The sequence below is a fragment of the Caretta caretta genome, chromosome 5, assembly GCF_965140235.1.
Source record: "Caretta caretta isolate rCarCar2 chromosome 5, rCarCar1.hap1, whole genome shotgun sequence".
In the NCBI taxonomy this organism is placed as follows: domain Eukaryota; kingdom Metazoa; phylum Chordata; order Testudines; family Cheloniidae; genus Caretta; species Caretta caretta.
In genome coordinates this window covers 48,595,661-48,884,018 of record NC_134210.1, presented here as the reverse complement: position 1 = coordinate 48,884,018, position 288,358 = coordinate 48,595,661, and the positions used below count along the sequence as shown (strand labels likewise).

Here is a 288,358-nt window from a genome sequence, read left to right as displayed (position 1 = left end):
ACTGTGATTCGGTATTACAAAAGCTTGTTTCACTGCTATGTCGATGTCTTACTGAGAAAAGAATATGGAAGCATCTGTTATTAGATTCTGATATTCTTTTAATGCACCATGTGGGACTGTGCAAATAAAATGAATTACTGTTTTATGTGATATACTCAATGGACCAGATTAATCCCTGGAGTAAATCCACTGATTTAAAAATAAAGACTATATTTGGCCCCATATCCACAACAGAGCAGTAGACAAATGAGTGGAGCTTTTCTTTTTCTGTACTGTTAGGGGAAAATCCAATAACAAATGAGTTTGTTTTTTATTATTAATATGGCTAGCAGATGGAAATAATTGCATTCATGCCTTGTCATTCTCCCTTTTGGAGCTCAAAAATAAACTATTGTGTACACTAAAGAACTGATCCAAGGAAGGGGAAGTATACTAAAAAAGTCTCCAGAACAGGCATCCATTAAATATTACATGTGTTATATTCATATGCAAATGCTAGGGCTCCAATACTGCAAAGAGAAAGACTAGCATCGGCCACTGCATCCCTACAAAAGTACTCTACACTCTTCAGAGCAAAGACTGTCTGCCTATCTGTGCAACAGCTAGCGTAATAGAGACCCAATTCTGACAGGAGTTTTGGAAGCTACTGCAATAATAAATAATAATTAATAATTACTTCTTCTGCTGCTGCAGGTCAAGGCTAGCATATCTGTTTGCGGGCAATAATTACTAGGGGTGGGATTTTCAGAGGCACCTAAGGGAGGTTGAGGCACAAATTCCATTGAACTTCAATGGAATTTAGGTTCTTGAAAATTCCAGCCTAGACTTCTAACACAGTAATATAGTGTGTGATGATACATATTGGATATATACAGAAAATCCATGTGTCTATGGGATGGAGATATTTAAATATTTTGCAAACAATCCCCATTCTCTGCATTTAGGTTGTTTCCTCCTATGTCCATTAAGAAGTCCTCCTGTTAACTAAACCTTCATTTAGTAGAGTAAATTAAATGTCCCCATGATGGGATGTTCACCCCACACCAGCCCTGAAAGGGTTAATGAAGCTGAGAAAGGGTCACTTAGTGTGATAGGCCACACGTGAGAAGATTAGGCTGGAAAAGCAACTCCTGATTGGAAGATGAAGCTCAGCTGAGCTAGTAAAAAGCCAGGAAGCAGCAACAGAAATAGCTGCAGTGAGGGAGCCTGTAGCCAGCCACTCTCCGGACATTAGAGCGGGAAGGAAGGAAACCCCAAGATGTCATGGGATACTCATTCACCAGAGGCGGTACCTCTTCCTGGCTGTTCTGGGTATTAGCTCTCTTCCACATCCAACGACTCACCTTGCAGGCTCTCAACTCACTGTCCTTTCTCTCTGCAGCCCTTTTCTCACTCCAGGAGCTGCAGGTCCTCTGCGTGACTTGGCCTTCTGGACAGGTCATTATGTGGTTTCCCCTTCTGACGTACAGAGCCTCACTGGAGCTGCTGTCCAGGCTATGCCACTCTAGCAGTGCTGGGTAGGGGAATTCAGGCCTGCCCACTACTCCAGGTTCCAGCCCAGGGACCCTACAACATTCAGCCAAAGTCTGCTCAATCCCCAACCTTGCTGTTCTCTCCCTGGGCTGCTTCCTATTCTGCCTCCCACAGGGTCTCTTCTCCACCCTTCTTGGTACCTCCTTCCCTCAGGGACAGGCTCCTAGAGGTTCTACTCTTTCCTTGGACTCTCTCCTTCCCTCTGTAATGCACAGAGGGTTTCTGCAGACTTACTCAATGCATCCCTTCTGTTGCCAGCTTCCTGGCTTTACACTAGCCCAGCTCACACCTGCTCAGCTAACCTTCATCTTCCAATCAGGAGTTGCTTCTCCAGCCTAATCCCCTGGTGGGCAGCCTATCACAGTAATTGGCCCTTTCTCAGCTTTCTTAACCCTTTCAAGGCTGGTGTGGGGAGACCACCCCATCACAGTCCCCCACCCCTTTTGAATAGAATTATTAGTTCCTGTTTGTATGCTGGCAGCACCTAAAGACCCCAGCTGGAGTTGGTGCCTCCTTGCGGTAGGCACTCGACACACAGACTAGAAGATAGTCCTGTTCTGAAATGCTTACCATGTAAAAAGCAAGACAAAACAAGACAAACAGAAACAAACAAAAAAAGTAATATGTCAAAAGTTCTGTACAATTTCCCCTACTTTCCACTCACATAATAATCCAGCCCCCACCCCTCTCTGCTGAGCTGCCAGTTACATTCTTTCACAACCCTTGCCTACCTAAAACATCCTCCTTTCTTTGCACCCTCCTCCCCCCAAGAAGATACTCCATCTCACTCTGTTTAAAGGAGTTCATCACAAACCCCCACTACCTACGTTTGGCAGGATTGCCAGCCCCAAACATTCCAAAATCATGAGTCAGGCCCTACAAAATCACAAGTGGATAAAAATCATGGAAATTTTAAAACAACACAGTGGGAGTTCTTATTTCCCTTTTGGGTTTTGAGCCTTTAAGATAAACTTGAGCCACGTTTTCAAGCTTTTCTTCACAACCATGAAAGCTAGAAACTTAGTTTAAGAAATGAAAGTTGAGATTCTTGCAAAATGATGTGGCTGGCATCTGTGGCTTTATGGAAAAAAAAACATTGAATTTTGCTTATGTGCCCAGCTTCCACATCTCAGCAGAGGGGATGGGAGGGGCCTTACTGCCTCCCCTGGGTGCGGCTCTCTGAGTTCTACTTTATCAGCATTTACAGGAAAATGTCAGACATGTTGTGTACTTTTCCTATTCATGGAAGCACCTGCATACCAAATTTTAACTCACCTAAACTACTATCTTGAGTGAAGAAAGTATAAATATCCCAGAAGCTCTCTGAAGGCTCTGAACTCATAGTGCACATTCAAGATTTTGTATGCAGACCTGCGTAGGATGACAAAAATTAAAAAGCTTTTTCAAAGTGGAATATATTCTACCTTTATCATTACTTTAAGGAGATAAACATTTTGAGGGTTACAAAGACAAGAGGGTTACCCTGTACCCCTACATAATGACAGATTTCAGAGTAGCAGCCGTGTTAGTCTGTATTCGCAAAAAGAAAAGGAGGACTTATGGCACCTTAGAGACTAACAAATTTATTTGAGCATAAGCTTTCGTGAGCATCTGATGAAGTGAGCTGTAGCTCACGAAAGCTTATGCTCAAATAAATTTGTTAGTCTCTAAGGTGCCACAAGTACTCCTTTTCCCTGTACCCCTAGAATCAAATCTAGATTAAGTGCCTTACTTTATATACTATTAGAGAAAGAATGCATCATCCTATACAAGAGTCCTGTAATCAATTGTAACATACGAAGTACATTTCTACAGTTGTTTGTTTTGTCGTTATATAGGTTTGCTGGAGTTAACTTAGGTGAAAGCAAAACTATTGGTATTTGATTGTCAGGGTGGAAAGAGCTGCTGAAACGATTTCTACTTCAGAGTCTTTTCCAAGACAAAAATTATTTATTTGAATGAGGAGCCACTTTTCTTCATTAACCGATGAAACTCTAATGATTCCAAAACCAGATGAGTGTAGAGAAAATCTAGGTGCAAAGGTAATTTCTGTGATCTACTACAGTCAGTTACAGCACACGAATTAGGAAGCTGCATTCAGCAGTCTCTTTCCTGGTGATGTCACCAAGGCTAATAGAATAACCTTGCATGAGATTTACCTCAAAAATCCCTGCAGACAAAGCAAACTATGTCTATATGTCTATTTGCCACTGAGAGTTTTGCCATTGACTACAATGGGAGCTGGAGCAATCGCTATGTTTTGGAAACAGAATTATGGTTTAAGGGATTCCACAAAAAATTGCTTTAATCCAAGGGTTCTCACAACAACATTTTGGTGGCCTCAGAGTGCAGCCAGCATCTCTTGCTGGTGGCCACTATGACAATTTTTCCGAAAATCTTAATTAACTTTAGGAAAAACAAATAAATATGTACATATACCCGTCCAAATAATTGTAATTTATTTATGTAGGGTTGTTTTTTTTGCAGACTCAATAACAACAACAACATACAGTTGTTTCTATTCTTTACTGGACCTAAACAGAATAGAAACACAAATAAGGTGTTTTGCATGTTCTTGTTGTTGTTTCTTTTGCTTTTTTGGTTTCTGTTTTGTTTTGTTTGTTTGTTTTTTTAAATAGAATTCCTAGCTAGTAAGTCTTCTTCTGTGAAAAGTGATATTTGTATGTCTGTTAATATCACTTTACACAACAGCAGACTTGTTAGCTATCTGGGAAGCAGTGAAAAGTGATATTAACAAACATACAAATATCATTTTTCACAACAGACTTACTCAGCCCTGGCAAGCTGGAGGACAAATTAAGCCTTGGATGGGGAGGTGGGTAGGGAGGCATTGGGGGCTAGGGATGATGGGGTGGATGGGTCAGGGGCCAGGGGAGGCAGCAGGGGCCAGAGTCGATGAGGGGGGTGAAGAGCTTGAAGCCCAGTGGCCGGAGCCTGCCACCACGTGGCCACCAAAGCTTGCCCCCTGCCATCCCAGGGCTAAAGCCAGAAGCCTGAAACCCGCTGCCCATAGGAAGGTGGGGAACTCACACTGGCTGTCTGGTCCTCTGGTGTTTGTGGCTCAAGAGGGTGGCAGGGCCCAACCCCTAGTTGGAGACCCAGGGGAGGGGCCAATGCTTTGCCTCCCCCTCCCCCCTCAGTCACCAGTCCTGGCAGCTGTGGCCACAAGAAAAGCCTCTGGTGGCCACATGCAGCCACATTTGAGAAACACTGCTTTAATCTCATTTCGTGAAGTTATTATGGTCTCCTAGCAGAACATTGGGCAATGCTGCCATCTATCTGTTCAACCATGTTGTGTACGTGTGCTTTTGAAATAGCAGTTGTCTAAATAAAGCAAGCTATTTTTTCACATCAGAATAAGAGTGCAGGAATTTCTATGTGCCATTTCTGCCCTCTCAAAGATTATTTAATTTCCATTCTGTAACAGATTAAGCAAGTTCACACACAATCTAAACAGCAGTAATTGCTTTAGAAGATATAAATCTTGCTCTCTCTAGCTGCTTCTTGATTTTCTTGTATTTATTTGCCATGAACTTTTGTTAAAAGCTGCTGTACAATCTCTGAAATTCTCTCGATTACTTAAAGCAATACAGATACAATTACTAATAATTTAATAAGGCTTTTATTATGTGCCTACTGAATGTTCTGGAGAATATTTTATCTGGGATTAACAGTTTGTGCCATGTAAATTTTAGACAAGTCAATTTATAATTTCTGTTAGGGTGAGAGAAACCATAATGGACATACTGAACTTTAAAAATGAACTAGCCACTAGGGGACAACAAGTAATCCGCTATTGTGATACATAATAATCAGCTATAATGTAACTAATAGATGTCAAAAGTAAATGTGTTGTGATATCCGCTGTGATATCTGTCTGAAAATAAGATGTCTCCCAGTTTACACTGGGGAATTACCCATCAGATTTAGTTGATCAGATAGTATAAATAAGAATTATTTATGATACAACAATGAAAAATGCAGTAATGATTGTTAAAGGTCTATCAAACTGAGCTTCACTTTTGCTGCTGTTGAGTCTCCACCCACATTTTCTGTACAACTCTCCTCTTCTGGTAAGCAGTCCACTTCAAAATTTCTTCCAAAGGTTTTAATTTGAGTTTCTGAAAGCATACTTTGACCAACATTTGCATTAATTGATGCAATGCTTCATTACCCTTTAATGAATGTTTAAACAATGGGGCCTTTTGCTAATGTGCTTTGCAATTGCATACTGAGATCCACGCCAAATTGAAAGCAAGACTCTCCCACAAACATGGTCTGAAACCATCAGATAATAAATAATCTATTGCTGTTCTTGTTATCAGATATTGGCTTGAAACTCAATAGCTTTTATGGTTTCCCACTAGAGTTGACAAACATGTGTCTGGTCCCCAGGAAAGAGGTATAGTGTAAGACAAAGGAATAGTAATGCTATGATCTTGTCGTTTTCCCTTGCATCATGTGAATAAATAATTGGCCTGGATAGCAGATCTATCATGAAGAGCATGGTAAATAGGAGACTATTGAAATATTTCAGATAGATACAATGAACAAACACAAACTACAGTAGTATGTATCGTCAACCCAAGCATTCAAAATTTGTGAGTCAAGCCTCCACCCCATCAAGATATTGGCTTAAAAATCATGAGATTTAAGAAATAATAAACTTTGGATTTTCTCTCTTTGCTTTCTGGTTTTCAAGCCTTAAGTATTCATGCCTTTTCAAGCCTTAAGTTTGTGGACAATACTGAGCTGGGAGGGGTTGCAAGTGCTTTGGAGGATAGGCAAAATGATCTGGACAAACTGGAGAAATGGTCTGAAGTAAATAGGGTGAAATTCAATAAGGACAAATGCAAAGTACTCCACTTAGGATGGAACAATCAGTTGCACACATACAAAATGAGAAATGACTGCTTAGGAACGAGTACTGGGGAAAGGGATCTGGGGAACATAGTGGACCACAAGCTAAATATGAGTCAACAGTGTAACACTGTTGCAAAAAAAAAAAAAAATCATTCTGGGATGTATTAGCAGGAGTTGTAAGCAAGACACGATAATTAATTCTTCCACTCTTCTCTGTACTGATTAGGCCTCAACTGGTGTATTGTGTCCAGTTCTGGGTGCCACATTTCAGGAAAGATGTGGACAAACTGAAGGAAGTCCAGAGAAGAGCAAGAAAAAGGATTAAAGGTCTAGAAAACATGACCTATGAAGGAAGATTGAAAACACTGGGTTTGTTTAGTCTGGAAAAGAGAAGTCTGAGAGGGGTCATGATAACAGTTTTCAAGTACATAAAAGGTTATTACAAGGAGGAGGGAGAAAAATTGTTCTTAACCTCTAAGGATAGGACAAGAAGCAATGGACTTAAATTGCAGCAAAGGCAGTTTAGGTTGGACATTAGGAAAAACTTCCTACTGTCAGGATGAAATAAATTGCCTAGGGAGATTGTGGAATCTCCATCATTGAAGATTTTTAAGAACAAGTAATCTGTCAGGGATGGTCTAGATAATATTTACTCCTGCCATGAGTACAGGGGACTGGATTAGATGACCTCTCAATGTCCTTTCCAGTCCTATGATTTTATGATTCTATGTGTTCAAGCTTCCTTCCACAATTATGAGGACTAGAAACTTATTTTTTTTTAAAAAAACCCAACAGCTGAAATTCTCACAGTGTCTCACAACTTCAGGGCTTGGGGCTTTAAGGAAAAAACACCACATATCACTAGGCTTCCAGTACACAGGCAGTAACATTGCAAAACTTAGAGAAAGTCTTGAGACTCCTTTCTGTGTATCATCTGATACATTAAATATATTCAGACAATTACTTTTCTTATTATTCATATGACATTGCTTAATCTCACTGATTGTGTGTTAATTAATAAGGATGTCTCCTGTAACAGTCATCGGACAGTCTAACTTTTAATGGGTCTGAGAGAGTAGTCTCCACTTTCTACATACTCTATAGCAGGAGCGTCAAACTCATTCTATGGCGATCAATGCCCAGGGGTAGCCTCCACACAGGCTTTGTGGGAAGTCTCTAAGAAAAAAATTAGAGGGACGACCCATTACGTATATGACACAAACCAAAATAGCCTTTTCAATAAAGAATTTGACCTTGCAAAAGAAACTAAAATCACATCAACAACAACTGATCACAAAAGACAGACAAACTCAGGCTGAAAAAATGTAGGGGAAGATTTTTTTTTTTTTTTTTTTTACAGTCTAATGGATTTGGGAATGCAAAGTAAGGTCTGGAAAAGGTTTGCTGCTATAGCTATATTGGTATCACTGTTAACTGGCAAGTCCTCCTCGTGTAAACACAGTTTATACAGGAAAAAAAGTGCTTTTGCCAGTATAGCTTACATCAGTTCCTCTCAAAAAGAAACTATACAATAAAAAGAAGTCTCTTGCCATTGTAACTGCATCTGCGTTTAAAAGTGTTGTAACCCCTCCCCCGCAATAAAATCCAACATGCTTAACCAACATTGCTATGCCAGCAAAAGTTACTAGTGTACAACAGGCCCACATCCCATTGATTTTAAATGGGACTTATGTTCCTAAATCCTTTGGAGCTTTTGCAAATCTCCTGCATAGTTGTAACTTGACATCACATTTAGGGCACAAGCTGCTCTCTCAATGCACTCAACAACTGGTTTTTTTTATATTTGGAAATAAATGCTTTCAAAAAAATATATCAACTCAGTAATGCCTCAGCCATTATGCCTGCAATTAGGATGTTAGACAATAAAAATACAACTCTAGGAACAGACTTTTTTTCTTTTTAAGTTCTACCATTTTTTTAAATTTCCCCTCAGGAATTCCTACAAAAAAGTAAATATGTAATTTCTGGGAGAATTTAAAAATCCTGCAGGTTACAGAAGAATAGAAAATAGAGTTTGAACCAGAAGTGTCAACAGACAAAACGCAAAATGTTATAAGGAACCCTCCATATGACTAATTTCCAGGGCTTGGCAGCAAGATCTTTCAGTCTTTTCAGGAGCTCCTAGCACCTTCAATATTTCAAATGTTCTCCTACTTCCTTAAAGAGGAAAACACTGTTCGATTCCTGTTAGGAAGGCAGTGCAGCTGTACAATAGCTCTGATAAAAGATTTTTTTTAAAAAATCTTAAAGATTATGTATCATACCAACCAGTATAATTAATCCAAAATATAAGGCAAAGTCAACTATCTCTGATAGGGTTTTTTGGAACCATATTTTTGTAGTGCTGAATACATTTAATTTTGGACATCAATTAAAACCTCCGTCAAGCTGTTCTACCATTCTCCATGTGCATTCCTTTATTTGAATGGCTCCTGATCAGACACTCTCTCTTTAAAGAGTGGCACCAAGCAAGAGTTTCCTTACTCACTTCTTTTGTTTGCGCTAGCCATTGAACCTCTTGTAAAAGCTATCAGATTTTTCAGAGATTCAGAGCATCACAAGCTATGATGAAGAACATAAAAAAATTGCTGTTTTCAAAGATGACATCCTACTTTATCTCAATAATGCACGACACTCCATTAGGGTATTTCAAGAAGTCTCAGATACCTACAGTACTACAGTATATTTGTTTTAAATAAAATATGAGAAAGTCAGAGGTGATGTCCTTAGGCAACCATCCAGTGAGACACATTAAATTTTCCATGCTGATGATTCCCTGAGGCATTCACATACCTGGGGGCACAAAGGTACTCACTTTTACTATAATGTAAAATCTGCACCCCTTTTTATGCACATTATACCAAGCCTTCCAAAGGTGGCAGAATTTGATAAAAATGAGTGTCCTTCCTTAGTATTATACTTCCTACAAGTCCTCCCAGTATTTCTACCTAATTGATAGAAAAAGCAGCAATTTCACCTGGCATGGAAAGAGACCAAGAATCAACTAGTTGGGCTCAAAACACAGAAAACAAAAGAAGTTGTAACTTTTTTTAACTCTGAGATTATTGAGCAGCTGCAATTAAATGTTTGGAACAGGTTACATTTTACAGGAACTCAGAACAGCCCTACTTGGCAAAGCACTGACGCAGCATAGTGAGTGAGCTCTTTTTATTCTTTCCAACCTGATTTATGGCAAAGACACTTTTCTGCCTCGGAGATCAGACAACATCCTATCTTAGGCACCACCCTGCAAATGTAGAAAAAGGAAATCAAGTAATTTGGGCCAAAATTCTGTGCATCTTCCCGAATATGTACACCAGCAGCTTTTCCTCCTGGACAGGAAGTTGATAACTTAAAAGACGGGGTGCCAAATCCACTGGATATCTTTTCCCAGGGCCTAACACTACTGAACTTTGAACATCTCAGAATTAATTTACCTCCAGTTTTGAACAAAACAAATCAAGATCTACCTTTAAGATGCTCTAAAGATGTTTGTCACTCTCATTCCTACATAGTTAATGGAGCCACCATCATATACTGTATGCCAATTTTGGGCAATAATGAATAGTTTCATACCATCCATTTTAACAGGTGACTCAGTGTTTAAGCCTTTATTAAACATATTGGAAACTGAACTTAAAGCCAATTCTCTAGCAATGACTTAAGAGTACAAACTACAATGTCTTTTGTGGTTAAAAAACACCCTTGTCCTAAATCTACTGACTGTACAAAGAAAGTCGCTTTACAGATGTGACAATATGAAAGCTGACTCTCCCTTAACCTACTGAAAACACAACACAGAGCAAAGCTTCTATAATCTATGAGGGTACATATATAAATAGCCTGTGACTTTGCTAAAATGGTAAATCAACTGATTACCACTTGGGACTATAGAGATACCCAAGTGTTTCCCAAATTCAACCTATGTTCCCCAAAATATTATCAGCATTTAGTAATTAGATTTGTGAAGTTTAATAGGGATGTGACAGAAAGTTCATTACTTGGAAACTTTAATTTCTATGTGAAATATAAATTGTAAAAAGGAACCAAACAAAACTAGTCATTAATGGATACTTCAAAAACGTAATTATTTCCTTTTTCTTATTATGATTTGATGCAACTTTCAGTATTCAACCATTTCCATGGACTTTTTCTCTTTGTTTTACCCTGAATGCAGTTCAAGTAAGATTAGAAAAAAATAGTAGAGTAAGATGGTTCGCATATAAAAATGACTGTGTTGAGACATGTAAGGGCATCCAAGTGACAAAGAGGAAATTATTTATGCATTAAGGAAAGGGAGTTTGGTCTGTTGCTATGGAAGGCAACCCCATAGTATAATCCTGTTCATAAACTTATCTTAAAGCTAGTTAGGTTGTTTGCTCCCTTTGGTAAGCTGATCTAGAACCTCACTCCTCTGACAGTTTGAAACCTTCTTCTAATTTCCAGCCTGAATTTATTCATGGCTAGTTTATACTACCTGTTCTTGTGCCAACACTGTCCCTTAGCTTAAATAGCTCTTCTCCCTCCCTGGTGTTTTTCCCCCAAAGTATTTGTAGAAAGTGATCATATCCCCTCTCAGCCATTGTTTTGCTAGGCTACATAAGCTAAGCTCTTTTAGACTCCTCTCATAAGACAGGCTTTCCGTTCCCATGATCATCCTAATAGCCCTTCTCTCCATTTGTTCCAGTTTGAACACATCTTTCTTGAACATGGATGGCCATCCCTATCAAATGGATACCAAGCCATAGGGTGGGGTAAATCTGTTACATATTTTGAAATAATTGTTATTTCCCATTCCCTTTCAAACTGGCTGCAATGACTGGGGCATAGGCCATCGGGCCTAGTGGTCAGAGAAGGAGCCAGAGAAGAAGGTCAAAACCAAAGGCAGCATCAGGTGTCAAGCCAAAGGGCAGAGCCAGAGTCAAGTACCAGGCCAGGGGTCAGAGCTAGAGACAAAGTAAGGGATAAAGCGGAGAAGCAGGGCCTGGAGTAAGACACAATAACTGGAATGAAGAATAGACAGAAATCTAGGACGGGAAGACAAGAACCAGGAGCAGGTAGGGGAGCACGTGTCAGATATCCATCTGAGATCATCACAGCCAGCCATTGAGTCCTCTAGTTGCTCAGAAAACTTCCTGCTATTACTTCTTGGTTTATATAGTACTCCTTAGCCAATTGTGGGCTGGATGTTTCCCCCAATCGGGAGCTTTGGGTTCTCTACAAGCTAGCCCTTCACTGGACCCATCCCTAGTTATTGGGGTGAGCTGCTAGGTGGCAGTTGTGGCCTGAGTTCTGCCTGTGGGCCTGCGGTCAAGGCCTATGAGCCTTTGCATCAGTCTAAGTGCAATGTTGCTTTTGAGGTTTACTCTGCTCAAGTTGAGCGATGCAGTCATGCTGAATGTGTCCAGGATCCTATTTAATTATCACCCATTTTCAAGAAGAGCTTTTAGACATCCTAGTGATGGCAGAGAAATTGAAGAAACAAAGAGCAAAAAACATAATTCAAAGCCTGTTGAAGTCAGAAACTTCCATTAAGTTCAGAAGGCTATGGCTCAGGCCCTAGAAGAGCTGAGAATAGCACATGGGGACCCTGATTTCCTGTTCCCTGCTCTAACCATTGCCCTTCCTTCCTACTGTTACTAAAGTGATTACCAGCATGTCAGTAATTCTCTTTATCAACCTACCAATAAGGCTTGTTGTTTGAAAGGTCAGGCTGGGGCTGTGTTTCCCGATATCAATTTCTAGGTAGAGCATTAAATGGGATGTACTGAAATAGATTTACTGTGAAACTGAAAAAAACACAGGATGGACAGTGAGCAGTGGTGATTAGTTCAGGGAGATTTCCATAACCCCCTGGGTAATATTTAAACTAAGCTGTTTCTCTTCAGAGCACAAAAACATCTTCTCTGCAGTCCTTTGGCTTCTCATTTCTATTTTGATTGCACACTATTGTGTTTTTCCCTCTTTTTTTTTTAATGCAGTGAGGAGACCTGAAGTGGAGAGACCATAGAATCAATCATAGAATCAGAGACTATCAGGGTTGGAAGGGACCTCAGGAGGTCATCTAGTCCAACCCCCTGCTCAAAGCAGGACCAATCCCCAAATAAATCATCCCAGCCAGGGCTTTGGCAAGCCTGACCTTAAAAACTTCAAAGGAAGGCAATTCCACCACCTCCCTAGGTAACACGTTCCAGTGCTTCACCACCCTCCTAGAGAAAAAGTTTTTCCTAATATCCAACCTAAACCTCCCCCACTGCAACTTGAGACCATTACTCCTCATTCTCCCACCTGTTATCACTGAGAACAGTCTAGATCCATCCTCTTTGGAACCCCCTTAGTTCAAAGCAGCTACCAAATCCCCCCTCATTCTTCTTTTCCGCAGACTAAACAATCCCAGTTCCCTCAGCCTCTTCTCATAAGTCATGTGTTCCAGACCCCTAATCATTTTTGTTGCCCTTCGCTGGACTCTCTCCAATTTATCCACATCCTTCTTGTAGTGTGGGGCCCAAAACTGGACACAGTATTCCAGATGAGGCCTCACCAATGTCGAATAGAGGGGAATGATCACATCCCTCGATCTGCTGGCAATGCCCCTACTTATACAGCCCAAAGTGTCATTGGCCTTCTTGGCAACAAGGGCAAACTATTGACTCACATCCGGCTTCTCATCCACTGTAACCCCAAGGTCCTTTTCTCCAGAACTGCTGCCTAGCCATTCGGTTCCTAGTCTGTAGCGGTGCATGGGATTCTTCCGTCCTAAGTGCAGGACTCTGCACTTGTCCTTGTTGAACCTCATCAGATTTGTTTTGGCCCAATCCTCTAATTTGTCTAGGGCCCTCTGTATCCTATCCCTACCTTCCGGCATATCTACCTCTTCTCCCAATTTAGTGTCATTGGCAAACTTGCTGAGGGTGCAATCCACGCCATCCTCCAGATCATTAATGAAGATATTGAACAGAAGCGGCCCGAGGACCTACCCTGGGGGCACTCCACTTGATACCGGCTGCCAACTAGACATGGAGCCATTGATCAATACCCATTGAGCCCGACAATCTAGCCAGCTTTCTATCCACCTTATAGTCCATTCATCCAGCCCATACTTCTTTATCTTGCTGGCAAGAATACTGTGGGAGACACTGTCAAAAGCTTTGCTAAAGTCAAGGAACAACATGTCCACTGCTTTTCCCCCATCCACAAAGCCAGTTATCTCTTCACAGAAGGCAATTAGATTACTCAGGCATGACTTGCCCTTGGTGAATCCATGCTGACTGTTCCGGATCACTTTCCTCTCCTCTAAGTGCTTCAGAATTGATTCCTTGAGGACCTGCTCCATGATTTTTCCAGAGACTGAGGTGAGGCTGACTGGCCTGTATTCCCAGGATCCTCCTTCTTCCCTTTTTTAAAGATGGGCACTACATTAGCCTTTTTTCAGTCGTTCGGGACCTCCCCCGACCACCATGAGTTTTCAAAGATAATGGCTCTGCAATCACACCCACCAACTCCTTTAGCACTCTCGGATGCAGCACATCCGGCCCCATGGACTTGTGCTCCTCCAGCTTTTCTAAATAGACCCAAACCACTTCTTTCTCCACAGAGGGCTGGTCACCTCCTCCCAATGCTGTACTGCCCACTGCAGTAGTCTAGGAGTTGACCTTGTTCATGAAGACAGAGGCAAAAAAAGCATTGAGTACATTAGCTTTTTCCGCATCCTCTGTCACTAGGCTGACTCCCTCATTCAGTAAGGAAACCGCACTTTCCTGGACTTTCTTCTTGTTGCTAACATACCTGAAGAAACCCTTCTTGTTACTCTTAACATCTCTTCCTAGCTGCAACTCCAGGTGTGATTTGGCCTTTCTGATTTCACTCCTGCATGCCCGAGCAATATTTTTACCCTCCTCCCTGGTCATTTGTCCAATCTTCCACTTCTTGTAAGCTTCTTTTTTGTGTTTAAGATCAGCAAGGATTTCACTGTTAAGAAAAGCTTGTCGCCTGCCATATTTACTATTCTTTCTACACATCGGGATGGTTTGTCCCTGTAACCCCAATAAGGATTCTTTAAAATACAGCCAGCTCTCCTGGACTCCTTTCCCCCTCATGTTATTCTCCCAGGGGATCCTGCCCATCAGTTCCCGGAGGGAGTCAAAGTCTGCTTTTCTGAAGTCTAGGGTCCGTATTCTGCTGCTCTCCTTTCTTCCTTGTGTCAGGATCCTGAACTCGACCATCTCATGGTCACTGCCTCCCAGGTTCCCATCCACTTTTGCTTCCCCTACTAATTCTTCCCAGTTTGTGAGCAGCAAGTCAAGAAGAGCTCTGCCCCTAGTTGGTTCCTCCAGCACTTGCACCAGGAAATTGTCCCCTACCCTTTCCAAAAACTTCCTGGATTGTCTGTGCACCGCTGTATTGCTCTCCCAGATATCAGGGTGATTGAAGTCTCCCATGAGAACCAGGGCCTGTGATCTAGTAACTTCCGTTTGTTGCCGGAAGAAAGCCTCGTCCCCCTCAACCCCCTGGTCCAGTGGTCTGTAGCAGACTCCCATCACTACATCACCCTTGTTGCTCACACTTCTAAACTTAATCCAGAGACTCTCAGGTTTTTCTGCAGGTTCATACTGGAGCTCTGAGCAGTCATACTGCTCTCTTACACACAATGCAACTCCTCCATCTTTTCAGCTCTGCCTGTCCTTCTTGAACAGTTTATATCCATCCATGACAACACTCCAGTCTTGAGACAGGTTTCAGAGTAGCAGCTGTGTTACTCTGTATCCGCAAAAAGAAAAGGAGTACTTGTGGCACCTTAGAGACTAACAAATTTATTTGAGCATAAGCTTTCGTGAGCTACAGCTCACTTCATCGGATGCATTCAGTGGAAAATACACTGGGGAGATTTATATACACAGAGAACATGAAACAATGGGTGTTACCATACACACTGTAACGAGAATGATCAGGTAAGGTGAGCTATTACCAGCAGGAGAGAAAAAAAACCTTTTGTAGTGATAATCAAGGTGGGCCATTTCCAGCAGTTGATAAGAACATCTGAGAAACAGTTTGGGGAGGAGGGGGAATAAACATGGGGAAATAGTTTTACTTTGTGTAATGACCCATCCACTCCCAGTCTTTATTCAAGCCTAAGTTAATTGTATCCAGTTTTCAAACTAATTCCAATTCAGCAGTCTCTCATTGGAGTCTGTTTTTGAAGTTTTTTTGTTGAAGAATTGCCACATTTAGGTCTGTAATCGAGTGACCAGAGAGATTGAAGTGTTCTCTGACTGGTTTTTGAATGTTATCATTCTTGACATCTGATTTGTGTCCATTTATTCTTTTACGTAGAGACGGTCTAGTTTGGCCAATGTACATGGCAGAGGGGCATTGCTGGCACATGATGGCATATATCACATTGGTAGATGTGCAGGTGAACGAGCCTCTGATAGTGTGGCTGATGTGATTAGGCCCTATGATGGTGTCCCCTGAATAGATATGTGGGCACAGTTGGCAACGGGCTTTGTTGCAAGGATAGGTTCCTGGGCTAGTGGTTTTGTTGTGTGGTTGCTGGTGAGTACTTGCTTCAGGTTGCGGGGCTGTCTGTAAGCAAGGACTGGCCTGTCTCCCAAGATCTGTGAGAGTGATGGGTCGTCTTTCAGGATAGGTTGTAGATCCTTGATGATGCGCTGGAGAGGTTTCAGTTGGGGGCTGAAGGTGATGGCTAGTGGCGTTCTGTTATTTTCTTTGTTGGGCCTGTCCTGTAGTAGGTAACTTCTGGGTACTCTTCTGGCTCTGTCAATCTGTTTCTTCATTTCAGCAGGTGGGTATTGTAGTTGTAAGAACGCTTGATAGAGATCTTGTAGGTGTTTGTCTCTGTCTGAGGGGTTGGAGCAGTCTTGTAAGTTATCCCACCAAGTCTCTGTTATTCCAATCACATCATAATTCCTTGACTGTGCCAGGACTTCCAGTTCTCCCTGCTTGTTTCTCAGGCTTCTTGCATTTGTGTATAGGCACTTGAGATAACTTGCTGATCGTCCCTCTTTCTCAGTATGAGGCAGGAGCGCTCCCCTCTCACACTCTCCTGCTCGTGCTTCCTCCCTGTCATATCCTTTGTATCCCTTTTTCAGTATTGAGATGTCTTTGTATTCCTTCTCTCATATTACAATCTCATCTAACTTCATTATTTTTAAACATGAAAAATCTGTTCCCTCTCCATTGCACTAATTTATTTCTTTGCTATTTGCATTACTCAATAATGTAACACAGTGGTAGAAGCTCAAGATGGAAATTCAACTTGCATGCAAAATCTTCAGCAACGTCTGGGTCGTGGTGAAGGGAGGAAGATGCTAAATATAGAAATTAAATAGCTTCTATAGTTAAGATAGAGCAAATTAAATATTTACTACAGAAATTAAATAGTCTACATGGCATTTAATCAGTAAACTGATGGGTCACGTTTCCACATATAAAAACAAAACATTTCTTGTTCAGTATGTTTTCCAAGGGTAGCCGGTTATGCTTTGGAACATTTTTTTTTAGTTTCTGTTCATTGCGCTCATAAATCTGGATCAGATGTCAGATGCTTTAGATCATGTGATCATTTAGCCACTAGCCAGCTGAGGATTCACCCCAGGGTCTACCATAGCTTCTGCCACACCTGGCACCCAGAGGCTAAAAGTCTACTGGGTAGAGATTGCATAGGCAAAAATCTGCCATGCCAGCGAGAGGCTATCAGAGTGACCCGAGTGTACCAGGCCAATTTAAGTACAATTCTGCCCCAGAATCATTGTATTCTATCTAAATTATTTCTTGTTTGACTAGATGCTGTATTATAATTTTGAGTCACTTTTCTGCTGGCATTGCTGCAATCAATGGATAAAATAGACTAAAACAGGAGAGGGAGCTCTCCCTGCACCAGCTGAGGAGGAGGAGGGGGAGCTGCAGGGAACCACTGCTTATCCAAGACAGAGAGCTCCTTTTTATTTCAGAAGGGAGAGCTGACCTCTCCTTCATTCCCAAGTTATTTAAGCCATGGCTGCTACAGTATCAACCTCTCCACCTTTGGCGTCTAAATGTAGTGCTTTAGGAGCTCTGTCTCTGCTCCATCTCACGCATCACATCCCAAAGGGATCCTGAGGGTCTCCATTCCTTTTATTTCTGGGTTCATTGTTTTAATCTATTCTTCAGTCTACCATGCACACTTTATCCACCAGGGAGGGTGGCTCAGCACGACTGCGGTCTTACTTCTGGGCATAATTTATTCATCTGCACCAGTACAGTGATTCCCTAGAAGCCACGTAATACAATCATTCTCCCAGTTCCACAATAAATACATAGCAGGTTTTACCCATTTCCTCCTGATCCAGGGCCCAATTCAGGCCTCGGCTGCCCAAGTTGGGGTCAGCTAACCAGTAGCAGTTGCACAGGCTTCTTCCCGCTTCAAGGACCAGTGCTATCCTCTGACAGAACTGAGCAGGGGTTTCCCACGTCTAGAGGCAGTGCTAGCCCATTAGAGGCCCGACACAGGAATATTTCCCTCTCCCCCCCAGCCCATGCAACACCTACTAAAAAAGCAGCTGGGGCCCCCCTTGATCTACTCAGGGTCCAAAGCAAGTGCTTAGCCCACTTATGCCTCGTGTTGGTACCTTTCCCAGACGTGAAGAAGAGCTCTGTATAGCTTGAAAGCTTGTCTCTCTCACCAACAGAAGATGGTCCAATAAAAGATATTACCTCACCCTACCTTGTTCCTCTAGTATCCTGGGACCAACATGGCTACAACAATGCTGCATACAATAAATTTATACAGCTGGCATGTAGGAGTAGTGTCATCATAAACACTACAGATGTTTTAATATTTACTGCAGTCTGTATTGGATACATTTTGCAATGCTGAACATGAAACAAGTGGCAATAACATGACAGGATGGATAAAATATTGAGTGTGTTTAGAAACAAGTTTTGAAACCTGAATATTCCAGCATGTGTGCATCTCTTCTTCAGATGTTTAAAGTGGAAGTTGGACTGTGCAATATAGGCCACTAACGAGGCCTAAAGTTGCTGTGTCTCCAGTTTAATACAGTAGAGCAAATCCCTGAAAATAAACAAGCTAGTATCTTTTGAAGGTGCTATGTAATTGCTAAGTAATTACTTTGCTCCATACACATAGCATAGGAGACATAAAATTAAATTAACCTCACATAAATTTCTTCTTGGAAGAAAAACGGGGAGAGAGAAAGACACACACATGATAAATACTAATCATATTGCTTAATGCACTTTTGGAAGGTGCTGAGATACTACAGTGGTAAGAATCTGATAAGACTAGACTAAACTTGCAAAGTGCTTAGAGACTATATGACAGAATCAATTCGCCTACCACTGAAATGAAGACATATCTGGGTTGAACACCATTTAACAGCACACAGTAACATTGTGCACTGGTTTTGGAACAGAAGGTAGAGAATACCACTGAAATGGCATGATACACCTAGCAAGAACTGAATACCTGATTTGTACTGTAAGGTATATGGAATGCTGTGTGGTTCCACAATGCAGACACTGCCCTGCTGCCTATGGTGTGAATGACTTTCTTTGGGCCGTTTAATTGTGCACTGTATAATTTTCATGCTCTTGAATTTCTCTCTCTTTTGTGGTAATTTTGTGGCAATTTTCACAGAGAAACATAGAACAAGTGGTCCATCTAATAGAACAGGGGTGGCCAACCTGTGGCTCCGGAGCCACATGCGGCTCTTCAGAGGTTAATATGCGGCTCCTTGTACAGGCATCGACTCCCCAGCTGGAGCTACAGGCGCCAACTTTCCAATGTGCCGGGGGCAGCTCACTGCACAGGCCCTGCCTCCACTCCACCCCTTCCTGCCCCCTCCACTGAGCCTGTTGTGCCCTTGTTTCTCCTCTTCCTCCCCGCAGAGCCTCCTGCATGCCACGAAACAGCTGACTGGGAGGCGAGGGGATGGAGGGTGGGAGGAGGGTTGCTGACATATTACTGTGGCTCTTTGGCAATGTACATTGGTAAATTCTGGCTCCTTCTCAGGCTCAGGTTGGCCACCCTTGTAATAGAATAATGATCAGACTCAGACCCAGGTCCCTCCCTGTCCCTTCCTTCCTCCCCAAAAAGTATTTATTTAAGATGGAGTTAAGGTTCTAAATAAATATCTAGTAATTCAAAGCAATATCATTACAATGTTAGAGTTATTAAAAAATGCAGAAATTTGAAGGTGAGGCAATTCATAGTTAAGAAACCACAACCAGCTTTAACTTTGCCCCATATCCTTGCCCAGTCTCAGCCTATGGTCCTGAAGCAGGAGGACACCTGCCCTACAGGCTCTCATATACATTTCTATGATAGGTCACAAGCCATCACCTATGGACCAGAAAGTCCAATCTACTCCATCCACCCCTCCTTTTACAGATTGGGTACTCTACTATAGCTTCCTTATTCAACCTCCCCATATGAAGCAGACACTCCATTCTGCAGGCACAGACCTCACCTCCATCTTTACTTGATCCAGAATAGCCCATTCATGAAACTAGATGGTGACTCAACAGTTCTGTTTTTTGTTGTCTTAGCTTTAAGAGGTCCTGCTGACTTTTAGTTTACTGGGAATCTCAGAGACAGTGACCTCCCAGCTTGTGGTTTTCATATGCAAAGTGTGAAATTCAAAGCTCCAAACCTAGAGCTCTGAGAAATGCATTTTGTCAGGCTCCGAGTCCTATCTCACTTCCCTGTCCCTCCCTAGGGTCAGAAGGAAGTACAGAGCTTTTGTGATGTAACAATACACTTTAGCCCTGCACTAAAAGTAGCACTGGAAGATTATAGGATACCCTACTATTTTTAGCAGATAAATTGATCCTGATGAATATTAGCTTAATTGGGAAAGCAAGAAGGTGATTTATCTCAACTAGAGCATATCTTCAGTCCAATTGTAATGAATGGCAGCATATAGGCAGAAATGTGCGTTTAACAGAGATGTTAAACTAATCTAAGAGCTGATGCCAAATAACTCTGGTGTGTTAATGCCAGCTTAACAAAACAGATGATTACACTGTAATTTGCAATGTCCTGTAACAAAGTCCCAGCCCAACACAAGCCCTATGTCCAGAGACAATACAGATAATGCTAGTGTGAGACAAACATCCTTGCTGACACCAAATGTGCACAAGAACACTTTTAATGCACACCAATAGGGCCCACATGAGCCAATTAGTGCACAGCCTATGGGCACATTTAGAAATCACATCCCCTTAGGGTGACCAGATGAAATGGACAAAATATCGGGACACATGGGAGAAGAAAAAAAACAAAACCAACACAACAACAACAAAAAATGCCAGAGTGGCCAAAGCCACAATATCGGGACAAATGGCATCCCAACCGTACATTGGTCAGGACGCGGGACAAAGAACTAAAAATCGGGACAGTCCTGATTTTATCGGGACATCTGGTCACCCTACATCCCCTTAGTGTGCATTGCAGCACTGTGTAAACAAGCCATCAGTGGCAGAATCAGAAATAGAATTCAGGTTCCTGGCTTCCAGTCCCCTGCTCTGACAACTAGACCACGTTGTTTAGATTATTGAAACAGAGGGTGGGATTTTCAAAAGTGATCAGTGTTGGCCTGATGCTGCTCCCATGCCATGATGATGTGAACAGTAATGAATAGAAATCAATGTAAAACTCCCACTGACTTCACTTGGAGCAGAGTTAGGTCAGAACTGAGCACTTTTGAAAATATCTAGTGATAGACATTAGTGCTAGAAGAGATCCTATTACAATGGACAAGTTCCTCAGAATGCCTTAAGAAATAATTATGCTGGTCATCCATTGAATTAACCACAGTTCCTTTTTATATGTTTAGCATAGGTAAATGAAACAGAATATTTGTTCATACTCATGGCTTACTGCATCAATCTATGAGAAGCAACAATATCAAACAGACTTTATATTGTGTGCCCTGTTTGTCATAGAAGGCTGTCATCATGAGTATAATCAAAAAGTTACATGTCTGGTGCTAGTGGAGACTGTTCTCCTCAAGGGGATGTGCTTGGGCTACAGGGTGAGGGTGCTGCATGCTTGCTGCTCAACTGCCTTCTGCCATCTGACGGGCAGCATTGGAAATGGGCTCAGAGGAGGCCTCGGAGCTGCCAGAGAAGAGCACTTTGATTACAGCCAGCAGGAGAGCGTTCGCAATAAAAAGGGTCACTGAAGAGATGGTAGCGCAGTTCATTCTCTCTTTGCAGCATGGCCTCACTCACAATTTAGCCAGTGAAACCGTTACACTCGATTGTGTAGTTAAAAAACTTGGGAATTATCAAAGAAAGTAATCCACGTAAAATGTGGGAGGCCAAATTCTGATTTCAGTCACAACACTGTAAATCCAGAGTAACACTGCTGTACTCACAAAGGCAGTGTCCACACTACAGTTACTAACTAGTGTTAAATAAAGTACATCCACATGGCAACTTTAAAAAGTGCTTTATCTGTTTTGAAGACTTCCATTTGAGCTCTGCTAAAGGTGTTGCTCTTGAACTTTGTTCTATATAAACTAGCTTAATTTTAGGATTTACAACAGAACAATGTTAATGGATCCTGCTAGGCCGGAAACCCCAAAATACACAGGACAATGCCATCAGGCTAGATGAAGTCCTTGCAGAGGGGAATCTCTGGAACCAGGAAGTAAAAGTGGAAAATAGAGGTGTGTGCAACCTGCTTCTTATGGAAGGAATTATGATTCTGACTTTTTGGATTGTTATTGCCAAGGAGAGACACACAAACCTTCTTTTCTTCAAAAGAGAGACCTCATGTTTCTTTCTCTTGCTGTAGAAACCTCAAAGTCTGCTTGGTGAGCTGAACTCCCTCCACTGTCAAATCAGGTTACAGTTGGTCAATGTTTGAGTCTGTCCAGGCTGTACCCAGCACAGTGTAAGAAAGATAGGGTATAAAACAAACCTGCAAAACAATTGCTTAGCTGATTACCCATATCACTTTTCTTACAGTTCCTTTTTATTTCAATTGCTTAACTAAAGGAAAGGATTCAAAAGTTGAATTTAGTTTTATAAATATTATGAATTATCCTTAACAGCAGCCACTAATAGTATAGGATATAAGAGGGCAAAAGTTGTATTAGATTATGATTTGGTTACATAAATCAGAAAATTGATCATTATAACAATTCAGGTTTTCAGAATCAAATTACACAACCACAATAGAGAATAATACTTATTCTTAATTACTATCATGTGAAGGTGACTTTGCTTAGATTTTTGACCAAGAGTGCCTCAAAGGGAAAATATCCTCAAGCCAGATCATAATTTGAACAGTTACTTTCATGCCAATTCACCAATGCCTCCTTCCCAATAGATCCCACTGTAGTCAACCCTTTTGTGGCACTCTGGGCTTAGGCCTACATATCAACTAAGACTGTCAGGCTTAATGCTGCTGGAATGTTAAGTTGTTAAAATTGCAATAAAGGATTTAGTGTTTGGACTTTCCTAAATGCTGGTGAATGGATGACTGTAGTGCTAAGCTCTAGATTTGTCTTGTTAAGAGTAATGTCTGTACATTCGTGTTATCTAACTCTCACATGGCTGGGACAGACCCCAGCATAACAAAAGGCATTAATCGTTGCTGAGTTTCGTCCATAGAAAGAGCTCCCTTAGGGGAAGGAGTAATCTATTAAGACTCATTAAAAAACAATGTGTCCATGGGAAACACCAGTACAGCAGATAGAAACCAGTTGCCAGGACAATGGAGAAGGGATGAGTCACACAGGATGACTTCACTGAAGAATTACCTCATGGACCTCTACCCCGCACACCCACCCCACCTTTACATCTGGGAGCCCTGGGATCAGAACGGTCACATGGCTGGGTTTTCAGATAAAAGCTACCTAAGGAAACAAGGTTGTTTTCACCAGACTTGGTTGTAGGTTGTAAAGACAGTGTGCCAGATAAACAAACCCTCGCTCCCACAGCTGAGACAAGCCTTAGAATCTGGACCTATCAGACTTTGTTATGTTGAACAGAAGTTTTATAAGGTAATAACCACAGTTTGTCTTTGTCTGCCTGTGTCTTTAGCAATGTGTAAATATTTCTTTATAAATTGAATGAAAATGAAGCAAGCCTACACAGGTTTATTACAGGTTCAGACTGAGCATTGCCTTATTGGATAAAGGAGGGAGATCTAAGAAGGAGCTGACCTGTGGTATGTGTCTGGTCCTTTTGAACGGAAGAATTTGGATTTTCTGTGACATTACAGTGAAAGGGGCCTAATATCCGAGAGGTCTACTTACTTTGTGTCAAGAGGGACTGTTTAAACTCTATACTGAGGCTGGCAAAAGTCTAGGGGAGTTAATAAGCAGTGTGGTTAGCTGGTGTGTCTAAGGAGTTAAAGACATAGCTGGCACTGGATTAAGGTCACTGCTACTGAACAATCTGTCCTGAAGTGGAACCTATGATCTTGAGATAAGAAGGGGTGTGATAACTTATTTTTCAGTGAATGATATTAGCCCCAGGATCTGACTAACACTTCTAACTATCCAAAAATAAATTTTGACATTTGTGGTCGACAGAGTGGAGTTCAAAAAGCTTGCACATGTTGTCTTGTTTTATGTCTATATACACACCTAGAACTTGACAGACACTGTGAAACCATTAACTAGTGCAGTGTTCTATAAGCCTTGTTAACAATAACTTAGTCTGCTTGAGAGCTACTTTACAGCAATCTCAATTGAAAGCTGTTACAAGACAAAGACACACACTGTAACTCTGTGACAATTCATTACAACATACACACAAGCATATCAGGGACCCAGGGTGGGGCTTGAACATCTTAAGGTCAGTGATGAGAACTTGTGTTGGGCAGAGCAAGAGTCAGACTCCAAGTCAGAGCCAAATTCAATGCGGAGAGTTTGGGAGCAGAGAAGAGGAATCAATCATGGCAGCTCACTGTTGAGCCAAGTTGTTGCTTGGATGCTTCCTGGTATGCCCCATGAGATTGTATGGGGACAAAGGGCATACTGAGAGCCTCCACGGCAGCTGCCAATTGGCTCTCAGATGAGATTTTCCGCGGTGTAAAAAGCTGCTGTGATTTGTGGGTTGCAGCCAGAAGACAGCCGCTGCCTAGTGGCAGTGTGGAGGTGTCTGTTGCCTCCTAGCTTTGCTCACCTGGGTTTAAGTCTCACCAATCCCTACAAAGTATGCACACTGCCTTACTAATTAGGTGCCCTGTTTCAGGAAAAAGAAAAGGAGTACTTGTGGCACCTTAGAGACTAACCAATTTATTTCAGCATAAGCTTTCGTGAGCTACAGCTCACTTCATCGGATGGCTTATGCTCAAATAAATTGGTTAGTCTCTAAGGTGCCACAAGTACTCCTTTTCTTTTTGCGAATACAGACTAACACGGCTGTTACTCTGAAACCTCTTTCAGGAAGTGGTCAATTGACTGATTTGCATCTTCTCACAAGAACATGTCTGTATGTTACTGATCAGCAGATGTTTACTCAACCATAAGCTTTCAGCTCAGTTATCAGTTCACAGCAGGATTTGACACTGCAAACACAGGTGGAGAAAAGATAAGGCACAAGTGTTCTCTCTTCCTGGTGCCCTAGCAGGCAACCTGAACGGCTGAAAAATATAAACAGTCAGTTAAAGGTGCCTATATCCAAAACAGGTATTTGATGTCACCAGGAGGACTCTCGCGTAGGCTGTCCAGGGCTTCCATCTTCCCCCTTCTAGGAGTCTTTGGCTTTTGGGAAGTGATGTGCTGAAAGGTGATCCAACTTGGCTTCTCTTCTTGGATGTGCTGGCATAGACCAATCAGATGCTGACCCATACTTCTGAAGATTAAAAATTCCAACTAAAATGAGAGCTGTCCTGTTCTCTGATTGGATGGTGAGAGAGGACATCAGCTTTTAAGTCCTTGCAGCTGGGAGTAGAATTTTCCAGTCTCTCTGTAAAAAGAAAAGGAGTACTTGTGGCACTTTAGATACCAACAAATTTATTTGAGCATAAGCTTTCGTGAGCTACAGCTCACTTCATCAGATGCATTCAGTCTCTCTATGTAAACACATCTTATCACACTAGCTTGCGAAAGACAAGTTAGGCCATAACAATTGGTACAACCATCCTGAGACATACCTTGAGCACTGGCTAGTTTGGTGCGGTCAGCAGCTTATCTCTGCAAGTCTGTGGGCCTCTTTGTGGTGCATGACTTAGCCAATTTTGCAATTACGCTTTTTTCAAGTTGCAGCTTCTTCATCAACACTCTCCTAGCTGCTGAAGTGTCCAGTTTAAAGTATATACAATCAACACAAAAATCACTCTATATTCTTTGATGCTCTTTAAACTTGGTTTAACAGTCCATTATACAAAGTCACTTCAAGAACTCTTTGCAAGCCAGAACAGCTGTATAAATCTTGTGTGTCTGTTCTCCATGTTTTAACAAGAATGATAGGATCTTAGTATGTATGGCTGAGCTGATGCTGTGCACTATGAATGAAAGAGTTAATTTCTGATTATTCCACTCTTTGGTCAAGTGGGCTTATAAACATACGGTTTGATTTCAGTTCTTTTTATTTATGGCTCCTTTCAACACAGGTATTTCATGAACTTGATAGTATAAGCATGCTTGACTGCAAATATTAACTTTACTTCTTCACTCTTACTAAATTAAGAGAAATCAATATGAATGCAACCCCTTTCTTCCCCTGTCAGGATTGTCTGAGGTAAATCTTGTCATTAACTTTTACAATATTTTGCTCACAGCTGTGTCACTTATAGGTGACTTCCCTTTTATACACAGTTCAAATTAGATCAGATTCTATCATCAACTTCCCTCGTTTACTACTGTATCGACCATATCATAGAATATCAGTGTTGTATGATTTTTAATTTATTAATAGACAAGGAAAAAAGGGAAGTCTCTTTCGCTGCTCCAGCGGCACACTCTTGCGTAAGGTGGCAGCAGCTGCATTTTCTCAGACTACTGAAGAAATCTAGGTGTTAGATCTTGGGTTTTTATTTTCTCAGCTTTCTGTTCTATCTTTACGAAAAAGCCTTGAGTCTTGGGTAATTCTTAAATAGCAATAACTCCTAATTTGGGAGCCTTACTTACCACAACAGGATGCACCACCTGCACACCACCTTTATGTCTTCCCCTCTCTGTGATCCTGGGGCTGATTCCCCCCCTACTCCCAGTGCTCAGTGCTGCTCAGTGCAGCCTCAGTGCTGCTCAGAATTACACCCAGCTGCAACAGCCTGTCAGAGGTCAGTCTGGCAGCCACCAGGGTTTGAAAGAGAGCTGCTGCACTCGAACGCTTCTATTTGCTACACTCTCTCTGTCAGGGGCTGCGAAGAGGAGTGGTGTCGGGCCAGCACACAGACCCAGGTGCCTCTAGAGGAGTCACTCAGGTGGAATGATCAGTTGGCCACTTAGCAGCACTTTGGTACCTTTTTCCCCCACAGTAGGTCACATCAGTAGTTGAGAACCAATTCTTCTCGTCTAGTCAGGTTCTTCTAATGCACCCAGCACCGTAGCATCCAGGTACCCCGAGGGCCCTACAAGGTGCGGATTGCCTTAAACTGACATTGAAGGTGCTCAGCCCCTTGTAGGATTGGGCCTTAAATTTAGAGTCAGTTCAACAATGCTTCTTGCAACTGTTAATTGTGAAGGGTTCCTCAGAAATGAATATCTGAGCAGTGGGGTGGCCGAGCTGGGAGGATGCAATTGCTTGAGTACTAAGTCAGGAGATCAGACTAGACAGCCATTGTCTCTTCTGGCCTTAAATCTGTGGAACTCTGAAGATATTTCAATCTTCCTTAGCAAACAGAGCCACAGGAGGAATGGTGAGGCCAATTGGGGGTGTGGGAAAAACTAAATGACCTGACAGGTGCTCACCACCATTACAGGTTAGTTACTTGTTCCTTCCATTAGTCCTTGCCTCACAAAGCACCTAGGACTGGTTTTCAGAGGTGCAGTGTGCTCTGGCTTGGTTGCAATAGCAGTTTAATACAGAATGCTGTGCAGCTTCAGCTGTCAAGCTAGGCCCTTTTAAAAGTGGTTTGTCCTTTTTGCTTGGGAGGCTAAAGCCACAGGAACCAGCTTCACTAACAACTAAGAAAAACAACGTTAATCTGTGATCTGCACTAGTTCTAGCTGCATTCTGTTTCTAGCCCCTTTTGAATGAACTTCTTCACAACCCAATTCTAACACGTTACCACGGAGCCCACTTCACTCCACAATAACAGGTTATTCTAAGGTAATTCTCAGCATTACAATAGCCATGCGCTACAGAGCAGGAATTATGCTCAGCGGAGAAATGAGACACCATCTTTGTTACACTCTGATGGTAAAAGCGCAGCTTGTCTCCTAAACCAGTGGAGAATGTTTGTGATTTTTGACAGGTTTCAGAGGAACAGCCGTGTTAGTGTGTATATAAAGTCTGCTGCAGTTTCCACGGTAAACATCTGATGAAGTGAGCTGTAGCTCACGAAAGCTCATGCTCAAATAAATTGGTTAGTCTCTAAGGTGCCACAAGTACTCCTTTTCTTTTTGTGATTTTTGAGTCCACCATATACCATCGGGATACACGGACATCACCATCAGTCCAGAAAGCACTGACAACCTGGTGTAGCCTGACTGTTGTTGATGGTGGTGTCACATTACTGCAAGACGACGAACAAACAGCTGCCTTGAACAGGAGAAGAGGGTGAAATCGTGCCTATGGGACCCCAGAGGATAGATGTAAGGGTGTGCCTGATCAGGGGTTAGCAGGCAAACAGATATGGGTAGGATGCTTGTAGCCTGCGTCAATATGGTCACCAAAGATGTCTCCAGGATTCTGACTGTGGGTACATGGGAAGTTATTTTTCTCAATGTGTTATTTTCTGTAGTGATGTAACAGGATTAAACTCTGGGAGCTCTAGTGCAAAACTGTCCAGGCCAAATTCAGTGGCTGACGGGGCAAGTTTGCGGTCTACACTCATCTGGGAAACTGAGTCAGTGCTGAGTGTGTGTGTGTGGCCAAGAGTCCTGCTGGGTGTGGTGAGACCTTGATACAGCTTGGAGATACTAAGGGCCGGATCTTTGCTGGGAGCAGCTCAGACGGTGGCACAGCTTGAAGGTGCTGTGGCCCAGAACGCTGCTGGAACAGTGAGACATGGATACTGGTAGCGGATGCAGTGATTCAAAACTCCCCAGAAAAAGGGAAACCAAGGCACAGCCAGACGACTTGGGTCAGAGCTCCCCTGGAACCATGATGACAAATTCATGATACCTGGCAAAGGGTGGGGAAAGCCTCAGAGGGGGTGAAGCAACTGCTGGGAAGGGGTAGATGGGAAAGAGGGGGAGTTGCCCTTTAATTTATGGTTTCAGGGTGGTCAGTTGAGATGTAATTAAAACCTGAGGGGACGGCTGAAGGAAACACCTCACCCCTCCCCAAGGGGCTTGACCTGTGATAGTGTCAAGAAACTCTATTTTGGAATTCATTGGAATTGTTTACTGACTAAATGTATGAAGTTCAAATTAATAAGTAGTAACAGCAGATGCTCTGTCTAGAAAGTGGGCTGCCACAACTTCCCTGAGGTATATGTCATGTACCCCTGCTCTGTTCTTCAAATGGGGAGATGACCACAATGGTCCCTTCTGACCTTAAAGGCTATGAATCTATGAAAAGTTCTGTCTGTGCCACTTCTGAATTGCAGATGATTTTATGAAGTTGTATCATGATATTATTGTGTCATGGGAAGCCTCTATGTATGTGGCTCCCCACTGAGTTAGCCGGGTTGTGTCAAAGTCTCTGCCAGGCGAAAGACAGTGGTAAGTAATCAGCATTCAGCCATGGTCTACTCAAAGTAAAACACCTTAGAACAATGGGATTGCTTTAGCTGGGAGAAGACAGGCCCCCCCTTCCCTTCTCTGATGGGGAGAGGGAGGTTTGAAATCAAAAACGTAATAGAGAATTACCAAAAGGCAGATGAAAAGTAGCAGGTGACACCCCACCACGACTGGATTCTTTAAAGGGACTCAAGGGGGGTGGGGGGAGCCGGTTTGCACCAGACTAAGATGAGGGAGGCTGCTGCAGGGTCAGGGTAAACAATGGGATAGAGGACTCTCCCTGCCTGATGGAACACAGCTGATCCCCCCAGGATTCCCAGGGAAGGGTGAGCTAGTGAGGAACATTTAGGATGTTCTATTGTTGTGTATGATCTGTACTCTCCTGTGCTTTACATGGTTAAATATAATGTGTCAGACTGGATGAAGCGTGAGTGTGTGCTGACTGCTTCACAAATACTGTGTGCACCTCAGGAAGTTACTGTAAACCAGAAGCTTTACACCTTCTGGGTGGAGTTCTGGGAGAGGGGTGTATTTTAAGTACCAGGGAATCTGAAGTGTCAGGGCTAGAGGGGCTAGGTAGCTGGACAGCAGGTTCCAACACTTGAGGGGGGTGCCAGAGAGAAGGTCTGCACCCTTTGTGCATGCCTAGAGATACCAAGGCTGGAGCAGTAGCTGGATTCCATTCAAGCTCCAGCAGCTTGAAACACGCCAGGGATCCAGAACATCAAAGGCTTGGATTCCCCTCTCAGCACACCTAGAGGGTGGCCAGGAAAGAGCGCTCACTCGGGTCTGTGACAGAAGATAGTTCAGTGGCCTGATGCTGCATTGCTTACGCCCATGACTCTGCTAAGAGGACTTGCAAATGTAAACATGTAGGCATGTGAAGGTCCTGCCCATGTCACTGCTGCACATGAGAGAGCACTGTTGGACCAGGTCCTCTGGAAAAGGCTCGCCTCCCTTTCTGCCTGGTTCCCTGCAGCCTTGAGCAAAGCTAATATAAACACTACCAAATCAGACTGCTAGCATTCTACAGCCACTGTATACAGCTAGAAGCAACTACACAAAGTGCAAGGCAATGGAGAATCAGAATCATCAGGGATATCCTGCTGCACCATGCATTTTAGTGGGCATCCCATTGAAGACAGCCATTCCATGAAAAGGATGGTCTTGAGAAGTGGATGGATTACTCTAGTCATGTGTCATTTTAGGGTTTGATTCTGCATATTCCAGGTGCAAAAACTGTTGCACTTAAAATGATAAGTAGAAAGTGATGTACAGGATAGAGAATGTAGGGGAGCCTGATCCTGCATTAGGAAAAATGCTCCTATGCAACAACCAAGTGTCTCTTCTTTGCAGTAGCTTAAAAAAAAGGGGTGTGTGTGTAATGATCAGAGCATAAGACTCAGGCCAGAAATTCCTAAATTTTGACACCTGACCCCCTCTGGAGGGGCATCATGATGATTAGTTAATGTCAAAATGTGTGGAGATAAAAATGTTAAAATAATTAGCCTCCCTCCCCCCTGGCAATTGTACCAGAATAATGAGTTTTGTTGCTGGTAAACAGCTGAAATGTATTTCAGAAGTATATGATCATAGAATCACATTATATATCCCATGTACTGAAAATTCACACACACTGAAATTCTACTTCTGTGTCAGAGTCTAGTGTTGTTTTCTTCACATGAGCATGCTGAGCGCTTTATATGACCTCTGATACAGGTGATTTAAAATACATTGATATTGCTGATTCTTCTTGTAGAAGCTCAAAAGAGATTGTTTTTTTTCCAGACAGGAAAACTAAGAAAGACTGCTTCCTGTGTTGTATTTGTAGATAGAGCTGTGAAACATTTAACCGGAAACCCATTCATCTGCCTATCTAGTATTTAGTAGTTGTATCCCCACGGAGAAAATTGCCTACGCTACTAAAACCATTAGACTGAGCCTTGAGAAACACAAATTCACAGCCTTAGCGCTTAATAGCAAACTAGCTACAATTACCCTCAGTGATAATCTAATCTAGTGATTTTTTCCTTGCTGTTTTTTCTCACGTATTACAACATTGCAATCACATATTTTCTATTTGATTCCCATTAGCTTAATGTTTCACACCACATACCCACCCACACACTGAACAAGAGACTTGTTTATTCTGAACACTGAAAAGCCAATTGTGCCTTTTGTATTCTATATTTCAGAAGCTGAACAAACTTAAGAAAATATGAATGAAATTATGAACCATAAATATGCATGGTATGTAACAGAGGAAAGATGTGGTCCCTGCCTCAAAGAGTCTAGAAGCAGATATACCTTATTCAGTTAAGCAGTTCTTATTCATGAAAACAACCTTGCTGGGCTAGATTCTGATCTCACTGAGATCTGTGTAAATAAGAGTAACTCCACTGAAGTCAATAGTGTAATTCTGGATTGATGCTGCTGTAAACGAGGTCATAGATTCATAGCCTTTGACTGCACGATGAGCTAGAAGTGCAAGTCCCCTGGTCCCAGATACATACTCACACTACCTTTCCCAGTAGTGTGGGCAGTGGCAGCAGAGGCGTGGCTCAGCTGTACTGAGCACATACAAACTTGTCTGAAACTGGGGGGTACTTGGCATGGCCAAACCAGGCCTCTGTTGCCTGTGCTACTGCAGCTACACTGCTCTTTATACTCACTAGCTCAGAGAGTTAGCACCACTATGTGAACGTGAGCAGGGGAATCACAGCCCTAGCTACTGGTGTAGACATAACCCCATATATTCCAAGACCAGAAGGGACTATAGTGATCTTCTCGTCTAACCTTCTGTATCGCACAGGCCATAGAACTTCCCCAAAATAATTCCTAGAGCAGGTCTTTTAGGAAAACATCCAATCTGGACTTCAAAATTGTGAGTGAGGGAGAATCCACCACAACTTTTGCCTAAGTAGAGATTATGTGGAAAGGGGAGGCCTAACTATTTATTACTTTGTAATCAATCAGTGCCAAGCAAGCATAAAACACTACTACCAGTGTTTGTAAGTGGGTGTAACCCTTCAGCCCGTCAGAGTTGGCAGCAACAAGGGCTGGGTTCAATATCTAGGGGTTCCATTCCAATAACACAATGCAAACCGGCTCGAGCCCCCACCCAGTGACCTGGGACAAATATATACCACCCCCGCTGGGCGCCTCCAAGAGGCAATACTTCCCCTCTCGCAAGCACATAGTCTGAGTGTAGCAAAAGCCTTTTAATAACAGAGGGAAACAATGTGGCATTATGTTGGGGAAACACCACCAACAGGATTCATAACACAACCCATGAGCAAAAAAAAAACCCACCCCAGGCAAATTGGGGCATGCCCTTTTCCCTTTGGTTCTCGAGTCCAGCAACCCCAAATCACCCAAAGTCCCAAAAGTCCAATGCCCCAAAAGTCTCTGTCCCTGGTCAGGGCAGCCCCAGAGTTCGAAAGTTTATCTGCGGAGCTTTACCTCCCAACCTGGGTGGAAATGGGACGGGGGTAAGAGGCACCTTACGTGATCTGAAGCTGACCGCCCCATAGCTCCATAGCGGCGCTCCGCTCCGCCAGCTGCCCCACAAACTCCTTCGCTCAGCTGCACTCCGCTCCGCCAGCCGCCCCACGAACTCCTTCACTCAGCTGCACTCCGCTCCGCCAGCCACCCCACGAACTCCTTCGCTCAGCTGCGCTCCGCTCTGCCAGCCGCCCCACGAACTCCTTCGCTCAGCTGCGCTCCGCTCCGCCAGCCGCCCCACGAACTCCTTCGCTCAGCTCCACGGCCCACAAGCAGCTCCTGCCATCCACACACTGCTCCGCGTCGAACTGCTTCACCAGCCGTCCCGCAAACTGCTCCACAATACATCTTCAGGCTCCCCCACTACTTAACACAACACTCAGTGATTTCAGCTCTTAGGTGAATTCAGCTTGTAGTAGGGGAGCCCCAGTGCTGGTGCACTGTCAGCCCAAAGTGAGCTGAGCAGCCTATAACTAGACTTCTAATGAAATCAAAATTAGCTCTGATATTCCACAGTGGAGAGAAGAGGAAGTGCAATTAGCATGTAAGGCCCTCACCAAGGGGCCCATGCCACCAAGTGTTAATACTTGTCCCCAGCCTCTCTCCATTCACACAGTTTTGGAACCCATGACCCTTGCCTAGCGAGTGCTACTTAGTTGATGGTGAATCCCTCCATCATAACAAAAGGCCACGTACAGTTCCAAGCACAGTTCCTATAATCAGGGTAATAACAATTTATTCTTCCTCCCCCAATAACAGAGACACTGGGGATCCCACAGCAGCCAAAGTGACCATTTGGGCAGCTATGGTCTCATTCTAGGCGTGGTGGGTGTGCCTATGCAAATGAGATCGGCCCCTGAAGTTCTTTTCCACAACTTGCCACACCTCACCACTAGATGTCAGGGTGGAGCTCATCCTGACACTGCTTACATGGGAAATTCTGATTTGGCAGCATTTTTAGTCCAGGCAGTGGAAAGCGAGTTCTTGAGTAAAGATCACAGGAGGAGCACACACAATCGGCTCTATTTGCAGTGTTTAATTTAAAACAAACAAAAGAAACAAAAAAACCCCCAAACTTTACTTTTAGTATGCGTACACCTAAGGGTGAGTCACAAAATACTAACCACTCCCAAGGCTGAGTGACATGAGAGCCACAGAAAAATAAATACTTCTGAAATAGCTAGGCAAATATATATAACTCCTTCTGTGCACATAGGAGGGAGAGTCAAAAATATTCAAAAACAGGTCACTCCACACTTTCCCAGGTAAGTTCCAAAGTATCTATGGTCTTGACTCCCACATCTCCTGGTTGCTTTCTTACAATGTTATGATACAGGCACTTCAGCCATTCAAAATGTCTTAGTTATTTTGCTACTGAAAACATAAATTGTACCCAGTTTATGTATAAGAGGATTTGCAACCCATGGTATTTTTCAACATGCAGCCAACTCAGATGAGGCAACTTACTACTCTGGGTTTACACTAATGCCAACCGTAAGAGTTAAAAATTATGAGTCAAGGCCTCAAATTTGAGATGATTATTTAAAATCTCAAGATTTTTAAGCCAAATACATTTTGGATTTTTTATTTGCCTACTTATTGAGTTTTTAGGGTTCACTTATTCAAGTTTTTATCCACCCCTAGGTGTCTGGGGAGGGGCATGTGACCATTCCTGCCTCTCCCTAATGTTACTCCTGCTGGCAAGCATCAGTGCACATGTGAGTGGAGGCTTGGCATGGGTGCAAGTAAAGTTCTACTTCTCTGCACTGAACAGTTGTCTCTAGTCCAGGGGTGGGCAAACTTTTTGGGCCAAGGGCCACATATGGGACGGGAAATTGTATACAGGGCCGGGGCGGGGGTTGGGGTGTGGGAGGGGGTGCGGTGTTCAGGAGTGGGCTCAGGGCAAGGGACTGGGGCAGACGAGGGGTGTGGGGTGCGGCAGGGGGCTCAGGGCAGGGGGTTGGAGTGCAGGAAGGGTGTGAGTTGCAGGCAGGGAGTTGGGGGGCAGGGTGCAGGAGGGGTTCAGGCTCCGGGGTGGCAGCGGCACGCACTGGGGCAAGGGCAGGCTCCCTGCATGGCTGCCCCAGCCCCACTGCTCCAGGAAGCAGCTGGAACCACGTCCCTGTGCGGCCCCTGGGGGAGGGGGAGGCACAGGGCTCCGCGTGCTACCCTTGCCATGCCTCCAGGTACCTCCCCCGAAGCTCCCATTGGCAGCGGTACCCTGTTCCCGGCCAATGGGAGCTGCGGGGGGGGGGGCAGTGCCTGGAGGCAAGGGCCATGCACAGAGCCCTCTGCCCCCCACCCTGGGGCCCCAGGGACATGGTGCCAGCTACTTCTGAGAGCGGCACTGGGCCTGCGGCACCACGGGGGGCAATCTCGTGGGCAGGATCTGGCCCGCGGGCCATAGTTTGCCCACCCCTGCTCTAGTCCCTTGCACGTCTATTCATGTACTCTCTGGAATGTGGGGTAAATAGGGGATAGGGGTTGTGCAGAGAATGAGGGTGTGAGGAGACAAGTGTAATACTCTGCCTGGAAGGCCCTGTCTTGACTGGCAAAAAGTGGATTTTTCATTGAGCTACCTTAACACAACTGCAAAACACTCCCTTTTTGCCCATCAAGATAGGACCTCTGAGATTCACTTCGCTACAAATTTCCCTCTTTGGTCTTATTCATGCTACCAGTAAGGAGAGAAGCATCATCAGCAATGCAGGATCAGGATCTCCTATGCTCCCCATTCCGCTCATCAGTGTTGATTATGTGTTAAACATATATTATGAACTGGGTGAAACCTACAGTTGCCAACTTTCACATGGTAAATAAGCACCCTGACATTCACAATAAGCCAAAAATCAAGAACCCCAACACTCTGACTAGATCCCCCCTGCATGCAGTCTGGGACTGTGGTGGGCCCCCTGTGCACCCCTGACTCTCCCCCGCTTGCTGGCAGCTGATCAAAAAAAGAAGCAACAAGCAACCAGCTACAAGGCAAACAAGTAATAAGCTAGAAGCCAAAAACTAGCCAACAAGCAACTCACAAGCCAATTAAGACAAAAACAAGTCCAATTTCTGCATTCCCCCCCCCCTCACCCACAGGTTTGGCATGTCTGGTGAAACCTTGTTAATGGGTTGAGTTAAAACCCCCTTGAGCTGGATAACTATGAACTCATACTTCAGTTAATTTAACTGTAAGCATAAACCCCCATTTAAGACAAGAGAAAAGGTGTGCGTGAACTCATCCGGGAGCTTTTGGCCAAGTATTGTGATTTGGGGGGGGAGCAGAGAGAAAAAACAAACACACACACCCCAACCACACAGACAGGAACAAAGAGAAAGGGAAAGCCAAGACAAAGCATGTAAGCACTGTGTGACCCTGGAAAAAGCTAGAGCACTTACTTTTGGGTCTGGTGTTGGCTAAAGAGAGACTGGGAGTAACCTGGATATTGTGATAAGGGACCGTCTATCACAAAGGCAAGCTTGCCTGGGTGGCAAGATAAATTGGAATGCCCAAGGGGACTGTTTGTGACTCCATATTAAAGCTGTCCTAGAGCCTGAGGAGTTCACACTTGATTGGTGAAATCTAGTTATAGAACACAACCAGCTTGGTGTTTGTGCCCTGGTTTGTAACAGTCTGCCCTGAGTTTGGCACACTCAGTCATGAACCACTCTAGACAGCGTGACAGTTGCTAAATCCAATAACTGAATGGCATCTTTTCAAATGCCATTTGCCAACCAGTCACAGAATGAAATACTGTAACCCAGAAAAAGCTTTCATCTGCACTCTGAGTAACTCTTTTCCATGTAATTAGAAAGTAGCATTATTAAGATAATTGAAATTTGACAAATGATATCCAAGTTCTTTGCATAAATAGTTCATTAAAGGAAAGGTGTTTTCATTACAAATACAACACATGGAACAATTTTGTAGGTTTCCACAAACATGATGAAACTCAGAGCTTGTGTTTCTGTGACGAAGTTTTGGAATTAAAAAGGAAAGAAAGTGGAGATATTCCAGTCACAGAAGAAGAGTTGTCCACATTCCTTGGAAAACAATGTGTACCAACCCTCACTGCAGCTGTGTGAGTCTCAAAGCAATACTAAAGACACTAGCTGTTTCAACTAATTGTAGTGCATAGGAATAGCGTAGTATCTGCTAAAGTGGTTTGTGAGCCTTCTAGAGGTGCTCACTGTTTTCTATGTTCTGGAAGCCATCAGAAACCAGTCAAAGCAGCAGTGGGCATTAAGCTAGTCGTACGTTTGCACATAGTTAATAAAGGATGGTTATTTGGGGGGTCAAATGTGTCCATGTACTTTCTTCATATTATTTTTGATGTGTAATGAGCAAGAGACAATGATAATCATAACAAATGCATTTCTAACACAGTTAAGTGTTGATAAATGTAGCCATTTTCCTGTTCTCCATTTGTCTAAGGAAGTTTGTAGGAATGCTTGTCTGTTCTAATAGACAGCTCTCAATATAATTTCTATGAAAATAGGATAGATGGATTTGCAACAAGTTAGTTAAATATAACATTCGGTTTATTTTTACATGCCTTTGGAACAGGGGTGGCCAACCTGTGGCTCCGGAGCCACACGCGGCTCTTCAGAGGTTAATATGCGGCTCCTTGTACAGGCACCGACTCCGGGGCTGGAGCCACAGGCGCCAACTTTCCAATGAGCCAGGGGTGCTCACTGCTCAACCCCTGGCTCTGCCACAGGCCCCGCCCCCATTCCATGCCGTCCCGCCCCCTCCCTTGAGCCGGCAGTGCCCTTGCTTCTCCCTGCTACCCCCAGAGCCTCCTGCACACCACAAAACAGCTGATCAGGAGGTGTGTGGAGGGGTGAGGGGGAGGTGCTGATCGGCAGGGCTGCCAGTGGGTGGGAGGTGCTGGGAGGGGGGTGGGGGAGCTGATGTGGGGGGCTGCTGATGTATTACTGTGGCTCTTTGGCAACGTACCTTATTAAATTCTGGCTCCTTCTCAGACTCAGGTTGGCCACCCCTGCTTTAGAAGATGAAGTACAATATCTGAGAGAAGTTACCTCAAAAAAGAAAAAACTTTTGCTATGGGTATGGCATCTCCCAGCTCCCTCAGGACAATCCGATGATGGTTGTGGGATGGGTCAGTTGGAGTGACCTGAGACTTGTATTGTCACATACAGTCAGTCAAAACCCAGCTCCTTATGGGATTATTTAATAGATTCAAAAATAAAATGTTTATCCCAATCATATTAATTTCTAAAAAAAATAATCTTACTTTGGATATATTTTTAAATAATTTTGGCCTTTGAATAAGGAACTGGGAATTAGGAACCAACTTCATCCTCATTAGAGAATCCCACACTGCTACTATGGGAGCAGGAACTAAGGATCAGATTTTCAAAGGTATTCAGTGTCTAAAGATGCAGATAGGTGCCTGGTAGGATTGTCAAAAGCTCTTAAGAAGGCTAAACACCCACCTCCCATTATTCTAATGACATTTGTCACAACTACAGCCATGAGCACCCAGCCATTGGTGTAGCTGCACAGGTGCAACCCATAGTGTAGACAGGCAAAGCTACTATTCACACTAGTGGGGCTTAGCTCAGTTTCAAGCAAGAGTAAACTCGTCACCAATTGGTGTAATTAGGGCAAATCCCCAGCCAAGATAAAGCATCAAGGTAGTTTTGAAGACACAATGGGACACATCTGAGGAACTCTCCCATACTGAGGTGTCAAAAGAGGTGGTTTTGGAACAAATGGATAAATTAAACAATAATAAAAGTTACTGGGAGTATTCACCCAAGAGTTCTGAAGGAACTCAAATGTGAAACTGCAATACTAACTGTGGTATGTAACCTCTCAGTTAAATCAGCTTCTGTACCAGACTAGAGGATAGCTAATGTGACACCAATATTTTAAAAAGTCTTGACAGGTGATCCTGGCAATTACAGGCCTCTGAGCCTAACTTCAGTACCAGACAAACTGGTTGAAATATGTTTAATAAAGGCTTAAACACTGAGTCACCTGTTAAAATGGATGGTATGAAACTATTCATTATTGCCCAAAATTGGCATACAGTATATGATGGCGGCTCCATTAACTATGTAGGAATGAGGGTGACAAACATCTTTAGAGCACCTTAAAGGTAGATCTTGATTTGTTTTGTTCAAAACTGGAGGTAAATTAATTCTGAGATGTTCAAAGTTCAGTAGTGTTAGGCCCTGGGAAAAGATATCCAGTGGATTTGGCACCCCGTCTTTTAAGTTATCATCTTCCTGTCCAGGAGGAAAAGCTGCTGGTGTACATATTCGGGAAGATGCACAGAATTTTGGCCCAAATTACTTGATTTCCTTTTTCTACATTTGCAGGGTGGTGCCTAAGATAGGATGTTGTCTGATCTCCGAGGCAGAAAAGTGTCTTTGCCATAAATCAGGTTGGAAAGAATAAAAAGAGCTCACTCACTATGCTGCGTCAGTGCTTTGCCAAGTAGGGCTGTTCTGAGTTCCTGTAAAATGTAACCTGTTCCAAACATTTAATTGCAGCTGCTCAATAATCTCAGAGTTAAAAAAAGTTACAACTTCTTTTGTTTTCTGTGTTTTGAGCCCAACTAGTTGATTCTTGGTCTCTTTCCATGCCAGGTGAAATTGCTGCTTTTTCTATCAATTAGGTAGAAATACTGGGAGGACTTGTAGGAAGTATAATACTAAGGAAGGACACTCATTTTTATCAAATTCTGCCACCTTTGGAAGGCTTGGTATAATGTGCATAAAAAGGGGTGCAGATTTTACATTATAGTAAAAGTGAGTACCTTTGTGCCCCCAGGTATGTGAATGCCTCAGGGAATCATCAGCATGGAAAATTTAATGTGTCTCACTGGATGGTTGCCTAAGGACATCACCTCTGACTTTCTCATATTTTATTTAAAACAAATATACTGTAGTACTGTAGGTATCTGAGACTTCTTGAAATACCCTAATGGAGTCTCGTGCATTACCTGGAAAGAGAATGTAGCAAATAATTAAACAATCAATTTGCAAACACCTAGAAGATAATATGGTGATAAACAGCCAGCATGGATTTGTCAAGAACAAATCATGTCAAACCAAATAGCTTTCTTTGACAGGGTAACAAGCCTTGTGGATGGGGATGGGGGGTGGGAGAGAGAAGGGGTAGATGTGGTATATCTTGACTTTAATAAGGCTTTTGATAGTGTGTCACATGACCTTCTCATAAACAAACTAGGGAAATGCAACCTAAATGGAGCTACTATAAGGTGCATGCATAACTGGTTGGAAAACCGTTCCCAGAGAATAGTTATCAGTGGTTCAGTCATGATGTAAGGGCATAACAAGTGGGGTCCCGTAGCGTCTGGTTCTGTTCAATATCTTCATCAGTGATTTAGATAATGGCATAGAGAGTACACTTATAAAGTTTGCAAATGATACAGGGGTGAAAGTAAGTTAGAGGACTTACCGGTACGCCAGAATCCTGAGCAGGGGGCGTGGCCTCAACCGGAAGAGGCAGGGCCTTAAATCCCCGGGCCCTTTAAATCTTGATTTAAAGGGCCAGGGCTCCGGCTGTGGTAGTGGTGGCTGGGAGCCCGGGGCCCTTTAAATCACCCCCAAGCTACCAGCTGCAAAGGCGGCTGGGACCCCCGGGGCTCAGGGGCAATTTAAAGGACACAGGGCTCCAGCTGCCACTACCGCAGCGTAGCCCCGGGCCCTTTAAATCACTGAGGAGCCCTGGGGGCTCCCGGCTGCCACCACTACCCCGGGGCTCTGGCAGAGCTTTAAAGGGCCTGGGGCTCTGCTGTGGTAGCAGCTGCCATAGCCCCGAGCCCTTTAAATCCCCGTCTGAGCCCTGCTGCCCAAGCCCTGGGGTAGCGGTGGCCGGGCTCCACTGGGGATTTAAAAAGGGCCCCGGGGCTCCAGCCACCGCTACCGCCCCGGCCCTTTAAATCCCCTCCGGAGCCCCGCCGCCGCTACCCCAGGGCTTCGGCAGCAGGGCTCCGGTGGGGATTTAAAGGGCCGGGGCTGTAGCGGTGGCTGGAGCTCTGGGGCTAAATCCCCACCAGAGTCCCCCCACCCCTACCCCAGGGCTCGGGCAGCAGAGCTCAGGCAGGGATTTAAAGGGCCCTGGAGTTCCACCCGCCGCTACTGCCCCGGGGCCCTTTAAATCCCCGCCAGAGCCCGGCCGCCGCAACCCCGGGGCTCGGGCAGCAGGGCTCAGGCCAGGATTTAAAGGGCCCCGGGGGTGGAAGGGGTAGCAGCGGCTGGAGCTCCAGGGCCCTTTAAATCCCTGCCGCAGCCCCGCCGCCGCTACCCCAGGGCTTTAAATTGCCCTCTCGGAAAGCCGGTCCTGGTACAGCGCACCGGCTCTTACTGGGACGCTGTACCGGGGCGTACCGGCTTACTTTCACCTCTGAAAGAATACCAAGGTAGGAGGGTTTGCAAGTGCTTTTGGAGGATACGATTAAAATTCAAAATGATCTGGATAAATGGTCTTAAGTAAACAGGATGAAATTCAATAAGGACAAATGCAAAGTACTCCACGTAGGAAGGGACAATCAGTTGAACACATACAAAATGGGAAAGGCCTGTCTTGGAAGGAATGATGCAGAAAGGGATCTGGGGATCATAGTGGATCACAAGGTAAATAGGAGTCAGTGTAACTATATTGCAAAAACAACAAAAAAACCCTCCCCCCCAAAAACCCCATCATTCTGGGATGTATTAGCCAGAGTGTTGTAAGCAAGACACGAGAAGTAATTCTGCTCTACTCCACACTGATTAGGCCTCAATTGGAGTAGTGTGTCCACTTATGGGCACCACATTTCAGGAGAGATGTGAATAAACTGGAGAAAGTCCAGAGAAGAGCAACAAAAATAATTAAAGGTCTAGAAAACATTGAGGTCTAGGAGGGAAGATTGAAAAAACTGGGTTTGTTTAGTCTGGAGAGGAGAAGACTGAGAGGGGACATTATAACAGTTTTCAAGTACATAAAAGGTTGTTACAAGGAAGAGCGAGAAAAATTGTTCTCATTAACCTCTGAGGATAGGACAAGAAGCAATGGTCTTAAGTTGCAGCTAGGGCAGTTTAGGTTGGACATTAGGAAAAGCTTCCTAACTGGCAAGGTGGTTAAGCACTGTGGTAAGTTGCCTAGGGAGGTTGTGGAATCTCCATCATTGTTTAACCTGCTTTTAAATATCTCTAAACACCTGTCAGGGATGGTCTCGATAATACTTAGTCCTGCCTTGAGTGCAGGGTGCTGGACTAGATCCCCTCGAGATCCCTCCCCGATTCTATGATTTCTATAGGATTTCTTAAAATAAAAAAAATAAAGACACCCTATAAAATGATCATTTTCTATTAACCTATATGGAAAGGATTTGTCAAATTTAATTTGTCCATCTAGGTTCTGAAACTGTCCCATCACAGTGTTATCTGAATGCCTCCAAACTGTCTGAGCACTTTCACTGGGCAACAACAACAATTCAAAATCCATTCAGACAAAGATCTTTTGGTTTTGTTTTTCAGAAAGCATAGAAGTCTGTTATTTATAATGTAATGGAAGGGAATATTTGCTAGTACATGAATAATGGTATTTGCTAGCTAGTAATCTCAAATTGTCATACAAAATAAAACTGCTGCCTGGTGGACATCAATTTTCAACTGTACAGTGAGCATTATACTGGATTTTTATAAATAAATTGAACTCCCCAGCTCCCCACAGAAAGGGATGATCCCCTCTGTTCTGACCTGAGGCCTGTAAACATGCCACCCAAAGCACATTGCCCTTTTCTGCTGCTCCACACTAAACACACTACAAACTCTTATTTCATTGGCAGACTTTGACCACCTCACTGCTCATTCAGAATTACTAATGGTTGCTGTAGTTGTGTTGGTCCCAGGATATTAGAGAGAAGGTGGATGAAGTAATATCTTCTATTGGATTGGTCTTCAAACCTAAAGAAGAGCTCTGTAGAAGTTCAAAAGCTTGTCGTTCTCACCAATAGAAAGCTGGCCCAATAAAAGATACTGCCTCACCCATCTTGTCCCTCTAACTTCTCTGTTTGTTTTTAAATGTCTTCCCCAAATACATTCACTTGCATTTTACCAAGCGAAACCCCATTTCATCTTCCACCTATGAGTAACCACCAGCAAAGCAGTTGCTTAATTTTCAGCACCTGACTAGTTTTCAGTGGGCAGGCGCTTAACCAGATTGCGTTCCAACTCCTTCTGTATTATTACTCTGTCCTCACTGGTGTTCACGACATTTTCCAATTTTGTATCATCTGCAACATTCATGACGGTGTCGCTTACCCTCACTACCAGACTATTAATGAAAACATGAAATAAGACTGTCCCTAACACTGATCTCTGTGGCATGTGAAACAATATCATATTTATCATTCACTATTTGACATTTCTCATGCCATTTGGCAAAACACCCTTATGTGGGTGACTACAAACGTGTGTGTCCCATGCACATTACAGCGTAGTGTGCTAATCCCAGTGTAAATGTTCACTGAGATCATTGTATTCCATTATTCTTAGTAACCACAATTACCTCTGACATACTGGGCATCTAGGAGAAGGTTCTACAGAATGCTGTTACCATGCCTGCCTCTTGAGTCACCCTGCATTGAATGCTCTCCCAAGGTCAACACTGATAATCCTTATGAACAAAAGGTGCCCTGAAAAATGTTCTAGGCAATATTTTAATAGCTCTTGCAGATAAAAATACACATTAAAACCAGGTGCTTCAGGGATGTTTATACAATCACTAGAACAAATAAGAAATGTGAGTCGGACACCAGTTGTGCCATCACATTTCAGTTTTATCACCAGTCCCAGTTTTTAATGTGGCAGTCCCCAACCCTCCCCTTATTTCCCCTGTCATACTAAATGCTGCTCATCATAGCAACCTTCCCACTAGCTGAGGATGACTGGGCTAGCCTCCCTTGCCCGCAGCCATTCCCACCTTGTGTTGTGAATATATAAGCTAGACCCAAGCAGTGTTTGGACTAGAGATGTCCCAGGAAGGCCCAAGGGTTGCAAGACATGGTGCTGGTTGCAGGATGTACCAATTCAGTTGGTGGCATTTACTCCCTTTGAGTGAGTGCTGAACTAGAGGGGCGGCTGTGCTTCTGCAGTCTTTCAAATGGGAAAACCCAGCTCATTATGGCTTGAGGTCATTAAAGATCCTATATCATTTTTCCCCACAAGACTAGGGGGCTGAATCCTAGTATAAACCCCAAAACCAGAGACCTTAGAGGGCTTTAACTCTCCTCCTTCTAGAGGGTAGAATGGTAAGAGCCACATCTAGCCAGCTTTATTTACCTTAATTATAATATTCTTTACCTATAATTCCACGTATTCAGTTTGTTGCACTGGTTGGAATTATTTATGGTTTGATCGCACACACAGGTTATTGTTATGCTCTTGAAAGGGCATGGAACTTGTGCAGACGCTACCTCGGAATGAGTGGGTCACACGGAGCTTCCAGGGAGTGGACTCTGGTTTGGAACAAAACTCAAGCTCATCAAGGTGGAGGAGAGAAAGGGTTCTAACCCTTGAGTGCATCCTGGTTGCTAGGGTTTGTTTTGCTCTGGGTCCCCCACCTAGACTAGCTCACTCTACAGCAAGACCAAAGCAAAGCAGTGGTGGAGCAAAGCTGATTTCACAGCGAAGCCCGATTGGATCAGCAGTAGCACAGAGCGGACTCTGCAACAACCTGACACGTGGTAAGACTGCTAGGATGACTTCGCAGCACACCAGGCCAGCCCATGCAGAGCGGATATCACAGAACTAGACCAACTAGCTGCACAATGGAGAGGACACTTCTGAAGCAGTTCTTTCTGCACTGGAGTGGACTGGCATGGGAGATCTATGCTTTGCCTGTCACTGGATCTACTTGGACGCAGGAGTGAGGGGTTTAGGTGGGTGGGGCTTGTGATGGACCTCCTTAAATTGGACAATTACTTTGTAAAACTGTGATGATACCCAAACTCCTGCTACATTGATTTGAGATGCCAATTTTCTGATATTTAAGTATATAGAGAGGTTTCATGTTTGTATTTTTTTTCCTCCTTTTCCCCCCCAGCTAATATACTTTGTAGTTGCACATTCCCAAAGGACTCAGTGCTTATAAGTGGGGAAGAGTCACCAGCCTACGTCACCCATGATCCACCACCCCCATAGAATTCCCAGGATGAATCATATTAATGTCCACCCAACCTGAAAGATGATATTTAGTTCTGGATAAACAAACTGGAACAGTTCAATTTGGAATGTTAAAACTTTTCAACATCCTGGAATCAAAGTTCAGAACTTTTCTTTCTGCAAAAAAGCTTCAATATTTTGACTGACTGTCATTCTAAACCAGACCAAAGTGTTGAATTTCCATGAGATGGAAATTCCTTTTTTCAATTAGCTTTAAACAGAATATGGTATTGTTTGTCTCTGAAATATTACCTTTCCTAATGTTGGAGCATATTAAATAAGTTCTGTATAAAAATCACAAATGAGTTTGATTCCCCATAGTTTAAATTCCAGGGTATTACTAATTAAGAGGTCTCTTGGTTTTTGATACTGTTTCTCTCCCTCTATGGGTGAAACTTGCAAGCTGTTAATTGCGTTAGTACATTCTAAGACAGAGTCTGTTCTCAAAGCAATTCACCCAGAGAGACTCAAAGCAATACTCTGTAACAACAGAAACAGCACCCAGAGACTCCCCGTCCTTTTGTTGTATTAACAGTTGTGATTAAAATAGAGAGAGGATGTATGTGGATAGATGCTTGGTGTGGATAATAACTAAATAATCAGGGAAGTGCCAGCCTAAGAATCTAGTGTCCATCGGCTGAAGAAGGCATCAAGTGGAAATAACCAGAGGACCCCCGGAAGGCAGACTGGAATCCACCCAACAGCCTCAAGAATGGGAGAACCAAAGAACAAGATAACATCTAGCAGTATGAAACCGTCAGGAATGTGCTATCTGCTGATTGATTCAGCAACAGCATGATGAAGCTATTCCCATAGACTGGCATAGGAAGAAATGCCTATAAAAATGGACTCTAGAAAGTGAGAACTTTGGGGTCTGATTCTGCAAACCAACTTCCAGAAGCATCAGACGAGCATCTGACAAGGCCCTGCTCCCTCCTCATGTTCAGGCCACCTGGCCAGTGGCTTGGCATGAGCAACTCTAAGGCCGGTAACTATGATAACAACCTTGCAGAACCTCTGTGTGTGTGTGTGTGTGTGTGTGTGTGTGTGTGTGTGTGAATAAATATGAGATTGAATGGAATGTTATAGCTATAACTAACTGCGTTATATAACTAACTGTGTGTATATAAAGTCTGCTGCAGTTTCCACGGTAAACATCTGATGAAGTGAGCTGTAGCTCACGAAAGCTCATGCTCAAATAAATTGGTTAGTCTCTAAGGTGCCACAAGTACTCCTTTTCTTTTTGCGAATACAGACTAACACGGCTGTTCCTCTGATAACTGCTTACTATGATTCTTTCTGTATTCACAATAAATGTGGTATTTTGCCTTTTCCTCTTTAATAAGATCCTGCTGGTTTTTATTTTATTGGTACAACATTTTGGTGGAGAATTGCGGAAGGGGGAATATTGGTAAAAAAACCTCAGTTATTGTAAATATTGGTGAGCACACCGCCAGCTGTATTGAGCTAGGCATTTCTATTAGGTTAACCAGACCTGCTGGCCTCCGGGAAGGTAGCAGGGGACCTGCTGGCCTCCGGGAAGGTAGCAGGGGACCTGCTGGCCTCCGGGAAGGTAGCAGGGGACCTGCTGGCCTCCGGGAAGGTAGCAGGGGACCTGCTGGCCTCCGGGAAGGTAGCAGGGGACCTGCTGGCCTCCGGGAAGGTAGCAGGGGACCTGCTGGCCTCCGGGAAGGTAGCAGGGGACCTGCTGGCCTCCGGGAAGGTAGCAGGGGACCTGCTGGCCTCCGGGAAGGTAGCAGGGGACCTGCTGGCCTCCGGGAAGGTAGCAGGGGACCTGCTGGCCTCCGGGAAGGTAGCAGGGGACCTGCTGGCCTCCGGGAAGGTAGCAGGGGACCTGCTGGCCTCCGGGAAGGTAGCAGGGTAAAAACACATAGATTAAGCTATGATTTCAGAATCTAGGCTGTGTCACTTGCTAAGTAATACCAGCAGTGACAAAGAGATTGAAATATCCATGTTAAGATGTTTAAAAGAAAACAGGTAAGCCAGTACCAGAGAGAGGAATGGAGTCAGAAGGAACTCCAACCTCACCTTTTGTTAAAGAAATTACACCTTTTAAACAAATCCTTCAAAAATTTGGGCACAGTCCTTGGACTAAACAAGCCCTAGCTGATGTCTGCACTATTTCGGACCTAGAGGATAGATTGGCTCCATATATCCTCATATACAAACCTTCTAGTGCTGCCAAAAGAGAGCAGCAATTTGGTTGTTGTGGGAGGCATGTAAGGATTCTTACCTCCGCTTGTCTTCATGTAAAGAGGAAAAGGCACAAACGGAAAAAGGAGCGGACAATTGGAAGGTGCTGGCTACAAATACCCAAAGCCAGCTGAAAATAGTGAAAGAGGCACTCCAGGAATACAAAAAGAGTGAAAAAGTTAACTCTGCAGAGGCTGGAGGGACGCAGGTAAAGGGGGAGAAGGTCCTATGTACGGCACCCCCAGGCATAATTACAAAGAGAAAAGAGAGTAAAAAGGTTAACTCTGCAGAGGCTGGAGGGAATTAAGCAGCTAAACTTTGTGAAAATGTTAAAAAGGAAAAGTGTTAGAGAAAGAGCATTCTTGGTTTCTTTGCAGCAATTCTGAAGGAAAAATGGGCCCTTTTCCAAAGGAATGTCTGTAAATTAGCCAGGCAAAAATAAACTCTCTGATTAAAATCATTTGACTGGACAATTTAGTCAAATTTGTTAAAAGAACATAAGGGGGTTCTATAGGAACTTAACTGCCTCAAATGTATAAAGGGAATGTAAGATGTAAAAAACAGAGCAGTATGGAAGGGATGTTAAGGAAAAGAAAATGTGTATGTATATATGTAAAGTTCTAAGGACCAATTGGTTTTGTTTTTGTTTTAAATAATGCCACTAAAAATCCATTTGACTCTTTAATTCAAAGTTGCAAAACAGACAGACCTTTTTGCTAGACACAGGTAATTAGTGTTTGGCTTTGGGATTTGGCATTTAACCCTTAAAAGGTAACTCAAAGCTTTACAAAATTTAAAATGTTTTTAAGCTGTGGCTGCAGCAAGGCAGTCAAAATCAGGAGAATAGAAAAAAATTCTGAATTCTTTGTTTATTTGATTTTTGTTTGTTTTTTGTAACAAAATAGCAGATGAGAGTTGTAGTAAAAAAAAAAATTAAAAAAAGACAGTGGCCCTCTGAAGCAACAGCAGGGGTGAGGTACACAAAACAAAAAGAAGCAATGTTGGAAACACTGAGTCTTAAAATGGCTCTGAGTAATCAGACAGTCACTTTGATAAAGGTACATGAAAACTCTGTAAGCAAAAAAAAAAAAAGAAAGAATGACACCTTATGTAAAAATTGATATGGATAATGTTATAGAAGTTAAACTATGGAAGGAATGTGCATTTGCCGCAGAACATGTGCAGGGTATATTGTAGAAGGGGCAAAAGAAATGCAAACATACCATGCTACTTAATTAAAATGCTATTAGGGCTCCAAAGGGAGCCACAATAGGTTGGGATTTCTTTTTCAGATTGCTGTGTGTTTTGGAAGCAGAAGTTAAAAGTGATCAAAACTCTGGTGAAAGTTGATTGTGCCCCTTTTAAGATAGAGTCTCTGAGCTGCTGATGGCTTTAAATCCAAAAGCAGGAAGTGTCTGTGAAAATGCAAATTATCTAAATGATAAAGGAAGGAAAGAACTAGCAGCACAAAGGAGCTACAGATAAAGGACACACCTGGTCAGCAAACAAACTGTCTAAATAAAAGGCATGGGATAACAAGATAATTTTAATAAATTTAATGATAATAAGTACCCCTGTAACACTGTATAGTGTGTATAATTTTTGGAAAAACCCTTTAAGGTTGTATGGTAATGATGCTTCTCAGCTATTACCTGTAAATAAACTTAAAGCTTAACACAGCAGGAAAAACATTATAAACTTGTAAAGCTCATGCTCAAATAAATTGGTTAGTCTCTAAGGTGCTACAAGTACTCCTTTTCTTATTATAAACTTGGTCTGTTGTATAAGAAGGAAAACTGAGGTACCCCACCTCAGGGATTTAATGACTAAACAGTGGGATAATTTCCCCATAACCCTTAAAAGATAGAAACCATTGAAACCTGATCTGCCTATAGAACATAAACAGGAAAACGTGGGGGCCAATTCCTCTGTTTTGCCTGCAATCAGCAAGGGTATTTGTAAAAGAAATATTTTAAGCAATAATCTGCCACCCCAAAAGGGGTAGAAACATGTTCTTTTTGTCTTTCAGAAAATCGGGAAAAGCTGATGCCAGCTAAGAGCAACCCAATACCATGAATCTACTGTCACAACAGAAATTGTGTTTTGTGTTCTATGTTTTGTCTTGTTGCTAGCACAGTTGTGTGTTTAAAAAAAAATACTAAAGATCTGCAGGTAATTAAAAATAAATTAACCTCTCTGTCCCAGCTACAGGACAACCTGATACAAAAACAAGTACATGCCAATGTAGACTTGGTCTGGGTAACCTAAAAGCCCGATGGAATCTTTGGCAATGGCTTAATACTACCACATGGCTTATGTATAAGAAAAAAAAATAGGAAACTACACAGCCATAGCTATGGGATGCACTGAAATGCAGATACTTGCCCTAGCTACTTTGGAACACGAAATGTTCTGGGTCATATTGGGAAATATTAAGGGTTTGATGCATTTGTTAAAACAAAGAAAGAGATCATTGTTTGACACTTATCAATATGAATGGATGCAATACGTTTCCAGTATTGTAAAACCAGACTTGTTAATGGGAGAAATTGTCAAAATTGCACACCAACAGTCCCTGGAGGCAAAGGTATTGAAGGTTAGTCCACTCCCCATATTACACATGGGATCCTTCTGGCTATCCTGGACCTTGAGCCAGTGGGCTGGGGAGGGAGGCAAGCTTTTGGACACTAGAGGTTGTACCGAATGGACTCCTCAAAAGTGGGTGTGCCTCACCTTGCCTGTTGCCCCAGAACCTTGTAGTAAAGATACAGCACTAGGATCATGTATGTGGCATGAATTGGAAACACAAACTCAAATTGCCTCACAGTACCTTCTCTTGAATAGGCTACATAGAAAGTGACACTGACGATTATAAATCTTCATGTCAAAAGGGGGATTATGTTGGATCATATTAAAGAAGTTCTGTATTAAAATCACAAATGAGTTTGATTCCCCATAGTTTAAATTCCAGGGTATTACTAATTAAGAGGTCTCTTGGTTTTTGGTACTGTTTCTCTCCCTCTATGGGTGAAACTTGCAAGCTGCTAATTGCGTTAGTACATTCTAAGACAGAGTCTGTTCTCAAAGCAATTCACCCAGAGAGACTCAAAGCAATACTCTGTAACAACAGAAACAGCACCCAGAGACTCCCCGTCCTTTTGTTGTATTAACAGTTGTGATTAAAATAGAGAGAGGATGTATGTGGATGGATGCTTGGTGTGGATAATAACTGAATGATCAGGAAGGTGCCAGCCTAAGAATCTAGTGTCCATCGGCTGAAGAAGGCGTCAAGTGGAAATAACCAGAAGACCCCCGGAGGGCAGACTGGAATCCACCCAACAGCCTCAAGAATGGGAGAACCAAAGAACAAGATAACATCTAGCAGCACGGAGCCGTCAGGAATGTGCTATCTGCTGAGCATCAGATGAGCATCTGACAAGGCCCTGCTCCCTCCTCATGTCCAGGCCACCTGGCCAGTGGCTTGGCATGAGCAACTCTAAGGCTGGTAACTATGATAACAACCTTGCAGAACCTGTGTGTGTGTGTTTGTATGAATGAATGTGTGAATAAATATGAGATTGAATGGAATGTTATAGCTATAACTAACTGCTTACTATGATTCTTTCTGTATTCACAATAAATGTGGTATTTTGCCTTTTCCTCTTTAATAAGATCCTGCTGGTTTTTATTTTATTGGTGCAACACTAACTTGTTGGTCAACTTAGCGGTGCACTGTTAAACAGGTGTGCTGTTCTACCCCAGAAGTGGATGCACTTCAGTAATGGTCAACTGATTCCTGAACTGCTCATACATTTTGTGAATGGTTTTTGGATGCTCCATTAGGAAATATGCAGGAAAAATGCAAGAATTTTAGATTTTTTTCCTTCTCTGGAGCCCATTAACATCATTCTGAGAATTAGCCATGAGGGGAGGGGGGTTACCCAGATCCAGAAGGGGATGAATAAAACACTCCTAGCCATTACTAGCCCAGGGAGCTTAGTACACCAGCTGGGCTCCTCAAATGGCAGCATGCCACCAGCTCCAATATTTATATACTTTATCATGCAAACATGCAGATGACTTTTATACAAATGTGCACGTTAATAGCTAAAAAGTATGTTAATGTAGTAGGGAGAGAAGATGGACAAACTCATTTGAAAATGACTTCTTTAATATCCTCTGTTAGCTCTCTAAAGACAGTCTCTGTATCTGTATGTTCAGTCTAAGTGGATGCATCAGGAATGGATTCTGTGTTCTTGCTCAGGTCTGGATACGATTGTGTGTGTTCTGGTTGTCCCAGATTCGGAAGCATAAAATAGCTTTTGCTCTGCCCAAGTTCAGCCTTAGGAGTCTGCTGCTCCACATGACTGTCTTCGCAAATGCCTCAAGAGCTGCTCTGTGGGCTCTTTGGACACTGCAAGAGAATTAGCTGCGCTGAAGAGGAAAAAATGTGCAGAACAGACTATTCCAGTGTCAGTGAGGATACTAACCGTCACAGCATGACCCTGAAGATCCACAGAGAGAAGGCACGACAGGAGCATTCTCCAACATATACACAGATGGATCTTCACACATTGGGCAAGTGGCTATTAAAAAAAAAAAGTGGGGGAGGGAAGTTGCTATAAACCAACACAGAGAAAGAGCCTCAGAGGGACCTTTTCTGGACTGCTGCACACTGCAAACATTCCCAAGGCTGATGCAGAAAGCATGATTCATTTTAATAGATTACTGAAGCAAAACAAAACTTCCAGAAATAAATATCACATCCATGGCTGTTGTATTATTCACCATACATGTGCTGTTTGCAAATGTATGCCAAGGTGCATGGATATGAAGGAGTCAAATGCATTCCTAAGAAGCTACACCATAGAAGACAAACACAGCTCATTTCCTATGCAGGCCCCATTCTTGTGCATAAGGTTTTTTTAAAAAAATAAATAAATAAATACTAGAGCTGAGGCACAGTGCAGAATTTGGATATGAATTTTGATTTTTGCCCAAATTTTGGAGGTGTTTAGACCCAAAGATTTGGCTCCATCCAGGTTCATGTGGGATGACACTTACTTATTTGTTGTGCTTTTGGAGCACAGAGTTGCAGAATACAACAAGGAGGCTCTCACTTTCCCACTGACAATAGCTCATGAGCTTTTTTATTAAAAATGATTTACCTTCCTACAGCATCTCACAGACAAGCAGTATCACAAATATGCTTGGTGATGGAATTCTCCCACAGACAAATACAGACAAGACCACCAAACTGAATCATTCAGAAGGGAGTAGATGGGTTAGGGAGTCAACAAAAGAAGGGGGTGGATTTGAAGAGATTTTATCTGAGACCAAGTTATTAGTATTACCAACACTTACAGCCAAACTCTGCATTTGAATATACATGCACCATTCTTATTAGCTCCTCAAAGCGTTTAAAAAAACATTAGTAATCACTCCTCACACCATGGTAGCTGGTATCATGTCTATAGGGAAACTGAGATCCCTTAATCCCATCACAAGCGCAACCCCACCTGAAATCCCCCCGAAATCCCACCACCACCACTCCTAGGTCCAATTAGATGCAGTGATAGGCAGTCAGTAATGGCTTGCCATTAGATCTGAAAGGAGTTACAGATATTTACTAGTATTTAAATCAGCTGCACAAACATAGCAACAACAGTGGGTATTATGAACATTTTTAGAGGATCACAGTACACAGGGTTTCCATACCCTGAGTCAATCTCATGCTCATTATCTGTCCCCCCGAGCACTAGCAATATACCTTATGTCCAGTGCACTTTAGGAAATGGTAGATGTCAATAACAGACACTTTAAAAATTAAAATAGAGGAATTGTACATTTAGGGTTCACTCATGTGAGGCATGTGCCAAAAAACAGGTAATTCAGCAGCCAGTTGAATCTTATCTGCTGTGGAACTAGTGGCTTTATTTGTGGTGCTTAACTTATCACCATATGCACCACGTTAAAACTAGCTAGTGATCTTATTGGGATGCCATAGACATTTCATAGTGTGGCAAGCTGGGGTGTTAAGTTTACAGTGCTCTAGCCTGCTGCACACTAACTGGCCACGTGGACTCTGCTGCTTCACACTAAAAGTTCTGTAGTGTGCCTGGATCTACTGCTGTGTTTTCTACTAGCGTTAAAGCAGTAAATCAAAGCACACTACTGCCAAAGATCATCATCCTAGAAGCGTGTATGCGGTGTTATTATAGCCATGTTGGTCCTAGGATATGAGAGACAAGGTGGCTGAGGTAGTATCTTTTACTTGACCACTTCTGCTGCTGAGAGAAAAAAGCCTTCAAGCTGCAGAGACCTGAAGAAGAGCTCTGTGCAAGCTTGAGCACTTGTCTCTCTCACCAGCAGAAGTTGCCCCAATAAAATATATTACCTCACGCCTTGTCATTCTAGAACAGGGCTAGGCAACCTATGGCACGCGTGCCAAAGGTGGCACGTGAGCTGATTTTCAGTGGCACTCACTCTGCCTGGGTCCTGGCCACCGGTCCGGGGGGCTCTGCATTTTAATTTAATTTTAAATGAAGCTTCTGAAACGTTTTTAAAACCTTATTTACTTTACATAAAACAATAATTTAGTTATATATTATAGACTTCTAGAAATAAAGCTTCTAAAAACATTAAAATGTATTACTAGCACACAAAACCTTAAATTAGAGTGAATAAATGAAGACTCGGCACCCTACTTCTGAAAGGTTGCTGACCTCTGTTCTAGAAGCTGTACACACTAAAGTTGCGTGGGCCACACCAACAAAGCGGCAAGTACATTTCATCTTTAATATAAGCTATGGCATCAAAAATATGTCTACTTACACTTGAGGATGGATACATCTAATGGATGTCTTTCAGTAAATATATAATTCACATATTTAAAGAGGTACTATTAAATAGCATAGCCCACACATTTTGCCTTTCTACTAGGGGTATAGCCTTCAGATTCTAAATATCTATTTAAGTCACAAATCTGTGGAGAATATTTTAAGACATTATTTATGCTTGATTCTTCAATAGTTTTGCTCTACAGCCTCAGATCCAGACACTCAGCATGCAGAGGGAGAACAAGCTAGCTCATCCCAAAGCTATGCTAATATCATTGACAATATAGAAGTCATCCTTGTGTTCCATAAGGAAAAGAGTGGGTGGAGAATTAGTGTTGGTCATGGAAATAGACCAAATTGGTAGAATACAGCATTGTTTAAGCCTTTAATGGCATAGTGCAATAGACAGGAAAAAAAAAACAAAAAGGACAGGTACTTGACCATCTCTCTAATATATATTTTTAAGTGTGTTGGCTCTTTTGAAATTAACAAGATTCCTTAAAAATAGCCCACACAATATTTTTTGCTAATAAATGCTGCATCCAATATTATGGACAAAATTCACACCTGGTGTAAAAAACAAAACAGATGCCACTCTGCTGCACTCAGTTCTTACCCTAGCTCTGTATTTAGCCCTTGATTTCTAACAACAATGTAAGTCCTGAGTCCTGCAACTGTGTTTCTGTTGATAGACCTCCGTGTTATATCGCATCCCACTGAAGTCAGTATAGGTCCGGGCAGTTTCAGGGGATTTCCCCTGCAGAGCCAGTTGCAAGAGTGGAGTCTAAATTCATGTACTATAATGCAATGAAAGTCATTGCCAGTTCGTTTAACAAAGGGCTAAAATATTTATAATCACAGAGAGGTGACACTGGTGTGGGTCACTGGGTAGTTTTGGCAGTGGAATATTGTAAGGCTTCAGTACATAAAATTACCATAAAGAAACTTGATGGGCCATATTCATCTCTGGTGCAACACCTCTATTGTTGTTGCTGTTGATATAGAGAGTAAAGGTGCATATCTAGTAGAAGACACACAATGGCATTCAGAGAATTACATTTGTTCCGTGGGTTGGAGTTCACATTTTAATTGTGTTTTCCCCCTATTGTAATTACATATTAAATTCCATGTGAAAGACCCTGCATGGTGCCTAGCGAACTGGGATTTAAAACACTGTTTCAGGAAACAAGAGGCTTCACGACTTCCCATAATTATTCTGGAAACTTCTCCTCCTATCACCTAATTGTCAGCAGATATCAGATTCCTTTAGAGGGTGGGAATATAAACATAATTAGGAGAAATTATTCTCCTTGTCTGAAGTGGAATTCTGCTTGAAAAAGAAAGGAGATCAGACACAAGAGGAAGTGTTAAAGAAGTGATGGTGCAAAAATGGCACCTATTGACGTATGTTCAGTTACAGGTGTTTATTTCTGGTGATACAAACTCAGTTTTGCAGTCATGCATCATTGGCAGTTTAACAGAAAAACAAAAAAACAACAAAAAAACACCCCACTGCACACACTTAAAATAAAGCTATAGATAGGTGAACAACAATATTGTTTGTTGTTAGTGAAAGGATTTTAAAATTTAGCCCCATGAAGAGCTCACTTTCAGTCCAGACTGGATTATTATATAGATGACAACTGTGGGGAGAGAGAGTGGGGGTGGATAGGGCAGGAGTCCAGGGGGGCTGTCAGGGGGCAAGAACCGGGGGGGGGGGGATGGGGGATGGGGGATCAGATAGGGGGTGGGGGCCAGGCCATGCCTGGCTGTTTGGGGAGGCACAGCTTCCCATAACTGGCCCTCCATACAATTTCAGAAACCCAATGCGGCCCTCAGGCCAAAAAGTTTGCCTGCCCCTGGGCTAGAGGCAAAGGGGTATCCTTTAAAAATTGGAAGTCAAATCCTACTAAGAAAAGTAGAAAGGAGCATAAACTATGGCAAGTCAAGTGTACTTAGGCAGGCCAAAAAGGAATTTGAAAAGCAACTAGCAAAAAGACACAAACTACCAGCAAAAAACTTCATAAGTACATAAGAAACAGGAAACCTGCCAAACAATCAGTGGGGTCACTGGATGATCAAGGTGCTAAAGGCGCACTCAAGAAAAAAAAAGAAAGGCTGTTACAGAGAAGCTAAATGAATTCTTTGCATTAGTCTTCACTGCAGAGGATGTGAGGGAGATTCCCACCTGAGATATTCTTTTTAGGTGACAAATACGAGGAACTGTCCCAGATTGAGGTGTCAATAAAGGAGGCTTTGGGACGAATTGAGAAAGGAGGAAGAAACTCATATGAAATTGCAGAAATACAAACTGTAGCATGTAACCTGTTGCTTAAATCAGCCTCTGTACCAGATGCCTAGAAGAGAGCTAATGTAACCCCAATCTTTAAAAAAGGCTCCGGAGATGGTCCTGGTAATTACAAGCCACTAAACTTAACTTCAGTACAGGCAAATTGGTTGAAACTAGGGTTCTCAATTAATCGCAGTTAACTCACGCAATTAATTCAAAAAAATTAATTGTGATTAATCACAGTTTTAAATCACACTGTTATATAATAGAATACCAATTGAAATTTATGAAATATTTTGGATGTTTTCTACATTTTCATATATATTTTATTCTGCTTTGTAACTGAAATCAAAGTGTATATTATTTGATTATAAATATTTGCACTGTAAAAATTATACACAAAGGAAACAGTATTTTTCAATTCACTTCATACAAGTAGTGTAGTGTACAATCTTTGTTGTGACAGTGCAATTTACAAATGTAGAATTTTCTTTTGTTACATAACTGCACTCAAACAAAACAATGTAAAGCTTCAGAGCCTACAGGTCCATGCAGTCCTACTTATTGTTCAGCCAATCCACTAAAACAAAGAAGTTTGTTTACATTTACAGGAGATAATGCTGCCCTCTTATTTACAATGTTATCAGAAAGTGAGAACAGACATTTGCATGTGCATGGCACTTTTGTAGCTGGCATTGCAAGGTATTTACGTGCCTCGTATGCCCCTTCATGCTTCAGCCACCATTCCAGAGGACATGTTTCTATGCTGATGACTCTTGTTAAAAAAAAAAAAGTGTAGGTTAAATTTGTGATTGAACTCCTAGGGGGAGAATTGTATGTCCCCTGCTCTGTTTTACCTGCATTCTGCCATGTATTTCATGTTACACCAATCTCAGATGGTGACCCAGCACATGTTCATTTTAAGAACACTTTCACTGCAGATTTGACAAAATGCAAAGATGGTACCAATGTGAGATTTCTAAAGATAGCTACAGCACTTGACCCAAGGTTTAAGAATCCGAAGTGCCTTCCAAAATCTGAAGCATGAGGTGTGGAACATGCTCTCAGAAGTCTTAAAAGTGCAGCACTGATGCTGAAACTACAGAACCCAAACCACCAAAAAAAAAAAAAAGCTGCTTTGGATTGCTATTGAGCAGAACCGGTCATCAGCATGGACGCATGTCCTCTGGAATGGTGGTTGAAGCATGAAGGGACATATGAATCTTTAGCACATCTGGCACGTAAATATCTTGTGATGCTGGCTACAACAGTGCCATACAAATGCCTGTACTCACTTTCAGGTGACACTGTAAACAAGAAGCATGCAAAATTCATTTTTTTTAATTGCTTGACAGCCCTAATTGAAACTATAGTAAAGAATAGAATTATCAGACACATGAATATAACATGCTGGGGAAAAGTCAACATGGCTTTTATAAAGCCTACCAATCTATTAGAGTACCTTAAGGGGGTCAACAAGCACATGGACAAGAGTGATCCAATGGACAGAGTGTGCTTAGACTTTCAGAAAGCCTTTGACAAGGTCCCTCACCAAAGTAAGTAGTCATGGGATAAGAGGGAAGGTCCTCTCATGGATCAGTAATTGATTAAAAAGATAGGGGGTAAAAGGGAGGGAATAAATGGTCAGTTTTCACAATAGAAAGTGGTAAATAGCAAGAACCCCCAAGGATGTGTACTGGGACTTGTGCTGTTGAACCTATTCATAAAGGATTTGGAAAAGGGGGTAAAAAAAAAAATGAGGTGGCAAATTTGAAGAAATACTAAATTACTCAAGTTAAGTCCAAAGCAGACTGCAAAGAGTGACAAAGGGATCTCACAAAATTGGATGTCTGAGCAACAAAATGGCAGTTGAAATTCTATGTTAAGTGTAAAGTTAGGCACACTGGAAAACATAATCCCAACTATACATACAAAATGATGGATTCTAAATTAGTAACTACTCACGAGACAGATCTTGAGTCATTGTGGATAGTTCTCAGAAAACATCTGCTCAGTGTGCAGCAGCAGTCAAAAAATATCTAACAGAATATTAGGAACCATTTGGAAATGGATACATTAAAAAAGGGAAAAAAATAATACCACTACATAAATCCATGCTATACCCACACCTTGAATACTGCATGCAGTTCTGGTTGCCCCATCTGTACCTTTCCCAATTCCAATACATCTTTCTTGAGATGGGGCAACCAGAACCACACACAGGATTCAAGATGTGGGCATACCATGGACTTATATAGAGGCATTTAGTATTTTCTGTCTTGGGGAGAAAGGTGTCTGTCTTAGGTGCCTAAGGCAGGCATACTGATCCATCAGGAGCACTGGCATAATCTCCAAAGCCTTCTTGTTCCTTTCCCCAGCCTATTGGCATTTCTTTCATCTTAAGACGGTTGAGTCACAGCTACTTATCATAGGTTTCAGAGTAACAGCCATGTTAGTCTGTATTCGCAAAAAGAAAAGGAGTACTTGTGGCACCTTAGAGACTAACCAATTTATTTGAGCATGAGCTTTCACGGTATGCATCCGATGAAGTGAGCTGTAGCTCACGAAAGCTCATGCTCAAATAAATTGGTTAGTCGCTGAGGTGCCACAAGTACTCCTTTTCTTCTTTCTACTTATCATAGAAGATTAGGTTGGAAGAGACCTCAGGAGGTCATCTAGTCCAACCCCCTGCTCAAAGTAGGGCCTACCTCAACTAAATCATCCCAGCCAGGGCTTTGCCAAGCTGGGCCTTAAAACTCTAAGGATGGAGATTCCACCACCTCCATAAGTAACCTATTCCAGTGCTTCACCACCCTCCTAGTGAAATAGGTTTTCCTAATATCCAACCTAGACCTCCCCCACTGTAACTTGAGATCATTGCTCCTTGTTATGTCATCTGCCACCACTGAGAACAGCCTCACTCCATCCTCTTTGGAACCTCCCACTTCAGGTAGTTGAAGGCTGCTATCAAATCCCCCTTCACTCTTCTCTTTTGCAGACTAAATAAGCCCAGTTCCCTTCATTTGTCCTTGGCCCAGTTTCTAGTCAATATTCAGTATGTGGCTTGGTTGCATCAGATGAGGTAAAGAACAACTGACCAGCAGTGTCTTCTGGAGCCTCTTAGGAAAAAAGTGATACTTGTTTTGTGTTTCATGCAAACTAGAAAGGGGGAGCATGATCAGAAGCTTGCCTGAAATGTTAAATACAATAAGAAATATTTATCCTGACAACAATTCAAGAGCTTTCACCGGAGGGGGGGCGGGGAGGAGAGAAGAGTATGAGTCTGTCTCTCTGATGAGACCAAGATTGTGATTACAGTGAACAAATATAACCACCCAACCTTTACAAGCCAGCACAGAGAGTTTTCATCCCTTACTTTTTGGATTTTGCTGCTTTGCAGTGGTGTTCAAGTTCCAGGAAATGCACTGGCTGGAGTCTAATGGAGCAAACTTGGATTGTTGACACGCTTGGGGAAGGATGGAGGAGACATCTCTTTCTGTTCACATTAAATTTCATATCATGATAACTTAATGGATTGTTTCTTATCAGTGTGTGTAGAGATCTATCAAGCTAAATTCCCTGAAGATGCAAGATGCTAGAGAAACCAGGTAACAATCTAAGGCAGGGGTCTCAAACTCCCAGCCCGAAGACCATCTGCAGCCATAACCTCCCCACTGCCGCCCGCAGAAGAGAGACGCAGGCAGATGCTACCAGCAATGTCCACTGTAGGCGCCGCCCCCCTCCTCCCCCGTAGCTCCCATTAACTGGGGGAGAGGGACAGAGATATCATTAGTTGCCGGGCAAAGTCAGCCATGGAGGCAGCCTCACTTTTTCCCCCCACAATGAATATAAACAAGTCAAAATACCGAACACAACTATCTGATGCACACCTTGCTACAATCCTGAAGGTTTCAACTGCTCAGTCACAGAGGCCAAACATCAACAAACTGACAGAACTGAAGTGTTGCCAGGTGTCTGGCAAACACTAAAAACTCTCTGGCAGGCGATGAATTGTATAAAGTTGTATGACAGCTTTATTATTTCTAAGAAATTCAAAATAAAAAATACAATATAAATGTTTTCTTTTCTGAACACCATTTTCAGTGACATTATTGGCCCGCCAGGAGGATTTGAGGACTGGCACTGGCCCTAAGGCAAATTGAGTTTGAGACCCCTGGTCAAAGGACAGAGATATTGGACTCATTGAACTAGATCCACCATGATGTTCCTATTGCTTTACATCACTCTGGCAACACAAAGCCCTGTAGGACATCTTAGGTACTTAGAAGGCTCCCATTACCATAATGTCTGAGTGCTTCAAACTTTAGTTATTTATCCTCACGATGTCCCTGTGAGGAAGGATGTGCTGTTATCCCCATTTTACACATGGGAGGCTGACGCATGGATGGATGTCTAGATCCACAAAAGTATTTTGGCGACCCTAAATACCTTTGTGGATCTGGGCCAGAGAGACTAAGGCTTGGACCTACAGAAGGTTTGAGGTGCTGTTACATTCAGCATCATAACACCTAACTTCCGGGTTTAGCGTTGTTCCTGTGATTTTCCTATGATCCAGAAAGTCTGAGTTAGATATCCAGGCTCCCTGTACAATTAATGGAGAGAGATAGGCATCTTAGAGTGTAATCTACAAAAGACAGCATCTTAGGCAGGGAGACCCTTACACTAGCCAATGGGAGATAATGAGGAGGGATGTGTCCTAAGCCCCACTCCCTCATGTGCACAGTCACCGATTCTCTTCCTACAGCCAAAGCTTACCTTTGCTAATGCGCCATAGCCCAGAACCCCTGTCAGGCAGCTTAGCTGCCCATGTCATTTCTTGCAAGAATGGGCGAGGCAGGCATCTAACTCCACACAGCCAGAAGAGGAATGGGTGTTTCCCCCCGCCAAACTTACAACTTTTAGCCCACAGGTTAGAGCACTCTTATGGAGTGTGGGAGATCCAGGTTCGATTCCTCTCAGCACAAGAGGGAGAGCGGAGACCTCTGTTCAAATCCCTTCTTCCCAGCAGGGAAAGAGGGAAATTGAACCTGGGTCTTCTCACTGTACACAAGAGTGTGCGCTACTCCTGAGCTATGGGATATGCTGCTGTGGGGCTCCTCACTCTTCTGAGGAAGCGGTTTCATTGTGAACAAATGTTAAAGAGTCATTGGGCCATAGATTCTGAGGCCAGATGGACCAGACCTCCTGTAGAGCAGAGGGTGCCTGTGAAATTCTGTAGCCTGGTGGCTAGGGCATCTACCTGGGAGGCCCAGAGCCCAGTCCCCCTGCTCCAATAATTTTTTTTGGAGGGTGTGGTGGGGATGAATCAAGGCCTAAGGGGCAGCTTTAGCATGAGTTCCATTGTACCCACAGAAACAAAACCAAGGGTGCCAAACCTGAGCAACTGTGCGACCCCCATGAGCCAGATCACAACACCTGGAGCAGGGAGCCAGGCCAGAGCCACCACTACAGGTTGAGCACAGCTCAGGCTCACTCTCCAGGCCCCACCCTCCTGGGGCCTTCCTTCTGCACTGGACTAGGATTAAGATTGTGGTGCCGCTGCTGGTCTGTGCTCTCCTTGACTACAGCACAAAACCATGTCCAAGCAGAGTTTATTTTACTGTACCCATGGAGGCTACATCTGCCTCTGCCTACGGGACTTGCCCATGTGGCTGAGCAAATGCCAGTCTCCCAAGTCCCAGACCAGCACACTCTTTGCTGGGCCATCCTTCCTCAGACTCAAAGTGGCAGAGTAGAACAGAGCAGCTGGAGCATACTGGGGAATCTAGCTCACTGGCCTCAAAAGGCCCAGACTTGCAAGCCCCCCCGCCCCCTCTGCATGGAACTCCACTTAGAGTTCCAGGAGCAGAGGGCTTGTGCAATAAGAACACAGCTACTTGTTTATTTGATTGCTATCACCACATGGGAAGTCAGAGGAAAGCAAAGAAAGGAGTGAAAAATAATGTCTAGATTATATGTGATTTCTGTTTATGAGCATCCAAATTTTAGAAATATCCACACACTCTGTGTGGATATAAGTACAAGGTAACAGGTTATCTAGAGTTTTCTTCAATTCAAATGCATCTGAAAAGTCACCTTGAGAAGAGATCTTCAGCGGTATGGTGATATTGCCTTATTCATACTCATGAACTTTAAGTAGCTGTAAAGCACTGATAAAGATATTTTAAAATTGACCTTGACGCGTAGGTGTTGCAGTTTATCTTCTAGCCAAGCTTCCTAAGGAAGCTTTCTTCTCAGTAATTAAACTCCTAATTCTATAATTAGATATTAGACAAAAAATTAAGGGCAAAACTAGGCACCTGAATTAAAAAAAAAATTGACTTTCCAGCCCTAATTCTCACTCTCTAGGTCTTGACCCTTTGCTGAACTGCCATTATTTACAGTTACTTGCTTTTGAACCTTAACAGTTTTGTACTTTAGCTTTTTCCTATTATTCAAGTTGCTTAAGTTCTTAAATCTCAATGATTTTTCATTATAAAATTTCTCAATTTTATTTGAATATACTGTAGATACTAGTATTTTCCTGCTATAACACTAATTTCCACCTTTGTGATAACTATTGTAGGAGTAACTGAATATCCAAATTTGCCCCGTCAGCATGTCTTTTACAAGCAACGTTGTTAGTTTTATTGTAAATTGTCTGCCAGGAGCATGCAAACTTTGCCCTACTGTGTGCTGATTTGGCAACATACCAAGAACACAGAGCTGCCCAAGCTTTTGCAATATAGAGTAGATTTAAGCCACCCTTATCTTCAATAAAGAAGTGTGACCAAGCAGAATTTAGGGCCCAGCTCATACTGCTTAGCACTTTTACGTGCTAGGAAATGGAGGCCACACACTTCCATATTAAGGAGAGTTGGTTCTGAACCACAGTGTAGAACTCTCGTGTTAGTGGACCAAACCCAGCCTACCTTTACATCACATTATAGCCCAGGTGACAGAATCCGAGCAGCTCTATAATACTTTATGAATATTGTATGTTGCCATGGCTACTGAGGATGTTTACTGTGTGAATATATTTGTTTAGCAATGGAGGGGCTTGTGGTTGTCAAGAAAGACAAGCAGGAAGGTAAACAATGGCTCAAGATAAGCTACTCCTCAGTAAAACGCTTAGGGTTTCTTAAGAGAAAGTGCTGGACAGGAAGAGATCTGGGAACAGGAGCTCAAAACGACTATAACAGTTGAAAGAAGGAAGCTAGGAGGGGAGGGAAGCAGTTGTAGAGGAGTTTTTCCACGAAACTACACCTGTCACACAGACACCTGCAGGGATGTCTGACAAAGATAGGCCTGCCTAGATTCCATCAGGGGATGCAAGTTTGACTGGTAAGATACATGGGTGTGGACTGTTTTAAAAAGCCTTCTCTTATGTTTTGTTCCCATTGTGGTAAATACATCCTTGTGTTTATGAAGGCTGTCTGGTCAATATATTCACCACTGGTCATAGACTACCAAAAGGAAGAACCACAAGTGCTGAATCCATTCAGACCTACTAGGTAAGAATGGTTGATACAGAGGGTACTGTAGCTCAGAGCTCAGTCTCTGAGTGGGAGAATTGCAGGATTACACCCCAGGAGAGGTAAAGGCACAAGATCTGAGACCTGGGGGAAGGTGCATTCAGAGACCAGAAAGGGGTCAAATGTGCTGCTAGCCCTGTAGCTGTGTCTGCCCAGTTGAGACCAATTGCACTGCAAGTAAAGGCTACAGGATCAGGTCCATACAGTCTGAAACCATAGCATGTTCAAGTTTGGGGGTGGAGTGTGTGTGTGTGTGTGAGAGAGAGAGGATTTTGGGGTGAAAACTGACACTCAGAGGAGTTAAGAACACATAGTATTGTGTTTAGTATTAATTGATGAATTAATAACACTAAAAAAATAAGTGGAAAAAATCATAGACACAAGAAATACAAAATTATGTGGGGGGGGGAGGAGAACCATGCTTTTTTAATTGTGGCCACATACTCTCAGGATTAAACTAACAAGTCCCCCATTCAGGGCTGAACTTGCTTTCTATATGGGCTGCTGTCACATTCTGGGGTGCCATCCAGACCAGTGAAAGATTGTGTCACCACCTGTCCTGGGTGCCTTAAATGCTCTGCTGGTGTGGCTCACAGCCCAGACACCAAAGAGCCCTGCAGTTCCCTCAGGGCATGCACTGTGCAGCTCTAGCTCAGTGCTCTGACCCTAGAAGTTTGCTTGTTACACCACAACAGCCCCACCCTGGTTACCTTGATTGCAACTTGCAGAGGTGACCCCAACACACTCCCAGCCCTGAAATTCCCCCAAACCATCTGCCCTGAAATGTCCATCCCTCTCCTGGAACACTCAGAAATAACAGGGTTTGTTCACTCCTTTAACTAGACAAAAAAGCACATTACAGCTTAGTAATTTAATTGTGGTAAATACACCCTTCCTTCAAGCACAGCACTGAGTTGGTTTATTGTAAAAACAAAACAAGTTTAATTAACAACAACCAACATAGGTTAAGTGATAACAAGTAGGAGGAATAAAGGTTAGAAAGAGTAACGGTGACAGCATGGGGGAACCCCATCCAGCGTGGGGCAAGTACAGCTGCCCTTGTGCTCAGGGCTATATGCTCTGGGGGCCAGAATCAAATGGCTGCCCTCACACTCAGGGCTGTGGGGACCTAATGCCAGAATCAATATGGCTGCTACCTGGGGAGGTATGGCAGGCAGGATAGGGGCACCTGGGCTCACTCTGCTCTACCAGGTCCCAGACCAGGACCCAAGCAGTGGCAGAGTGTTCCACCACTAAATAAGCAAGGCTCTGATCGAAACATGCCAACTTCCCACAGGACTATGGCTAGTCCCACCTCCCCTGGGCCACTTCTTACCATGTCTCTTGGAACAGTAGTCACAGCATCATCGGGGGCTCCACTCTCCTTGGCATATGAGAGGGACTGGAGTCACCAGGAACTGTGTATGTCTGTAGGTAAGAGAACTCCAGTAAGGGTGTGAGGGCATGTCTTCTTCAGCCCATACCGAGGAGTTAACCCTTCCCTATCCAGTGAGGGGCAAGTGCACTCATCACAATTACAAACAAAAGTAGGAATACGCTTCTAAGACTAAAACTTAATTTCAGCCAGTTACAATCTTTCTCTAAGCAGGTTTCTCGCTTACACTCAATTTCCAAAGACTTCAACACCCTTGGTTGAAAGGGCCATCTTTCTGAGATCTCAAGAGCTCTGGCCTCTTTAGTCACTCAAATGATGGATGCCAAGAGGGCTTCTGCTCTGTCCTCATATCTTCCCAAACTTACTGTTTTGGTCTCAGATTCAGGACATTCTCATGCTGTTCTTCCTTTCCTGTGGGCTTTTCCTGTGGGCTTCCCATCCCCCTGCAGATTGGTATGCAAATGGGGCTTCCATTGCTTTTGGACACACATTGCTTAATTGCATTAGAGACTGGTAGATGGCTGCCTTCCCTCCTGTCTGAGAGAAAAACTATTTCTCCCGGTGTTTAGCCACAGACTTTAAAACATAATATCATTAAGTATCCATATTTCCTCCCATAGTTTTTCATACATACATTTCACAATGATACTAACCACCATGGTGTCATTAGCTTTCAGAAAAGACCTTACTTGGTATACTTTTAAAATACAGTAATATTGTCTACTATCAGTTGAGGTTCAGACCCTCTGTCTTTATAGCTAGGAAGCCATTTTCCCCACCTGCTAGGCTGAGGGCTTTGTTTGCCTTTTATGTAAACGTGCCTTCCTTGTTTCTGCCTGACAACCAGGCTGGTCAGCCAAGCAAATACACATTTATTTGTTTCTGGCAGACTGAGCTGATGCATTGCTTGCCAAACACATTTTAAGAACATAATTCTAGCACACATCCATAACTCTTTTCCCACATCCCCTACATACATTGCACAAAAATAGCAATGATCAGTGAGTTCTTAGTTTTCCAATGCTATCTTATAGGATACCTTTTAGATACAGATTATAGCAACAGTGTGTTAGACCTGACTTACTCACTACACCTGACAAGAGTTGCTCACACAGAGTAGTTAGCCACAGATGGCCCTCTGCACCACACAGTCATTTGCTTATAATAGCCATAGCCTCTGTAGTTTGTAGGAAGCTTTCCCTGTTTCTATCCTCCACTGCCTTGTTGAAAGTGACCATGAAGTTTCAAATCATACACTCTAGTTAGAGAAAGCACTGTCCAGTTGGCCCAGTAACAGTACCCATTTTACTCCTGCTTTGTTGATATTCATTCAGGCACTAGACTAAATTAACTGGAATGACATTTATTCTAAACAGATTCTGGTTTCCCTTCTCTCCTTCCACCCCCAAATCTTTCTCCTACTTTATTTGTCATTTACAGAATTCACCTCCTTCTACTGAATTTTACTGGCACTATATTTCTTGACATATCAAACATCTCTCTGCCTCCTAACCCTCTGTGATGAAAAAAAGCAAACAGAATGGGGGAATAAGCATGGTTTGTGAGCAAAGGGAATAAATTTTCCTTGAAATATAATGGGGCAAACTGTGTTCCAGAGTCCACACACCCAGTTAGAGCCCTCATCCCCTTCCATACCCCAACCCCCTGCCCCAACCCAGAGCCTCCTCCCACATTCTGAACCCCCTGCGCTCTGAACTCCTCAGCCCCAGTCTAGAACCCCCTCTTGCACCCGAAGCCCCTCACCCCACCCCCCCACACACTCCAACCCCCTGCCCAAGCCCAGAGCTCCCTCCCACACCCTGAACCCTTCATTTCTGGCCCCACCCCAGAGCCCGCAAACCCAGCTGGAGCCCTCACCTCCTCCCACACCCGAACCCCTGCCCCAGCTCAGGGGAAGTGAGTGAAGGTGGGGCGAGCGAGTGTCAGAGGAATGGAGTGAGTGGGGGTGGGGCCAGAGGTAGGGTGTTCAAGTTTGTGTGTTTATAAAAGTTAGCAACCCTAACTTTGGCTAGACTGATGAATCAAGGGGCCTTACAACTGTCATGGGACTGAACTGATAAAGAAAAGAACGAGAAAACAACCCTATAATCATGTAAAGCTAGGCTTCTGTCTTTTTTCTATGCTTATCTGTCTTCTCTCTAAGGTTATGGGTAGAAGGAATGTGAACTGTGTGTAACCTGTACTCCCCGTTTTGGGGAAAGAATTCCTTATACAGATAAGCCTCCATGTTCATACCTACCCCAGAACTTCAAACAGACCGGGTTAACCGGCTTGAACTGGAAGAGATATCACACTGTATGTTGAACCAGGCTATAAAAGCCCATCTCTGTTCTTTGTTCGGGGCTTCGCCATTTTCCTCTGTGAAGGAATTGGTGAGCCCTTCAGCTGTCGTACTTGCTAGCATTAAAGTGCCTCACTTTATCAAAGAGCCACGACTCTGCATTTTGTTTGGCTAATACAGAAGTCCAGGGAAGGCTACTCTCCTAACCCTAGACGGGAGGGGAAACCTTTTTCCCTAACAATTTGGGGCTCGTCCGGGATCCGCTTCTCCGGACCGGTGGACGGTCGGGACTCTGAATCCTTCTTGCCGGCACCAGGGTTGCTTTAACCCTGAAGGCTTCCCATCTCGCTTCCACCCGCCGTTTCGGCGAAATAAGGCGTCCCGAAGGCATTAGGGTCCGGACCTCTGGGTGAACACCGGCCGGTGGGAACTTGGTGAGTTCTGAATTTTTCCTTTGTGATTGTCTAGACAACAGCCGGGGGTTCCGTCTTTGGGAAAAGATGGGGGGGTCCAGTAGAACTGTTGATCCTTCTACTCCTCTGGGCTATATGTTAAAACATTATGATAGGGATATCAAGGCCTTACAATCAGATGGCAACAAAGCTTTGTATAAGTTTATATTTCTGTGTCAAGGTCCCTGGGTGGGAATGACGCAAGACGACCCGGAACCAGGAAATCGTTGGCCGGGGGAGGGAACATTTGAGTTACATAACATTGTTCATTTATGGAAAGTATTGTATGATTTGCAACCGCGGCAACGTAAGTATTCTGATGTATGGATCAGGGAGGCCAAATGGCGCAAAAGCGCCAGTGTAACTACTAGTTTACGTGCTGAGGTAGAAAAACTTAAAGCCATGCGGCTTCCACCCTACAATCCAGAATCTAGTAATGCTGACCGGAAGCTAAAAGCGTCAAAGTCTATTTATCCCCAACTCCCATTGAAAGAAGCAGGGGACCCTATACCATTGGAAGAATGTACCTGGCTATGGGATGGGGTACTGCAGCCTGACCCCGATGCACCAACGCCCCCCGAACGGGGAGAGGAGCGGCCCCACTCTCCCGCTAGCTACCGATACCCCCACAACCGACACAGAGCTGGGGATGATCCGGAGGCTGGCACCTCTACCAGGGGGGTGGCACGTCCTGATCCGCGACACCCCAGTGATGCAACCCCTGCAAAGACCCGGTCTCATAGTTCTCTAGGCACACCTAAGGCAAAAGTTACTGGAGCTGCAATAGCTAGTGCAGTCCAAATGCCTATGCGACAACTGCCAAGTGGTAGAGGGGGGACACAGATGGTGTATGTCCCTTTTACCAGCACGGATCTAATGAATTGGTCATCTACTTTTCCCTCATTTCGACAGTGTCTGGAAGAATTTATTAAAAAGTTAAAGGGTATTTTCACAATGTATAATTGTAATTATGATGATGTGGAAATGATTTTAAATCAAGTGCTAAGAGAGGGTGAGAAGGAAATGGTGTATAAGAAAGCTAGAGAGGCGATGCAAGGGAGGGCGGCTTATCCGCAAGAGAAACCTGAAATGGATTGGGATGTTCCGGAGACCGTTCAAGAGTGGGATAAAATGAGAAAGCGAATCTTAGAAGCATTAGAGGATATGTCTAAACCTGTGTATGACTGGGGAAAGGTAGATGCATGTGTTCAAAAGCACGATGAGCACCTAGGGGAATTCTTCCACCGCCTTTGTAAGGTTTTAAAAAACCACAGCGGCTTAGATCCAACCTCCCCTGTAGCAAAAACACAAGTGATCAGCCAGTATGTAAAAAACTTATTACTATTCTCTCGGAAGTATGTGTGTATTCAACCAGCTTATAAAAACAAAACGCTGGAGGAGGTGGTGGGGTTAGCAGCCCATGCCTGGAGGAATAGGAAGAAATTAGACACTAGGAGGTCCGAAAAGCTCCTTAATCTGCAGTTGCAAGGTTTCCAAGACGGCTCTTGGGGACGAGATGCAAGCCATAGGAGGGGAGGCTTTTGGGGATGAGGCGGAAGAGGAGGCAGCTCTACCCAGGGATGGGGACCACAAGGTCAGAACTTCCAGCCACGGCCCGGGAGGGCAGGGCCAGATGAGTGCCAGCAGTGCCGACAAAAAGGACACTGGGCTGCCCAGTGCCCAAATTACCCCCTCCAGTCAGCTGACCCTCTTATGCAAGCCTACCAGAGGGTACAGGAAAGAAGGGGGGGGAAGAAGGGAGTACTGACTGAAAGCTAGCCGCCCACAATGCTTCGTTCCCCCTGCCACTTCTTGGACAGTGCAGTTGGATGCAAACCACCCGAAACTTCCAGTTGTGGTGGGAGGAAAAACTTATTCAATGTTAATTGACAGCGGGGCAGATAGAAGTACTCTAAGGGACCCCAACCTTCCTACCACTTCTGCAACCGTAAAAGCTATAGGCGTTGGTGGCACCGTGTGCGCCCTTCCTCTAACTGCGGAGCAAACGGTCCAGCTTGGCCCGTTATCAGAGCATCATAGCTTTTTAATTGCAACTTCCTGTCCTGCAAATCTATTAGGCAGAGATTTGTTATGTAAACTACGAGCAACTATAACTTGCAGCCCGGAGGGGCTCTCTCTCTCAGTCCCTACTTCTGTCCCTGAAGCTAAGGTAATGGCATTGTTAGCCACTAATGCCACCACAATGACACCCACTGCCCCCCTTGTCCCGGCTGAGTTATCTGATATTCCTGAAGCATTGTGGGCCTCGGCGTCCACTGAAACTGGACTTTTAAAGTCAGCAGAACTGGTTTATATCACTTACCGTACAGACATCCCTCTGCCCCGAAAAATGCAATATCCATTGCCTAAAGAGGCCATAGAGGGCATTCGGCCAGTCCTACAACAGCTTTTAACTCAAGGAATCATTAAAGAGGCTACCAGCCCTTGCAATACACCTATTCTTCCTGTTAAGAAACCCAAGCCTGGCCCCGATGGCAAACCGGTTTACCGCTTCGTGCATGACCTCCGACTGATTAATGCTATTGTGATCCCGAGAGCTCCAGTTGTTCCCAATCCAGCAACTATTTTAACTGCTATTCCCCCAGGAGCTATTTATTTTACTGTGATTGATCTGTCTTCAGCATTTTTCAGCATCCCTGTTCACCCAGACTCACAGTTCCTATTTGCCTTTACCTTTGACGGATTTCAATACGTATGGACCCGCCTCCCTCAGGGCTACAGGGAAAGCCCTACCATCTTCAGCCAGTATTTAAAGCGAGATCTGGACTCTATTTCGTTGACTGTGGGTTCTACTTTGATTCAAAACATTGATGATCTGCTATTGTGCTCTACAGCCAAGACTGCCTGTGTACAAGACACTCGAATCCTTCTTTTTGCATTGGCCGAAAAAGGTCACAAGGTGGCACTCTCCAAGCTACAGTTTGCCCAACCCGAGGTGGAAATTTAGGGCATCGTATTTCATATGCCTCTACTGCACTTACTCAGGACAGAATTGAAAGCGTTCTGAGTATGCCAAGGCCTACCACTAAAAAACAACTCCGCCAGTTACTGGGAGCAAGTGGCTATTGTAGAGCCTTGATTCCGGCCTATGCGGAGTTAGTGCACCCCCTCACCGATTTGCTGCTGGATTCCGTTCCCAAATCCCTGCCATGGACAACTCTACACAACAACGCCCTTACAGCCCTCAAACAAGCATTAACTTCTGCACCAGCCCTGGGCAGACCAGATTACGCAAAGCCTTTCACCTTGTTTTGCCATGAACAATCTGGCACGGCGTCTGGTGTGCTAACTCAGCCCTTTGGGCCTGGCCAGCGACCGGTGGCTTATTTTTCGGTCCTTCTTGACCCAGTGGCTCAGGGTCTTCCGCCCTGTCTCCGCGCTGTTGCGGCTGCCGCTGTATTGGTTGAGAAAGCTTCAGGACTTACTTTGGGCCACCCTCTTCTAGTTCAGGTGCCTCATGCCGTTGCAGCGCTTCTTAATCATGGATCCATGCAGCATCTCACAGCAGCCAGATTGACCAGGTACGAGTTGGCCTTGCTCGCCAAACAGGCTGTTACCCTACGCTGCTGCGAAGTCCTGAATCCTGCAACCCTTTTGCCTCTGCCTGAGGACGGGGAACCTCATAATTGCCTCCACTTGGTGGATTTGATCTCCATGCCTCGTCCTGACCTCTCCGATATTCCATTGCAGAATCCTGACCTCCAATTGTTTTGTGACGGCTCCGCCCGTCAGGATGAGTTTGGAGCCTTACGAGTTGGCTATGCAATTGTTACCTTGATGAGAACGCTTGAAGCGCATGCCTTACCTACTCAAAAGTCAGCACAAGCAGCAGAACTCGTGGCGCTTGTTAGGGCCTGTCAATTAGCTGAAAACAAAACTGTGGCCATCTATACAGACTCCAAATATGCCTTTTCAATATGCCACTCTACTGGACAACTTTGGAAACTTCGTGGGTTCCTTACCTCCAGTGGCTCTCAGATCTCCCATGTTGCCTTGATTTCGGCCTTGTTAGAGGCTATTCAACTTTCTGCAGCTGTTTCAGTTACACACTGTAAGGGCCACTTCCGTGCCTCGGACGAGGTTTCCAAGGGAAATGCTGCAGCCGATTCGGCGGCCCATCATGCTGCCCTCTGTGGGGCTCCAGCCCCTTTTCCTTTTTTTGGCACCCCTGCTACTGCAACCAGTGACGCCAGCCGTTTTGCTCTCTGCCCAGCAGACAACGCCCCTGGCCAAAGTTAGCCATTGAAAATCCATTGGATGCCACCTAAATGAGGACAACCTCTATGTCAGCCCGGACGGTCATCCGGTTCTCCCAAGACAACTCCTCCCTCAGGTTTCCCAGGCACTCCACATGGCCTCGCACCTGGGAAAGGGGGGATTAGTGGCTCAAATGGATAAGTTGTTTTTTGCTCCGGGGGTCCATGCAGCTGCGAAGACCATCACTGCATAGTGTGAATTGTGTCAACGGTATAATCATCAAGGAACAATCAAACCACAAGTTATGGGACATTGCAAACTGCCTGAGTACCCATTTGCTGTGGTCCAGATGGACTTCATGGACTTACCACCAGTGACAGGACTCAAACACTTGCTTGTCCTGGTTGACTTTTTTTCAGGGTAGGTTGAGGCTTTCCCCACTCGAAGGGCAGATGCAGTATCCATAGCAAAGTGTCTCCTCAAGGAGATTGTTCCCTGCTTTGGGATAATGACCCGTTTGGAAAGTGACCCAGGCCCCCATTTCACTTCCCAAATTATTCAACACTTCGCGAAGGCCCTCGGCATAAAACAGGCCTTGCATACCCCCTATCATCCACAAAGTTCAGGAAAAGTAGAAAGGGTGAATGAGCTGATAAAAACCCAATTAGCAAAGCTATGCGAGCAGACTGGATTAAAGTGGCCTGAAGTGTTTACCCATAGTGTTAACCAATCTTCGTAATACACCCCACAGGAAGCATTCGTTGACACCGTTCGAAATTCTATTTGGCCAACCCTTGCCGATTCCCCTAACCAGTGTAGACGGGTTTGTCCCAGCAAAAATTTCATTAATGGCTGGGCAAGATAAGTTGGCGGGTTATTGTCGCATGTTGCAAGATGCATTGAGTGATGCGTGGGCCAGAGTAAAAGATGCCCAACCTTTACCGCTTGATACTTGTGCGCACTCTCTTTTTCCAGGTGACTTTGTCTGTGTTAAAATCCATCAAAGGAAGCATTGCCTGGAACCAAGGTGGTCGGCCCTGGCCCAAGTCCTTCTGACTACTCCGACTGCAGTGAAGGTCGAGGGCATCGATAGATGGGTGCACTGCAGCCACTGTAAGAAGGTTCCTGCTCCAACATCCCCAATGACTGCCATCACAACCGCCGCTTCTACATGAACTGTGTACCGGTCGGTCAGTGGAATCAGAAGCAGTTATAGAACTATGGAGCATTAGTTATGCTGTTACAAATATTGTATTAATATTATTTTTTTTGTGTTGTTAGTAGCCGGTAGTGTTTATAATGTATGCATGGCTATGGGCGTTAACCTGGGCCCCTGCCCTGGGGGGTTGGGATAAAAATACGTTTCTACAATTAGCCCAAAACTTAACCAACGCCTGGAATGTTAGTGATTGTTGGGTGTATTCCCACTTCTCCTCCCATTCACTGCAAGGTTTCCCCATTTTACCGGTTCCAGCGCTCCTCGATTCTTGGCAAAATGGATCGGCGTGGTACGGCCAAAAGGGAAAAAGGGGAAGGGGACCCATAGATTTTAGGACTTGGATCCCAAACCATCGCCCAGACTTGCTCATTAAGGCCCCCTTGTGCGTAGAGAAACAGTCACTACGCTCCCGAGGTAAAACTACACTGGGAAAATACTCAAAAACCCACTGTGAGAAAATCCTAATTTTGGGGAAAAATGCAAGCACTACTCTTTTGCGGTATCCCAATGGTACTGAGGTAGCCAACTATGCCCATGCTGGAGGCTATGTGGGGTACATTCTCAGAGAAAATACGACTCAATTTGCCGGCCTTACATTATGGAACTTGGGGGGAATAGGACCCAATCCTGATGATGCTGCATCCCTGGTGGGACGATTGCAGGACGTTTCTCGGAACTCAGGGGGCAATAAAGGCAACTATAGCATAGTATTAGGAGATCACCATTTATGGTGGGAATGTGGTACTTGGGCAGGAAAAACCTTGCCCCCAAAGTGGTTAGGAAGATGCACGGTGGCCTTTGCCTGGCCAGTAGGGATGCATCCTAGAGACGTAATAGAAATCAAAGACACAACTCAACGTACCCGTCGAGATACCAGTTATAATCCTATTGTCGAGGAAGGCAGTGCAGGCATGAGAGCCTTCCGTATTCTTTTTCCGTGGGTGGGGGTGGGCCAACTTGAATACGCTCTACAAAATATGTCAGCCGAAATGGAAATATTTACTAACGCCACTCAAGATGCAATCCAAGCCTTGCAAGAAGAAATAAGCTCACTAGCTCGCTACAGTATGCAAAACAGGTTGGCCCTGGATCAGCTTTTAAGTGCGCAGGGAGGGGTGTGCACATTTCTCAATGCCACATGCTGCCTTTATGTGAATCAAAGCGGACGCATAGTCACGGATACTAATATAATTGCAAACGTGTCAGCCTTCTTTCATAAGCAGGCCTATATTTCTCCCAGTGTGGGCTTTGACTTATGAGGCTGGCTCACAGCTGGTTGCCTAACTTTGGATGGCTAAAAACCTTGTTTGTGTATGGAGTGGGATTCCTTATGATTGTGGGTCTGCTGTTCTGCTGTGTGTCCAGTTGTTGTGCCCTCTTCCACTGGGTATGTACCAAAGCCATGAGCCCAGCAAAGATATTATATATAAGAAAGGGTGGTGTTAACCAAGATGAAAAGCATGAATAATGAGCCATGTAAGATAATTATCTTCAGGCTCAAAGGGGGGAACTGATAAAGAAAAGAACCAGAAAACAACCCTATAATCATGTAAAGCTAGGCTTCTGTCTTTTTTCTATGCTTATCTGTCTTCTCTCTAAGGTTATGGGTAGAAGGAATGTGAACTGTGTGTAACCTGTACTCCCCGTTTTGGGGAAAGAATTCCTTATACAGATAAGCCTCCATGTTCGTACCTACCCCAGAACTTCAAACAGACTGGGTTAACCGGCTTGAACTGGAAGAGATATCACACTGTATGTTGAACCAGGCTATAAAAGCCCATCTCTGTTCTTTGTTCGGGGCTTCGCCATTTTCCTCTGTGAAGGAATTGGTGAGCCCTTCAGCTGTCATACTTGCTAGCATTAAAGTGCCTCACTTTATCAAAGAGCCACGACTCTGTGTTTTGTTTGGCTAATACAGAAGTCCAGGGAAGGCTACCCTCCTAACCCTAGATGGGAGGGGAAACCTTTTTCCCTAACAGAATAAAAGTCCACACTTTTCTACTTGTTAGAACAGAAGTCCAGAATACATAAGGCACTTCCTAGGCATTAGGAAAACAATAGAATAACACTAGGTCTGTATGGACTAGAAAAAGATTAAAAGCAAGAAGTCATGGGTGGCAAATTGTCTGGCTGCCTTAACCAACTGGCACCCTCTCAAGCCATGCAGGATTTTGCAGCAAGTGTGGCTCAGTTTCCCCATCCCACCAATAATCATTTAGTTCTACATTTGCTAATTTCCTGTCATGACTCCAACCATTAATAGTCTCACAAAAGAGTCTGGTGAACCAGGAGCCTAGTGACTCCAACAGAGGGTCAACAGTCCCAGAGCCCCACATGGCCCTGACCCCCTTGCTCCAAAGTCCTTACTATCTCCAGGGCTGCAGAAGGTAGCAGAACCCAGGCATACCCACTACAGTCTAGGGACCCTGTACATATCTGCTAGAACAAGTTCCTCCCAATCCCTCACTACTTCCTACCTCATCTCTCCTGGAGGCTTTTCCCAGACTCACATTTCAATGCTTCCACTCTGGAAAGCCAACTTCCTGGGCAGCTGCTTACCAGTCTGTGACTGACAAAGTCTCTCCTCCGTAGCCCCTCAGCCTCTGAGAGCCACAGCTGTCCTCTAGTCTGCAGCCTTTTGATCTCCCCAGCAATTAGTCTCAGCTGAGGAGACAGCTAGTCTCCCTGTTAACCCCTTAGTGGCTGGAGTAGCATGGGGGTCTATTTGACCCATGACAATTTGCTTTTAATTTTTTCCCCTAGTACATACAGACCCAGTGCTAATCTATTGTTTTGCTAATGCCCAGGAAGTGGCTTATAGGTTCTAGACTTCAAGATGGCTAAGAGTAAATGATAACAATAGTTTTCATTAATCAATACAAATATTTGTAAAGTTCCTAATGAGCTGGGACTGCTGTAGTAAAAAGACAAGAAATAATCTCATGAACAAGAGCACACATAATGCTAACTTCATAAAAGAAACATCTCATGTTTTCAGTGAGACCATTCTGCATCCTTGTAGGAAGAGCCCTTCTATCTGAAAGCCCCCTTGAATCTCCATCTCCATGGGTTAGAGAAAAATGCAGACCTCTGACATTTTTCATCTTGCTTCCCAGAGTAACCAGTGATTCAGTAGTGTTCATATATTTGGACCTTGTCTGTTTCCGACTGTGAGATTTCCAATTCCCATTATGTTTATGGACAAATAAAGCTCACTGAACCTCTGTGAGCTAGTTGTTTGTGTCCTTATTTTACATCATTTTACAGTGATGCTAATGCTACCTGCATGTCTCTCTGTACATTCTGTTCTCCCTTTCATTACTTTAAGCAAAAGTCATTCCATCCTGGAGAACAGACTGAGGCAGAAGTCAGAGAAAAGATGAAATAACAGAAATGCTGCTGCATTTAATGAACTTTTACTATTACAGGATACATTCTGACATGCAGTCTCTAATTGTTGCCCACAGAGGATTATTTAAAAATAAACTCAAACGTGTTTGGGTTCCTGTCAAAAGATTGCATTAGATGAAGAGTGAAAATCTGTCACCTCTTTCTCACATTTTCACTTCTTTAAATTAGCTTTAAATAAGCAACACAGAAAACTCCAATAAAAACGAGTGAACTGCCTTGGCCAAGGAAATTCTGAATGAAGATGACTGTTCTCTCAGATGCTGTTTTCCTGCCCTCTCTGACCCAAATATTGTAATCTTCTTCTCATTATTATTGTTGCAGCTTTGCCAAGCAGGAGCAGATTCTTAAGGCTTTGCAGTGGGTCTGATTCCTGGGGGAAGAGAAATTGATGCAGCTTTTGGCAACTTTCTTCAAATCCATTTTTGTTTTCAAAATGTACCCAAGTCCTGTTTCCCTTGAGCAGAGGTGATAACCTCCAAGCTGCACACAGGCAATTCCACTTGCAGACATCCCAGCTAAGATATTTCTCTGTCCACTTCTGTAGTCAGAAAATAAGCTCTCTCTCTGTTCTGCCCTAGGCACGCTGTCTGGATCCTGCATATCTCATCTGAGAAACTTCCTAGACCTCATTGGGCATGTCTACACTGCAGCTGGGTCTCTGCACTGACTCAGTCTCTCACAGCGGGTAGACAGACTCATGCTAGCAGGGGTAGCAAGCGCACTAAAATTAGCAGTGTGGCCCGGGCAGCAGCTTGGGCTCTACAGCTTGTCCATCCCCTGGGTCTGAGCTAGCCTGAATCTCCACCAGAGACACAACGTCCACACTGCTATTTCTAGCCCGAGCCCTGTCACCACAGTCTGTCTGCTCAGGCTGGGACGCTCACTCCCAGCTGTAGTCCAGACTTACCCTGTGTTCTGTGTTTGTACAGCCCCCCATGCAATGGAGTTCAGCTCTGTGACTGGGGCTCCTTGGTGCTATGGCAATATAAATAATAATAGCAACAGACCAGCTCACTTACAGCTACTGGGCCTGGCGCTGGCTTCTGTGTGAATCTCAACCCAACTACATGTTGAACCAACAATCATCTTAACAACCAAGATGTGGTTACTGTATTGAAAGACCTTATAGGGCCTTTTCGATAAGGCCTTTTCAGAGAGAAATATTTGTACATCAGCAATTCATAACATTTGTCCTCACCACTTTTGCCACACTTGTAGGTGTAATAAGAGTTAGTAACTCAGAGGGCTTTGGAACATGCTTTCTGGAACTAGAGGAGCCTTGTGTTGTCCTGCTTCACCCTAGCTGTGGGGACAAGCAAGCCAGAAGTGAGCAAGCAGAGCGCTGCCAGAGGATAGCAGAAGTGTCTGAGGTGGGACAGAAGATGTATGGAAACATACACGAAGAATGGGCAGCAGTCACGCTCCTCTTCTGTCAGAGGAGGCCACCCTCTACCAAGGGTTTTGGGAAGCAGGGAGGGACGCTTTGAATCCAGCCAGGGGCCAGGGCTCTCTTGTAGCTCTGTTGGCTCTTACTTTAGTGGTCCAGTCTTGCCTTCCTTACCCAGGAGAAGCCGTCACACCTCACCACTTAAATGAGTAAGGAAAGCAGCACTTGGCCCAGAAAGGAGAGGCACTGAACCAGGAGAATGAGAGGCAATGGAAAGGGCGTCTTCTGTCCCACCTCAGACACTTCTGCTATCCTAACTGTTCACCTCTGGCAGCGCTCTGCTTGCTCACTTCTGGCTTGCTTGTCCCCACAGCTAGGGTGAAGAAGGACAACACAAGGCTCCTCTAGTTCCAGAAAGCATGTTCCAAAGCCCTCTGAGTTACTAACTCTTATTACACCTTCTTTGTGGTCTCCAGAACTTTCCAAAGGTCAGATGCTCCTGCTCTTCCCTCTCAAAGCAGCCCATCCTAGGACATGATTTGTTTTGATCTGAACTCTGCGACAACCCCTGCAGTACATACTCAGGTAACTCAGGGGCCACACACTTTGTAGCTTGTGTAGACCGAGATCATTGCACAAACTAGGGGCTTCTTGCATCCCTCCATTCTCCTCCACTGTGTGCCACTCTCCCATCCCGCTCTATTGCAGGGACTCCCTGTAATTCCCCCAATTTCCCCCCTGCCAGGGGTTCTGTTTACCTGCATCCCTCTCACCTCCCATACTGGGGTCCCCCATTCTCCCCTCCTCATGGCAAGGGTTCTGTGGGTCCCCTGTTCTCTCCTTCTCTACAGCAAGGTTTCTCTCAATCCCATTCCCTTCCCCCCCCCAATACTAGGACCCCCCCATTCACCACCTGCATGCTAAGGGCTCTGTGCCCTGTCCCCCATATCAGATTTCCTTAATTTCACTCCCCAACACATACTAGGGTTCTGTAACCCCTTATTTCCTCCCTTCCCCATAACAGAGTCTCCTAGTTCCTCCACCCCATGCCAGGGCTGTATGCACTCTCTCATCTCCCTCTCTCCCCTCATTGTTGTTTTTCTGGGAGATGAGTCATTCAGGGTGGCAACATGTTAAACTCAATTGGGAGGAAAAGCAGAGAAGAGAAGGGGTTCTGTTATGCTGGAAGGTGTTAATAGATGCCATCAGCCAGTGCATGATCGATAGACAATCACAGACGTGTCTGAAGCCGTGACTTTGCTGATGCCAGGAGCTCCATATGTCACCTATGTTCTCCCCTTTGGTTTTCCATTCAGCCCCCCAGCCCCAGCTCAACAGGGCTCTGGCCACTGATGCCTAGAATGTTCCCTGAAATTTTGGAATTGATCAGATGCAGCATTCAAAAGTTAATGACAGACAGACAAATACCATCAAATTGAGTGTACGGCCTCGCAAACTAAGGCAAAATCCCATTACCTTCCCTGGGATGTTTGCCTGAGTATGTAGTGCAGGATCAGGCTCTGTTATTTCATGAACTTCAGACTAAAGGAAAAGGCTACACATTTTTCATCCAATTTGTTTTTTATTTCTGTTTAGTGCGGAGCCTATCGGCTCAGGATGACCAGCTATTGGAATAGTATTCTGTTGTGCAGCGTTACATACTTGCATTCATAGGTCCGCAGGTACATTACCCATCTCTTCTGTACTGTACTATGAAAAACATTGTCGCACACTGGAATGTTTTCGAAGACTTTTATACTCTTTGTAAATGAATGGCCAAATCCCAATCCCATTGAGGGTCAGTGGGAAAATTCTCATGGAAGTCACTGGTGTTAGAACAAAATCCTATCTGTAGAAATAGAATCCATGGGCCAAACTCTGCTTGTCTTACTTGCACAATAATCCCACCCACCTGAGAAAGCGAGAGCAGGAGTCGGCCTTATACCACTTCAGGGGCTTGAGATGAAGAACAAGGGATAGACTGAGGAAGATGCATGATGTTCAGTTAGTCAGATTGTAGGCGTGTGTATACATGTGCTCCATCCAGATGTACGGCCTGATCCTTCTTTGTTGAATTTTTGCTATTAACTTGAATGGGAGCAGGGCCCAATCCTAAGTGGTGCTGAGCATCTGCAACTCAGTCCCATTGACTACTCAGGATTTGGCCTCAGTGACAAAGTAACTGTTATAAACTCATTAACCCATTCAAGCGTGAGTGGTTACACTGTCATAAAATACACTCCTTATCTTTTGACCTTGTCCCTTGCAATGCTCCTGAGATGAGTGTACAGCATTTCCAGCATGTATTATTGATGGATTGACCTCTGCAAAGGGAATGCGTATTTAAGACTATGAATACTGCATCCACTTACTGCCATTCATTAAAGGAGAGATCTCAAAGCCCACTTGATTTTTCATCAAGAGCAACAAAGTGAAATCCTATAAAATACAACTGAATGGAAAATTGATCTGGGGAAACAAACATAGCAGCAGTGTCTGCAAAAAGGTGTCGCCAACTGAAATCAAACGTTTTTGGAAAGCTTTACAAGGAAAGGAGTATCAAACTATTCACTTGAAATACAAAAAGCACAGGAATATTTTCAGCAGATACTAGAATAAAATGCACACTGATTACATTATTCTTAAAAAAAAAAAAAAAAAAGGAAACCATCATTTTCACATAAACAGAAATCACTACCTTCAAGAGCTAATTTAAATTCTACAAAAACATCAACAAAGGTTATCCCTGTACTTAACAATCAAGGTCACACTGCTAATTCACAATAAGGTACCATCTACTCACCATTTTCATCTCCTGCATTTTGCTTTTCTCATGGGTCCACATTCTGATTTAAATGACACAAGCTAATGATACAGCAGTCATAGAAATTCTCAACCAAGACTTTTTTTTTTTTACTGCAAATATAGAATGTATGATCATTTTCTATATTTGCTAATCTTCCTTTTAAAATCCTTTTATTCCAACATTAAAGAAAATATGAACACTGAGAACCACACATTCAAATTGGCAATCTCCCTCCTGCTTTCACCCCAGTCCATTTATTAGCATGACAAGTTATAAAAGTGTTGTCTGTGACTATTTTTCAAAATCGATCAATCTGCTGGCTAAACTTTTAAAGGCCCAATCTAATTCCCCTTGCTGTCAATATCAATCTTTCCATTGACTTCACTGGAAATAAATCAGCTTGGGACCCTTAGTACCAAAGCTTGGTTCTATTGGCATTAATGAGAGTTTTGCCATTGACTTCCATGACACCAACATTTGGGCTCTTGGTGACACTAATCCTGCAAAGACTTATGTGCTTAACTTTTAAGTACGTGAGAAGTCCCATTCTACTTAAAGTTAAGTACACGCCTCAGTCATTGTAGGACTGGAGCCAAAGAGACCTGCAGATTCACTTGCCTGCCAAGCTCCAGAAATCCCCTTTCAATGAGCCAAGTAAATTCCTGCCAAAGCCACGAAATTCTCTATCTTCTGCGATTTTTTTTTTCCTTCACACTTTCCCCCGTTTCTCTGACCTCTCAACGTCAGGGAGGCTGTGGTGGGGTGAGAGACTCATGGATGGATTTGGTAGGTTGGGGTTGGATCTGAGCACCAGTCAAGGGTGGACTGTGAACAGGTTTGGCAGCTGGGAGGTAGGGTTAGATCACTGGTTTAGCAGAGAGAAGTTGTTGCAGGCAGGTTCAGCAACTAGCTAGGAGGAGAGTCCATACTGCAGCATAGTCATTTGGGGGTGGTTAGTATCAGGACGCCATTAACTCACCAGTGATGTGTATCTTCTTTTATATCATCAATCCATGGATTTTCACATTCTTAATTCTGAGATGGAGACAGTGCAGGTAACAGTGGATAAAGAATGTCTAAAGACCTTGAGTTGTAGTTGCTGAGCAACCATGCGATGAAACAACAGAGATGAACTTGGGCTGCAAATTTTGGATCCAAACTTTCCCAGGATTTAGGGTGTCTGGATGTAGGGTCTTGTTTCGTACTCTCATCTGTATCATACTTATTCAACTGCTCTCTGTTAAAAAGAGCCATTACTAAAATAAAGAGCTGCCTCTGATCAAGTGTGTGTATGATAGAGACATGGAGGAGAGGGGGATGGACAGATGACCACACCTAACAAATATGCATATTTCTCAAGTGAATTAAAGTGTACTTTAATTACTGTATACACTAATCATAACAACGATAGTAGAGGGAGGAGACTCAATACAATTTTAGATGTCACATTCAAATAAGCTTTATTGTGGCATTCACAATAATTTACTTTGATGAAATCTGTGGCAAATCCTGAACAAAGTCAAGGAAGCGCTCGGCAAGTACTGCCCTCCACCAAGAAGGTTTTCTTAGTCTCCTAAACTGGTCACTTTTTCCTCTTCCTTAAAAAATGCCTCTTAGAACTTAGTTACCACTTTTGTCAGCCTCCCCTATTTCCAGCCACTAAAATATCTTTGGCCTGATCCCGGGGACTAATTCTTCTGCCACAGCACAGCCTGGAAGATCCAAGTAGCAGTGCTCTAAGTTGTGTCGTCTGCAAAGGCTACTCTGGCAGCCAGGAACCGCAGCAATGTTCTGCAATGTTCATGCCCTCTTTCTGTTGGTAATATCCCTTCCATGTTGCCTTCTCTCGGAAAATCCCCAGCTGGCCAGTTAAATTGCTTTTCCACCTGCTTTGTGCTACTGGAGCTGTGCAAAGGAGGTGGAATGGGACCATGAGCAGGCCCCTTGTATTTAATAGGATGGAAACATGGGACGCCATCTAATGATGCAAATATGTTTTCCATTTGAAAATGCTATAGCCATGAACTTATATAGAAGGCTTTTGTGGAGGGTGTGGGGGAAGGTTCTGGCTTTAATAAGCAAAAATTCCCCACTGTAGTATAATACCTAATTAATAATTGTTTGTATGCTAAGTTTTTGCCCACACTAAATTTTATACTTATCTCAGCATATGTTTGATATGGCCACATTTCTCATGAATGGCAAAGCCACAGGTGGGTCATACCAGTCATTTCAAACAAGTCCCAGCAGAGAGAGAGGGATGGATGAGGGGCAGGGGATGACCTCAAAGATGCATAATTATTGTGATTTTTTGTTCATATTTTATCACAGAACAGTGCCAGGGGTCTCCACACTGCATGTATACATATATACTGTGTGTGTGTTATACATCTATCTATAGCCAATGTTAAATTTTACAAGTGAGGGGGCGAAAATAATCCAGAAATTTAATCTTAAATTTTGGGGATAGACTGTATTTGAAAACATTTTGTAGACCATCATGCCACAAGGTAGAAGAGCTTTGGATTATATCATCAAAAAGAACAGATATTCATCAGGATATTTACAATTCACAGCCTTGTGACTGGGCACACCTTGTACTTCACTTCAAACAAGTATTTCACAGTAACGTGTAGCATGATGGGGGCCCTGGGATACTAACTCAGCAGACAGCATCACTTCTACGTTCCCTTATTTTCCATGGTCTAGGAAGTCTATAAGGCCTTGGTCACACAGACTCGTAGTGGCTTAACTTAAGATGTGTTTTTAAACTGATTTAGTTAAACTGGTGCAAGTTGTCTTGTATAGACAAGGCCTAAGTTTGACCCTCTGACACCCTAACAGCCTTTCATGATATGACAGCATAATTCTATGTATACTATGAGTTCCCAAGTGTGAACATGGTAATGCACAGCTCTGTAAATACAATCAATACTTCCTATTCTAGAAAGTCCCCATACACCATATTATCATGATAAACCAAAACAGCACCAAAGGAGTAATGGCAGGCTACCAGCCTAAATTGCATTTAGTTTTAAAAATATATTCCTATTTATGTGAACATCAAGGGAATCTGTGTTCCATGCATTTATAGACTTCATAAATAGTTTTGGTGAGAAGAAGTTGTTATAATCTATAATTTTAACCAAAATAGACTCGTCAGCCACAGATCTCGAGGTGCTTTACAAAGGTGGTTGAACAGCATTATTCCCATGTTACAGTTGGGGCAATTGAGACACAGAAGTTAAGTGACTTTACACAGAAAGTTGGTGGCTGATTTGGGAGGAAAGCCCATGACTCCTGACCCTCAGTGCCATTCTTAAACCACTAGTGACTAGTCCATGGCTACCCTATGTGATAAAGCTAAGACTGAATCACTTGCTCAAATTATGTATGTCCTCAATCCTATCAGTTTGAACCATAATTTTATGTAATCAGCTAAACACTTTCCATAAGTACTGTGCATCAAGGGTACTTCTGGTCCCAGTCTGTAAATGAGACAACAGGGCATTGTCATTACTGCAGCACTTTATGGATAGATAAAGACAAGAGCAATACTGTTATTGAACACCACGAGCCAGACCCTGGGCTGTCTTGGGACAGTACAAAGCTCTTCTGGTCCCAGATCCAGGTCCCAGATGACTTCCCCCTGCATAGCGGGACTTGTGGGTTACAACAGCTGCTGTAGAGACTCTTCTACCATCACCACCTCTCCGGGCCCCCAGTGTAGGGGGCATAGCTGAGAGAAGGGGGATGGCAAGGGCTCTGTCATGCCCCAAGATCCATGGCTACCAGGGTAACCTTTGGGGCCATTGGCAGCTAGAGCAATTTGAAGCAAGTGGGTTCTAAGTTGAAGTGGGAGCCTGGCCTGGCACAGATCAGCCCAGGAGCAGGGAAGCACCAAGGTGGCATAAAGCCACCTCTGCACAGCCCCCTCCTGAGCTGCACTGTGTGCGCCTCAGCCCCAACTCAGGATCTGGGCCTATGGCTAGGACAAAATCTGGACTTGTCAATATTTTGCATTTTAATGTAACACCAAACTGTTGAATGCTAATTAGAAGCCGCATTTGTTACCTACTGTAGCTACACAGACCCAGGGCACCATCCTAAAATGGTGTCCCTGACCGGAATGACTGTGGTTTTGCAGGAGGATGTTTCTAATGGAGGAGACGGCAACTGAACTCAAATAATACGTTTTCGGGCACTGATTTCTGTTAGGGTTATGAAAGCTGTCATCTCCAATGAATACGTACAGACTTCAAAAGAACTGCCGTGTGTAATGCTGCCTCTATCAACCATCACCAAATTCACAGGTACAGAAAAGTGTATGGAAGCATAAAATGAATAGAGAGGAAAACTAAATACAGAGACACCTAGGCGAGAACACTGGTACTTCCAATGCAGTGGGCAAGGTTCCACGATCTCTCTCCTCTTATATCATCCAATCATATTCACATTGCAGAAATCATTGTTATGGGTCCAATCCTGCAAATGGCTAAGCACCATCACCTGCCATCTTCACAGGATCAGCCCTATGGCTCAGTGGTCATCAGACTCTCTCTTTAGACTCATTTGAGTTTTGGATTTTCCCCTTGCAGCTTTCCTGAGGTAGCAGACCTGGACATCTTCCTTCCTATGTTTCAAAACTTTTAAAGAAGAAGAGGGGAATAAGGAGGACAGACATGAGGAATTATCCTAGCTATTGCGCAAGCAGGCTCAATTTGAAGCATTCCATTACCACAGACAGTGCCACAGCCTCCCACAAAAGCATTCAAAAGTGGAGTTCATTTTTATAAGTATCACCTTGAAAGATATTAAGGACACAGTGTTGGTTTGGTGATTTATACAATGATCCATCACGTCTGGGGGCTGACTCTCCATTGCATTCTGATTCTCTATTGCACCTTGTGTAGTCATTTACACTTGTGCAGAAGGAGCATTCTGATTTGGTAGTATTTTACACCCCATAAATGACTGTACAAAGTCAAGGCTATGGAGCGTCAGACTCTGGATAACACTGACTACTGAGTATAGTGTACTGCTATAGTGAAACATCAGCAGAACGTCTGTGCATGAAAGAGCTTTCAGAAGACAAATCAACCCATTCCTTCTGTTGTTCAGCAAGTTTTTCAGCCAAGCATTTTATTAAAACAGGGTCCACTTTGGAGTCAAATTTATTGGCAAACCAGTGTCCATAATTTATAAGCCACCTTAATTCTGAAGCTCCATAGATGCACACACTGCGAAGATGTGTACCAGTACAAGGAGGATATAAGTGATCCTCCAGATAATTCCATTTTACCAGGCGAGTCTTGCTTTCCAGGTCTGTTATATCTTGAGCTGATCTTGAAATCTCCCCAGGTATTCCAGGCAGACGTGCAAGGGTTGCCCAGAAATGTTCATCTGGAGAATAAGTGTCCTTGGACCATTCAAAAAAATCTTTAGCAAGAGAATTTTCAAAGGTATATTGGATGAATGCTCGACTTAAAACAAAATAGGCACTGCCTACAAAAACCTCAATGTTGTGAGGTGGTGGCTCTTTAGAAATGTTGGTTTTTACAGGCATCTGCATGTACTTATAAGGCACTGTCTCAAGTTCATAGTGATATGTGAATCGTTCCCTTTTGCTGCTACTTGGCTTTACGGTCTCCAGCATGTTTCCTCCATTGAGTTTCTTCAAATCAGATACCAATTCAAAGTTTGACCTCAAAGGAAAGTCTTGACCACACAAATTAATAACATACTTCCACGGAAACGACGACCTCATCAAGTCAGACAAACAATTAAAATCTGCTTGGAGCCTAGAAATGTGTGCATATTCCACTGTCTCCAATTTAGATGCAATGAAAATATTGGGGAAGCACTTAGCTAAATTGTCCATAGCACGTTTGAAAGTATTAGCGGACTTTTGGTCATAATGGATGCAGTAAATATTTTGATGGCTGTATATTGTGTGTATGAGTCTTTCAACCATTATTGCATCTTTGTGAACAACCAAAGAGTAGGCTAATGGGAAACTTTCCTCCTCCGGGGAAACAGGCTTTAGGTGGTATCCTCTAAGTGTATAATACACCTGACAATCGCTGGTCATAGCTATAACGTCTTCATCTTCTAAATCAATGATGTCGTTTCTTCTTATCTCTAAACTCTTGCCAATTTCACCGGGTTCTTGTTCGTATATATATGAACAGTTAATTTCATACTGGAAGTCGTTTCTAAGATGGGAGTATTTGTTTTTAACATAAGAAGAAGTGCTTAAAAAGTGCTCAACCAAATAAATACCTTTGTGAGGGAATAAGAGTCTTTCAACATTGAGGAGTTTCAGAAGTGCAAGCAGCCACACCGTTAAAAACAGGATCAGGATCTTTTGTCTCATGGGATACTTGAAGGGACACTTATATCTCTTCATTCTGTAGGAAGACAGCAATATAGTGAGATTTTAATCATGAAAGGGTACAGTAAAGATATTCCAGCTTCTGCTAGAAACAAAACCGCATTGATTTGGCTACAGCTTAAAAACAATGATTAGCAGAAAGACAGGGCATTGAAAACACTATTATTTTCTTATATTAAACCTCACTTAGTAGCAGCAGATCATAAGCATGTTAATTCAGGGCCAGATTTTGTCAGCCTTGTTTGCACCAAGCTGTTCCTCATGCTGAAGTAGCATAGTGAAGTCAGTGGAACACTTTGCAGAGTAAGATACTATTCAGCCTGAGTAAGGGTATCTGCATCACATGATTGATTTGCCAACTCCCTTTCATCTCCACCTGCACGCCCCCAAGGAAGAAACCACCAGCAGTCCCTGGTATTGCAGAAGTGCAATTTTCATCTCTGTGCTACTAGGGAGTTGGGCTGAATTTAGCCCCTTGGCTAAAATCCCATTGAATTCAGTTGAAGCAGGATCAGAACCATACAGTTATTTCTTTACAGGTCAGTTAATAGTGGATATTTATTTTGTTCAGATATTTTAAATATTGCTTTTTAAAATTAAAAATAAAGAATTGAAGCCAGTGCTTTAAAAATCAGACAGAGCATCCTCTTTATCGGCAACATTGGGGCTGGCCAATGTGTGGGTGTATAAGCATGGAGGAGGGGTAAGGTACTTCCCCCCAACACCTCCAGGTATGGCTAATCCTTGCACAGAAGACCCTGCCCTCCCTTCAGGGGTAAGGGCTGCTCCCGGATGGTGGCAGCAACTGCTGCAAAGGAAGTGGCGGTGAGATGGGGTCATAACCCTGGCAGCAATGGAGGGGAGCACACAGTGCACCCTTCTGCCTCCTGGAGCTCTGGGAGACTGCTGCAAAGGCACTGCCGAGGTCTAGGTTGTGCAACAGCATATTAAAAGCCACCTGCTATGTAACCACTTTTAAACTTAGGTTTTATTCCAGTGAAAGCGAAGTACAATGATCCTTTCTCCAGGTGTTTTTTTTGCTTTCAGCAGCAGAGTGTGAAGAGCATCGTGTCTATTACTGGATTAAAATGAGACAGGACTCAGCATCCAGGTGCGATCTTAGTTATAACTCCATTTTCTCTCTTAATGGAACTACTCATGCATAGAGCAGTCTGCAATGTTTTTTCTCTGAAAGGAGCTGTTTAGCTACCACTGTATGAGTGTGTGGTTCATAGGAAGGCAAAGAACAGAAGACAGCTTCGCTACCTTATGGTCATATGTTTTACTGAATTTGAAAAATATGAAACTGAACCAGGGTGACCAGATAGCAAATGTGAAAAAATCGGGACGGGGGTGGGGGGTAATAGGAGCCTATAGAAGAAAAAAACCCCAAAATCAGGACTGTCCCTATAAAATCAGGGTATCTGGTCACCCTAAACTGAACAGTCAGCAAAGGATACATGTGCAAACTGCTGTGGCGAGGCCTTCTTCAGGAAATGTGCATAGGAAGTACTATTCAATTCCTGGTTTGCAAAACTGCTACAAGATCAGGAGCACCTCAGCCACAGAATGCGTTGATTAATACACTAATAACTATATAGGTATCGGCAATGAAATAAGATGATTTTGGAATAGCTTTTGAACACAGTGACTAGCCTCAGGATTAGGGGAATCCACAAATGGCATAAAGCCAGTATAACTGTCTCTATACTTCTATCCCCAGCACTCCCCCATGTCATAGGCAGGCTAGAGGTGGGTGGGTGAAAGGAGCTGGTGTCTCGTTGGAGTCCGTTGCATCCGATGAAGTGAGCTGTAGCTCACGAAAGCTTATGCTCAGATAAATTTGTTAGTCTCTAAGGTGCCACAAGTACTCCTTTTCTTTTTGCGAATACAGACTAACACGGCTGCTACTCTGACTCCTAATGACCTATAATTCTGTAGCAACTTGGCCTTAGAGCTTCTCTACATTATCCTAGAGTCCAAAACAACCTCAGTTAGCTCCAGGATTGGGGCAGGGTGTGTAGATGGTTTGTAGCCACTATTTCCTACCTCCTCAGCTAAATTCCTGCACCAGTATAGCTGAACCCAAGTGTCCATCCCTTTGTGCTTCTAATCCTGATCTCCATTACAAGAGCAAACCTCCCATCAATTTCAGTGTGAGTTTATGTGAGAGCAAAATGGGTTCTTTGGTGCACATTTTCAGCCCAGGATTAACTAGAGTCTGTTTTTGCACTCATGATTTTACAAATGCAAAAAATTGCAAAGGATAAAATTGTGGCCCCAATTATAAGTGGGTACAATTAGTCACTTGGATGTCTATGTACCTGCTCTGCAGGTGCAACCATAATTCAGAAGTCCAAGTGACATTTATTGAGGGTGCAAATAATTCAGATGCACTTTTTACACAATATTAGGACGTACTAGTTGTAGGTACAAAATCAAAAGCCAGCAGCTGAAAACCAGGCTCTCTTTGGGTGTCCTTTTTATTTTTATTGTTTTCTTTCTTTCTTCAGGCTGTCTGCTGTTCTTCCCACCTTTTCTTTTCCCTGTATGTCTTTCTCCTCCTTAATTATTTACTTTTTGGTGAAGCTGTGAAGAATTTCTTCAACACTCGCCCCTTCCTCCTTCCCCTCCTCTCCCCCACCCCCCACTTCATGCTCCTTTAAGCTTCCAGTATGAACTGATGCCCTTATTGAGAGCAGGATCTTTGTGTTGATCAGTGACTCACACTGCTGAGCATGTATGCAGCTGTGGTGTTCCCACCTCTTATGGATGCCTATACTGTGTCTGCCAGGTTCCCAGAATTCACTCAAGTCAACAGAACATTGTGAACATCACAGTGAATGGTTCTTGAGGCATGTTAGAGACTAGGGGAGCAGAGAGGTGATCTTTCTGGGAAGATCTTTCACAGGATCTAGACCTAGGTAAGAACTAACAGCCTTTTCTCTCCAACTTTATCAACTGTCTGAAGATTGATTCATAACAAAAACAGACAGGAACAACAAATCTCCATTCACAAAAAGACAAAAGAACTTAAGAATGGCCATTTTGGGTCAGACCAATGGTCCACCTAGCCCAGTATCCTGTCTTCTGACACTGAGTGGTGTCAAAAGCTTCAGATGGAATTAATAGAACAGGGCAATTATCGAGTGATCCATCCCCTGCCATCCACTCCCGGCATCTGGCAGTCAGAGCCTTAGGGACACCCAGAGCAATGAACCATTTTGGCTAATAGCCATTGATGGACCTATCCCCCAGAAATTTACCTAATTCTTTTTTTTAACTCAGTTATACTTTTGGCCTTCACAACATCCCCTAGCAATGCGTTCCACAGGTGGATTGTGTGTTGTGTGAAGAAATACTTCCTTATGTTTGTTTTAAACCTGCTGCCTATTAATTTCGTTAGGTGACACCTGGTTCTTGTGTTATGTGAAGGTGTAAATAACACTTTCTTAGTCACTTTCTCCACACCACTCATGCTTTTATAAGCCTCTATCACATTTCCCCATAGTAGTCTCTTTAAAAAGACTGGGACTTTTCAGCTTGGAAAGCTCTCCTCCTATGGAAGCGGTTCCATGCCCCAACTCATTTTTGTTGCCCTTCTCTGTACTTTTTCCAATTCTAATCCTTTTTTTTTTTTTTTTTTGAGATGGAGTGACCAGAACTACATACAGCATTTAAGGTGTGCGTACCATGGATTTCTATACTGACATCATGATATTTTCAGTCTTATTATCTCTCTCTTTCCTAAGGATTCCTAACGTTCTGTTAGCTTTTTTGATGGCTGCACCAACATGCTTTGCTGGCAGCAGTTTGTTTAGCTTCACTTCTTCTCTGAGCTCCTCCCAACTCAAATAAGCCAAGCTTTCCCTTTGCCTACTTAGCTCTTTTCTTAGCCCATGCTCCTGAAGCCAACCCCACTCCAAAGGCTGCTTAGAACCAATGACAGGTTTCAAGCCCTAGTACAGAAGACCTCATGGAGGGAGAAACTGCTGACTCATTTTTGCTTTTCCATGGCAGGAAATGGAACGGATTCTCAAGCTGCATGAATCAGCTCCCCCTATGCCAGCCAACAAACAGCTCACCTGAATTCTCAGAGGTCAGTACATCCTTCACTCTTCAAAAGTACAAGACACTCTGGACACAAGACCTGACAGCCTGACCCAGGCCCTTCCTGATAGGTGATAGAGTCCTGAGCAACTGGTGCCATTCATGACTGAAATAACCAATGCTTTATTAATTAGCATTATGAAGGCATTCTACGCCAACTCAAAATGCTGCATTAAAATGGAAAACAGATTGAGTAAGCCATTCAGCACCAAGACAGGTGTAAAGCAGGCATGTGTCCTGTCTCCTTTTTTGTTTATGCTAGTCATTGACTATGGATTAAAACAATGAGGCAGTGATACATATGGCCTAAAGTGAAACAATTCAAGGCTATTTGATGTAGACTTTGCCGACGACATCACTCTTATCAGTGAAGATGCCAACGGACTATAAAAATGCACAAACCAAGTAAAAGAAGTAATGGAGAAGATACGTTTGAGATACAATGCAAAGAAATGTAAAGTCATGTTAGTGGGGACTATCGGGACAAATATCAAAATTGAAGAAGAGAAACTGGAGAAGGTGGACAATTTTACATATCTTGGAAGTATCATCAGCCAAGATGGTACTAGTTCTGAGGAAAGAAAGAAGAAGAACAAGAAGAATCGAGAAAGCAAACGCTGCATTTGGAAGACTCAAAAACATCTCCCTCAAGACAAAACTGAACATGCACAAAGCAATTGTTATCGCCGTCACAACATAAAGCAGTGAGACATGGCAACTTACCAAGAAAGATATGCAAAAGTTGGATGCATTTCATCACAAATGTCTGAGAAGAATATTGGGAATAACATACAGAGATAGGAAGACGAATGAAGAAGTCAGAAAAATGACTGGACAAGGCACCCTCTCACAAATAATGTACAAAAGACGACATAGATGGCTGGGACATGTGCTGAGAATGGAAAAGAATGCTTACCTAATACCACCCTTGAATGGAAGCCAGAAAACGCAAGAAGAAAGAGAGGAAGACTGCAAATAACATGGAAACAAACAGTTCTGAATGACATCAAGCACATCAACACGAAATGGGAATATTTGGCGAGAAGGGCGGTTGACAGGCAAGGATGGCAAATGAGAGTCGTTCAATGTGCAGCAAAGCACGGGATGGGCTAAAGTCTAAGGTAAGGTCTAATTCAATGAAGGAAATTTTCCTTCAAACACACAGTAGTGTTATTAACAGTGAAGAAACCAAGCCAAATACATTGGTTCTAGCCAACTAACACCCAGTATCTCAAACCTTCCATTCCTGTCCTAGCTCATAGAGATGCTAGTCAAAGGCCAACTATAAACTTTCCTGACTGAAGTCAATATCTTAGACCTGGCACAATCTGGATTCAGGCAAGGACCTGGGACAAAAACAGTTTTAGTGGTACTGATGGATGATCTCCTCCTGACAACGGATAGAGGGCAGACATCCATTCTCATCCTCCTGGACATCTCTACAGCATTCAACACTCTTGACCTGAGATACTGCTATCCTGTTTCAGAGAGGTGGCAGAGATCCAGGTTAATGCACTGAAATGGTCTGAGTCTTCCTGGAGGGGTGCACTCAAAGAATAGTGATAGAAAATTAAACCTCCATGACTAGACTCTTCATTTATGGGGTTCTCTCTCTGGTCCTATTCAGGATCTACCCATGGCCAGCGATGAACTGGTCAGACTACATGGACTCAAGTGCCAGCAATATGAAGATGATACACAACTTTACCTATTCTCCACCATATATGACCACACCACTACCACCAAGATGGCCCAATGTTTAGATGAGATCAGCTCATGGATGAACAACAACTGGCTGAAGCTGAGCCCTGCTGGTGAGCAGAGAAAAGCACACTTCAAGAGTTTGCAGCCTAGGTGCAGTCTCCTTTGACTGAAGGCACACACACCCAATTGGTCAATTCCATCAATAGCTTAGGAGTGCTGTTGGAGTCTTAGCTGACATTAAGCTCTCACATAGCAGCATCTGGGAGAAATGCTTTCTACCATGTCCTGTTGGCTAGGAGACCGTGTCCCATCCTGGTGGATGATGAGCTGGCCTTAGTTAGACACACCTTCATCACTTCCCATCTGGGTTATAGCAATGGGATAAACCTGAGCATGAAGCCATTAGCTCTTAAGAAACTCCAGCTAGCACAGAACATTGCAGCACTTCTCGTTAGCAACATGGTTACCGCAAGCACATCAGACCTATCTTTGCTCCCTACACTGGCTTTCCATAGAACATGAAGTCAAGTTCAAGGTCTCTGTTCTTATCTTCAAGATGCTGAGTGGCCTGTGCTCAGCATATCTAAAAGATTGCCTACAGCCCTCAGAGGAAGACTGCGGTTGACAATGCCGCCCCTCTGGCAGAAAGGAGCTGTCCACCTCATCTGTGCAGGAGACCATGCTCTCTCAGGGGCAAGTTCGTCAATTCCAAGTACATAAGATATTTTTTCAACCAGCATGCCCTAACAAACACAAAGCATGTATGTTTAAAAAAACCAAAACCCTACCAAAACATAACACTCCACTGCGCACATCATTCTCCCTCTGAGGAAAGGATGAGAGAGAGAGAGAGAGAGAGATGTCAGTCTTGACTAAGGCTAAGGTTTTGTCATGGATATTTTTAGTAAAACTCACGGACAGGTCACAGGCAATAAAGAAAAATTCACAAAAGCCTGTGACATGTCCCTGACTTTTACTAAAAATATCCATGATAAAATGGGAAGGGGCTGAGAAGCTGTGGGGTAGCTGGGAGCTCCAGGGACCCTCACCACCCATGGGGGCTCGGAGCTCCAGGTCTCCCCTCCACCCACAGCTCAGAGCTGCAGGGTTCCCCTGTCCCCAGCGGCAGCAGGGAGCTGCAGGGGTCCCTCAGCTGTCCACGGTGGTGGGGAGCTGTAGGATACCCCCTCTGCTGTTTGCAGTGGCGAGGAGCTGCGGGGTACCCCTGCTGTTCATGGTGGCTCGGAGGTTGGGGGCCCTGCTGCCTCAGATGGTGGGGATACCTCACAGCTCCCTGCCACTGCGGGAGGTGGTGGGACCCTGCAGCTCCCAGCTGCTGGGGCTGAAGTCACGGAGGTCTTTGGAAGTCACGGATTCCATGACTTCCAAGACCCCTGTGACAAAATCGTAGTCTTAGTCATGATGCTTAATGCGCTACTGGAGAGTGCTCAGATACTATGATGATAAGAGTGGTACAAGAACCTATACAGAATAGAATAGAAATGCCCAAGTTTACCCTTCTCCTTGGCCTCTCGTTATCTAATCCAATCTCTGGCTGTGCCTAATAACGTATCTCAGGTGCTTATACCATTCCTCTTATTAAGTTCCATTTTCCTTATGTGTTGCATGCAGGGTCAATATTTTTTTTCCCCTTATGTAGGATTGTTATGGCAGGAAAGGAGGTGGGAGTCACCACCTTCTTTTGATGGCCAAGATCGGGTACCGCCAAGGTTATGCCACCTGGTAGCTGTAGTGATTCATCTACCTGCTTAAGGATAGTCCCTCAGGACTAAGTGAAGGCTTATTACATCTTGTAGCCCTCACTACTCTGCACTGACTATCCAGCCTGTCTAAGTTAGAGCGGGGACTTGCTAGCAGCGTAGATAGTAATGACAGAAGGTAAATCGGGTGCTTTTATTTACCTTTCCACATAATGCAAGAACACCATAAAACTGCTAAGCAACACATTTAAAACTGATTTAGGAAACACTTTCTAACCTTGTGGCAGGCTCGTTATATGTTGTATCATAGAGACCAAGAGCTCAGCAGCTTTGTAAGAGTAGGCATTTATCTGACTAATGTGAACATCCACAGTTACGTGAGACAGGACACAAGTAGGGATAGGGCATATGAACTATTGTGTTTCAAGGCATTTGCTGACCGCTAACTGCCAAGTTTTCAGAGCAGAAACCACTAACAGGCATCTTATTTCACATGACCTATTATGCTATTGTCTGCATGTGGGTTTGGCCACTGATAGACCAGTCTAGATGGATTCACAGCTGCATCCTCCTCTGTTCTTGTGGTTTTTTTGCAAGACACAGATTTGAGCAGCTTTATAAGTTCGAAAACCACAAATAATCTGGGGCAGTTTATGATGGCCTTGTGTAAGTGGGTAAGGGAAAAGAGAGAGAGAGAGAGAGTGGAGGAGCCTCTCTCTTCCTTGTGTTACTGCAACAGGGGTCAACTACAGTTACTGTCCTTGCACTCCCTGAATGTAGAGATGCTCCAGGCTAACCCAAGTGGCTGTAGCCAACCCAAAGTGGGTGGAGTGGAGGTGGGGCCTGCTCCTCTCAGTATAGACATCAGTGTTGAGCTGAATACACACTATGCCCTTCAAATTGGAGGCGGGCTGCCGCTCCACCACGAGGAGACTGTGGAGGAATTTTGCAGGTCCCCACGGGCTCCCCCTGCAGTGCAGCTGCATCATAACCCCCACAAGGAAGGACAAGCCTTAAACCCACAATCTAGCCCACCCCCCAGCCATCCCCCTTTTTTTTGTCTGTAAGATACTAACCAGACACATCTCATGCTAGAGTAAATCAGGAACTGTTCCAACGAAGTCAGTGGAATTTCACTGCTGTAAATCCAGTCCAAGAACAGGATCATGTCCTTCCTTAGCAGTGATTGTTCCTCGGCAGTCACCAACTTGGGCAGACTACAGAAGCTGGCACTAATGTAGCTACACTGATGTAGTTAGACCTGGGCAAACCCCAGTTATTTGCACACCATAGCACACCAGTGCAAAACAGGGCTTACACCTGTACATCTTAACCCAGTAATTCACGTGGGTAAGTCACACAGAGTGACCCCCCTGACTTATAGCAGTGCAGTGTATCTATACTGTGAGTTTGCACTCATGTAATTACATAGGGACAAATAAACCAGTGTAGACAGAGCCATGGAGGCAGGACAAACAATGATTATATTACTAAGCTAAGAGTTAATACAAGAATGCAGAAGGCATTGAAATCCCACTGAGAGATACAGAGCCCCACCTAGCATACTGGTCTATAGACCAACCCACTGACTTGAGAAACCCCAAACAAGGCACCGCACAGTGTAAATAGAAACCTGCTCTTGAGATTCTTCTGAAGAAATATGCTAAATAAAGTTAAAGTATGATAATCACTGCAGTGACTCAACCGAGTCACAGCTCTTTAAATACAGTACCATGTGCCTAGCACAGCCTACCCCGCATGCTTCTCCAAATATCCCTTTGTGGGTGGCCAGTCAGATTCTGTCACAATCAGGAACAGGATCTTCAAAGATCAAAGCACAGAGAGGACTCTCTGCATGCTGATCTCTCCCATCCTGCGCAGAGTAGGAGTCAACAACTTTCACTGAAGCCTTGCTCTGATCCTGGCCACCCCCCACTTTGGACCCTCTGGAAGGACCCTCCATGGATCCAGAGCGCTGCTTGTGGGGAGGAATCTAGAAAGGGAGGGCCAAGGGAACACATCATTCCCTCAACCCAGCAACAACAAATCCAGCTAAAACAGCCTCCGTCGCCTTCTATGCTGGGAAATCAAAACAGCCTCCTCCTCACAACACACATACACTTCCAAAGAAGTTCTCAAAGTAGCAATGGGTGGAGGGAGTTTCCTATGTCAGCAACCCAGGAGGAGGACAGGGGCTCTGGATCTGGAGTGGAAGCACAGGACTTCTGTGTGGCTCTCCCCCAAGATCTATACGGATATTAGATGATCCACTGGCTCAAGGGGAATAGCTCCCCTGCACTTTCTGTAGGGGGCTCAACCTGGCCTCCTTGACAAACCTAGTGGGATTCTCCACCCACCTGCCCACCGAGAGCAGACAGCTCTGATAACACCAAACAGTCTTGGTTGCTCTGTTTGTAGTTAAAAAGGCCTCTCCAGACACACTGACATTTTATGGTACCAATGTCTGTAGAATGTTCAAATCCAGGGCAGTTCATCTGAAGAGGTTTTTGTTTGACACATGCATATCTGCAGCTTGTCCGAGATGAAATCTGTTGTAGCCAAAGCAGGGGTGTCCAACCTCTGGCCCTCCAGGCTCTAAATCATGGCACTCAGAGACTATTGGATTAAGAAGAAAATGTGTATTTGATTAGGAGTTCAGTGTGTGTTCCCAGAGCCATGCCCTGTGATTTCTAAATGGAAGTATTTGAATGTGTTCAGGGGCTTCATTTCTCCCAGTGTCTCCCACTGCTTTGACTACAGTCAGGAATGGATCCTCATGGGAGGCGGGAGCACTCTGAACAGCTAGTGTCCTTCCCCTGCTGTTCCTCAGCCTGAGAGGCACAAAGGGAATGGAACAAGGCAGAGAATCGGTCCCCCTTAAGCGCGAATTGTGGTCTCTTGACTTCTTTGAAGCAATAAGTTCCACTGTCATGCTACAAGTGTTGGACACTGCTGATTGAAAGGATATTCAGAGTTTCCCATTCATAAGGCCATGAACGCTGCTCAAGATCCTACCAAGTACACATTTAACAAAAAATGAATCCACTCACAAGCACGGGGGTGAGGGCAAATTCTGCCCCCATGCAGCTGAGCTTCACCGGTGTAACTGACAGCAGAATTGAGTCCAGGGTGTATAACTAAATGCTATCAACTCTGAGTGCCCACTTACAGACCACAGAGGTCAATTACAATTGTTTTGCCTGACAGCAAATCTCTAGAGTTCGCAGCTGATTATTTGGAAAATCAAACTAAAATTAGAACATGGGTCTCAGTGGAAAGGGTTCAGCTGGGAGGGGCCGGTGGTTCTGCTGACATCAGATGCAGTTAATTCAGAGGAACCATAAACCTTATGTGTTGGCAACTGGTGGCCAGTAAAAGTCCTACTTGACATTTTAAAGAATATGTATGTTAATCCTGGTATCCCAGACAAAATCCAGGTGGAATAACTATGTTCTGCAGCAAGCATCCAGCTTTTAATTAAGTTAAGGGAACCATATATATGAAAAGAATTTGGCCCATAGTTTGTGAATAGAAGATAACATTATTGACTACAGTGCATGAGAAACTTTATAAGCTAGCATACACTATACTACGAGATCCTGCTATGTGACATGGGAATTCCACTGTACTGCATGGAGTTATTACATGATATTTAGGAACATTTCATGGCAACTAGAAGATAATGGGTGTACCCATTGTGGATAGAATTAATCTCTCTGGAGAGATTTTAAGTTTGGTTTCTGTTTATAGGCTACTCAGGAAAAATATTATCATCTTATTTCCTTCCTATTTCATGCATTCTTTGTACTCTAGCTATTTAATCAATGCATAGGGCCTATCACACTGGTATCTAAGTTCTTCGAGCTACTTGTGACCGGCAGTGCTCTGGCAATTAGGAGCACTAGATCGGTTTCTGACCTCACATCAGCGTAACTGAAGAGTAACTCCTGGGAAGTCAGTAGAGATAAAGTGGTATAAAACTGGCACACAAGTTCTGAACGAGTCTCATTGTCCTGAAATTGCTAAGGCCAGCAACAGAATCTGGAATTTCAGGGCCAAGATTGCAGGTGCATTTCAGAATTAAACAAGAATAGAAGGGCTTTGCACCAATTCACTGGTCACTCTAGCTATAGGCAAACAAGGCACCACCGAACCAACAGATGGCTCAACATATCCTCCGACCCCAAAAGTCTGTTCTGGGAGGGGCAGCACACTGAAGTTTTGCCTTGGGCACCAGATTGTCTTGACCAGCTCAGTGACAGCATTGCTATTTCAGCTGGATTTCAGGGCAAGAAAGGCTTAAATTGGGCTTCAAATGAACTAAACACGTTTATGGACTTAAATAATCAGAAGAGGATAGTAAACATAGTCTATGGGCTTGTGGTGTGGCTATATCTGAAGACCCGGACTTAGGCATGATTTCATTTGACTAAGACTAACGATTTACGCAGGGAGCATTTGGGTTGTTGGGAGATTTTAAATGTTTTACTGCAGCTCCTGACTATTATTACAATTGTTACCATAAACTGTGTGTACACAAAGTAACAGCAAATCCCAGGCTCCTTGTGAAACTCAGAGATGCCAATGACCTTTTCATGCACCACCAGCTTGTAGATACATTGACTGTACACAAGAACAGAGGACTGACTCCTACCTCTTCTGGGTAACTCTTTCCTGCATTAGGCCATTCTGTGCTCAGTACTGCTTCTTGCCTGCTTCCCACGCAAGCAGCTGTATCTAGCTGCTTCCTGAACTAGCAATGTGGGGAAGTGGGTCACATCAGGACTGCAGGCCAGGGGAAGAGGAGGAGGTGGTTCTCAGGTGTTCTCAACAACTTTTTCCACCACTAGACTCCTCACCCAGCCTTTCCAGATGGCATCACTCCTCCCTGGCATTGGACTCCCACGTGGCCATGCAAAACTCTAGATTCTAGAAAAACAGCCAAGTGACATACCATACACTTGGGAATTAACCAGTGTCCAAGGATATATTTAAAGTAATAGCTACACTGTTTAAACTACATTTTTTTAAAAAAAAATCCAAATTTCTTCATCTTTTGGGTTACATATTAAGATAATTCAGTCCTGCCCCCACAGGGAGGGGATAACCATGAAGAACATTTATTGAAATCCAAGGGGGGACAGTTCTGATGAGGGCCACTGGTTATGCTCAGACCTGAAGGTCACCTGAACCAGAGTTCTGGATCTAATCTGTCCAGAAGGACAAACATGTCAATGGCAAGATCCGACATAACTGCTTCTACCCAGAGTCTTGTCCAACCTTTCCCATGAACTGTTGACACATTTCTTATCTTTGTTCAAATGGTGCTATTTTACTGGTGGCATCTTTGCAAGGGATTATTTGTGATCATAAGGAATTCTGCCATTACTAGATTCTTTATCTGATTTCCTCCTCACATTGTTTCTGTTTCTATGCAGCATGCACAGAATATAATTGCTTCAGTGACCCAAGTCAGGAGCTGCCAGATGGGTCTGCCAATTATGTAGTCCCACTATGCTGTCTTGTTAACCCTGCTAAGGAAGATTCAGTAGTGATCCACATAGATTCACTTGCTGATTGTATTCATATTTCTGGTGGGTAAAATCCTACCTTAAGAGTTTCACTTCTATATCCTAAGCCCTAGTATTTGTTCACATCAGAGGGTACATTGTATTTATATAATTATCTATTTGTATTTATACATCTATTGTATTTGTTCACATCAGAGGATACATCTACACTTCAATATAAACCCCACAGCACCAAGTCTCAGAACGCAGGTTGGCTGCCTCAGGCTCATGGAACTAAAAATCGCAGTGTAGACTTTTTGGTTCAGGCTGGAGCCTGGGCACTGAGACCCCACAAGGCGGGTGGGTGCACAGACTTATTTCTCATTCCCTACAGCACCAGATGCACCCAACATTAACTATTTTACCTCTCTGTCTGTTACTCAGTCGTAGGTGTCTGTATGTTCTTTAAACTTCCTGTATGTTCTTTTCCATCCGTCTTAGGTATTTATATGGCCCAAATCACCATAGTATCTGATCGCCTGAAGCTTTTTAATATATTTATCCTCACAACACCTTGTGAGGGAGGGAAGAACTATTATCACTATTTTACTGATGGCAGCTGAGAAACTAAGTGACTTGCCCAAGGTCACACAGGAAGTCTGTGGCAGAGCAGGAAAATGAACATAGGTCTCCTGAGTCCTAGGATACTGCTCTAACCACCAGACCTTTCTTCCCCACAAGCAAAGTTTAGGTCCGGCCCTTTGTTATGTTATTTGATTGGGACCTCTCAGGTACAATGCCCAAGATTCAGTAGGCAAATTTCTTCCACTCATATGTCCCAAATTACTGTGTCATGCCAGCTGAGGCCCAGAGATGCAGAACCCAGCAGGAAGGGGGAAATAAGCATAAGATCTAGGGATAAGTAAAGATATAGTTAATGGCAAAATTTTCAAACTTAGTTACCTAAAAGTTAAGCATCTAAATCCATATTTGGACTCCTAATTAAACATAACCTGATGTGAAAGCCCCTGATATGCTTTCCATGGGACATGAAATTTAGGTTAACATGGACAGAACTGGGGAGGGTTCGCAGAGGGCATTAGAAGGAGAGAGGATGATGCTTCCCTGTTAAGCTGTAATGGAAGGGGAAACACCGTCGGCTAGTTACCCACAAGTTCTCTATGAGCACGAAGCAGCTCACATTACTACTGAGTTCCTTACGGACTCTTTGGTTTGAACCTTTGCTGTGGATCAGATACTTCAAGGCTATTATTCCACACAGGAATCCTCACCACTCCAACTTATACATGCTGAGTCAACAACATTGCTCAAATCAACATTCAGTCTAAACCTACCTTTTGAACTTTGCTTTATCTTCTTTCCTTGGGAAAGTGTTCTAGAAAGCTTTGCTCGAGGGACACCATGACTGACTGGATACACAAGAGTAGTTGTTTTCCTCCATCCTCCTAGAACCCACAAACAGTGTTCCAAGCTTTAATATCCTCTTTAACTATGTTTTAATCGAGTATTCAGACATGTATATGTGAGGACCAGGGGGAACATTCCTGCCTGCAAAGAAAAAAAATATATAAATTAAAATGTTAATGAAAAAGTACAGTAACCGTGGAAGTGTTATGTAATAAGCACATCTCTTTAGCTGCTTATGTTTAGTTCATAATTTAAACAGCTTGGTTTCGTGATTTCACTGTACCAAATCCTCTACTACCCATTCTTAGCGTGAATTGTGTGAAATTACTGTTGTCTTTAACTATTGACATCTTCTAAATACCCACAATGACCTGAGTTTGACACTTGCTCAGACTTTCCCCTGATAGCAGGAGAACTATGTAAAAGAACATTTGGCATCTGAAAAATTTGATCTCAGCCCGTTGTTCAAATGTACCGCTTAATACACTGAGGCATAGCACCTTATGCTGTCACTCATTTTCTTGTTATGTTATACAATGGAACATAATATCTGCTCCTGATGGTACCTGAATCTGGCAAACTTGAAAAATACGGTTTTGGAGAACTGCAGGTAAAGACATTTCTTTTATTAGACACCAGCTACTTTGAAAGACATTGGGCCTAATTCAACTTTCAGAAATCCTGGTATAAAACAGAAGTAACTCCCTCAAAGTCAGTGGAGTTCCACTAGTACGCAGATCCTGTATAAGTGGGAAGAGAAACAGGCTTTATTTCTTCAGATCAGTTGCAGATACAAGCAGCTCAGATGTTCAGTTTTTGAAACTTTGATTCATGTGTTTAGAAAGAAATGATATTTCAACCTCAGAGGTACTATTGTGATCAGAAAGGCAACATTGTAATTTCTGCAAAACCATATGACATACACACACACAATATCAGGTTTCAGAGGAACAGCCGTGTTAGTCTGTATTCGCAAAAAGAAAAGGAGTACTTGTGGCACCTTAGAGACTAACCAATTTATTTGAGCATGAGCTTTCGTGAGCCACAGCTCACTTCATCAGATGTGTCTACACTCTACCCCAGCACTAGATAAGAGGAGAGATATCATTACATACCAACACTAAGTTAACTGGGTCTCCAAGTGCATCTTCTTTTATGCATCTGTTTTTGGCTGGTAAACTCCTTGCAGCAGGAATGGTCTTATTGTTTTGTCTTACACAGTGCCCAGAACATCATGGGTCAAATTTTCTAAAGCACTTACGTAACTTAGAAGCGTAAGTCCCATTGCTTTTCAATTGGACTTAAACTTCTAAATCACTCAGGTGCTTTTGAAAATGTTGGCCCATTTTCTCTTAAAAATAATCTGCAATAATAATTCTCATCTCAGTGTTTTCACTCTTGATTTACAATTACAAGGGGCCTAATCATCCTCTGAGACAGCAGCACTGGAACAATTTTTATTGTTGGGGTGCTGAAAGTCACTGAACAAAACTGTAGACCCTGTACATGATGGAAGCCACTTAAAGCTAGGTGGTGCTACCACACCGCCAGCTCCCCTAGTTCCAACACCCCTGTTCTGAGACCCATGTTGCCATTCTTTCTTCCCACTCCTCCTCTCTACAAAGTCAGAGATCCTCAAGTGGAGAGGGGCTAGGCATGTATTGCCTTCTCCAAAACTCATGGGAATCTGCAAAACAGTCAATGTAGCTTGAAGCTTCAAATAACTTTTTCATTGTCCCTCTCTATATCTTGAAATCACTATTCATGGGCGGGGGGAAGGGGCTATCAGTAGCTGCTGATGGAAGAAGCTCCCGTAGCATGGCTCCAATAAAGCTGAGCTACCTAGAATCCTAAAGGGATCATGGGGCCACAGAGCCAAGCTGACGGCTCAATGCCTATGCACAGATGTACCCAGCCTCGCAGACCTCAGATGTATGTGTGGAACTCTCTGTTCATTGCACAGGAGGGCAAACCCCAACCCCTGGAATAATTTAGGGAAACCTCTGTGGACCAGATCCTCAACTGGTGTAAATCAGTGTTGCTGTATGAAATTAAATGAAACAGTGATATACATCAGCCAAAGATCTGGCCTATTATGTGGAACTTCACGGCTAATTTTGCTCCCAATGACCTAACCCATGTATTTTTCTGTGGGATAGGGTGATCAGGTTTGCAGCATGGAAAAAGGAGAGTTCACTAACTAACTCCTCTTCTCTAGGGGGAAATGTTCTCCTGGCTAGACTAGCACTTAACATTTTTTAACTTTTTACCTCTACTAGAAAAAACTGGTCTTGAGTTTAACAAGAATAAATGTACTAGGAAGCTCAGTGCTACTATAGATTAATGCACTAGCCTTTCATCTGTGGAGACCTAACATCAAATGATAAAAAACAAATTTGAATGGCTCAGCCAACTTCTAAGTGGTACTGTAATGGGGAACCAAAATTTACTAAGAAGTTGGCATGATTAACAGTTGCTGCTCATAAAAAGGCCTTAAACTAGAACCGTAAGGCATGAGTGCTGCAGGTCAGACTGGAAGTGCATTAGCAGAGTTTGGAGTAATCTGAATGCCTGACCACAGCCAGTAAACCCAGTCCTTCATTTTTACAAGCCTAACAGTTCTCCTCAAATTGATTTTAAAAACATCCAGTATTCCTGTCAGAAATCTCAAGCAATACACCACTGACAAGAACATGGAATCTCCATCTTGGAGGAAAACCCTTGATATCATTCACTAACTACAGAAAAGAAGATCTAAAATTTTGAAAGCTCTGATCCTCCTCCCGCTTGCACCCACATGCGATAGAAGTAGTCAGTGGTATTGCACTGGTGTGAAGCTGATGCAGGTGAGAGCAGAATCAGGCCCACGTGCACCTTCTTCCCCCCACACACACACATTTGCCCTGTCTATTCCTTGTTTCATTTATGTCAATGGAGTGACAGATGTGGTGCATAGAGCTGAAGCACAAGCAGCAAATGTAAACATGCAATACAATTCCTACAAGCTATCCTGTAAATATGTACATACTTCTCCAGATGGCAAGTTACAATTACAAATGTGTGGCTAGTAAAAAACAAACAAACAAAAGTATCATGCCATTCTGGTGCAACACCTGGCACAGAATATTCATTATTAATTACATTTATTAGTAAGTTTTCAAGGAGCATTCAGCACAAATACACACTGTGGAGCCTAAGTTATGCAACCGTTTTTGCAACATTTGGCCACAAACTGTAAATATTGTGCCAAAAAATGTAGATAGAGTAAAACATTCCTTGCCTGAAAGAACTTACAGTCTAAAGAATGGTTCTCAGCCTTTCCAGACTACTGTACCCCTTTCAGGAGTCTGATTTCTCTTGCATACCCCCAGTTTCACCTCTCCTGAAAACTACTTGCTTGCAAAATCAGACATAAAAATACAAGCGTCACAGGATGCTGTTTCTGAAAAAATTGCCTCCTTTCTCATATTACCATATAATTATAAATCAACTGACATATAAATATTGTACTTACATTTCAGCATATAGTATGTAGAGCAGTATAAACAAGTCATTGTATGAAATGTTAGTTTGTACTGACTTCGCTAGTGCTTTTTATGTAGCCTGTTGTAAAACTAGGCAGATATCTAAATGAGTTGATGTCCCCCGTGTATACCCCTGGTTGGGAACCACTGCTTTCTAACCCAGACCAACAGGGCACCGGCCCCCACAGTTGGTATCAATAAGCCGTGGCAGCAGCTCCCAATGAATTATTATTTCACATGACCTGGATGATAATTCTGTGCCAGCTGTTTCCCCACAAAGGCATGTGATTGGTGCGTGTTGTTCACTTTATCAGATCTTCCTTACGCCCCGGGACCTAGCCGGAGTGACACCAGCCCCTGAATGCTCCCCGAGGCTTCTCGGAGCACAAAGAGGACTCTAAAGTGCCTGGCCCGGGAGCCCCGAGCTTGAACACGGACAAACCAGTCCCACTTTACCTTTGCAGCCATTTGGCTGAGCGCAGCAACTCAGTGGCTCCGGGCCTCCCCGCGGGTCCCTCCGGGCTTCCTTTCAGCCGGCGACCTTTGCTCGTCCCGCGCCGGGCCGGGCCCGCTGGAGTCCCCGGGAGGCAGCGAGCGCTCGCAGCGGCGAATACCCCTGAGCGAGCCCCTGCGCGCCTCCCCTCAGCTCGCTCGCTCTGTCCTCCCCCGCCGCCAGCCGGGGCCCGGGAGGCAGAAGCCGCCGCTGTTGCCTCTGGGCTCGGCAGCTTTGGACACGATCCGTCACGAGCCCGCCCCGCCTCTGCCCGCCAGCTCCGAGCCGCGGCGCGCCGCTGGCCCCGCAGGGCGGAGCCTGTGCGAAAGTTTGGGGCGCCGAGTGAGCCCCGCCCGGCAAACTGTGTGTGTAGCTGGCGGGCGAAAGCCGGTTCGCTTCGCAGCCCCGCGGTGCTCCCCCTCCCCGAGGGGAACCCCGACATGCAAAGTTACGGCGGAGCCGGAGCAGCCGAGGGGCGGTGACCCCGCCTCCCGCGCGGGACCAGCCTTCCCGGCAGGGGAGCGGCTCTGAGCCGGGGCTGGCTGGGTGGGAAGTTCCCGGGCCAGATTCACGGACGAAGGCGCCGCAGAGCGGGGGAGCCCAGGCTGCGGTCGCAGCAGCTGCGAGGCAGCGCGCGGGCTGCAGCAGATGTTAGCAGCAGGCGGAAGACAGTGGGGCTGGGGGGAGGCGCCCCGGGCTGCTCCCTCCCTGGCTGCGGGGCTGACTGAGCACCCCAGGGCGTGACGGGAAAGGAGGGACGCCTCCGCCTCCCTCAACCTGCCGGCCGGCAGGAGCGAGAGGCAGAAGCGCTGGGATGTTGCAGTAACAGCTGGAGCGGCCCGCAATCCAGCTGTGCCCGGAGAGGCCGCGCCCCGCCCCGGGAATCCGCCCCGGGAATCCCCCCCTGCCCCGAGCCGCGCCGCGCCGCTGGGGCTTGGCTCCCTGGCGGCGGGGTCGCTTTTGCAACCAGCGAACGCTTTGCACATCGTCTGGGGGTACTTGTGCCTCGATGTTGGTCATCTTTTGGTCTCAGCCCTGGGAGCCAGAAAGGGGAACTCATCATACCCAGCACCCCCCCTTACTTTGGCAGTCAGGGAAGTGGTGAAAGACGGGGGCGGGGGACGTTCAGTGCTAAACTGTTGCCTTTGAAAACGGGTTACTCATTTCACAGCCTCAACTTCTCTATCCCAGCTGCTGGAGCACAAAACCCGGCAGCAGTGAATCTATATACATCTCAAGTAACGCCTTTCTCTTCATGTTTGTGACCTACATTTGGATATGCTTAGAAATGTTATAGAGGGCTACTTCTTTATTTTTAAAGGGATTCACTTTTGCATAGGGTTTATGATGCTGACAGTCACTGAGATAATGTGAATTGGCATCAATCCTCCACTAACACAGGCTGTTTCCTCTCCAGATAAGCCCTAGGGGGACTCTGAAAGTTATGAAAACGTGAAGTGTTGACTGGGGAAGCAACCATTTTATGTGCGGAAAAGGACTTTGTAACTGTTGTTCTTCGACATGTGTTGCTCATCTCCATTCCAATTAGGTGTGTGCGTGCCGCATGCAGGATTGTAGGAAGATTTTTACCCTAGCCACACCCAGTGGGTCAGCTGAGGCGCCTCCTGGAGTGGCGCCTTCACAGTGCTGAAAATATGCCCCAGCTGATCCAGCGCCAGCTCAGTTCCTTCTTGCCGGCTACTCTGACAGAGGGGAAGGAGGGCGGGTTTGGAATGGATATGAGCAACACATCTCGAAGAACAACAGTTCTGGGTGGGAAGTTCCCGGGCCAGATTCACTGACGAAGGCTTGCTCATATCACAGAATCACAGAATATCAGGGTTGGAAGGGACCTCAGGAGATCATCAAGTCCAACCCCCTGCTCAAAGCAGGCACAATCCCCAATTTCTTTTCAATTAGATGACTCTCAAGCCTTACCTAGGCGGTGGGGTCAGAGTGAGATGTCGCGGAGTGCAGAACTGCTGAACCAAATGCCGCATCACCTCTTGACTGCTGGACTATTGCATAGTGGGTAGCAAAGGTATGTACCGATGACCAAGTTGCTGCTCTACATATCTCCTGAATTGGTACATGAGCCAGGAAAGTGGAGGACAAAGCTTGGGCCCGGGTGAAGTGGCCAGTAAGGTGTGTAGTTGGGACACCAGCCAAATCATAGCACGCACGGATGCATGATGTGATCCAGGACGAGCTGCGCTGGGAGGAGACTGGGAGGCCTTTCATCCAGTCTGCCACAGCAACAAACAGCTGAGTTGTTTTCCTAAAAGGTTTTTGTTCGCTCGATGTAAAAGGCGAGGGCTCTGCGAATGTCTAGGAAGTGCAGTTGTTGGTCCCGTCGAGAGGCGTGCAGCTTTGGATAGAAGACCAGGAGGAAGATGTCTTGGTTGACATGAAAGGCAGAGACCACCTTAGGAAGGAAGGCTGGGTGTGGTCACAGCTGTACCTTGTCCTTGTGGAACACCATGTATGGTGGTTCCAACGTAAGAGTTCTAAGCTCGGACACATGCCTCGCCGAGATGATAGCTATGAGGAAGGCTGTCTTCCAGGAAAGGTACAGGAGCGAGCAGGTAGCCATCAGCTCGAACGGGGCACCCAAGAGTCTGGATAGGACCAGGTTGAGGTCCCACTTAGGGACCGGATGCCGAATTTGCGGGTACAGGTGTTCCAATCCCTTGAGGAACCTGCTGAATAGGATTGGAGAAGACCAAGGGCCCATTTTCGCCCGGGTGGAAGGCTGAAATCGCTGCTAGGTGTATTCTGATGGATGAAACTGCCAGGCCCTGCTGTTTCAAGGACAAGAGGTAGTCCAAGATGGTAGGTACTGACGCCTGCAGGGGGGGCCATATCACTCAGAGCACACCAGCAGGAAAAACGCTTCCACTTGGCCAAATACGTGGATCTGGTAGAGGGCTTTCTGCTACCCAGAAGGACCTGTTGCACCGAGCGGGAGCAACGTAGCTCAGACGGAGTTAGCCATGCAGCGTCCACACTGTAAGGTGGAGGGATCGCAGGTCAGGATGGCAGAGTCGTCCATGTTCCTGCATGATCAGGTCCGGCCACAACGGAAGTGGAATTGGAGTGACCACCGACAGCTCTAGGAGAGTGGTATACCAGTGCTGCCTGGGCCACGCCTGGGTGACCAAAATTAAGTGGGCTCTGTCCCTGCACAACTTGAGCAGGACCCTGTGGACTAACGGGAATGGAGGAAAGGCATAACACAGGTGGTTTTTCCACAGTATTAGGAAGGCGTCCGATAGGGAACCTGGGGAGCATCCTTGGAGAGAGCAGAACACCTGGCACTTCCGATTCTCGCGAGGGGCAAACAGGTCTATGTGGGGAAACCCCCACTTCTGGAAGACAGAGTGGATGACGTCTGGGCGAACCAACCACTTGTGAGCCTGGAAGGATCTGCTGAGGTGGTCCTCTAAGGTGTTCTGGACTCCTGGGAGAAAAGACGCCACCAGAGGGATCGAGTGGGCTATGCAGAATTCCCACAGGAGAATGGCTTCCTGACAGAGGGGGGACGATTGTGCTCCCCCTTGTTTGTTGATATAAAACATGACCGTTGTGTTGTCTGTGAGAACTGCAACAAAATGGCCCTGAAGGTGCCTGTGAAATACTTGACAAGCCAGGCGCACTGCTCTCAGCTCCTGTACATTGATGTGCAGGGATATCTCTTGTGTGGACCAAAGGCCCTGCATGCGAAAGTTCCCGAGGTGAGTGCCCCAACTCAGAAAAGATGCGTCCATGGTTAGGGTGAGGGAGGGCTGTGGGGCATGGAATGGTACTCCCTCGACTACTTACTTGAGGTTCAGCCACCAGTTCAGGGAGCCTAAGATGTCCGGCGGTACCGTGACCACCATGTCCATGCTGTGCCGGCCTGGATGGTATACGGTTGAGAGCCAGGCCTGAAGTGGACGGAGGTGTAGTCTGGCGTGTCTGGTCACAAATGTACAAGACGCCATGTGTCCCAGGAGACCTAGGCATGTCCGTACTGTCAAGGTCGGGAAGCCTTGCAGGCCATGAATGATGTTCACTAGGGCCTGAAAGCGTGCTTCCGGTAGAAATGCGCAGGCGAGTTTTGAATCTAGGACTGTGCCGATGAAGTCTATCCTTTGGGTCAGCTCCAAAGTGGACTTTTCTACACTGAGCAGCAGGCCTAGCTGTCTGAACACGCTCATGGTGAACTGAACATGAGATTGCACCTGGTCCCTGGAGCAGCCCTGAATGAGCCAGTCAGCGAGGTACGGAAACACTTGGATACGATGTTGATGAAGGGAGACAGCTACGACAGCCATACACTTCATAAAGACCCTTGGTGCTGTGGATAGACCGAAGGGAAGGATGGTAGACTGGAAGTGCTGTCGGTTGACCACAAAGCGAAGGAAACGCCTGTGTGGCGGGTAAATCACTATGTGGAAATACGCGTCCTTTATGTCGAGGGCGGTGTACCATCTCCGGGATCCAGGGAAGGAATAATGGTCTCCAGGGAAACCATGCAGAACTTCAACTTTACCATGAATTTGCTCAGTCCACGCAGGTCCAGGATGAGCCGTAGCCCCCCCTTTGCCTTGGGGATTAGGAAATATCGGGAGTAAAACTCCCTGCCCCTCAGTTCCCTTGGAACCTCCTCTATCGCTCCGATAGCTAAGAGCATTTGCACCTCCTGTAGAAGGAGTTGCTCGTGAGAAGGGTCCCTGAAAAAGGACGGGGATGGGGAGGGGGGGCGCCGAGCAAATTGAAGGCTGTATCTACTTTCCACTGTGCGTAGGATCCAGCGGTATGATGTTATACAGGACCACGCACAGAGGAAATGGGAGAGGCGGTTGTAGAAAGGCAGGGAAGGATCCGGGAAGGAGACTGGTGCTCCGCCTTTGGGCACACCTTCAAAAGTGTTGTTTGGGTCCTGCAAATGATTTGGGGGGACCCTGGCTCTGGCCCGTCTGCTGACCAGACTGTCTCCACCTACCACCTCGGCTGCGTCTTCTAAAGAAGTCCTGTCTGGGCCAGGGGTTGGGGTAGGTGTGCTGTGATTGGGATTGGAAGGGCCTACATTGCGTTACCAGGGTATGCATGCCCAGTGAACACATGATGGCCGAGTTGTCCTTCAGACTCTGAAGACTGGAGTCTGTCTTCTCCGAGAACAGATTCTGGCCATCAAAGGGTAGGTCCTGTATGGTTTGCTGGAATTCAGGTGGGAGACCGGAGACCTGTAGCCAGGAGATGCGGCGCATAGCTACTCCTGAGGCTAGAGTCCTAGCTGTCGAGTCTGCCACATCTAATGAGGCTTGTTTCTTTCTGGCTACTTTCTTGCCCTCCTCTGCTAAAGCCCCGAACTCCTCCCTCGACTCTTGAGGGATAAGCTCCTTGAACTTCTGCATCAAGTTCCAGGTATTATAATTGAATCGGCTCAAGAGGGCCTGCTGGTTAGCCACTCTGAGTTACAAGCCACTAGTAGAGTATATGTTGCACCTGAATAAATCCAGGCATCTAGCATCCTTGGATTTAGGTCCGGGGGCTTGTTGGCCGTGTCTCTCCCTCTCGTTAACGAACTGTACAACAAGAGAGCATGGCTGAGGGTGAGTATACAAGTACTCGAAGTCTTTGGAGGGGACAAAATATTTCCTCTCCAACCCCTTGGCAGTAGGAGGAATAGAGGCTGGAGATTGCCAGATTGTAGTGGCATTAGCCTGAATAGTCCGAATGAAAGGCAAGGCTATTCTGGATGGTGTGTCGGCAGACAGAATGGCCACTACTGGATCCTCTACCTCCACCACCTCCTCCACCTGGAGGTTCCTAGTGGGCACGGAGGTCTATAGGTGGGGGGCTAGAGGAGGACGTACCCGCTATCCCCTCATCTGGGGAAGATGAGGAGGATACCCCCAGGACTAATGGGTCCTGGGGAAGGTCTTGCTGGGAGGCTCTGGTTGCCCTAGGTCCACCACGCTAGGGGCGTGGGCCTGAACTGGGGGCAGGGCAGTCGCCTCCGAGCCACCCAGGGGAGGGCGACTCACTGTGGCCTCCGGTACCCGGGGCTCTGAGTGGGCAGAGCGAAAAGCCCCCGAGGGGACACCCTGGGCCTGATGGTAAGCCCAAGGAGTCCAAAAGGACCATTGCAGAGGACTCTGACTAGGGTCCTGGCCCTCGTCCTGCCATTGGCTAGCGCCATCCACCTCTTGGTCCTGAACGTGGTAGCCACTTCCTGCTTGAGATGACCTCAAGGCGGAGCGGGACGGCCAAGGTGGGGCCGAGTATGTTTGCGGTGCCATCTTGGCATGTGGTACTGCACTGCTCCAGGGAGATGGAGATCGGTGTCGCGATCCTGATCGGTACCGGTGGCTGTATCGGTACCGGGAGCCAGATCTGGACCCCAATGAAGATCTATGGGTGGATTGGCGCCAGGATCGATTCCGAGTAAATCGGCACTCAGACCGGCGCTGTGATCAGTGTCGTGAGCTGAACTGGTACCAACCGTACTGACAAGAAGATCTTTGTGAGGCGGAGCGACCCCGCGAATGCGACCGGTGCCGAGATGGTGATCAGTGCCAGGACTGCGAGGGGTGCCATGAACGAGACCGGCGTCTGGATCGGGACGATGACCGGGATCGGTGCCGTCCTATCTCGCTCTGTGATGGAGGGTGTAGCATGGAGGGCTTTCCTTTTGAAGGAACAGCCCGTACCGGTGGCACCAGAGGCTGCGATGGTCCCGGCTCGGTGAGCGCCATCAGGTCGCGCGCCATGGAGAATGTCTCCGGCGTGGACAGTGGCCTAAGCACAACCACGGTGCGCACGGGGGAGCATACAGCGCCAGAGCCCAGGGTGCAGGGCTTGGTGCCTATGCCGGTCACTCCAACACTGGATGCGGCTCTGAGGGAGGCCCAGGTGGCACCAGCAACTGCAACGGGGCAGCATGTTGCTTGTGCTGCCTCTTCGGTCCCAGAGAGAGAGAGCGACGCCGCCGCGCTGGTAGGGGTGCCGGAGGCGTCCAGTGCCGGGAGTCTTTGTCGGTGCCCGGATGTTGCGCTGAGCGCTCCGGTGCCGCAGGTGCGCTCCGAACCAATGAAGTTGGCACCGGGTCTTGGCATGGGGCTGAGGACATCGGGCTAAGTGATGCTTCCATAAGGTGCTGCTTCAGACAAAAGTCCTGCTCCTTTTTAGTCCGAGGCTTGAATGCCTTGCAGATGGGGCGCTTGTCAGCTTGATGGGATTCTCCTGGGCACTTCAAGCAGGAGTCGTGGGGGTCTCCCATAGGCATCAGCTTAAGGCAGGCCAAGCATGGTTTGAAACCCAGAGACCTAGGCATCAGCCCGGGTACTGGGAGGGAAGGGGAGAAGCCCCTTACCCCACAACTACTATTTACACAAAGAACTATAACTACTTACTAAAGAACTATTAACTATTTATAAACTATTTACAACTTTTAACAAGTGCTAATGAGAAGCTAGGGAAAGTGGAGTTCAGCTAAGCCACGCTCCACAGTTCCAACAACCATCACAGGTGGTAAGAAGAAACTGAGGGGGCACTGGATCAGCTGGGGCATATATTGGACACTGTGAAGGCGCCTCTCCAGGGGGCACCTTAGCTGACCCCCCAGGTGTTGCTAGGGTAAAAATCTTCTGACGATCATGCACGCGGCGCGCACACACCTAATTGGAATCGATATGAGGAAGCAGTTGAAGAAGAACAGGAGGTTTAGCTGTCTGTGCCACTGATTCATTGGCTTTCCTTAGGCAAGTCATTTAATCTCTCTGAGCCAAATTCATTGTGACATTGTGTTCCAGCTAATCTCTCTCTGCCAATTTCCCATGCAGAACATGAAGGAAAATCCCAGCTAAAAGTCTGGCTGAAACAAACACAGGACTAATCTATGGGAGAGGGAGGGTCCCAACATTAACCAGTGACCTATATAATTATTACATTTACCTAATGTGCGCTCATGGCCTTTATAAACCCACAGCTGTGGATGTATGAAAATTCTCAGGATAATCCCTCAGGGCTTGTATGTCCCGCCTTGACATGTTACTGGTGCACCAGGTGAAGCTCTTTTTGGAGCCTTACGTTCTTATTCATCGATTCCAAGGCCAGAAGGGACCATTGTGATCATCTAGAGAGTCTGACCTCCTGCATAACACAGGCCCAGGAAGTCCCCCAAAATAATTCCCACCGCAGATCTTGATTTTGAAATAGTCAGTCATGGAGCATCCACCAGGATTATTATTAGTGAGCATAAATAAATGGTCTGGTGAGACTCCATCACTGTTCCCCTTACAACAGCCCCAACAGCAACACATCCCCACCCCCAACTACCAGCCTCGATCTCAACTCATCCCATCACCCCCAAACCATCTCCACATACCAGAGATAATCCCCTGAGATCGGACACATGACCCCAAAGGACAGCCACCAGCACTAACTCAAAATAACCTCAAACGCCGCCTACCACCAGCCCAGCGCTGTCACCGAAACACCCTCCCCCTTCCCAGACCCCAGCCGGCTCGTTTCCTCCCTGGCGGACCCCAGACAAAGCCAGGCCGGCCCCCAGCGGGGCGCTGCCAGCGCCTTTGCTGCAGATGTTGGACCAGCGGCTGCTGGATCCTGAGGCCGATCTCTAGCCTGCCCCCCAGCTGTCCTGAGCCCGGCGCGGCCCCCCGCTCCTTCCCCCCAGCCGTCCCTGCCTACCTCTGCCCCCCTTTTCCCTTCCCAGCCCGGCTCCCCGCAGCCCGGTTCCTCCGCACCCGCTCCCCGAAGTCCCCTGTCGCTCTCTACCGCCCAAGCTCGGCTCCCCTGCTCTGTGCCCAGCCCGGCTGCCCCGACCGCTCGCTCACCTGGATGCAGAAAGTTTCACTCCTGGGTACAAAGTGGCAGCGATTGTTGCCGCAGCCGGGCCGGCTCCTCCCTCCGGCGAAGCTGTGGGGCTGCTGCCCCGACTCTCATCCTGCGGCCGCCCAGGGCCCCTCCTGCCCCAGCGCTGGCCGGCAGAGCTGCTCCGGAGCTTAGTTATTCTGTCTTTATTCCAATATTTTCCGTGATGGAAAAAGTGGCTTGTTTAAATATTTTATTCCACTTAATTGTTCATTACTTGAAACCATGGGAAAGGAGGCACATTCTCTTGCCTAATTTCCTGTCAGTTTCCTCTCTGCAGAGCAAGGCTTTCAACTTTTCTGAGGAAAACATGCGACTGCAGGCTTGCCTCGGGGGGCCCAGTTTTTGTACACAACAGCGAGTAGGGAATTTACTTATGCAAAGAACAGGGGTGTGGCTGCAGGGGAAAGGAGTTACTCACCCAATCTAATCTGTAATGAAAAAATAAGGTCCATGAATCAGTCCCCAGGAAATGTTGGTGTGTGAGCCAGGAGATAACTAACAACACTTACATGCAACACATTTTAAATTAATAAAATAACCTTTTTATACAATACCTAAAGACCATGTGGAACTCACTGGCACAATATATTGTTGAGATGTAAACCAGAAAAGGTACACTAGAATAAGAGCTCCCACACAGGTGGTTACACCTGTTAAACTATACGGGTATAATTATATTGGTATAATTGGTGAAACTTTTCCAAGGGCAAAAATTCAGCATTCAAAAAATACAAATACAAAAAAAAAAAAAAACCCAGCTTTAAAACCCCTTGCATACAGTCCCCTCTTTCAATTGCTGCACTGCCTTCCTTAAATTCACTGTATCAAATTTATTATTATTATTATTATCTGTATTACCAGAATGCCAAGTCATGAACCAGGATCCCATTGTGCAAAGCACTTGGCAAATACAAAACAGAAAGACTGCCTCTCCACCACGGAACTTACAATTTAAGTATGAGCAACAGAAGACACTTCTCATCCTTGTTTCCAAGGCCCTGAACAACTCTGTGGTAGCATAAATAAAGATCTCTTTTCTTTTTGTATCCTCCATGCCCCTTCCTCCACCAACAGTCTCACTGGATTTTTTTTAAAATTTAATAACTCAGTTCTCCACTGTTGAAATAAAAAAGGAAGGAGACGATACTTGCCAGATAAACCTGAGGGACGCTTGCAGAAATTATTTATACTTTGCTCTTAAAAATAAGAAACTGCTAGTGGGGCTATTGTTAATATACACTTATGGACGTTTTCTGAGCAAGTAGCCAACCTAAGCACGACCTCTGTATAGTTCAGCCAATAAAGCTGGGTAAGAGAGAGGTAACCTGAGATATTTGGGCCCCAAATCCATTTCATAATAAGTAGATTAGGAACAGGAATTTAAATTGGACTATATGGGACCTGGATGTTTATTACTAGCTGACTGGCTGCTGGACAGCCTACCTCACTCCAAGAAGAAGGCAAAATGGCATCAATCACTTCTGCCTTTTTGTTTCTATTTTTTCTTCCCTTAATTTCTTTCAATTGTTTAATCATTAAGTTTTTCCTTCTGTCTCAAATTAGGACTTGAAAATCAGGGGGAAAAAACAACTCATCACTGTGACATAATTGTAAAAATACCCAACTAACCACTTACAGGGCCAAACTCTGCAGTGATCTATACCCTGTGTAACCCAGTGGGGCGACTGGGTTTGCAGGAGATGTAACTCAGCACAGAATCAAGCCCTTGTTGTTTATTTTCTCATTTCTTTACTTTTCCATTTCATATCTACTGTTTGCTCGCTCCCTTCAATGTATTCTCTCATTTTTCTCTTCTCTTCCTGTCTCTCTGTGTCCATTTTCTTTTTTCTGGAAAATGTAACTAGGCCCATTTCTTCTCAAAAAGAATCATGGTTCCTTCTTGTGATGCTGGCAGACTAGGTGCTAGCTCATGCCAAGGCCCAGGGTCTCACAGAACACTGACAAATACATACCTGGACACCAGTCTGTTTTACCTGTGGATTAGGATAGTTAAAAGAGAAATTAGTGTTATAAGAATGTGTTTAGCATTTAGACTTAATGGAAACTTTGTAGGATGCTGCACGTGTTAATCCTACGAATAATGTCGGTATCCCCTAGCAAAGGATAAGATTTTGTCATGGGGGTCACAGAAATCACAGATTCTGTGACTTTCAGAGACCTCTGTGACATTTTCCCTTCAGCTTCAGCTTCAGCAGCAGGGCCCCACAGCTGTCAGCCACCATGGGGCTCAGGCATCAGTCATCCCCCCATCAACCCGCCCCCATCGTTTATTGTAAAAGTAATAGACAATTCGTGGGCTTCCATGAATTTTTGTATATTGTATATTGCCTGCATCCTGTCTGTGACTTTTACTAAAAATAACAGTGATAAAATCTCAACCTTACCCATGGTCTAAAGCAGGGGTGGGCAACGGGCCGCATCTGGCCCATCATACCTTTTGATCCATCCCTCGAGTTCCATTGCCCAACTCCGGCACTCCAGCCAGGGAACAGGGTCGGGCGCTTTCCCCACTTCAGCGTTCCAGCTGGGGAGTGGGGTTGGAGACTTGCCCCATTGCGCCCGTCCAGCATTCCTGCTGGGGAGTGAGGTCAGGGGCTTGCCCTGCTCCAGCGCTCTAGCTAGGGAGCCGCCCCACTCAGTGCTCCCGCTGGGGAGCTGGGTCGAGCAAACTTTTTGGCCCAAGGGCCACATCTGGGTATGGAAATTGTATGGTGGGCCATGAATGCTCATGAAATTAACAATTCAGAGATATTCAAATAAACTTCATATAATAAAGATATGTTTTAGTGGAAATAAACATAAAACTTTACTTACTATTATAAATATACCATCATAACAACGTATTACAATAATTAAACCAAACTTACCCCCTTTCCATGCCCTTTTTTTCTAGCCTGGATTTGTCGGGGGTCAGCGTTCGGTCATTGGAACTCACTGAGATTCACCAGCTCCCTGCTCTGAGAAATCTCCTCCCACGTAGGTCCCAACAGTCCATAACTTTGAAAACTGCCACTGAGCACTCCCATGCCAACTACTCTTTGTTTTATCCTCAACAATGGAAAATTAACACTACTAAAACATCAAAGTCACCTAAGCCAACAGGTAGCAGGCAAGTTGGCTTGCACATTCCAGGCTCTGATGGCGCCTGAGGCATATTTGGGTTGTGCAGGCAGAGTAACATGCGTGCCCTCACGCCCATCACGCAAGTCATGAACACATGGGAGCGCCAGGTGGGTGGAGCGGGGCCAGTCCCCTACCTCGCTCCCCAGCTGGAGCACCAGAGCGGGGCAATGGAGCTCGAGGGCCAGATCTAAAGGTCTGATGGGCCGATGCAGCCCACGGGCCTTAGTTTGCCCACCCCTGCTCTAAAGTTATACTGAGTGTTTGCATTGTAAACCTCTGTAATTGTAAAAGCTCACTGTAGCTCACGAAATCTTATGCTCAAATAAATTGGTTAGTCTCTAAGGAGCCACAAGTCCTCCTTTTCTTTTTGCGAATACAGACTAACACGGCTGTTACTCTGAAACTCTGTAATTGTGCAACTCACCAAACAGGAAAAGAAGCATTAATTAAGGTAAAGTGCTTATCCTATACACAAGATGGCCCACTGAAGGCAAATGAGGCATTGTGTAGCACCAAAGGACACAGACAGACCTTGTTGACTGCATTCCTAACTCCCTCCAGGAAGGGGAGACCTGTGCATGATCTCATCCCACAAGCTTGGATTCTGTGGTGAAAGGGATAAAAAAATCCCTGACAAGGAGAAACTTGGTCTCTTCCTGCTGTCTGAACTCTGAGGGGCAAAGACTTCTAAACATACATAAGAGATCCTCATGCTGCCTGGCATAGGTCAGCCCTAAAGGACATATAGAGCTGCTTATTATAGAAGTTCATATCACCTTTTTAAATCAAAGCTGTAACTCACTTGTGGGTTTATGCTTCCTGTTTTAACCTTGTAAATAATTCTCATTTCTTTTTGTAGTTTATAAATGTTTAGTTAGTTTATTATAGGATTGGTGACAGGTGTTGTCTTTGGTTTGAGATCTGAGTACAATTGACCTGGGGTAAGTTACTAGTCCTTTGGGACTAGTAACCCAAATATTATTGTGATTTTTGGTGTAAAGTGATCATCTATCACAAAATCTATCTTGCCTGGGTGGCAAGATAGACTGGAATGGCCAAGGGGTCTGTCTGTGACTCCATGGTAAGACTGCTGTAGTGCTTTAGGACTTCACATTTGTTACTGTGTCGGTGAAATCTAATTATAGAATTTACAACCAGTTTGGGGCTTCTGTCCTGCTTTTTGACAGTCTGCCCTGAGGTTGGCACTCATGGTCATGAGCCACTGCAGACAGTGTGACACTTGTATCTTCATCTCATTCAAAATCCACTCTCCCTTCCTAGCTCTGTTGCTCATTCAAACTGTACTTTTGCAGTAAAACTTGAGGTCTCAGAGCAACTCTAAAGGTGTTTAGGTGTCTAAAGATGCAGAGACATGCCTGGTGAGATTTTCAAAAGTGCCTAGATGCCTAGTACCTATGGGATTTAGGTGCTCAGGTGCTTTTGAAAATTCCACTAGGCATCTGTCTGCATTGTTAGCCAGGTAAATACCCTCTAAAATCTGGTCTTTACTATCCCATGTCTCTTGATTTGCTCTGTTCTCTCTGGGTAAAATTCACCCCTGCGCAGAGAGCCAGTGCACCACTTCCTGTAATACCCTTGTGCTGGCCCTCTGCACTGGGAGAATTTTATTCTGTCCTTTTTGTTTCTTGTTCCATTGTCACTTCTCCCTTGCTTCCCTTCCCTATGCAGTTCTTTCATAACCTATGGCCTGTGTTATTCAGGAGGTCAGACTACCATAGTTGTCCCCTTCTGGCCTTAAAATCTATTAATCTGTATTCTATTGTCTGGTCCCCAGCTGCTTTCTTATGTTCCTGTTTCTCCCTCCTTATTCTTTTGTCAATCCCCTTTGCTTTCTTCCTCACTTATTTTCATCTCCCCTTTGCCTCCATGACTCTTCCTGGCTCCTCAAATCTCTCCTTTTTTCCTTACATGAAATATTAACAGTGGCAGTGATATCAGCTGATTCCTCCTCTTTGAATTCTCCTTCCTGGCTCCTCTGCTCTGCATAGCATAAGATGTACATTCATTCAGAGCATAGGAGAGGAGAAGTCATTTACTAAATAAGAGGAGTCAGCCAGTTGCTAAAAGCAGAAGGGTCGGGAGGACTAGCCACTACTGTCTGTCACCCTGGGTGTAATGCACCATATTAGATTCCCACTAGAACAGGGGTCTGATGATCCCGCATGTATTGCATAGTGTCTAGGATCAACTGTGCTTCTTTAGCATGGAATGAAAAGTAAAGCATTTACAAAGACACCACCCTTCTCTTGTCCAATTCTTTAAGTTATGAAAAGAGTATGGATTTGGAAAGTAGAAAACTAGGTTTGCTAATTTTATTAATCAGTAGTTAGGCCAGATTAATTTCTTGCAGTCAATCTGACACCTTAACGCTATTACTTGCTTAAAGTGCACATGTGAACACTGAAAAAAAATCAAAGAAAATTAAGCTTTTTTACGTTCACATACTGAATGAGTAAAAAACCAGCAGTTTACAAATAATACTTTACATCCTTTTCCCCCCACCTATGAATCAGCGTGTGATCCAATATTTTTGTCACCACCTCTCAATCTGCACTTCCATCATGTGCAATGTTATTATACTGACTATAACAAAGTGTTACTGTCAAGACCTTACAATTTTTGTTAACAATTTTATTTAATACCTTATAACAAAGAAAACATTCAAAATAAACTTACAAGCAATACAGTAGGTCTGATTGTCAAAGGTTATTTTTTTAAATAAGATGGTAGCCTTCTCCAAACAAGACATGAACAATATTTGAATAGCCATTTACTTTAAACTGATTTTGCTTTCTATTCTTCCACTGTAGCAACTCAGAAAAATGGTTTCTCTCTTTTCTATGTGGAAACTGACTTTTATTGAATACTTATCACTCAAAAGCCTTTACCTTTTTGGCTTCATGACAGTTCGTATTTTTTCAATTTTTAAGGCCTTATCAATCAATGACTACTAATGCATGACAGGGCACAGTATTAACACACTTCCCATTAGAAGCATCCCTCTTCTTCCCCTGTATCAAGTTCATGCCCTGATAGTCTCCTTTTACCTAAGGCAGTATTCAACTTCCCTTCAAGACAGTAATTCACACCCCAATAACTATTACAGGCTGCCATGTTTTGGCATGGGTCTCTCACTCTGTCCCATTCTCTGGAGTTAAGAGTATTGGGTGTTACCTTTGCATCTTTTCTATTTCTTGTAATCCAGGGAGTGAAAAAGCAAGACTGCAATTTGAATGCAGATGACTCTCGTGATAGTAGTCAAATGTTGTATAAATGGGGAAGACTCAGACATTTTAAAATTTAAACAAATACAAACCCTCAGGCAGCTGGGGCAAATTTTGAAGCTGCTGTTAGATTTAAAATATAAATACATTTTACCAGTAAATGACCTCGTTTCACTTTCTGCCGTGCACTAGTGCTTCCTTTGTCATTTCAGATTGAATACATCTGATAATCAGAGAAACCCCACATTTGAGAACTTCAAATGGATAAAATTTTGCTTTTAGCCACCTTGCTCCCATCCCCTTCCCCCACCTTCTAGAAATGTTTATATATTTCTAGGTCATGTAAAGCAATCAGCTATTTTAAAAGCTGCTTATCTTAATTTCTATTTAACAGAATTGCTTATATTGATACATGGACCTTTACAGTCATTTAGGGTGGCGTGTGCTCAAGCAGACTGCCTGTAACGTTAGTTGCAAATTGACTGGCAGTGCTGCTTTTATCTGGACAAGTGAGGACATATTCAACCCTTGTATAAGTAGGTACAATGCCACTGAAGTCAATGGAGTTGCACCCACCTATGCTGGGACTGAGTATGACCGGAGGTGAGTGCCAAATTTATGAAAGGACTTTGTTTGCCTCTACACTCCCTTGTCTCAATAGTAAAACAAAACATGAGTTCAGCATTGACAATTATCTTCAGCTGCTGCAAATTAAGTTTCCTGTATTAAATCCAGATACCGGGTAATATTTTAGTATATCTGATTTACATTCATATTACCAGGCTAAAGAAGCTATTTAAATGCTAGAACAAGGCAATTTAATTCTAAAAAGTCAGTTTTATTCTTAACTGATGATGAAGAAAAACTGTTATAAATCAGAAGCGTTCTTAAAATCCAAAATTCTCACATTCCACATAGAACTTCCAATGCTGATCCATTATATGACATGGCAGAAGTTCCTCATTATTTATTAATACTATCTCATTTAACTGAAGAAAGCTTCTGGAGTTTTTTAAGGAGTCAGACTGGAGGGACGATTCTGTTGGGGGAAAAAAGCAAATGATTAAAAACACTACGTTAAAATAAGATCCAATTATTCCCGCTCCTATTTATATAGGATCATAGGTGTGAATGACTCTTTATAGACATATAAACTGTGACAGATCCCCTGCCCTGGGATCTTACAATCTTAGGCCCTGATCTGCAATTTATAGTGAAGGCACATTGCTGTACCCACAGAGCCCCACTGATTTCAGTGGGGCTCTACAGGGAGGGCGTAGTGTACCTGTACACAGTAAATTGCAGGATCAGGCCTAAGGCTTCAATACTTGTCACCTGAGTATGTGCAGGATTGGAACCTTCTTTAAAATGCATAAAGTGAAGGAGACTGGGTAACTGAGGGTAGAATTTGGCCCTATGAGGTTTAGTTTGCATTATTAAAAACAGTAGCAATGTCACATTATAAAAATTCATCCATGAAAGATGTAGCAAGGCAGCAGCTCAGCAGCTGTATGGAATTTGCTGTTCAAATCCCATAGTCAGTGAACTGAGGTCTTTGGAAAGCTGTATTTTTTTATTTACTGTTTTGTTTATCCTTTCTTCATTAAATACATTTGCACGCACTATCACTGCTGCATGTCAGAATATTTTTGATGGGGTTTCTGGACACAACTATCACTGACGGAATGGTAGGTCTTACAATAACAGTGCAGCTGAAAGTATTGAAAAGGGGCTACACTCAAGCATAGCAGCTGCGAACCATGGCAGAGTTGTTACAGCTAGCAGTTGCCCTTAGGAGGAAGAATAGGGTTGGCATGAGAATAAGAGTGGCACCAGAATGAAAAGATCAGTGTTCAGTCCCTATTCAAATGTCCAGGGCTCTCTGGCCTTGTCTTAACAGACAAAAAGGATGTGTGCTGGACTCTTGTTAGCTCAATATCTTAACATGATTAAAAAGCCCCATTAAGATTTGCACTAACATATCTGAAGCCATGTTAGCTGGCCATGTTGTAGCCTAGCCTCCCCCCTAGGCAACTACATGGCTTCAGATGCATTAGTCTGCATCTTAATGGGGCTTTTCAATTGTGTGAAGCTAACTTGATTGAGCTAACACAAATGAAACATACCCTTTTTGTCCTTCAAGACATGACTTCTGACAAAAAACAACTCCACCCCACGCGCTCTGAAAAAAATAATGAAAGAAGGATCTTGCACGGTGTGAAAAATAGCAAAGCTCCTTTTGACTTCAGTCGGACCAGGATTTCACTCAGTTCCCAAAAGATAATTCTTCGATACTAGGGAGACAAGGTGGGTGAGGTTATATCATTTACTGGACCAACTTCTGTTGGTGTGAGAGACAAGCTTTCGAGCTTACAGAGAGCTCTTCTTCAAAGCTCGAAAGCTTGTCTCTCACACCAACAGAAGTTGGTCCAATAAAAGATATTACCTCACCCACCTTGTCTTTCTAATATCCTGGGACAAACACCGCTAGAACAGCACTGAATACAGTTCTTCAATATGTTCATTTCAGAACATAAGACACAGAAGAACAAAAAGTACTAAGGATCTACAATCTGATGTCCAGCATACATTCACATACCCTGGATCCCAGGCAAGCAAAGGCTGACAGCATCAAATAAGTTGTTTGTGTGTCTCTGAAGAGGTTATTACAATGCTGTTCACACAAAGACCTTTATCAACCAATCTCTGAAACAGTAGGCAGTAGCTCCAGAGGCAGTCACTTACCTTCCTGACTATAGGTAATGTGTTAGAAAAATAACTGATAGAAATAGTGGTATTGGGTGGAAGTCACAAAGTAGTTTGAAAGAGATCATATTCAGACAGACAGACAGACGTTAACCTCAGAGGCAATTTTTTTATATATATAGGAACGTAAAACCTGCAAAACAATCTGGAGCTAAGGGCTATCATTATTATAGAAACATAGGACTGGAAGGGATCTCCTGGGTCACTCTGTACAGTTCCATGCTATATGACAGGTAACCCCATTCATGAATTTATCAAATTCTATTTTAAAACAACTAGAATGTTTGCCTACACTACTTCTGTTGGAAGAACCTCTTTCCTCTGATGGTTAGAAACCATCTTTTAATTTTCATCTTAAAGTTATTCATGGCCAGTTTGTACCCATTTGTTCTTGCACCAACGTTTTCTTCTAGCTTAAATAGCACTTCACCCCCCATAATGTTTATCACCCAGATGTATTTGTAGAGAGCAATCATCTCCCCTCTCAGCCTTCATTTTGCTAGGTGAAACAAGCCAGCTCTTTCATTCTCCTCTCATAAAACATCCTCCCCATTCCCCTGATCCTCCTAGCAGCCCTTTTCTGCTCCTGGTCCAGTTTGAATTCCTCTCTCTTGAACACGGGTGACCAGAATTGTACACAGTATTCCAGATGAGGTCTTACCTGTGCCTTGTACAGTGGCATTTATACTTCCCTCTCTCTTCTGGAAATACCTCACCTGACACATTCTAGAATCACTTTTGCTTTTTTATGGCTGCATTATGTTGGTAGCTTATAGTCATCCTCTGATTGCCAAATATACCCAGACCTTTCTTCTCCTGTATTGTTTCTAGCTGATGGTCCCCCAGTTTATAGCAGAATTATCGATCCAGCAGTAGCATCTCCATAGTTAAAATTGTATGAAATTTCCCATTATAAGGCTGATTTTGACCCCTTCTTCTAATTTGTTGATATTTTGTCTAATATTACTCCTTTATAAAATTTCCATATGTGGTTTCCAGCCAGAGAAAAACTTCTTCTCAAAGTCTGAAACTAATTAGACAAGGCATTTTTGAGATACAAGATTAATATCTCCAAATTTGTTTTATTCATTAATTACCAGTACACATAGCTATTTTAAAAATAAGTTTGGGGTTAATATTTTGAATGTAGCTGCTCGGAAAAATTAGAGTTCTGAGAACTCTATCAGATTTTTGTACGCTTTATAAAGTTCTTCAGAAGTTTTACAGAGCTTATAAGATCATAGTGTATGGACTGGAGTCTGTAACCTCTCTAAAGTAAATAGTTCTGGTAGACCTTCTAAGCATTAGGAACTACAGAGCTCTTAATGAAGGAACTGAGAATCTTAGGTAGACATGGTCTGCAGCCTAATCTTTAGGCCTTTTAGAGTGTCAGAGAAAGCATCTTTTCTGAGCATTTCAGCTAAGACTCTTCCCAAAAAGGTTCTCTGCTTTAAATTTTCAAGTAATTTCCTGGGGCTCTACATTCTCTAAAGGACAATTCCTCACATACAACAGGCCATGTATTGAATCACAGTTTTCCTTTATCCTTACTAGCTCACAGAAGTTAATTTTCTTACTCAGATAATTTATCTTTCATCTTCTCTGCAAACCAGAATGCATTTAGGCTATCAAGATGATTGCCACTAAAAAAACCATTACTGAGTGCTTTAGCAAGATTGTAGAATGGTGAAACCAAACATTTTAGCATGTTCCAAGGTGGGAAGAAAAGGAGGACTTGTCACACCTTAGAGACTAACAAATTTATCTGAGCATAAGCTTTCGTGAGCTACAGCTCACTTCATCAGATGCATTCAGTGGAAAATACAGTGAGGAGATTTATATACACAGAGAACATGAAACAGCAGGAGAGCCGGGGCAGGGGGCGGGGAACCTTTTGTAGCGATAATCAAGGTGGGCCATTTCCAGCAGTTGACACAAACGTCTGAGGAACAGTGTGTGTGTGTGTGTGTGCGGGGAGAAATAAACATAGGGAAATAGTTTTACTTTGTGTAATGACCCATCCACTCCCAGTCTTTATTCAAGCCTAAGTTAATTGTATCTAGTTTGCAAATTAATTCCAATTCAGCAGTCTCTCGTTGGAGTCTGTTTCTGAAGGTTTTTTGTTGAAGAATTGCCACTTTTAGGTCTGTAATCGAGTGACCAAAGAGATTGAAGTGTTCTGCGACTGGTTTTTGAATGTTATCATTCTTGACATCTGATTTGTGTCCATTTATTCTTTTACGTAGAGACTGTCCAGTTTGGCCAATGTACATGGCAGAGGGGCATTGCTGGCACATGATGGCATATATCACATTGGTAGATGTGCAGGTGAACAAGCCTCTGATAGTGTGGCTGATGTGATTAGGCCCTATGATGGTGTCCCCTGAATAGATATGTGGACACAGTTGGCAACAGGCTTTGTTGCAAGGATAGGTTCCTGGGTTAGTGGTTCTGTTGTGTGGTTGCTGGTGAGTACTTGCTTCAGGTTGGGAGGCTGTCTGTAAGCAAGGACTGGCCTGTCTCCCAAGATCTGTGAGAGTGATGGGTCGTCCTTCAGGATAGGTTGTAGATCCTTGATGATGCGCTGGAGAGGTTTTAGTTGGGGGCTGAAGGTGATGGCTAGTGGCGTTCTGTTATTTTCTTTGTTGGGCCTGTCCTGTAGTAGGTGACTTCTGGGTACTCTTCTAACTCTGTCAGTCTGTTTCTACATTTCAGCAGGTGGGTATTGTAGTTGTAAGAATGCTTGATAGAGATCTTGTAGGTGTTTGTCTCTGTCTGAGGGGTTGGAGCAAATGCAGTTGTATCACAGAGCTTGGCTGTAGATAATGGATCGTGTGGTGTGGTCTGGATGAAAGCTGGAGGTATGTAGGTAGGCATAGCAGTCAGTAGGTTTCCGATATAGGGTGGTGTTTATGTGATGTGATGGGGCAAGGCCAGATGGCTATAGAAAAGTAGTGGGAGATAGATATATTAGCTCCAGGATAAACAAATCCCTGGTAGCTGGATAAGTGAAATGGCAGCTGCTCCAGGTCATTTAAGACACCTGGGGCCAAATAAGAACTTTCCAGAAGGCAGGGAGAAGGCTAGGTTGATTGGGACACCTGAAACCAATCAGGGGCTGGCTGAAACTAGTTAAAAGCCTCCCAGTTAGTCAGGTGGGTGTGCATGTCAGGACCTGTGGGAGGAAGTTGCGCTGTTGGAGAGACTGAGTAGTACACACCATATCAGGCACAAGGAAGGAGGCCCTGAGGTAAGGGTGAAGTGGAGCTTGAGGAAGTGAGGGCTGCTGTGGGGGAAGTAGCTCAGGGAATTGTATATGTCATGTTTCTAAAAGGTCAGCTACCATAGCTGATACTATTAGGGTCCCTGGGCTGGAGCCCGGAGTAGGGGGTGGGCCCGGGCTCCCCCTCCCCCCCTTTGCCCCCTGATTAATCACTGAGACTGGGAGACAACAGAGACTGTGCAAGGAAGGATAACTTCTCCTTACCTCCCTCACTGGCTTATGATGAAAATGGCTCAGTAGACTGTGACCCTTGTCTCTAAAGAGAGAAGGGTTACGTGGAGGGTCACAGTGAGCCTCTGAGGCTAGCGAAATCTGCCAGGAAACGCGGGACCAACGGAGGCAAGGACAGAGCTTTGTCACAGTGACCATCGCTTATTAGCACTGTAGTGTCCAGGAAGTGGATCTCGTGTGGACTGGTCCAGGCTGAGGTTGATGGTGGGATGGAAATTGTTGAAATCATGGTGGGATTCCTCAAGGGCTTCTTTTCCATGGGTCCAGATAATGAAGATGTCATCAATGTAGTGCAAGTAGAGTAGGGGCATTAGGGGACAAGAGCTGAGGAAGCGTTGTTCTAAGTCAGCCATAAAAATGTTGGCATACTGTGGGGCCATGTGGGTACCCATAGCAGTGCTGCTGATTTGAAGGTATACATTGTCCCCAAATGTGAAATAGTTATGGGTGAGGACAAAGTCACAAAGTTCAGCCACCAGGTTTGCCGTGACATTATCAGGGATACTGTTCCAGACGGCTTGTAGTCCATCTTTGTGTGGAACGTTGGTGTAGAGGGCTTCTACATCCATAGTGGCCAGGATGGTGTTTTCAGGAAGATCACCGATGGATTGTAGTTTCCTCAGGAAGTCAGTGGTGTCTCCAAGATAGCTGGGAGTGCTGGTAGCGTAGGGCCTAAGGAGGGAGTCTACATAGCCAGACAATCCTGCTGTCAGGGTGCCAATGCCTGAGATGATGGGGCGCCCAGGATTTCCAGGTTTATGGATCTTGGGTAGCAGATAGAATACCCCTGGTCGAGGTTCCAGGGGTGTATCTATGCGGATTTGTTCTTGGGCTTTTTCAGGGAGTTTCTTGAGCAGATGGTGTAGTTTCTTTTGGTAACCCTCAGTGGGATCAGAGGGTAATGGTGGGAAGGTTTACCTTGGGGGGAAAACATCTGAATCTCTGCTGGTGGCCTGACAAGAAGTTCTTGGCCTGCTGGTTTCTGAAACCATACTTGTAAGTCTGAAACCATGTGAGGAGGCTTTAGACTTGCCCGACAAGCTTGTTTGTAGAACCATACCTTTAGGCCAGAGACTGGATAAGGAGATAAATTTGTCAGACAAGTCACCTGAGTCTTCCTCAGGGCAAAGAGCTGTCTCCACGCTAGCTATGAAGAGTTCAGCGCCTTATTGCCTTTGCTCCTCAGTTTTTGATTTATTTTAATTAATTTTAGAAGGATTTCTCTCCCTGGTAGCTGCTTGCTGTGACTGTCTCACAAGAGCATGTCATTGAAGGAGGGACCAGACATTGTTATGTTAAAACAACAACAACGAATATTGCCCCTGCTGATGAACTGGTAGCTGCTTTTTTGTTTGGTGGCATAAAAAACTGGAACCTATCCATTCAGAGATTATACTCTGGCTCTTTGTGAGTTTTTCTTTCAAAAGAAAAAACTAAGGATATTTTTAGAGAAAATTTCAAGATAGACCTAAAGCTATAAATCAATAATTTGTAACAGCATTATTAAAATGTTACAATTATAAAGTCAAATGTGTGAAAATCAGAAAATGTGCATTTAAGGTTAAAACATAGATCATAGAATATCTGGCTTGGAAGGGACCTCAGGAGGTCATCTAGTCCAACCCCCTGCTCAAAGCAGGACCAATCCCCAATTTCTGCCCCAGATCCCTAAATGGCCCCCTCAAGGACTGAACTCACAACCCTGCGTTTAGCAGGCCAATACTCAAACCATTGAGCTAACATAAATGTTTGGAAATGAGGAAATAGCTTCTGTAGAAACTGAGTACAGTGTTCTAGCACCTTTTAGAAAAGCATTTCTAAAGCCAAACCTTCTAAAAGTATAAAAGATAGATTTAAGTGGCCCTATTGCAAGAATTTTCTTCAGCAGTTAATGACTTTGAGTGCTTCATGGTCAAACTCACACTACAGTCCCACACTATCGGATACAGATTTTGTAAATTAAATGCCACCATTCTCCCTTAATAAATCCAACTTGAGCTGAGTGGATAACTGAGCTGAGTCACTACTCTCTTTAGTCTCACTGTAATCATTTTAGAAATTAATTTACAGTCAACAATTAGCAAAAAAAAAAATAAGCCTGTAATTCACACATTCTAAACTAGTGCTCCTCAGTTCTGAGATTCATGTTACACATATTTTCACAGTGGTTCACAGCCCCCACCCTCCCTTTTTTTTTTTTTTTTTTGGTTGGCCCCTCAGGATGAATTAATGGCCAAATAGTTAACCACCATCTCTCCAGTTTTCTGTCTGTGTTCTCTCTCCCTTCACCCTTTCTTTCTGTTTACTTCTTTGCTTACTCTTACTTTTTTTGCTCTTTGCTTACTCTTACTTTTTTTTGCTGACTTTTCTCCTCCCTCTTCCATTCTTGTAGCTCCAGTTCCCCTTCCAACTCACTAGAATACTGGCTGCTGGAGATGGAAGAGTTTCCATTGATGCCATCTAAAACTAAACTGAGTGCCTCAGGAACAGAGAAGGAAAGCTTGGATTGGTGAGCTGCTGCTTGAGCCTTCTGCCATCTACATTAGGGGACACATAGGCGCAGGGACGGAAGATGGGTGGCTTTCAAAGAGCAACTTTCTGTTTGTCAGTCAAGTATACACCAGAGTGCGTTTGCGGTGTGTCTATAGGGTATGGTGGGGGTGGAATTGGGGGTGTGGTGGGAGTGAAGGCTGTATCTGCTTTACAGCATTCACTACCCACAATGTCCTGTTCTCTGCCTCATGGCTCCACCTTCCCACTATAGGGTAATTCACAACTTTCATGACTCACATTATAAAGACTTGTAGTTCACACTAATATCAGAATGACCCTTCTATAAAAATCAGGGAAAAATCATTTCCCTCCTAGGATTTTTTCCACCCTGCTCACTAATATCTTTTCCATCTTTGTCTACAGCTATGAGTTTATATATGATTAGTTTATAGGGTTTAAACCATTCTTAGTATGTTTGAAGTTTTATTTTCATTTTGTTTAGTTTTGCAACAGCTTGTCTATTATGGCTGACTTGCACCTGAAAACCGGGTTTAAAAAGTGCACTTTTTTGCAATACAAAAATGTCCATTTCAGACCAGCATCTCCAGTGATTGAATGAGGGTTACTCAAAAGGCTTTTCTTCTGTAAAAGGAGACACCATTCTCTGCTCATTTAAATTCCTACGGAAAACTCAACTTTGCATGATGCCCACAACTTGCAAGTCAAAAATATCTATTCTTATTTTTAATCTTCTTCATATATTTAATTTAAAAATTGACTGAACCAACGAGCTGTGCACACAGCTAACAAAATACAACTCTCGTATTTCTGTAATTTATTTGTAATAGGATTTTATACTATCCTGTATGTTTATCACTTAAATATTTGAGCAGCTCACAAACATTAAAATCTAACCTCAACATTTCCATAAGGTAGGGAAGGATTATTACCCTCATTTTACAGATGATAAACTGAGGCACACAGAGTTTAAGTGACATGCCCAAGATCACAAAGGACATTTGTGGCAAAGCCAGGGACAAAACCCAGATCTCCTGCATTTTACTCCAGTCCACAAGACCATCCTTCTTTTCTAAAAACTTGTTCTTTTGCCTTCTTCCTACTATATATCACCCCTCCTACATTCACTCATATCTAAAATTTAGACTAAGATCTTTTAGGTAAAGCCTGTATCTTTCTACATTTTGTGAAGCACTTGGTATTCTTTTGGCACTACAAAATAGCAGGCTATAATAATACAGTCCTGAGACAGGAATAACAGATGTGAGATCTTTTTTATGGCAGAAGACATGAGTGCTCCTGGACATAAGTGAGGCTCTCCTGTGGGAGATGCCCTGGGTCTAAATTACAAGTCTTTGGACTCTTCTTCAACAGGTTGTGCTGTTGAATCCTCTAAAGACTCAAAATGTTCCACTAGACACTGGCCTTCCAGACCAGGTAAAGTCTTGGAATTGCATGCTCTGTCTCTCACACAGCTTCTTTAGATGCAATGGGTCCTAAAAGTTGTAGGGCTTCCACTCATCTGAAGCAGCTGGTCTATGCTGGTGAGGATTTGGAACCAACTTCTCCTTCAGCCATTTAAGGCCTTTGTATCACTTAGAAAAGAGTTGTCTGTGGGAAAATATTCTGAGACTGGATTTTTCCATGACGGAATGCAGTGCTTCCCTGGTAGTCAAGTTTTGTATGGAGATGATACTTCTATTATCTGGGTCTCTCCACAGAATTTGGACCCATGCTCATGGATTCCAGGAAAAAAATAGGAAGCATAAGCCTTTGGAAAATGCTGAACAATCACATATGAACTTGTAAGACTAGAAGCTGAGACAATGGGGGTTCTGGACTGCTGATGCTTCTGCATCACCACTGAATGCTTAGGCTGGCTTTCTGCTAGAAGACCCCGTGAGCTAGGGTTTGCAGCATGTACCACCCAGCAGGGTCTGCCGGGTGCTCCCATACAGCCCACTGATTGGCTGAGGTTTGGCTAGTATTTAAATCAGGAAACCACCATGGGGAGTTGTCTGAGCAACAGTACAGATCGCCTGCCTGCTTCCGCTCCAGTCTCTAACTTCTGATCCTGGTTCATCCTCAACTTTGCTATTTGACCGCTGTCTATAACCTGATGCCTGACCCTAATATCTTAGTATCCTGAGCCAGCTCCACCCTGATCCTGCTATCTGCCTATTTCCTGCAACCTGGTACCTGACCTTGACTTCCTGGCATTCTGACTCCCCTCACTCCAGACCCCGTTACTTAACTCCCAATTGCAATTTAGCCACAGACCAGGGCACACAGGCCACCCACAGCCTGGCCCTGACAAATCATCTGGTTCTAAATCTTTTGGTCCATCTGTCTCAGCATGGTTTGTACTCTGTTGTGGATCTGCATTCCAACAGCACTTTCCTCCCTATGGATTCTGCAGCTTGAAGGCTCTACCTTGACAGACAATAGATCAGTAATGGAGGGTCCTTGTTCTAGAAGGAGGACACAGCAGGCCCCCTTAAGGTCTAACTGTCTGTCTTCTAAAAGGTCCAGGCCTGCAGAGATTGTTTCCCAATTGCCTTGTGACTCTTCCCAAGACTCCACTGTACTAAGTACTTTTCCAAAATCTCGTGATTTACCAGGTGAAACCAGGTTACCTATGTTGGATGTTAAAATAAAGTTATTAATTACTACTTTAATAGGACAAAGCCTTTAGGAATTCCAAAAAGTTTCGCGTACCATTTTAGAGGGGGAAGAGGGGAAAAGAAAGGTCAAGGTATTTCAGTCCAGATTAAACTCCAGACATGTTATGCATAGCTAGTGTTGTACCAGAAAGACTTAAACCACCTTCAGATACCCAACCAATCAATCAATGGTTCTCTCTCTCATTTTTAAGACACTGATCACCAGAGTCTCTACATGTCAAAAGATAAGAGCCTCTGCAGCTTGTCTGTCACATGCCCTTAACTGACATTTGTACAGTGGCAACTTGGAATTCAATTCATACTTTTGCAAAACATTATTCGATTGATGAGGCCAGCTAGGACACCTGATTTGAAAAAGTAGTAATTCACGCCCTATTTAAACAGTAGTAGTCCTCTGCATTCCTAAGGACTGTCAATGTTTGCTGGTCTCCTAAAGTGAGGACCTGCAAAAGCAATGTCATGAAGGAGAAAGAAAGTTCATTTACTAGTAACTGTTCCTTTCTGAATATATTGCATTAGCAGATCCAAAATGACACCTTTCCCTCCAGTCTACTTTGGAAATATAAAATAAGGGTCTGGAGGTAGACAGCAGCTAACATGCTTAGGGGGCTGGAATTCATGTCTTCCGTTACATAACACTGGATTCAAGGGTTACGTGTGTGCACCCCTATCAATTCACTACTTAGAAAGGTTTCCTTGGCTCACAAGGGAGGGAATATAGTGTGGATCTGCAGAGGCTATACTTTTGAAGAACAACTACTGGTACATCTTTCTTTCTGTCTCTAAATGTCTGAAAATTGTGTATCATTAATGATGGATAGCTATATCCTATGGACACGCCCTAAGTGATTGTTAATTTGACAGAAATGCAATACACAGTACTTCATTAAAAATCTTCACCAGCACCACAATCATATGCAATAATTGTTGAACTTTATTTTCTGTCTTTTCTTATCTTCATTAGATACATGAATGTATATCCACTAACATCTTCTCTTTGTTAAATGATACTTCCAGAATTACCCATTGTCCCTCAGGATCTTTAGACTGATTATGCATTCTGATATTTAAATTATTATTTAGCAATATAATCACTCCTATTTTTGAACTTCAAAATCCATGTTGATAATCCAGCAACATAACAACGACCTAATGGGCAAAAAACAGGATCCACTGAGATCTGAAACACGGTATCTTCCTTAAGTATAGATGTAATCTGATCTTTAAAAGATTTAAGAAATGGAGTCATGACAACCATATATGTATATGCCAAACAGGGAATTCATACACCCTCCTACATAAAGGACTATATTCTAGATCAACAACAATAAAATATATATATTTAAATTTGATAATAAAAATATATAATGCCCAATTACATGTTCTTAGTGCACACAGATATTTTTGTGTAGCTGTCCAGATGGCCTTCCAGTCCCTCAGATCTAAATCCAGATTATATTCTTCATTCCATTCAAATATCAAATTATTTATTTAATCCTCCATCACCAAATGTATCCCTTAGTATTCTTTATAAAAAGGCAATAAGCTGTCTTTTGAAGGATTCACAGTAGAGTATTTGTTCAGTATCACCAGTAGATTGCAGTTTCCAACCATATGTTTAAATTGTTATTAAACATTTTATTTTGGATTATAATTTTATTCCTGATTCTCCAGTGCATACACATGTGTGTAAAAGACATCATATGCTCACATACTGGACTGTAATAAAACGATCATATGAAGGTAAAACATAGTTCTCTAAAATATGCAATTTAAACTAGTATGGATTTTATTAAGGAAGGCAGTGGATTAAAAACAAGATTTAAGGGGTGGTGTCATAAATATAAAGGGAAGGGTAAACCCCTTTAAAATCCCTCCTGCCCAGAGAAAAAAATCCTCTCACCTGTAAAGGGTTAAGAAGCTAAAGGTAACCTCACTGGCACCTGACCAAAATGACCAATGAGGAGACAAGATACTTTCAAAAGCTGGGAGGAGGGAGAGAAACAAAGGGTCTGGTCGGTCTGACTATATGCTGCTTTGCCGGGGATAGACCAGGAATGGAGTCTTAGAACTTTTAGTAAGTAATCTAGCTAGATATGCGTTCGATTATGATTTCTTTAAATGGCTGAGAAAAGAATTGTGCTGAATAGAATAACTATTTCTGTCTGTGTATCTTTTTATAACTTAAGGTTTTGCCTAGAGGGGTTCTCTATGTTTTGAATCTAATTACCCTGTAAGGTATCTACCATCCTGATGTTACAGGGGGAATTTCTTTACTTCTATTTACTTCTATCTCTATTAAAAGTCTTCTAGTAAGAAAACTGAATGCTTTTTCATTGTTCTCAGATCCAAGGGTTTGGGTCTGTGGTCACCTATGCAAATTGGTGAGGCTTTTTATCCAACATTCCCCAGGAAAGGGGGGGTGCAAGTGTTGGGAGGATTGTTCATTGTTCTTAAGATCCAAGGGTCTGGGTCTGTAGTCACCTAGGCAAATTGGTGAGGCTTTTTACCAAACCTTGTCCAGGAAGTGGGGTGCAAGGTTTTGGGAAGTATTTTGGGGGGAAAGACGTTTCCAAACAACTCTTCCCTAGTAACCAGTATTTGTTTGGTGGTGGTAGCGGCCAATCCAAGGACAAACGGTGGAATATTTTGTACCTTGGGGAAGTTTTGACCTAAGCTGGTAAAGATAAGCTTAGGAGGTTTTTCATGCAGGTCCCCACATCTGTACCCTAGCATTCAGAGTGGGGAAGGAACCTTGACAGGTGGTCTGGGGTAAATTTATAAAAACAAAAAACTGTTTGATTTTAAAGTTCTTGCAGCTTTCAAGGCAGATTGATGAGTAGACTGGAAGGAATAGGGAAGAGATGGGCTATAAATCAAATTAAAGTGCAAGATAAATCCATGGTTTGAAAGAAAAGCCAACAGCGCGTAGTCATGCAACAACAAGATCTACAGGAGCTGTGATTAAGAGTCTTTGTCCCAGATTTGTAAAGAGACATTCATCAATAAAAATAAAAATGTCTTGTGCACAGATAGCTCAGACAACAGCTAATGAAATTTGTAAAATGGTCATTAGGTCATCCCCCACACTTTCATTTAACACAACTGAATGGTTCTGTCTTATTCTTCCTTTGTCAGAAAGTGCTTCAAGTAAAGCTGTAGGTAAGACCACTTCCTCTTGAGGTCTGCAGCTTAACCATATTCACTGTCAGTTATCGTTCTTGCTAATTACAACAGGAAAAGAGGTATGTACACAAAGGAAGCTTACTTACAGTATTGCTGTTTGTCTTTGTCTTCTCTTCTCTCAGCCAACATCAAGACAGGTTTTGACTTGCTGGGAATGCCGCCTGCATGTCCCCACCAATGAAAGTGAGGCAGGGGGAACCAGCTGGTGTGAAATGTCAGTTGGTGGAGTCCCTCAGGAATCACAGAACCATAGGACTGGAAGGGACCTCGAGAGGACATCTAATCCAGTCCTCTGCACTCATGGCAGGACTAAGTATTATCTAGATCAGGAGTCGGCAACCTTTGGTATGCAAGCCAATTTTTAATGGCACGCTGCTGTCTGCCAGGGACAGCAGCGTGCAATTAAAAATCCTGCCCGGCCTGGCCCACTCTTCTCCGCCCCCGCCCACTGCTCTCTCCTTGCAGGGCAGACAAGCTTCCCCCTCCCCGCACCTCTTCCCCCAGCGTGCTGGTTTCCTGCCCCTCCTTCTCGCCCTCCCTGCAGCCGATCAGCTGACGGTCCTTGCTACAGAGGGGGAGAGGGAAAAGCAGAGCCACAGCGCGCTCTCTGCTCTGGGGACGTTGGGGAAGGAGGTGGAATCGGCATATCCCCTCCAGCCCCCTGCCGTGAGATGCTCAGGAGAGGGGGCTGGGAGCACCCCCATGACCCTAGCCCATACCCCCAGCCTTCTGCCCTGACCCCTGCACCCCCCACAACCCCCAGGCCCGTGCCCTAACCCCTGCACCCCCCCACAACCCCAGCCCTGACTCTGGCACCCCCCACACATACTCAGCGCCCCCAGTCCCCTGCCCTGACTCCTGCACCCTCCTCACACACCCCCAGCCCTGACTCCTGCACCCCTCCACATATCCAGCCCCCCCACACCCCATGCCCTGACTCTTGCACCCCCGCACATCCACATCCCCACCCCCACCGTGAGCACCAAACGGGAGCTCCTGCACACACACACACACACCCACATTCCCACTGCACCCCTCGCACCAAATGGGAGCTGCCCAGGTAAGCGCTCCCCACCCAAACCTCCTGCCCCAACCCTTAGCCCCCACCCTCATTCTAGCTCCTGGCCAGACCCTGCACCCCAACCCCCAGCCTGCTCCTTCACCCCCAGCCCTGTGCTCAGTGCACTCCCACCCTCATCTCAGTGCAGAGAGAGGAAGAGAATGGGCCAGAACCAGGGAGAAAGTAGGTACCTACTCTATGTGGACAGGACCGGGACCCCAGACCGGCAGTGGGCTGAGTGGGACCGGTAGCCGGGACCCTGGCTGGCAGGAGCCGGTGGACAGAACCCCAGACCGGCAGCGGGCTGAGCTGCTCAGCCCACTGCTGGTCTGGGGTCCCGGCCGCCAGCTCCACTCAGCCCACTGCCGGTCTGGGGTTCTGGCTGTCGGCCCCTTGCCAGTCGGCTCAGCCCACTGCCGGCCTAGGTGAATGGAACCCCAGGCCGGCAGCGGGCTGAGTGGCCCGGTGGTGTAAGATCAGCATTTTAATTTAATTTTAAATGAAGCTTCTTAAACATTCTGAAAACCTTGGTTACATACAACAATAGTTTAGTTATATAATATAGAGACTTATAGAGAGAGACCTTCTAAAAAACATTAAAATGTAGTATTGGCACGCGAAACCTTAAATTAAAGTGAATAAATGAAGACTCAGCACCCCACTTCTAAAAGGTTGCCGACTCCTGCATTAGAGAAAGATTGCTGAGAGTCATCTGTCCCTGTGACCCCATGTTGGTCATCAATGTGGGCACTAATGATACTACCAGATATGACCCTGAGCAGATCATCAGTAACTAGAGGGTTCTGGGAGTAAAGGCGAAGGAGTTGGGGGTGGAGATTATGTTCTCATCCATCCTCCCACTTGAGGGTAAGGGCCAAGGCAGGGACATACACACCCTGGAGATGAATGCATAGCTACACAGATGGTGTCAACGGATGTGCTTTGGCTTCCTTGAACATGGGATGCTGTTTTGAAAAGTGGAACTGCTGGGAAGAGATGGGGTCCACTTGACCAACAAGGGGAAGAGCATCTTCATGAACTGACTTGCCAGCCTAGTAAGTGGGCTTTAAACTAGGTTCAAAGGGGGAAGGTGAGAAAAGCCCACAGGCAAGCATAAAAAAGGCAACTGTGATACTGGCAGACCAGATGTCAGCTCATGCCAAGGTCCCCATGTCTCCACTGCACACTGACAAATACATAGCCAGAACCAGTCTGGCTCATCTCTGTGTTAGTATTGTTAAAATAGGAAATAGAATTATAAGAATGTGTTCAGTGTTAGACTTTATGGAATGCCTGAAGGTTGTTGCACGCATTAATCTCACTCATACCCTCTGTATCCCAAATTATAAGGTAATATTTGACCATTTGCATTGTAGCCTCTGTAACTGTGTAAATCACCAGACAGAAGAGAGACATTAACTTGTCTGAAATGGTGGTCTCCAACAGAAGCTGTTATGTCCTGCCCATCAAGGAAGACCCATCAACAGGAGACTGAATAGAGTGGTACATTAAAGAGGACAAAAGACTTTGTTTACTTTCTTCCCCACACCCTCATGAAGATGAGTCATGCAAGTGAATTCCACCCATCAGCTGAGTTTGTAACTCAGAGAAGAATGGGGGAAGGGAATAAAAACCAGCCTCCTGCTTAATTTCATCCGGCCCGTGGCACGGAGACTTGCCTCAGGCTGGAAGCCCTGAGCCTTGGTGTCACCGTGTAGGCCTGGAGCCGCGAGCGCTGGCTCACCCTGCTGCGGGTGGAAGCTAAGGTGCCAGGCCAGTTGGACTGCTGTCTTTGTGGCCCCGGCTAGGTGCAGGGGCAATCAGGGAAGCTCTGAGTCCACAAGCACCTACCCTTGCCCACAGGCACCACTCCCCACAGCTACCATTGGCCGGGGACCACAGCCAATGGGAGATGCAGGGGTGGTGCCTGCAGGGTGCCGCAGGCAGCGCGCACCGTGCAGAACTGCCTGGTCACATCGTGCCTACTTCCAGGAGTGGCACAGGGCCAGGGCAGGGGGGGAACCTGACTTAGCCCTGCTGTGCCACCGACTGGGAGCCACCTGAGGTAAGCGGCACCCGACCGGAGCCTGCAGCGCTCACCCCCTCCTGCACCCCAACCGCCGGCCCCAGCCCTGAGCCCCCTCCTGAACCCCAACCCACTCCCAGAGAATGCACACCCACCCTGAAACCCCTCGCCACGGTCGTAACCCCCTCCTGCACCCTAACTCTCTCCCAGAGCCTGCACCCCCTACCCCGAACTCCCTGCCCCAGCCATGAGCCCCCTCCCGCACCCCAACCCCCTCCCAGAGCCCACACCCCAACCCCCTGCCCCATCCCGGAGCCCGCTGCCACACTCCAAACCCCTCAGCCCCAGTCCGGAGCCCCCTCCCACACCCTGAACCTCTCACTTCTGGCCCCACCCCAGAGCCTAGGGGAAGCCCTGAGCCCCTCCCGCAACCCCCCATGGGGCTGTGTGTGGCCCATGACTGATTTTTTTTCTGGGTTAGTGGCCCCCAATAGAAAAAAGGTTCCCCACCCCTGTTATAAACTTTAAACTATCTAAAGATTTATTATACAGACATTGAGGATTGGCTACAAGCATTGTCTCTAGTGTGAGCTCTAAAGTGCAAGTCACCAGTGGTAAGTGACTGGTCCTTTAGGACTGGGAGTAACTTGAAAATTGCTGGAAGGGACCATCACAAAAGTAAGTTTACCTCGTTGGCAAGACAGATACCCAAGACGACTGTCTGTGACTCCATGGTTAGACTGTTATAGTACCTGAGGAGTACTATCATTGATTGGTGAAATCTAAATATAGAACTCACAGCCAATGTGGGATTTGTGCCCTGGTTCTTATCAGTCTGCCCTGAGCCTGGTACTCACGCTCTTGAGCCACTGCAGGACAGCGACCTTAACAGAGGGCTAGATGTTGGGGAGGACATGGAAAACTACAATAGTCCATAGGGGCACCAAGAAGGAAATCAGTAGGGGAATCTGATCATATCTCAGATGTCTATACTCAAATGCAAGGAGTATGGGGAATAAACAGGAAGAACTTGCAGTATTAGTATATAAGCTGAATTATGACTTAACTAGCATCACAGTGACCTGGTGGAATAAATCTCATGACTGGAGTATTGATATAAAAGGGTATAGCTTGTTCAGGAAGGACAGGCAGAGAAAAAATGGAGGAGGGGTTGCATTATACATCAAGAATGTATACATTTGTTCTGAGAACCAGAAAGAGGTGAGAGGCCGACCAGTTGAAAGCCTCTGAGTAAAGATAAAGCAGGGAGGAGGGGGAAAAGAGGGGTGACATCATGGTAGGGTCTACTACAGACCTCCAAGTCAGGAAGAGGAGGTGAATGAGCTATTTCTAGAACAAACAACAGAAATATCCAGAAACACAAGGACTGATAGTAATGGGGCCTTTAACTACTTAGGCATCTGTTGGAAAAGTAATATGACAAAACTGTCCAATAATAAGGGGGCTGGACTTGATGTCTTCTCAAGGTCCCTTCCAGCCCTACATTTCTATGGCTTTGTCTACACTGGCAACTGAACGACAAAACTTTTGTCATTCAGAGGTGTTAAAAAACCACCCCCTTGAAAGACAAAAGTTTTGTCAAGGACAAGCGCCGGTGTGAACAGCGTTTTGTCGGCAAGAGCGCCCTTCTGCCGACAAAGCTACTGCCAGTCATTGGGGGTGGAAGTTTTTTGTCAGTGGGAGAGCTCTCTCCTGCCGATAAACAGCAGCTACATTGCGCGCCTTTTAGCAGCACGGCTGTAGCAGCACAGCCATGTCACTAATAAGTGTGTAGTGTAGACAAAGCCTATCTGGTCTATACTACCACTTAAGTCGATGTAACTTACATTGCTCAGTGGTGTAAAAAAGCCCCTTCCCCCTGAGTGATGCAAGTTACAATGACTCCCACTGACATAGCTTCTGTGTCTCACAGAGGTGGAGTAATTATGCCAATGGGAGTGCGCTTTCCCCACCCTCAGTTCCTTCTTGCCGGAAACTCGACAGTGGAGAAGGAGGTCAGGTTGTGGAATGGACAGGAGCAACGCATCTTGAAGAACACCAGTTACGGAAAAGGTAACTGTCTTTTCTTCTTTGAGTGCTTGTTCATGACTATTTCATATTAGGTGACTCCAAATCAGTACCCCTGGAGGTGGGTAGGAGTTCACGGATGTGTAGATTGCAACACAGCTCTGCCAAACCCAGCGTCATCTCTGGCCTGCTGAGTGATGGCATAATGAGTGGTAAACGTGTGAACAGAGGACCATGTTACGGATCTACAGATGTCCTGGATAGGAATGTGCACAAGGAAGACTGCCGAAGACACCTGTGCTCTCGAGTGGGCTCTGACAATTGGTGGCGGTGGAACCCCCACCAAATTGTAACAGGTCCTTGAGGTAATCCAATTGGAAATCCTCTGCGAGGACACCGGGTGACCCTTCATCCTATCCACTGTAGCGATGAAGAGTTAAGTCGATTTTCAGAAAGGCTTGGTACATTCTAAGTAGAAAGCCAAGGCCCTCCGGACGTCCAGGGTGTGAAGATGCCTCTCCTCACTGGTCTTGTGCAGTTTGGGACAGAACACCGGGAGGAAGATGTCCTGGTTCATATGGAAGGTGAAGACCACCTTTGGCAGGAAGGCAGGCTGCGGCCGCAACTCAATCTTATCTTTGTTGAAGACCATGAATGGACATTCTGAGGTCCAGGCTTTAATTTCAGAGACCCATCTTGCTGACATCACTGCCACCAGGAACGCGACCTTCCATGACAGGTGGAGAACTACTACTAAGGGTAACTAAGAAAACTACTAACTATGTATAACTATTTTACAGGATTTCAAAGTTAGGGAACAGGGAAGGAATCAATGCTAGCTGAAGCAGCAGACGTTCCAGCACCGTCACTGGCAGCAAGAAGGAACTGACGGTGGGGGGAACTGGCAGTGCCCTTTATATCGCGCCATGCGGGCGCCACTCCAAAAGACGCCAGAGCCGGTCCTCTGTGGATACTGCTGAGGGAAAAACTTCTGGCACCAGTCCATGTGGTGAGCACACACACCTAATGTGGAATGTACATGAGCAAGCATTTGAAGAAGAATAAATAATAATAAAGCTGCTCTCAGTTATTACTACAGAATGGAGAAGAATGGGCTGCAGCCAAGAATATTATTAACATAAGTAATCTTCCCTAAAATCCTTCTTGCAAGCCACTTTTTAATTGATTTTAAAACTTTAATTTCCTCATATTTGCATATGTTTTTATGGAGAAACTAATTAATTTCTCTCAATAAAGACACACAACAGTGATCAGGGATTTGCAAGGTAACGGCACCATCCGATGCACAGTAGTGGTTTCAGCAGCTGCAGATCGCAAGCTATGGAATAGTAGAGGCAAATTTGTTTCTTTGGGTCTCACCCCAGGATGACAAAAGTGAAAGTGTTCTTTGAGGTTTCAAGCCAGTGGTTCTCAAACTATGACAGGCAAGAGTGGTGGACAGAGCTCATCAGATAAAAATGCTATAGGACAGTTGATGAGCCAATTCCCTTCTTCCCTCTTTCTCTTCTACCTTATCAGTTCTCCTTCTCCTTTTCATGAGGCTTCCTAGCCAGTGCTAAATAAAAAGTCTTACTTTTTAATACTCTGGACACAGGTTTGTCCTTCCACAGCTTCTACGTCAAGGGATGGCAGTATTCCCGTTTCTTCCATTTGTGGAAGTGGTGGAATTTTTTGCTGTATGCTGTCTGCTTCACAGACCCCGGTGTGCTGAAAGGTGGGGGTAGTACCATGATTGAGGTGGCACCATGTGTGACTGCCTGGGTCCAATGTTACAAAAATTCATCTCTGGTAGCGAAAAGATTAAGACAAATTTTTTCCACAAACTGATACATTATTTAGTGCATACAGGTCCTATGAAAGAATGATTCATCATGAGGATTGAGTGAAGATCCTTGATTTAATTGGGTTCTCTTAGTGAGCTAAGTGGGTATATTTATGAGTACAGTGACTATAATTACAGAGATGAGATTAGAGAACTAAACAAATGTATTCAAACAAACTGAATGTATTCTGCTTTGGAGATGCATTTTAAAGTAGAAAATTATTTCCTTGTGGGTTGAAAAAGTCACTGCCATTGGGGTAGGGTGTTTGGAGTTGCAGGTCAGCAAAGTCTCAATCCTGCAGTTTACAAAGTTACCAAACCCCTAACCCACACAGAGACCCGCTGAAGTCATTATGGTTTACATTTAAACACAGGAACAAATCCTAAAATCCTCAATTTCGTGTGAGATCCTGTAACTTGTAGTGCGTGGGGAAATCTCTGTTCCCCCATACAGTCACATTAACAGCAGCTGGGTCAATTGCAGGACTAGACATTAATTTTTACAGTCTTCCTTTGGTAAAATTCCATTGATCGCTATGTAAATTTTGTCAGAAAAAGAGACGAGTATAAGCTACATAAGGACTACATGATTTGGTTCAAGAAAAACAGAAATACACAGTATTACATGTAAAGGGGGAAAATTCTGCTCTCACTTACATCCATGCAATCCACTGAAGTCAACAGTTCACCACATGGCTGAACCAACAGTGAGATAAAAATTTTGAACCTGATCCCCAGCTATGGAAAAGTCAAAGATACTGTGTAAGGCCTTGTCTTCACTAGAAAAAAAGAGTGTGTTCCTAACTCCGAACAAATCCGCACAAATCTGGAGGAGGAGGAGGACTTGCCTTATAATCTTTAGCCCAGTGGTTACTGGCAGTAGAACCCTGTTCAAATCCTTTCTCGTCAGGTAGATGGGGGACAAATTGGTGATCTCCCATATCTTAGGTGAGCATCCTACTGAGCTAATGGTCATAATGGAGGTATTTCTCCTCCTCCTCCAGCTGTTTTGTGTGGAGTGAGATGCCCGCTGAGCATATCTACTAGATCAGGCTCTGCGTGCAATTTATGAGAAGGAGCGCCTATCTTCCCCTAGTTTGTAGATCACTAACAGAGGTAGGCATCTCCCTGCAGCCTGGTCTTAGGCGCTTATCTCTGTGAGGGGGCAGAGCTTAGGATACACCCCTCTGATTGGCATCTCTCCCTGACCACCTTATGCAGCTCCCTGCCTAGCATACTGGCTTTTGTGGAATGAATTGTAAGGCACATATCTCCCCCCACTTAATGTACTGGGAGCCTAGGTGCTTACTCAGGCTTTGTGGATCACAATGCTGTTCCTGTGATTTTCTAGATGCCTAAAAGTTAGGTGTGGCAATGCTTAGTGTCACTATGCCTAAATCCCTTTGTGGTTGTTTGAATTAATATACCGTACTTTGTGTTATTGTTTGTTCTTGTATATTGTTAGAGAGAAAAACACTCAGGTTAATAATATTTTTTCTTTTGAGTATTTTTCGGGGTCTCCACTTAAGCAGTTTATTTCTTCTGTTTGAAAAGCATGGTTTGCATACCTGCACAATAAACAATTACAATGATGAGTAAGACTTTTATTTGTCTATATTTTAAATGTTTTTTTAATAAAATTATTTGGCACCCAAGGCATTTAAAATTACTCCTCCAGCACACTGCACTGTGTAAGGGGGGAAGGGAATATTTCTTTTACCATACAGATCAATTTTTGAAAGAATTTTTTCAAGTCTAAGGTATGTAATGAGGGTTATTCCTGAACCAAATCAGTAAGGAGTGAGTGAACTGTGGAAGCCTGAGCGCTTCAGAGACCATTTTCTGCTACTTCCAGACAAAGCGGAAATTAGGTTTTAGTCTGTACATACCAGAAGGCTGTTTTTGTTGTACTGGTAATTCTGGTTCATTGGGAATACATGCTTCTTCAAGAAGAATTTTTGACAGCTCTGTTCCAAGGTATGTGACCTGCATATAAACAAATCTATATAAGTTACTGGTTATTTTATTTACGTTGTGTTTTCTGTGATAATAAGAGTAAAAAATATCAGGTTTCTTTCAAAATTAGGTGTATGCAATTGTAGGTCTAATTTGGTAAATGTTGTTACTTACTGCAAGTACATATTTTGAATACACAATTTGTATAGATAATGCATGCAAAAATTAGATGTGTTACATGAAATGCAATTTTTGCATCTGCCCTTGAAGATGTCTAATTTTGAACATTAGATCCATTGAGATCCTAGTAGCCTGGGACATGAGTTAAAATCTCACATAAAATCATTTTGTGACTGGGAAAAGGTTGTATCTAGTTGGCTTCTGAGGAGTTACTAGTTTCCTCAGGATCCAAGTACTTTTCTTTTGCTCTTCCTTAGCACTACTCCCTGGGCTCTAAAACGGTCACAGGAAAGATGCATTGGTGTGGGAAAGTTAAAGAGTCAATGCTGAGGGAGCAAGCATTGATACAAAATGCACTAAATCTACCACAGAAGCAAGTACAAATGGTAATACAAATGGTAAACAAGGCAACTGCTGAGAGAGAGAGAGAGAGAGAGAGAGAGAGAGACATCAACAGTGTGTGTGTTTCTGGAGCTCAAGACAGAAGGGCTGCAACAAGCAGGCCCTCACAGAGTGAAGGAGCCAAGAACCTGCCCAAAGCCTGGGAGAGACAGAGTCACAGGCGCCAGCTTCGAATTGTCCTGGGGGGTGCTCAGCCCTAGGCCCCGCTCCTACTCCAACCCTCCTCCAAGCCTCTACCCCTACCCTGCATCTTCCCACCCTCTCTCTGCCCTCTCCCCGCCTCTTTCCATCCACTCCCCTGAGCATGCTCCGTCCCCACTCCTCCCCCTCCCTCCCAGCACCTCCTGCATGCCTCAGAACAGCTGATTGCGGCAGGTGGGAGGTGCTGGGAGGGAGGGGGAGGAGTTGATCAGCAGAGCCACCACGGGCAGGAGGCACTGGGCACAGGGGAGTTTGGAGCACCCATGAAGTTGGCACCTATGGACAGAGAGGCCGACTGGGGACACCCCAGGACAGGGTCCAGGAGGAGCACTGTGCCAGTGAGGAATTGCCCAAGAAGGATAAACCGGAGCTGGACCCAGTATCACTGCTGCCCAGAGCTGTATGGGGTCGTGAGTACTGGGGCTTGTGACTTTGCATTGGGAATAACGAGGGAAGCTGTTAGCTAGTTAAGTGGAAAGGTTGTCACTCTGTGTGGCTTTGCAGAGAGCGACGGAAGAGGGCAACGGAGGGGTTTGTTGGGGAAAGTTTACTGGCACCAAAGACAACTGTCCAGGAGCACTCAAGACTCACCACTGGATTGGAATTTTTCCCCAGGACTCCTGAACTCTGTGTGCAGACACATTGCTCGGTGTCTGCCCTTTCAGACTGTGGTATAGCTGGGCTTGTCAGGCCTTGTGTTGAATGCAACCCTGTTTTACCGCACCCCTTATATTTCCCCCTGTTGTTTTTCTCCTCTCATCCCTCTGCAAGTAAATATTTCTCCTTCCTATATTCATTGTTCTCTTCTGGTGTGTGTGTGTGTGTTCATTCATGGGGGTTTGGAACAGATGCTCCTGGGGTGGAAGGGTCTTTCCCTGCGGCATTCCTGTGCACGCCTTCTCTTGGTCAGAGTTGCCAGCAGAGCAACTCCATCTTGGCCATGAGAGCGCTAAAATTACATTTGTTAACACCCATTTAACTAAACTTTATCCTTACCCTTTTTAATAAAGGAGTTAGAGCTCACTATAGACATGTTCTGAGTCACCCTCCAGAAAAAACAGGGAGTAACAGACTGCACATATATAAGGTAAAAACATCTTCTTTGAGCCTCCTTTATCTTAAAGAAATAAAGGCACAAGCTCAATTTAAAAAAAATCTTAGCACCTTTAAGGAGATCAAATAGGCCTGAAATGTGAATGCACTTACAGCAGCCAAAGGCTAAACACTACAAAAATTCTTTAAAGTCACCAGAGACCACAGGTTAGATGATGCTCAAAGCCTCATTTATGCAACTGGATACAACGTCCATGTAGAAGCAGGCCACAGGGCCAATAGCTTGGGTGTGCTGCTCAAGCAAGCAGCATTGGCCTCTTATTCACAGCGTTGCAGCTGTGCAGTGAATCTCCTATCCAAGGGTGTTGAGAAAAATTCCAATGTCTACTTTGTAGAGAGTGGCATCTTGATGAAACAAAATTCAGTTTTTAAAAGGCTGCAGGGGATTAAAAGATGGACAAAGTTGTTCAAGTGTCCATATGAGCTCAGATAAATGCTGCGAAAGTGCTGGCAAATCTTGGGGGACTTCTCAGATGTCTGGTGCTTTATGACTTAGAATTTTACACTAGCCACCTGATCACAAAGCTAGTAGCATGTATCTAAAAGTGACATGGGTATCTTTCTACAAAAGAATACAATAGCTTTTAAGAGATTTTTTACAAATAACAGTGAGCCTACCTTATTCCACACATACTTCCAGCTCACAGAAATGTGATTTCCCAATAGTGCCTTAACCCACTGAACTGGATTCCCATAAGTTCTGTTGTCACTCGTTCTGATTTTACCATCTCCCAAAAGAGTGACTTTATGGCTGAAGTCCTAAAAATGAAAATGAAGAAAAAAATTACAATTCAATTGACAAATCAAAATTAATATCCTTAAAATTTAAGCAAAATTCTAAATGTTCATATGAACTGAAAAGTTGCAGCTAGCTATTCTGCATCTTTTCTTTATTCTAGAGGTTTTTTTTCCAGAAACTCATGCCACGATCATAAACTGAAATAAATAAATATTTCAGTTGTAAACTGAGATAAATTTCATTGTATGAGCAACTTAAAAAATATAATACAAACACATCCAAATCACTATCTGCACAAATATTAAGCTTGATAATTAAAAAAAAAGAAAGAGAGTTTGATGGTCTTCAGACTATGCACTGTTAATTAGGAGAGATTATAAGGATAGGTGCTTTAATAATATAAGAGTATGATCCTGCAAACATCTATGCACATAAGTAACTTAGCTTATTTATTTCCAGTGTAGTTAGCATGCAGCGTGGCTTATACTATTTATTGACAGTATGGTATCTACACTGGGCTTAAGTTCAGATAACATATTTAAGCCAGATTTAAACTAAACTGTGCTCTAACAAGGTTAGGCTGACTGGTGTGTATGCAGTCAAACTGTTAGAACAAGAGATGGGCCTGACAACGTAACATTGGTCCACCCTCCATCTATAGAGTCCATGTCTATAGAGTGTCTGAATTGGAACACACTAAATCCAAGCACCTTGAGGAAACCTGACTTCAGATCTCAATTCTAGAGCTTGGGCCCATCTCTGGTTAGAATAGTGTTCAAAACTGCACTTTGTGACCCCAAGGTAAACCCTAAGTAAGTACCACAAACTCATTGCATCCTTTGTTACCATGTGGTTTTCCATAATCACAAAGGAGGAAGCTTTGTTGTGCTTTTCCTCTGCACAAAGCAACAGACCTAAGCACTAATTTCTATGGTATCCACTGCATCCCATAGGATGAGTGAGTGCTAGTCTCATCATGGTGCAGAAATACAGCTCTTCTACACCCAAAATAGCTATATTCTCTTCCTCGGGTTGCAAGTATTAAAGGCAAGGGTCAATATTGGAGATCATAACTAGAAGGGTCTTGAGACACTGCAATAGGCAGACTGAGTTCTTCATCCTGTAAGCTGGATCATCACATGTTCTGAAGCAATATTACAAACCCCGTCCATAAAGGAAATGATTGCATATACTGATGGTTGACTTGTGACCCAGTATAGGGGAGGTCTGTGTCCAACTTAAGAGGCCTTCATGTCATGTAGCATGAAGATGCATAAAATGGCTCTTCCATCAAGAGAGGCACTTCCATGGAAGAGAGTCAGTGGGCCACAGGTGCAGACAAGGAAACCTTCCCATGCTTCAGTCCATAGGTGGCAGATGTAAGAGGCCAAGGGAGGCTAAGCTTCACCAAACAGCCATCGACATAATGCGTCTTCACCAGACGTGCTACATTGGCACCGCTGCATCGATGCAGCAATGCTTATTTAGCATAGTAGTGAAGACAAGCCCATGGTGTTATATTTTTGGCCTAAAGGACTTGAGAGTGTCCTCCTAAGTATCACATTTAGTCATAAAAAAACCTTAAAGCCACCTCTGAACTTTAAAAACCAAAATTATGCAGAAAAAAGGACCAGCCAACCATTCTATTTTGCTACTAGCAATGACAGTAAATGTTAAACAGATAACAGAAATTGCAACCAAAAGCTGTTAAATATACGGTATTCTGAATGCCGCTATTTGCTACATGGTTTGGCAGAAGGCATTTCACCCACTGAAGACTCAGTAAGACTCTTGGTAGAAAAACGTTTTAAAAGCTGATCTGTAAATATTGAATAAAAATTCAATATTACGTGCTGAAGATACTGACTAAAGAGATTAAGGAAACACTTGAACCCATTTCTAAATTAAAATACTGTTATGTTGGGATTTGGGCAATCACACCACCTTGCTGACACTGTTAGGTGTGAAAACTGCCTTCCATTCACGCTAAATGAGGGAGCAATTAACGGCCCTTTTGTTTATTGATAGCTGAATGGAAAACACCACCTAATGAACAGATCACATGCTAGCCTGGGCAATGGCAGGGCCACGCAGTCCAAGGGTGGTCTGATAACAAATATGGGGGTGGCAGACTGACTACGGTCTTGTCTACACTGGGAAGTTGTCGACAAAACTTTTGTCTTTCATGGGTACTTAAAAACGCCACCCTGAGAAAGACAAAAGTTTTGCCGACCCAAGTGGCAGTGTCGGCTAGCTGTCCTGCCGACAAAGCTAACGCCGCTTGCGGGGCTGGAAGTGTCAACGCAGCTTTGTCGCTAAAAGCTGCGTGGTGTAGACAAGCCCTTCATTGCAGCTGTGTGTACAAAAGCAGCAGCAAAAACATGGAAGAGAGCAAGGAAGTCCCACTTGTAGTGTGGCCATGAGAAAAAGCTAAAAAAACGTGCTTTAGGGTAGAGTGCTGGCTGGAAAGAGGCCTGGAACTGAACCATAAACAAAACAAAAATAAGGCACAATTGTCTTCTATTGTTTGATTCCTATTGTGCCCAGGGCAATCTGACTTTATGTACATTATTTTTAAATAAATAGGGCTGCATTAAAGATATACCTGACTACCATCAATTTCTTCTCTTAACAGAAACTACCACCAAAGCTTGAATATAGTATAATTACTCTGATAAAAAGAGGTTTTAAACTGTACAGGTTTGAGGAGTCCAGACTATCCCTCCTGTTCCATTTCAAACACCTGCGGATGATGACCATATACACCACAGATCAGCACTGGAAACCAGCAACTGTTTCTTAAGGGTTCAGAGTAGTAGCCGTGTTAGTCTGTATCTGTAAAAAGAAAAGGAGGACTTGTGGCACCTTAGAGACTAACCAATTTATTTGAGCATGAGCTTTCATGAGTTACATGCATCCGATGAAGTGAGCTGTAGCTCATGAAAGCTTATGCTCAAATAAATTGGTTAGTCTCTATGGTGCCCCAAGTACTCCTTTTCTTTTTGTCTCTTAAGGGAGTCCCAATTTTTCTAATTCTGCATGTTTTAAATAGTCTTTTGTCTGACAGGTTACAAGGATGTAAAAAAAACCCTTGTAACTTTAAAATATACAGTTGTGGGGGGAAAAAACAGGACTCTACTCAGCTCTCTTCCAACAAGCTCAGGTCTCCAAGCAAAGGTCAGTGAGAAATAACTTCACCAGTAGAGTGGGTAGGGGTGGGCCACTAGAGTTGGCTGTTCAGACAGGAGTTTATTTTGATATTTACAGATTAACTTAATACTCAAACCGCTTTGGTACAGTATAATGTTCAATATTTAATCAAAAATGATTAAAGGTCTAGAAAACACGACTTATGGGGGAAGAATGAAAAAAATGGGTGTGTTTAGTCTAGAGAAGAGAAGACTGAGGGGAGACATAACAGTTTTCAAGAACATAAAAGGAGGGAAACTGTTCTTGTTAACCTCTGAGGTAGGACAAGAAGCAATGGGCTTAAATTGCAGCAAGGACAGTTTCAACATTAGGAAAAACTTCCTGTCAGGGTAGTTGAGCACTGGAATAAATTGCCTAGGGAGGTTGCAGAATTTTCATCATTGGAGATTTTTAAGAGCAGGTTAGACAAACACCTAGATAATATTTAGTCCTCCTTGAGTGCAGGGGACTGGACTAAATGACTTCTAGAGGTTCCTTCCAGTCCTATGATACTATGATTTCCCACATTATGTGGTTTATTTCTTTTCATTATTTTCTAATATTTACATTATTTTGGTGGTAAACCAATTACCTGCAGTTTGAATTCTAGAACATTTTCTCCTGGCTTAATTTTTCCTAATTCAAGCAGATCTTTCAGTTGATTTTTTTTCCTTCTATTTCCTCTACGGTTCAATTGCTGTTGTTCACTATCCTGATTATCAGAGTACTGTGAAGAAGAATTTTGACTGATGTGTACTGGATAAGGTACATATGAGACCAGACCTGTAACATTACATGAGGTCCGATTATTTTCGAAGATATTTTGTTGAAGAGTAATAGGAGAGATTTCTGCAGATTCTGACACCACTATTGGTTGCGTCTGGGAAGCTTTATTCCTATGTCCACATCTTTGCAGAGTCTTACCAGCAAGAACCTGTTGACATTCAGCGATTGGCTGATGGATATTATTATTGATAACAAAGCTTTCGGCTTCTGAAATATTTAACATGCTGGTTACTGGCCTGGGATTTGGAGACTTGCTTCCTTGTTTTGCAATCGCTATATAATTATTTTTTTCTTGCTGTGAGCACTTTGTTGGAGTAATGCAAATAACAGGTTCTGACGGCGAAGTTCCCATTTCTATAGTATCTGTGGATTTTGATGTCTTATCACAGGTATATTCTCTGACCTTGTTTTCATATGTCAAAGCATGGGAAGAAACTTCTTTGCTTGTACTTGCCTCTTCATTTGCTCCTGTCTCATCTAAGCAGCTGTTTGGATGTTGGCTGTACTCTTGATCTGAAAATTTACCTTCTACAGGAAGAAGTGTTTCCACTAGGTTTCCATTAGTCAATTTGGCACCAGGATCTATACTTACTGTAACTACATCACGATGCACTATTTCATCAACAGTCAGATCATCTCTGTTGTCCTTTTCATGAGAAATAATTGAGTTTGGGATTTGTTTCTTTGAACATCTAGAATACACTTGCTTTGCTTTCCTATAGTTTTTTATTTTCTGGCCTAGTTCTTTCTGTTTTTGTGCCACAACCAAAAGACTCTTTTGCCTAGAAGCAAGTTTAACTAGTTGTTCCCTCAATGCTCCTTGTTTAAAAGACTCCACTGAAGCCCTATAGGAAATAAAACAAACAAACAGAAGATTAATTCAGAACACAAAATACAAACTCTCTCCCTCTCTCTCTCTGTGCACACACATGTGCGTGTGTGTGTATAAAACTTCTAAAGAAACAGAAATATTTTTTAAAAACTCTGCCAAGGCCCAAAAATTGAACAACCTTTTTATTGTTTGTATAGTTTATGGTTCAAATCCCAATTCTTATGCAAAATAAGCGGTGTGCAGAGAAACCTTGTAGAGGCCAGAATCTTCCTCCTCAGCCTGGAGGCAGGATGTGAAGCATTGTAACTACTGTAATATTCTTGACCTACTATGCATCCCTAAGAGTGGAATTGAGAAATTGGATCCACACAGTCACTGGCCAATTCCCTACCCTCATATCACCAGAGGCCACTGCACAGGGGAAATATAAATCTTCTGGGTATTCCTCTGGACCCTTCCTCTCACAACACTGGTTTATTGCAATCAGGCCTTCTGCAGCCCTCACTTGGGCCCTGATTCTGCAATAAGCTCTGCACAGGCAAACTCATGGGCCTGGGTGGAGCCATACTGAAGTTCATGGAGCTCCACACAGATGCAAGAGTCTACCAGTCTGCCAGGATTTGACATTGTGTAGTCCTTCAAATAAATGTTATTTTGTAAAACAAATGCTTTCATATTCTTTATCCAAACCTTTCCTCCCAAAAATTGACATTAGCAGCCCAGAATTCATGACTTGCTATGCCATGATAATTGTGTGTGTGCACATGTGTGCATGTACACTCACATAATGAATGAAAATTTCAGTAAGAGAGATTTCAATTTCAAGCTTCTACTGCTTCTTCAAGCTTCTTTCAAGCTTACTTAAGTAGAAGTAAGCAAAGCAATTATTTTTAAAATTGTGAAAAATATCTTGATAATATCCGTTATATTCAACTGATTTCCATGAGTGTCATACCCAGCTCGTGGGTGGCCAGACCTATTAGTTGGATCCAAAATCCACAGTCATGAACGGTGGAAAAAATGGAGGTTAGAACCATGAGTTGGGAACCTGAGTCAGGCCAGGTCAGGATACTGGAGGTCAGAGGCAGGAGACAAACTGGAGGTCAGGAACCACAAGTCAAGCCAGGTCGAATGCCAGGAGATCAAGCTGGGGAAGCAAGAAGCATGAAGCACACTGTCCAAACCAGGGTGGAGCCCAATTGTTTGGACATATTCCTGTTCCTGCTGCTGACTTAAGTAGGGCCAGCAGACCAATCAGCTACTCTGGGACTCCACCAATCGGACCTCGGGATAGAGCCTCACATTGGGTTTGGGCCCAGGAACTTATAGTCTAGTTTCCAAGAGGGTCTGTCCATGCAGAGGTATCTTGTTGAAAGCTGTAGTTGCATCTATGAAATTGTCCACTGTTCCATAATCAATGAAGGCCCGTTGGAGGAGAGTCCACCAAGGATCCCCTAGGACGCACAGCTTGATAGGTACCTGCAAATGAGAAGCCCCTGGATGGGCACCAGGGTGCCTTTCAGTGAGAAATAAGTAATAGGGAAGTTCTTTTCTCTGAAGGCCCATGCCAGTCTCCTCCCCCACAATTCCAGGGCTGGCTTGTGCCCCCAAGCTTCTTAGTGTTTGCAGTGGGCAGGCCGAGATGATGTGGCCAGGCTCACCACAGCAGAATCACAGGTGGCACTGATTGTGCCATTTCTTTTCTTCACATGTGAGTTGCTGATGAGACCTGCTTGCACGGGTTCAGCAGGTGATACAGAAGCTGATGTCACTGTCCCTGGGCGTTGGGGCTGCAGCTAACTTCTTTTCTTCTCCCTTCATTCCTATAGTCAATTATCTATGTGGATGATAAGGTCCACCAAGGCATCTGGGCCCTTAGGCATCTCTATCTGGGCCAGTTCATCTTTGATTTCTTCCCACAAGCCCCACTGGAACTGATACTGCTGCTTTGTTCCACTCTGTATCTGCTGTGAGGCGGCGGAAGTGCACTGAATAGGAGGCCACTATGCCTTGCCCCTGCCTGAGTCCCCTCAGAGAGGCCTCAGGCATTTGAGCTCAGTGCAGATCATCGAAGATGGTTGACTTAAATTGGAGAAAGGTGTCTCAGTTTGACAGCACTGGGTATGGCCTTCCAGCCAAAGGGGAGGTCCAGTCTAACACAGCCTCCTGTCAGCAGGCTGATTACCAAGGTTACCTGGGCCAGGTCAGAAGCACAGATTTGGGAATGCATCAGAAACCAAAGGTGTGGTTCCTGTCAAACCATTTGGGCAAAGGTATTGCAGGCCCCTATTTGGGGAAAGACACTGTAGGCTATGTTCATAGCGTGGTGTTCTCAGTGCTCAGCTGCCTCTTTTCCTCTACAAAATGGCATCCTTTGCACAGCATGACCTCACATGCACTATATGTACATACTCATGCATTTCGCAGTACATACCATGCATGTGAGGTCATGCTTTGTGCAGGACACCATTTTGCTCTAAAAAATGGCATCTTCCATGCTAGAGTCCTGGGACGAAACAATTCATTCAAGTGGGCTCATGCCAACAACAAGGAATCCCTAGGCTGGGGCGTGTGTGATTTTTTTCTTCTGAAATAATGATACCATGAAAAGCTCTAGATTATAAACAGGTCTTATATTAGTATAGCTTATTCTATTTCCTGAATCAGAATAAGCTATATCAGTGTAAGCCCTTTTATACCAATATAACTGTGTCCATATGAGAGTTTGTTTTGATTTTTTTCTTCCCTGTTTTAATTATACTTTAAAGCAACAAAACTTTTCAGTATAGACAAGGCTTAAGAGAAAGCACCATGAAAAGAAGATTCTAATGACTTGAAAGTAAGCACAGTAATGAGCCCCATTTTAACTACTTTTCACATAATCAAATGGAAGTGTAAAGCTGGCATGCAGTTCATTACACTTGAAAGATAGCAGCTATATTGGTTACAGCACATTTGCAACACCTCAAAAATATTTATCAGTTCAGTGCTATAGAACACAGCTTCACTAATAACATTCAAAGATTGTCTGATAGGCTTGTGCAAATTAGTTATGCTGTCATTACTTGTCTCTTTAACTACTGAGGATTTGTCTATATGAACACTTACTTTGCAGGAAGGTAGGGTGTAAATCTAAAAATGTGTGCACTTTGATCTGTGAAATGGGAGTAGATTAAAGCACACTATGGAACTTTTAACGCATGGTAGCAGGGTTCACACGGACAATTAATGCACAGCAGGCTAACGTGAGATAGATTTACACTCCAACTGACCGCAAATTAAGAGTTCACATAAACAAGTCCTAGTTTATTCACAAGGATGATCTTGGAATGTTAACTCCTTTTCACTTAGAATCAGAATATCAGAGTTGGAAGGGACCTCAGGAGGTCATCTAGTCCAACCCCCTGCTCAAAGCAGGACCAGTCCCCAATTTTTGCCCCAGATCCCTAATGGCCCCCTCAAGGATTGAACTCACAACTGTGGGTTTAGCAGGCCAATGCTCAAACCACTGAGCTATCCCTCCCCCCAAGCCTCGCTTTTTTTAATTACCTATCTTATGTGTCTATATATATATTATCTCTTATGGGAGGTGCATGAACTGCTGGCTGGGGGAGGCTAGCCCACAGCTCCTCCCCTTCCACGCCCCCTGACGGAACCCAGCCCCTCCCCCTGCATGGTTGCCACCCTCCCCCAGGTTAGCACCCCCAGCCCTGGAGCGCTGGGAGGGCAGGTGGTGTGGCCACAGCCCCCAGCCCCGGAGCACTAGGCGGACGGGTGGCGTGGCCTTGGAGCACTGGGCGTGCTGGGCAGTGCAGCCCCAGCCCCAGCCCTAGCCAGGGCCACGGCACAGGGACAGGGGAAATGGCAGGAGGGGTTCTGGAGGAGTGTGCGTGGGGCCATGCCTGGCTGTTTGGGGAGGCACAGCCTCCCCCAGCTTATGATGCCCGCTGCCCGAATGATCTATGGAATGAAGAGGGGTTAAGGGCTTGGATTGGACTCAGGAGATGTGGGTACAATCCCAGACACTGCCACAGATTTCCCCTGTGACCATAGGAAAGTAATCTAATATCTCTGTGCCTCAGTTTCTAATCTTCTGTCATATCCCTTTCTCTGAACCCTTATCTTCCTTTTTATTTAGACTGCTCTTTGGGGCAGGAAACATCTCTTATTATGTGTTTACACAAATATTTTACATGTTTGAGTCAGCCAAATCCTGAAATTCTCACTCAGGCACAAACTTTCACTGACGCCAATAGGAGTTATAGTTGATAAAAGACTGAGTTAGGACCACACAGTTTTGCCTTCACGTTACTGCTTGCTGGCCTTCTAACAAGATCCATCTGTGTTGCTTTTAAAAAATAAACCTTTAATAAAACCACAGTTTACATTCCACTTACCTGTATTTTTTAGCTAGGACATCCCTTTCTGCTTTCTGTTTGGCAAGCACTTCATTCAAAGTGTCTTGTATCTGTGATAGGCCATGAATATACAGTCCTGTTCAGCATTTAAACATAGTCAAAATTATTATTAAAATGAGAGGCAGAAATTATGATCATTACAATGGTTGAGGCAGCAAAAACAAGGCTGGAGAATGAAAATATTGTTATGGCAACAGGTGATACTATCATCTACGTTATGAGTCATTGCTTTATAAGCACTCAAGATTAAATTCTCCACAGGAAGTTATATTTAACTACTTAAATTTGAATAGCTCAAATTTTAGGAAGTATGGAATTGCAGTAGCCACACCCACACAGTAATAAGGGAATTGTGTAGGTTAAAGCGCACTCTTCTGGCTGATGGGCAATTAAATCTTTTTGAGGTCCTTTGAAATCAATGGAATTATGCTGACATACACTAGCTGAGGACCAGGCCCATTAAGACTATAGAAGCAAGAATTTGATAAATTGAATATTTTATATATTAGAGAATAGCCTGGATTTTATTTCTTCAAGCCAAATATGACATCTGAATCAATGTATAATAGTTTCACATACTGTATTAAAACATACATCACAGAAATTAGAAATTGATTAAGTTTGCTAGCTATATCCCTCTGTGAATCACAAGGAGGAACAATTTTTAAATGGTCCTATTAGATGCCCCCTTTTCTTTGGCCTATAATACAACAGAAAATTGAAAGGTCTCAACTGGCACAGATTTAACAACATCACAAGTGCAGTGTATGACCCAGGGACCTCTAGGTGCCAACTGGCAGAGTGTACAGGCATGCCCCATAACCTCAGCCATACAGAACGCAATGCCATCCAAAACTGGTTAGTCTCTAAGGTGCCACAAGTACTCCTTTTCTTTTTAGAAACAACTCTGACATTATAATCAAAGGAACTGGCAAAGGAGGTGCTATAGTCATAATGAACAGGTTGGATTATGAACAGGAGGCTGCCAAGCAACTCTCCAACACCACATTCTATAGGTGACTATCCTCTTATCCCACTGAGGGGTACCAAAAGAAACTACACCATTTGCTCAAGAAACTCCCTGAAAAAGCACAAGAACAAATCTGCACAGACACACCCCAAGAGCCCCGAGCAGGGGTATTCTATCTGCTACCCAGGATCCATAAACCTGGAAATCCTGGACGCCCCATCATCTCAGGCATTGGCACTCTTACAACAGGATTATCTGGTTATCTGGACTCTCTCCTCAGACCCTATGCTACCAGCACTCTTAGCCATCTTCGAGATACCACTGACTTCCTGAGGAAACTACAATTCCTGAAAACACCATCCTGGCCACCATGGATATAGAAGCTCTTTACACCAATATTCCACAATAGGACAGACTATAAGCTGTCAGGAACAGTATCCCTAATGAGGCCACGGCACACCTGGTGGCTGAGCTTTGTGACTTTGTCCTCACCCATAACTATTTCACATTTGGGTACAATGTATACCTTCAAGTCAGCGGCACTGCTATAGGTACCTGCATGGTCCCACAGTATGCCAACATTTTTATGGCTGACTTAAAAAAACGCTTCCTCAGCTCTTGTCCCCTAGCGCCCCTCCTCTACTTGCGCTACACTGATGACATCTTCATCATATGGACCCACAGGAAAGAGGCTCTTGAAGAATTCCACCAGGATTTCAACCATTTCCACCCCACCATCATAGAATCATAGAATCATAGAATATCAGGGTTGGAAGGGACCTCAGGAGATCATCTAGTCCAACCCCCTGCTCAAAAGCAGGACCAATCTCCAATTAAATCATCCCAGCCAGGGCTTTGTCAAGCCTGACCTTAAAAACTTCTAAGGAAGGAGATTCTACCACCTCCCTAGGTAATGCATTCCAGTGTTTCACCACCCTCCTAGTGAAAAAGTTTTTCCTAATATCCAACCTAAACCTCCCCCACTGCAACTTGAGACCAACCTCAGCCTGGACCAGTCCACAAAAGAGTTCCACTTCCTGGACACCACAGTGCAAGTAAGTGATGGTCACATAAACACCACCCTATACCAGAAACCTACTGACTGCTATACTTACCTACATGCCTCCAGCTTCCATCCAGGACATATCACACAATCCATTGTCTACAGCCAAGCCCTAAGATACAATCAAATTTGCTCCAATCCCTCAGACAGAGACAAACACCTACAAGATCTTTATCAAGCATTCTTAAAACTACAATACCCACCTGGGGAAGTGAGGAAACAGAATGACAGAGCGAGATGGGTACTCAGAAGTCACCTACTTCAGGACAGGCCCAACAAGGAAAATAACAGAACACCACTAGCCATCACGTACAGCCCCCAGCTAAAACCTCTCCAGCACATCAACAATGATCTACAACCTATCCTGGAAAATGATCCCTCACTCTCACAGACCTTGGGAGGCAAGCCAGTCCTCGTTTACAGACAGCCCCCCAACCTGAAGCAAAGACTTACCAGCAACTACACACCACACCACAGAAACACTAACCCAGGAACCAATCCCTGTAACAAACCCAGTTGCCTACTTTGCCCCATATCTACTCTAGTGACACCATCAGAGGACCCAACCACATGAGCCACACCATCAGGGGCTCATTCATCTGCACGTCTACTAATGTGACATGTGCCATCATGTGCCAGCAATGCCCCTCTGCCATGTACATTGGCCACACCGGACAGTCTCCACATAAAAGAATAAATGGACACAAATCAGACATCAGGAATGGTAACATACAAAAGCCAGTAGGAGAACACTTCAATCTCCTTGGACATTCTATAACAGATTAAAAAGTAGCCATACTTCAACAAAAAAACTTCAAAAACAGACTTCAAAGAGAAACTGCAGAGCTACAATTCATTTGCAAATTTAACACCATTAATTTGGGCTTGAATAGGGACTGGGAGTGGCTGGCTCACTACAAAAGCAATTTTCCCTCTCTTGGTATTGACACCTCCTCATCAATTATCGGGAATGGACCACCTCCACCCTGACTGAATTGGCCTTGTCAACACTGGTTCTCCACTTGTAAGGCAATTCCCTTCTTGTTATGTGTCAGTATACTTATGCCTGCATCTGTAATTTTCACTTCATGCATCTGAAGAAGTGGGTTTTTTACCCTCAAAAGCTTATGCCCAAATAAATCTGTTAGTGTTTAAGGTGCCACCGGACTGCTCGTTGTTCTTGAGGTATGTAAGACAGGTCACCAGAAAGTGATAAACAGGTTCTGTTCAGACAAGGAATAAGAGACATTTATCTCCCTGGCTGACCATTGTGTAGCTTACAACAGAAGTCTATTTGCATACAGAATCACCAGCTAATCAACACTACGAAGTCGAAAAGTGATCACAAAATCTACAGAAAGGAACACAGAGCAGGAGGGTGTCTGGTTTATGACTAAGATGAAAGAATTAGTCTGATGTATCAGGAGAATGCAAGGAGATGCCGAAGGTCTTCAATCTAGGAAGTAAGATGACCATATGTTTGCTTCACGAAAAATATTACAGCCAAGCTTGGCTGAAAACACTGGAGAGACTTTGGGGTGAGCTAAACTTAATTAGACAAAGTAGTATCTTGTTAATTAAGTTTAGGCTCTGGTACGTGTGTTATGATTTTATTTTATATGTAATCCTTTGTTTCCAATATTTCTGCTTCCTATCATTTTAATTTCTGCTCTTTGTTAAATAAGCGTATACTTACTTTCACTATAGACAAATCTAAGGACAGTGTGTTAAGTGGAGCTATGTACTATGGTATAAAACTGGTAAGGTGCAGTGTACTTTTCCTTTGGGAACAGCAGGTCTGGTAATTCTGTGAGTGTCCAATGATCAGCAGCTGGACACTCTAGGGGGACATCCATAGGACTAGGCGGTTAGAATATGCCTTTCGCTAACCAGTAAAGAAAGAGTGTGTTCTGAGGAGGCCTGGTCGGGAGTGCTTTTATTGCCCATAGCCATGGAGTTGACCCATGGCAGGCACAGACAAGGCTTGCTCCTGCTAAGGGCAGGTGGTAGCAAGATACCTCACAACCCTAGGGACCCCTGAGAAGCGTCACACCAACATGTCCCTGTGGATGCCAGTGGGATGATATGACAACCAAATATCATCAAACCCATTAGTAAACAGGAAATACACAATTTTTGTTTCTATCAACCATTACACCTGAAAATGGAACACTGCAGAATGAAAAAAACAACCCACAACTCACAGAATGTGTTCAGAAAGCTGATTTTCTCATTTTACTGAGCATTGCATATATTTATTTATCAAAATAAGGGAAATGTGCACATATTGTGTTTATTAAAGTGACAGATCACAGTACTTCTAAGAGCTGGGTATACTGCATGTAACTGTGTCGCTAATTTATTTTCATAGTAATCCCAATGCACCTTTATACTGTTGATCATTCTTGTGCTTCTTCCTAAGCAACTAATTCAGTTTATGTTAAAAGGTGCCAAATTATTAGGTGGTTTTGTCACAAGGGACTTAAATAAAGACCATCATATCCATTTCTCTTGTGACCTTAGCCAGAGAAAGTCTGATACTCCTTATTTCTGTTTTATGAAACTGGGTGGATCTCTGCTTCAATCACACAGGAGCCTGTCTGGTTATTCAAACACATGGAAATGTAACCATTTTGATCAGTAATTCTCAGCTTTGATTTATTTATTCAGCTGTAAGATCCATGGGTGTGACTGATATTCCACACTGCTGAGCAACTGACTGATGATATGATTGAAAAGCTTTTATATACAATCACCTGAGTCTTTTTTCATTCCTTTTCCCTATGAACAAGAAGAACGTTTTCCCTAGTTCACATTTCTTTTAATGAGGCTCTGTTGATCTTTGCAGGACCTCAAATTTAGTTAGTTTACAAGACATGTGGCTATATTCATCTTGGGTTTACACTGGTGTCCGCTAGTGCAAACCTAATCACTGAGCTCCAGCTATGAAAATTACACTAGGAGTGGTTTCAATGATGGAAAACAGCTATAACTTCCTTTTTGGGGGAATAGAGTGATCACAGAGGGTCAGATCTGCCCGAAAAATAGACAGCACCAGCTGGGAAGGCCACATGTCAAGTGAGGCCAGGATATCCACTTTTTAAGTACATTCCCTCAGGAGCATCTGCCAGCTTGGTTCCTATGAATCTACAGCAAATCTAAAGCTGATCTGCTGATCTAAAGCTGAATCTAAAGCTGATCTGCACCAGTAGAAATCCTGAGGTGGTAGGAGGTCTGCACCATCAGGTATCCTCTTTTGAAATTAATCAGTCCTGGGCACAAGAGGGCAAAGGTAATTTCCAAGGCACTTCCAAGTGCCATCACTTATGAATCTGCCCCATCATTTCCCCTAACACATTTTTTATTTTTTGCCATAAAATGTTTTGGGTCCCTACAACTATAATTGCACTGGAATGAAATGCTGCATTCATTTGTGCATATACATGCATAGTTCTTCTTGCCTATGGAGAGGCTCCAAAACAACCATGTCCAGTCATGAATAAGAGATCCTTGTCAATAATATTGGACTTGAGTTACTGAGCACTGTGTGACTATTGCTTGCTGTTGTTCTTGTTGCTGTTCAGATATTCATGTTTTTTATGGCTAGCCTGATTTGTTCAAACTGAAAAGGTAATATTTCCATACCTCCAAATAGCTTGTTTCACTTTTTTATCATCTGGTATATTGCAGATATGACTGAAAGTACCCTGAAAGGTATGTATACCAAAAGTTGAGACCCTCCTACTTTAAAAGTCTTGAATTAAGTACTATCCTAGAACCGTACTCTCAAATTGTATTTTCCAGAAGGATGTATGAAAGTATATTACTTTGCAATATACTAGAGTAATGATTGCATACATTAGAGCAATAATGAAAATTGAACTTGAATTCACATCTACCTTCATCTTTTGGGTTTCTTACTTCAAACAGCGACAGTTTTTCCTGCTTCTTTTCTATATCTTGTAATGTGGCAATGATGGACTCATGCTATCAAATACAAACATTGTTAACTTTATTGTTACAGAGGTATAGACAAGGTTTTGTATACTGAACCTAAGCAAACTGAACCTAAATTTTATGGCAATATTCCTGACTTCCACAGTATACTGGCATGGTTGATTCATTTAAATAAAGAAAACATAGGTTTATAATTAAATATGAAAATGAATCAGTATGAAACTAGTACAGCAGCCCATGTGGTTTATTTTGATATTAAATTCACTCTATCTGATCTTTCTCCACATTTTACACTTTTGTTATGCCAAAGATTTTTGTATTGAGAAGCCTAACTGCAACGCAGAAGGGCAAAGCTGAAGATTTTGACAGCCGGGAAAGGGACAGCTGGGGTTTCTGGCACTTGTAGAAAAGTGGGAGGCAGTTGAGATAAGCACATTAGCTGAGCGCGTCTGTTAAAATGATCAGCAGTGGAATAATTAACGTTGATATTTAGAACCATTTTCCAGGCTTTTTTGCAGATTTGGGAACAGAACACTGCATCGGTTTACATTTGGTTAATGTTTTCAAGGTTTCCTGTGCAACCATATGGGATAGAACTTTTTTTTAATGAACGTTTTGTTTCTGCAGCACAATATGGGTGTTTTCAGCAATGGAATGCATGGGGCTCTAGGTATAGATAGTTTAAAAAAGGCATTTCCATCACCTCTAGTGCTGTGATTTAAGGTGCCACAGACTCATATGTATCAATGAGAGTTTTACTTTCGCAGGGCCTATGTTCAAATATTCCAGCTTTGTTTTAAACCAAAATAACCTTTCATCTCTCTCCAATTAACTTGATTGCCAAGTCATTGCTTCTCAAAAGGGCCACTTTGGAAATTCTGGGATCCTGGCATTTTCCATCCATATGGACAATATGAATATGAATGTAGCCTGCTAATTGTACAGGAAGTATAGATGCACAGAAATCATGAACAGAAACAGATGGAGATAGATTGCACAAACTGAATTTATCTTTACTTTCTTCACGCTTAGCTGCTCTCAGCATCCACTTCAGGGATTATTACTTTATCTAACCACATGGTGTAATTACATTATTCAATCAATGGATGACAATGTACAGAACAGAAATGTACTGCACTGTAAAGCAATCTTTAAAAAACTCAACATCTATACTTACTGTGCCACATTTTTCTCTGGTCATATCATGGTGCAAAACCAATGGAACATCAGCCTTTTTACAGCAATCATAACAAGTATGAGTTGGTCTTCTTGACCTAGAAGGACCTATATCTTTTCCCCCCACAATTAAGAAAACAAACATAATTTTAAAATAATGATGGAAATATATGTATAAAACCAATAGAATAGAATAGACGCCAATTGTACAAATTACCAAGAGTAAAAAGCCGACCATGATATAAATAAAAAATTGTATATGCAGATGAGATCAAATCAAATTAGTCCAATACTGTTCCGGAGACTGTACTTAAGTCTAAGACCCACTAAAACATTATTCCAATACTGAATGCAAAAACGACAAGGTTTATGTGAGGGAAATACAGAAAACCAACAAAATTTAAGGGACCAAATACATCCTTTTTATAACCCCACTGACTTGACCAGGAAAGAATTTGTGCCATACATTCTACTGTCTTAACGATATAGATAAATAACCATCAAGGATATACTACTCCTAGAAAATGCCTGTCCCTGACATGAAAACAATAAAGCAAACTTGCAGCATGTTTGAGACGAGGATGTAAATCTGTGATTAACATTATGAAATAGCTAACGTACCAGTAACCTCCGTTGTTTCATAAGCAACTTCACTCTCAGTAGCACCATAAGACTTAAGCAATTCCTTCATTTTATCATTGCATGCTTCATCCAAAGCATTTTTCCCATACTTGTCCTTCTCATTAGGGTTTGCTCCATGATGTAATAGAATATTGACTGCCTACAATATAGTTCTTAATTATTATTATCATCGTAGTAGCCCCTAAAATGTGCTAAATGCTGTGCAGACAAATAAGATGACACAGTTCCTGTTCTGATGAGTTAACACTTTAACAAGACAAAGAAACATATGAACGGAGGGGGAGAGATACAGCAATTTAGCTTGCAAGTATCTTTGGCATTTATTTACTTAGTTCTATGTCTTATACTTTTAATTTGTTTATTACATATATGACCAATTCATAATTGCTTGTTTAGTTTGTCATCTTCATAGTGTTACTGTATGCAACACATTCCCATGTTGCTACAGAACATCATACATCAGTTCCAAATTAACAGAATCTGGTAAATGTCAAATAACCATTTTGGATAAATATAAACAAGATACAGAAAATAAGTGGACTTTTGTTTCTCAGTGGTATGTGGTGGTGACTTCGGCCCCAATTCTACAAACACTTATTCACATGCCTAATTTTAAATACATGACTAGTCCCATTGAAGTTAATGGGACTATTTAAGTATTTAAAGCTAAGCTGTATGTGTTTGCACATGTAGGCCTTACCTGCTAAAAATTTTCAGATTTACGACTCTTATTTCCCTGCCTGAATCTTCCTGCTCCACCATTCATGCCAGTGGAATCATCTCCTTCATTTTTATTTTCTGTCACAGAGAAGATGAAAGAGATGGAAAACCTGCTCTTTTGACTAATTGGAGGAAGGGTGTGTATGTTTGAACCAATCTGGCATCATCTACCCAGCTTTAACTTAATGGAAGTCCCTATGCAAAACAGCATGGACTTTTAAGTGTCCTCTATATGGCACCCTTCCATGGCAAATATACAGGAATATTCTCATTTAGATTAATACTGTCATCACTAACTTACAAAGACAACTATTTTGGACCTTCAAACTATCTCACATGGAGGTGAAGTGAGCGTTAAAAGGGAAATATGTTGCTATGGGGGATGGAATGCCCCAGGGCAACTGTAGAAGGTATGAACCTCAGTGCAGATGCTCTGGTCCTTCTCAGATACCTCAGATTCCCCCTAAAGGATCAAGTCATCCATGAGTTGCTCTCCTGGCAAGCAAACCTCTGATCCTCTCTCTTCCTCCCTGATTGCATCCTACCTTAGAAACTCTGGACCTGTAAAATTGCTGGAAAGTTCTGAGTATCTCTCGTCCTCCCACAGCTTTTCATTTAGGAAGAAAAAATAAGGTACTTTGTTTATTTGTAATAACAATTTTCTCTTACTACCTTGTTAGTACATTTCTTTGCTGAAATGTGAGGGTGTCAAGAAACAGAAACCACCTGGCCATAAGCTAAACTTCTCAAGGTAGGGTCTCCTTTTTATGGGAACCTCTCCCAGCATTCTTTTCTGGTAGCTGGTGCTTTACATTTTGCAAGTACAACCAGCTGCTACCATTAAGGGTAGGTCTAGACTAGAAACTTGCATCGGTGCAGCTGCACCACTTAGTGCTTCTGGTGAAGACGCTTTAAACCGACAGGAGAGAGCTCTCCTATCAGCTTAATAACTTCATCTCCATGTCTACGCTCGCATTTAGGTCAGTGTAACTACGTCAGTCATGGGTGTTGATTATTCACACCCCTGAGCAACACAGTTATACCGAAGTAATTCTATAGTGTAGACCAGGGCAATTGGCTAACTGGAAGGTGGCTTCAGCTTGATGCATCTCTCTCCCTTCCAGCTGGTAAGTATTCCTAATATGCTTTCAACTTTCTCTTAACATTGACGAGAAGCTGGCACAATCTCACATTAATTCTTACAACAAAACTGCAATTAAGACATATTTCTTCAAAGATTAATTGAAACACTTTTTAACAAACTGTTTATGATCCAAAATCATTAACACAAAAAAATGGAGATGTCAAAATTAAAAATGAATGCATTTTAAAAACACTGGGTTTGACTCTTTGTTCACTTACATCTGTTTTAACCTGATATAACCTCATTAACTTCAGTGGAGCTACTCCTCACTTACCCCATTGTGAGAGCAAAATCAGGCCCACCATCTGATTTTGAAAGGAATTTAAAGGTATTTAGGCACTTACCTCCCCTTGAAATCAGTGGAGTTAGGCACATGAATTCCTTTAAATATGTGACCCGCATTATTTAAAAATCACTTATTTCTTTACTTACTGGCAAAGACCTGCATTTCAGGCCTACAGGGTTCTGTATCTTCTTACGACAAAATTCTGTCCTCTGATATGTATGTTCAATTCCCAATATTTCAATGAGAGTTATACATGCACATCCCAAAGCAGAATTTGGTTCTTACAATTAACATCAACAGTACATAAAGTAGCAGAAGAAATACAGCTACATGCTCTGATTTAGATGTTCATATTGTCATTGTTTGTTGCAGAAGAGACACAATGCTGGACTTCACAGAATCATAGAATATCAAGGTTGGAAGGGACCTCAGGAGGTCACCTAATCCAACTCTCTGCTCAAAGCAGGACCTAATCCCCAACTAAATCATCCCAGCCTGAGCTTTGTCAAGCCTGACCTTAAAAACCTCTAAGGAAGAAGATTCCACCACCTCCCTAGGTAACCCACTCCAGTGCTTCACCATCCTCCTAGTGAAAAAGTTTTTCCTAATATTCAACCTAAACCTCCCCCACTGCAACTTGAGACCATTACTTCTTGTTCTATCATCTGATATCACTGAGAACAGGCTAGATCCATCCTCTTTGGAACCCCCTTTCAGGTAGTTGAGAGCAGCTATCAAATCCCCCCTCATTCTTCTCTTCTGCAGACTAAACAATCCCAGTTCCCTCAGCCTCTCCTTATAAGTCATGTGTTCCAGTCCCCTAATCATTTTTGTTGCCCTCCACTGGATGCTTTCCAATTATTTCACATCCTTCTTGTAGTGTGGAGCCCAAAACTGGACACAGTACTCCAGATGAGGCCTCACCAGTGCTGAATATAGGGGAATGATCACGTCCCTCAATCTGCTGGCAATGCTCCTACTTATACGACCCAAAATGTCATTAGCCTTCTTGGCAACAAGGGCACACTGTTGACTCATATCCAGCTTCTTGTCCACTGTCACCCCTAGGTCCTTTTCTGCAGAACTGCTGCCTGGCCACTTGGTCCCTAGTCTGTAGCAGTGCACGGGATTCTTTCGTCCTAAGTGCAGGACTGCAATTGTCCTCGTTGAACCTCATCAGATTTCTTTTGGCCCTCTAATTTGTCTAGGGCCCTCTGTATCCTATCCTGACCCTCCAGCATATCTACCACTCCTCACAGTTTAGTGTCATTGGCAAACTTGCTGAGGGTGCAATCCATGCCATCCTCCAGATCATTAATGAAGATATTGAACAAAACTGGCCCAAGACCGACCCTTGGGGCACTCTGCTTGATACAGCTGCCAACTAGATATGGGGCCATTGATCACTACCCGTTGAGCCCGATGATCTAGCCAGCTTTCTATCCACCTTATAGTCCATTCAACCAGCGCATACATCTCTAACTTGCTAGCAAGAATACTGTGGGAGACTGTATCAAAAGCTTCACTAAAGTCAAGGAATAACACATCCACTGCTTTCCCCTCATCCACAGAGCCAGTTTTCTCATCATAGAAGGCAATTAGGTTAGTCAGGCAGACTTCAATTTTGACGGGTTAAAAAATTAGGTTTTTATTTATTTTTAATGCAAGTCTACATATGTATTCTATTAATAATTTTGGATTCAGTTATTTAAACCATCATTTTCATTTGCATGCGCAAATTGTGGTATTTGTATGCCCATAATTGAAAATCAGGCCCAGGCATGGTCATGTGAGTAGAATCGTACCTTGAAATAATTGCCAGAAACTGCATCATGTATTGGTAAAGTCCCATCCAGGCTTTTGCTATTAACATCAGCACCAGCTTTTAGTAACTCTAAGATCACCTCTGTAAATCCCCTGTTGGAAGCTTCATGAATTGCTGTCCAGCCTAGTAAAACCAGATCAAAATTTAGATTCTGATTCTGATGTCTAAAACCCACACTGGTCACAGACAATTATACACTTTTTTGTATTCAGTCCAGTAACTGTCAGACTTCTTTGTTTATAATAAATCTGAAACAAAGAATTGCCCTGAAACACTGGGGCAATTTTTCCCTGTTGTAACTCAGTTGACTTCAAAGATAAATTTATTCCAATATTGGCTAAAGAAATGTGCTATTTGCTTTTTAAATCATATTATCAGAAATAATAATAGCATAGAAACTGCAGATTAGAAATATCAGAAATCAAAAGCATAAATACTGACAATCCAATATCTAGCACTGGTGGCATCATGTGATATCAAACTTTAAACCAGCTCTGGATCCAGAATGGATTACTGGCCATCCCTGGGGCTAAGGCTTGTGTAATTTAGGAGGAAATTCTACATTTAGGAGGAAAAGAAGGAAACGTCTACCTTGTAATTTAATTTTTAAAAAAATGGAACTGCCTGAAGTGGCTCAAAGGTTGAGAACTTGATTCTGCATTTATGCATGTGGATAACTTTACTTATGAGTAACGCCACTGCATTCACAAGCCAAGTGGGCAAAGTGAAGGGGAGGTACGTGATAAATGTGCATCACGTGTCCACAATTTATCACATACCTAAGCAATTTATTACATGGATGTTGTGACACTACACTCCATATTCATCCTAGTAATATTATTATGAGATGATTATGGCATAATTGTAATGCATTTTGTACAAAATAGGTCATATAAGGTATCATTGGAAAAGTTATGATTTGCTGAATACGATTATCCTATTTATATGCATGTGTCATTTTTGTATCATTTTTGTATCTGAAGTTCTGAATATTGACTATGTATCTGTATTTCACATGTAGTCACACCTGGGTGACACCTACAAGGCAAAAATGCTTCCAGTCTAGATAGCCGACTGTGAAGGGCCTATTCAAGGTAATGGGCCATTAGGAAAAACTTAGGAGAAGCTTATCCACCACCTGGTGAGTCTTCCTGAGAACACTCCAGACAGCATGTAAGTAATGGCTGCTATGACTCAGCCACATGACACGGAATTCCATCTTGGATACCAGTGTTTTTCCACAAACTGAATTTGGGACAAAGGGTTCCAGCCGTATGCTAAAGCTATATAAGGCAGGGAGTGACATCGTCTGTTGTTCATTCCCCATACAAGAGGACTCCTGAAAACACCTGAGGAACAAAGACTGAACTGGAGGAAGAGCTGGACCCAGGCTAAAGGGATTTCTAGCTTGCGTATGGAACCCTGGGAAACCCAAATTGCAAAGCAAATGCAGCTTGTGCCTTAAGAATCTGCAAGCCTGCTTGTATCAACAGTCAGGGTGAGATTGTTAATTCGAATCCTATCCTTCTAGTATGTTAAGCTTAGTTTGAGATTTTGTTTATTTACTAGGTAATCTGCTTTGATCTGTTTGCTATCACTTATAATCACTTAAAATCTATCATTTTGTAGTTAATGAATTTATTTTATGTTTTAATCTAAACCAGTAGGTTTGGAGTGAAGTGTTTGGGAATCTTAGCTCAAGGGGCAGGGGCTGTTGCATTTCTTCTCCACATCGGGGTGTGTGTGTGTGTGTGAACTCTATGAGTTTACGCTGTACAGTATACTGTGCAGCGCAAGACGGTATAATTTTGGGTTTATACTCCAGTGGAGTGGTGCATGCCTGGGGGCTGGGGGTAAGCTTGGCTGTAGTCTCTCTATTGTTGGTTCATAGAGTGGCTGGTCAGAGAGCCTGCATGTAACTGCACCTTGGCATGTCCCTACCTGTGTGAGTGCTGGTGGCAGTGTAGGACTGGGAGTGGGTCTGCAGCTTGTCACAGCAGCACAGTGTGAGAGAGAGCCCAGGCCGCTGAATCAGAGGGCTCAGTGGTACCCCAGTTCCAGGTGGCACCCTGAGGGGTACCCACCACAGATTACACCACAGTATGTGATCTGGGTGTATATGCATCCACACACACATTCATGCAAGTGTGTATATAAATATATATACACAATTGTCTGATGCACTGGTCAATATACTGCACATTATTGTCAAAAGATTCATATGTATCATTTGAAAGACTGCAAATACAAATTCAAAGATAACAATGACATAACAAAGTAATCTTTCTAACTAACCTTGTTCAATAAAGTAGGTACCAATAAGTTATTTTCTAAAACATCTTGGTTACATTCTTTCAAGAGTTTAAAAAAAAAGTTGAGTTTCTTAATTGCCATCAAACTGAATCACTAGAGGATCACCAAAGAAGTAATTTTAAAACATCCAAACCTGCATTATCCTTTAGATTTACACATAGTCCAGATGCTATAAGAGTTTTCACTAAAGATAAATCTCCTTTTTTGGCAGCCAGGTGCAGGCGACTTTCCCCTTTGGCATTTCTTTTTTTTATCCCAGCTCTTATAATATAGGTAGACTGAGCAGATACAGCTGCTACCTCTTCTTTGCTTGATAGTGAAGATTCTAAAGACATATTGAACACCACAATTTCTCATTAGAAAACTGAGCCAAGCTTCTGATCTCACTTCAAACAGCATACCTCTATGCAATTCTATTGTCTTAATTATTATTACTTGACAGCACCAAAAATATAATACAGATCGAGTACACCTGGATTGTGGTCCAAAGAGTTTACAATCCACTACCAGACAACTTGCAATAAGGATGCAACTGGGTCAAGATGGAGGGAGACGATTACATAGTTATTCAGCACAACTACGTGGTATAGCAACAAGAAGGTCAGCATATTTCTTCACAGACTTCTTCTCAGTTACCAGGAATGACTTCAGAAGATATTACTACTTGCTGGGACTTCATCTCCTCTAGACAGAAATGGGAGGAAGCTGCATAGGGTTAGGTACTGAGAGGAGGAGCAACTGACAGTTTCTCCTGATAACACTGTGTGATGGTCTATACTATTATGTTCACCACTTTTACAAGACTATGATAATCTGCTGAACATTGTCCTGGTAAAGTATGTGTATTAACATTGTATGTAAAGTTTTAATTTTCTACTGCAGAACATTGCTGTAACATGTTTCAGAGTTAGATAGGCAGGCCCAAACTTTTCAGCGACAAAGACACAATATTCAGTAGCATCCCCAGCCAGGTATCAGCATAATCAATTGGACAATCGCCTAATTAAATGGCCATTCCTTGGCAGGAAAAAGGGTGTGAGCCAGGACTTTACATATTGGCAAAAACACAGTGGGGGAGTTTCTGTGTAAACAGTTTGCCTGTCACCTGAACCCCAGCTGGAGATAAACATAAAAAAGGAGAGAACTAAGGGTATAAGAATGGAGGACACAAACAACACAAATTACCTCTCTCATCCCCATCTCTACTTATGACTGCTACAATGCTTGAAAGACAAAGAAAGCATCATTGAACTGGGGGAGAGGTGGTTCTGGCTGGAAGGCTTTTCAGCCAATACAGACTGCTATAAACATGGGGTGAGACAAAACCTTTTTGCTTTTAAGTTCACTTGGTTTGTTAAATTAAGTATTAGCTTGCGTTTTCCTCTTCTATTTCTTTTGTAACCAATCCTTTTATGCACCATTGCTTGTAATCACTTAAAATCTATCTTTCTATAGTTAATAGACATATCTTATTGTTGTATCTTAACCAGTGTGTCTGGATTAAAGTGTGCGGGGAAACTCCATTTGAGATAAGAAGGTTGGTGCATATCATTTTCCACTGATGAAATGACATACTTTATAGTGTAGTGTACTGAGCAGTACAAGGCACACGTTTCTGGGGGACAAGACTGGGATTAGGAATCTGCTGTATTCTTCTGCAGTGTAATTTACGAGGGGCTAACTAGTAGCACTCAATACTGTGCAGCTGGGAGCAAGTTACATGCTGGAGGCTGTGTGTTAACTGGTCAGGAGTGGCTGTTCACCAGTAAATCAGTGTAAAAGGCATCCTATAGAGAACTGAGGAAAGACAGCTATTCAGCAGTCTAGATTGTACCTTGGGGAATGACACACTTCGCTGTCAGACAATGAAACCAGGCATAGGTATGTCACCAAAACTAAAGCCATCTGCTTGAAATTTCTCATATGTGGTCCTTGGTCAAAGGATTTCACATTCTATAAAGACAGGTTTCAGAGTAACAGCCGTGTTAGTCTGTATTCGCAAAAAGAAAAGGAGTACTTGTGGCACCTTAGAGACTAACCGATTTATTTGAGCATAAGCTTTCGTGAGCTACAGCTCACTTCATCGGATGCATACTGTGGAAAGTGTAGAAGATCTTTTATACACACAAAGCATGAAAAAATACCTCCCCCCACCCCACTCTTCTGCTGGCAATAGCTTATCTAAAGTGATCACTCTCCTTACAATGTGTATGATAATCAAGTTGGGCCATTTTCAGCACAAATCCAGGTTTTCTCACCCCCCTGCCCCACACACACACACAAACCCACTCTCCTGCTGGTAATAGCTTATCTAAAGTGACCACTCTCCTTACAATGTGTATGATAATCAAGGTGGGCCATTTGTTAAACCCTGGATCTGTGCTGGAAATGACACAAATGAAGTGAGCTGTAGCTCATGAAAGCTTATGCTCAAATAAATTGGTTAGTCTCTAAGGTGCCACAAGTACTCCTTTTCTTTTTTTAAAAGAATCCAAGTGTTCCTGTTAAGTATCAAAAAGAAAAGGAGTGGCACCTTAGAGACTAACCAATTTATTTGAGCATAAGCTTTCGTGAGCTACGTGTTAGTCTCTAAGGTGCCACAAGTACTCCTTTACTTTCAGTTACACCACTGTAAATCTGGAATAACTTCACTGAAGTCAAGGAAATTATTATAAATTTACATTTACAATGTACTCTAACCTGTTTAAAAAGATGCTTTTCTGATCATACAAATCCAGGGCATAATACACTAAAAGAATCCAGGTTTCAGAGTAACAGCCGTGTTAGTCTGTATTCGCAAAAAGAAAAGGAGTACTTGTGGCACCTTAGAGACTAACCAATTTATTTGAGCATAAGCTTTCGTGAGCTACAGCTCACTTCATCGGATGCATTCAGTGGAAAATACAGTGGGGAGATTTATATACACAGAGAACATGAAACAAGCTATTAGCTATTATCAGCAGGAGAGTGGGGTGGGAGGAGGTATTGTTTCATGGTCTCTGTGTATATAATGTCTTCTGCAGTTTCCACAGTATGCATCCGATGAAGTGAGCTGATGCTCACGAAAGCTCATGCTCAAATAAATTGGTTAGTCTCTAAGGTGCCACAAGTACTCCTTTTCTTTTAACATGAAACAATGGGTGTTACCATACACACTGTAACAAGCTCACTTGGTAACACCCATTGTTTCATGTTCTCTATGTATATAAATCTCCCCACTGTATTTTCCACTGAATACATCCGATGAAGTGAGCTGTAGCTCAAGAAAGCTTATGCTCAAATAAATTGGTTAGTCTCTAAGGTGCCACAAATACTCCTTTTCTTTTTGCAAATACAGACTAACACGGCTGTTACTCTGTAACTGAAAGGAAAATTCGATACATTGTCTTTACATGCTATAATAGTAGTAAGAAACACACAGATTTCACTTTGTGCAAATTATAGTATACCTTTCATACTATGTATAGTGATGGAGAAAACATATTCCATTTGAATAGGAAGTAAAACCTACATTATAGAATTACAGGACTGGAAGGGACCTCGAGAGGTGATCTACTCCAGTCCATAGACTCATGGCAGGGCTAAGTATTATCTAGACCATCCCTGACAGGTCTTTGTCTAACCTGCTCTTAAAAATCTCCAGTGATGGAGATTCCACCACCTCCCTAGGCAATTTATTCCAGTGCTTAACCAGCCTGACAGTTAGGAAGTTTTTCCTAATGTCCAACCTAAACCTCCTTTCCAAGCTCTCCAGAAAATAAGCTTTGCCCATCTGAGATGCGAAAATTAGATGTCAATCACAGTAGATTTTGAAGAGGTTCAAACTATGGCGATGTTTACTCTGCTGGGCTCCTTGGCTTTGGCTCCCTCTACATGGGGTCCAACTAGATGCAGAGGCTCTGCTGATCCCTTCAATTTTTGCTTCTCCTCAGTAAATCCTCAGTTCCCTGCATTCCTAGAGATAGCCTCCTCCTTGATAGAGGAAAAAAAATAAGTGGTATTCTCTCAAGTGCCTCCTGATCATGGTGCCAAAATGAGCTGTAACTCACAGCAGATTAGCAATATTGACATTTAAATGATCATTCTAAGTATCTGAGTTAACACCCATTAGAGATGGATAGGGGCAATACACACATCTCCCTGCGCTATTGTTTCTCACTCTTTGCAAACTCAGGTACATATCATTGTGTCAGCTGAACTTGATTCACATTATCTTTGCAGCCTTAAAGGCTAGGGAATTACTTTTTCATAATGAAAGCTGAGATTCTGGAGCACACAATGGCAGCTTGTATCATCATGTACCCCTTCAACTCAACCCTTTGTTTTCTTTGAGATAATGTACTGTATTTTAGCCTAAAAGCTTCTGGCTCTGAAATCCCAAATCAATCATCTGTTCTCCAGTTCCTGCTTCTTCCTTAAACTCCTGGGACTGGAGGATGTCCAAGGGAGTCTTTAGAGAGGTAGACAAAGAAACCCAACAACAGCCCATTAAGCTAATGACTCTTAGCAACTGGCTGCAAATGAACACAAATAATAGCAAAGTTTTACAGTGCAGTTGTCACGCACAACAGTCTTCTTTATGTTTGCTAAAAAAACATTTGCAGCAGCACAATGAGGAACTGTTAGATTACTCTAAAGAACAATGATTCTCTCTGGAGTGCATCCTCAGGTGGGTTGTGGGTGGGAAAGGACAGGAACTTGGCAAATACAGCATCCAATTTGTTGCATGATTTTTTGGTTTGTTTTTTATGTAAATTTTTTTGTGTGTGACTCAGTATTAAAATCCTATCAAACATAAAAAGCAGATTTAAAAATCAAAAATGCAACTGGGTGGTATCCATACTTTAAACAAATATTCAAAACCTCAGCACTGACCTGTTAACTGTTTAGTGAGAAACATGTGACTTTTGTGACAGACCAAACTATAGGAAGAGAGTTTAGCAATTTTCACCTAATTCTATGTAAGCCAAAATGGAATGGGAAGGGCCTAATGAGTGATGTACTATAGATGGGTGAAGAGGATACTCATACTGACCACTGCATATATGACAATGTAGGAAGAACAAGTTTCTGTTCAGGAACAGAAAGGGTCAGAAAGTCCACGGGGGTGTGGAAGAGATAAGGTAAGGAAAAAAATAGCCATCCATGATGGACAACAAAGTTGATGAATGAGGAAGAAGAGCAAGCCAAGAAACATCAGCTCTCGTCCCCTAACGCCCCTACTCTACTTGCGCTATATTGATGACATCTTCATCATCTGGACCCATGGAAAAGAAGCCCTTGAGGAATTCCACCATGATTTCAACAATTTCCATCCCACCATCAACCTCAGCCTGGTCCAGTCCACACAAGAGATCCACTTCCTGGACACTACAGTGCTAATAAACGATGGTCACATAAACACCACCCTATACGGGAAACCTACTGACTGCTATTCCTACCTACATGCCTCCAGCTTTCACCCTGACCACACCACACGATCCATTATCTACAGCCAAGCTCTGTGATACAACCGCATTTGCTCCAACCCCTCAGACAGAGACAAACACCTATAAGATCTCTATCAAGCATTCTTACAACTACAATACCCACCTGCAGAAGTGAAGAAACAGACTGATAGAGCCAGAAGAGTTCCCAGAAGTCACCTACTTCAGGACAGGCCTAACAAAGAAAATAACAGAACGCCACTAGCCGTCACCTTCAGCCCCCAACTAAAACCCCTCCAACGCATTATTAAAGATCTACAACCTATCCTGAAGAATGACCCAACACTCTCACAAATCCTGGGAGACAGGCCAGTCCTTGCCTACAGACAGCCCCCCAACCTGAAGCAAATACTCACCAGCAACCACATACCACACAACAGAACCACTAACCCAGGAACCTGTCCTTGCAACAAAGCCCGTTGCCAACTGTGCCCACATATCTGTTCAGGGGACACCATCACAGGGCCTAATAACATCAGCCACACTATCAGAGGCTTGTTCACCTGCACATCTACCAATGTGATATATGCCATCATGTGCCAGCAATGCCCCTCTGCCATGTACATTGGTCAAACTGGACAGTCTCTATGTAAAAGAATAAATGGACACAAATCAGACGTCAAGAATTATAACATTTATAAACCAGTCGGAGAACACTTCAATCTCTCTGGTCACGCGATTACAGACATGAAAGTTGCAATTCTTCAAAAAAAACCTTCAAATCCAGACTCCAGCGAGAAACTGTTGAATTGGAATTCATTTGCAAATTGGATACAATTAACTTAGGCTTGAATAGAGACTGGGAGTGGCTAAGTCATTATGCAAGGTAACCTATTTCCCCTTGTTTTTTGCTAACCCCCCCCCCCCCCAAGACGTTCTTGTTAAACCCTGGATTTGTGCTGGAAATGGCCCACCTTGATCATCATACACATTGTAAGGAGAGTGGTCACTTTAGATAAGCTATTACCAGCAGGAGAGTGGGTTTGTGTGTGGGGGGGAGGGGGGGGAGAAAACCTGGATTTGGGCTGGAAATGGCCCAACTTGATTATCATTCACATTGTAAGGAGAGTGATCACTTTAGATAAGCTATTGCCAGCAGGAGAGTGGGGTGGGGGGAGGTATTTTTTCATGCTTTGTGTGTATAAAAGATCTACACTTTCCACAGTATGCATCCGATGAAGTGAGCTGTAGCTCACGAAAGCTTATGCTCAAATAAACTGGTTAGTCTCTAAGGTGCCACAAGTACTCCTTTTCTTTTTGCGAATACAGACTAACACGGCTGTTACTCTGAAACCACCCATATATGTTCGTCCTTTTAGTGGTTCCCAATCTGCTTCTGCTGACAGCTGGAAGCCATGGTCCCAGTTTTCAGTGCCTTCAGCTACACCAGTGATGGCATCTCCTTCCCTGATTCATCAAAACAGCTGCTTTCCTATGGGGCCGTGCAGCTAAAAAAATGCTGGATGAATAAAATGTTTTCTGGAGATAGTATCCTCAACTGGGCATGGCGGGGGGCGGGGAGGAGAGAGAGAGAGAGAAAGAGCTGAGCTGTGAAACGATCTTCCAAAGGAGATTACACTGCAAGATACATGGTTTTGATAAAGTTTTCCCACTACAACTGGAAATACAGAATGGGAGAACAAAATAATATGCATACAAGTATATACACATACATATCTCATTATACAGATCAAACAGAAGTGGCAAACAGGGGTTTTGGAAGGAGTTTGGTGAAAGTAGTGTGAGAAGCTTTCTCGCTAGGTACAGTTCTACATTCGTTACTGTGATGGCCAGTGATGGAACAGTTACTGTGATCTGGAGTGGATGTGCCATGTCTTCTTTCCTGCCTAAAGACAAAAGGGACTTCCTGTGTATAAAGAGCAAGTTTATGGCTGTGATGAAGGAAAGGATTAATGGTTTGAAGAATAAGTACTGACACTGCAGAGCATCAGAGAAGCTGAGGAGTACTTGGGGAACCAGATTCAGGAAGTGTCACCATCCCAGATTCAAGAAAGAAAGGAACTGGTAATCAAGGAATCAATGAGAGTGGAAATCAGAAAGGAGGACTGGCAGTTTGTAACCACCAGAGTCAAGAGGATCAGGCAGCATTCTACACAGCTGGAGGTGGATGGGGAGGAGTAGGCTGTGAACACCAGAGAGAAGAGGACATAGTATACGCATACAGCTGTTATGTTCTCAGCCTAAAAGCTGCAGAACACCACTGTGGCTATCCAGGTGGTCAAATGGAATGGAGAGCTGAACAGGACACAATTGCTGCTCAGCCCAACCTGCAAGACCATCAAGTGTGCCCACAAAGAGATCTTCAACCATCCAAAGAAGACAGATGAATCCTTGTACGAGATTCTACACTAGACCTGTGCTAGCTCAGCTGGCATGCAGTGTCTGTACTTGTCTACATGACACTACTGTAAATGTAGACAAACCCTTTAAGTCAGCTCTTTTCCCTGTAAAGAAGTAAGTACCAACGCAGAGAAAAAGTGCTTGAAACTTTGTTCGTTCTTGTAACTTTGTCAGTAAAAATATTTATCTTTTAAGTGCTTACTCTCCAATAGCTCCATAATAACTATCAATACATTTAGAAGCCCTGGCAGTGGTTCACACACTTGGCATTTGTTGGACAGGACATATGCTTCATGCACTATGCTTATTTTTCTAAATCACTTACTATAAATTACCAAAAGTCTCCTTCTTATAAATCTTGAAAAATAAACATATCTTTATAAAATATTAACAACTCACCTGATTTCTCAGGCATTTCCTGTTCTGCTGCTTGACTGAATTGTGATAGATTAGATGAATTACTGTTATTGGCACATAAATCTGTATTTTGGCTGGTCTCCTGAAGGTCTTGTCTTATTCTTTCAGTTTGGATTGTTTCTGTTTCAAGTAATTGTAACATTATAGGAGTATTGTTCTTTGCAGTTCCTTCTGCTTCATTTTTCTCAGTGCAACATCTTCCAGTGCTTTGCTCTCCACTTCTCTCAGCAGTCATTCCATCATCTGTTTGTTGAACAAAAGGACTTAAAATATCTGTGCTATGACTCTCATGACTTTCAGAAACATTAGCTCTATTAACTGATAGATGAAAATTAATGTCAAAGTGTTTATGTAGCATAGGCGAAGTACTTCTACGATATAATTATCAAAACCTTTGGAAATATTTTTGCATTATAAACATTTTGTTCACCATTCACTATACAATGAAAATTGTAAACATTGAATCAATAAGGATTCAAAATTTCTTCTGTGAAAATGTGGTGTTTTAGTCTGGTTTCTCTTTAAAGAAAAATTCTTTAGCAAAGTTAGAGTGCTTAAGAATATCTTCATTTTCATTACTTTAGTCAATATCAATATTACAGTTATATTTTGATAGTAACAAAATAACTACCAGGGGTTCGGCTGCAAAAATGACCAATCAATTAATTTTGCATATCTGGCAATATTTCTGGAATGCAATTCATACATTTACCATTTGTGTATGCTACTGTATATGCTGCATATATTGTGCTGCTCTAAAAAAATCTATAACAAACTACAACATGCCTACAGAGAATTCCTAAAATATTTTTTTTAAAAATAAAACTTTTCACCTGATTTTTGGGAAGTTTCCTGCTCTGTTTCTTGGGTCAGCTGAGATGGATGAAGTGAATTCTTGTTCATACAACTAGTGGAATACAAATCTGTGTCTAAGATGATTTCCTGAAGGTCCTGTCTCTTTCTTTTCACTCGAAATGCTTCTTTTTCATGTAGCTGTAAAGCTGTAGATGTGTTAATCTCTGAATTCATTTCATCTTCAATTTTCTCAGTGCAACATCTTCCAGTGCTTTCTTCTGCACTTAGCATCATCCTCATTCCGTCATCCGTTTGATGAGCAAAAGGCATTAGCACACTGATGCTAAAATTCTCAGGACTTTCAGAATCACTAGCTCTATTAACAGCTGCTGAAAATTCATGCAATGAAAGTATTTCTGTACTTGTCTGAAGTGTTTGTACAGTACACTTATCTACATCTTTAGAGATATTTTTATAAATGTTTTGATTCTCATTTTCAATATACTGTTCAGATAGGACTGTAGAGTCTGAATCAGTGAGGTTTACAGTTCCCTTTGGTGAAAATGTAGTTACGCTTCCTGATTCTAGCCAGTTTCCCTGTAAAGAAATATCTTCAAAAAGAGGTAAAGAGTGTTTTAAACTTTGTTCCTCATCATTAATTCTGTCTCTATCAATATCAAAGTTAATTTGATCTCTGAAGTTTTCAGAATAAAGAAACTGGTCTGACGGTCTATTATTCTCAGTGTAAATCATGTTTTCTTCAACGAAGTGGATACTACTTTTTCTCTTAGCTGTATTCAGATTCTTGTCACCCATGCTACCATCTTTATTGTGGTTAAGATAATGGCGTTCATTATCCTGATTCATAAAACATTGCTCTGCAGTCACAAGAGGAACACTAATTTCTTCACACAAAGAAAGTACTGAGTGAGAATCAAGTTCCGTTAACTCAACATTCTCAGACTGCTCTGTAGATGCTTTTACTAGAGGAATTGAGGATTCAGTGCATGGTAAACTAATTACCTGGTCTGTCATTATTATTGAAGGTTTGTTGTTGCTTCCACAAGTCTTCTCCCTTTCTTCTGAAACTGGAGTATCACTATTACAGAAGTCATATTCCTTTTGCATTTCTGTCTGTTTGGGTATGCTGGGCTTTCCCCCTACTTCACAAATGTTATCTGAACTATCATTACGATGTACAGAGGACCTAGTTATTCTTTTTGAGGAAGAGGTATTAACAGTGAACCCAGTGTTATTATGTCCAACATGAGGATCATATGTTTTGTGGCTTCTGCTTCTTGTTTTGTCTCTAGATGTATCTGAAGGAAATACAATTGTCCTGTACTCACTGATATTCTTGATGGATACAATCTTTTCTACAGTCCCTGCTGATTTCTTTGTCTGTGTTGGAACCAGTCTTCTATCTTTTGAGTTTTTTTCATTCAACAATCTATGATCCTCAAATACTCTGGAGATGGAACCTTTGGAGTTTCTTATTGAATTCTCTTTGCTACTTTGTTCAAAGTTGATAAACCCTTGCTTTGATGTATTATTATTACCAACATCTGAATTGTGAACTGGGCTATCTGAATGTACTTCCAACTGCAAAAAACAAAACACATGATTAATTTAATTTTCTGGTAGATTGCTTTGTTATATTTCATTCTAGGTTGCTGCTTCAACTGTATAGTCAACGCTACAAGTCACAAAATATGGTAGACCTCAACTGGACTTGTCTTAGTGATTATTTCACATCTGGTGATCTGCCTGGAGCAGAAACACAACAAAAACTTAACTAAATGTTGAAAGCATCAATCACACGATCGATAATATGTTTTCCAAATAAAGGGTCTATTTTTGTGTTTATGGTACTCTGTTTGGTGAATGCTTATCATCAATAAAATATAAAACAGTGTTTTAGGATGTAAGTTAAAAATAGAAAAAATGAAAACACTTATATTCCAATACAGCATTTCTGAGAATGATAGTCTCTACCAAGGTAAATTACACAGACATTTACCATAACACTTAAAATTATAGCAAGTAAGAAAAAAGGTCTTTCCACACCGCATCATATGCTACGGATATTATTAGTTATGAAATGTTTAGTATGTACTGGTTTCAGAGTAGCAGCCGTGTTAGTCTGTATTCAGAACCATCTGATCAACATCCTCTACAGCAAACAGGGAGAGATAAAGGAATGCATCCGATGAAGTGAGCTGTAGCTCACAAAAGCTTATGCTCAAATACATTGTTAGTCTCTAAGTTCCTCCTTTTCTTCTTAGTATGTACTGTTTCTCAAGAGCACTTCAGAAATGCGCTACCTTTCTATTATACTTTATTGTAGAATAGCAGATGCATGACAGTTCATCACCAAATGACAATGGTTGTTCCTTAAAAAATAAAAAAAATAAATAAAGTTACCTGATGCTGGTTTGTGTCATTTATTCTTTGAGCATTTAATGTACTCTCTACATCCTTTTTAGCTGAAAGTAAAACGAGAGATTGAAAGGCTCAATATCAAAAGAAAGTTACAATCCTCTGCTTTACAAGCACAGCATCCTGTGCTCAGAGTCTAGCTTGTAGCGAACCCTAACAGCCATTTGCTATCTGGAAACAACAAAAAAACATAAGGATCAAAAAAGTTAGACATTAAAATCATGGGCTCAGATCTCCAGTTGCACCAGAAGTCTGCTTGGTACAGTTGAGAAGCAGTAAATGTGGCTTTAAGCATCCTGATTCCTGAGGAGGTTGGTAGTCTGCCCGGCCCACGAGGCTTCTCTAAGTTACACAGGCTGTACTGGCCCTTTAGAGGCCATTCTGAAGCCAGTGATAGCTGGCTCACAAGTTGCTCAAATCAGGTCCCTTCCACCCCAGCATGCTTTGTACACTGGGCAAAGGAAGGTAACGGGATGGTGTAAAAGCCAACTCATCAGCTCAACACATGCCAGGGATTGCCCCCTGAATCAGTTTCGTTCCTGGCTGGTTGTTTAAATTAGCTTTCTGTCCACCCCTTTGTGTTGCCAGAGTGGCATAAGTGCGCTGGAATAGGGGCCAAGCTCTGGTTCTAGATATTTATGTAAATAAATTAGGCACTAAAATCATAGCATATAACCACTGTGATCTTACATTCCAGTATTTATAGCTTCATCAACAGTTAAAAACACTCTTTTTAGAGCTGGGAGCTTCCTCCTAAGGCATACGTAAAGTTAATCAGGAGAGGAATAAAAGACATACATTCACCTTCTGTCAGTTACTAATTAGTCGTACAACAGGACAGAAAAATGTAAAGAATAAATTCTTTATACAGAAAACATGGCGAGTATAAAAATTCTTATGTGTGACTACCTGATTGGCTATGAAACTGGTTTCAATAAAGTTCAAGTGACTGAAGAATTTTCATGGTGACAACCATGTCTCCATAGCCCACAAGCATCATGAAACTTTGCACTAAGATATCCTATGCTGAAACTCAATACCTGACTGACACACAGAATGAGAGGTTACTCACCTTGTGCAGTAACTGGAGTTCTTCAAGATGTGCGTCCCTATGGGCGCTCCACTTCAGATGTGGTTGCACTCCATGAGTCTTAGAGCTGAGATTTTCTGTAGCAGTGCCTGTTCAGCCCACACATGTGCTCCAGATATCCTCATGCCCTATACCAAGGATATATAGAGTTGCATGGGCAAAACGGCCTCAGTTCCTTCTCTGCCACGAAGTCCTATAAGACAAAACTCCAAAGCAGAGGGGAGGGAGGGTGCGTAGTAGAGCACCTATAGGGACACACATCTCAAAGAATTCCAGTTACTGCATATGACAGAATACACTCCTGTATTCAAGGAATTCAAGGCTGTATTTCAAGGAATCCCTGTTGAGGTTACAGGGACAAACCATCCCGATGTGTCGAAAGAATAGTAAATATGGCAGACGACCAGCTTGGCTTAACGGTGAAATCCTAGCGGATCTTAAACATAAAAAAGAAGCTTACAAGAAGTGGAAGGTTGGACATATGACCAGGGAAGAGTATAAACATATTGCTCGGGCATGTAGGAATGAAATCAGGAGGGCCAAATCGCACCTGGAGCTGCAGCTAGCGAGAGATGTTAAGAGTAACAAGAAGGGTTTCTTCAGGTATGTTGGCAACAAGAAGAAAGCCAAGGAAAGCGTGGGCCCCTTAATGAATGAGGGAGGCAACCTAGTGACAGAGGATGTGGAAAAAGCTAATGTACTCAATGCTTTTTTTGCCTCTGTCTTCACTAACAAGGTCAGCTCCCAGACTGCTGCGCTGGGCATCACAACATGGGGAATAGATGGCCAGCCCTCTGTGGAGATAGAGGTGGTTAGGGACTATTTAGAAAAGCTGGACGTGCACAAGTCCATGGGGCCGGACGAGTTGCATCCGAGAGTGCTAAAGGAACTGGCGGCTGTGATTGCAGAGCCATTGGCCATTATCTTTGAAAACTCGGGGCGAACGGGGGAAGTCCCGGATGACTGGAAAAAGGTTAATGTAGTGCCAATCTTTAAAAAAGGGAAGAAGGAGGATCCTGGGAACTACAGGCCAGTCAGCCTCACTTCAGTCCCCGGAAAAATCATGGAGCAGGTCCTCAAAGAATCAATCCTGAAGCACTTACATGAGAGGAAAGTGATCAGGAACAGTCAGCATGGATTCACCAAGGGAAGGTCATGCCTGACTAATCTAATCGCCTTCTATGATGAGATTACTGGTTCTGTGGATGAAGGGAAAGCAGTGGATGTATTGTATCTTGACTTTAGCAAAGCTTTTGACACGGTCTCCCACAGTATTCTTGTCAGCAAGTTAAAGAAGTACGGGCTGGATGAATGCACTATAAGGTGGGTAGAAAGTTGGCTAGATTGTCGGGCTCAACGGGTAGTGATCAATGGCTCCATGTCTAGTTGGCAGCCGGTGTCAAGTGGAGTGCTCCAGGGGTCGGTCCTGGGGCCGGTTTTGTTCAATATCTTCATAAATGATCTGGAGGATGGTGTGGATTGCACTCTCAGCAAATTTGCAGATGATACTAAACTGGGAGGAGTGGTAGATATGCTGGAGGGCAGGGATAGGATACAGAGGGACCTAGACAAACTGGAGGATTGGGCCAAAAGAAATCTGATGAGGTTCAATAAGGATAAGTGCAGCGTCCTGCACTTAGGACGGAAGAACCCAATGCACAGCTACAGACTAGGGACCGAATGGCTAGGCAGCAGTTCTGCGGAAAAGGACCTAGGGGTGACAGTGGACGAGAAGCTGGATATGAGTCAGCAGTGTGCCCTTGTTGCCAAGAAGGCCAATGGCATTTTGGGATGTATAAGTAGGGGTATAGCGAGCAGATCGAGGGACATGATCGTCCCCCTCTATTCGACATTGGTGAGGCCTCATCTGGAGTACTGTGTCCAGTTTTGGGCCCCACACTACAAGAAGGATGTGGATAAATTGGAAAGAGTCCAGCGAAGAGCAACAAAAGTGATTAGGGGACTGTAACACATGACTTATGAGGAGAAACTGAGGGAACTGGGATTGTTTAGTCTGCAGAAGAGAAGAATGAGGGGGGATTTGATAGCTGCTTTCAACTACCTGAGAGGTGGTTCCAGAGAGGATGGTTCTAGACTATTCTCAGTGGTGGAAGAGGACAGGACAAGGAGTAATGGTCTCAAGTTGCAGTGGGGGAGGTTTAGGTTGGATATTAGGAAATACTTTTTCACTAGGAGGGTGGTGAAACACTGGAATGCGTTGCCTAGGGAGGTGGTGGAATCTCCTTCCTTAGAAGTTTTTAAGGTCAGGCTTGACAAAGCCCTGGCTGGGATGATTTAGTCGGGGATTGGTCCTGCTTTTGGGCGGGGGGTTGGACTGGATGGCCTCCTGAGGTCCCTTCCAACCCTGATGTTCTATGATTCTATGATTCACACCCTACACACTATTGTAATAATCTTTGTACAAAGTACAAAGCTGCCTTGTAAGGTATCATCTGAAAAACCTGTAATTTACTGGTTAGTATTGTCCTGGTAAAATATGTGCAGTAACATTGTATGTGAAGTTATAAGGTTCTCCTGTATGGTGTTATTAACACATGTTCCAAACCCCACAGCTCTGCTCAACAGATGGCTGACAAACAGGTCTGTCCTAAACAAAGAAATGTGTGCTCTGCTTAATTTGCATTTAAGCAATAAACAGAGTCATCAAGCAGGAAGGAAAGACAAAGGAAGTTCAAAAAGGTGGGGAAAAAAACAGCAGGGAACATCCTTCCACATAGATTCTTTGTCTCCTAGTGTCCAGCTGGAAATGTTTTTCAAGAGGGGGACTGAAACTAATAAAAGGGACAAACATCCCAACACATCCCTCTCTCTTTCTCCCTGCGCATCACATTCATTACACATGAAGATAAAAAGGAAGCAGATGCTGGACTCTGGGAGAAGGTCCTGACCTGAAACTTTTGGCCATAATCTGGTGACGCATATGGTAAGAAACTTTGCTTGAATCTAATATAGTTTGCTAAGTTAGGCATTAGTAAACATCTTATCTTTATTTTTCTTGTAAGCATTTCTGACTTTTATGCCTCATTACTTGTACTCACTTAAAATCTCTCTTTGTAGTTCTGGAGTCAGAGTCAAGCCACGGGTCAAAACTGAAAACAGCATCAGCTACCAAGCCAAAGGTCAGAACTGGAGACAGCAAAGGAAGTTAATGCGGAGAAGCAAGAACGTGGCTTAGGGCAGAACAGCAGGAACTGGGAATAGATGGGAATCTGGCACAGGAACTAGGAGCAGGCAGGGAAGCAGGGCTCAGGAGTCAGATAAGCAAAAGGGGTCCATAGTAGCAGCCAGCCAGGGATTCCTCAAGTTGCTTGGACAACTTCCTGTTGACTCTTCCTGCTTTATATAGAGTACCTCAGCCAACTGGGGAGCTGGACGTTTCCCCCAATTGGGAGCTTTGGGGGCAGGGCCCTCTGTGAGCTAATTCCCTGGTTAGTTAGGTGAGCTGCTGGGTGGCAGTCATGGCCTGGACACTGCCTGGGGACCTGTGGGCCAGGGTTTGAGGCCTGTGATTCCCCTACAGGTTGATATGAAGGAGAGACTCTTGAGTTCCTGGCTTGTGGGTTGGCTGGAGCCTAGCACAGGAGTAACTCTACATCGTCATAGCCTGATAATTTGCCATTCTAAACTGGAGTGTCACAGAGGAGAAAGTTTTGTACCCAATGAGGTCAAGGCATCTATGTTGCTGTCTAGTGTTTTATTATTTATGCGACCCTATTGGAGGGGAGGACGGATCTTCCAGTGAACATAAACAGTCTTTTCCAGAGGCCACCCTCTGCGTAGTTGGAGCGGCCTCTTGTAAGCAGAGAACCACAGCACCACGCTTTGTCTTCACAGTAAACATGCAATACCACTGAATGTGTGTGCTCACTAAAGTTTAACTGGACTTTCATTGTAACTCTACTCAGCAGAGGTGCCTTCCCCGGCATCACGGTTGGCCACCATGATGTCCTGCGACCCACAGGGCTCCATGGTTAAAAATATTTCCTGGCTCTCGGGGAAAATGGATCCACCACTTGCCTGTCTCCCATTCTCCTCCTCCTCCTCCTCTTCCTCATCCACCATATCGTCCTTCTTGTTGTCCTTAGATTCATACATCTGTGAAGTGTCCACGTTGCTTGTGGGGGTGCTGGTAGGGTCACCCTTGAGAACTGCATGCAGCTCATTGCAGAACCTGCCTACGTGGGGTTCAGCACCAGAACGACTGTTCGCCTCCCATGCCTTCTGGTACGCTTGGTAAAGTTCTTTTATTTTCACACGGCACTGCTGTGTGTCCTTCATGTAGCCCTTCTCACCCATTCCACCAGCAATCTTTGCATAGATGTCAGCGTTTCTTCTTCTGGATTGGAACTCTGCCTGCACAGACTCTTCTCCCCACATAGCTATGAGATCCACCACCTCCTGTGAAGACCAGGCTGGAGCGCTTTTGGGGCGTGTAGTCTCCATGATCAGCTGTGCTCAAGCTGTGATCAAAGCTGTGATCAAACAGGAAATGGGAAATCAAAAATTCCTGGGGCGTTAGCAGGGCAGGGGCTGTTTCCTGTGTACCTGGCTGCAGTGCAGCAGAGTTGAGAATGATCTCCAGAGCAGTCACAGAAGAGCATTGTGGGACACCACCTGGAGGCCAATTAAGTCAAATTACACAACATTGCATCTGCACTACCTCACAGTCGACCCATGAAAATCAAATTAAGCACTACGCCTCTCGCAGAGGTGGGGTACAGAAGTCGACATTAGAGGCGACTCAGGTCAGTGTAAAGGACCTGATAATGTAGACACATACATTAACAGGTCGACGTAAGGTGGCTTCCTTCGATATAACTTTTTAGTGTAGACCAGGCCTCTGTGTCTAAGGTCTTTGCAATATGAGCAAAGGTCTCCTAAAAAGCCTTAAAACTGTCAACCCATGGGCAGAGGCTAGTTGAACTGTTGCATCAGGCAGTGACTATTATTCTTTTGGTGTTGACTGGGCATGCTAATGTTTTTCCTCTGCTCCTCCCAGCTCCTGGGTACCAATGCTGTGCTCTAGCGACAGTAAACAACGTCACCAGGGAGCCAGTTCTCCCCCTTTTCCTGGATCTGCAGGAAGGAGATCTACTACGGGACACTTGTAATGATAGTCCTCAGTAGGGCCAGCGTGCCTGGGTGGCACGTTGAATGAGTACTGGCCCAGTTGCAGCTGGCGAGCCCACTGCCATTCATGCCTCTGCTGGGTTGCTGCCTTGTGAGTGGGATCTCCAGAACCAGCCCTAGTGTTGCTCTCTTAGAGGAGAAGTGTTCTTGCTCAATGCCAGGGAGAAGGTGAGATGGTGACAAGGAGTCTTCAAACAGTACTCTTCAAACAGCAGTGCCATGGGTCAGTACTCTTGGCTCAGTGCCAGTCATCAGCCCCATGCCAGTGATGTCCCCAGACAGCATCTAGCTGTTTCCATGAGGGCATATCTCAGGCCCATAATCACCATGGTGTTCAGTGCTAGAAATTGAGTTTTGATCTCACTTTGGCAGAGGACTAAGACGCCCTGTCTCTGAAGGAGTGCTGTGTCTTCTCCTTCCAGGACAGCGATGTTTGATGCCCCCTTCACTCCACTCTACCTCTGTCAGTCTCACCCTTGTGTTGGGGCACCAATGCCAGTTCCAATAATGACATTGCCAGTGGCTGCGATTGGCGGTGCTAAATCATTGGTCCCAGTACTGGTAGAAACGTTGATGCTGATGTAGTGGCCGGTGCCAGTGCTTCCAGTGCCAAGATGCTTGGCATCAATGTACTTGGCACTGATTTTGAGGGCATTTTCTTTCCTGTTTTCCTGTAGCTGCTCAACTGCAGAGTATGTTGCCTGCCTGAGGGAGCAGTCACTGAAGATGATCCTTTTCATTCCTTAGAGGTAGTAGTTTCCTCTGGGTCTGAGGTGGTGCACATAGATAGCTCAAGTAGATGTAGCTTCAGCCATGAGGTCCTGTGATGGGGCAACTGGATGGGACTCCGCTTCAGTGCCAGGAAGTGTGCATTCCTGCATATCGATGGCAGTAGAAGGCACTCGGTCCAGGCGACACCGTTTCAGATCCAGGGTGAACCCGTGGTCTTCCTCAAGGACGGGCAAACATACCAACATCTCGGCATGCCAACGGTTTCTGCGTCAAGAAGACATCTAAGGATACCATCACGGAGATCCTACGAGATGTGGCCAGGATCGACTCCTCCCTACTGGCACCGTGGCAGAAGATCAACGTCTTGAACACCTTCCTAATCCCCTGTATTTCATTTGTCCTGAGGGGATCTGGCATGGCGAAGGTTCCTCTTAACAAGGCAGACAACACCATCCAGCAGCTGGTGAAAAAGTGGATTTTTCTTCCCCAGAGGGCCAGCAATGAACTGGTATACATCTCACACAGACAGAGCGGTACCAGCGTCCCTCGAATGGGTAATCTGTGCGACGTTGCCGTGATCACTCATGGCTTCCACCTTCTGATGTGCCCGGACACCACGGTGAGGAACATCACGGAGAATGCTCTGCAGGATGCCGTCAAGAGGTGAATCGCCAGGACCTCCTCCAATCAAGATGTCACCACCTATCTGAGCGGCTCCCTGGAAGGTGAATTTGGAAGAGACGGGGAAGACTTTGCTTTGCTCTGGACTCCTGCCCGCAGCACTACGTGATGACTGGAGAAGCGTATCGGCTGCCACTGGACGTGGTGCTAGGAATGCCAGGAGATGGTGTCACAGGTGAAGAACACAAAGCGCACCATCATCACTCTGAGAGCCAGAACCAAGCTGGAGAGGACCCTGAAGGATGCCATCTGCTGCCAATACGTGGAAAACCTGAAACGGAAGCCGGACCAGAGCAAGGCCTTTAAAGTGACGCGCAAGTGGGACACCAGCAACCACTTTCTCCCCGGGGGCATCTTCACCCAATTTGCCAACTGGAGGTTCATCCACTGGGCCTGGTTCAACTGTGTCCTGCTGAATGGAACCATCCGCCACAAGAATTGGGACAAGCAATGCTGGAAGTGTGGCTAGGCCAACGAGACACTACCCCACATTTTGTGTAGCTGCAAGCCCCATTCCGGAGCTTGGCAGCTGCGACAAAACGTCATCCAAGATCGCCTGGTCAGAGCCATCTCACCACCTGTGGAAAAGGTAGCCGTGAACTCCGCCATCCCTGGAACCAACAGCCAACTGCGACCGGACATCGTCATCACCAACGAGGACCAGAACAAGATCATTATGGTGGATGTCACAGTGCCCTTCGAAAACGGGACCTCGGCTTTCCACAATGCCCGATCTTGAAAGATGGAGAAATACGCCCCTCTGGCCGACACCCTGAGAGCTAGGGGCTACGAGGTCCAAACTCACGCGCTGATCGTTGGCGCCCTGGGGACCCCGGTAACGAGCGAGTGCTGAGAGAATGTGGAGTTGGTTAACACTACGCTCAGCTGACACGGCAACTCATGGTGTCAGACGCTGTCAGGTGGTCAAGGGACATCTACATAGAACACATCACCGGACATCGGCAATACCAGGAGGAATGAGCTGGAGTGCCGATGAGAAGCACAGTTGGGAAAGTAACTCAAATACTTTCCTGATGGACTGTATTTTTCTCTAAATGGACAACCTATCCTAAATTCTCAATTACTGAGGGACAATCTTCACTCATTGATATATTTTGCTTTCCGCCACCAACTCTCTGTATAACTTTTTTCATGAGTAATGTACCCGAATGTATGGATGCTAAATATCTAAACTGTATTATTAAATTCATTCATCTAAATTTGGGTTATTGCTGATTATGCACTATATGTATTTTATGACTTTAAAAACAAATGTTGTATTTGTGGATAATCTAAACACTATACCCAGATGTACAGACACTCTTTTCTTAACCTTTGTATTATATAATTTTTTTAACATTAGCTTTCATAAAATTTTTAGTCTATATACTGTTCAAATATACACAAACGATACACAACTAAGATGCGCTCAGAGTTTATCACCGTATCATTTTATTTCATCTCATGCATGCATGTTAATGAAGACAACCAACTAGAGGACTCTGCTCCAAGTCTGCTAGTACAGTGGTTCTCGACCAGGGATACTCAGAGGTCTTCCAGGGGTACATCAACTCATCTAGATATTTGCCTAGTTTTACAACACGCGACATAAAATGCACTAGCGAAGTCAGTGAAAACTAAAATTTCACACAATGACTTGTTTATACTGCTCTATATACTATACACTGAAATGTAAGTACAATATTTATATTCCAATTGATTTCTTTTATAATTATATGGTAAAAATGAGAAAGTATGCAATTTTTTGGTAATAATGTGGTGTGATACTTTTGTATTTTTATGTCTGATTTTGTAAGCAAGTAGTTTTTAAGTGAGATGAACCTGGGGGGTACACAAGAGAAATCAGACTCCTAATAGGGGTACAGTACTCTGGAAAGGTTGAGAACCACTGTGCTAGTATATCAAGTGAGCAAAGCCCATAGAAGTGTTGGCTATAAGTAAGGGAATGTGACAATGGGATTTCTGTTGTTCTCTATCTAATAGTCACGAATATGCCAGAATAGATTATTCCTACCTGATGTTGAACCTCTTCTAGACTTAGTTATATAACTTTCAAGCAGCTTCTTCATACGCTGGTCAGTAGCTTCATCAAAGGCGCACCTCCCCTTCTCATTTTTGAATAACGGATCAGCTCCATACCAAAGCAGTAACTCTGCCACCTAGAGGTAAAACTTTTCAGATACTTTTTCTTTTTCTTCTAATATTTTATTTTCCACTCCTCTCTCCTCATATATGCTTCTCTGTGATGTACACAGAAATACCTGTCGCTAGTGTTAAAATACCACTAGAGTTTTAAAATTCCCAGTAATGGAATTTACCAGTACCAAACATTCCTCTAAATACAAGTTTGTTCCAAACCCTTCCATTTGTTTTTTTCATTTTTGAAAGCTTGCTTCAGTGAATAACCAGCTGACTTTCTGAAATCAAGGTCCAATAATAGAGTTTCTTGTTAACATGGTGATTTCTTAAATTATTTTTAAAAGGTTAATGTTGTGAATAAAGTCATAAGAATTCTGTCCAGTTTTACTCATTATCCAATAAGTAGTGTAGAACAATTATATTTAAGTATTAGAAAATTTGTAACTTAATGATTTCCTTTCTGGGACTTACTCCTCCCTCCCTCACTTCAGCACTACTGGGGTTTTGTTTTTCTCTGCATATCGAAAAGGCAGTTTAATTCTCGGCCTAGGTCACACCTTCTTCTTCTAGTCACTAGGAGAGCACTTCCTAAATTCACAGTTTGCAGGTGATTCTATCACTGACCCAGTTCTTTCTCTGCCTTCCCTGTTCACCTAATGGTGAAGGAGAATTAAGATAAAGGAGCACTCAATCTGCAGTGAAACCCTCTCTAAAGCCACACATTAGGGGAATGCTGCCAAAGGTGCTGCCAACCTGCAGACCCTTACTCAGCCAGAAATGTAGAGAACTCTTAGGCTTTGTCTACACTGGCAAGTGAAAGACAAAACTTTTGTTGTTCAGGGGTGCCATAAATATAAAGGGAAGGGTAAACACCTTTAAAATCCCTCCTGGCCAGAGGAAAAATCCTCTCACCTGTAAAGGGTTAAGAAGCTAGGATAACCTCGCTGGCACCTGACCAAAATGACCAATGAGGAGACAAGATACTTTCAAAAGCTGGGAGGAGGGAGAAAAACAAAGGGTCTGTATCTGTCTGTGTGATGCTTTTGCCGGGGACAAAACAGGAATGGAGTCTTAGAACTTAGTAAGTAATCTAGCTAGATATGCGTTAGATTATGATTTCTTTAAATGGCTGAGAAATTAAGAAAAGGAGTACTTGTGGCACCTTAGAGACTAACCAATTTATTTGAGCATGAGCTTTCGTGAGCCACAGATCAAGTGAGCTGTGGCTCACGAAAGCTCATGCTCAAATAAATTGGTTAGTCTCTAAGGTGCCACAAGTACTCCTTTTCTTTTTGCGAATACAGACTAACACGGCTGTTCCTCTGAAACCTGAGAAATTAAGCTGAATAGAATGAATATTCCTGTCTGTGTGTCTTTTAGTAACTTAAGGTTTTGGGGAGGGATTCTCTGTGTTTTGAATCTAATTACCCTGTAAGGTATTTACCATCCTGATTTTACAGAGGTGATTCTTTTTTACTTTTTACTTCTATTAAAATCCTTCTTTTCAGAAACTGAATGCTTTTTCATTGTTCTTAAGATCCAAGGGTTTGGGTCTGTGGTCATCTATGCAAATTGGTGAGGATTTTTACCAAACTTTCTCCAGGAAGTGGGGTGCAAGGGTTGGGAGGATTTTGGGGGGAAAGACGTTTCCAAATAACACTTTCCTAATAAATAAACCCAGATAAACGTTTGGTGGTGGCAGTGGAAGTCCAAGAGCAAAGGGTAAAATAGTTTGTACCTTGGGGAAGTTTTAACCTAAGCTGGTAAAAGTAAGTTTAGGAGGTTTTCATGCAGGTCCCCACATCTGTACCCTAGAGTTCAGAGTGGGGAAGGAACCTTGACAAGAGGTGTTAAACCCCCACCACCACCACCAAAAGACAAAAGTTTTGTTGACGACAAGTGCTGGTGTGAACAGCGCTTTGTTGGCAGGAGTGCTCTGCTGTCGACAACGCTAACCCCACTCATTAGGGGGTGGAATTTTTTTGTCGGTAGGAGACCTCTCTCCTGCCAACAAACAGCGGCTTCATTGTGTGTCTTTTAGCGGCATGGCTGTAGCAGCACAGCTGTGTCGCTAAAAGGTGCGTAGTGCAGACATAGCCTTACTTACCCAGTGTTAGTTGGAACTTCTATCCATGTAATGTACTTATACCTCCCTCATTACTGTATTATCCAAGGACCTCACAATCTTTAATATATTCTCCCTCACAACACTCCTGTGGGGTAGGGAAGTATCCCCATTTTACAGATAGGAAACTGAAGCAAAGAGAGACTAAATGACTTACCCAAGATCACACAGGAAGCTTGTGGAAGGGCAGAAAATTGAACCTGTGTTTCGCAAGTCCCAGATGAACACCCTAATTATGGGATCAGTGATGGACCTTGAGAAAGCAGGTCAATTTTCTTCTGGATTTGGAGAGCTGGAGAAGATTTTAGGAATAGAACTTGCTACTGCCCACCAAAAAAGCTACAAATCCTGAGATGAATAAGGGTTAGGCAGGAGCAATGAATCGCTCTCTGGGCAATGCTGGAGACAGACGTTCTGGCAGGTGGTGGAAGAAGTATGGCTTAGACTTGGTCTACACTACAGAGCTAGGTCGACATAACGCAGCTCAAATGACTTACTCTGTTAACATAATGTTTTAGTGCAAAGTGAACAGAAAATAATTCAGACCAGTGATTACAGAGTAGTATTTGCATGGGTGTCATGCATTGTTTCCCTCTAGGCTAAATGCTTGCACAGCTGGACATCCTGCTAGCAGGCACTAGTGGGGGAAAGTTCCACTGTGCTCCTCCTTCCTCTCTCTAGCCCTGGCTGATAAATTTCTTCATTTCTGTCTCCCTCACTTCCTCCTCTCTTCTTTTTGCCTGTTCTTTCCTCTCTCTCCCTAAGCTCTTCTCTCTCTCACACACATACACACACACACACATACACACACTGAAAGTGAGGGAGAAGGTACCTGGACTTGGAAGAAAAGTGAGAGGTGGTGAAGAGACAATCAAGTATGGAACGAGTGAGGAAGGAAAATGATGCTATGTCTACAGTGGCTTGCGTGCTTGAACACTGGACCATGTACATGCTCATGCATGGTCCCCATACCTGCCCCAAGTGTCTGCATATGCTGTGCTGGACACAGGTATAATGACATATACACACTCATACACATGTCCATACTGTCGCTGTTGTTACGTAAGATTAGTGCTACCATTTCATGGGCTGTATACAGGATTCTGTGCATCACAGGGAGACATGCTAGGAACCGCTTTGCTGTGTGTTGTGGGTACTGTCCCCTGCCTTCACACATTTGCTGATGGCAGTTCCTAATCATATCGCCCCTCATTGTTATTCCCTGAAAAAGTAGGTGGAAGACATTTAGCAATGAGATAACTATCTGATTCTGTTCCTGTTTCTTACAGTGGGACAAACGGTTATGCAATAGAGTAGGCGACTGGTGAGATGTTGGATGGAATTTGGCCAGAACTTTCTGATACACTGAAGTCAGCTGACCGTGAGGGTCAATGACAATTCATTCAGCTCACATGGTACTGATATGGTGAATGCCAGTGTTGCCAAGGTATGTCCTTGGGTGGACCATCATTTCTGGTGCCGGAGAACCAGCATGTTGTGCTGGGATCACATCATTTTGGAAACCTGGAATGACCAGCAGTGGCTTCAGAACTTCCAAATGAAGAAACAGATCTTCATAGAGCCACGTGAGGAACTTGCATCAAACCTCTGGCACCAGAACACTCAATTCAGGGGAGCCACACCGGTTCAGAAGCAGGTTGCTATTGCTCTATGGAAGCTGGCACCACCAGGTCTGCTGCAAGTCACTTTGAGGTTGGAAAGTCCATTGTTGGGGTCACAGTTGTGCAGGTTTATGAGGCAGTTAACACTGCGATCTACTCAAGGTGGGTGCCATAAGAAAAGTTCCAGAAATAAGAGCTGGGTTTCAGAGGATGGGCCTTCTAAACTATGCAGGGGCCATCAATGGCACCCACATCCCAATACTTTGCCTACCAAAAGGGGCAAATGCTTATGTGAACCACGTGTTCTGCAAAGCTTAGTGGTCCACAGAAGCAGATTCATGACTACAAACGTGGGAAATACTAAAAAGGTTCATGACACCAGAGTGCTGAGGTGATCAGCATTGTACCTGAAGGGAGTAGGACTTTATTCACCAGAAACTATATGGTTCTTTACAGTGTGTCGATGCCAACTGTTATTTTGGGGGACCTTGCATATCCACTCCTATCTTGTCTCATGAAGCCATTCCCCAACACCAATGACACTGGAAAAGGGGAATTCAGTTACAAGCTCAGAAGCTGCAGAACGGTTATGGTATGTGTTTCCTGGGCTGGAAGCTCATTGGTGCTGCCTACCCACCTGTGTCAGAATGGCCATTCATATACTCATCGCCTGCTGCACACTCCATAACATTTGTGAGGGTAAAAGAGGAGTGTTTTCATTCCAAATGGGCTCACAAGTCTGATTTGCAAACTTTGTACAGAAAACCAGATCCCACCCATGTGCACATTGGTCCTGGTTCCCAACAAGCAAGGGAAATTATGAACACCATACATGCACACATCTTGGCACAGCAGGGAGGCAGAGTGTGACATCTACCTGTGCTGAGGGATACCTTCCCACCTTATACAGCTGCTGGGAATGCATATAAGGGAACATTGGTGCCTATTTGTGAGGTGACATAGCTTTGTGAGGGTTTCGTTTTCCTGTAGCGAAAGATCAGGAACTATTCATTCCTGTGACATTGCACACACTGAAGACAATTACAACCTGGTGAAGATGCCCTGTTAACACCTTAGGGTTGAGTCTATGCTGTGGAGGGTGGCAGCTGAGTTGTAATGTGGTCATTGTGCAATGATTTTGTCTTCACTATTCACACTTGTTTATAAACCTCTTATTGGGAGCACTCAATCTCTCTTACCAACCTTATGAAGATTTCCTGGGGCAGGGGTGAGTATTCAGCCATTCTGCATGGTATGCTGTCATTTTGTTTTTTGACTGTTCATTGTCAGCAGTGCTAACTGCATTTAGGGGCTGTTACAGAGCACTAATCCCTATTACCACTGAAGCTGGTTAAGCTTTCAGTGGGAAGTGGAGGGTATTTATGCACAGGGTAGTGGCAGATGGTGTCATTACCTGTGTTGCTACTGGTACTGTTTCAATTTTCTGCATGTGAAGTAATCCATATAGATGTTCATCTACCCATTTTCTGTGTTTCTGACTTCTGTTACATTGAAAACTAGTAGCACTTTCTGTAAGAACATAATACTAATTGCACTTTCCCATCCCTCCCATGTATCCTTGGGACTTAGTATATTTCTGAACCGCAGGAGGGAGGGTTTGGTGGAGGACAGACAGAAAAGTGTTTGCAGTATCATGGCATCAGATAGTTATATACCATTCAATTTCATGTGCTATGAATTGTGGGGCCCAATTCTGAATCTGAAAACATCTTCAGCTCACCAAGCTTAGGAAGGAGGGGACATACACAAGTCTGGGAAATGATAACATTTATTAAAAGTATTAGATAGAATGGGTAATTGAAATAATTTTTAAAAGGAAGGGTCAAAAACAAATCTTTAAAAAATAAAGGGAATGCAAGTGGGAACACTGGCCATATATTAATGTCTCTGTAGCTGTCTCCTTGCCCACCTCCTGACAAGAAGGAATGACGGGAAAGTGACTTTTGGGGAAAAATGGGAATGTCTCCTGCGAGGGACTTGGGGGATGGGCACTTGGTGGGTTTCTGGAACTCTTGCAGATTCATCATTCCCCTCCTGGTCACTCAGTAGGGTCCTCCTGTGAGGGGTTTTGGGTGCTAGTGGTGGGCAATGCCCCAGGAGTCCTGCAGGCTCTGGTGTCCTCCCAGTCTCTTAGGGGGGTCCTTGAAACAGGATCCTCTGGCTCAGTAGCATCCCGCGCAGCAGCTGGAGGAAGAAATGGATGTAGTGGTTCATGGACTGGTTCAGTTGATTCGGCAGCAGGTTGACCTCGAACTCATTCACAAGTTCAATGGGGGAATGTTCCCATTCTCTGTGCTGTGCCTCCTGCTCCATGAACCAGTACATCCGTGTCTCTTCCTGATGAAGTGCCCAATCCTTCCATGCCCAGAGGAATTTAAATGGTTCCTGGTTTCCCCTGCCCATGCCTATATGCAGCTCTTCCTAGGTCCTTCTCCGTCTGTCTCTGGGGCATTGCTCCAGCCCTTTTGTGGGATGGTTTCACTCTCAGGAACTGAAGGTCCTGACAATTGAAAGAGAAGGGTAGAATTACAATTTTTGTCCTTGGGAAAAAGCTCAGAAATCCCCCCCACATAACATAACTTTACTGTAGAAGGCCACAATTTTGATACTTTTCAGCATTCCATGAATGTGACTTTTAAACTATCCTTGGTTCTTAGGCAACTTTTGCAGCCCATGAGGAAGGAGCACAGGCTCCTAAGAGTAAATAAACTGTACTAATACTTTTAAAAATTTAAATGTTCATAGTGTCTCAAGGTAGTGGGCAGGGGGAAGAGAGAGTGGCAGTTCCTTCCAGGGTGCTAAGTTACCAGTTTGCAATTCCTTTTTTAAAGGCTGGCTAACATTTGGAGAACATAGCTGTTTCCAAGATACGAGAACGGAAAAGAGAAGTGGCTTTCTGTCCTGTGGAGGAGATCTGCAATCTATGCAAGAGAGTTTGTTTCTGCTAATGGTCACTCCTCTACATATTGCGAAATGAAGAGGGTTGGTCAGCTATAAAAGTGGACCAAGCAGAGCTGCACTGCTGTAAAACCTCAAGACCCAGCTAGAGTTTCTGCTACACTGGAAACTTGCTGAAATATGCTTGTGCAGCATAGCTCAGTGGGGGGAGAGGCAATACACCAGGGACAGGGACAGTAACAATTTTGTAATCTTCCAAGGGAGAAAGGACTGCTGTGACTAACATTTCCTCAGAGAACCAAAGTGTTCTACAACTGTGTTCTGCTCCCTCCCCATTCCCAGACCTAACATCCCCTCCACCTGCCCACCCCGTTCCACATAGCTACCATTTGTAAGGTGATAGTAAGATCAGAAGGTGGGAGAAGCACTAAAACTGTGTAATCTTTAAAAGACAAAAGATAGCTGTTACTAACTTTAGACAACCTACTATAAGCTTTCTGCAACTGTCCCATCCCCTGTTGGGATTTTTCTAACTTGACCCCTTCCTTCCCAGGGTCTGTGCAGCCCCAGAGCCTTTGCTGTCTGACCCCTGGCCAAGAAATGCACAAACACAGAGGCAATGATTTTTCCTGAATAATCTGTTTTTAAGAAACAGCTTTATCCAAATGCATAATACAGGTTCATCAGAAATCAATAAAATCATTGATTTATAACTATGTCTTGCTTGTGGACCATCTGGGGGGGCGGGGAGCAGGGGCTGGAGGGAGCAGGGGAGAGTTGGAGGAGTTTGGTAGGGAGAGGGGGCATGACAATTCCATAGCTTTCAGCACTGCAGTTCAAACTCACAGACACATAGCAATGCATGGCATATTATCCAGAGGGGAATAGTCAGTGCACAGTATTTCAAATGCCCTGGATCATAAAATCAGTAATTTAGCATAAGATGAAGAGGGGATATTGGCAGGGAAGGTCCATTGTAACTTACCAGCCTTAGGTTTTGGTTCCTGCCGTGACTCGGGATCCTCCTTGGATTCATCAGGGTAGGAGGCTTCCTCAACAGGCTCCACTGGAGAGAGGTGCAGAATAACATGCTCTTCATCCTCCAGGTCTTCTGGGGCACCCTCCGTGGTCCGTGCTGCCTCCTCACTCTAGCCCTCATCAGCATCCTATTGGACAATGAGGCTGGTGGGGTTGAGGAAGGGATCATGAACCACTTCAGGCTCTGTACCAGGAGCCCTTGACAGCACCTGGTCAAGCTCTTCATAGAAGGGGCATGTAGAAGAAGCCACATCCCAGAGAGACTGTTTGAGTCTTTTGCTCTCCTGTATGGGAGCCTCATCTGGTTCATGTGTTTCCGCCCCTGGGCTGGAGACCGCTCAACGCCTGCCTTCTCCAGCCTCCATGAAATTTCCTGGTACAGGTATATGTTCCTGCCGCTCTGGCTGAAGTCACAGAAGACAGTGCACTCTGACCACACATTGATAAGCACCCAAGTGTGCTCAGTGGGCCAAGTGGCTGCTCTCAGAGCAGGATGCATTTTCACCTGTATTGATCTGTATGAGTTCAATGGAAAGCTGGTCACTGCAGCACGCTACTTCCACTGAAAACGATGGGACAGGAACCTTTATAGAGTGGGCAAGGGTCAGGAAGAAAAGGGTTCAGTGCATTGTCAGAATGGGAGTGGAGGACTATTGAAACTTGAGTCCTGGTACATGACCCTTATCCACACCCCTCAGGCATGCTAGCTTACTCACTCTCTACATTCCTTCAGACACATGCTTTGGGGTTCAGGTGTGGGTTATGACACAACCGCATTCATAGGCACGTGTACAGTCACTAATATAGAAATAGTCCTTAGTCAATGGAGAGGAAGGAAATAGAGATTATGAGTGACCAAAGAGGTAGCAAGAATGAGGGAAAGGGCAGAGTAAGTGGAGAAAATAATATAGCAGGAGAAACTGCACCCATAAGTTTTAAACTTGAGCTCTAGAAGCCATTTGTTATGCACATGGGGGGGAAAAAATTAGAAAAAAATATTGGTGTCAGTCCAGATCAAAACCCTGATCTACTTTCAGTCCATATTTTGTCTCCAACTGCAGTCTCATACTTCAAAAGGAAGTCCAAAAAACATATTCAGTTGTGCAATAATGTGTATTTTGATGTCTTCAGACAACCTGAAGCGTGAGACCTGTAGCATTATCAATTTAGATGATCTTTTCTGTGCTATTTTCGTAAACAGTTAGAAAAATGCAGCTAATTTCTGCTATCACACACTAAAGAACAAATCTGTAAAGTGTTGCTCATGATTTTATCAGAAGTTGGGCAGCAAGAATTCCAAATACCCTGAAATCTTAACATGTAACCCTAAATTCTAAATAATTAGCAGGACATGTAATGAAACGGAAATGCAACGTAACCTCCCTGACCCAATCACAGGAATTTTTATAGGTAAAATGTAGTTTGTGCCCAAATATAAAAATCATACCTCATAATGGCCCTCTTTAACTGCATCCTGTATTGGTGTTACTTGTTTACTTCCTTTACAGTTAACATCAGCTCCTGCTTTCAAAAGCTCATTTGCTGTCTTATAAAAACCTTCCACACTGGCTTCATGTAGTGGAGTCCAACCTACGACAAACGAAAATTGTCAACTAAATCTTACATTTCATATCTGAATAATATTCTTGACACCAATTTTTATCCATTTTGCAGACCATTTAATAAAGTTTTAATTTTAAGATAGTCTAAATTTATTAGAAATTTCAATATTTTAAGAATAAGTTGACCATGTGACAAATTTTTATATGGTTCAAATGTGATGTAGGTGAGAGGTCCTAACTGTCAAAATATGCACTTGCCTAAGAACTGCATGCCATTATAACAAATGTAGATGTTAGATTATGTATTGGCTCAAAAAGGAAAGAAACCTTAACCTTTGCATACCAGCAATTTCTCTGTGAATGAAACTTTTACACTTTGGGTATGTCTACTCAGCAGTTGGGATGTGTAATTCCCAGCGTGGGTAGACATACATGTGCTAGCTCTACTTGACCAAGCATGCTAAAAATAGCAGTGGAGCTACAGCAGCATGCGGGGCGGCTTGGGCTAGCTACCGGAGTACAACCTCATTGGAGATCCTAGACAAGCCACTGCTATTTTTAGCATGCTAGCTCAAGCACAGCTAGCATGTGTAAGTCTACACAAACAGGTAATTATACTTCCCAGCTGCTAGATAGATACACCCAACAACCTTTGTGTGTGGTCTTGTTATTTGGTCAGTCACACTGAAGATGATAATTAAGAGAGAAGTGAGAAAATAAAGAACCTGAGCTATGAATAATACAACATATGTTCCTGTCTCAGGAACAGACACGAGCAATTAATAATGGTGGGGATCATGTTGATGTCCATTTCAGTATCTCCAAGCATCATTAAATGTATAAACTCGTAGACTTTAAGGCCAGAAGGGACCATTGTGATCACCTAGTCTCACCTCCTGCTTTAAGAACATCTAAGAATGTGAACATTAGAACATCTAAGAATCTAAGAAATAATGTGATGAAAAATGTTTACTCATTTTCCATTTCCCTTTCTGATCACATAGAACAAATCCAACTTTTACCTTTGCAGACAGAAGAACTGTAGCAATCAGAGGTTGAGTAGCAGGGGGAGCAGAGATGCTCTGCATGGGGAGGGAGGGAAATCTGGGGCTGAGGGGGGCAGGTTGGGTTCTCTGCATTGGGAACATGGGGAGCTACTGAGACATAGCGGGAAGTAGCTGTTCCTATTTGCTTCCCAGCCCAATCCCATGAGCCACAGCAGCTGCTCCAGCCCCACCAGTTCCACTTCACCTCCACCCTCCTATGCATGCACACAGCTTACAAGGAATGACATGTTGGGGTAGAAACATATATCAGCCTCTACAATATTTCCATTTACTCCTGGGGCATTCTGCACCAAAAAATTTAAATTTCTATGCCAAAAAATTAAAAATTCTGCACACAATATTTTAAAATACTACAAATTTTATTTGTCAAATATATGAGGCGGCTCCAGCATGGCATTGCGGGAAACAGGCCACTGGCAGCACTGAGCTGGGAGATCACTCTGCAGCTCCCCCCGGGACCCAGACTCAACAGTGAGGCTGCACCCAAACCTTCCCCAGTGCAAGAACTGGGCCTGCCCCAGAAACACCCCAGGGCCCTGACCCTTTGTGCCAGGTGCACCAGGTGTGGGCATGCAGACTCAGTCTGGCAGGATCCAAGTGCAGAGGGACTTAGTGTGGGGGAATCCAGGTGTGGGTTGAGAGGGTTCTGTGTGGGGCAATCTGGGGTAGGCAGCTCAGTGGGGGATCCATGTGTGCATGTGCAATCTGGATGCACAGGGGTTTGTTGGGGGGTTCTGGGTGCAACAGTAAGGGGACTCTGCAGGGGGGTCCAGATGAAGGTGGTTGGAGCTCATCAGTGGGGGCCTGGGTGGGGGGGCAGAGCTGGGCAGGGGGGTCTGGGTATGGGGGGTTCAGTGTGGGGTTCCAGATGCTATGGGAATGGGGCTAATGAGGTTGGGGACCCAGGTGCTCCTGGTTGGGACTCGGTGGAGATCCGGGTGACTCTTCAGGGTGGTCCAAGTGCAGGGGGAGTGGAGCTTGGCAGGAGGGGTTCTGGGTGTGTGTGGGGAGGTGAGGCTCAGCGGGAGGGCCTGGGCATGAGGGGGTCTGGATGTATGGGCACTGGGCAGATGAGGGAGCAGCTCCCTGTACAGTGATCCCTCCCTCTGCAGCTGAGGAGTGATGGGTGTGTGGGGGGGGGAGAATTTGCAGAGCTTCCTGGAGCCTGGGGAGAAATCTAGGGCTGGGGCTGACCCGGCTCTGGATGCTGTGCAGGGGAAGAGGAAGTCCCATCCTCCCCAGCCCAGCCAGACTAGCGGCTGAGCCCGGCACAGGGTAGGAGCCACCAGCCAGGTCTTCCCCAGTCCTGCCCCCTGCCTCACAGTGATTTATCTCTCTGCCAGCTGCCCTCGGCACCCAAAACATACTGCTGGGGAGGGTCACATGACCACTCTTGTGGCTTCCCTTTGCTTCCCCATCAGAAAGTCATTTTTCTGCAGGGAAGCAAAGAAATCTGTAGGGGGACATGAATTCTGCACATGAGAGGTGGCACAGAATTCCCCCAGGAGTATTCCATTGCAGGGGCACTAGCCTTCACTCCCTCTCACGTCGGTTCTGCCACCCAGGTAGCAATTCCACTCAATGGAGGAAAGAGGATTTGGGAAAGATGAAGGCAGTATGTAAGCCCTGAGCTGCACTGACCTAGGTTTGCATGAGTTCCCTGTATGGCAGTGTTCTTACTGAATCGGCAGAGTGAACTGGGGGAGAAGATAGAAGATCCACGCCCAGAGTGCTTTCTAATCCTCCTTCCACCACTTCCTGCATCAAAACACACTAAGGTTCCATTGACCACAGTAGCTTTTTCCTTCAACCATCTCCCCACAGGTGGAGATACCCCAGTACATATCTAGAATGCTGGTTGGGCTCTAAATTTGACACAATCCTTTTCTCATTTAACTCAAGGGCAAAACTCTCATTAACTTCATAAGAAACAAGACTGATTCCATCAAGCCAAATTCTGGGCTGTTTTACAGATTATGCATGCCAGAAGGGTGTAAAATCAGTGCATTAACATGGAGTTTTGGAGGTAATGTCTATATTACATATATGGCTCTTCACATTTATTACCTGTCTCGTGAGAACTTATAAGAACTTAAACTAATAAGAATTCAAAAAGTGGTGGATCAACTCTAAAACATCTTTCTGTTTGTGATCCGGTAGCATGAGCATTTATTACTTATGCTTACATATTTGTTTTGTAATTCATAAAATTATCTTTTAATTGGAATTGAAACTTACCAGCATAATCCTGAGTATTTACATTTGCACCAACTTTTATAATTTTGCGTACAAGGTCTGTATCATCTTCAGCAACAGCTTTATGCAGTAAGGTCTCACCAAAAAGATTTTTCCTACAGATTTTTGAAAGAGGAATGGAGGCAACAGGTGCAGTATTTGAAAAATTTTTAACAGAGGTTTGTTTTGCTGAAAAACATAACATAAAGATCTGGTAAACTGAAAAAATATGTTTGATTACTGTTTTGGCCTCAGCACTACAGTTAGCATACAAGTTTTCTGAAGAAAAATCTTGTCAACAGGAATTTTTGCCCAACTACTAACCTGTCAAATACAGACATTTCAGAAAGTTGCTCCTTCAGTAAAATACGTAAACATCAATCTCACTTACTAAAGATTGTATTTAACCCCATAAACTCTGCACCAATCTCCTGATATCAAATGGGTTCAATGCACAGAATGAAAGAATATGGCTTTTAAACAGTGGTTTTTTTAAACTCTTGGCTCTCTACATTTTAGGCAAAGTGTACTAATCATTTTCAACAAGTTTGATCAAATCTGCTATCCTGTGCTACATTTCCTTAAAAGAAAAGCAGTCAATATATAGCTAGTTGTTTAGTCACTCCTCTCGTCCTTACCAAACCTATGGCATCTATTAGCAATTATTTTATGTTTTGTGTTTTATGTATGTTTCTAAGTTTACAAAACAAAATATAGAAACAAACATTATTATTATACTTTGGAACAAATCCTGCTTTCCATTATGCACCCATAATGTAGGATTCAAATGTAGTGGAACCATTTCTATTGTACTGGGGCACAAGACTACACTTTACCAGCAGTGGGGAATTCTGCCTTCTCCCTTCATGCTGTGGAGAGGTGTTCCAGGGCTACTGTCTATGCTGGAAGGCAAAAGGATGGGGATGGATTATGGCCAGGCAGGAGGCATGGCAAGGGCACGAGCATGGTCCATTCATTGTGCAGATCCAACAGCTTAACATTTTGCTCATGTGGGAGTAGAGAGCTACCCCTCTCCATAGTCTGTGGTTGTAGGCTGCACAAGAAGCCTGGCTGGTTGTGACTAAAGATTCCAATCTTCAGCCTTTTGATATTTTTGAAATGGAGGAAAGTCCATGTACATCAGTGGTCTCCAACCTTTTTATGCACAAAATCACTTTTTGAACTTAAGTGCAACCCAGGATCTACCCCATCCCTTCTGAGGCCCCACCCCTTCCCCAAAGCTCCACCTCGCTCACTCCGCGCACACACACCCTGTCGCTCGCTCTCCCCCACCCTCACTCACTTTCACCGGGCTGGGGCAGGGGGTTGAGGTTCGGAACGGGGTGCAGGCTCTGGGCTGGGGCCAACGGGTTCGGAGTGTGGTATGGGGCTCCAGGCTGAGCCTGGGGCAGGGAGTTGCGGTGCAGGAGGGGATATGGGGTGCTGGCTCTGCGAGGAGGCTCAGGGCTGGGGTGCAGGCTCCCACTGGGCAGCACTTACCTCGGGCGGCTCCCGGTCAGCGGTGGTGCAGCACGGCTAAGGCAGGCTCGCTGCCTGCCCTGGCCCCACACTGCTCCCGGAAGGGGCCAGTGCACCCCTGCGGCGGGCACGTGGCTCCGTGTGGTGCCCCTCTCTGAAGGCACCGCTCCCGCAGATCCCATTGGCCACAGTTCCCCGTTCCCAGCCAATGGGAGCTGTGGGGGCGGTGCTTGCAGGCAGGAGCAGTGCGTGGAGACCCCTACTCCCGCTCCCCCAGGGCCATGGGGGCATGCTGGCTGCTTCCAGAAGTGGCGTGAGGCTGGGACAGGCAGGGAGCCTGCCTTAGCAGCAGCCCCACTGCAGCTAGAGATCATGATCGACTGGTAGAGTCTCCAGGATCAACCAGTCGATCGCGATTGGCCAGTTGGTGAACACTGATGTACATTAATTTTGCTCTACGCAATAGGATTTGCCCATATAACTACAGCCAATCATGATGAAAACAGAAAAATACATTTTATTTTGAGCATTTTGTTTTAAAAATAATATTTTGCTCTTGAATGAAAACCTGTTGCTGACTTTATTTTAATAAATATGAGTCATCTGATTAGAAAACCCATTGTAAGCATGGTTATAGTGGAAATACTGACAACCCTTCCTGAAAGCAAGGTGCTGGGTAGTGGTAGATTTATAATTAACAACTTATATTATACCTACTATTATAGTTCATATAACATATACCTTCAAAAAGTTTTAAAATATATTTAGGTACACAGTTAAAGCCAAACTGGACTTGCATAAATGGAAATAATTATAACACTCCAATCTTAAAAGTAATTATGGTTCAATGGTTAGGGGATGAAGGAGTCAGGAGGCCCAGGTTCAATTGTGTGCTCTGCCACAGTCTTCCTGTGTCACCCTCAGCAAGTCTCTTTACATCTCAGTTCCTCACATGTAAAATGGGAATAATAGGACTTCTTTACTTTACAGGAGAAATATATCACAGAATGTGAGGTGCACAGATGTAATTGTGATGGAGGTCATAAAAATACATCAAATCAATTGAAACCTGCAATCTACTCCATGGGGGTGAATTCCTGTGCACGCTGAGTCACACTGACTTTAGAGAGACTCTGCACAAGCAGTTTGCCTTTGCAAGTCAAACTGTAGGACCTACATTTGTACTCTGGATCTATTTTTTGTTTTGGTGTTTCTGAATACTTAGTCATTTCAATTATAATGTTACAAAATTAGATTTTCACCCCTGAATGTTTTTCTTAAATTTTATGAAGGATGTGTGTAAGCAGGTCAATTATTAGAGTCTGTACTGTAAACAGTGAAATAAAAACTGGTACAAAGTATCATGGATTATTATTAAAACTAATGTATATAAAGCTTTTTAAAAAGGTAGCTCATAAATCCACATTTCAGTGACTTTGAAAACACCATCCAACATTTTCTGGTTCAGTACATTTGTTTGAATCAGTTCAACAGAAGAGTAACTTATCTGGCAAATAAATGTCAGAAGCATCTCTTACTAATTTTCTTTGCAAGCCTTTGGCTTTTCCTCATCTGCTCAACCTTGCTGTTTACATTCATAGTTGATGCTTGGTATGTACTGGCTTCCGGCTCTGAACACTGTTCTTTGCTGTCCTTACAAGCAGAGTCTTGTGTTCTACTGATAAGAGATTTATTCAGAATGAATAATAATATTCTCCACTTTATAAAACAACAATGTAGTATTTATACTAGATTTAAAAGTAAACATCTAATTTGTAAAGGAGGTTTATAATTATGTGCAGATGCATACTCCATGTAATCACACAAACTTCAATGGGATTGTAAGGAGTATAAATCAGTGCAGAATATTACCTTGAGTGTTTCAAAGAAAATGTAAAATCTTTACCTTTTAGGCAACTTAAATGAACATTTACACAGTAGAAACGAGGAATGAAAGGCATGTATGTTTCATATTTATTAAATAAATTGGAAGAGAGATAGAGAAAGAGTTCATGCATAAAGAGAAGTAAGCTTTTTATGTTATATATGTCATACCCAAAATCTTTAGATGAAAGTTTATTTCCTGTTTCTTCATCATTACTATATATTCTCTGCTGAGTTTCTTCTAGCATTTTATAACAACTGGAAACTTCATGTATGTGCTTTCTAGTGCAGTTTTCTCTTATTCGAGTTGACTTCCTTAATGTATATGAAGTTGCTTTGGTAGCTTCTACATCCGAGATATTCTCTATTGAACTTGAATTTCCTTCACCAGCTTGTTTGTCATAAGAGGCGACATTGCAGTAATCAGAAATTATCAAGTCTTGGTTCTTCTGGTTACCTACAAGCTGTGACAAAAAGTATTATTTCAAACTACTGGTAGTCAAGCTTTAAAAAGAAATGCTGTGCCTGGATTATTGTGTTTGGTGTTAAAAGTAAAATGTCATTTAAGTTATACATGCACAGATAGATAGATAGAGACTTAGAATAAATAGGTTACTTAATAACTGGAGTTCTGCAAATATATTCCCTACACAGTTGTGTGCCATGCTATGCAGGCCCTGGAACTACTAAGAACACCCAGCAAAGGAAGTGGATGGCTCAGGAAACAGGGATGTAATGGGACAAAGATGTAAAGTCAGTGGATGATATGGCTTTTTTAGCTGATGCCTTCAAACAGAATCAGGCATCTATTGAGGACAGGCCACAGAAAGAGGGATTTGAAACTGGTAGGAAGGGAGCCCCCTGGGAAGAGAGAAGCGGGTTGGGAGCCTAAACATTCTCTTACCCAAAAACATTCCTCTAACTTCATCCCAAATCTCCTGTAAAAGCAGAAGAGCCCAAAAGGTGCTATCAGTGTAATTCCACTGATCACCTGAGGAATAAATGCCCTGTGCTAGGAGGAAGTGGGCAACAAATAGCTTGTTAGTTCTGCTGTCCTCAACACAGAAACCCCCCAAGCAATTGAAACCTATCATATTGGTTTTGTGAGGTTAGCCTCTGCAGAACCAGATTTGGAGTATGTTAAGGCTGTCCAAATTGATGATAGGGAGTACTTGGGGCAGAGAGATACAGGGGCCCAGATCTCTCTGTTTAAGCAGAGTGTGGTCCCAAAGGCTAGTATGTTGCCTGGCCAAATGGCAGAGATTGTGGGGATGGGCGAAAGCACATTCCTCAGACCACTAGCTAAAATCCATGTGGTGTGGGGAAGTTTGGAAAGTGTTCTGACTCTGGGGGTAAGAAAACACCTCCTAGTCGACCTGTTTCTTGGTAATGATTTTTTCCGTGAAGCTCAGGTTAAAGTATTTGCCTGCAGCAGGAGGGAGTTTTAAGCTGGGACCCCCGAGGGAAAGGGTAAGGTCTCAGGAACTGCTGAGAGAATGGGAGAGAGTCTCCTTGATTCTTCTGCAGCAGGGAGAAACCACATGCTTCCAGGTGGGAGGGTGGTTGAGACCAACTCCTGCACTGCAGCTGGAGGCAACACCACATTAGGAAGGGATGGGGTGGGTGTAACACCCGCCAGGGAGAGAATTGCCCAGGTTGTTAGCTGCCAGCAGGTCGCAGCTGAACCAGAGGCAAAACCGGCTCTAGGGAACATAGAGCAATGTGTCCCAAAGGAGAGCCCAGAGAAGAGCAGGGGATCTCAGAAACCACTGAGGTGGGTGAGGATTCCTGAGACTCTGTACCGCAGGGAAGTAGGGTGCTTCCAAGTATGGGAGGGGCTGAGACTAGCTCCTTTCCAGCAGGAGGAAACATGCCCTCAGGCGCAGGGGCAGGAGAAGTGTTGTCAGTGATTAAGGAAACTGTCCCAGTTGTTAGCTGGCAGAGTTCTGCAGATGAACAAGAGACAGAACCCTTCCTAGGGAGCACAGAGAAATGTGTCTTAGGAGGGGCCTCAGAGGAGGAAACTGGGGAAGGAATAGTGGGGGCACAGGAATGTCTCCTCACTAGAAGGGGGTGTCTTCCCGCACAACAGAGAAAGCAATTATGGGAGAGCTGCTGGGAAAAGGTGCATCTGATTGAAGGGTTAACACACCTAGCCCAGAGAGCACAGATCACAGCCCTCTAGGGGGCAGCGAAGGACTCAGTGCTGGGAGGGGGAACACACAGGGTAACCCCAAAAGGGGAGCTGGATTTTCTGCATATGTACAGTCCTGGGTTAGGAGACCGCTCCCCAAAGGGCCAGCCAATGTGCAGGATCCCCCTGAACACCTATCTTGCCAGACCCTGTGTTGGATCATATTAAAGAAGTTCTGTATTAAAATCACAAATGAGTTTGATTCCCCATAGTTTAAATTCCAGGGTATTACTAATTAAGAGGTCTCTTGGTTTTTGGTACTGTTTATCTCCCTCTATGGGTGAAACTTGCAAGCTGCTAATTGTGTTAGTACATTCTAAGATAGAGTCTGTTCTCAAAGCAATTCACACAGAGAGAGACTCAAAGCAATACTCTAACAACAGAAACAGCACCCAGAGACTCCCCGCCCTTTTGTTGTATTAACAATTGTGATTAAAATAGAGATAGAGGATGTATGTGGATGGATGCTTGGTGTGGATAATAACTGAATGATCAGGGAGGTGCCAGCCTAAGAATCCAGTGTCCATCGGCTGAAGAAGGCGTCAAGTGGAAATAACCAGAGGACCTCCCCCCCCCCCAGAGGGCAGACTGGAATCCACCCAACAGCCTCAAGAATGGGAGAACCAAAGAACAAGATAACATCTTGGAGCCGTCAGGAATGTGCTATCTGCTGATTGATTCAGCAACAGCATGATGAAGCAATTCCCATAGACTGGCATAGGAAGAAATTCCTATAAAAATAGACTCTAAAAAGTGAGAACTTTGGGGTCTGATTCTGCAAACCAACTTCCAGGAGCATCAGATGAGCATCTGACAAGGCTCTGCTCCCTCCTCATGTCCAGGCCACCTGGCCAGTGGCTTGGCATGAGCAACTCTAAGGCTGGTAACTATGATAACAACCTTGCAGAACCTGTGTGTGTGTGTGTGTGTGTTTGTATGAATGAATGTGTGAATAAATATGAGATTGAATGGAATGTTATAACTATAACTAACTGCTTACTATGATTCTTTCTGTATTCACAATAAATGTGGTATTTTGCCTTTTTCCCTTTAATAAGATCCTGCTGGTTTTTATTTTATTGGTATAACACCTGAGGCACCAAAATTCCAGAAACCTGATTAAATTAAGAGCCCATACAGGGGGAACAATGGAGGGAGGGAAAAGTCAGTGGCTGATTACATGGGAGAGGGTCAAAGGACACCCTGGGTAATAAACAAACTAACCTCATACTACACTATCTGAACAGAGGGTGTGGTATCATAAAGATACTTGTAAACACACAACATTAATACCAAAATTTTTATCACAGATAAGTTTTGGGGATAAGAATTTTGACATGGATGTTAAACCTTATGATAATGCTACTTTTCAATTAATACCTGTAAACAGGTTTAAAGATTAATACAGCAGAGAAACCATAAAAAACCTGGTTTGCTGTGTGTGAATGGGGAAACTGAGGCACACTGCCTCAATGGCTGGATGCCAAGAGAACTGTAACACAAACTGCTTTCAAGCTAGTCAGTGACTAACCCTCCTTCAGTAAGCAAAGAGGGGAGGTGTGACACTCTGTACCTTGGGGGAACACCCTACACCCCCATGTTCATCTTTATAAAATGATTGTGTGCAACTGCAAATGCACTGTGTGCCAATGCAAAGTTTGTAATGTTGGGTGTCTTCGGAAGGCTCATGATGCACTGAGCATGGTTGTTATAGTGATGTTATAGTAATTGTTACAGTAATGTTATAGGTTATAATTTCATGTATATAGTTATGAGGCTGAAAATGTATCCTCATGGCTTAAAGAAAGCCCAGGCAAAAACTCTCCAAGAACAGAGAGGCAGTTCACATCTCATCAGGGCATGTATGGGACAAACCCAGCTCAGCCTCACAAGAACCAAGGATGAAGGCCTAGGCAACAACAAAAGGATCTTTTAGACTCTGAGTGAGTCACCCCCCTTCCTGAAGTGGGCAGGGGCGGGGCAAAGCCAAAAGGGAAGAAAGAACATGATAAAAGGGAGAGACGTTTGCCATGCTCTCTCTCTCTCTACCACCTCCATCTACAGACACCACACCAAGCGACTGAAGCACTGATCAAAGGGGAGAGCCTGGCTGAAGAGCTACCAGCCAGCTTGTGATGAGAAGCATCTAAGTTTGTAAGGGCATTGAAAGTGTTAAGATCAGCTTAGAATGCGTTTTGCTTTTATTTCATTTGACCAAATCTGATTTGTTATGCTTTGACTTAGAATCACGTAAAATCTATCTTTATAGTTAATAAATTTGTTTATTCTATTTGAAGCAGTGCATTTGGTTTGAAGTGTGTCAGAGGCTCCCCTTGGGATAACAAGCCTGGTACATATCAATTTCTTTGCAAAACTGATGAACTCATATAAGCTTGCAGCGTCCAGAGGGTATAACTGGGCACTGCAAAACGGAGGTTCCTAGGGTTGTGTCCGGGACTAGAGATATTAGCTAGTGTCATTCAGTTGCAAAATCCAAGGAGCAGCTTATATGCCAGAGGCTGTGCGTGAACAGCCCAGGAATGGGGGTCTCACAGCAGAGCAGGGTAAGGCTGGCTCCCAGAGTCAAAGATTGGAGTGACCTAGCAGATCACCGGTCCAGATAACACCAAGGGGAATGTCATACTCCCTTGCTGCAATTTAAGCCCATTGTTTCTTGTCCTATCCTCAGAGGTTAAGAACAACAATTCTTCTCCCTCCTCCTTGTGACAACCTTTTATGTACTTGAAAACGGTTATCATGTACCCTCTCAGTCTTCTCTTTTCCAGACTAAACAACCCCAATTTTTTCAATCTTCCCTCATAGGTCATGTTTTTTAGACCTTTAATCATTTTTGTTGCTCTTCTCTGGACTTTCTCCAATTTGTCCACATCTTTCCTGAAATGTGGCGCCCAGAACTGGACACAATACTCCAGCTGAGGCCTAATCAGCACAGAGTAGATCAGAAGAATTACTTCTCTTGACTTGCTTACAACACTTCTGGTAATACATCCCAGAATGATGCTCGCTTTTTTTTGCAACAGTGTTACACTATTGACTCATATTTAGCTTGTGGTCCACTATGACCCCCAGATCCCTTTCTGCAGACTCCTTCCTAGGCAGTCATTTCCCATTTTGTATGTGTACAACTGATTGTTCCTTCTTAAATGGAGTACTTTTTCCCTCAGTAAATTCTTCCCACATACACCACACAAACTCTCACATATAATTATACATACAAAATAATCCTTTCAGCTAATCAAGCTAGTTATTATACAGGCTGAGAAGAGATTATTTCTATTTTTAAATATCTGTGAGATGCTTAGATACTATAATGATGGGGAACGCAAAAGCAGATATTGCATAGCATAGAATAGTATGAAGCAAGAAGATGAAGTTTACTAGGATTTCTCCATTCTAAAAACTTCAATAACTGATGTGAAAAAGTAGAAAAGGATTAGTAGACTTTAAATAAAGAAAAAGACTGTAATAAAAATGTAAATTCCAGACTCAATAATTCTATACCAACACTAATAACATCTTAGAAAAAATTAACTCTTCAGTAAAATATTGTAAGATACACAAAACATTTAAAATAGCTATTAAAACATGTACATACTTGTTCATCTAAAGTACCCTGAAATGCAGCCTCTGTTAATGCTTTTATTTCTTCCAATTGCTTCACAGAAAATTGAGGTTCAAAATTGTTAATTGTTATTTGAGTGCAGTCATCTATCTGGAAAATACTGGGTTCTGATCTCAAATGTTCTTCTTTAGCATTAACCTCTCTTTCCTTCCCTACTAATTGACGGAGAGGCTGTACTACAGATTCTGAAAAGGAGTTCAGTGCTGTCAGAAGCTCTAGTGGCAGGACATTGCTGTTCTCATCTACTGATATATCTACAGATAGAGCATCCCCTTGACACTGTAATGTGTCTTGCAAGGGGTTTATCATTTCTGGACTCTCTGAATCACTGAGTGGTTTCAGCAAATCTCTAATTTCAAATTCATCAGCCATTATACTTTGTTCAGTTAATGTTTCCCTGGAAATCTTCTCTGATGTTGATGATAAAATAAAGTCAGGTGTAAACTTCTCAAGAGAATTATCTTTTACTCTAGTATCTAACTCAGTAATGGTCATAGTGGCACTCTGACAATCTTTTAAAACACCTGGAAATACATTCTCTGATGTCCATTCCTTTGGAGCCATTAATGTTTCTTTTACAACTGCACTTGACAGTAGGCTTCTTTCGGGAGAGTCGTCTTTATCAGTTAATCGATGTGAAATCTAAATGAAAAAATGTTCACAAAAATGGAGAAATGTTTCTAAAAGCATGTAATGAACATTTACTTTACAGTTCATTAATGCTCATAATATTAGGTTTACAATTTTTTGATAAAGCAAGCTACAAGCCCCTAAGAATTTCCACAATGGAAAAATTCCCATTGACCTTAATAGGGGACAGACTGTACCCTTACTCATAAAGGCAGACTGAATTAAGTTGTTGACACCCTTATTACTGAAGATCCAGGATAAGATGCAGAATAAATCTACCACTATTTTGAGATCAAAGGTCTGATCCTGCTCTCAGGGTACTTGTGTCCCATGTTAATGCTCAGGATGATTTCTCTTCCTTTTTAGTACGACATGAAGTCATTATGTAGTCAAAGGAAATAGTAGAAGTGCAGACTACTGCAGATACAGTCTGACATATATGTTTTGTTTTAAATCACATGCAACTACTGACAGGGTGCAGAAAGTTTGTCCCACATCCAACACTGAATATTATGCAAAAAGTAGGGTAAATATAGTTATTTAGACTCATAGACTTTAAGGCAATAAGGCACCATCATGATCATCTAGTCTGACCTGCACATTGCAGGCCGTAGAACCTCACCCACCCACTCCTGTAATAGACCAATAACCTCTGGCTGAGTTACTGAAGTCCTCAAATCATGATTTAAAGATTTCAAGTTACACAGAATCCACCATTTACCCTAGTTTCACCTTCAATTGACCCACGCCCCATGCTACAGAGGAAGGCAAAACAAACAAACAAAAAACCCAAAACCCAGGATCTCTGCCAATCTGACCTGGGGGAAAATTCCTTCCCGACCCCAAATATGGCAGTCATTTGAACCCAGAGCATTTTGGCAAGACTCACCAGCCAGACACGTGGGAAAAAATTCTCTGTAGTAACTCAGAGCCCTCCCCATACAGTGTCCCATCACTGCCTGTTGAGAATATTTGCTACTAGCAGTCACAGATTGGCTACATGCTATTGTAGGCAGTTTCACCAGTTTTATAGTAATTTTTGTCATGACACCAATAGACATGCCTGTGACAGACTGATAATATCCTGTAATATCCTGAACCTTGTGGAGTTAAGATAAACTTTATTGAATTAAGCTAATCCTTACTGAATTAGGTATAATACCTTTGGTTTCCACTGTATTACAAATGCAATTGTATATGTGTTATTGTGGAATTGTATGTTTCTTCTCTAGTAGGAAGGGGATGCTAATGTACTTCTTCCATTATTGTCCTCTGACCCCACCCCTCTTGGAGAGGTATGCATATACTAGTTCAAACTGGATTCTCCAGGAACCAACAGACAAAGAAAGGATTTTAGATAAATAGCCTGGTTTTAAACTGGCTCAGGGCCTTCTTTCTGATCCAGCAAATGGGCAAGATCTCTAGTCCACAGAGGGCCCCAATCCTTGGGGGTTAGAAGGGTTAGAAGGACTGGGCCTACTGAGGCCCATAAGACTGTGTGCTTGTCCTGAGCTGAAGCTGCGATGTGAACTTGTAACCACAAAAGAAACTTCTTGGGTGGGTTTGGAAGGACTGCTTCAGAACCCATGTTGGGGTAGGGGTAATCTCTGGTAAACTTATAAGCATTTGTGTAGGTTCTTTTATTGTTTTTAGTATGGTTTTTCCATAGTGCTTGTACCTTAAGAATAAAATAGGCTTACACAGAAAGAATTGTTTATAAGAAATGTATAACTTGACAATAACTCTTATCGGTCTCTGAACAGAAAACAAGCAGGTGTGTTTGTGCAGCCTACCAGTGCCTCTGCAGCGAACGACACAGTGAAGGCAGGAAACTGCACAGCCTGGAAATACCACCCCCAGAAGGGAGAGAGACACGGGACTTCACCTAAGAAAGGCAGTGACTGGGGAGCTAGAAACCTGAGAGCAGGTGCCCTCATTGGACCACTGAGGGGAAATACAGGTGCAGTTGTCCTGAACTGACATAGTGCCTGTTCTTCATTCAGTGAAAATACAGAATTTTTTCTCCTTCCTATGAAGGATTGTCTGAAATTTCTGAGCCAGGTACCTCAGTTAGTAGCTCAGAGGACTGACGTGTTTACAGTTTTTACCAACATCGTATTTTTCGCGGCTCATACTGTTGCCACAACATTGTATTTTAGGGTAAATTTCCTTCAAGAGACATTTTAAAATCTTTTGTTGCCAACACATGGCAAAACTGTAGAGTGCAACAGCATTTTAATATCAGCAATATAAATCTGATCAACCACACTGACAATTACAACTGTAATAAAACAACAAGACGACAAGATCACTGAGGAGAAGAACCTTCTTCATACTGATTTATGGATTTTTAGAACAAACTTGGAACATGCAGTCCTTTAGAGAAACTAAATTTTAAGCATTATGATATAATCCAGTCACCAAGGATGCAAATTAAAAGATCTATTGGCAAGTTAGGAGGGAGAAGGAGAAACAAATTTGTTAAGTAACGGGAAAATTACTACCATCATATGATAAATATGATTTCCAAAAGAGACTAAGAATATAGTTAAAATGTTATAATTATACAACAGTTTAAGGGACTGAGAAAAGGAGGGATACTGAAATGATAATCTGATCCAGTTTAAAGAGATGTATTTTATAATTAAATGGAGAATTCAGTTTACTGCAGAAAAGGGCTTGATCCTGCACCCATACAGTGTATGCGCAGGAGGGTTAACTGAAGAAGAATTACAGTTTATGAAAGACCAACAATGGCCAACTTTTGTGAGATTAGAATAAAGATTATTGCAAGATACTAGGGCATAAGGAAAATCAGAAGACAGAGGAATGGTAGAATAAAAAGGAATACTACTTTGTCAAAATCAATAAAACCCAAATATGACTCATTTTAGGATATCAAACTTCTATTAAATTACAAAATCTTGACAGACAATTTGTCTTGAAGTTTTTTCACAGTTCTAGCTGCAAAACTGGCAAGCTTGAGACAGTCACAGTGTCTATGCTGGGAAGACTGTAATAGCTATCAGTTTCTCTTGCTACAGTTCTTTCTGGAGCATTTTGGTCTGTTCATCATATAGTGCTAGAGATCAGAGAATATGAAAAAATGAAATTTACTGTAGTAACTGAGTCTCAGGTACAAGAAAAAGCAAACTCAAAAGAGCCTTTTACTCCTACTAGTTTATCAAATATCATCTCTGGGAATTCTCCCTAGACACTGGAATTCCTAGTTCTCCTAGTATCTTTAGGTTTTACAACCTCCTTTGAGATTATTAATCATTGGTATTCTGTTTCAGGAACTTTCATATTGGATTTTATTCCATTGAACCAACTCTGTAATATAGGGAAGTTTTACTTGATGAAATTTGTTAGTATCAATATTAATATGTACTGTAAAGAAAATAATCTCCTGGCTTTGTTTATGATATGATTACTTACTCATACAGTTTAATCTGTTACAAGATATATGTTTTATTATATTGTCTTTAGTATTTTCTTTTGGGAATTTTAGAAGATTCTGTTATTTTCCAGATGTTAATCTCACTCAGAATCTACGAAGAAAGTAAATTCTATTTATATGAAACTTTAACAGCTTTCTTTTGGATGCAAATTTTGCTTCACCCACCTTATATAATTTAAACAAGGTGGCAACCCTTGTATGAAAAAATGTGTCTCTATTTCTCCCTAATAAACAGAATAACTTGTGGCTTAAAAAAAAAATCAATGGTAAATGATTTATCTGTGTATGTGGCACAGACTTGGTCTTCTGTTACTTAACACTAGAGTATAACTCTAGTATGGAAAATGGCTTGCACAAATTACAGGTTGGTATCTGAAGTACACATATGCTAGTGAACTGATCATAAGCAAGGATTCACACAGCATGCATGATAACACAGGAATCTTTGGATTCAACACCACAGACAAAAGAGATACAAAATGCATCTCCCTGAACCAGCAGGGGCCAAGGTTCTAGAGCAGGGGTCTCAAACACGCGGCCCGTGGGGCTATTTCCTGTGGCCCACCAGCTCCCTGCTGTCCCCTCTCCCCCTCCCCCCAACGTTTACCTAGAGTGGCTCCTGCCCAGTGTGCACGCCGGTGGCAGCAGGGCAGGCTCCCTGCCCTGCCCCTACGGTTCCCCGTTCCCAGACAATGGGAGCTGCTGGGGACGGTGCCTGGAGGCAACAGCAACACACAGGTCCCTGTGCCCCCCCCCAGGTTCCGGCCACTTCCCAGAGCAGCGCATGGGCAGGCAGGGAGCCTGACCTGCCCCGGTGTGCACCGGACCAGAGCCCATCCCCTAACCCATCCCGCAGCCAAACCCCCTGCCCTGAGCCCCCTGCCGCACCCTGCACCCTGACCCCCCTGCCGCACCCTGCACCCCTCCTGCACCCTGACACCTGCCCTGAGCCCTCTGCCACACCCTGCACCCCGACCCCCTGCCCTGAACCCTCTGCCACATCCCTCACCCCTCCTGCGGCCCAACCCTCTGCACCCTGACCCCCACCGCATCTCTCACCCTTCCTGCACCCCACACCCCAATTCCCTGCCCTGAACCCTCTGCCGCACCCCGCACCCCTCCTGCGGCCCAACCCCCTGCACCCTGACCCCCACCGCACCTCTCACCCCTCCTGCACCCCACACCCCAATTCCCTGCCCTGAGCCCCCAGCCGCACCCTGACCCATGCCCTGAGCCCCCTGCCGCACCCCTCACCCTCCTGCACCCCAACTCCCTGCCCTGAGCCCCCGCCACACCCCGCACCCCTCCTGCAGGTGGTGGAGGAGGGGGTGAAGTTAGGGTGGGGATTTCAGGGAAGGGGTTAGAATGGGGGCAGGGGATGGGTGGCAAGAGGTGGGGCAGGGCCTCATGAAAGGGCTGGAGTGGGGGCGGGGCCAAGGGCGGCGGCGGGGAGGTATCAGTAATGCGGCCCTCAGGCCAATGTACTAGTCCTCATGTGGCCCTCGTGGGTCATTTGAAGGTTTGAGACCTCTGTTCTAGAGAATAATTCACTCCTCAAGCAAAATAGGCCATTTTATCACCAGCAGCCTCCAACACTGGTTTGTCAATCAGGAGAAGCTCTAAATTTAGCACTTCTAACTTTTTGGATTACTACACACCTGTGGAAGGGAAAATTGCAACCACTTTAAGTAACTACAAGTCTGCCAGCAGGGCAGGTTTCCTAGGGCGTCAGCATCTAGGTGAACAGTGATTCTGGCCCATGAAAGGAAGCCACATTGTTTACAAGTTCATGTCTATTTCAGCTTCAGACACACCACTCTTGCAGTAAGATATTGTCCCTCCCCAAACTGCTTTCAAACTATATTATGCATCTGTGTTAAGAACATGTGCTTCACAGTGGGTTTGGACAAAGACTGGTATTTTTGCTTTAAATATTCTAAACATATGGAGCCTCATTTTTCCCCCCAGAAAATATTGTGTAACTGCTAATTAAATCAAATCAAATGGTTGACATGCATTCTGTTGTAAGAATATACTCACCTTTCTCTCTGTTTTCAGAAATCCAGGCATGTCATCATCTAAACCTATAATGGTGGTGAATAAAATAATATTTTTCAAATTTACTGTCACTGAATTGCACTTGTTGAGCTTCTCAGCCTTTTCTGATTAAGGGGTCCCCTGGATGTTATAAGATGTTGAAGTTTCAAATTCCCTTCACACTTTTTTCTTGAGGTGGTCCCTGGCTGAAGCTAACTGAGTTTGGTGAAGGAAGCTCTATTTAACAACATTTTCTAACTTAATTACGTTTTTTTTATTACTTTTACCTCCTGTTTTCTTATATCTGTGACCCATAGTTCTGTGCCTTTAAAGGTTACCTATCAACTACCACCATCTGTTTCAGGGAATGCAGCATACTTCTCACACCCTCCACACTCAGTCAGCTCTGTTGCCCACTTCCTAGCGCTCAAGACACCCCTAAAAGGGGAGGAAGGAGCACAGGGGCCCACAGGGACTGTGATTTTCACACTCTCCCTTCCCCTTGCACATCCCTGGAACATCCAGGCAGTCTCACCCACAACTTTATTAAGCAGTGCTACCACAGTAAACTCAGCTTCAATCTAGAACTATATCAATATCTTAGGAAAACCATGAATAGCAATTATTTTATAAGAAACTTGCAAAAGTTATACAGTCCCAACATCACATGAAAAATAATGTAACCTGTACTCCAGGACATCTTTGAAAAAGGAAGCAAGGGCCAGATTTTTAAAGGTACCTAGCCACAGGGGCACCATTTGGAGGGTGCAGGGGGGGCTCTACGCCCCCACCCCGAGTTTCGTACTGCAGGTCTACTCACCCTAGCCCCAGACGGATCTTTTAACTGCAACATAGCTCAGCCTGAGTGAAATATATGATGAGTTCGGAAGCTGGGAACAGAACAGCATTTGGGGCAGGGAGTTTGTTTATAAACAGAGGCAGGATGATTAATATAACAAAAAGCTGGTCATTAAAGTAAATTAAGGATCGTTAGATGATCCTGAAAAAATTTCCAGGCACTCCTGTTAAAAGATAGGAAACAAAGGGTAGGAATAAATGGTTAGAAGGGAGAGAGGTAAATAGTGGTGTCCCACAGGGATTTGTACTGGGACAAGTCCTATTCAACATATTCATAAATTATCTGGAAAAAGGGGTACGCGTAGGAGCCGGAGCAGGGACATGCCGCTGCTTCTGGGAGCTGATTGAGGTAAGTGCTGTCCAGAGCCAGCACCCCGAACCCCTCCTGCACCCCAACCCTCTGCCCTAGCCCTGATCCTCCTCCTGCCCTCTGAGCCCCTCGATCCCAGCCCAGAGCACCCTCCTGCACCCCCAACCCCTCATGTCCAGCCCCACCCCAGAGCTCGCACCCCCAGCTGGAGCCCTCACCCCCCTGCACCCCAACCCCTTGCCCCACATCCGGAGCCCCTTCCCACACCCTGAATTCCTAATTTTTGGCCCAATCCCAGAGCCCTCTCCTGCACCCCAAACCCCAGTTTCATGAGCATTCATGGCCCGCCATACAATTTCCATACCCAGATGTGGCCCTTGGGCCAAAAAGTTTGCCCACCCCTGCACTAGACCCCACTCTCCTCCCAGAGCTGAGATAGAACCCAGGAATCCTGAGAGGGTCTCTCTCCCCACAGAGTTAGTAACAATGTAAGAATATACGTTAAAATTTTAAACCTAACCAGTGTCCCTTAAGTGCCTTGCCACAAGACATCAGAACATGTGAGTATTAGAGCTGAGTGGGTCTAATATTTATTTCATTTTCTTTCTTTTATATAGGAATTAGATACAGGGCTCCTGTCTGCTAATTGCTAAAGTTATCTGTCAAAATACTAGAGCTTTCAAGTGCCTAAGTAGCCCCTGGAATAACAGTTAAAGTTGGACCCCCCCCACCAAAATCTGAAATGAGGTCCCTGCTTGGGCACTGTCCCACTCAGTGCCACATGTTTCACCACCTAGCGGAATTTTGAAAGCCAGGATAGGTGCCAGTTAAGCACTTTTCTCCCTATTCGCTTAGATGGGGACCATCTAAGCAGCTACATATGGGACTTTAAAAAGCTGAAATGAGCGCTGCCCTGCTTAACTGGATATCTTCTTACTCAAGCTAGGCAAGCTTGGAACTTTGCAAAGCGATGAGAGGCTGACCGGCCCTTACACACGTTTGACTGCTCCACAGTTCACAGGCCATTTCCACTATCTACTACAGCGCTGGAAAAGAGAAAATACATTTTATTCCCCTTCCCCTGGAGTCTCCCTGAGCACTCCTAGGAGCCCTAGCCACTTGATCAGACACACTCCACTTCCCTGCTGCCAGCCAGAACCAAACCACAGGACAGAAAAAATGGTGAGCTGAGCTTCCGACCATGCTGTCATGTCAGCATTCTGGAGGGTGGGGGAGGAGCAAATGGAGAGAAAGGGAGGGAGGCACGCCATGCCAAGCAGCACACACTAATCCAATTCCCGTTGTCCATAGCCTCAGAGGGTTCCCAGCAACTCCTGGAGGAAGTCAATTTCAACAATATCCCTGAGCACATAAAAGATAGCTTTCACCATCCAGCTGGGTTGAAGGAACCCTGAATTTATGCTCTGGATATACTCAAGTGCTTAGTGGATCCCCAACTGCTATAGGAATGCAAGGGGACAATCTCCTACAAGGGTGGAAGGAACAGGAGAGAGTCCTGCCTCTTCGTTTAGTCCTGGCCTTAGAGAATATGCTAACAGGAAAAATACATGAAAATCCCTCAAATACACAGGAAGAAAGTAAGAACCACCATGACTAAACTCCTAAAGTGACCCAGGGGGGTCCTGGTGCCGTTATGCCAACCCTGCTACTGATCTGAACAAAACCTTCCCAACCCTCCTTTCCTATCTTCCCCACCAGGACACTCATGGACAGACATGCATTCCTCACTCACCCCTGCTCCAGACCACAGTTACTGGGTTACAAAGCTACAACCATTTGCTGTGGGGGAATGGCAGCACTTAGGACACTAAGGCTTAGCTATTTCAGTGCCAATGGGCAGGAAAACAGTCACCCAGGGGGGTTAGGCAACTGCTGAGCAGTGGATTTAAAAATACCATGGGCATGTAAGTGGTGGATTTAGGCACTTAGTTCTTCTTTAGGCACCTAAGTACCTTTAAAAATCTGCCCCTCTGGTCTCAAAGGTCACATATCTATATCCTAAATAAATCTATATCATAGAATCACAGAATATCAGGGTTGGAAGGGACCTCAGGAGATCATCTAGTCCAACCCCCTGCTCAAAGCAGGACCAATCCCCATTTTTTGCCCCAGATCAACTAAACGGCCCCCTCAAGGATTGAACTGACAACCCTGGGTTTAGCAGGCCAATGCTCAAACCACTATACTCATTTACAGTTTCTCAGTTGTTTCTTCCAAATTTAGAGTGACTGTATTTTAGGTTGTTTTTTACAACATAAAACATACCTACAGTGTAATTTTGCTCTCTACCTACTGAGGCATTTAGCGGAAGACCAGGCTGAGAAATCTTTGTAGTAAATACTGCACCCCTAAAAAGAAATAAATATAATTTTAAAAGTTCACCATTCAAGGAGCAATGCACAAAAATACTTTGCCTGTTCTCATGGGCTAAGCCTTCCCTGGCGCAGCTGCCACTGACCTGCTGCCGGACACCTGGGCCGCAGTGGCCCTGCCTCTTCCCCGAGGCCCCAACCATCTGTTGCTGCCTGCCTGCTGCGGCTTGCCGCGTCTCACCTCCTTAGGGGTGGGGGAGTGAGGAGGAAACACAATGAGCCAGTGGTGGGTGAGAGGGTCTGGCGGGGGAGTAGTGAGGCTGCTCGCTTGGCCGTGCGCTGGGGCTTGCCGGCCATGGGGGGGGAAATGCTGGCAGGGGCCGGTGGCTCAGGCCGGTGCTCAGGGTGGCTGGTGGCTTGTCCCGGTGCTCGGCCTGGCAGCTCGGGGTGGTGGCTCAGCCTGGTGTGGCTGGGACTGGACTGGCAGGGGGCAGGAAGGGGGCAGCAGCCTGGCGTGGCTGGGGTGGGCAGGCTGTGGGGCTCTTCTTGTTATGGGGGAGTTTGGGGCTCCAGCGTGCGGGGGGTTGCTGCCTCAGGCAGAAGGGTCACGGCCAGCAGGCTAGCCTCCCCAAAGCGGAGGTTCACCTGCCACTCATGCCTGTTCTGGTACTTTGGACAAAATTTTCAGCCTTGTCTTAACCAGGCCTCTGGTTGTAGTTAAGACAATTAATGTAATTTTTCTGTGCAATTATTTGTGGAAGCACTTTAGGTCTTTTAGAGGCATAAATTCCCAACTCACAAGTGTAATCAGTAACACACTTCTCAATTATCTAAATTGGGCTGGCTATTATATTCAAATTGCCACAACAGCCACACTCTGGCTTGCAGCAGCCTCGGCTACTATCTGCAGGGTGGCCGCGACATACTCCCCACCTTGAATTTTCCCAAAAGACATATATTCTGTACTGTCCAGCCCTTACCTGGACAGTTCAGATATTAGAGGCCCGTTGCCCCAGTTTGCTACTTTAATTGGAGTTACCAACCTATTCAGTGCAAACACAACCCTGGATTAGTTTTGATTAAAAAATAACACAAGTTTGTTTAACTATAAGGAGAGATTTTAAGTGAGTACAAGTACAAGGTATTAAAGTCAGAAATGGTTACAAGAGAAATAAAGATAGAATGCTTTCTAGTAGCTAAAACTTTACAAACTAGACTTGGGTCAAGATAAAATCCTGACCACATGTCCCCTGCAACCAGGCTGACCAAATTCTCAGGTCATAACCCCTGCCAAAGTCCAAAGGCTTGTTCCTGTGTTCTTAGGTGAGAGAGAGAAAGAATCTGGGGTGCTGTTGTCCCTCACTTTTATAGTCCAGGCACCCTTTGAAATGCATTTTCCTGAGGGCTACCCCTAGATAAAATTCCTTCCCGCTGTGAGGACGGAGACATGGAATTTCATGATGAAAGAGGTTCCACGCTGTTACTTGCTAAAATGCAGATCGATCTGTTCCTGCTCCCCACTCATTGCCAAAGAATGGCCATTTGACAGGTGATTGCCAATCAGCTTTCAGGACACCTGACTAGCAGCATTAGCTTGTCCTTTGTCTTTGAGGAGTAGGTTTACCCCCCTTCCCAGACTTGGCTGGTAAACACATTTAGATCATAATTTCAGCTTATGTTCATAACTTTACATATAATGTTGCTACACACATTTCACCATGATATCAGTGACTATTGAGTTATTAGTTTTCAAACAATACCTCACAAGACATATTTTATACAAAGATTACTACAGTGGTGTGTAGGGCAGAGGTCCCCAAACTGTGGAGTGTGCCCCCCCCAGGGTAGCACAGAGGAACATTCAGGGCCAGGCAGCGGGCCAGGCCAGCCCCCACGGGGGGGGGGGAAGGAAAGGAGCACCACCCAGCCCCTAGTCGTGGCCCTGGGTCCCAGCCCCGGGTCTGACTCCCGTCCTCAGCCTCAGTGCGGTTCTGCGCCTGGCTGGAAGCCTGGCTGCGGCTCTGCTCCCGGCCCCACCCCCAGCCTCAGCTGCAGCCTCATCCCCCATACCCCTGTCTGCGTCCCCCACTGCAGAGCTGTGGCCCTGGGGGGGCCTGAGGGGGTAGATGGGTGTGGTCGGGGGAAGGGGGGTGCAACCTTCAAAAGTTTGGGGACCACTGCTGTAGGGTGTGAATACAGGGGTGCATTCAGTCACAATCTGCAATACCAATGTGACCAAATCGTTGAGTCCTCTTCATCAAGCAGGCAGGCGGTAGCCCAACCAGACGCAGGATTTTTGTGACCAGGAGCTTCACCAGTGGAGAACTTCCAGAGCTGGGTAAACATATGATCATCTTAGGCTATGCTGACCTTCTAGTTACTTTAAGCCTGATTGTTTCATGAGGTATTCTGTGTAGGTGCCCATACTGGTTTTGCCACATCACCGAAAACAAGTAAAGTTCCAAGAGAAATTTGTTTTTCTGTGACGTGGTAGCCACCAATATGGATTACTAAATTCTGACCTGCAGACCGCACCCACGGAAGAGAAGAGTAACTACAGAGATGTTAAAATAGGCATGTCTAAAATGACAGTAGGGAAGAAACTGGGAGAGCAAGGGAGGAAGGTGTGTCAGAGCCTGCTGGAGAGTGGAAGAGAACTTCCAGAGAACTTGCTGACCAAATTCAGCATCAGCTGAATTCATCCACCGAGGTCACACCACGTTCAGCAAAGGGCATGACTGATGCCAACAACAGGGCCACCACTCAAATACAGTGAGCTCAAAGCCTGTCTAAGCAGAGGAGATCTGCAAGGAAGGAGGAGTGCAGACAGAAGGTCTGAACCTGCAGGAAAGGACATACAGTATCTACGCCCTTTAGTGAGGTTCTTTGAACAGGATGAACAGGGACTTGGATTTGAGACCTATTCAGTTCAGGAAAATAAGACTAAGTTTGGCAGACATTCAGGGAGTGCTACCAGACCTCAAGTCTGACTTTTGGGTGTGGGTAGAAGTTGGGGAGAGGGATCTCCTAGCTAAGGTTGGACCATCTGCAGGAGAAAACTGGAGCATGTTTGGAGAACTACTTTCACTTTTTGCAAAATGAGGCATGGGTGCCACAAGTCACATCTGGGTGCTCCCTGAATCACCAGGCTGTGGAGACCAACACTAAAAAGGCCACTTTCTATGCCAGGAGACAAAGTTGAATGTTGAGGATGGGTTCAAATGTTTCAGAACAGAAGTCATTTAGCACCAGGTTTGGGCTCCAAAGAGAACAAACTTAACAGGAGGCCTAAGGTAAGAAACTACTCTAAGGAACTTGGTTGGGAGCTCATTAAAAATCTTCCATAGAACTCCTAAAGGCGCTGCTAAAGGATGAGGCCCAAATCATAAAAGGTGAGGGCCCTTTCTCAAGCCCATCCAGATGAACTCTGCTAAACTGGCACTAGCAGATTTTCTGGTTTAGGTCCCAGGGAAGAGGAAAAGATATACACGACTCTGTAGTAAGAGGGGGAAACATCCTTCAGGGCATAAGCCTGCAGGAATCAAGAACGAGCTTTTTCTGCCATGTATATACCACTGACAACTGGATAGGTGCATTACTGAGTTTGTGAAGCATCAGGTATTGGCTACTGCTGGAGACAGGATACTCGATTAAAGGGACAAATGACCTGATATAGTATGGGAAATATAAAAAGATGTACTTGCAGTTGTTTATAAAGCAGGTTAAAAAACCCCAACCATTATCTCATGATACTTACATATTGATTTCCATAATCATAAATTCATAGTATTGAAACATATATTAGATCAATGATACTCAAACTGAGGCTTGCAAGCAGCTCTTTAACATGTCTCCTGCGGCTCTATGCAGCACATGATATTAAAACAGTGTGATTTACTTATTAACCAATCTAAGTTATTGACCAACCAGGATGTTTTTTCTATGTTATTAACCAATTGTGGTTGATAAAATAATAGTTGGTCAGTCATTTTGCTGTGAGAATTATACAACTAAATATTTCCCGTACATCTATCTATATGTATATAAATATAGTACACCTCTACCCCGATATAACGCGGGTTCACATACAACGCGGTAAAGCTCCGACACGCTGCTCTGAGCAGTGTGTTAAGGGGGCCAGGCCGGACCAGGGCCGAGGGGTTGGATAAGGGGCAGAGGGTCTTGGGGGCGGTCAGGAGCTCCCCCCGCCCAGGGTTTAGGAGGCAGGAGCTGTGGGGGGGGCACTTTTGGGGACCCTGCAGTCCCAGAGTGGCATGGGAGGTTAGCGGGGGGCCAGGAGCACCCGCTCCGCTTCCCTCGCCCCAGCCCCAGCCGTGTCACTTGCGGGAGGGGGCTTGGGGGAAAGGATCGCCCCCGCATTCACCAGCAGCGGCGAAACGGAGCAGCCCAGTCCCAGCTCCCTCCACTCCGCCAGCTCCCAGCCATGGCGCTCCACTTTCCACCGCAGGTGAGTGCGGGATCTTTCCCCTATCTCCCCCTCCCCGCAGCGACACGGACAAGGAAAGCGGAGCGGGCTGGGGCCACGTCGCTCTGCTTCCCGCCACAGGTGAGTATGGGGGCGTCCTTTCTCCAATCTCCCTGCACTCACTGGCAGTAGGAAGCAGAGCGCCGCGGCTGGGATGTGGCGGAGTGGAGCGGGCTGGGGCCATGTTGCTCCGCTTCCCACCGCAGGTGAATATGGGGGTGTCCTTTCCCCAACCTCCCTGCACTCACCGGCGGTGGGAAGCGGAGCAGCCTGGCCCCAGCCCACTCTACTTTGCCAGCTTCCAGCTGCAGCACTCCGCTTCCTGCCGCAGGTGAGTACGGGGGGATTCCTTTCCCCAACCTTCCTGCACTCACCGGTGGCGGGAAGCGGAGCGCCGCAGCTGGGAGGTGATGGAGTGGAGCGGGCTGGGGCTGCGTTGCTCCGCTTCCCGCCGCTGCCAGTGAGTGCCTGTCAGGGGGTGAGAGGTGTGGATAGGGGTCGGAGCAGTCAGGGGACAGGGAGCAGGGGGGGTTGGTTAGGGGGTGGGGTCCTGGGGATGATTAGGGATGGGAGTCTCTGGAGGGGGCGGTCAGGGAACAAGGAACAGGGGGACCAAAGCAAGTTCGATACAACACGGTCTCACCTATAATGAGGTGAGATTTTTTGTCTCCAGAGGACCGTGTTATATCTGGGTAGAGGTATACTATAGTAAACAAAACAATGAATTCACACTACCACGGCTTTTTTGGGTAATGTCGATCGCTAATTTGGTTCCTGAACCACTGAGGGTATGTCTACACTACGGAATAAGGTCGAATTTATAGAAGTCGGTTTTTTAGAAATCGGTTTTATATATTCGAGTGTGTGTGTCCCCACAGAAAATGCTCTAAGTGCATTAAGTGCATTAACTCGGCAGAGCGCTTCCACAGTACCGAGGCTAAAGTCGACTTCCGGAGCGTTGCACTGTGGGTAGCTATCCCACAGTTCCCGCAGTCTCCGCTGCCCATTGGAATTCTGGGTTGAGATCCCAATGCCTGATGGGGCTAAAACATTGTCGCGGGTGGTTCTGGGTACATATCGTCAGGCCCCCGTTCCCTCCCTCCCTCCGTGAAAGCAAGGGCAGACAATCATTTCGCGCCTTTTTTCCTGAGTTACCTGTGCAGACGCCATACCACTGCAAGCATGGAGCCCGCTCAGGTAACCGTCACCCTATGTCTCCTGGGTGCTGGCAGACGCGGTACGGCATTGCTACACAGTAGCAGCAACCCCTTGCCTTGTGGCAGCAGACGGTACAGTACGACTGGTAGCCGTCATCGTCATGTCCGAGGTGCTCCTGGCCACGTCGGCTGGGAGCGCCTGGGCAGACATGGGCGCAGGGACTAAATTTGGAGTGACTTGACCAGGTCATTCTCTTTAGTCCTGCAGTCAGTCCTATTGAACCGTCTTATGGTGAGCGGGCAGGCGATACGGACTGCTAGCAGTCGTACTGTACCATCTTCTGCCAGGCAGGCAAGAGATGAGGATTGCTAGCAGTAGTATTGTACCATCTTCTGCCAGGCAGGCAAGAGATGAGGATGGCTAGCAGTCGTACTGTACCATCTTCTGCCGAGCAGCCATGAGATGTGGATGGCATGCAGTCCTTCTGCACCGTCTGCTGCCAGCCAAAGATGTAAAAGATAGATGGAGTGGGTCAAAACAAGAAATAGACCAGATTTGTTTTGTACTCATTTGCCTCCTCCCCTGTCTAGGGGACTCATTCCTCTAGATCACACTGCAGTCACTCACAGAGAAGGTGCAGCGAGGTAAATCTAGCCATGTATCAATCAGAGGCCAGGCTAACCTCCTTGTTCCAATAAGAACGATAACTTAGGTGCACCATTTCTTATTGGAACCCTCCGTGAAGTCCTGCCTGAAATACTCCTTGATGTACAGGCACCCCCTTTGTTGATTTTAGCTCCCTGAAGCCAACCCTGTAAGCCGTGTCCTCAGTCGCCCCTCCCTCCGTCAGAGCAACGGCAGACTATCGTTCCGCGCCTTTTTTCTGTGCGGACGCCATACCAAGGCAAGCATGGAGGCCGCTCAGCTCACTTTGGCAATTAGGAGCACATTAAACACCACACGCATTATCCAGCAGCATATGCAGCACCAGAACCTGGCAAAGCGATACCGGGCGAGGAGGCGACGTCAGCGCGGTCACGTGAGTGATCAGGACATGGACACAGATTTCTCTGAAAGCATGGGCCCTGCCAATGCATGCATCATGGTGCTAATGGGGCAGGTTCATGCGGTGGAACGCCGATTCTGGGCTCGGGAAACAAGCACAGACTGGTGGGACCGCATAGTGTTGCAGGTGTGGGACGATTCCCAGTGGCTGCGAAACTTTCGCATGCGTAAGGGCACTTTCATGGAACTTTGTGACTTGCTTTCCTCTGCCCTGAGGCGCATGAATACCAAGATGAGAGCAGCCCTCACAGTTGAGAAGCGAGTGGCGATAGCCCTGTGGAAGCTTGCAATGCCAGACAGCTACCGGTCAGTTGGGAATCAATTTGGAGTGGGCAAATCTACTGTGGGGGCTGCTGTGATGCAAGTAGCCCACGCAATCAAAGATCTGCTGATATCAAGGGTAGTGACCCTGGGAAATGTGCAGGTCATAGTGGATGGCTTTGCTGCAATGGGATTCCCTAACTGTGGTGGGGACAGTAGTCAGGAGCTGTTCAACTACAGGCTGAGCAAGTGCAGAATGGTGGTAGAATGTGCATTTGGACGTTTAAAGGCGCGCTGGCGCAGTTTACTGACTCGCTTAGACCTCAGCGAAACCAATATTCCCACTGTTATTACTGCTTGCTGTGTGCTCCACAATATCTGTGAGAGTAAGGGGGAGACGTTTATGGCGGGGTGGGAGGTTGAGGCAAATCGCCTGGATGCTGGTTACGCACACCAGGGCGGTTAGAAGAGCACAGGAGGGCGCGGTACGCATCAGAGAAGCTTTGAAAACCAGTTTCATGACTGGCCAGGCTACGGTGTGAAAGTTCTGTTTGTTTCTCCTTGATGAAACCCCCCGCCCCTTGGTTCACTCTACTTCCCTGTAAGCTAACCACCCGACCCTCCTCCCTTCAATCACCACTTGCAGAGGCAATAAAGTCATTGTTGCTTCACATTCATGCATTCTTTATTCATTCATCACACAAATAGGGGGATGACTACCAAGGTAGCCCAGGAGGGGTGGTGGAGGAGGGAAGGAAAATGCCACACAGCACTTTAAGCACAGCACTTTAAAAGTTTACAACTTTAAAATTTATTGAATGACAGCCTTCTTTTTTTTGGGCAATCCTCTGTGGTGGAGTGGCTGGTTGGCCGGAGGCCCCCCCACTGCGTTCTTGGGCGTCTGGGTGTGGAGGCTATGGAACTTGGGGAGGAGGGCGGTTGGTTACAGAGGGGCTGCAGTGGCAGTCTGTGCTCCAGCTGCCTTTGCTGCAGCTCAACCATACACTGGAGCATACTGGTTTGGTCCTGCAGCAGCCTCAGCATTGAATCCTGCCTCCTCTCATCACGCTGCCGCCACATTTGAGCTTCAGCCCTGTCTTCAGCCCGCCACTTACTCTCTTCAGCCCGCCACTTACTCTCTTCAGCCCGCCACCTCTCCTCCCGGTCATTTTGTGCTTTCCTGCACTCTGACATTATTTGCCTCCACGCATTCGTCTGTGCTCTGTCAGTGTGGGAGGACAGCATGAGCTCGGAGAACATTTCATCGCGAGTGCGTTTTTTTTTCTTTCTAAGCTTCACTAGCCTCTGGGAAGGAGAAGATCCTGTGATCATTGAAACACATGCAGCTGGTGGAGAAAAAAAAAGGGACAGCGGTATTTAAAAAGACACATTTTATAAAACAGTGGCTACACTCTTTCAGGGTAAACCTTGCTGTTAACATTACATACATAGCACATGTGCTTTCGTTACAAGGTCGCATTTTGCCTCCTCCCACCGCGTGACTACCCCCTCAACCTTCCCCCCTCCCTGTGGCTAACAGCGGGGAACATTTCTGTTTAGCCACAGGCAAACAGCCCAGCAGGAATGGGCTCCTCTGAGTGTCCCCTGAAGAAAAGCACTCTATTTCAACCAGGTGACCATGAATTAGATCTCACTCTCCTGAGGATAACACAGAGAGATAAAGAACGGATGTTGTTTGAATGCCAGCAAACATACACTGCAATGCTTTGTTCTACAATGATTCCCGAGTACGTGTTACTGGCCTGGAGTGGTAAAGTGTCCTACCATGAAGGACGCAATAAGGCTGCCCTCCCCAGAAACCTTTTGCAAAGGCTTTAGGACTACATCTAGGAGAACCGCAAATGCCAGGGCAAAGTAATCCTTTCACATGCTTGCTTTTAAACCATGTATAGTATTTTAAAAGGTACACTCACCAGAGGTCCCTTCTCCGCCTGCTGGGTCCAGGAGGCAGCCTTGGGTGGGTTCGGTGGGTACTGGCTCCAGGTCTAGGGTGAGAAACAGTTCCTGGCTGTCGGGAAAACCGGTTTCTCCGCTTGCTTGCTGTGAGCTATCTACAACCTCCTCCTCCTCATCATCATCTTCTTCGTCCCCAAAACCTGCTTCCATATTGCCTCCATCTCCATTGAAGGAGTCAAACAACACGGCTGGGGTAGTGGTGGCTGAACCCCCTAAAATGGCATGCAGCTCATCATAGAAGCGGCATGTTTGGGGCTCTGACCCAGAGCGGCTGTTCGCCTCTCTGGTTTTCTGGTAGGCTTGCCTCAGCTCCTTCAGTTTCACGCGGCACTGCTTCGGGTCCCTGTTATGGCCTCTGTCCTTCATGCCCTGGGAGATTTTCACAAAGGTTTTGGCATTTCGAAAACTGGAACGGAGTTTTGATAGCACGGATTCCTCTCCCCAAACAGCGATCAGATCCCGTACCTCCCGTTCGGTCCATGCTGGAGCTCTTTTGCGATTCTGGGACTCCATCATGGTCACCTGTGCTGATGAGCTCTGCATGGTCACCTGCAGCTTGCCACGCTGGCCAAACAGGAAATGAGATTCAAAAGTTCGTGGTTCTTTTCCTGTCTACCTGGCCAGTGCATCTGAGTTGAGAGTGCTGTCCAGAGCGGTTATAATGGAGCACTCTGGGATAGCTCCCGGAGGCCAATACCATCGAATTGTGTCCACGGTACCCCAAATTCGAGCCGGCAACGTCGATTTAAGCGCTAATCCACTTGTCAGGGGTGGAGTAAGGAAATCGATTTTAAGAGCCCTTTAAGTCCAAATAAAGGGCTTCATTGTGTGGACGGGTGCAGGTTTACATCGATTTAACGCTGCTAAATTCGACCTAAAGTCCTAGTGTAGACCAGGGCTGAGTATCACTGTATTAGATCATCCAGCCTCTTTTGTTCCCAACACGGATTATTCTCTACCGGGTTTTAGGATTTTATGTTGTCTAGTGTTAAATGTTCCAAGGTGCTTCCACAATTATTCCATGGCATAAGCCATTCTACTAAATAAATCTCAGTGTCAGGACGTTTTTTCTGACAACCTAAATTTTCCTTTATTATTTTCCAGTTATGCCCAGTTATATATCCTAACTACTACATACTAATATATATATATATATATATGAATGGAGACAAGAATGATTTCATCCATCACTGATATAAAGTGATCTCTGGCATTAAACACAACTGCTTATTAGCAACCAGTAAAATTATTTTATTGTTCAAGGCTGGAAAAAATATCCCATCCAAATAAGGCTACAAGGGAAACTTTTTGCTGGGAAATTACTGTTTGCCTGAATGGAATTTATCCAGTGCTTATTATACTCACTGTAGCAGAGACTGAGATTGTTCAGTTTCACTTCTCTTATGAGCCAGCTGGGAGAAAAAAGTGTTTGAACAACTTGGTGAATATAAACTACTCAGTGATTTAATTTTTCAGCATTACTATATACCTAGCCTCTTCCTATTATTAATGGTTTTGGAAGACCTAAATACAGCAGTTATCAGTGAGACTCCGAATTCTGCTAGACCGGATTACTAATATTGCTATGACATATGGGCTACTTACTCAATCCAAGTCATAGAAGGCAAAATACAGTCAGAATGAAAATATACCTTATATAATTAAATTGTAATACCCTTAAGCTTGAGCTATTTTATTTATGAAGTGACCAAAGTACAAATTAGATATATTCCTCGCCTCAAATTCACGCTCTTTAGTGGAGTCCTGCAAGCAAATACTCTCCTATCCCCAATTATTTCTAACCACTCTTTCTTCCCTCTGGTAACAATAACCGCATCTTCCAATTAAAGAGGATAAGCTGCTACTCCAGAAATGGCTGAAGTAATAGCATCAATCACAACAACTATGAGAAATGCTAATAGTAACCCAAACTGTCCCCTAAACTAAGGCCTTGTCTACATTGGAACGTATTTTTAACCTAAAATGTGAATTTAAATTAATATAGTTATGCCTGTATAACACACATTCCTCTCCCCTCCAGTGTGGACCCTCTTATTCTAGAATAAGAGTTCCTTCTTCTGGTTTAATTTATGTCTCTTGGGAAGGGTTTAAGCTAAACTAAAAATAAGTCACTCATATCAGAATAAGAGCATTCACATAGGTGATTACATTGATGTAACTATACAGGTACAACTGGAAATATTTCCCCAGTTATTTAAGTCTAAAGAAATTCATATACAGCACAGGAATCTACACGGTAACAATCTATAGTTTCCTCCTACTCATTCTGTCAGCCTGTCATCTGCAGGTGGGAAAAACTGGTTACCAATTTGAACATCCGGTAATTTTACAGGCTAATTGCAGCCCTGCTCCTGAAACCGTAGCAAGGCACACCCCCATGAAACTCCAGAGGAGACTCTTCTGTGCGTTCCTGGGCTGAGTATATACTGCAGGATTTCCTCCTTCCATAAAACCCTTTTCAGTTACATACACTCTGGCTCTTTCCACAAATAGAAGCGGGAGGGGCACAGTCAGACACAGTGAATCTAATAATTATCAATTGCAGTATGTGTGTAGCTGAGGAGCTGTAATTTCTATACATACCGGATTTATCTGGTTCTTTTGCTTCATATTTTCTAGATTATCACTCAATTTACAGACAAGCTGAATCTCTGGAGAGAGGTTTTCTAAAACTAAACACAAAAATAGGTAGTTAAAGCCATTTCTGTTGTGCTACTGTAACACAGACTCAAGGAATTTCTGCAAATTCCAACTGCCAGAAAAAATAATTGGACAAATCACACCTTCACACTGGTCACGTCTCTCAGCCTAGATTCTGAAAAACATAATATGGCAGATGCAAGAACTGAAAAGAAAACAATTTAGGGAAAAATTATTATTTCTTTTGCAGACAATATTTTGGAAACATGGGCTACACATCAGACAGTGCGATTAATTTCTGACAATAGTTTTTTTTCCTGACAACTGGAATTATAGTCAGTGTCCTGATGCACGTAATAAACTTTAGTACTCATCTTTACACATTAATTATCAAACTGAGATGAGAAGATTAAAATTACTGAATGATCATACTGAGAAAAACCCAGCTCTACAGTAATATAGAATGCTGCTCTGTTTAATTTGATCCCTTATGCTGTAAAAATCACAACACTGGTATCCACATTATTTTGTTGATTATTGTATTAATTTAGATTGACTATAGCCCATGTTTTCTTGTCATGAAATTGATGTGATAAAAATTAGCACAAATAATAACATGCTAATTACAGTGGGATGAATAGAAATGCCATCAATGCAAATATGCAAATCACATTTACAGGGACAACAAAAAAGCATGCAGACAAAGTCTCACTCCTACAAACCAAAAGCTTAACAATGAGCCAAACAGAAGCTTTGTACTCTGAAGCTCTAATTCCAGTGGATGACCAGGAGGAACAAGTTCCACGGGTGAGGATCCTCTCTGCTGACAAAACTCTATCACCAGACCTCAGATAATTCAGCTCCAGTAACTGACACCAAGAAACTCCTAGCCATTTAGAAAGACTCCCATGGAACTTTAATGGGGTTTGGAATCAGACCCTTACCTACTATGAGTAGATATAAAGTGAGAAGTAATCTCTCAAGGGGACAGATTTCAAACCATGCAGGGGGGGCTTAAAAATAGGCAAAAATGCCATGTTTTGGACCCAGAAACAAACAAGATGCTAGAGTAGAGTTCTTCACACGAGTATTTTGCGTTTGGAACAGCTCAAACACTTGCAAGGTAGACAGTAGAATTCTGCTTTGCCAGTCAAGTTTTTATTGACATGAGTATGGGATTACCAAATTACTTAAAAGTGATTAAGTGAGGCTGAATTACGGAAGGCAACCCAGACAGGTCCCAATGAAATTTTATGCCACACCATCAAATACTTGTTTATGCCCCTTACTTTGAGGAACTATTGTAGAAACCTTTAGAGTTAACAAAAAATAAATTCATACCCCTACTCTTCTTAAACTAGGTACCCTTAGTAACAACATACAGGCAGAATGAAGGAAAATAAGCACTAACACATTTATGTTTTAAATGTATTTATTTAAAATTTATGAAAAATTTGGCCTGAAAGATTAAGCCTCTAACTTTTATTCAGATTTTTATTAGAGATACAAAATTATTCTGCTTAAAAATACTGTACAAAACTGTTCTAGGCTTAATTTTTAGCCTAAAAATTAAGAAAGAGTCAAAGAAATAAAGGTCTCAGGAAAAACAACATATATTTTCTACTGAAAAAAGAACAATTTCTTACCTCCATTTACTCTTCTTATTTCATCAGCAAAGATGGTTTCAGTTGTTAGAGATATGTCCTTATTAACAAAAGATAACCTTTAAAAAAAAACAAAAAACTACGAATTGTTCTATCATCCTCTTACCAGAGGTACAAACACAGGCAACAAAATATTAACCAAAGCCTATATTTCTAACTCCATTCCCTATATCACTCATTAAATACCACTGTAACTATGTAAGAGCATTTTTAAGGTAAACACTATTTTTCAAAAGTTTAGAACCTGGTTGTAAAAATCTGCATCAAGCTGCAAATTGGCATAGAAGGATGTGAGTCATGAATACATCTTTGTTTTTACAAATTTCCAAAAATTTTTAGTCAACATTTCTTAGGAAATACACAGTAAGGGTAATGTTGTTCAGTGGGTTTAATTTCCCAGTAACCAAAGTATCAGTTTGAATGAGATCATCAAGAGAGTTCTGAAATTAAAACATAAAAGAAACGTCCACATTTGCAGTATTTTAATTTTACCAATGTTTTTATCATTGATTTTATTTTCTTTGGGCTGGATTCTGATACCTTTATCCCATTTAGTAATACATTATTTCTCAGGTAGTCCCACAAAAACCAATGGGACTATTTCTGGAGTAAGCTACTATTGCACATAAGCAACAAACAAACAAACAAACAAACAAAACGAGGAGTACTTGTGGCACCTTAGAAACTAACAAATTTATTTGGGCATAAGCTTAACTTAGGGCACAAATACTCCTCGTTTTTTTTGCTGATACAGACTAACACGGCTACCACTCTGAAACCTATTCCGTATAAGGGTCCATGGAATAGCGTATGGAGATTTTTCCCCCTCACGCTTCAACCTGTCACAAAAAGTCTTAAAATAGATATTTATCAAAGAATCTAGGAAGGCTATTCTAAAACCATTTTATCCTCTAAGATTTTAGTCAGGTTTATATGAGGTAGATTCCAGTCTCATAGGACTGTTCTTTGTGTTTTTTGTTTTCAAAGGTGATAGCCTTAAATGGCATGGATGCAGCATTCAACTCATCACATATGTCCCAGAAATGTATTGACACTCATTTTTTAGTCACACCTGCTCCTATACATATATATTTATCACCTCTTCATGTGCAGCTCCTCTTCGTCTAGGTCACTCTCAGTTACTGAGCCCTCCACTACTGTCTCATCACTGTCACTGTCAGAAATGTCACCTCCCTCCTTCATGCCTCCTTCTCCAGTCCTCAGCCTCCTAGGGACAGCTCCCCCAGACAGCCTCTCTCTCGCCCTTGGACAGCTCCTCCAGGCAGCCTTCCTCCCACACTTTGGGCAGGTCCCCCCACTCCTGAGGCACTGAATCACAAGCGGAGCAAGCAAAGGGTGGTGCAATGCCTTCTGGGAATTGTAGTCCTCAATGGAGCCTTCTTGTGATCATCCAAACAACAAATTTAACCTAATTGCGAGCTTAACTGTAAGGAGTGAGTGAAAGTTCATAAAAATGTCACAATAACCTATAATAAATAAACACCGATGGGAAAAGCTGCAAGAGAGAGAGAGACTGAATTAGTCCAAACAAGAAGGCCTACTAATGTAACTCAAGAACTGTGTTAAGATCAGGTCTGATTAATATGAAGTGTGTGCCACAGGACATCAATGAATCAAAATTGGTGTGTCAGAAATTAGGTCTAAACTGGCGAACAATATAGTGAGGGGACAGGCTATTACGCTCATCACTCCCTTTGGAGGTCCTTAAAAGAAAAGACCCTTGAGGGGAAAAAATAAAGAAGCAGCTGTCTCCCAACAACCTCTGACTGAAAGACAGGTGAACAGGAAAGTGTTGGGGACACTGAGGCATGGCCACTAGGTAACTCGAGGGGATGGAAGACCACAAGTGTCCATGAAGCCCCCTCGCACTAGGCCCAAGTGTCCTTGGCCCCTCCCCCGACCCCCCCCCGCCTGGAGGCACTCGCAGCAGCTCTGCGTATTAGGCCCAAGTGTCCTTGGCCCCCCCGCCTGGAGGCACTCACAGCAGTTATGCTGAGGATCTGCAACAATATGTTGCAGAGTCAGACTGCCTGAAACTAAGCAAGGCCAAACATGGCGGATACGGAAGAACAATGCTGAATAAAGCAGCTTTATGTACGGTTTAAGAAATGATACAGAGCACAAGGGCACTAGCTGGGAACTGGATTGGCTGGCTATATGGATACTTAGGGCAGCTTGCTATTGGATAAGTATGCTGGGAAAAAGGATGTATAAAAGCCTGTGTAACTTCCTGCTTTGTGTGCAGGATTTGAGATTTTATTCTCCCTGTACCTTTTTGCAGCTGCAAATAAACTTTTCTGCTTCTCCACCCCATTGTGATTATTGGGTGTAGCACACCGGGTAGCGAACCAACTCCAGCTGTTGTTTAGCCTCTTGGCACTGGGTGCCGGCAACAAAAGGAACAAGCTTTACCATCATGGCTGCCACCCGCAATCATCTTCTTGGATCCACTATGACACCATTGAGCTTTTGCCATCCTGATAAACAGAATCAGACTTTAACAACAGCTCCAGCCCATCCCAACTAACTTCTTCTCTGCTCCCCAAAGAGGACAATGATCATCATCTAAGAGACTGTCAAACAAGGGTTTTTTTCCTTCTAGACTTTCTCCAGCTAGAGGAAATGGGAACAAGAGATATTGGTAAAATGAAAGCCTTACTTAATATTCTACATTTCAAATGCTTTAACTGCATCTTTAATAAAAGGTTTAAAGATTTTTAATGGTGTGTTCACCATGGTACTAAGCAGGCTGAGCTCATGGTATACCAAACCCCAAACTTGGTACAACACTGTTTAATGTTGGATGTGACAGGGTCACGTTAACACTTTTGACTCTTTGGGCCCATTTATTCCATCTAAATTAATACAACAGCCTGAGGCATATGAAGCTGACAAGAACTACACATCGCAGACTCTGAGGGACAGGGCATTAAAGAAACTGCTGAAAGTGGCAGGAAACACAGGGCTGGTCTTCACTGGCCGAGAATTCTAATTGGTGGGAAGTGCCTCACTGAGGTCTATCTGTTAGGCGCCAAATTCCCTTTTATGGATCTGCCCCCTAAGCCCTTCCCCTGTCCTTTGCATTTCTCTCCTCCTGGCTATATTAGGCAGCTCCCTAGACAGCTTGCTGTCTTCTGTGAGTCTTTCTTAAAAGACTAACTCTCTCCCTACAATGCATGGCGAGTCTGGGCACTTAACTGAGGGCTGTGAATTGCACTGGGAGTCAGGGAGTTGGGCATAACATTGCAACACTGAGCACTGAAACACTTTGTGACACTAAGCAGCCCTATATTCACACCCTACAAACTATTGCAATAATGTTTGTACAAAATGTGCCTTAGGTGGTATAATTTGAAAACGAATAACTCACTAGCCAATAATATCATTATGAAATGTATGTAGTAACATAATATGTGAAGTTAGGAAATCCCCCTGTATAATATTATTGGCACATGTTCAAAACACACATGTTCAAAACTATTCTAAACAAAGGCCTGTTTAGTAGTAGTAAACTTGGTCCTCGAGACAGCAGGGGAAGGAGATGGCAGAAAATAGAATAATATGCATTTTAGCAAACAATATGCATTTCAGTGGAGCTTGGCTGCCAGTGGGTACAGAGCACCCACCAATTTTTCCCCTGGATGCTCCAGCCTTGGAGCACCCCTGGAGTCGGTACTTATGGATGATGTCCCTTTCTGCTGTAAGACTGTTCCCTTCTTTGTCTTGAATTGCATTAGCTTTGGTCCATCTTTCCTTCATCATAACTTTTACAACCTGGAAGACTCGTTTGCTATTTTTATTATTGATATACTCTTCAAGTTTAGAGCATTGTTTTTCAAACCATATCTCTAAGCCCTGGTCTACACTAGGACTTTAGGTCGAATTTAGCAGCGTTAAATCGATGTAAACCTGCACCCGTCCACACAATGAAGCCCTTTATTTGGACTTAAAGGGCTCTTAAAATCGATTTCCTTACTCCACCCCTGACAAGTGGATTAGCGCTTAAATCGACGTTGCCGGCTCGAATTTGGGGTACCGTGGACACAATTCGATGGTATTGGCCTCTGGGAGCTATCCCAGAGTGCTCCATTATAACCGCTCTGGACAGCACTCTCAACTCAGATGCACTGGCCAGGTAGACAGGAAAAGAACCACGAACTTTTGAATCTCATTTCCTGTTTGGCCAGCGTGGCAAGCTGCAGGTGACCATGCAGAGCTCATCAGCACAGGTGACCATGATGGAGTCCCAGAATCGCAAAAGAGCTCCAGCATGGACCGAACGGGAGGTACGGGATCTGATCGCTGTTTGGGGAGAGGAATCCGTGCTATCAGAACTCCGTTCCAGTTTTCGAAATGCCAAAACCTTTGTGAAAATCTCCCAGGGCATGAAGGACAGAGGCCATAACAGGGACCCGAAGCAGTGCCGCGTGAAACTGAAGGAGCTGAGGCAAGCCTACCAGAAAACCAGAGAGGCGAACAGCCGCTCTGGGTCAGAGCCCCAAACATGCCGCTTCTATGATGAGCTGCATGCCATTTTAGGGGGTTCAGCCACCACTACCCCAGCCGTGTTGTTTGACTCCTTCAATGGAGATGGAGGCAATATGGAAGCAGGTTTTGGGGACGAAGAAGATGATGATGAGGAGGAGGAGGTTGTAGATAGCTCACAGCAAGCAAGCGGAGAAACCGGTTTTCCCGACAGCCAGGAACTGTTTCTCACCCTAGACCTGGAGCCAGTACCCACCGAACCCACCCAAGGCTGCCTCCTGGACCCAGCAGGCGGAGAAGGGACCTCTGGTGAGTGTACCTTTTAAAATACTATACATGGTTTAAAAGCAAGCATGTGAAAGGATTACTTTGCCCTGGCATTTGCGGTTCTCCTAGATGTAGTCCTAAAGCCTTTGCAAAAGGTTTCTGGGGAGGGCAGCCTTATTGCGTCCTTCATGGTAGGACACTTTACCACTCCAGGCCAGTAACACGTACTCGGGAATCATTGTAGAACAAAGCATTGCAGTGTATGTTTGCTGGCATTCAAACAACATCCGTTCTTTATCTCTCTGTGTTATCCTCAGGAGAGTGAGATCTAATTCATGGTCACCTGGTTGAAATAGAGTGCTTTTCTTCAGGGGACACTCAGAGGAGCCCATTCCTGCTGGGCTGTTTGCCTGTGGCTAAACAGAAATGTTCCCCGCTGTTAGCCACAGGGAGGGGGGAAGGTTGAGGGGGTAGTCACGCGGTGGGAGGAGGCAAAATGCGACCTTGTAACGAAAGCACATGTGCTATGTATGTAATGTTAACAGCAAGGTTTACCCTGAAAGAGTGTAGCCACTGTTTTATAAAATGTGTCTTTTTAAATACCGCTGTCCCTTTTTTTTTCTCCACCAGCTGCATGTGTTTCAATGATCACAGGATCTTCTCGCGATGAAATGTTCTCCGAGCTCATGCTGTCCTCCCACACTGACAGAGCACAGACGAATGCGTGGAGGCAAATAATGTCAGAGTGCAGGAAAGCACAAAATGACCGGGAGGAGAGGTGGCGGGCTGAAGAGAGTAAGTGGCGGGCTGAAGAGAGTAAGTGGCGGGCTGAAGACAGGGCTGAAGCTCAAATGTGGCGGCAGCGTGATGAGAGGAGGCAGGATTCAATGCTGAGGCTGCTGCAGGACCAAACCAGTATGCTCCAGTGTATGGTTGAGCTGCAGCAAAGGCAGCTGGAGCACAGACTGCTACTGCAGCCCCTCTGTAACCAACCGCCCTCCTCCCCAAGTTCCATAGCCTCCACACCCAGACGCCCAAGAACGCAGTGGGGGGGCCTCCGGCCAACCAGCCACTCCACCACAGAGGATTGCCCAAAAAAAAGAAGGCTGTCATTCAATAAATTTTAAAGTTGTAAACTTTTAAAGTGCTGTGCTTAAAGTGCTGTGTGGCATTTTCCTTCCCTCCTCCACCACCCCTCCTGGGCTACCTTGGTAGTCATCCCCCTATTTGTGTGATGAATGAATAAAGAATGCATGAATGTGAAGCAACAATGACTTTATTGCCTCTGCAAGCGGTGATTGAAGGGAGGAGGGTCGGGTGGTTAGCTTACAGGGAAGTAGAGTGAACCAAGGGGCGGGGGGTTTCATCAAGGAGAAACAAACAGAACTTTCACACCGTAGCCTGGCCAGTCATGAAACTAGTTTTCAAAGCTTCTCTGATGCGTACCGCGCCCTCCTGTGCTCTTCTAACCGCCCTGGTGTCTGGCTGCGCGTAACCAGCATCCAGGCGATTTGCCTCAACCTCCCACCCCGCCATAAACGTCTCCCCCTTACTCTCACAGATATTGTGGAGCACACAGCAAGCAGTAATAACAGTGGGAATATTGGTTTCGCTGAGGTCTAAGCGAGTCAGTAAACTGCGCCAGCGCGCCTTTAAACGTCCAAATGCACATTCTACCACCATTCTGCACTTGCTCAGCCTGTAGTTGAACAGCTCCTGACTACTGTCCCCACCACAGTTAGGGAATCCCATTGCAGCAAAGCCATCCACTATGACCTGCACATTTCCCAGGGTCACTACCCTTGATATCAGCAGATCTTTGATTGCGTGGGCTACTTGCATCACAGCAGCCCCCACAGTAGATTTGCCCACTCCAAATTGATTCCCAACTGACCGGTAGCTGTCTGGCATTGCAAGCTTCCATAGGGCTATCGCCACTCGCTTCTCAACTGTGAGGGCTGCTCTCATCTTGGTATTCATGCGCCTCAGGGCAGAGGAAAGCAAGTCACAAAGTTCCATGAAAGTGCCCTTACGCATGCGAAAGTTTCGCAGCCACTGGGAATCGTCCCACACCTGCAACACTATGCGGTCCCACCAGTCTGTGCTTGTTTCCCGAGCCCAGAATCGGCGTTCCACCGCATGAACCTGCCCCATTAGCACCATGATGCATGCATTGGCAGGGCCCATGCTTTCAGAGAAATCTGTGTCCATGTCCTGATCACTCACGTGACCGCGCTGACGTCGCCTCCTCGCCCGGTATCGCTTTGCCAGGTTCTGGTGCTGCATATACTGCTGGATAATGCGTGTGGTGTTTAATGTGCTCCTAATTGCCAAAGTGAGCTGAGCGGCCTCCATGCTTGCCTTGGTATGGCGTCCGCACAGAAAAAAGGCACGGAACGATTGTCTGCCGTAGCTCTGACGGAGGGAGGGGCGACTGACGACATGGCTTACAGGGTTGGCTTCAGGGAGCTAAAATCAACAAAGGGGGTGCCTGTACATCAAGGAGTATTTCAGGCAGGACTTCACGGAGGGTTCCAATAAGAAATGGTGCACCTAAGTTATCGTTCTTATTGGAACAAGGAGGTTAGCCTGGCCTCTGATTGATACATGGCTAGATTTACCTCGCTGCACCTTCTCTGTGAGTGACTGCAGTGTGATCTAGAGGAATGAGTCCCCTAGACAGGGGAGGAGGCAAATGAGTACAAAACAAATCTGGTCTATTTCTTGTTCTGACCCACTCCATCTATCTTTTACATCTTTGGCTGGCAGCAGACGGTGCAGAAGGACTGCATGCCATCCACATCTCATGGCTGCTCGGCAGAAGATGGTACAATACGACTGCTAGCAATCCTCATCTCTTGCCTGCCTGGCAGAAGATGGTACAGTACGACTGCTAGCAGTCCGTATTGCCTGCCCGCTCACCATAAGACGGTTCAATAGGACTGACTGCAGGACTAAAGAGAATGACCTGGTCAAGTCACTCCAAATTTAGTCCCTGCGCCCATGTCTGCCCAGACGCTCCCAGCCGATGTGGCCAGGAGCACCTCGGACACGACGAGGACGACTACCAGTCGTATTGCACCGTCTGCTGCCAGAAGGCAATGGGTTGCTGCTACTGTGCAGCAAAGCCGTACCGCGTCTGCCAGCACCCAGGAGACATAGGGTGACGGTTACCTGAGCGGGCTCCATGCTTGCCGTGGTATGGCGTCTGCACAGGTAACTCAGGAAAAAAGGCGCGAAATGATTGTCTGCCCTTGCTTTCACGGAGGGAGGGAGGGAACGGGGGCCTGACGATACGTACCCAGAACCACCCGCGACAATTTTTTAGCCCCATCAGAGTGCTCCATTGTGACTGCTCTGGACAGCACTCTCAGATGCCCGATTGTTTGCCGTTGCTCTGACGCCGGGAGGGGCGACTGAGGACACGGCTTACAGGGTTGGCTTCAGGGAGCTAAAATCAACAAAGGGGGTGGCTTTACATCAAGGAGTATTTCAGGCAGGACTTCACGGAGCGTTCCAATAAGAAATGGTGCACCTAAGTTATTGTCCTTATTGGAACAAGAAGGTTAGCCTGGCCTCTGATTGATACATGGCTAGATTTACCTCGCTGCACCTTCTCTGTGAGTGACTGCAGTGTGATCTAGAAGAATGAGTCCCCTAGACAGGGGAGGGGGGGAAGCAAATGAGTACAAAACAAATCTGGTCTATTTCTTGTTTTGATCCACTCCATCTATCTTTTACATCTTTGGCTGGCAGCAGATGGTGCAGAAGGACTGCATGCCATCCACATCTCATGGCTGCTCGGCAGAAGATGGTACAGTACGACTGCTAGCAGTCCGTATCGCCTGCCCGCTCACCATAAGACGGTTCAATAGGACTGACTGCAGGACTAAAGAGAATGACCTGGTCAAGTCACTCCAAATTTAGTCCCTGCGCCCATGTCTGCCCAGGCGCTCCCAGCCGACGTGGCCAGGAGCACCTCGGACGTGACGATGACGGCTACCAGTCGTACTGTACCGTCTGCTGCCACAAGGCAAGGGGTTGCTGCTACTGTGTAGCAATGCCGTACCGCGTCTGCCAGCACCCAGGAGACATAGGGTGACGGTTACCTGAGCGGGCTCCATGCTTGCAGTGGTATGGCGTCTGCACAGGTAACTCAGGAAAAAAGGCGCGAAATGATTGTCTGCCCTTGCTTTCACGGAGGGAGGGAGGGAACGGGGGCCTGACGATATGTACCCAGAACCACCCGCGACAATGTTTTAGCCCCATCAGGCATTGGGATCTCAACCCAGAATTCCAATGGGCAGCGGAGACTGCGGGAACTGTGGGATAGCTACCCACAGTGCAACGCTCCGGAAGTCGACTCTAGCCTCGGTACTGTGGAAGCGCTCCGCCGAGTTAATGCACTTAATGCACTTAGAGCATTTTCTGTGGGGACACACACACTCGAATATATAAAACCGATTTCTAAAAAACCGACTTCTATAAATTCGACCTTATTCCGTAGTGTAGACATACCCTTAGCTACCTTCATTCCTTTCTTGGTCTTTCTGCCAATTGCTCTGTATTAACAACTCCCTTAGTGCTGTTCTTTTCTCTCTTAAGTCATCTTCTAATGTCACACATTTGTAGTATTTCATTTGTGACCCATGGTTTTGTCTTTTTACAATGTTTCCCATCTGTCCCCTGTGGGTCCGGGGACAGAATAGGCCCACTGCTCCTCCTGCATGTCATAAGAGGCGACTAAAAGGGGGCTGCCTGGAAAGGGATGGGCTCCACCAAGTTAGAAATTTTCCCAAGACATACCGTATGATGAGCAAGTCAATGATGGCCATACCAGATTGATCGCAGCCCGGGTTAATAATGACGGCGCAATCCGTCTCCCACCAGGGGAGACACAACAAGTATACTACTAGTGTAATCCCAACAAAGAGGATCTGTGGAAGAGATAACATCACCATAGCCACTTGGAATGTAAGGACATTGAAACAAACTGGGAGGTTGAAAGAACTCACATACAAAATGGAACAATACACTTGGCATCTCCTAGGAATCTCTGAGGTCAGATGGAAGAACTTTGGAGAGGTACTAATAGAAGAAGGCCATGTACTCTATTGCAATGGAGAGGACAAACAGGTCAATGGCGTAGGATGTCTTGTGCATAAAGATATCAAGAAATCAGTATTAGGATGCCGCTCAATGACCAGCAGGCTTATTTCCCTCCATCTAAAGGCAGTACCATTTAATATCACAGTGGTACAAGTCTACACCCCTACAACAGACTATGACGATGAGCAAATTGAAGATTTTTAGAATCAGCTCCAAGACATCATCGATAAGGTACGCAAGAAAGATATCTTGATTGTACAAGGAGATTGGAATACTAAAGTAGGTATTGATGCACAGGGAGATTGGCAAGATTATTGTGGCCATTTCTGTAATGCGGTAACCAATGAGAGAGGATTGAGATTTTTGGAGTTTGCCAGCTATAACAATATGGTTTTTGCAAACACATTGGAGCACATAAAGCATCCAGACGATCAACATGGCCCACAACTAATGGTCTACATCACAGCCAGATTGACTACGTCATTGTGCAAAACCGATTTCGTTCTGGGATTAACAGAGCTAAAACAAGGAGCTTCCCCGGTGCTAATACTGGAAGTGAACAAGACCTTGTGATGCTACATTTTTGGCTGCAGCTAAGGAAAAACGTCAGGCCAAAGTTCACCAGAACCAAGTTTGACTTAGAAAGACTCAGAGACCGAAACATTGCAGTCATTCCAAGCAATGATTGGTGGAAAATTTGTCCCGTTGCTTGCTCTAGAGGAAGACGTAGAAACAATGACCAACAAATTTCAATGCTGTAATGAATGAGGCAGCAATGGACAAACATCAAACATCATATCTCAAATCACACGTAACAAAAACAGAAGAGGTTCAGAGATGGGTGATTTCTGTCTGAGAAGAGACTGAAAACAATAAGATTGTCTCCTCCATGAACTAAACAAATCCAAAAGGACAGGACAGAAGTATACAACAAAAAGAATGGGAAAGACCAGGTTTATCTGGCACCCCTGTTTGCCCTCTTAGTGCAAGAACATGAAAAGCAACAAATTTAAAACTGATAAAATACTTTTTATACATCACATAGTTAACCTGTTCAATTGATTGCCACAAGCTATCAGAGAGGGCAAGAATTTAGTACGATTCTAAAAGGGATGACAGTTATATGGGTTTTGGGAACTTCCACAGTTACATCACATAGGATTTTCAAAAAACATTGATTGCATACTTCAAGGCATAGACCAAATACTATTAGGCCCAGACAAAACCTTTTCTTCAGGGAGATTATTCCATAATTAGAAAAGGAGTACTTGGGGCACCTTAGAGACCAACAAATTTATTTGAGCATAAGCTTTCGTGAGCTACAGCTCACTTCATCAAATGCATCCGATGAAGTGAGCTGTAGCTCACGAAAGCTTATGCTCAAATAAATTTGTTAGTCTCTAAGGTGCCCCAAGTACTCCTTTTCTTTTTGCGAATATAGACTAACACGGCTGTTACTCTGAAACCTATTCCATAATTGTGCATTATGGGGTTTCTTGCATCTTGTCCTTAAATCATCTGGCAGCCGATGCTACCAGGAGCAGCACACTGTACTGGACAGACCACTGCGGTAACCAGATGGCAACTCTTTAGCTCCTGCCTCAAAGGGGCTATGCAAAGTTGGAACAAGTCAGAGGCAGCAGAAGTTATGGACCAGCGTGTTGTAACTGACAAAAGGGAGCAGCCGAGCAGCCCGCACTGGCTCCCCTGGGGGAGAGCGGAGAGCGCACAGCTCAGTGGAGGAAGCGGGCATTAGCTCGTGCGGCAGACGCCCGGGATGCCAGGCCACGCCTGGCGCTCGAGGGGCGGCACAGCGACCTGGGACCGCGAGGCGACCGGCAGGCGCCGGCGAAGCAGAACCCCGAGGCCAGGTCACCTCGGGACCGGCGGCCTGAGGGGCTGATGCAACGTCGGTGCGGACCCGGGGCCGCGTAGCCCTGCGGGAGTTTGCCCCGACAGCCGCTGGTACACGCCGGGAGGAGGCCGGGCCAGACAGCTCCGGCACCACGCCCCCAGCACGGCGGCGCTGGCAGGAGTGGCTCAGCCTGGCACAGGGCAGCGGTGCCCGGGCAGGTGCGCGCCGAGGGGCCGTCATTCAGGCCGGGGGAAGCGGGACCCAGGTGGGGAAGAAATCGGAGTAGGGCCCCGCCCTCCCCACAGCAGGAGGGAGATAGCCCCGCCTCCCTGCGCCACGGTGAGAGCTCTACCGGTCTGGACAGCCCGTCGCAGTCGCTCTCTAGATGGCCATATGCAAATAAACCCAGTCTGCCGACCAATGAGAGAGTACTTAAGAGGAAGCACAACGGCCCATTGGCCGTCCGCCCGTGGCGAGATGGCGCGTTCTCCCCTCCTGATCCGTCTCGCGTTGGGCAGCTTCTCCGGCCGGTTGCTAAGGCAACGGGCTAGTGACGCGTCGTGTCGGGCGCCCGCCATTGGTTGTGCGATCGGGCGATGGCGGCGGCCAGGGTGTCGCGCGCTGGGGTTGTCCTTGTCGCTGCGCGCGCGGCTTTCTCAGTCTGCTGCGGCGCGCCGCGCGAGACGAAAGAGGAGGGCAGCAGCTGCAGGTGCGAGCTTCAGCAGGCACGTCCAGCGATCGCGGGGGCTTGCGGGGCGGGGAGCGGGGAGACGGGTCAGAATTTCCATCAGGCGGGGTGAGGACTGGCCTTTTTACGACACTGGCCCTTCCGCGCCGGGGGACCGCGGCCGTCTGGGCTTGACTTAGAGGTCCGGAAAGACCGGCTGCGGTGAGTGGGTCCTGTCCCCGCTAGTGTTTGGTCCCCCCCGGAGTCTGGGGCGGCTGGATAATGGGGGAAGCACCCGTGGGCTGCAGCTGCTCGCTCCCCCGGCGTGCCCGCCCCGCCCTCCGGCGCGCTGCAGTGCCCTGGGCAGCGCCGCAGGGATGGTCCCACCGGAGCCTCTGAGGCGCGATCGTTCTAAGCAGCCGGGCGGAGAGAGGTGTCCCGGGCTGTGGGGCACGGGGGAGAGAGGCCATAACGTGCCGCTGGCACACCGGCCCCTGCCGGCGCGGCGCGGGCGCGGGCTCGGGCTCGGGCCGGCTCCCAAACCCGGAGCAGTCACGTCGCTTGTTGCGTTTTTTGCGGGGGGAGGTGGGGAAGTGGGGAAATCGTATCGCTGGCACGCGCCTGCCCCGGGTGCCCAGGGGAATTGAGGCATCACCCCCGCTGACTGTACAGCGAGCCCCTGTGTGACTCCGCCCCAGCCCGGGTTCCCATGGCTTACCCCGAGGGACCCTCTCCCGGGAGCGCATATTGTGATCCCGGAATGCAGCGCACGGAGCTAAGGGGGAGCCATTGGGCGGCACCTGCTTTCCCGGCTGTAGATTTCTGCAGTAAGATAAATAACACTTTTGTATACTGAGGTGGTGGTACTGTGAGGAAGCTCCACCCCTGCATCTGTATTAATTTCCAACACATCAAATAATGTTTCTCTGCATTGTGCCCGTTTAATGGGTATGGCTGGCTACAGGGAATTTTTGCATACTTAAAATTGATGAAAAAAGAAAAGGAGTACTTGTGGCTTCCGATGAAGTGAGCTGTAGCTCACGAAAGCTTATGCCCAAATAAATTTGTTAGTCTCTAAGGTGCCACAAGTACGCCTCGTTTTTTTAAAATTGATGGGCTGCTCCTGAAACTCGGTGATATTTTTTTTTTTACTGGTGGTGGGGACCCACGCTGAACACATCCATACTGTGGTCAACCATCTTTTTAACTAAGAAGGACTGGACAGGATTTCCTTGGGAACTTGCCTCTGTAACTCAATGAGTTGTACCTCGGGTGACCAGATGTCCTGATTTGATAGAGACAGTCCCGATTTTGGGGGCTTTTTCTTATATAGGCACCTATTATCTCCTACCCCCGTCCTGATTTTTTACACTTGCTATCTGGTCACCTTAGTTGTACCACAGGCTTTCTCATAATAAAGCTAGTGCCTCCCAAGTCAAATAGCAAGAGACAGAGCACTGCAGAGAGTTGCCCTGAGGCTTGTGAGATAACTCATGACAGTATGACAGTTTTAAAGCTAACCAGATCATATTGCTGAATGTCAGAACAGTGGGATTAATAGAAAATTATATCCTTGGAATGCCACAACAACTGCCTAGCACTTTTTGTGGTTTGGAACAGTTGGCTCCAGTTGCATTTTTGGAAGAGCATGAATTAGTTGGTGTTGCAACTCTACTGTTTACATCATTCCTGAAAGGTAGGAGGCCTTCCACTCAGAAACTGTATCAGACACAGTGTGTTCATCTTATATGCAGGCCCCAGGATGGCGCTTAAAAAAGGAGGTGAATGTGGGTAAACCAGTTGGTAATAGTGACCAAAGTGTAATTAAATTTAACATTACTCGAGGAGAGGAGATACCAAAGAAGCCCACTACAGTAGCATTTAACTTTCAAAAGAGAAGCTACACAGAAATGAGAAGGCTAATTAAATGGAAAATAAAAGGAAAAGTCTCGAGAGTGAAATGCCTGCAAACTGTTTGGAAACTTTTTGAAAACACCATAATAGAGGCTCAAATTAAATGTGTACCCCAGAAAGAAAAAAGAAAAAAAAATAGAGGGCCAAAAAATGCCATCAGGGGTAAATAAGTAAAAGAGGCGGTTAGAGGCAAAAAGGTAACCTATACAAATTGGAGGTCGAATCGTACTGAGAAAGGAACATAAACTCTTGGCAAGCCAAGTATAAAAGTATAGTTAAACAAGCCAAAAAAGAATTTGAAGAGCAACTATCATGAGACACAAAAACTAACAGCAACAAATTTAAGTACTTCAGAAGCAGGAAGCCTGCGAAACAGGCAGGGACGACTTGACTGAGGTGCTAAAGGAGCACTCCAGGAAGAAAAGGCTGTTGCAGAGAAGCAAAATGAATTCTTTGCATTGGTCTTTACTTCAGAGGGTGTAGGGGAGATTCCTACCTCATGAGCTATTCTTTTTAAATGTCAAATCTGAAGAACTGTTCCAGATTGAAGTATCAATTGAGGAGGTTTTGGAACAAATTGATAAATAGTAATAAGTCACCAGAATCAGATGGTATTCACCCAAAAGTACTGAAGGAACTCAACTATGAAATTGCAGAAATACTAACTGTGGTATGAAACCTATCACTTAAATCAGCCTCTGTACCGGATGACTGGAGGATAGCTAATGTAACTCCGATTTTTAAAAAAGGTCCAGAGGCAATGCTGGCAATTACAAGCCGGTAAACTTAACTTTAGTACCAGGCAAATTGGTGGAAACTACAGTAAAATTTTTCTGGGGAAGAGTCAACAAGGCTTTTGTAAAAGGAAAACATTCCTCACCATTAATGCATCATTCTGTTGGCTAACAGAACATTTCCTTACATTTTTACTGCTATTTTTTATTTTGTTCTACTTCATCCTCTCATAGTTTCCACCTTTCTGTTCATATGAGTGTCTGTACTACATTGTAAAGCAATATTCTTATTATGCAATTCTATAAAGTGTTTGCAATAGTTGAATAGCTTCCCTTATAACAAGCAAGATGTATTTGTAATTAAAAATTCAAAATAAACATAGGAACATCTTAATGGTAACAAATAATGAGTTTGAAATGGCCAGAATAATTTAATGGTATTATAATTTTTTCTGTTAAGTAGTAAAAATGTTGCAGAATGTTCTGATCTCCAGGCTGCTGGGGTGGAATCCTTGCATCACTGAAATCAATGGCAAAATTCTTAGTTACTTTACCAGTCAAGATTTCACCTCTGTTCTCCAAAGTAATCAAGGCTAGCAACATTCCTGAACCTCCTTCCCATCAACACTTTAAAGCACTTCTACTGTTCTGAGCAAATAAAGTGACATTAATGTAAGGTTTTCCAAATCAAATTTCACTTCAGATGCTATTTCAGACACTTAAGAGCAAAGCCTGAACAGGTGTTTGTGTTATCAAATGTAAGTGATCTCACTAAAATCTGTTAAGAAAAAGAATGAAATGATTTATTTGACTGGGAAACTAAATCATGCAAAATATCTAGTATTTGTTACTATTGTACAATTAATTATTGATAATAAACACAAGGTGCCTCATTGCCAATCCTGCATACAGATGATTGCATCAGCCAGTGATGGACTCCTGTTCCTAACCTAAAGACATCTTGTCATAGCGTTGTTAGCTAATGGAGTTCTAACATGGCTGAATGGAGCAGCATTCATAAAAATATGCTACTTGTTTTATCTTTATTTAAAATAATTGACATTTTAGATGGTGTCAAGATATTGAATTACATTATTAATTTGCTTTAAGAAATTTGCATAGTTACACTGATTTGTGGCTTGAAATTAGCAAGACATGATTTTAAGAATAAGAAGATACACTAATGTTTACTATAAATTTCAATTTGAGTTTTCTTGGTTTCTGCTACATTTTTAGATGGTGTTGAAAAATAGAAACCTTAGAAATCTATCACCTTCTTGCCTGCCCTATTCACCCATAGCCAACTTTATTATTTTCAACACAGTCAAGGCTTCCTGACAAACAATTAAGCCAACAAATACATGGTTTTGAATCCCACCTTTTGAAAACTAGAATTGCAAAAACATCTCTACAAATATTTCAAATCTCATCAATAGTCTCTACAGAATCATTAAACGTATTTGATTTAAACCAGCTTCAGACCTATAGTTTTCCAGAATTAGAAAATTATTTATTGGATTATTGTAGAAGCTTGATTTTCTTGAAATGATGGGGAACAGTCTGCTACTCATTAATCTATGAAGTAGTGACCAAGTGCAATACTCTACAAACAATAAAGTATCAGTTATTATTTAAATTTATACAAGACATTAAAGAGCACCTGTGCAAAATACGAAAGATTCTAGATGCCTTTGTCGTATATTAAAAATACAATCCAACTAATACAAACAAAAAAAATCCTATGGTAGCCTCCCCAAAACCTAGAAGGTAATTGGGGGTTGGGAAGAAGTACTCTTAACCAGTAAATGCAGTCTGAAACATAGCCAGATTGCAAAGATCAAATGATGGGTACCCAGTCCAGTAGGTTCCCTCATTCCTGTTGAAGCTGTTCCATTAGGATAAATATATAAACAATTGCACCAGAGAGAGAATGACTCTAGTCGGGTGGTTAGGGCACACTTCTTAGAGATGGAAGACCCTGGCTCCAGTCCTCCTGCTCCAAGCACTCTTTCATTATTTAGCCACAGTGGAACAACTTCAACAGGAGGGACTGAAGGAGCTCCACATTGGAAAGCTCACAGCTCAGTGGTTAGAGTACTCTCCTGAGAGGTGGGAAGACACCTGTTCAAATTGTTTTTCCCTCATTAGTAGAGAGGGAAAATTGAATCTGGGTCACCCACATCTCAGGCAAATGCTTTAACCACTAGCCTAAATGCTACATGCTGAAGGTCGGGGGTGAGGACAGGCGCCACCACCTCCTCTAGCTGTTTTGCATGGTGTGAGTCAGGTACCTAACTCATTCCTGCAAGAAATGCCTTAGGCACCTGACTCCAGCAAAGATGTGCCTGTGGGTGGATTGCTAAGCAGAGATAGGCTTCTCTCTACAGCCCAGACTTAGACACCTATCTGTGAGAGAGGGCCGGGGCTTAGCACCCCTCTTGTTTTTGGCTAGCTTAGGCGGCTCTTTGCCTTGCTTGTGGCTTTTTTGGATTGTATTTTAAGACATCTCTCTCTCCCCTTTCATTGTATAGGGAGCCTATGTGCCTAAAGTGGCTTTTTCGATCTCAGTGTTGTTCCTATGATTTTCTAGGCTCCTAAATATTAGGCGCCATGATGCTGAGCATTGGAATGCCTATATTCCTTTGTGGATCACACCCTAAATGATTATAAAGGCCAGCAAGTGTTCAGTTGAAGGGAAATGGAAGAGAGAAGCAACAGGAAGGGACAGGCTCCTTGTCCACGTTTGCTGCCCCACCCCCCCAAGAATTCGTGGACATATAAATGTAGATATATAAATACGAGCAGAGCTCATGCATAATTAACAATCCTTAACTCACAGGAAATGCTGCAAAGTCCTCTGTCTCTGCAGGAGGATGAAGAAAAATATTGTGCTAGAACCCACCCCTGTGATTAAGGTGGTGCACTTGGACAGAAAAAGACTCTGCCAGCTGCTGAGGACCTCACCTCTTCAGCCTGTAGATAAGCATTTTTGCAGGCTGGTTTATGCCTCCCTGTTGAGTGACTGCAGCATTTTTGGTGTCTGAGAAGATGTGTTTTGAGAAGAAGGCATATCACTTCCCTGAAGGGGGACAGTTGCTACTTCTAATTTCTGTTAATGTGGGTTTTTTTTAATCATTTGTGTTATGGAAGTGCTTAGAGGCCCCAATCCGCAATTGGGTCCCCAGAGTCACATAATGAAAAGATGTCCCCTGGCCTAGTGATCTTAGAATCTAAGTACTGATTAACTTTAAGGTTTCAAGTATTTTAAAAAAATTCATCTTAGATATTTAAAATAAATTGACTTAATGTCATAGAAAAATAAGCCACAAACTCCAGTAGTACTTGTCACAGTAACAGCCCTAAGGTGCAATGAAATTCTAGTTCTAACTATGTAACCTTAAACAGGGGGTAAACATCCCTGAAGAGCTTAGAATCCAAAAGTACAAGAAACAGCAAAGAAGATGGCGTGTGGTTTTCATAGTGGAAGGACTTACAGGATAGGTGGGCCTCTTGGTGAATGTTAACTAGGAGTGTTAAAAGAATAATGGGATGATGAAAGGCAGCACTGAAAAATAAGATTGTGAAAGAGGTAAAGGATATTGGAAAAGCTTGAGCAGAATATTGGTTGTGGAAGGGGATTAATATTTTTAGATGAAAGAAGAAATAGTGCCTTGAATTTGGTTTGGAAGCTAGTAATGGATATTGAGAGATGTGGCGAAAACAAGAGTCAGAGTAGTATGAGAGGAAAATAACCTTCACAGCAGCAATTTGGATGGTTTGAAGTGATAGGCAAGGTGAGAGGCAGGTAGGCTGGAGGGGGAATTAGTATAGTTGAGATGAAAACGATTAAGGATTAACAGAAGGAATTAAAAGAAAGGGATCAATTTTTAGTGGGATTTATAGTGAAGGAAGGTGCACTATTTGGTAAGGGCCTGAATACAGAGGAAGAAAGAAAGAAAGAAAAGTCAAAATGGCTTCAATTGAGTGCTGTGGAGGATGGTGCGAGTTGTCAACATTGGTAGAGAAGTGAGCCAGAGGAGGAGGGTGAGGAGGAAAGTTATCCTCAGATTTGAGGTGTCTATAAGGTGTCCAGGGGATGTTTGAGCTGCTGATGGAGATGCAGAAATGGAGAGAGGGTGAAAAATCAGGATAGAGAGGTAGATTTAGTAATGATGAGTATAAAGATAATGGATAATAAAGATAATATAAAAGATAATAGATAAAAGAAAAAGTTGAGGTTTTAAGAGAAGATGTAGTTCCCCCCCAAGAAATATTGAAAGAGAGGTCATTGAGATAAGAATCCGAGGCCTCATCTACGCTGAGCTTTTTGTGAAAATCTCCCACTGCTACAGTACCACTAGTGGCAGTGCTAACATGGAATGGCAGGTTGCATTTTGATCACAGCATTTATTACACAGAGTTAGATGATGTAGTATAGCTCAAACACCAGTGTTTTTAACACCAACTCCAACCATTACTAGCAAAAAACCTAAAATATAGGCACCGTCTGGAGAGTTCAAAGTCACTGAAGGCCATTGAGGAGAGTATGTGGAGAATGAAGCAGTTAACAAGGTCAGAGGTCAGGTCAAACAGAACAAGGATAGAGTAGAACTGGCCAGAGGTTGGTAAAATTTGTAAATGGATTTCAGTGGATGGAAGAGTACAAAAGTAAGATTGGAAAAGAAGAAATCTGGGGGCTTTGAGCAGATCTCTGAGGGAAAAAAAAGGCAATGGAGTGCTTGCTGGCGAGGTGGGAAGATGACTTTTTTCAGGTTTTGAGGAATCTGGAGAAGCAGATAGATTAGAAGATTTTTTCAGAACAGGAGAGGCAAATACATATTTGGAGATGGATTCTGTAATATCTTAAAACATACAGACTTGATGAGAAGTAGTAGCTTAGAGGAAATTATACAATGCTCATTCTTTTTCCACTTTTTGAAGTGTTTCACTTAATTACACTAAATTTTCTTTTGTTGCATGTTCTAGGTGTAGAAAAACAAACTTGAAAATGCTGTCGAGACTCTTTCGAATGCATGGCCTTTTTGTAGCCTCTCATCCATGGGAAGTCATTGTTGGGACTGTGACTCTCACCATCTGTATGATGTCCATGAAGATGTTCACTGGCAATGATAAGATCTGTGGCTGGAATTATGAATGCCCAAAACTTGAAGAAGTAAGAAGTTAAATTTATTTTGAAACAGTTAATCTACTACGTAACCCTGAAACTACTCTTAAAATGCTGATTTTTCTCATAGAATAAGGGCAGAGGGAGGGAAATGGCCTAAAATTTTAGAAATGAAGTAATTCTCCTCGTGCTAGCCACCATAGAAAGGAATGTCTGCATAATTTCCCCATTTTGGATGTGTATAGCTATAAGCAATTAGTAGACAGTGTGACACAGTAGGTCTTTATTAAATTGAACTCTTAATTATAAGACACTTGGTGAACTAGGAATTCTTGGCGTTAACACTTACATTTTTTGCAATATTTAAAGATTTTAAAATGTGATATAGTATGGTCACTTATTTTTCAGAAAATAATTACACATTTTTATTTTACAGCTTCAATAATTTAAATGTATGGTACTTTTAATGGTTAAAAATTCATTGGTTTTTAATATAAGAGCCAACTAAAGCCATCTTTATTTCAAACAGGATGTTCTGAGCAGCGACATCATAATCCTGACAATCACGCGCTGTATAGCAATCCTTTACATATACTTCCAGTTTCAGAATCTAAGGCAGCTTGGATCAAAATATATTTTGGGTAGAGTATCTTATTTTGTATTTGTTATTTGTTACCTTAGTTTCTTAGTTGGAGAAAAGTGTTAGTGAATGTTAGAATATAAATGGTCACATATATAATGGAATCAATCTGCCCCTCTAACAGGTAGCAAGATGAACATTTCAGTACTGCTTAAAAGTGAAATGATTCTTTATTAAAATTTTGACTGTCTCATAGGTTTGGAAAGACAGAAGTGAGGTGCGAGTATATAACTGTTGTTTTAAAAAAATGTAATTATTGAAGTGTGTATTAACAAAACTTGAAATAACTTCTGTGAGATCATCCTCTCAGATTTCTCATGAGGTGCCTTTTTCCAGTGAGTAACCAGGAGATTTGTGGCTTGGATTCCTCAGGATCTTTAATTTTGTTAAAATGCAGTACTAATCACACTTTTGAAGTGCCATAAACTGTGATTCTCTTTGGGGAATCTTACAATTTTTTTAAAAAAAAGAGTATTCACATTTAAATCCCAGTTCATCAGAACTTTGCACGTGCTTGTGATTTTCACATAGATTGACAAAAAATAATTGAAATTTGCGAAGAAAAGAGGAGGAACTTCTCCAAAGAGCATGTTTTTTCAAATGTTCTTATTAAAGGGCCAAAAAGACTAGTGTGTACCAAAACTAACCAAAGTTAAATACATTTCCCTTAGACTGAACTCCAGCCCCCATCCATTGCCTTTTCTCCCCTCAGCATACAACCATACGAGTTTTCAAACTGGATTTTGTTTATATGTTTATCCCCTTGGTAATTTCTTAACTCTGTAATTAGTTAATTAAAAACAAGCTATATTTAATTCAATCCGGAAATGATGGTTAACAATTTAAATCTGTATTTTAAAGCTCTTTTGGCTTATGTATTAATTCAGAAGGAATTTAAACTTGCAATTTCACAATTATCTTCAAACATTATTTCAATGATTGAGGAATAGTGGAAATCAGAAATTAGATTAAAATGTGGTCCAGGGCTAAATCCTAGATCTTGAAACATCTTTTAGAAAAGACAAACCCAGAGTATTAACAGTGAAAACTTAGCCTAAGAAAATACAGTATGAAAAGCTGAAGCAAAGCTAAACATCTTCATTAACCATTTTAATTCTGTATTTTACCTATGCATAATAAACATGCATTTGTCATGCTTCCTGGGGCTTGCTCTCTAATAACAGAAAAATAGATATTTTACCATGATCATTCATAAATGATAGGGTTGGAAATGTCCTCTCTCTTCATCATATTCAGCCATTGGTTTTAAGCAGGATTTCTGGACTCTCTAATAAAATATATAATCTGAACTAAACCCATCCCTCCCAAACTGAGATTAAATTGGAGCACAATATTGAAAAGTCTCTCTCAGCTAGCGTAGCAGTTAAATACTTGAGTCGGAGATACTTGTTTATTGCTGCAAACGAGAAGAATGGAGTGTAAAATCATGTGAAAAAGGTCCTTTGGAAGAAGGAGAAAGTTAGTTTGTAAAATGTTTGGGTTTAGGGGCCTTCTTATTTTAGTCTGGAATGATCTAAAAGTGCAACTCTTACAATTTTTTTAAGGTATTGCTGGCCTCTTCACAATCTTCTCAAGTTTTGTTTTCAGTACAGTGGTGATTCATTTCCTAGATAAAGAACTGACAGGTTTGAAGTAAGTATTGCATATTTTCAGGTTTTTAAAAATTTAAATAGCTTGAAATCCTTGTGCTTATGTTAAATCATGTTTTAATTCTAATATAAAGCATGGCTCATTCTGGTCTAAATTATGTAAAGCTCTGTAATTGATAGATTAACATGATTAGCTACTGCTTCAAAAAAAGTTTGATTTTTCCATTTTGTATAATGCACAAGTTTGGTTTTTTTAAACCTAATGTTATTGGATCATTAATGTATTCCTCTGTCTCTTGTTTCAGTGAAGCTTTACCATTTTTCCTGCTTCTGATTGACCTTTCTAGAGCCAGTGCATTAGCCAAATTTGCACTCAGTTCCAACTCACAGGTCAGCCTTGCTTTTTATGATGTAGCTATTGAATTTAACATCTGAATATTAATGCCTCATGAGACATATATACGTACATACTAATGCTATGTCAAGTGTTCCTACATAATCCTACAAACACTCAAGTGAATAGTTTTATTGAGGTCAATTGAATTAGTCAGGTGAATAAAGTTGCTCATGTGCATCAGTATACTTACAGGATCAGGCCCTGTGACTGTAGTGGAAACAATATTAGCAATGCTGTTTAGTGAGTCTACAGTTCCCAGACAAAAACATAATTAGAATTAAGTTAAGATTGTAAACTGTCACCAACTAAAGGAAAAATGTTGTAGTGGTCTAAAGAATATAATAAAAAGTATGCAGAAAATTTGTAAGTAAGATTAAAATAATAAAAAGAATGGAAGTACACAAGTACAGTAACCTGAACAAACTTAACAAAATAAAGTGTAAAATGTTCATTGGTATTGCAGAGCATGAAGTGGATTTTTGTTAGCACCCAGGCACTGTGAGGCATCTGTTGTGGACTCCATATCTAATATTTATGCAAGTCCAAATCAGCGTCCTCTCCCATCTCCTGGATTTGAACTGTGTCAAGAATCTTTGCTTTTTTCGAAGATACGAAAACATAAGAATGGCCATCCAGCACCATAAATAGCTCAACAGGATATAATACTAATTATGAGTACAGTAGATGGCCTAAGTTCCACAAGGATTTCTCACTATTTGAAGTGTCCTATGTGAAATTAGTGCAGAATAGATTTCTGGAGTTTTTAGTGTAACAGTTTACACGTTTAAAAAATAAAAAATTAGTAAATCCTTAGTTCTCTCAGGCATGTTAGTGATTTTCAGTTGCCAGTTCTCTGCTCTATTTCGTCAGACTTTCATCTTATTCCATACCAGGTCTGAGACTACTGTTGTGATGCTGATTCCATGACAGTAAATCTGTTTAGCTCTGTCGAACAGCTAATTAAATCCCTCAACACTAGTTTTTACAACCTGCATTAGCCCTGTAAATGATACAGCATTTTAATAAGGTTCAGGCTTTTGGATATTGAGATTTTTTTAAATCTAAGAATCTAGATTTAATTCTTGTGGAGGAAGGAAGGCTCCTATTTGTCCCTCACTACAGTATGCTCACTATAATGAACCCCTGGGGATCCATTTGTTCGTTACAGCCGGGGGATCGTTATAGTGAAAGAGCCCTGCTGGGGGGAGGGGGCAGCTGACACCTCTAGCCTGGCAGTGGAATCTGGGAGTTCTTTTGGCCCCATGGGGTTGGGGAGGTGACAGCTCCTCCGGCCCCCGGGGCGACGGTGGGGCACTGAGCTCCAGGTGGGGCCAAGGGAGCCGTCAGCCCCATAGGCTCCAGGTGGGATTCAGGGACTGGGTTCCCTATAGCCCAAGGTTTGTTATTGTGTAGGGCATTATAGCAAGGGTATACTATAGTTTTTGTTTTTTTTTAAATGTCCTGAGTGGAAGAATTATTATTTTTTCATAATGGGGATATATCTGCATACAAACATACCCCAGTGGAATTGTCTTTTTATTATTGAAGACATGAGTGGCTTTTTTAAAAGTTGATTATACAATAAGACAAACAGAAAAGATGTGTTAGTGACATAGCCTTTGATCTGGAATATTCTAGGTTTCAGTATAGAACGCACAACCATTAAACTATTAAACTACTAAACTACTTTAAAAGGATCAGAACTCAAGTAGACTCATGCATAGACTTTAAGTGTTCACTGATTTTTATCTTAACAAAACTTTGTGTCCTAGTCTCTTTAATAAATATTACCAAAGGTCTATCTCAATTAATGTAAGAAATTTAGAATAACTGCCAGCTAAGGATGGAGAGCTGTACAGTCAGTACATAAATGATGAAACAATACAAATTATTATCAAAGGTTAACATCTTGGATTAATTAAATGATTAAAGTAAAGAACAAAATCAGCCTTAGGAGAATTTGAGAAATGAACCCACATGTCTGTATTAAGCCATAGATTCACATACAGTATGCATTTATATAATCAAGGTGTTAAACCTTTTTAATCCTCTTTATTAATCATGATTGCAGCTCTTTTTTATGAAGAAAAGATGGGAGCTCATATTCCTACCTTGGGCCTATTGGCTCTTTTATCGTGTTGTGAGGGGTTGGGTGAGAAATGTTAAGGACAACAAGTCTGCTTGACCTGTTGTGCCTGCTTTTTTCACATTTTATCTGAACCCCACTTTTTTGCTTAATCACCATGGTCTACAGTTCACTTCCTCTACACGAATCAAAAGTTCATGTGATTCATCCCATTCTCTGTCAGAGAGCTGTCTATTAGTATAACTTCGCAAACACATCACTGTTCGCATTTTGCCTTTATTTTAACTGAGGGAAATTCCTGTGTTTTTTAGGATGAAGTAAGAGAAAATATTTCACGGGGAATGGCAATTCTAGGTCCTACATTTACACTTGATGCCCTTGTTGAGTGTCTTGTGATTGGTGTTGGTACTATGTCAGGTGAGTAATGTAGTCAAGAGTCTAGTTATCTCAAGATAAAAAAAGAAAGAATTCACAGGTAAGGTGTCAATTATCTCCAGGTCCTCAAACAATAGATGTTCTTACTGGTCGTATTTCAGTGTCTTGGCACAATTAGGGAGCTATAGTCATTGCCTATATTTTGAATTTACAGTGGAGTCGCATCTTATGCGGGGGTTAGGTTCTAAAGTCAGCGCGTAAGGTGAAAATCGCATATAGTCAAAATTACCCTTGAAAATCCCTTAAATTGCCCATAAAGTACAGTATACTGTACATGGTTTTGTGTGTACTGTACAACACTGTACAGCAATATGTATAAATGTATAATATATACAGTCATGTACAGTATATAATAAAGAGTACATATGCAAAATATAATTTTACAGTATTTTAATTACAGCGGACCCTCACTAGAGTGTGCATCGCTTTAGCATGGATTTGCATATAGCGTGGTTGTGGCGATGGATCCCAAATTTAAATATTTAAATTGGGATCCAGGGTAACGCGGCCACCGCTATAACGCAGTACTGCGCATAGTCCAGCGTTCTAGCGAGGGTCCAGTGTACATGAGAAAGAGAGAGATGGAAGAATGAAAGAATAAAAAAGGAAAACAGTAAACCTAACCACTCACCATTCATCCTGGATATTCTTGCTAGTCTACGACGACAATGATAATGGTGAAGTGGTTGGCTCTGGTTCAGCTCGAGAAGTTGATTGCATAAGCTCATCTGCTGCTAGTTGTTTTTTCTTGAAAAACATGGTGATCGGCAACTGTCACTGTTGTCTCTTGAGCTGCTCAAACGTTTCTTGATACGGTCTCAAATCATCTGTAATACTACGTGTGATTTTGAGACTTTGTTCCATAGAGGGATCGTATTCAGAAATTAAATCATTCCAGTGTTTCACTGCTTGGAGCACTTCAGCAAGTTTTTGAAGGTTCCAACTTGCTGGGTCTTCCTGTTCGTCGTCGTCATCTTCGTTTCTGTAGACAATTTTATCAGTTCCTCTAACTCTTCGTTAGTCAATGTTTCTCTATGGCCCTCAATTAATTCTTCAATTTCTTCCTCAAGGATGTCGACGAAGCCATCACCACCCACTTGCCTGGCCACCTGAACAATGCATTTCACTTCTTTCTCAATGGTCGGGAAACCCTTAAAATCATTCACACATTCTTTCCATAGATTTTGCCAATGTGCATTGACTGTTTCAGGCTTGATTGCATCCATTGCCTGTTTAATATATGTGATGCAATTGGCAATGTAGAAGGACTTCCAACACTCCATCACATTAAGATTGGGATCAGCATCCACAGCACTATGTATCCGTGAGAACGTAAGCCTCATGTACGTGGTCTTAAACCAGCGAATTGTGCCTTGTTCGAGAGGTGTTACGAATTACACCTGGTAGGACACGCACACCAATGCTGCGAATTACACCTGGTAGGACACGCACACCAATGCTGCGAATTACACCTGGTAGGACACGCACAGTTCGAATCTAGGCTGAGGCACAGAAACAAAGTCCACAACTGCAGAGTTCCCAAAAAACACTAAGTTTATTACGCTCGAGCGTGGTGCCCCCCTGCTAGCCGGGGGGGACCCTGAATACAGATTATACAAAGGTTATATACTTTTTAGCAAAGCATGTTGCCCTCGTGCATCGGAAACCTTAGCCAATAAACAAACCTTTGTCTTATCTACCACCTATCCCTGCTTGGTGCATTCCTCGTGCTATACCAGTATGTTAATTACACAGCATGGTCCTAAAGCCATGCATCAGTAACTTTTATTATCAGAATGAGAGGCCTCACATCAAGGCCAAGAGACAGGGAGTTAGAGACTGACAAAAACCAGATCCTGGGAGTCAAGGCAGGCTGGAGACAAGGAGGAAGATTTTCACAGGGATTCAGTATCTAAGGATCACTCCTCCTGGTGTATGATGTGCTGGCATTTAAACAATGGTGGGCCCCAAACCAAAATGGAGTCACATGTGCTAACTTTTCCTTAACAGTCCTCCCTTTTTTTTTTTTGTACGTCAGTAAGCTATATTTGGGCTGAGTAACCGCGCTGCAGGGTTAGCAACTGCCGACAGCACATACTGCAGCATTGTAGGCATACAAAAAATAATGCAAAAACAATAACAGTAAAAAAGAAGTAAATACAAAATACGCCGTCCCCAAGTCCCCACATCCAGTAGCCATGAGGTGAGCCAGTCCCAGACCTTCTGGAATCCGGCGTTGGTAGTGTCGAGGCTGATGTGGTGGAATAGGGCTGCCTGTTGCTTGAGGATGTGGATGTCAGTTTCCACCCTATGGTGCTGATTTACAAATACACAACAGCTTGAATTGACCAGAGCACAAACCCTGCCCTGATTTGCAAGGAAATAATCCAGGGCTAGGCGGTTTTGCAATGTAGTTTGGGATAGCTGGGTGACTTCAATTTGAAGGGCAGAGAGAGCATCTGCAGTAGCATTTGCCATTAGTTCCAAAGCAGCTGAAATGTTAACTATAGCTTTTTTTCAGCTCGCTTACTCCCAACCATGGCAGAAACCAGCGCACAAAGGAGTGAAAGCGTTTGGGCCGATAAGAAAGGGGGTTTAAAGGAATACTTCGTCGGTCCCTCTATACTAGATTGCGGATCTCTCCCCGAGTCAGGTTCTGGTGTACTGTCACGGCGGGTACTATAGCCCCTAAGGTACATGTACCACACCATCCTGCTGGGAGAACCTTATAGGCTGTGTGATTACATAACCAATACCAGCCAGACCCCTCGGGGACCGGCCATGGGTTCTGGAGTAGGTAGAGGGGCCTCCCGCACCAGAGCTGATTTGGGTGGTGTCCTTGCACCCCACAAAATTCCCTACAAAAACTGTATTTTCTATGCCCTTACGTCATGACACACGTAAAGCATAATTACTCTGGGCCACCATATCAATAGACCATATTTGAATTGTAACATTCCAGTTAAATGTAGTGTTTACCCATAGCTTAGCTTGGAGTGTTCGATTAAGGGGGATAGGTACCCCTACCACGGGACCCCCTGACCTAAATATGTGGGGGTACGAATACAAATCCAACACTGCGTTTGATTTACACCCTGTTTGATAGCATGGGTTAAATTCAAGAAGCTATTGCCCTCCCATCCTTGTACTGGACTTGGAGAGGGAGAGGACCCCCCCCAGGCAAACCATACCAAAGTCGACATCCTCTCCTGTACTATACAAAAAACACTACCCCCAATGTAAGTCCAATAAACAGGAACACAAAAAGTCCTGGTGGGCTGTGAAGGTCCCAGTAGCTGGAAAGCTTAGTCCATGGGTTGGTCGTGGTGTTCATTCGTGAAGTGGCTCATCCAATGGCTTGTCAGGGTCAGGTGGGGGTCCCAGCGCCAACTTAACATAGCTATGGTGGATCCAGGAACCTTTACCTGCAAAGGAGTGGTGGCAGATGGTGGGAGTAATGTTCGTGGCTGTAAGGCATTTTTGGTATTTATACTTGCCTACAAGCACAGGTTCCAGCCTCTGGAATAAACCCACCCCACCACTTTACTTCACATTCCCAAGAATACATTCTGCAACTTTCTCCCTGCCAATGTACAATGCTCCGTCTTTGCCATCGAGGCCAATTCTCAGTGTCTTTTGCAGTCAGGAATCCTTGGATTTTGGTGGTTTTAGCAGAGCAGGCGTTTCTTTTTTCTTTTTTTTTTTTGGAACAGTCATGGTTTTGCATTAAACAGGGGAGAGGTTACAAGCACGTCACCCTGTAGTGCTTTGTTGTTGTTTTTTTAGCAAATACTGAATGCAGGTTAGCTTTGTCAGTGGACAAGGGAGAGGTTACTAGCACTTCACCTTGTTATTTTTTTGCTGTTCAAAAGGAGGAAAGAAAAAAAACCCAGAAGGAGGGACAGGCTGATCAGTAGTCGAAGTGAAGTCACCTCGAGGTGGAGGGGTCTTTTTGCAGTAAGAAGCATGGGTCTAGGCAGTCAGTCCTTGGCACTTCACAGCGGTGTTGGTAGTTAGCAGGACTTAATAAGGGCCTTTTCAGCATGGGACCAGAGTAGTCTTTTGTTGATGGACCTTTATGTAGACCCAGTCACCTGGTTTTAACAAATGGCAGGTTTGCTCAGGATTCTTGAAGCAGGACTTCTTTTACCTGTAAATACAGAGATCTAACACATTTCATTAATGTCTGGCAGTGTGTTGCAGATCTCACAGCTGCTTGGGCACATTTAAGCCCCCCTCTTTCTTGGCTGTTAGCCAAATCCTAGCTGTGAGTAGTGTCCTTGGGCAGGCCAGTGTCTTATCTTTGGACTGAGCCTGCCAGTTACAGCGTTGAATTAGCTCGTCCTCCGTTTTATTTTTTTTCCCCTTCTTGGCTTTTATTAACCTGCAAAGGAAACTTTCACTTTTTACTTATACACCTTTGTTTAAAAAGGAACACATGTATATTGCCCATTATACAGCACTTTAGTCTTATTGTATAATGTATGCCACATACACCCTTCTAGGAAAATGACTTTATTACAGAGCTTTGGAGCAACAAGCCAGGACAAGCACACCCACTTTTGAGGAGTCCACTTGGTACAACTTCTGGTGTCCAATAGCTTTCCTCCCTTCCCAGCCCTCTGGCTAGAAATGTGAGGTAGCCAGAAGGATTTCATGTATAATATGGGGAGTGGGTTAACCTTTCATGTCCTTGCTTTCAAAGACTGTTGGTGTGCAAATTTTAACAACAATTTTTTCAATTAAAAGATCTGGCCAATGAATTTTTTTTTTTTTTTTTACTTAAGCAAATGTATTAAACTTTAGTATATCATATTTTTTGACATTATCCAAACACTTTGTATTCCAAGTTGAATAAAACAAGTATCTGCATTTTGATTTTAACCCTTCTATTTAGTTTTAAACTAAACTGTCCTATGAAAAATTAAACACAGCAATTCTGGCCACAAGACAAACACCACAAGACAGGACATAGAACACAGAACAGAATTCCTATTGTGCCAGTAAATTCATGAGATGTTGAATTGCTTTTCAGCTGGCATCAGTTTTTTTCTGATTTTCTGAAAGACAAAAAAAAACACAGATCTACCCCTTTTGGGCAGTCAGTCATTGCTTAAAATATTTCCTTTTTATACAAATACCTTTGTTAATTGCAGGCAAAACAGAGGAATTACCCATATTTTCTTGTATTTGTTTTATAGGCAGCCCAGGTTTCAGTGGCCTCTACCTTATCAGGTAGGTAATTTACATTAAAACAAATGCTTTCCGGCTTGCTTTTGGATCCACAGGTTAAAGATTCTTACTTTAAAAAGGGCACAATAAACTTTACCAGACTTTTGATTGCCTTTTACTTTTAATTCCTGCTGTCAAACACACAGCGACCTGAAAAGGAAGACATCACCTATTGTAGCCTCTTGGAACCTAATAAGATACTAATTAAGCAGCACTGTATAATTGCATTTCTTTGGAAAAGGGCCCATTTTTTCCAAAATGGCTGCAAAGAAACCAAGAATTCTTTTTCTTTCCAGTATTTCACAAAGTTCAACTGCTTAATTCTTTCCAGCAATTAAAGAGTTAACTTTTTACTTTCCTTTCTTAAATCACTTGCTTATTTCCCAAAACGACACCCAATTAACTTAGATTTTACCATTCCAAGTATTATTCCGGGATTTATGTTTTCTATTCCTGTAATTATTTACTCCTCTTTTTTCACTATGACCTTCAAGTTTCCAACCTGTTTTCCAATCTCTCTATCTGTTGCCTGCCCGCTTGGGCCCGATCCTGTTTTTTTTTCTCTGAACTGTCCCTTCCATGAGCACCAGCTTTGTTTCACTACCAAATTAACAAGGAGGGTGGGCTTCTTAACTAGCCACCAGCCCTCCTGGTCTCTTTTCTTAAATATTTTTACTTACAAGGGCTACCCGAGTCCTCCCCACATGAGGCTTGTCACCTGGACAGAAAGCACGGCTAATTGGCAAGCAACGAGGTGACGGGCATAAGTCAGAAAGCCGAGGGTAAGCCGGAGGAGGGGCAGAAGCAGGCATAGCACAGAGTGGGGCTGGAGACCCCTGAGATGAATAAGAAAAGGAGGAGGAAAGAGGATGTCCTTTCACATGCACATAAGCCCAGTTGTCCCATACATACCAATAATTCATCTGGGCTGGAGCTTTGTCCTCCAGCCTCCTTCTAAGCACTGTTAATGTATCCCCAGCAAAGGACCCATCCGGTGGCCATTCAACAGATGTTTGAGTTGTTAGTGTTGGCCACTCAACCTTACATAAAATAACAGCTTTCTTCCTGCCTAACCCATGGGTGCCAGAAATATTCCCCCCAATTCTCGAGAATTTCAGCCAAAGAGGTCCCCTTACTTACACTCTGCCCAGAACCCATAATGGGCTACCAAAAGAACACAAAATGTGCCACCTTATCGCCTAAGCGACGGCTCACACCCCCCCCTCCTCAGAGTTCTCAAAGGTGAACTCACCCTGTGCCGGCTGGAGCTGTCCGAGAGGAGGAGTGTAGTCTCGCTTGTTGGGGCGAGCCTAGAGTCCCATCTGGGTTGCCAAAACTGTTACGAATTACACCTGGTAGGACACGCATACAACTGCTGCGAATTACACCTGGTAGGACACGCACACAAATGCTACGAATTACACCTGGTAGGACACGCACACCAATGCTGCGAATTATACCTGATAGGACACGCACACCAATGCTACGAATTACACTTGATAGGACACGCACACCAATGCTACGAATTACACCTGATAGGATACACACAGTTCGAATCTAGGCTGAGGCACAGAAACAAAGTCCACAACTGCAGAGTTCCCAAAAAAACACTAAGTTTATTACGCTCGAGCGTGGTGCCCCCCTGCTAGCCAGGAGGGGACCATGAATACAGATTATACAAAGGTTATATACTTTTTAGCAAAGCATGTTGCCCTCGTGCATTGGAAACCTAAGCCAATAAACAAACCCTTGTCTTATCTACCACCTATCCCTGCTTGGTGCATTCCTCGTGCTATATCAGTATGTTAATTACACAGCATGGTCCTAAAGCCATGCATCAGTAACTTTTATTATCAGAATGGGAGGCCTCACATCAAGACCAAGAGACAGGGAGTTAGAGACTGACAAAAACCAGATACTGGGAGTCAAGGCAGGCTGGAGACAAGGAGGAGGATTTTCACAGAGATTCAGTATCTAAGGATCACTCCTCCTGGTGTATGATGTGCTGGCATTTAAACAATGGTGGGTCCCAAACCAAAATGGAGTCACATGTGCTAACTTTTCCTTAACAGAGGTTGGAGGATGGAGGGGGTATTGTGGGGGAGAAAGACGACTTCAACATCGTTATGCGCAAACCAGAGTGCCGCAGGGTGGCCAGGAGCATTGTCTACGATCAGCAACACTTTAAAGTCAAGTCCTTTCTCTTCGAGGTACCACTTGACCTCTGGAATGAAACACTTGTGGAACCAATCCAAAAATAATGCTGCCATCACCCAAGCCTTTTTATTTGATTGCCAGAACACAGGCAGGAGATTTTTTTGCCTTTTAGGGCATGGGGATTTGCAGCCCTGTAGACCAAGCCCAGCTTTATTAAATGCCCAGCCGCATTGCCACAAAACAACACAGTCACACAGTCTTTAGCTGCTTTGAAGCCAGGAGCTTGTCTTTCTGATTTCGAAGTGTAAGTGCAGTTGGGCATTTATTTCCAGAAGAGCCCAGTCTCGTCAGCATTAAAAACTTGTTCCGGAAGATAGCCCTTTTCTTCTATGATTTTCTTTAATTGTTCGGGGTAGGCTTTTGCTGCCTCTTCATTGGCAGATGCAGCTTCACCAGTAGTCTGCACGTTTTTGAGGTTGAAGCGGTTCCTAAAACTGTTAAGCCAACTTTGGCTGGCTTTGAATTCCTTCTCATCAGAAGGCTGTCCCTCTTCGGCAGGAGGTTTGAACAGCACGTAGAGGCTAAGAACCTTTTCTCGCAAAGTGTTGCCTTCGATAGGCATATGTTTATGGTTCATGTCTTCCAGCCATAAGTTTAATGCCTTTTCAGTCTTCACTAAAGTCTGTCACACACCTGGCTCGTCACCTTAGCAGTTATTGGAGAACTTGATGCCATGGCTTGACGAGTTTCTCTCTCTCGAAACTTGATGGCACGGATGCTAGATTCATTGTGGCCATATTTACGCACCACATTGGAGACTGACATACTGTCTCTCAATAAGTCCAACACAGCCAGTTTTTCCTCCAGCATTGGAACAGATCGCTGTTTCTTCGGTTGAGCACCAGATGAAGTAGTTGGCTTGCGTTTAGGGGCCATGTTGTACAAAAAATACAGTATGTATCTTTAAACACTAGAATCACACTCAGCGCAGCGAGATGCTCACACTATGAGAGGCACTTGAGAACTGAGACCGACTGAGGGAACAGCAGATTCACATCTCACGCTCGCTCTGGGGCATACGCTCATTGAGTGGAATGGTGGGCGGAATCTCCAGCACTACAATATTTAAATTGTTGTTTTTCTTTTTTTTTTGCCTAGCGCATATAGTTGAGTTTGCGTAAGTTAAATGCGCATATAATGTGATTCCACTGTACTTGCTTTTTGTTATCTTAAAACAGATGTGAATAATATTGCAGGTGCTGATGACATAAAGGAAAATGTAGATTTCCATTGAATTCTTATAGGACACTGCGTGGGTCAAGGGTCTCCTGCACAGATCGCTTTACAGGGTTGGGATCTTATTTTGTACGCTGTTCCCTTACTATTTGGGGATGAACTGAAATCTCTCACTATAGTGGAACTTTTTAAATCTATTACACTTTCAGTACAGATGTATGAAATAACTATCACTTGCCTCCTTCATATTGTTGTAAGAACTAATGTTTCTAAAATGAATTACATGCTAGGGATTATTAGTCTGTTTTAAATTGCAAACAGGCAAAGAAACTTCTACTTACATTTTTCTTTTCTATAATTTTTATCTTCATTGGCGCTGTAGATTTTTGTTTTAGGAAATGTAGTTACTAATCATAAAAAGTAAGAGCTTTTCAGATGTAAATAATTCAGCTGTTTTTATTGGTTTGAAGACTTTTGTGCTTCTTTATGATGTATAAACAGAGTCTGAAACTGTGGTGTGTGTGTGTGTGTGTGTGTTTGTGTTTGTGTTTTAAGGTCTTTCTTCCCTGCTTGTTTACCTTTAGAAACATCAGGCGTGTTCACACGGTCTTTCATGGTTTTGCTGTGGAACTTCCTGGATATTTCAGAGGATTTATGCTTTTAGCTCTCATATCTTAATCAAAGAAGTTAAGATTATGAATCTGTAACTTGGATGTCTTTTGTCCAAAATGTTAGTGGTTTATGTTGGTTTAGGTGGTGGAATCTCCTTCCTTCGAGGTTTTTAAGATCAGGCTTGACGAAGCCCTGGCTGGGATGATTTAGTTGGGGATTGTTCCTGCTTTGAGCAGGGGGTTGGACTAGATGACCTCCTGAGGTCCCTTCCAACCCTGATATTCTATGATTCTTTGTTAACAAAAACATTGTTTAAACAGTCAGACTAAAAATTCCTTCCTCTCAGTTTCTCAGGTCTCATTCCTACTATTGTTGATGATATCATTTCATTAGCTCTCCAGCCCTCACAGAGGCTTCTAGGCTAGACAGGACCTGAATTTCTAATGTAAAAATAATTTTGGTGGGATGGGTTTGAAAAACCTTTCCGGCTACTTTTGTACATCAGAAAAGTGCACAAGACTACTTTTTTTCCCCCCTGAGACCAGCAGGGTGAGGTAATATCTTTTATTGGACCAACTTCTGTTGCTGAGAGAGACAAGGTTTTGAGCTTACACAGAGATCTTCTTCATGACCTGTCATCTTTAACCTTGAAAGCATATTTAAACCTGCCCACCTCAACCCCGTAGTTCTAAGTTTCAGCTCTGTGTGATTTAAATATACCTGTGGAAAAACCACGTAATGAAAACTTCAGTTTTCTTCTAATTACAGAAATGCTCATGGGGCAGACTAATTCTGAAAATATTCATAACATTTAATATCACTTCAAAACTTTTTTTAGTATAAAGCAAAGTTCAGAAGGAAGATCAGTAACTGCTCATATATGCAATGCTTACAAGAGAGTAGCCACAGATCAATACTTTTCCTGACTCCTTAAATACATGACTGACTACCTCTGCCCAAATATCACAGATTAAAGTTTCCTTTGAAATCAACTTCTGGTAGACAGATGAATGAGGAGTCACAATCTGAAGCCTGCAAACTTAGAACCAGTCCTTCATTGAGAGCTTTAAAATACTAATGCTAATTTACACTTTAAATAAGATGACAGTAGTATTCTTAAAGGTACACCTTACAGTGTAGGTCCTCATCTTGCATTTGTAGATCCTAATTATTTCAACATCATTGCTTAATGTGCTCACTTTTCGCAATCTAGGGATGGGACAGTCAGTCCTTTTATGATGTACAAAGTCATCTTAATGTTGTGCTACCATTGTGATACCTTTTCAGCATAAAGAAAGCACATTGTGTAAGATGTAAGCACAAAATGTAACTGTTTTTGCCTCTTTTTAATGTAGGAGTGCGACAGCTTGAAATCATGTGCTGCTTTGGCTGCATGTCTGTTCTTGCCAACTACTTTGTCTTCATGACTTTCTTTCCAGCATGTGTGTCCTTGGTATTAGAGGTAAGACCAGTTTTAAGATGGCATCAGTAGCATAAGAGCATGTTGGCCTAATGGTGGTGTCCTGTTTTTCTTTGTATAGCTATTTAATTTAAACTGAGAGATAACAATTTAGTATTGCACCCAAGTTTAGCCTTCACAATTTATATCCTATTATACATTTATTTCTTTGTTCAAGAGGAATCATAATCAAAGTCATAACTTGCATGGTTGTGGTATATCTGGAACAAAAACATGTCACCTACAGTTGTTTTTAGATGTTGAAAATAATAATAGTATATAATCTTCCAGTTATCAATATTTAAAACTTGTAGTTGTTTTTTGTGTGTGTTCAACTTTATTCTTCTGCAATAGCTTCTAAACCAATAAGGTAATTGAATATTCCCTGTATACATATGTATACCTCTAATGAACATGAATGAATTGTGTGCTTGGAGGAATAAATTTCTCATAAAAACAGAGATAAATTATGTCCTGGGTAATATCCCCTTTTACAACTAACTCTGGAGCAGAATAGAGCAAAAAATTACACAGTTTCTTATACTACAGTTCCAATAATTAACTTGAAAGGTCAGCATTCCAGTTTATATGATGCCCTTTAGCTTTCAGTATTAAGTTCAGGCACAATCTTACGCTAGGAAATGCTGTAGATCATATTTTGAGGTCTGTATCAGTGTTAATCTTGATTTCTGGATTTTTGATTTACAGGCAATATGATTTAAATAGTCAAAATTTGTTGCCTAATGTTACTCCTTCATTTGTATTTAAGCACCTAAGTGGCATGGATTTTGTTTTGTGCTGGGCAGCTCTCACTCTTGCTTCAGTGAGATTTGTGGATGCTCAGCTTCTCTGAAAATTGAGCCACTTCCAGGCCCCAATTCAGGAAAGCACATTCTTAAATATTTTCCTGAATGAGGAGGTTTTTGTGAACCAAGGCCTTATTTATTTTATGGATTTAAGGACTTCACTTTAGACATACAAATTTGAACATTTTGGGCTGAGAACCTCCTGCTTGGGTCTTAAATTTTCTGTTTTGTTCCTGTATTGCCACTGAGTCTTCAGTGTGGTATTAAGTGGATCAAATGTAACTACAGGCTTGTGTACAGGAGAAAGCTTAACCAGTTTAACTAAAGGTGTGATTTTTAAATGATTTATTTAAATTAGTGCAAAAGGCTGTATGGACACTCTTATTGTGGCTTAGGTTAAGTTGATTTGGATTCATTGTAAGCTAAACCAAAACAAGCCAGTTTTAAACCAAAAAGAAAGTGCCCAACATAGGTGGTTGCCATGGTTTAAAAACTGACTTAGATTAAACTTGGTACAGCTTCCTTGTGTTGACAGTTTTCTTGTATTTTCTAGTGACATACTAGTAAAAAGTTTGCTTGCTGCTCTGTTTCTTCAAATATATGCACTGAACAGGATCTTTTGTTTTTTGTTGTAGCTTTCTCGTGAAAGTCGTGAGGGGCGACCCATATGGCAACTTAGTCATTTTGCCCGTGTTTTGGAAGAAGAAGAAAACAAACCAAACCCTGTAACGCAGAGGGTTAAAATGATTATGGTATGTGGGGGTTTTCCCTTTCTTTAGAGAAAAGCAACCATATAATTAAATGTATGCATAAATATTTCTCAGTTACTGTAAAGTTATATTCCCTGTCTGTTGTCAACAGCAGCTTTTAGTTTTAAACCTAGGAGGGCATGGGAAAGTAAAAAAATATTTTTTTTAAAAAATTGCTGCTTGTTACTAGATTTGCTGGCTAGTTACATCTGGAAACAGGTTTCACTCTTCTCTCTCTCTTTCCTTTTTAAGTCTCTAGGTCTGGTTCTTGTTCATGCTCACAGTCGCTGGATAGCAGAACCATCTGCTCAAAACAGTACAGCAGAAAATTCAGTGGGAATGGATGAAAATGCACCAAAGAGAATTGAACCTAATGTTTCTCTATGGCAATTTTACCTGTCTAGGTGAGTGAATATCTTGGTCCTTCTAAGTATTCTGTTGCATCTTCCACTTACTGGGGCTTATTCTCTGGTGCTTTCAGGTTACTTTGTAAGGCAAAGTACTTTGCAAAGCAGCCATAAACCCATCTGCTTTGGCCACTGTAGGATTTTCTACATATGGAGATCTTTGTGTGACATGGCATTCCATAGTCATTCCTGTACAAGCTCCACAGTCTAGCTATGGTCAGGGACGAGCAATCTTTCTTCATATGCCATAATGCTGCCTTAGGTCCATTGCTGACGTATTTCAAAGCAGGCTTAGGCAGACTGAGGATCTGCGGCATTATTTTTAAATTTTGTGATTGTACTACAGTAGATTTCATTTCTTAAATTAGTTCCTAAATATGAGTCTTTTATACCAGTTACTAAGTTAAACAAATCTTTTAACACACATTGCATAGCAGAGGAAAATTGGAGCTGACTGTGTGGAGAGATTGTGAATTTAATGGTAATTGATGTAGTCTAGTCAGGTGTTCAAACCAGCTTCCCTTCTCTCTGGGAACGTGCACAGCTTCTCCCACATGTGCACCACCCATCCCCAAGGACTGGGAAAAAGGGTCCTTGTCACTGTTCTCTTTCCTTGTGATTTTTTTCTAATGTTAAATTACTATGGGCTTGATTGTCAGAGGTTCTGACAACTCACAACTCAAAGTCAGTGGGAGCTGTGGATTCCTATCACCTCTGAAAATCAGCCTCTAAATCTCTTGATTCTTTACCTATTTAAGCGGCTTAATTTCTGTACCCACTATAATAGCTGCCACGGATGGCAAGAGATGATAATTGAATCACACGACATTTACCAGGAAATAACTGTTAAATCAGTGATTTAGCTGTTGAATGGCACATGCCTTCTGAGCGATTTGGTATTATATTTCTCTTTGCTAGGGTTTCAACATAAGAATTGCTGTTCACTGTGGTTTAGTAAATATTTAGTGAGAGATGTTTCACGGCTTTTCTTCAAACATGCTGAACTGCCGTGCTGTTTCTTATCTAAAGTAACTTACTTCAATTATCTGTTACAAAGGGGGTAGAGTGATTGAGATTCTAATAACTGCATAAATTATGATCAACATAGTGCTCTTGTTAAAGCAAATGGATGTCCCAGTGATACATTTTATCAAATGTAGCTATATACACAAGATTATATAAACATTGCTGGTTAGCTTTGTAGCAGTTTCTTGTTAGGTATTAGCTTGCATGTCTTGCTTGTTTGTTAAAGCAGTGTGAGTCTATAGTGATAAACAAACATTTTTTATATACTCAAAACACACTTAACTTTACTTCTTGTTTGATCCTCCTTCAGAATGGCCAGTTTGGACATTGAGCAAGTAATCACTCTTGGTTTAGCTCTTCTTCTTGCTGTGAAATACATCTTCTTTGAACAGACAGAGACGGAGTCCACGCTCTCACTGAAGAACCCCATAACATCTCCCTTGATAGTTCAGAAAAAGATTCCTGATAACTGCTGCAGAAAACAATCTGGACTTGTAAAAAATAATCAGAAATCCAGCACTGTAGAAGAGTCTATAATTTCCAAAGAGAGAAAAGGTAATATATATGCTTTGGGTATCTTAGGTACTGGGGCTGCTCCGGAAGGATCCAATGGTGGGGCTATTTTGCAACCAAAAAACTGTAGTCTGTTTGAGATTTTTGTAATCTAAATTCCTATTTTAATTTGTGTTTATGCAGTTGAAGTAATAAAACCTGCATTAGGAGAGCCATCAGCCAAGGCTACATTTGTGGTTGGTAGCTGCATCCCTACGGAAACTTCTTCACTCCTTAATAGAAAGGAGCCTGAAACTGAATTGCCCAAAGAGCCACGCTCCACTGAAGAATGTTTATGTATACTTGGAAATGCAGAGGTAAGAAAAGAGAACTATAAGGTTTCAAGACCAAAAAATTTTAAGGAGTATTTTAAAATTTTACAGTGAAACCATTGTTTGTGGATACATTCTTCAGTTGATTGTATTGCTCTTACAATTGAATGTATGTGTAAATAGTGTGGCTTACTTACACTCTTAGTATACACCCATTGCAAAATGCACTTTAGAGATCATTTCTGGTCCAGTGAATTCCTGCTTTTCAATTATTTGTATACGTTCTGTTTCTTGAATGCATGCAGCCAAAAATTCAGTTTTTGCCCATTTTTGTAAACAAAAGATTTGTTACCATATCTTCCCCCCAAAATTCCATATCATGGTAGCTTTCCTGCTCATGAACAATTAGAGTGTTAGTCCATACATCTATTAAAGGTGGCTGGTTGAGAGCAACATAAGGTGCTCAGTTTTCTTCACTCTCCACTCCCAAGCTGAAATCTCTGAGGTTGTGTGGCTACTGATTCTGATTCCCCATGTGACAGAGTATTATGCTCCCTCCAGACTAGTGGTTCCCAAGCTTTTCATGTCACACCTTCTCCCATCCCCCCCCGGTCTGCATGTCCGCCACAGGAGCTGCGGTCAGGAGCTGGGGCCTGGGGGAGGGTGGGGAAAGAGGGGAGGTGCGGACAGAGGTAAAGGGGCTGAGGTGGGGCCAGAGCCACGGCCAAGCCAGGGGCCTAGGCTGCGGGCGGGGCTGGTGGAGGGAGGGCTGGAGCAGAGCTGAGGACCAAGCAGGGCTGGATGGTGCTCCCTCCCCACCTGCTGTGGGGGGTGGCTTGGGCCCCACATTGTGCACCCTTTCCCCCGGGGGGGCATGCCCTACAGTTTGGGGTCCACTGCTACAGACCACCAGACTTCCCCCTTCCCCCTAATATGTACTTTACAGAAAAATTTCCATTTATAAACTTGTACATAATCTGTCTTCTTTAGATAGTTCAATACACAGAGCCAGATCCTCAGCTGGCATTTGACTTCAGTGGAGCTATGATAATTAATGCTACCTGAGGATGTGCCCTGTAGTGTTTAAAGTAAGAGTCTGCCTTCACTCTGGAAAAGCAATGAAATTTCGTAATGGAACTTTTAGTCGATACATAACTTTTTAGTTTGGGGCTAGGTATTGCAGGTTATTTGATGGTAAGCATGTACTAAAATACTTACACTACAATGAGTATAAGCCTCACTCTGAAGTTTAAATTGCAGCTGGGGTATCTGGCTGCGGGTTGTTAGTTTTCTTTGCTTTTGGTTTATATGGATTCATGATTGACACAGACCAGAAATTCATTTAGAATTATTTTCTTTGTATGCTGCATTTTACTGATGTTGATAATGAAACAGATTCTTTAGGTATGATTTGCAGAAGTAACAAGTATCCTTTACAATACTGGAAACATGAAATATTACTGGAAACATTAAAAGTTGTACTGCAGTTTGTACAAACACAAACAAAACTTTTTTTTTAATTTCTAGAAAGGTGCAAAATTCCTCACTGATGCAGAAGTCATCAACCTAGTCAATGCTAAGCATATTCCTGCTTACAAACTGGAAACTCTGATGGAAACTCATGAACGTGGAGTATCTATTCGCAGACAGATGTTATCTCAGAAGCTCCCTGAACCATCAGCCTTACAATATCTTCCTTACAGGCATTACAATTATTCTTTGGTAAGTATAATGGAGACAAGCAAGAGTGAATTAATTTTTAAATTTTAAGGTGACTCCTTTTGTATGTTTTCCCCAAATTCTTCTCAAAATTATAATTCATGTACACCACTTCCAAAGAATTAAGACAAAGCTGTCAATTATAGTTTCAATCTGTCTTCATACAAACACAGTCTGCATGGGTATTCATTCAGTTCACATCTGAAAGTTCTCACAGACATAAGAACTGGATACTTAATTTTTTGAAATGAAAACTTAAGAGTCCAGATCAATTTTGTAGCATGATCAAAAAGGACAATTATGTATTAATGTATAGAGTTCCCTAATCTCAGTAAATTTAGGGCTTTGATAATACCACAGCTGAGTTTACTGGGATGAGTGGAAACATGAGTTGAGTCATAATAAAAGGAAAGTTATTCAAAATCCAGATTGTTACTTTAATACAGTTTTCACTTTGTACAGTAACTCTCCTAATAGATACAAGTACATAGCATTCACTAATATAAAAAAATTCTTTCTGCAGTTTTATCTGTTACTATACATTACTTCAATGATTAAACACTTCAGTGAACTTCAGAAGGTTACGGTCAAGTTTTACTAAATACTTCCAAACTTTGTGCACAGTATAAAACATTGTAGTGTAAAAATGTTGTATTTTATTGAAAAATCAAGTTGGTAAAGTAGGCTAATTTTGATTTATTTTATTTGTTGATGACTATTTGTTATCAATTTCTCAACATGCTATAGCAATGCTGTATCCTTAATGACTGTTAAATCTAACATTTTTTTAAAGGTAATGGGAGCTTGCTGTGAAAATGTGATTGGATACATGCCCATCCCTGTAGGTGTAGCTGGGCCACTTTTCCTGGATAGCAAAGAGTTTCAAGTTCCAATGGCAACAACAGAAGGCTGTCTGATAGCAAGCACAAACAGAGGGTGCAGAGCAATATGCGTAAGTAAAATTCAGTCTTGGATGATTAGCTCCTGGCCTTTGTTAAGAGCCCATCACTTAATACAAAATGAGGTGAATTGTGTAAGATAGATATCTATTTAATTAAAGTTATTAAATATTACCAATAATTCCCAGTAATCGTATTCATTTTCCCCTTTGGTCTTAGCTTGGTGGAGGAGCAAATAGCTGTGTTCTAGCAGATGGGATGACTCGAGGACCGGTTGTAAGATTACCCACTGCCTGCCAGTCTGCAGAAGTAAAGGCTTGGCTTGAAAACTCTGAAGGGTTTAAAATAGTCAAAGATGCATTTGACAGCACAAGTAGGTTAGTGACATGGCTTTCTGTAAAGTATTTACTAATGTAAATCTATAATGAAATATAGAAATCTCCCAGCATTAGGTGTACTACGATGCAAGAAATTACATGATACTAGTTTCAGGGATCCAAATAACTTTGGTCTAAGTAATCAACAACATCTTTCATGTCCAATATCTGGTTAACCATTAGAACTACAAACAAATGTTATATCCCCTAGGAAAATAAGGAATTCAATCACAGCAAGAAAACGGAACTTAAAATGGTATTATTCTGATTACCATTCATACTTGTTTCCACCTCCAAAAACACACACACACTTCAGCTCTGACTTGATTTTAGTGGTCATTATCCTGCACTTGTAGAATTAGAACCAGTGTTGTACACCACCATCTAATCTTTCAAATGATATAACGTGTTCTTCTCTAATTCTAGGGGCTAAAGAGAATATTGATCCTATAATGTCAGAACTGACAGGGTGGGGAGAAGCATAACAGTATTAAAAGTAATATGATTTAGAGCAGTGGTTCCCAAACTGGGGTTCTAGAACCCCTGGGGGTTCGCAAAATGTTACAGGGGGTTCTCGGGGGAAAAATTCCCTAATGGTGGACAGAGCTGTCCCTAGGAACCCCGGGCAGCACGGGGCCAGCAGCCTGGAGCCCCTGGACTTCCAAGAGCTAAGCAGATCAAAGCAAGCGTATCTATCACACTGAGGAGATTTAAACTTCAAGACTCTTTATAAGAAATAGAAAGGGAGGTGGATTTTTTTGCTGTTTTTAAAATTAAATAGGCAGCTAGTATTGTTTTTAAACTTATTATGAAGAACAAGTTTAAGCTTTGTTGCAACGTGCGTTGTTTGCCTGGACTACCTGAATGCTTGTGTAGGAGGAACTCTTTGCATTGGCTTTTTAAATACCTTCATGCTGTTTCATATTTGATACTCCTTGATGAAATGTAGGAGCCTTGTCTTATAACAGGCTTATTCAAAGTGATACAAGCTACGAAAGTGAGATCTTGGAAGAGTGTTGCCGTTTTCATAATGTAATAAAAAGACTGTAATGATAAATAATAATTAATAATAAATAGCATGTAATAAGCATGTCATAAAAACAAATTTTATATTTCCAAGATCACAGTTTTTATAATTTATACTCAGGTAAAGAAGAAAATCCCTGGAAATACTCATTTTTGGGAGGGGGTTTGCGAGACTTGACGTTTCAGTGAAAGGGATTCACAGGTTGTTAAAGTTTGGGAACCACTGATTTAGAGCATGACTGTCATAACTTCTCTTATCCCCATCCTTCCCCAGTATTATTTGTTGTATATTATCTCTGGAAAATTGAAGACTGATTTTTCAGTATTGGTTAGCAGAGTCATGTTCCACAAAACCATGTGGAGGTCAGTAGTACACTTGAGCATATTCCAGCAAGGCTTGATAACCATGGTATAGAACCATCCTTGCTGCTGTTGAATAATGTGCAATATCTTCAAGTTTGTTTGTTTTTGCTTACTGCACAGCAATAGAATTGAGTTGTGGGACATGCCCTCACTATCACTGCTCTAGACACTGTTTCTGTATATAACTGACTTAAGAATTGCCAAATCTCCCTCTTTTAGTAGTTTGTATGCAGTAACACAGAATTTGGGGGGGGGGGAATGGAAGGAGGGAATTGTTGTTTGAAATTAGGTAACTATAACACTAGGATCCTGTATTTCACAAGTTGCAGGGCTAGAAAAATTAAGCAAACCAGTACAGATACTTTCAGGAGCAGTAAGTTTTCTTAAACATTTCTCTTGGATCAGCAGTCAAGAGGATTTTGTGCCTGGTAGTTGGTGCTGATTTAGTTTTGAGCATAGAGCAGGAGGAGGAGCACACAATGTGCATGGTGCTTAGCAGGGTTATCCGGAACTAATGGCTTACTGTCATTTGTAGCTGAAAAGCAGCCTGTAGTCTTTAGTGAGATAAGGGAGAGAGAAGGAATTGTAAATAGTTAGTTGATTCTCATTTATTTACAGGTTTGCTCGTCTGCAAAAGCTTCACATCAGTCTGGCTGGTCGTAACCTTTATATCCGTTTTCAGTCTGAAACAGGGGATGCAATGGGAATGAACATGATCTCAAAAGTAAGATCCAGTCTGTTTCTACTTAGCGTTTTTTGAAAAAATAACTAGTTAAAGAATGTCACTAAATTAACTCTGAATTTCCTGTCTTACATGACCATACAGGGAGTAAAAGCAAGGACACAGGACTGTCTCCCCACTTCCCTCCCTCCCTTCAACTTCTCCCCCTCTCTTTTTCTGGGGCTTGTATAAGGGCCATCCAGTATCAGAGTCCTGTTTTAAGGTTCATAGTGCTTTTTAGAGTAAAATTTACTTTCTGTCCCTGAAGTGCTTAAATCTAAAATAGGCAAAACAGGTTTACATGAGTGAGAAATTAAAAGTGATTATTAATCCTACTTCAACTTCATTCTTATTGATCATCTTCCCATATGAACTTGAATTTTTTACCTTTTGCTTGTTTTATTTACCTAGGGCAGGCTGTGTCTCTCTCTAGTGATATAAAATGGTAACATGTAATGGTTTAGCTTTGTGTCTTTGACCATAATCAAGAGTAGTACCTAAGCAATGAAAAAGGGAGGGTTAAAATGACTATATTTAAAAAGAAAAAAAATCTGCACATGCAACTCAGGCTCTCCTTCTTCCCCCAATCAAGAATAAAGGGAAGAATTGATCCCAGATTATTAAGATTCATGTTGTGTGCATACCTTGCTAAGTGCCAGTGTTCTCTGGTCCTATGTAGCCACTCGGGAGAGTCAGAGGGGGCAGAGCCTCCACCCACCTGTGCAGTCCAGCATGCATGGTGGGGAGGAACAAGGGCTTGTGAATTCATTATTTCCTCTACGAGCAAGTGAGTGAGATGGGGGCAGAGCAATGATTATATTATCCCTACCCACCAGCACCATCTTACCCAAAAGGGGAGTCCAGGTTCCTCTGTGAGGAACAATTCCTTCCCATTGCTGCTCCTGAGGTAGCACAGTGATATGCTTTCCCTTGCACAGGGGCTGAGCCCAAAGGTTCAATCTAGCCCTGATGTGTTACTGTCTCTGTGATGGTTAGTCAAATATTAGTTACGTTCTCCAGTGGTTTATAATGCAACCTTCATTGGAAGTTACACTTCATTTATATCTGCTTCTGTCAGGGTACCGAAAAGGCACTTGCAAGACTGCAAGAAGAGTTTCCTGATCTCCATGTTCTAGCTATTAGTGGTAACTATTGTACAGACAAAAAGCCTGCTGCCATAAATTGGATAGAAGGCAGGGGGAAGTCTGTTGTCTGCGAAGCAGTTATTCCAGCCAAGGTGGTCAGAGAAGTAAGTACCGCTTTGATTCATCTTGGAAAAAAAGCATTTTTTTTCTAACCAAACTAATCCTTTAATAAAAATTAAACTTGAAATCAAGATTTATAAATTGTACATAATGATCACTCTTCACTTTGAGCATTATTGTAGGATCATGGACGTTATAGATAAAAAATGACTTACTAGTAGAGGATTTTTCATTCAATATACTTTTGTGATGTCTAGTTTAAAATGTCTGAAGTGGTGGATCTTCTGCTCCTTCTTTTGAAAGACTGTTCCACAGTCTAATAGATCTGACACTTAAGTAGTTTACTTGATTATATTCAGTTCAGTTTTAATAACCTTTGTAACCGGTCCCTTGGGTACTCCATGGCAAATTAATCTGCAGCAGTTAGCCTGGGTTCTGCTACACATCACAGTACACAAGACTGGAAATTCTTTGGGACCTTCATATAAAGAGGTTTTGATTGAATTAAATATGAAAATAAATAACACAATCAGTAGTATTTCTTGTGACTTAATTTGATATTTAATTTTGTAGTGCCCCAGAACTTTTTTAACTTTCAGTTGTACTGCAGAATTTTGTATTAAAAATATATAACTACATTGTAGAAGTGATTGGGGGAAGCTGGAGATTGTGGCAAGCTGGGATGGGGACAATTGGGGGTTGTTGCTATTGGAGTTACCTGAGAGGCAGGTAGGTACTATCATAGCTCATTAACAGGCTTTTTCTTCCAAACTATTTTTATATTGTCATCATTAAGTTTCAAATTTAATGTCAACATTCCATTGAAATAAATGGGGTGGTTCACCACACCTCTTGGAAGTATTTATTTCAGGCTGTCTTTAGACTTAGGCAAATCTCTATGCATTGGTTTGTATTCTGTTCGTATTTAGAAAGTTTTAGCAACTGTAAGAGCTTAAATTATTTTCTTTTATATGAAAGTCTACATTTTAGAGAACTGTTCTGAGGCAAGTTCCTCAGCCATGGAATCATAGTCTGAGTGCTAATACTAAACAACATGGGATTACTACTGCTGTCTAATGAGAAGTATAATAAAAGCATATGGTTTTGTCTAGCTATTGAAGACTACTACAGAAGCCATGGTTGAGGTTAATATAAACAAAAATTTGGTGGGGTCTGCGATGGCTGGTAGCATAGGTGGCTATAACGCCCACGCAGCAAATATCGTCACAGCTATCTACATTGCATGTGGACAGGTAAGTTCAGCCAATTCACAGCACTATTAGGTTTTGGTTTTTTAAATATATTCTTAAGATAGTTGAACTAAATGTTTTTATTCTGACTTTAAGGATGCAGCACAGAATGTGGGCAGCTCTAACTGCATCACTCTGATGGAGTCAACAGGTCCCACAAATGAAGATCTGTATATCAGCTGCACAATGCCCTCTATAGAAATTGGAACAGTTGGTGGAGGAACCAACTTGCTACCACAGCAAGCTTGTTTGCAGGTACAAAGCATCAAAGAAAATTAAAATAACATCCTTTTAAACCAAAAGTCCTCCTGGTTCTATTGTATACTGTGTGTCTAAGTAATACTGCAAGTATTTTTCAAACTTTAGTAGGCTTTAAGATATAACTAACTAAACTGTTCTAAAGAGTATTCATGCATCTGATTTTGAAGCTAAATGCTACTTTTTAATGTCTGAGGGACTTAAAAGCTGGTTTGGTTCACATAATTTAGTAAGGACCATTAAATAACTCTAACTGAACACAAATTTACCTTTACCAGCGCTTGGTTTTAAAGTGTAATGTTGTATATTTTTGTCTACAGATGTTAGGGGTCCAGGGTGCAAGTCAAGACAATCCTGGTGAAAATGCACGTCAGCTTGCTAAAATTGTATGTGCTACAGTAATGGCAGGGGAATTGTCATTAATGGCAGCACTGGCAGCTGGACATTTAGTCAAAAGCCACATGATTCATAACAGGTAAGAAATGCAAAGCTTAGTACTATATACTCTGCATCTTCCCCTGTCCCAAATACAGCACAATATGTAATAAATGGTACATGAAACAGTTAAAGCTACAGAGAGAGTGCTGACTCCAAATGGCTTATCTTACTATTTTTGTTAGGTCAAAAATAAATCTACAAGATCTTCAGAGAAACTGCACCAAGAAAGCAGCTTGAATGTCAGAGGAGCATTGAAGTGAACCATTGCCATAGCAACTGACCAGGAGTAAAGAATAATATATATTTATGAAATTTAGAAGGCAGTGTTCAGTACAAAGATTTTTGTGGAAGATAATTGAGAAGATCAGCAGACTTGTGATAAGTGAAACTCCTCCTTATGACTTTGACTTTCTTCAGCTGTTAAAAATTACTTCCTTTATGAAGATCCCAGATGTCTTGAACATGGTTTAGAATTTTTGATATTTCTCTTACTCTGCGCATGCTCTTCTGAAGGGTCAGCTTTATATCATTAAGGATTGAGGGTTTTTTGACTAGTGAACTCCCAGTTATGACTGAGATGGAAAACAAGTTCTGCAGCGTAATTTGTTGTGTGTTTAAAAAAATGATTTGGCTAAAATTGGTTTGTATGTAATTTTCCTTGTGGTTTTTGTTTTCTGGTTAAAAAAGTAGGTTTTAAATATAAAGTGATAGCAGCCTAATTGCTTCCATGAACTCCTGATTTTAATTTTGTTTGTTCAAGTTTTAAGCTTACGTCTTGAGTTATGAGATAATTTTATTGAGTCTCTCATTAATCTGTAGAAACACTGATCTATTTATAGTACTTCACTTGGTGCTGTTCCACTTAATTATTAGCTCCCTAATTGAGTTACATCATTTTTTCCTTTAAGGAAAATCTATTGCTACAAAGTGTAGAAATGTTTGACATTCTTTAATAGGAGTATGTGTTCAACCGCCTGGGCATTTTGTTCAGAGAGAAGTACTGTATCATGACTTTCTAAAACTTTCTTGATACAGATATAGAAACAATTACACATCAGGCAGTTTAGAGCTTTGATAATGTTAATACAGTTTTTTACATAACTTTTTCTGTAAGTAGCAATGGATTCAAGTGAACGAATCAAGAACAGATGTTTACATTTTTAAAATCTCATCTTTTTAAAGTACAGTGCGTTGGCACATTAATAATTTTTGGTGTTCGACACTTTCTCCCCAGGGATCGGTGTTTGACGTCTGCTTAACTTGAGATGTAATAAAGCCAGAAAAATCACGTGTCTTTAATGTTCCAGTTGGTTTTTATGTTTGATTCTTTTTAAATATTTTCTTTTGTGAAAAAACTGTAATTTATTTTCTGAAAAATCCAACTTATCCATCTTACGAAAACTTACAAGGGTCCATTGAAATGATGTTACTAGAAAAATTAATACAAGAAAAGTAACTGTCCATTAAAATACTGTATTTGGATCAGTGAGATAACATAGGGTGTTTGTTAACATTATGCGGGAAATATTAGGTAGGTTTATTTTGGTTTGACTTGCTACTGAGAAAACAAGTATCAGTTACTATGCTAAACAGTTACCCTGTTCAGTCACTGAAGGAAAACTATAAATGGATTTGAACATTCCTGCTTACTAGAAGGATGGTGTCAGCAGGTTGGTCTTTTTATGGGGATACAGAGGCATTTCGGGGGTGGTGATGAAATAGAGAGAATGCTGTTCTTCTAATGTGCAAGCTTGGTATAACTCGTGAGGGACTGATTTTGTAGAACATCAGCTCTAATATTAATGTATTGGTCTCACAGAGCTAACATTCAAGCTGGAAGACATACTACATGCTAGGTATGCTGTGGTAGCATGAAAATATCATGAATGTTTATCTTTTTGCATTATTATGAGTAGTTTTTTCTTATTTATGGAGAGTTGAAACTGCTTTGTTTCTGTGTTCAACCAGTGATTTATTATTTAAAGTAACACTGAGCTGGCAATAAATGGTGGTTCAGTGTTCATTTTGGTGAATGTAACTGACATTCTGTCTTGCAGAATTAACGTTTTGTATTATTACTAAATTGTGTACATTTTGGTACAGAATACTTTTTCAGTTTCAGTAAAACAATGGAAAAGCATTTTGGCTTAATTGTGATATTTTTAAGTATAATTAGTGACTTTATTAAATATTAAACATTGTTTCAGGGATTGTTTACATATTGTCCTTTGGTGGTATGAAGAACACTTAAGGAGTTGCAATAACTTCTCAATACAGTAGTTAAGTATGACACTTTCCATTGAGGCCTGTTTTGGACACGTCTCTGTACTTTCCAGAAAAGAAGTTTTTTCTTGCCTGGAATTTGGCACACGGTAGTGGTCTGCTAAAACAGAATATATTTTGCAAAGTCTGTGATGGTCATTTCAGAGAGATATGTGACCCTAAACACAAAAATGCACTTTTAGAAAAGTCTTCCAATCTGTTTGGGCTAGGAACGCTAAACTTACTGCATTCGTTCTGCATCAGTGAAAGCGAGTGCATCAAAATTAACTGACCAATATGTTACTCTCTACATTACACAGAACTCTTGAACATGAAGATTATTTAAGAGGAGGAGGGAGAACTCTCAAATGAAAGTACCAGACATACAGTTATGTAAATAAATATTTAATCTTAAAACCTAGTCAAATAATAACTACTTATTTTTTAAGTTAGCAAATTTTAACATTTTAAAACGTAAGCTGAAAATAAGGGTTTTCAAACCACTTTCCCATTAAACAAAAAGTCTGGAAATATATACTAACTTTGACTCCCTAAATTTCATCTAGGAGCCAAAAATCCTACTATCACAAAGAAATCTGTCACCTACACCTTTACATTTAGAAGCTAAAGGCCTGATCAGAGCCTCCTCCCCTTCTGTTTCAGGTCCTTGGCCATAATATAATTTCCATGTCTGGCCCACCCAATATCCAGCATTAGTCCACCTACAACTGGATACTCTTTCAGCTTCCTCTCTACATCTCATGCTCTAGACCAAGGGTAGAGATCAACTTTATAAATGGAGCAAATAATTTTTGGTTCTCTATGAAGCCCTACATAAAACACTACAGTGGAACCTCTTACCACAAATGCAAAGTTTGGGGACTGATGTGGGTCCAGGGCAGAAGGTAACATGCTTACAACAAGCCACCCTCAGAAACAAAAACACCCTGAAACCCATATAGAGTAATTGGATGGTTGGGGTCAGGTTCTTAGAGCTGCAGATGTCTAAAGGCTACTGTAGGGCAAAGGATGTATTTTTTAAAAACATGTTGGCTAACGTGTTAAATCTCAGCATAGATGGAATAAATTGTATTTTAACATGTTAGTTGATTGAGGTGAACCCTAGGCTGGCTTTCCTCCTCAACCCTGAGCACCTGGGGCTGGTTCACTTTCCTCTTCCAGCCTGGTTTTGCTGCCCTACCACATGCATAGACTTGGTCCAGGGCTATACTTAGGCTTTGCTAGTGCGGTGGCAGCTTATACTGGCAAAACTG

At 43.5% G+C, this 288,358-nt stretch overlaps 5 protein-coding genes and 2 long non-coding RNA genes across 10 annotated transcripts; 3 read left to right on the top strand and 4 right to left on the bottom strand.

The window, feature by feature from the left end:
• The first annotated feature begins 70,108 nt into the window (after nucleotides 1–70,108).
• On the top strand, nucleotides 70,109–72,266 carry LOC142072111 (uncharacterized). The gene is given in 2 exon segments (XM_075128451.1): nucleotides 70,109–70,966; nucleotides 70,969–72,266. Coding segments are annotated over 2 exon segments (2,085 nt in total). The 5' UTR covers nucleotides 70,109–70,179.
• A 10,215-nt stretch (nucleotides 72,267–82,481) lies between these two features.
• Nucleotides 82,482–114,919, bottom strand: GCNT4 (glucosaminyl (N-acetyl) transferase 4). Of its 2 annotated transcripts, none has more exons than XM_048850983.2 (3): nucleotides 114,775–114,919; nucleotides 101,842–102,055; nucleotides 82,482–87,457 (listed from the first exon to the last, which is right to left on the bottom strand). In XM_048850983.2, exon 3 carries the CDS (start codon nucleotides 87,454–87,456, stop codon nucleotides 86,089–86,091), a length of 1,368 nt encoding a protein of 455 aa, XP_048706940.2. In that variant the 5' UTR covers nucleotide 87,457; nucleotides 101,842–102,055; nucleotides 114,775–114,919; the 3' UTR covers nucleotides 82,482–86,088. The 2 variants fall into 2 exon arrangements, with proteins under 2 accessions (XP_048706940.2, XP_048706939.2); XM_048850982.2 differs by lacking the exon at nucleotides 114,775–114,919 and adding an exon at nucleotides 105,895–106,731.
• A 5,707-nt stretch (nucleotides 114,920–120,626) lies between these two features.
• Nucleotides 120,627–238,016, bottom strand: ANKRD31 (ankyrin repeat domain 31). Its single transcript, XM_048850981.2, has 25 exons — nucleotides 237,813–238,016; nucleotides 236,696–236,772; nucleotides 234,993–235,081; nucleotides 233,754–233,800; nucleotides 223,395–223,477; nucleotides 219,944–219,987; nucleotides 213,787–214,455; nucleotides 208,148–208,440; nucleotides 207,631–207,770; nucleotides 204,617–204,802; nucleotides 201,197–201,339; nucleotides 191,921–192,065; nucleotides 182,217–182,278; nucleotides 179,831–181,394; nucleotides 178,980–179,240; nucleotides 170,867–171,058; nucleotides 168,401–168,543; nucleotides 164,425–164,584; nucleotides 163,805–163,917; nucleotides 162,570–162,657; nucleotides 156,617–156,713; nucleotides 151,194–152,232; nucleotides 147,292–147,432; nucleotides 144,711–144,807; nucleotides 120,627–122,242 (listed from the first exon to the last, which is right to left on the bottom strand). Exons 1-25 carry the CDS (start codon nucleotides 237,914–237,916, stop codon nucleotides 122,091–122,093), a joined length of 6,129 nt encoding a protein of 2,042 aa, XP_048706938.2. The 5' UTR covers nucleotides 237,917–238,016; the 3' UTR covers nucleotides 120,627–122,090.
• Nucleotides 134,676–144,413, top strand: LOC142072132 (uncharacterized). Its single transcript, XR_012668449.1, has 4 exons — nucleotides 134,676–134,755; nucleotides 135,817–135,923; nucleotides 138,301–141,023; nucleotides 141,779–144,413. It is a non-coding gene; the product is annotated as an uncharacterized LOC142072132 (long non-coding RNA).
• Nucleotides 231,045–233,751, bottom strand: LOC142072131 (uncharacterized). The gene is made up of 2 exons (XM_075128534.1): nucleotides 232,346–233,751; nucleotides 231,045–231,757 (listed from the first exon to the last, which is right to left on the bottom strand). The coding sequence occupies exons 1-2, from the start codon at nucleotides 232,929–232,931 to the stop codon at nucleotides 231,216–231,218; spliced, it is 1,128 nt and encodes a 375-aa protein (XP_074984635.1). The 5' UTR covers nucleotides 232,932–233,751; the 3' UTR covers nucleotides 231,045–231,215.
• A 10,999-nt stretch (nucleotides 238,017–249,015) lies between the features above and the next one.
• On the top strand, nucleotides 249,016–286,962 carry HMGCR (3-hydroxy-3-methylglutaryl-CoA reductase). Of its 3 annotated transcripts, none has more exons than XM_048849642.2 (20): nucleotides 249,016–249,159; nucleotides 256,752–256,938; nucleotides 257,420–257,531; nucleotides 259,096–259,183; nucleotides 259,446–259,530; nucleotides 261,935–262,040; nucleotides 272,651–272,757; nucleotides 274,196–274,312; nucleotides 274,562–274,713; nucleotides 276,053–276,297; nucleotides 276,439–276,611; nucleotides 278,094–278,288; nucleotides 279,079–279,237; nucleotides 279,404–279,561; nucleotides 281,569–281,674; nucleotides 282,750–282,920; nucleotides 283,989–284,129; nucleotides 284,223–284,381; nucleotides 284,705–284,859; nucleotides 285,005–286,962. In XM_048849642.2, the coding sequence occupies exons 1-20, from the start codon at nucleotides 249,047–249,049 to the stop codon at nucleotides 285,057–285,059; spliced, it is 2,784 nt and encodes a 927-aa protein (XP_048705599.1). In that variant the 5' UTR covers nucleotides 249,016–249,046; the 3' UTR covers nucleotides 285,060–286,962. The 3 variants fall into 3 exon arrangements, with proteins under 3 accessions (XP_048705599.1, XP_048705598.1, XP_048705600.1); XM_048849641.2 differs by having other exon boundaries at nucleotides 249,024–249,175; XM_048849643.2 differs by lacking the exon at nucleotides 249,016–249,159 and adding an exon at nucleotides 249,250–249,339.
• On the bottom strand, nucleotides 263,595–269,989 carry LOC142072130 (uncharacterized). The gene is made up of 2 exons (XR_012668448.1): nucleotides 268,543–269,989; nucleotides 263,595–266,208 (listed from the first exon to the last, which is right to left on the bottom strand). It is a non-coding gene; the product is annotated as an uncharacterized LOC142072130 (long non-coding RNA).
• Nucleotides 286,963–288,358: the final 1,396 nt, after the last annotated feature.

Coding starts and splice junctions, on each gene's coding strand:
- GCNT4 (XM_048850983.2), bottom strand. CDS start 87,456: ATGAAGAGATATAAGTGTCCCTTCAAGTATCCCATGAGACAAAAGATC.
- LOC142072131 (XM_075128534.1), bottom strand. CDS start 232,931: ATGCAGAGCTCATCAGCACAGGTGACCATGATGGAGTCCCAGAATCGC. Junction 231,758..232,345: donor AGGCGGAGAAGGGACCTCTG/GTGAGTGTACCT, acceptor TTTCTCCACCAG/CTGCATGTGTTTCAATGATC.
- ANKRD31 (XM_048850981.2), bottom strand. CDS start 237,916: ATGAAGGAGGGAGGTGACATTTCTGACAGTGACAGTGATGAGACAGTA. Junction 164,585..168,400: donor TTTCTGGCAATTATTTCAAG/GTACGATTCTAC, acceptor ACTATATTGTAG/GCAGTCAATATTCTATTACA. Junction 163,918..164,424: donor TGAAACAACGGAGGTTACTG/GTACGTTAGCTA, acceptor TGGGGGGAAAAG/ATATAGGTCCTTCTAGGTCA.
- HMGCR (XM_048849642.2), top strand. CDS start 249,047: ATGGCGGCGGCCAGGGTGTCGCGCGCTGGGGTTGTCCTTGTCGCTGCG. Junction 249,160..256,751: donor GAGGAGGGCAGCAGCTGCAG/GTGCGAGCTTCA, acceptor TGCATGTTCTAG/GTGTAGAAAAACAAACTTGA. Junction 276,612..278,093: donor GTATACTTGGAAATGCAGAG/GTAAGAAAAGAG, acceptor TTTAATTTCTAG/AAAGGTGCAAAATTCCTCAC.